Below are 226,461 nucleotides of genomic sequence, written 5' to 3'. Positions count from 1 at the left end.
GGAACCCTTCCAGCCTCACATGAGTCTGCGTTCGTGGTGACCAGTGCTGGTGAGAAATACCCTCTGGGCTGGCATCAGGGAGCACACTGCTGGAGACGTGTGGACTGTGTAAACTTACATCCACGGCTGCTTCCTGCTGAGCAGGCTCTCAGCAAGAGGGTGCAGTGCTGTAGTCACAGGTCACCTGGAAGTCTCCTTCTGATGGGTTTTGCCTGTATGTACAAAATAGATGTGAAAACGGCTAAAAGTAGCCTCTGTAGCACCTATATCCACAAAAGGCCGGTACAAAATAGTCGTTCATCTTTGCCCATGTCAAACGTACGCTTGTTTTCTAATAATGCATTATTTAGGGTAATAATAGGAGTCAAGTGTATTGTGTCTGGGTGGCTTCTTCTTTCACACTACACAGTTCTTAGGCAGTTGTCCTATCATAGTTATTTGTAAGCAGTGTTAAGTACACATTTTTAACTTCTCTGGTTTCTTTAGCTTCTCTGTAGAGAAAGCAGGCACAAGACCTTTCCCTTCCCAATCTCAATTGTGAATTTACATGCTGGAGTTGGTAGCTGAGCAGTCACTCATCACATATTACTAACTTACTTTGTATTTCCAAATACATACATATATATGTATAATATATATAAAATATAAAATCTGTATACTCTTTTCATATGCCTTACAAATTTAAATAGAAAATATACAAATTCATAAATAATTTGAGCAGTGTTCTGTCTTTATTTCCTTAGCAGTTTGCTGGCGAGTTGCTTTGCAGCAATGGCCTGGTTTTTAAGAGGCAAAGTGTAGCCCAGCTTTGGTTTGTGTTGGAGGAATTGTGTCACAGACCTGCAGTCACATACCTAGGGAGCAATGCAAACTGACTGTGCCCATCACTGCTCAATAACATAGCAAGGGCCAGTGCATGATCCCTGACCTCAGGGCCACCAGGCACAAACCACATCCCCTCTGGTTGGGGCTGGCCACACGTGTAATGATTTGGTTTGGGAAAGGTCAAATTAGGACAATCCAAGCAGCCAGAGGCTGTCCACACTGCTCAGTGCCTCTAGCATAGGTCAAAGCACGCAGGCTTGCTCCTGGCCTCTTACTTCTCTGTATAAATGCAGCTATGGCTGTTTACCATCAAAAAATGAAACAGAGCCTGGGCTATTCTCTGGCCCTGAGAGCATGTAGCAACATCTGCTTCACATCCACATTTTTGCCTTCTGGAAAGAGGGTGGTCACACTAGTTGTGGGGTATGGCACCTATCTCCAAATCATGCTTGGACGTTGGTGAGAGCAAAGAGTGAAATATATGCAAACAGGAGAGGGGTTTTTCCCCCTTCAAATCTGTTGTTGTTTGGAAGGATATTTGATTGAAGGCTTGTGGCCACTGAAAGTTTTGAAATCTGATGTTTTGTGGTTTCCTTATTCCTCTTAGTCATGCAAAAGCTGTTCGTGGCTCCAGCCTTCCACAATGTATTGCTGGGCACATGGTGCTACCTAAACCAGCACCTTATGGTTGGTGTTTGCGTATTTCAGGCAACACAGGAAGAAAATGCGGGTAGAGATGTCACAGAAATGATCCAGCATATCAGAAAACTGCACTTACCTCATTTGCCCTGGGATGGGGTGAGCTAAAGTGCCTGAACAATCCCATGACACGTGAAGCCATATCCACTACATGTTTTGAGGGTCTGATTCCAGACCTTCTTACAGAACATGTTTTAAGAAAAAGACTTTTCCCACATTCAAGTTATTCTATCTTAAAAGGCCATGGAAATATTTTTAAAAACAATTTGCCAGAGAATAAATTAGATGAGATAAAGAGCAAGAGAAAGCAAGTTGCAGTGTTAACAATATTACCACCTGTCAGAGTGGCTTGGACAAGGATGAAATATCCAGACACAGATTTGTAGTGCCTGATCCCATGCCAGGGCTGAGATTATGTTCCATTAGTTTAAGGCATGTTTGTGGAGACAGAGCTACTGATTTCCAAATGCTTACTAGCACAAGTAGTCTTCTCCGTGGCGTTGCTTGTACAAAATCTGTTTATTATTTTATCATTTCAAATACAAATGTTTACATTTCCCTTTTAAACATCTATTATATGCAAGGCATATATACTCAGGCAGTTACTTTATTATTTGTTCTTCAGGCACTCGCGTAGAAAATTCTTCAGGTTTTGAAGATTTCATTGTCAGCTTCTGTATCCTAGATACAGCCTGCAGAATGACCCGTCAACTTGAAGGTTAAACACTACTTGCGCTCAATGCAGTATTTCCAAAAGCAAGCTGAAATAAAATCAAATGTAGGGTAACTAACTGTAACATATTTCCCCCAATGCATTCTATTTTTGAAATTGCTTCAAAGCAATTGAAAACCAAACCTCATGAAAGCAAGTTGGTATCCGTCAGCCGTATCAACGTGCTATTTGTTTCAGTATAAGCAAACATCAAATTCTCATGAGCTCCTTACAACTGGCTGAAGTTTAGCTTAAAAGCCACACCTGCTGGTTATTTCTAAGCTGTCAAGAACCAGTAATCAACTGCTAAGGTGAGGCATGACCCTGAAAGGCCAAATCAACAGAAACTACCCAAAGCGTGGTAGAACTTTGACTAGGTTAGCAAACTTCCCTCCAAACCAGCCACCCCAAGTGCTGTTACCACCCAGTCGCTCTCAGCTCCCCAGAGGCACCCCATGGACCCTTAAAAGCTATCCAAAGGCTCACAGTGGTTCTGTAGACACTCACCATGACCTTCATGCTCACACATGGGAGCTGCTGCCCTAAAACTGAGTTTCCTGGTGAGATGTCCTACATACATGGCTGGGTTTGGAGAGTAGACCTTCACCATGTGGCTCACTACTACATTCTCCAGTCAGCAGACTGAACTGGCATCATATTCCTGAAATACTCTTGGTTTTCTCAGGTGACAGAGTCCAAATGTAGCCCTGCTTCTGAGCTGTGGGGTAAAGCAACCGTGTGGATTTCCTAACACATGGCTCAGATCAGCATTCAATTTTCCTTCATGAGGGAACTGCAAAGAAGGGCAGGAGCAAGTGTTTTCCAGGTCCTGGCCTAAATTGGACTCTTACTGATAAAGAAGTTTTTACTGATGAGCAGAACACAAACAGAAAAGATCTCTTGTGGAAATGAACTAAAGGAAACAAGAATCTTGTTTCAAAATTTGAAAATTATCCAACTTCTTGATTAAATCAAACCAATGAACTGAAATACAAAAAAATAAAATAAAATAAAATAAAATTCTCCCTTTAAAAACTGAGGGCATATATTTTTCTTGGAAATCTTCCTTCTATCATTTTATTTTATTTTATTTTATTTTATTTTATTTTATTTTATTTTATTTTATTTTATTTTATTTTATTTTATTTTTCTTCAGTGATGAAAGGGGAAAAGAAGAGGTAGAAATGCTGGAGAAAAAGAGAAAAAAAGAAATAGAGATAAAAAGAAACAACAGAATACCAAACCTTGTTTTTTAACTCAAGACTAAAAAGCAAAACAAGACCTAAACCAAATCTGTTTCTTCTTTTGTTGAGAAATACTTGAAAAGTTGCTTTCATCCAGCTTCTTGTTCTTTATTTTGAAAACATTAGGATCAGCACCAAGCTGCTAGGTTTCACTCTGCTCGAATGATCTGCAGCGAAGAGAAAGGGTCTCTGAAGGTGAAAACCCTGCTACTCCTTTGCCTGTAGGAATAACCACAGGACAGATCTTCCAGCTCACGCCTCTGTAGGACATTGAAATAGCTGTAAATGGCTGCAGGTAATGAAGCCATACTCACAGGAGAGATTGCAAGGAGCCAGACCTTATATGTGTTGTAAGGAGGATGCTGTGTGTCACTCCCCTGACACAAGGCTCTGTGGGCCTCACACGTAACTGTGCTGTAGCAGATAACAGAGTCACAAGCCCCTCAGTGCCTAAGGATAGCTGAGCTAAGATGCAAGATGACGAGGATATGTCCGTGGAGTATGAATATTGGCTGTAACACCTTGTGGTGCAGGTGCAAAGTGCTACCCTGTCATCAGTACACTTCCTTCTAAAGGTTGCTCCTCTGCTGATATCAGCAAAATTTCTTCTGATAAAGCCCCCATCGCTGCGGATGTAATTTGAGCTAAACTGGAGGCCTGTCCCCACCTCCTCCCTCCCTCTCCCATCTCATTCTAGATAAAGCATGTGCCTTAGCAAAAGCACACCCAGATAACTGCACCACTGGACTGATAAACCAGTCGGTCTGCTGAAACATAGCCAGTTGGGTGGCACTTCCAGCTCAGGCTTCCACCGTGTCTTCTGAAGAGGTGAGAGCAGCTACATCTGCTACCCCTCATTCCTGCACCCTCCTGAAGCCGGTTAGCCACCTTGGCTCTTCAGGCTTGTGTGATGGCACTCTAACCTGGTTCAGCTGTCCCAGGAGCCCAAGTTATCCTGTTCTCCTTCACCAAGCTGATGGTGTAGGTGAGGGCACGCTGCTTCACAAGGTGAGTGGAGGTATCCACAACAGCCTGCTTGTACTGGGTAGACACACCCCTAATACCACAGCAAGGTGGTTCTCACCCAGTTAAGTGTTGTTCCTAGGTACACGTGGGAAGACACTGGAATGCTTTAGTCTGCATCCTCCTTTTCCTCATTCAAGGAGTGGGTTTCTTGCCCCTGGCATAAGCAGCACAGAGTCTCTACCTAGGGCATGCTGAGGAGCTGCTCACGCAGGTCTCATGCTAGCTGGGGCTGAGGGCACACCTCGAGCTAGATGCAGTCCTAGGTCCTACAAAAATACAGACAGAGTGACTACAGATTCAGTTGTCCCTACAGTTTTATGAGCAAGTGAGGTGAATGGCGGCTGCTGTGCTTGAACCCTACTGTAAGAGGAGCAGAATCAGGAGATTCCACCCAAGGACAGCTTTGGGCAGGACTGTGAGGGGTACCCAGCATGCAGAAAAAGCGATCAATAAATAACAAGCTCCAAAACACAGCTCTGCTCACTTGAGCTTATACAGCCTTTCCTTGCTTGTTGCTTGGCTTGTAAATCTTCCAGTACTTCAGATGTGTGTTATACAAAGTTGAAGTGAAGTACATCTACTGCTATCATTCTCAGCTTCAAAAATCATGGGTTACATCTTTGGAAAAAATGATCTGACTTAAAAATTGGGAGAGATTGAAGAGGTAAATGTTCCCTCTTCTGTTTTGCATGCTTTTCGATACAAGCAGAAGGCTAGTCATTAATTACTAATCATAGAAAAGAAAAATGTGATTTGGGATTCTCACTTCCACTCAGGGCTATAAACTGCTAGTTAGGTACTAAATTAATGATTTATACATCTACCACATATATAAATCCAAAGCTCAAGAAACAGGAGGGACAAGGAGAAGAGAGAGAAGTAGAAAAGAAGATGAAAGAATGAAATTTAAAAGAGGTAAACTGAGACAAGGGGAGGGAGATATTATTTCTGAGTAACAGGTAGTGTTTGTACTGCACGTACCTTGTATAAACAATGTTGTACATGCACACAATACACGGTGCCCTAAAGGCTTTGCGTTCCTACTTGTGACAGAATGCAAACTCTGTGTGTCTATCTGTCTCTCTTAAGAATATGCTTATAAGTGTTCAGGAACCACACTTTATATTGTGAGAAGTTACATGACCAAAACAGGGGTGAGAGAAGTTGTAAATGGAACATCCTTCTTCCCTCTTGAGTTTAAGAACTTGCCATGAAATTCTGTTATAAATTCGAATGGTGGTTCATTCAAAATCATTCATCTGGATTAAAAACAACATCTCATTTGTGGAGTTGTCACTTTAAAATGTTTGAAAGCCAGTTAAAAATTAGATGTATTTTAAAAAACAATCTCCAAAGATTTCATGCCAAAAATGACAAAATATTTAATTCCTAGACAGATTTCTATGTCACTCCCATTGCTGTGGAGTTTGTTTGTCTCAGAAGTATGCTCCCATCCACAGCACCCTTGTCAAAAAGGAAGGCTGTTACTCTCATATCATACCCACAGAACTGAAGGAGCCACAAACAAAATGTTTCTTGTCCAGAGACATCAGGCAAACTGTGGTGAAACGAGGTGTCATACTCCAAGCCCAAGCATGGGAGAGCTTTCCCAAAAGAGATTTTGTTATAAGAACATGGGGAGCTGTATAGCTCTTCTCTCTGGTAATATAAGGTCAGATCTGATTCAGTTTGATAATGGCTAAAATATCTACTCTCTGTTCAGTGGTTTTCATGGCCCAGATAGATTCTTCTTTATTGTGAGCATCATCAACACTTGTCATGATTAGCATGAATCCAGAGTTTGGATGGCTCTAGAGACTGAACTGATTTCTCACCTGTGGGTACATCTTAGGGGAAACTGAGTGACCAAGCTATGGGTTACACTAGACTTTTTTTTTAGTTAGGCACTTCTAGCACCTTCTGCAACTCTAGCTATGGTACCAAAATGACCCAGCAACAAGATAGACAAGGTACAGCATCACTCTTTAAGTCCCACCTCTCTTAATTTTCCAGGAGGTTGGCAGTGCAGGCATCCAGAAGCTCTTCCCTTGTAGAGGACTTATTGCTGGGAGGTCCTTTCTCAGTTCAGCTGGAGGATCAGATGGACCTTCCTTTACACCTCCCTGTCCAAAACAATACAGAGGTAGGACAATGTCAGTTAGGCAGACTTTAGAAACTGAGAACACCAGCAATCCAGGGAACACAAAACACAGCAGAGCTTGCTTTACCGTACAGTGACGAGAGCTGTACAGGTACTAGACAACAACTAGAGGAACAAATAAGGGGAAGCACACAGCTGCCTGTTCTCACCATTTCGACTTTATTTCCATGGGTCTTGTCGTAAGCTGAAATGCAAGAGGGGAAGACAGTTAGAAGCTGTTCTGGAAGGTGATGATTCTGCTCCCTGCATGTCAGCATTTGATGAGGTGCTTCCATGCAGAAAATTAGCAGAGTTGGTTCTTCCCAGAGCTCAGTTTTCCATAAATGTAGCATTGTCATGAAGCCCTCAAAGGTGAACATCACCTCCAGCATCTGGACAACTCTGGAGGGGTGCTAGCTGTATTTTTCTGTGCTGAATCAGTTGCCTTGCTACTGTAAAATCTCACCCCTCTTTTCACTTAGGCAAAAGTTGCTTTTCAAGACACACATGGCTGACGTGAGTCTCCAGGAAAGTGGTTCCATGCCCTGAAGAGTCCGAAATTGTCCTAGTACAAGAACACCTGCAAGACAATCTGTGTCCCACAAGCAGAAACCCACATCAGTTCAGGCAGAGCTGCCCACTCACAATAAATACATCTGTCAGAAAACCCTGTTGGGCAATGTAGCAGCTCTGGCAGTGACAAGGATCACCACAGCCTAATTTGTCTGACTGCAGAGTGGATAGGCTCTTTATATGCCTAAAGATAAGCCATAAAATTCAGACAAAAGTCTCTAGTACCAAGACATGTACTAAATTTGACCCGAGAAAGCTGCCAACGTTTCTCTCTTTGGTTTGGGCTTAGCTGGGTGGTTTTGTTGCACAGGATTTGTATTGTTTATGGACAAGTAAAATTCAATGCTGGTTCTCACAGCAGGACGTTCACGCCATGATTTAGAGCAGTGTTCAGTGCTCACAGGCTTACATTCTTCATTTTAACATGCCCAGTTAACAATAAGGCTAGCATCAACTGTGCGCATAAATCCTCTTCTTTGTTTCCATTTGCACACTTTCAGCTCTCATTAAGTTAAAATGGTTTCCCTGTTACTTTGTGGAAAAGTTTTATGCGAGGACTATGGACAGAGGTTGAACTTACACCAAGTTAATGGTTGAAGTGAAATCCATGTTTAACATCTGAGCCAGGCAGATGGTAGATCTGACACAGTAGAATGTATTGAGGAAACACTTGTTGGTAGCATGAAACAATGGTATACGTGAGTCAGGCTACAAACCTAGAACATGACCTACGAGTGTCAGTAAGAGAAACTGAATCTCCTCTCAGATTTGAAAGCAAAAGATGACTGGTCCAAATAAATGTCAAGGGAAATTCTGTGGCTTGTGGGTTTGCCTCTTGTTTAAATCCCTCCACCTTCCTGCCTGTGTTTTTGCTTCCAGTTATGTTGAAATGTGACCTCTGCCCTGCAGTTATTATTCTCGCTTCAATATTTGAGTCATGCTGTGTCACTAGTGTTGAATGACACTGCAAATTGTATGAGAAGTAAAATATACAGAAACCAACATCAATAAATGAGGTGTCATTAAAATACTCAGAAACATCTGCAGTGACATAGCTTGCAGTAAGTTTTTTGCAGCTTGCTTTTCTTTCCAGTTTTGGATTTCTCCAACACACTGAAAACTTGCATGCTTGCAAGACCTTTTGGGGGAGAGTCTTTGAAGTAGGTAAGTGTCATCATTTCCTTTAAAAATCAAATCAAGGTATTTTGCTAGAGAATATGTGCAAGGCTGAAGCTTCCTTCAGTTTTCTGTTTCATGTCTCCTTCCCAAAAAGATCAGCACCAACATACAGTCAAACATACAGAACTCCCAGTCTTATCCTTTCCTTAGAAAAACACACTCAAAAACAGTCAAATAAATTAAAAAGACTTTTAACCCATTCATAAAGGTACCTGACACAGGTACCTTTATTTTTGTTACAGGATTCTTACATGCATTATAGAAAAAGGCATTCACAGAATTAGTTATTTGGAACACTTTGGCTTTGCAAAACTAGTAGAAGATTTGCAAATTTCCAGAGCAAATATTTTTTTGATGATTACCTGTGATTCCACTGATTTTAGGGTCTGCTACAGGACTGGCACTTTTTTGTGGATCAAATGCTGACAAAAATTTCAGGATCCTTTCTTGTTGATCAGCTACGGGGATCTCCAACAACATCTGCCTCTGAGCTTGGTTTGTGAGAAACAAAAAAGGAAAAAGAAATGGTATGATCTTCTTAAATGGGACGTGTAAAATAGTACCTACATCCTGACAGTCTGGTTGCATTCACACCTAATTGTCCTGGTTATATATGTCTACCTCAAAAAGGTAGCGTAGCATTTCCTGAAATTACAGGTCTCTAGTGTAGCTCAGCTGGGTGGCAGTCGGCTGTAAAGTGCGCAGCATTAGTACACAAAATAAAAATATTTTATTAAATTATAGTTTAAAATAAATAAATTATATTATTAAAGTATACTAAATAATTAAATTATTAAAATTAAAAATATACATTCTTAAACAATAAAAGGGTTTATTAAAAGGAATGTAGCATCTTTGGCAAGCTGGTTTCCTCCGTGGGGCTATGGTTACTCCACCTGATAATATCTTACTGCATATCTTAGTTATCCCTATCATAATACAAAAATCTTCTTTTAATTTTTTTTTTAGTTATGTCTGTGAATTTACATCTTTCCAACCAGCCCACCAAACAGTTACACCCACGACAGGAGACTGGCATGAGCCTGGGATGCACGGCAGGACGGCATCGGGATGCTGCACCGAGGCAGCCCTTACCTGTTGGAAGCTTTGGCTTTGCAGGCATGGCAGGAGAAGCGGCTGCTAGAAAAGCATTTGAAAAGACCACAGCGATAAGGATAGCAGCCAGCACGGTGCTTGCCATTGTGGTCAAACAGGCTCTTCTGGGTGCCTGAGACTGTCTGGTGGGTGCCTTTCTACAAAGCTTGGCAGAACTCCTTCAGGTGCATGTTCTCTCTGGCCGAGCTAACCACCCCGTCCCCTGCCTTATAAACACTTGGTCTTTCCTCATTACCCGGAGAGCAAATGCCATCTCCAGCTCCACTTCAGCAGCCTGCATTCTGACATTTGGCGACGCGTCTTCTTCTGCTGTCTGTGGTTTGCTTTGACTCGAATAACCAAGTGGCCCACGTCAGAAGCCTTTTCTCTGCCTGAGCAAACACATTAAGCGGGTGTCATCGCTGCTTGAACAGGAGAATCTCAAACGTGTGTGCAAACTTTGGGACCGAGCGTGGTCACTGCTAGCAGTGCTGATCTCCTGGCTTCGCATTGTCAAGGTGCAGAAAGGAATCGGGAGCGCTGCTTGGGAAGCCCAGATCTCAAACAGGCCGGTGACGCCAGCTGCCAGCACAGCAAACAGCGAGGAGCTGGATAAATAGCAAAGCCTCCAAACTCGGTCATGGCCTCCTGGGGACTGAATCGAAACGTGAGGTGGGGGTGAAAAGGGCCTGGATGAAATCTGTCAGAAGCAGGGCTAAATTACCCGACTGTGGCAGCCAGCGGTGGGGCGGGAGCGGTGTGCCACTGGTTCAAGAGCTTGCCCCAGCTTGCAGGGAGGGATCGCCAAGAGCTTTCCTCCTGTGTGTCAGAGGCACCTGAAGCCAGAGAAAAGGCTAAAGGGGGCATTCTCAGTAGCAGAGTGGTGTCTGAACTTAAAAGCACACCCTGGGCTGTACTTCCCCAGCATGCAGGCAGTGCAACATGGGGAAGAGCCCCAGAACTACACCGGGGAGAGAGAAGCAGCTTGGAGTGAGCACGGACGTTTGACTGGGCAAAAGTCTGCCTTTTGTTCCAGGCACAGGGCTGCACTGCAAGGAATGCATGTACCTAACTCCCTATGTCCACTTACTGGGTTCCCCCGCTGTCTAATGGGGCTTCTCCACTTCACAAACAGTAGCTTTTCCCTCTCAGGCAGGGGAGCATCTTAGGCACAGGGGAAGAAATGGGGAGTCCAGGTGAGGTTCCCTAAACAAGAAGAAAGGGCTGAGCGCAGTGCTTGGAACAGAGCTCAGCTCTCTTCTTTGACACCATCACCCCAAAACCGTGTTGTAATACACAGCTGGGGAGAGGACTGGTCTTCTTGCTGAAGGTAAGACCGCTAAGCCACGCTGGGGGATGCCCGTGACCCAGTTCTCTCTGAGGAAGGACGCCCTGTAGCTTAATGCTGAAGAATTCACCCTGCCCAAGTCTCCTCACCCAGAATTCATTCAAGGCTGAGTCTAAACAAACAGCATCACATCTGGCTCCATCTTCCTCCGAATGGTTTCAGTGGCTCTTTTGTCAGCCTTTCATCTGCCACTTGTGACTCCCTCAGGTGAGCCAACGTTTCAGCGTGATCCTGCCTCCTGTTTTTTGGCAGTCTCCTGAAACAAAAGCTAGGGCAAGTGGTCAGATCTGAGTACGGACAGGTTTTGGCTGTGCTTTTGGCTAAGGAAACCACAAGAAAGAGACTAGTGAATTGTTTTGACAGGACACCACACGGCCTGGATGTAACTGAAGCTGCTGTTTGAGACCTTGGGCAGGGAGAGGAAGGATAAAATTCATTTACTTGTATAACCTTTCTGCCAGGGCTTGACAGGCAGCAAGGGCTGAGTTTAAATCCTAGGGGTCACTTCTAAACTCAGATGCCCATCCAGAAGCTTGGAAAAATGAAAACTCAACTTTCTGGTGCTCAGCGAGCTAATTCTCTTTATTTGCAAACATGAGTCAGTTGACTTCATAAATAATGCTTTATTAATGAGAGAAAAGAGAGGTATATAAACAGTGTAAGAGACAGTATTTAGCTCCTGGTATGGTAGTATTACTATTTCACATTTATCCTTTTTTTTTGGTGAAGCTGGTCAGCTCAGCTCTCAAAGGCTCTCAGATGCTGAGGCTCTGTTGCTTCCCACCCCCCTGCAGTAATATCCCAATGTCTGTAAAAATGTGCTCAGCAGCAAAGTCTGATCCAAGCTGTGGGCTCCATTCCCTCTGGTCAGTACTCACTTTGCAAGCTGGTGTTGCTTATAGTGTCTGTTTTTCCAGCTCTTGGGGCTGGACTGCATGCAACACCTTGTGTTACCCCTGTCCGTGTGCATTCAGGAAACCCTTCACCCCATTCCTGTCTCTCACTTTGGAGAAGGCTCCTAAACGGATTCTGCCCTGCATTAACCTGTAAAGAAAACTTTAAATCAAAGCCTTTTTCACTTGCCTCTCTGCCCTTTTGGTTTTGGTTTGCTGTTTCATTTTTTTGAAGCTACAACTTTTGCATTCCAGTTCTGGAAGCTATTGCCCTGGTGAGGGTGACCAATGCACCCCAGGGACGCTGAAGTGTAGCTGCTTGGCTCCGACTTCTATCCCTGGTTACGATTACAAACATTCCTCCACTTAATTAGGCTCCTCTTTTTACCAGAAATGCCTCCCAAACATAATAAAATAACAGATGCAAAACAAACATGTCTCAGGCCTGCCCATTGGCTCGTTTCATTTATCTCCCCTCGTCTCTACCAGAAGTCAGTGGAGGACTCCTCAGTTGTGTTTTTTTTTTTTTTTTAATTTCCTTGAGCTAGTGAGACAATTGCTCTCTCCTTCAGGCCCTCTGTTAAAGCAAAGTTGACATTTGTCAAATGGCAAAAAAAGTCTCCTGACAACACATTTACAAACAGGGCTGCACAGCCAGGGGCCCTTTTTGGTGCTGTACGGGTGGCTCAGGTCAGCAGCATTTCCGTGTAGAAACCTCAGCACTTCTGCAACCTCCCGATGAAGGAGCTGCCCAGGCCTGCATCCAGTATGGCTCTGGCCACTGGCAAGATTTGCTCCTAGTTATTATGCAGCTGTCTGAATTTACAGCATTTAAAATTACGGTTTTTGCCTATTTAACGCCCAGGAGAGCAATGAAGATAAATGCATGAATAATTCTGAGATACCTAGTTAACTATATATTGGGGTACATCTAAACGAGAGAGGGATGAAATATCAGTATGCAGGAGGTGATTTTTTTTTTCCTACCAGAAAAAAAATGTATTCTCTCCTGTGAAAACATGTAGCCTTGAGAAAATACACTCATTTAATATTTTACTGCACAGCTTCTTTTGCAAGGTGTAGGTCAAGCCAAAGAATATACACCTGCTTTCACGCACACACAATTACTCAGACTACATGCACATTAGGAACTTGCTAGTCTTACAAGTTAAACATGACAATGAAACACAGCATCCAAAGAAGACTACTAAAAGAAATGCAACCTGCCTTACAGTATTGGCTGGTAGGGTGTCAGCATGTTAGTTTGGAGGATTTGGTCTGTACCAGCGCTTCAGACAAGGGGCATCAGGGGTTCAGCAAGAGCCCTCACTTTAAAATTTCTTCTGCAGACACCCTGCCAAGTCACCCAGAAAGGGAAGTAGAAAGTTCTGCCTTTCCTTAGCCCAATGCTTATCAGAAACAACACTGATAATTACCTCTGGGCATACGCTTTCAAACAGCAAAGGCAAGGCTCTTGGGAAATTGGGTGGGAAGATCTCATTGTGCCTGTTTTACTTAGGTTCCTCTGAATACTAGAGGCTACTCTCATGTGTCTTTCAACTGCTCCACATAAATATTAGCACTAAATTCAGGATACTTGAATATTATGTTTCCCATTCCAACCAGCCAAAACCATGTTGCATGAAGACCACAACTTCCTTTCATTACCATGTTATGACTGCTAATGTGTACCTCTATATACTTTTCTAGGATTTCATAAATCTTACTTTAAATTGCATATTAACTCTTGCAAAAGGGGATGTTTGATGACTCTGGAGACAAGCAAACCTGGCCAACAGCAGTAGAAGCTTCCTTGGTTTGGTACTGTTACTCTGCCTCATAAAGCATTTAGCCACCACATCTGGTAAGCCCCCAACCTCTCTGCAGACCTCTCAGCAGAGCCCATGAATGCTAATTGTGGTGTATTTTCAGCTAAAAAACACATGCCTGGAAAGATAGCTGGACTTTTACTCAAATGTCTGTTATTGATGTAAGGTGTCATTTGCTGGACTTTTTAATGTTAGCTGTGACTTTTGTTATTCAGGGTATCTACCAGGGAACAGGATGGGCCAGCTGATCCCTAAATAATGGAGAGCTGGGAGGAAAGGGTGACCCCAGTGCAGGCAGTGCCCTCACTCACGGATGCCATCCTGCAGGGTCTGAAGGCAGTGAGCAGAGACAGAGCTGCTAAAAGGACCCATTGACAGCCCCAGCCAGGTGAGGGGGTGAGCCAGGGCCAGCAGCACATGAGATGAGTACAGCTGCAGCTCAGCTGGGGCAGGACTGGGCACCTGGTAGCACCCTCAGGGCCAGACAGTACATGGCCAGCCAAGCATGCAGAAGATAAAATATCAGAAAGTCAGAGAAACACTGCTGAACAATGCCGTTTGTTGTCTGGTACCTTCCTGCCATCTTTGGATCAGGCTGGATTCTGCTGAAGAAGCCATAAATCTGGAGGATAGCTCATCAAATGTGACTGGAAGCATGCCGTCACAGGGCTCAAGCTGTCTCACAGATCATGCATGACAAAGCATTTGGCACTCCAAATGTTTGGATGCGAAAGAGCGAGAGGCTAGCAATGAGCACTAATACTCTGCATGTTGTTGGAGGGCTAGGAATCAGCTTGCCTCTGGAGTAGAAGGCTTCCTATCAGCCAGCCAGGGCGCCTGATGCGTTGCTGAGATTACAGCCATAATACAACACTGCAGACAACCCAGCCTATTAGCTTTGAACCTCATATTACAGTCAACTTTCAACATTTTCCAAGCTTCCAGATCTCTGATGTGGCAATGGGAAGTTCTTCTGAGCTATTCCCCATCTGGATGCAGTTATGGCTCCTGACAGTTTTGATCATGACTTCTTGAAATTTATTCCCCATAAGCTTTTATGGATCTGTCTGCTGATAGTCATCCCAGTTGTCTGATCGGTACACTTGCAGCTAGCCCATCTGTCTGGAAGGGTCAGGATTTCTCTCCAAATGGACCATAATTACAAGGCCCAAGCCCAGGGGCACAGTAATGTTCACCTTTCTTCCAGGCTTGTATTCAGCTAGTTAGAAAAGCCTCTTACAGGAAAGCAAAGTTAAGAAAAGGATTTTTATTTTCTTCAGATTTAGAGACCTGCAATTGTCAGGAACTCTGAAATAATCCATCCCATCTCAGCTATACCTCTGAGCCTTCTCCTTGGCCTCCCATCCCCTGCTACCCCCCTGGCATGCAGGGTTTCGGGTGCCCTTCCCCGGCGCTGTACTGCTCGAGTCCCCCACGCGGTGGCAGAGTGGGCGACGGACTTTTTCCCTGACGAAGAAGCGAGGAACAGGATCAGCGACTGAAACTTGTAAAAGAAACGCCAGATGGACGTATTCCACCCGTTTCCACAGGAGATGTACAGCTACATACACCCTTGGCATGGCTCTGAAAATCTCATCCAGCAGCAATGAACACAGTAGGCGAAAATGTCTTGCAGACAAGGTCAATGGCTTTATAAAATTTCCCTTCTGTCAGAAGGGAAAGCACGTTGCCATACAGCTTCCACTAACATATATCTATCCCTCCTGGTGTTGCCTGGTTGCAGCCCCCTTGAGCTAAAGGGCTACGGGTTAGTGAGACCCAGTGAAAGGTCGAAGCCTTTCTTGCTCTTGCCTAGTTTCCCCAAGCCTGACACCTAGTTACTACTTCATAAAATGACCTTTCCAGTTTAAATCCTGCAAGCCAGCACCATGTGAACCACGAAACTATCCGCTAAGCTCACAGATACCGAACATATTTTGCAGACACCCCCCTCTCCCCTTATTGATTTAACAGCGTATCAAACAGCTTGCGGATTCCCAGCAAATAGCAGGACGCTGCTGGGGGGGGCTCTGCTTTCAGGTGCCGCTGGGTTTAATGCCAGACAACTATTCCTATTTGTTTAATGCCAGTTTCTCTCTGCTTTGTGGGAGTGCAGCGCTGCAGGTCCCCATGGAGGGTGATAACCCTTGGAAAGGGCAGCCTAAGGATAAAATGTAAAAAACGACGTCCAGCCTAGCTGATCGCATGTCCTGGCAATTAAGTGATGTGGAGGTAAGCGGCTACTGGGGGCAAGTCTTACTTATGTGTATGTGTTTCTTTGACACCCAGGCAGGCCAGACGAGGCTCAGTTTGTTTCCTAACACAGCTCATCACTGGGAACCCAAAATGTCTCTGTAAAGGGCAGTATCTCTGAAGTATCTTATGGCTCCAAAGCAGATCGGCATGCACTCAGGCACCCCGGTATCCTCATTTAACCCTCCCCTTCGGCACTCCCCTTGTCCTGCCGGTCAGGAAGGCACCGGGGGGACCCTCTCCCCGCTCCCTGTGCCACCCTCCCCGCCCTGTCCCCTCAGCCCCCCGCCCGACATGGCGGCTCCCTCAGGGCCGGCGCGGGCTCGGGGGGCAGCGGGCGCCCCATGGCGGCTTCGGGGGCCCCCTGGCGGCCTCTGTGCTCCTTGTGCCGAGATGGCCGGGGCTGGGGGTGGCCCCCCGGGGACCGCCAGGGTGTAGAGGGGGCTCCTTGCTGCGATCCCCGCGGGGCAGGGACCCCCTCAGGGCGGTGGGGAAGCAGCTCCCGAGGGGTGCAGCCACGCCACGCAGGGTGCCAGGTTGGCCCGGTGGTGTAAGAAGGAGACGGAGAGCCAAAGGGCAGCTTGGCATGGGATGAGCGACCCCTTTGGGTTCAAAAGCAAAGGGAAAAAGAAGCGGCTTTGCCACGCGTGGTGGATGGAGATTGTGTTCTGCTGGCCACACTGCGATAAATACACTTCTGTACGAAACCCAGGGCAGCACAAGCCCTGTGCGACCTGCTGCTTTCAAAGAAGCTTCCCTTCCCCTCCCGACCCCAAAAGGCAGGCAGCATTGCTTCATATCTGTAAGGTGTATAAGTACCCATGGTAATCCTCTGACCTGAACGCTCCTAGCACAGGCCATCGGTGCAGTCTGTGTTTAACATTTCATCGAGAGGCCACACGGGTGTGGTAACAGCCCAGATTTTTATGTTCCCAGGGCCCACGTCCATGACACAGCCTCCGCCTCCTTCCCCCGTTAAGTCCCTCTACTCACAAACAGGGAAAAATGATTCCCTCTTCCATGCACCCCGGCTCAGCCATTCTCCAGGAAGACCTGAGTCAGATGTTTGGTACCTAAACCAAATACCTGAGGAAGGTGGGGAAGAAGGAGACAATTGCTGGAGGGAGACACACAGTTACTAAACCAGCCTAATGTAAACAAGATCTAAAGCAAGAGTTCAAAGTTATTAAAACTAGGGGAAAATGCCAAAGAAGGAAATTCTTCTCTGTTCAGTCACCCAGCTCCAGAGCCAATGAAACCTGCTCTACCATCCCTGAAAGATGATTTATGAGCATGTTTTTAATCTGCAGACAACAATAACAACAAGGCTTCTCTCCACGGACCTTTTCATCAATGGAGCTCAAAGTGCTTCTCCAAGAAGGTCGGTGTCACCACCCATTTGCAGATGAGGAAAATGAGGCACAGGGAAGAAGGGAATTTGCTACAGCCACTGGCAAGTGAAAAAGCAAAGCACAGATCCTCACTCAAGTACATTCACTGCTAATTGATGTAATTTGGCAAACATAAGTCTAAATTTTGAAGCAGCACCTGTGACAGGACACATCTTACTGTCTCAGCGGGGGCTGACCTCCTAATCCCGCTCTCAGGTGTCTGTATAGCACATGGACTTGTCTGAAAGAGAGACACACCTGATGACACCACACAGGGGTGGACACGATCTGGATGTGATGGAAGAACACAGTTGAGCTGGACAAACACAGTTCCATGGGACAGGAAAGGGGGAAAAGTACAGGAATAGCTGCATTTAATATAGCAGCGTAACAACTGGCAGGGAGATAAGCAACTTGTGGGAGCTGTGTTACTTTCTAATGATGGGTTATTACCAGCAGCTGAGAGCTCTAGATCATAAAGCTCCAGTGTGTGAGCTGTGGTACAAACAAGAAAGGAGACACTTGAGGAATTTAACTCTGAGAGGTGCTGAGCAATCACTGTAAGAAGATGAGGTTATTCTCCTTGCAGCATCCATCTCCATTGGCATCACAGAGAAGAACCTGTTTCCTATGGTGGTTTAGCTCTAACATATAGTGATTTGTTTGTTTTACTGGGATAAAAAACAAAACTTCAGAACTTTCCCTTTTTTTACTGTTTACAGCTTCCTGCTTTGGAAGGAGAAACCACACGTCAGGGACTGTTCTTGTGCCTCTTTAATAGACAATGAAAAAAAAAATTTTCTATAGCAGATTTTTTTTTTTTCCTACATCCTCCTTTTCTATCCTGGTTGCAAAATACAGGTGGGAAGAATACCAGACAGGAAACACAATTTTTACTTATTTTAAGATTTGGAATAAATTTGACCTCCCACTTGCCCTTCTTCCCCCCCACAAGACAGACCAAACACAACTCATTCTCCCCTCACGCATAGCTGTGTTCCTGAAACCACCAGGCTTCCTGTGGGAGGCAAACCTCAATACACCTGCAGACATCACAAACAGGGCACAAAAATATCCCTCACAGTAGTGACTCTCTTCCACCCACTCCTGTCTCAGTACGCTGTTGTATCAAAAGCCTTGAAGAGCAGCAAAATTCACCACCCCCAAGGAGGGGACCTCAACAATGACTGACACCTTTGTCTTAATGCAGCCACACTGGCTGAATGCAAACCTGGAAACTTCTTGACTGTGTCACATAACTGCACATGTGCTATGGCAAGGCCTGGATGAACGATGCATCTTTAAGACTTTAAAATCTAGTAAACAGGCACTGAGGAGTCATAGAGTAGTCATCTCGTGTGAGACAGGCAGCAGTGGAGACATCGCAACAAAGATTACCCCAAAGACCATTGCTTGAGGCATATATGGAAAACAAACATGCCTTGTAAATTGGCTACATACCTGTAGTTTTATCTTTCAAATCGTGCTTCGTGATTTTCATAATTTTTCTTCCTTTTTGTTCCCTCCCCATTTTCTGACCTCTCTGGTTCCCAGCTACAGACTGACTTAGCCTTATTTGAGGAAGCAGTGCGAGCAAACACAAATGAGAAGAAGCCACCTCTTTGAGGGTGAGGAAGAACACGGGCAGGTGTATGTTCTGGAGACTGCATCTGAAGCCAAATGTTGCCTATAGTGAGTTCAGCTGTAGGCCAGTCACTGAAACAGGATGGTCTGCCAGCCTTTAAAGTCTCCTGTGTTCTGTTTATTGGTAAAATGCACCCCTGCTTTGCAGGATTCACTCCTCATTTATTAACTTCACCCTCGAGAGGACTAACAGAAGCGTGACCCCAAAAGTTTGATGTGTTAGAAAGAAATAATGTGCATGTAAGACTTCAGAAAGCAGAAAATGTCAAGCTCACTACAGGACAATGAGAAGGGACACAAATATTTTCCAATAGGTGAGATGTTTAAAAACCCAAGCATGTTAGGAAGTCTACAGGTCATTACGAAACAGTCCTTCTGACTTCAAAGAGATCCCATTTGCAAAGGGAGAACTACAAGGCGAAACACCTTCCTCTTTAACACCTTTGGACTCAGGTCTGCAAGGTCATCCAGGTGACAGGCACAGTCCCAGCAGCAGTGAACAACAGCCAAAATGCCTGCGTAGGATGAGCTTGCTTTTGGCCACTCATACCTGGAGCTGATTGGCAATATTTCTGATAAACTGCTGCAACTTGCTGACTCACCCCGACCGTATCACCAGCAGCGCTGCCTGCTTCCCACAGAGCAAGGAGCCCAGGAGGCCCAGGATTCCCAGCTAAGCTGGCAGGCTCCAGCCTTTGGCAACCAGGAACATTTTGGTTTCAGCATTTTCAAAAGGATGCAACTGAACATAATTTCAGGACCACACGGACAGATTTTTGCTGTGTGCAGAAATTTTGGGAAGTGTGGCTTCCTGTTCCAAAACAGAACTCCTCCTCCCATCCAGCCCCCAAACCACGGTGCCCATGGGATGGCCGTGCTGGCATTTGGCTGGCTGTGCTCACACATCCCACCAGCGTGGACTGACATCACTGAGGTTCTGCAGGAGGCTGGAGAGATACCAGAGATGCATGCGTGAAAGGAGGGAGCAGGAGGGAAAAAGAAAGGAGGAATGACAGTGGCTTAATAATAATGCTTTTATCCCCCCCCCCCCCCCCTGCAAATTTAGCTACCGTTTTACATGGATAAAGTGAAGCAGGAAAGATTCTCCATGTAAAATGATCCATATCACCTTGATTCAGATCAACATCATAAAGTTTTAGGAGAAGAGTGAAGCTTGCTACAGGGTCTGTACACAGGGATTTTACTACGCCAGTGGAAATTATCTGAGTTTCAGCCGATTTTGAAGGACTTCCATGTCTGTGTGGATGCAAGGCACATCTGATGCAATAACACAGTGCTGTTGAACCACTGGGATCCTTCAAAGAAGGCTGAATAAAAAGGCTGGGCAGCTGTTGGTGTTAGGAGACACTGAAATCCAAGAGCTGTGCTCTGTGGCATGGGTTTCACCTTGTACCTGCGGTGTCCCTGCAGATAGGGGCCGGAGCTGTTTTGAACTGGGAGGTCTTGACCCCGAGGGGGTCTGGTTTGAGAAAAGAGGGGCGGTGGGACTATGCAGCCAGCGGGCATAAAGCTGGGGGCCACACGAAGCACACCCAGCCCCCAGAGAGCTCCTTAGGGACTGAAGTGGGGGTTGCCCCGAGTGCAGCTCACAGGACGCAGCAAGTGCAGCAGCAGAGGTAGCAGCAAGGCTGCCCTCTGAGCTTCCACGGAGAAGCTGCGTGTGTTCCTGCATTTGGGGCATTTGAAAGTAAAACAGCCAGAGGCGCTTCTTACATGCTACAGGAAGCAATTCGGCATCAGCGGGGAGCAGGGCTCTATCGTCTGACCGCGTTCCTAGCCTTGGGAACCAGCGTTTTACAAAGCCTACAAATCAGCCCTGACCCCCTCCCTGCTCTGAAAGCAGGCTATGTTTTAAATCTGTGTATTAGATTTTCTTTCTAAATTGTTTTATCCTCCTCTCGCAAACCCAAACAATTCCCAGACAGTGACTCGTGCTGACTAATCCAGTCTGGGAGACTTCTAGGTGTCCCTGTAACTTAAAACCAGAAAACAAGCTTCCTAATTCAGTAGCTAGACATTCCACTGAAGACCTGCAGGTTCCGAGCTTTTATTTTCCTTCTCCTCGGGGTTAAACACGCTTTTATCTAGGCTGTGCCTCCCTCCCCCAGCAGGCGAGAGCTGTGATGAGCTGCAGTTCGGACATTCCTTCCCCGAGATGCTGCACACCTCGGTAGGACTTCTGCTCCACAGGGCATCCCGGAGGCAAAGCTACTGTCAGCCGGCAGCAGAGCCAAACAGTGATAAAGGTGCTGCCTTCCAGGGAGAGGGGGGCGCCTAAAGTAACACTTGAGACACGCTCCCGAAGCGTCTGACAGACCTGTAAAAAGCCCAGTGTTGTAAAAAGATACGGGGCCACGGCTAAATTATATTTTTGGCCCTTTCACGGCGCTGGACTGAGTCATGCTTTAGTCATGTCTGGAAACCACAGTGTCATCGCAAGGTCTTCCAGTACCGTAGCAGTGGCAGTGGTGATAGGCTCGTAAGCCCTGGATGCTGTGAACAAGGCCTGTCTGGGAGCAGCTAACGAGGAGTTCACTGTCAGGTCTGTGACCACACACGTCGCACCGAGCCCCGGCGTTTCTGTGCCTGCTCCGAAAAAGGGCTGTGACTCCTGGGCACAGTGCACTGTGCCACTAATCCCTGCCTGTTGTCTTGTGTGACAAGCCACTGAAAAGAGGGGAAAAAAAAAAAAAAAAGCCACGTAAGCCAAAGGTAACACACCTGTGTTGTCTTTCCAGGACAGCTGTGTTGAGACGTACAGGCTGATAGCATTTAATAAGCTGCCTCAGCTCTGGAGCCCAGCTCCGCAGGGAGGGATGTTTCCTTATTGCACAAGTCAAACAAAGCAGTGTGGGAGAGCACCCGTGACAATGGCCTCTATATTTGAAGGCCACCAGAAGCTGTCAGTCAGGGTGTAAGGTGTAACAACACATCAACAGCCTTGTGGCTTCACCCTCGCCAGCCCCTCCTCTCACAAACAGCAGCCTCCAGCCTTTGTCTTCCTCACCTTTCCGCCCTTCCCTCTTCCTCCCCTCCAGCAGCCAGAGGTGGGGCTGAGCCAGCCTCTCCCAGCTGCCAGAAGAAGGCATGGCCCAGCCTCCTGGCCTCCGGGATGCCCAGGGGCAGCTCCCCGGAGGGCAGAGGGGTGAATCTTTCTGCTGAGGTGCCCAGGGTGGTGATGTGGTGGTGGTGGTTGTTGTTTTGCCCTCACTATTTGTAACTTCTCTTCCTGTTGTGTTCCAGAAAGGAACAAAATTAGAACGCGCCCTGCTTGCGCATCCACCTCTACAGTGCTTTTGGGTTTCAGAGGGCAAGGAGAAGAATATTTGTGGCAGACCCTTGCAAAAAATGTAAGTGCAGTGCTGTTGGGATAATGTGGGATTGTGCCAGAAATAAAATGTCATGTGGTCACACCGAGCAGTAACCCTGTCAGAGGTATGCGTGAGCCCAACCTGAATAGGTTAGGAAGAGGTTAGAAAGTTAAGTACCTGGAATTCAGGAGCTGTTCTCTCTTAGTCTCTTGATCCTAATTTTAAAAAGATAATATGAGTTATCATTTGAGAGATGGAATGCTACCTGACGAGTTGTCAGAAAAATTATAGCTGCAGTAGTTTGCTTTGTAGCTTGTTTTTCACTGAGAGCAGTAGATGAAAGTTAATCCTTGTATGTGTACATTATTGTATAGCAGGATACTGCTGAAAGCTTCTTTATATAATGCAGTATATTCTGTCAGGCTAATATTAGAAGATTTTATATATATATCTGTATGTACATATACAGAGGCTTTCAGATTGAGCTTTCAATATTGACTCTGTTTTTTTTTTCTTCTCATTTTGAAAGCTCGATTCCCCCATATTAATGTTTCACTACATACTAATGTAACACTACTGTTCCATTATTTATTTCAAGACAAAACAAACAAACACCAGCGTATCTTATAAGCAGCATAAGTAGCGTGACCTCAAACTAAGTCTTTTGGTGCTCCTCAAGTAAGGTTCAACTCATCAATATCAAGAAGGATCCAACCCAAGAAGCAAAAGATTAAGGGAGAAGAGTAAAAGCTATAGAAAATCTTAGATTATTCAAATTTGATCAAGATAGTTCAATTATCAGACTTCTGTACATGCAAAGTCTCATTTCAGTCCTGTTTTGATGATCCTATTGGATAGCAGGCCAGGCCACCCCACCGCAGAAAAAAATGTCATTTAACGTTAAAAACGTAATGTTAAAAAAGAAATAAATTAATTGGAAAAAAAATATATGGAAATGTGTTTTTGATGTTGTGAATGCTACACTGTCAATGTCCTTTTTCTGATGGTTGCTCTCTCTCTGACAGTTTTCTCCCTGATGAAAGAACGCAGCAAGCCAATGTGCATACTTGTCAAACATTTTATTTGTCATTCACACTAATTATGATATTGAATTTACAGAGGAAACTGTGGTACAAAGAAAGAAAGAAAGTCTTCATTAGAACTAACGCAGCAGTCCAGCTGCTCTGCGTGCTAGTTGTAATGAGTTTTCCCGTGGCGCTGGACACAGCCATCCCTATGTACAGCAAGAGTCTACTCTGACGTGGTATCTAGAGACTTCCTGTAGTGGGGGAAAAGTCTACTCTATTCTCTTTTCCTATCTGGTTCCAAAAAAACAGCAGCCTCCCTCCCGCCCCCCCAGAGAAAAATCCCCTGCAATCAAAAACAGAAAAGCAAACTTCCAGGACCTGGTAGTTTCCCCTTCTGGAAATGTTCAGCATGACAGTGTCAAGGGAAAATGTGACTGTTCCAGTATGCTGCGGCATCTGGTTTGTAAACAGATCCAGTAAATGCTGAACGGATGCACTTTGTTGCCATTCTGATAGGAGTGCATCTCCCACTGTGTCCTCCCCTCAGACTTGCCATACTGCCACCTCAGACTGAAAGTTTAGTTTTTGTTTGAAAGAAAGGTGTAATTGTCATACCCAGAATACCACAAATAACCCACAGATTTTTGCACATTCGTTTCTCCCCTACCACAAAAAAGTGAAGAGTGTTGAATAGAGACCATGCTATAACTGTTTACAAAAGTGAATAAAATGTAGTTAATCTTGAAGCCTAAAAATAACTAATTTGGAAAGAAATAAGTCTCACTACAGTATTTAAGCAAACAAAGGTAAGTTCATTAAAAACACAGAAAAATGAAAAAAAAAAAAAAAGCAGAGTAATTACAAGCACTAAATATTTTGCTATGAAGCTTTAGAAATCTATTTACATACATAAATACAAGTAACTCTGTTGATGCAACCCTCTTAGGACAAGGAGAAAAATGCCAAGTGATCAGTACTGACCAAGCGAGGTTAACAAAAATAAAATACGAGAATGTTGTGATGCAGGAAAACAAGAAAGTGTTTTGCTCAGATTGAAAACGATCCACTCATCCTGAATCTTCAAATACCCAAATGGAAAAGGTCATCCAGAAAGCAGTAATGAATGTTTCAAGAGTGCAGGCAACTCGGAACACTCTGACAAAGACTCAAAGACTGTGGGCCATTTGGAGGAAACTGTTTTTCTCCTTTCCAGAAGCTCATTTGGCGTAACTCTACAAACGAAACCCTTAGCAGCGGCGATGCTCCTTGCGGCTGCCTCCCCTTTGCACTAAAGCTCCTTGACATTGCTCTGGAAGCGTATCGGGAACTCTGGAAGTGAGCAGAAAGGCTGTTTGCCAGCCAAGTAAGGGGCACAATCGAGAGCTGGGCCCTGTATTGACCTTGAAGTTGTTTGATAAGGCTGCCTCTGGACAACGGGCTGTGTCTCGTGAGAGGAGCACGCGAGCTGCCATTAGCTGCGTGTCGGCCGGGGAAGGAGCCTAAGGCACTCTGCTGACTGTGACTTGCAAAGGGAAGCACAGCAGTGCTTTTTGGATTCCACTCAGCAACCGGGATGATAAAACTATATAAATATATATATATTATATATATAAAAATATATACTCATACATTATAATTTGGAGACGTGAATGGCAGAAGTGTTTCACCTGACTGTCTTCTTTCTGCCTGCTAAGTGCTGTTAAGGTATGAGAGGAATGACACAAGAGAATTTTTATAGCCTCAGAGATCTTTGCTGTCCTTAGTGGGACAGGGGATGGCTAGAAAAATAGAGATTTGAGTAAACTGTGGTGTCTCATAAGCACTTGTGTGAACACACTGTAGCCCCCGGTGATTAAACAGGCTAATTAAAAGGGATAATAAACTTAGGTTTTCCTCTGTAAAGAGGGCACTGCTTTGTTTCGTGTTTGACATGCACAGAGAGGTTAGACTCGGGAGTTTAGCTGCTGGCAATTATCACAAGTGAGGGCTGGGAAATCCCAGGTTTTGGTTACATTTCAGCAAAGACACAGGGTAAGTGTGGTGGCCAACTCTGCACTTTCTCATACTGTTCACACCAGGGAGTGTAAAATTAAAGTTTGGCTTCGAGGCAAGCATGAAGACAGCAGATGCATAGCCACCTGAAACATTATGTATTAGACCTGATCTCCAGGCTGAGAGATGCCACGTCCTTCTGGATCCCTGATGCTTTGGTTTCAGAAGTGGGCAGCACAACACTAGGGGCTAAAATGGGCAAAGGGCTTTAGCAGAGAGCAGTCGTGGCTGTGGCGAGAGACCAGCCTGGGAGCGCACTGACCACAGCAACCTCACTCCTGCCTCCAGGCTGAAGACACCTGGCCACCCGCAGCTGTGCCCTGCGAGCTGAGGCATCCAGCTCCCCTGCGGCTCCTCGCCCTCACTTTTAGGTTCCCACTCACAGCACTACACACTTGGGTGCTCTGGTCATGAGGCCGATGTGAAAGCTGTGGTCAGCGATGGTTTTAATTGCACAGCGACAGAGAACGTGTAAGATGGATTCTGCAACAGAGCTACTGTTTAGTGACGAAGGACTTTTTTTTAGGCTACTGAAGAGGTGAGGTTCTAACTATGTAAAATGTCACAACAGGTAGGGTCTCTCTATTTCCATATTCAGCAAGGTCTCCATACTGCCAAAATGCATTTTTAACTGTTCTGATATCGTTTTTTTTGGATGTTGTCTGCCTTTTTTGTTCAGAGCAAACTCTAGAAAATGATAAATAATATTATGCAAAATTAAAAGCACAGGGCCATGTATGTATTTTAACAGAACCATTTTGAACTTTTGCTGAGATCTCTTGAAACACTCCCTATTTTCTGCACAAAAATGACCTTATTGACAATGTAAATTCTTCAATTTGTAACTGTTCAGTACCAAAGTGCTACTGCATCTGTCTTAAACAAAGAAGCAAAATCATATATAAAAAAAAAGAAAACTTGAAAAACAAATGGTTTTAAATAAGTCCAGCTGTTTTGCTGCCTGCAGCCAAGGATCTTTTTAATTTGAATCCTTTTAATTTTTTTTTTTTTTAAACATCAAACACTGATCTGAAGTCCTGCTTTCAAATACTCTCTGAGTTGACCTGCAATTGTTTCACTCGTTTAAGAGGTACATTAAATAATAATCAGATCATTTGGAACGCACACGTGTCAACATCAGCAGTTTGCAATTAATGAGTAGTACAACAACTGCATTCAGACCAAACCCTCAAATAAAATAGTGCCATAAACTTTACAGTGACATCTGATATGTTTGTGCTGTAACGATGGGCAACGATGACGACTCTGTATTAACATGCTGTTAGAATAAGGCTTGCAGATTTGCTACAGGACAGACTAGTTTGTGCACCAGTTTTAAATCTCCTTCCTCTTCCCCCAGAATTTGGTGGTGGAAGAACCGTTAAGGCCCCTTCTTTGCTGGCTTGCTTTCCAGATGAGCCTGACAACCCTGTTCAGCCCAAGCTATTCTGCGATGTACGGCTTGATCTATTTTCCAGTAGGCTGGAACATGGCTCTTGTACTGCACAGAAATCTTGGCTCCACTGATCTGGGAGCAAGCCTCACGTTGATTCTAGCAGAGCCAGGACTTCACCCTTGCCATGCTAACCGTGTGTTGCCTTTTGATTTGAAAGACTACGTATGAGGATGTATTTAATTAGGGAATATAGAGTCTGCCTTATGATATATGGACCTCCTGACTGCTGATCCTGAACATCACCACTGGTGACAAAGGAGAAGTGAGGAAGGGGTGGGGAGAGATGACTCCACTGGGTGGGGAGGCACAGTGCCTTCTCGGGGCTTCTGGTGCATCAGTCATTTCAGTGAGAACAGGGCATCTACACACCTCTGAGGCTCAGAGCCCAGCTAGCTGAGTAAAATGAAAGGGAGAATTGTAAACAATATTTCAAGATAATTAGGAGGTCACTTTACCCATCGTTATTCCAGCCTTTTTCAATGTGATAAATTTGACTTTGGCTGCTACCAAAAAAGGCAATTGCTGATTTTTTTTTTTTTTATATAGGCATATTTAAATAATAATAGTATCAACAAATAAGAAAAGTCTAAATATCAAGCATAAATATCAATGAACTCATCAAATAGTACAGTAGTTGAAAATGACCCAAGGCTGTAGCCGTCGTATTAAAAAAAAAAAAGTCCAAGAGAAAAAAGTTAAATTAACTTATTGAAAAAGGGCTGATTCTTTCAGTTGACAAAGCAAGAAAGAAGCAAGCATGATTAAAACAACAAAAAAAAGTAAAATCTTTTTTTTTGCAATTTATAAGGTGCCAAGAGAAATAAAACAAATTAGATGCAAAGCAGGATGAGTTGCATCCAAAAAAAAATAAAACAAAACCAACAAAAGAACCCAAAACAAAACAAAAAAACAGCAATAAAAAAAAATTCCATATTCTTTGGAATATACAACATGGTTAAAAAAAAAAAAAAAAGAAAGGATGAAGTCCAACATATAAAACCTCTCATTCACAGCATTGCTAAAACAGAAGCGTTCACAGTTTCCCTCTGGGAATCTTCCTATACTTCCTTATAGTTAATATGTCCGTAAGATGCAGTAAACTCACTAAGATTCTTTTAGGTCTTAAGTCTTAAAAATAGAAGTGAACTGAAACTCTTTAGGGCTGTGGAGACCTTCAAGCCCAGGCACGTTTGGAAGCCACAGGCCTGGAAACAAACTGGGTATCTTCCTACCCACCCTCACTACCTACAGGCCACCAACCTGCACGTCCTCCTTTCCAGAAGCTCAGCCCCCCAAGAGGGTACCTTGTTGGCGTGCTGCTGCTTCACCAGCCCCACAGCTGGCTGGCCAACGCACACCACCGCTCCTGGGAGCGCTGACTTCTGGAGAGTTTGCTTCTGGAAGTGATGTATGAACATGGCAGGGCCCACAAGCAAGACAGGTGTTTATGGGATACCTACAGGCATCGGTAAATCGAAAGCACGTCAGTCCTGGCCCCGTGACTACAGAAAATGCATTCAGTACGGTCGCCACACCGCTTCCTCTAGCCTTGCCGTGGTGCCCATGTTAGTCGGGGAGTTGCTGTGGCTCCCTTCTGCCTCAACCACATCGCTTTGGTTGGGAAGGTTGGGGTTGAGGAGTGTCGATCCCGTGGAAGCATTGGTGCAAGGAGGGTGGATGCGCGGGGGGGACCGGTCTCCCCCCGAGATCATGGAGAACTGATAGGACCCGGCCGAGGTTCCGTAGTAGAGGTGGTACGAGGGCGAGCTGGTCTGGAACGGGCTGCCTTGGGCCTGAGAGGAGCCGGGGTACGGAGGCGGGAGATAGGTGTGGTATCTCGTGGCCGTGGACATGGCAGACATACCGATCCCTATCCCCGAACTGACGGGCGTCGGCGTGTAGGTGAACGCTCCCGGGTAGTGCATCCGAGGGTCAGAAATGGAAGGGAGCGCGGAGAAGGAGCGGTCGATCCCCACCCTGGGGTCACTGAATGCCGTCAGGTCGGAAGCACCTGGAGTGCAGGGAAGGAAGGCAGAGAGCTGTTAAGCTGGCGGAGCAGAGGTTCACCTTCTCAAGGCAATAATCAACAAACCGAACCCTGTTCTACAGCTAGCCAAAGCAGTGCTGCTGGGGAGAGAACAGAGCTGTCCCTCACCTCGTCTCTGACACAGTCACTGTAGTGCTTGCAGGTCTGGATGTTTTGGATTAATTTCAGTAAAGCAGCAATTAAAGAGGAGTGCCAAGCTCTCACCTCGTTTTGTATGTGTATGTGCTTGCTCCTAAAGACCTTACAGCACATACAATTGTTTACACCTCCAGTGTCCTCATCCTCAGCGGCTGGGTGTGGGATGGGGATGCAGATCTCAGCCTTGCTCAGAATCACTTGAGTCACCAGGGACACTGATGGGACCTAAATACAAATCGTCCGGCTTCTGCATAGTTTCTCCTTGCTCCCTGTTTTATTTGCTGACTCAAACAGGAAGCTCCCTGGAGCACACATTGTCCTTCGGGTACACGAACATACACAGGCAAGGTCTACACACACAGGCTTAGCCCAGCTGTTAGCACTTAGGAGCATAGCTCCACATTGACTCTCGACACTACCAAAATCAAGAAAAATCAGGTTCATTTAAGGTCTTTGAATCTGGGTCTTCATATGACGTCTACACAGTTGTTACTAACTTCTGAAAATCTTGGCTCTAATGAGGATATAAAAAAGCAATGCCTTTTTAAAGCAGAATTATATCTTTGGGAGTTGGATTTTTTTTTTTTTTTCCCCTTTCATTTGTACTAGAAACCTTTCTCATCCTGCTAAGCGGAGGTTTTATAGGTTGGTCAAATTGTGCTCCGCTTTGTCTGACATCAGTGAAAGGATGCCCAGTCCCACCATCTCCTTTCCTGGTGTGCAAGGATTAAACAAGAAGAGCAGGTAACAGCCTCTTTAGAAAGGATCTTCATCATGACTCAGATTAATGGAAGGTGTCAGTCCCTAGAGTTGGCAGCAGTGCGTGATTAAAATAACAATAATAATTAAGAAAAAAAATCTTTCCAGAAGACAACTTCTCCTGTCAGACAAGGCGTGGAGTCGGCAGGAGCCATGCGCTGAAGGAAATACTCATGAGAAGAAGCAGAGAGAAAACAAAGCTCTTGGCTCTGACTGGTTCTAAAGCTAGAGCAGACACACTCCAGCGCCAAGCTCTGAAAGCTCGTCAGCCGCGCAGCCAACACGCTGATGAATTTCTACAAATTTCTTAGAAAAGCTTTGACGCATGCTGGATGCTTCCTTTTTGGGTTTGCCTTCTGTATTTTTTTTTCTGGAAGATCAGTGGGACCCCTGAAGACACTTCCTTCCCCCAGACCCAAGCACATTTAGATTTAACACAGCAAGATACGCTATGGTGTGGAATGGCAGGAGGTTAAGGATAGCTAAGGCTGAAGGTGACATCTGACAACTTGCCAGACTTTAAATGGTGCTTCCACACCTCATTCCTGAGAAAGAAATCAAACTTCTTGAAACTGCCTAGACACATCGCTTGTCAGATGAGGGTTTCTTCTGCCCAGGTTGGCAAACAGCAGAATAACAAAACTTAATGTCAAGGTGTTTCAAGTATGTCCCATAGCCTTCTTTTTCCTTTTGAGGCACCATATCTTTAGATGGTAGGACCTATAATCCCTCAGACTTGCTGTCTGTTTTGACCATGAGTAATTTAAATAGGCAGCACGTGTGTGTGACAGTACTGGGGTTGGGGAGAAAGTATTGAAATATATTACTGGAAGTACTGAATGACATTTAATGTACAGGTAATATTTCAGAAGCATTATAAAAAAACAGGTTTTGTAGAGATGAGCCTCCATGTAGAGGAAGAGCTGGGGGAAAATTAAAAAGAAGTCTTTTCATGAAAAAAAAAAAAAAATAAAAAATAAGTACTTCAATGAAAAATGTGGATATTTATGGACTTGTTTTTTTTTTTAAACAAGATTTTTTTTAATTTTTTTTTTTCCCCCCAAGAAAGGGTTCCTGCTTTTTTTGGGTAGCTCTGTGATGTAATTAGCACCCAGCACTAACAAATAGTTTACTTTTGCTGGGCATCATCCCTTTGACTCTTCTAAAGCAGGTTCTGTAATGACAACAACAGGACAGGCTGGAGCACATTTAAGTGATTCCCTCTGATCTTAGAAGAAGCCCTGATTATTCAAATGAGAGCAATATGTGCGGCCAAATAAGATATTTTTGAAAAAGCCATGTGCAAATTTGGATGATATGGCTCTCATTCATTTAAGGAAAATTCCTGTTATTGAACACACACATATTGGTTCAATATGTGGGGTAAGAGTCAGCATATGGTCAGCTGAGTATGCTGCAAGCCACGGGGGTAGCTTTCACTTCCACGCTGTATTTTTATGTTGGCTTGTAAAGCTCGGCAGTACAATTTGAGAAAGATGTAACAAGACAGTACAGCGCAACACTTAAGATGTCAAAAAATACTATCCTGCACGCAGCGTGTCCACCCATAATCTGCTGTGCTCTGGTCTGAATTTAGAGTGAGGGGAGGAAACAGGACTGGAGTATCTGTGGCATTCATTTCTTGGCAGATACGACAGCTCCCCGGCTATCTAAATGATTTTAATAGTTCCAGACATCTTCAAAGTGCTACTTTCTCCTGTTCTTTTCTCTTTCAGCAACGATATGCTGGGCCCCAAACCATACTCCCTCGCTCTTTGCACAAATCCTAGCAAACCATTTGGGAAGGCTCGCTACAGAGGGCCCAGCACAAGCTTCACTGGCACTGGGGAGAAGCTGTGGCAGCAGACGAGGACGCGGCACCCGTTTTGCTTGGGCATCAGCCAGGGTCTTCAGCAGGACCTGGTCTGGGGGCACTGACTTTCGAGTGCTTACCGGAGAGGCGGCTGGAAAGCTCTGCGGTGAGGGACGTCATGCCGCTGGCCCTGCCGGGTGATATCGGCGTGGCGGGGTGCACCGAGGGGGTGGCGATGGAGCCCAGGTACTGGTAGGACTGGTCGTAGGACCACGGCGGAGACGGCTGCACTTGCCTCGTGTCTGCAATGAGAAAGAGACCTATCGGCTGTTTGGAATGGTAACGCTTCGCAGTCCAGTATGCGAACCCAACGGCGTGGTGGACGTGGAAACTTAAATACCAATGTAATTACATTTCAGTGCCATAATCGCCCTACAGATGAAGTGCTTTCTAAAACACTATTTCTGCATTTGGGAGTTTTGAGTGGTTGTTTTTTTTTTTTTTTTTTCTTGTGAAGCTTTTTGCCTTTTCCCATTGTCAGTAGGCAGTGAAAACCCATCAGGGAAAGCTGAGATTAAGCTTTCCGAGGTGAAAGACTACTCATTTCTGGGATGCATCAGTATTTCAGGCTGTGTGTTCACAGCCCTTTTTGCCAAAAAAGCATGTCTTGCATGGCACCACGAAGACAAAAATACCGAACTGTGAGTGCTTCTGTGCAAGGGTGTACGTAGAAAGAGAAAAACAAGATAAAAATGCGTCTGTGTGGGAGAGACGGAGAAACAGAGAAGGGGAGTGAGACTAATCTCCTCCAGAAGGCAGATTCCCAGTTGGATGGCTAGGACTGGGGATTTTGTCTTCCTCCATCTTTTGAAAATCTCAGCCTGAATGAAGCAGAGAGGTATTTTGCACATCTATTTCACATGCGCTATGCATAAAATACAGAAATACAATTCAGAGGGAGGGGTGCATCTACTAGCAGTGGCTGAACTTGGGGAACAGAAACCCTGGCACAAACTGTGGAAGTGCTAAGCTGAAATCAATGAAGCTCTGCAAGTACAGACTTTTAGGAGAAGTTTCTGGTGCTTGGAAGCAAAATCCCAAACCACATGGATGCGTAAAACATTTAGTTAAATAGGGAAAAACACTGGCCTATTATTTTCTAGCCCCAAGACATTTGAAATCAAAGATGCATAGCAGGGAGTTTGTCCAAACCAGTCGCACCAATGTAGCAACAACTCTATTTTGCTTATTTAATATTTGCATACAAAACTGGCATTTTTGAGTGTATAGAAATGTCTAGTTTTTGTATAACTCAAAGTGAGAATGAATCCACCCCCCTTCCCTGCCCACAACATTGTTTACTGTTTTTAGCAAAATCTTTTTCCATTTTCTTCAGCACTAAGAGCAGTCTCCTGCAGCTTCATCTAGCTAATTGCCTTTTTGAAAGAAGCAAATGTTGGATGGACTGCATTCAGATAAAACTGATACCAGCATGGAAGGGAAATTTCCCAAGTCTGAGACGAAGGACTTTGATCTTCCATCAGAAAGCCCATCTGGAAATTATTATTTTGTTGTGCTTTATGGAGATGAGTTTTACATTTTGTTTGTTTCATCTGTTTAGAAAGGACGATTTATACAAAACTCCGAGCCTTTCAAAAATAACTAGTGAAGGCATTTGCAGAGTAAACTTAAGTCTCCTAAAGATTTTTCTGCTGAGTAACATATTCAAAATCAGATATTATCAATATTTAATTTTTTTTTTTTTTTTTTTTAGGCAGACTTCCTCAAAAATAAATGCAGTTGACTCATGTTTTAAAAGCAACATCCAATTGGATTAAATGGGCTTTAGCAGCAACAAACAAAAAGATGTAGGCACAAAGCCTGCCGCGTTCTGAGCTGTAACATCATCTCGCTGTTAATGTATGGCCGGTGTTTATTAAAGACGACGGGGAAACAGACAAGGGAATTCAGTTTCCAGGGGAGGCATTAGGATAAATACCACAAACCTTCGGCAGAGTAAGCTTTGTAATGCTACGACACTGCGTGCTTCGGTTCCCAAATGGGGTTAATTAAATCGCGCCTGCCTTATTTCAGCACCCAGTCCCACTGATCCCAGTTCAGCAGTTCAGCTGGGGATGAGATATGTGCACTGGAGGCGCCCAGGCCCAGGCTGGAGGCTCCATAGTTTTGTCTTCCAGCCCGGGGAGTCCTTGGAGTGTCCCGCCAAGGCTGACACCACGGGAGCCAGAGGCTCCTCTCCACCACTGCTCTCTCAAGGGCTTTGTCCAATGCTGCCACTGCAGAAGGAGGTTCCAGCTGGGGCCACGGCCTCTCTGCTTCTCTGCCTTTTCAGGAGGGAGGAAACTCCACGTTGCTCCCGTTTTCCTTGTTTTGTGGTTGCAGGGAAGTTTTAGTTTTGAACGAGGAGGTTTGTGGAGCACATCCTAAAGTTGGCCACGTCCCCAGTATTTGTTCTTGTTTGTTTTGCAGCTGAGCGCCTTTGACTGGAAATGTCTTATCACTTGCTCTCAGGTCCTCAGCTCCTAGCACCAAAGGGAAGAGGGGAAAAGTCACTGCCTCCAGAGGGACCTGTACGGCTGCGAAGGCCCATCCTTTTTTTTCAGACTGGAAGGAGAGATCATGCTGTCTATTTTCTCCTGTCACCGACTTCCATTGCCTGGCGGGGCAGCTGTCTGCCACTTTTCTCTTGTTCCTTACATCGCTGGCTCTTCAGGACAGGGGCTATGGGCTTGTCTCATTCCTTGCCCAGCGTCCGCAGGATAAACTCCATAAAACTCCATCCTGCTCCATAAAACAGCCCCCGGTGCAATAAGCACAGACAAGGGGAAGAAGATGCAGGACACGCTGCAGCAGCAGCAGCAGTAGCAGAAAGGGAAGCAAGGCCTTGTCACCGCTTTACTAAACACCAACAGGATTAAAACTGAAATACAATCTCTTCTCTTCTGGTGCGACTAGAATTAGCCTCATGCTGTGTCCCAACTGGAAACTGGATAATGGACCAAATACACTTCTACTCACATCCGGAAAGAGCCTACCAGCGTATCTGACCCGCCTCATCCATTTGCTATCATTACCAACCCCTGGGGTATTTGAAACAGTGACAGCCAGCCAGAGAACCCCCCATTATTAATCTCACAATCCCATTAAGTCTTTCTTAAGTGAAAGGTCTAACTACCGATCAATTTTACATCTTGTTACCTGTATTCCCAGTCCCTGTATCTGCTATTAGATACTAAAGATCAGCTTTTTTTTTTTCTGACATCGGGTTGGTTAAGTTGCAATCTATTCAGGGATGTTAATATAGCATATTATGTTGCATACACACATGAAAGCAGGTTATGCTGGCTGACCCCAGGCATCACCGTCGCAGTTGTTTAATAACAAGTGGAGAAAACAATCACTGTAGTAGCATTTTTATGGCAGCATTTCACTACTGAGAGGCAGATTCGGCTCCCGGTCAGGGCAAGGTCTGCATTTCCAACAGCTTCAGTAGGATCTGGAGTAGGGGTCTCAAAGAATATTGTAATTTTTTTGTGATATCTGCTTTCCTTCAGCTTTCAGCTTACCCTAAATTAAACTGGAACAGATTCAAATTTGCCGCAGGATTAGGCTACTCACACACACACACACACAAGACAACTAACCCTTTCCGAATGCATTGCTCTCTTCTGTTTTCTGCTTTCAAAATCACAGAATCACAGAATCACAGAATTTCTAGGTTGGAAGAGACCTCAAGATCATCGAGTCCAACCTCTGACCTAACGCTAGCAGTCCCCACTAAACCATATCCCAATAAAGAGATGCACTTCTCAGAAGTTAGTAGCCTGCCGCAGGGAACTGAATCTGTGTGGCTGAAGTGAACTGGGTGAAAATGCACTGAAAATAAATGGGAGTTGCTTCCCAGCTCTGAATATCTGTGAAGAGGTTTGCAGGGAGAGCTACCCCAACAAAGGGAAATAACAGAGCTTTGGGCCCACATGGTGTTAAAGCCAAGCTCCAAAATCATTTAAAAGCAGATCAAAATAGCACGAACCCAAGGAAGTCGGTGAGCTGTGCCCAATTCCCCCGGTATTTCTCCCATTAGCAAGTACTTTCCATTTCTGCTTTTTATGGTGTGAGAAAATGTATTTAAAAACATGAAAACAGTTATTAATTGCAATAAACCACTCCAGGGCGAGAATTATGGTGCAATAATTCACACCTTGCTGCCTAGTCACTCGCTCTCGGCCTCCAGCCTCATGCCTAACAAGCTATTAAGCAGAAAGCACTGAACCATCTTTCAAGCCTCGTCATGTTTTATTGCCACGAGAAGAAGGTTGCACTCGGCTCGTTTGAAAAAAAAAAAAAAAAAAAAAAAAAGGAGGGGGGAAAAAAATAAAATAAAGCCCTCAATTAAGCTCTACAAACGTTGCATAATGCTCGTTGGGGTGCGGGGAAGCATCTCGCCAGGGGTGATGAAGGCACCGGCAGAGGGCGGCGCGGCACCAGCTGGACCCCAGAGTGGGATGGGGGTAGAGGTGGGGGACAGCACCCCGGGGTGTAAAAGGGGTTGTGGCTGTGGGATGACGGAGTGGTGTGGGATGGCAGTCGAGGTGTTCGCTCCTATCCCCTCGCCTGTGCTGCGTGATGGATGTAGTGAGCCTCAGCAATCTGTCGAGAAGGCGGCTGCATGTTTCGAGCATAAACTCACGCCTTTTAGCCCTCGCACAAACTGAATGCTTCCACTTCAGCCCAGCTAGCAGGTCCCGCTGCACCTGCGAGCCACAAAGGGCAACCCGCCCGGCGGTGCTGCGGCTGGGCCAGGCTGGCTCCCGCACACCTTCCACTCCGCCTTTGGGGCCGAGGGAGACGGCTCTCGGCGTGTGGCTGCAGGTCAGACACCGCTGCCTCCCAGCCAAGCGGGGCCGTGGGGCCAAATCCCAGTATGATACAGTGTGTTCCTGGAAGCCGCTGCGAGGAGCAGCAGGATGTGAGTCAGGAGGCGATGGCGCGCGGCGGGAGCCGGCAGAGGCCTGGCCTGTGAGGCAGCAGGTACGCCTCGCCGCCTTCCCCTTGCGGCCCTGCCAGCTGCCCTCCGCCTCGGGAAGCATCACTGCGGGGACAGGGAGCCTTCTGCCAGGGATTTGGCACAGCCCCCGGCCAGGGGGGATGAAGAAGCCGGCCCCGAGGAGCGAGCGGTTAATCAGCCGCTGGCTGCGTCGGTGAGGATCCCGCCGTCCTCGGCGTGGCGAGCTGAAGATGCGTTGCGAAACAGCCGCTGCTGCTGCCAGGCTTTTCTCTCGAGTTGCAAAAATTTCTGTCAGTCGTGCGCAACAAACCCCGAAAGTCGCGTAGCACCGGGCTTTGCAATCGCCCCGCCGTCCTGGCAAGCGCTATAAAGGCAGCAACTGGCAGAGGAGACGGGTGAATGAAAGCTGGGATTAGTTTCCCGGTGTCAGCTCAGAGGCAGACAAGGGAAGAGCAGGATCCTCAGCTGCTTTGAACAGCTTTTCCGAGTCTGGGATTCGTCCGCCTCCCCTCCCCGGTCTGATTTGCTAATCTTTCCAAAGGGAAACAGTTTTTATGGTGTGACTTTGCCTTCCTTTGAGTGCAAGGCAGGAACGGTCCTGACTGGACTTGCTCATTCGGAGAGGTGTGTTGCTTAATAGGGGAAACGGACTGCGAGCACAGAAATACTCCGTGCAGCTTTAGGCTCAGCAGAAAGATACCGCCTGCCTAAAACCTTCTGCTCGTCCTTTCCTCCTCCCCAACCCCCTTTTTCCAGCATCTTTCACCTGCCTGTCTCTCCCTACCTCTTCTTCCCAATTGCTTTCTCTCCTTCCTCCCTGAAGTTTCAGGTGAAGGTGTGAGCAGCACACGCTCCTGCGTGAGTCCGACCAAGCCCCTTTCTAAAGCAGTGCATCCTAAGCGATTCAATTTCCCTCCCTCCCTCAGGACCCAGCAAATCCTCAGCCTCACACAGCACCGTGAAAAGGTGTCATCTGCCGGCAGCTGGAAGAATTAGTCAGTAGCATAAGCAAAGGGGGGACTTTCCAAAGGACAAGTCCCTCGCCGGCAGCAGCAGTGGCAGCGGCTGTGGCGGCCGCCGCACAAGGCTGGTATTCTCGTACCTCTCTGCGCTGGAACATGGGGAGCTGGAAAATTACAGAGCCAACAGTAAAATTCCACCAGCAGCCACTCCAGCCCGCGGGGTGGTTTCCCTCCGTGTGCCCGGCTGTGGAGACCGCTGCGGCACCGCAGAGCCACCTCCCAGCACGGGAGCCAGGAGGTTTCATCGAGGTGGGTGCGAGCTCTGATGTGCCCCCGGGCAAAGTTTTTCAAGGCCTTCCAATTTCCACTGAAAATTTATAGGAGGTGAGCACTCACTCCTCTCCGCAGCCTTGAAAAGCCCCTTCTGGGTTGCTAACAGGTGGCAGGGCTTATTATGGTTGAGAACAACAGTGACGGATACGTTGTGTGCCTGGAAATGTGTTAAGTTATGGGGAGGGGAACCCACCCAAATCCCCAGCTATTCTCTGGAAGAGAGATCTTTGGCAGAGACCTCCTACCTGTGTTTGTTTTCATTTTAGTTCAATATTACTGTGGTTTTGTGGGGTATTACAAAGGCTAGAGAAAATCTAGAGGCATTTGAGCCTCCAAAAAATCTCCCACGGGATAGGAGGAGGAGAGAATTTCCCCATATGGAGGAACCAGACTCTGGAGACTAAAGGAGACAAATGTTAACCTCAAGCAGAAATCTTTCCCAAACCAGTTGCTGATGCTGCTGGTTCTAGCTGCCATGAACTTCCAGGGAACTCCCAAAGTATCCTAGGTATGGCATGGACATACAGCAAGGTGCCAACCCCTGAGAAGGATCAAGTAAAGAAGACCATGAAAACCCAGGGATGCAAAGCAGTGTGACGAGGTGCTTGGGTGCAGAGCACCAGTTTTGCTCTTTGCTCCCCTTTGTATTCAGTTTCTGTGTGCAACTTACCACCCACTGGTCTTCTCTGTGGCCATGATTAGCAAGTAAGCTCGTTTCTTTTCAATACTGCACTAGAAAGGGTCTTGAGGAAGAAAATGGTGCAAATCTGTCAGACTGAGCCTTTGAGCATATCAGACACCGAGAGAACAGAAATCTCACGGGAACATTTTTGCTAGCTTTTCTTTAGAAATTGATGGCAGGGAGGAGAAAAAAATAAAATAAAAAACAGTGCATTCTAACAATTTGTTTGAATTTCCTTCACTCTCTTTGTGTCCACATCAAGAAATGAAGCACTTCAGTGATATTACCATGCTGGGAAGTGCTACCAAAGGCAGCAGAAGAAAGCACCTGTTCTGCTGTGTGTATTTTGGGGACAGAAGGAGCAATGAATATTCCTTCAAGTTTAAAGCTTCCTTAATGAACTGCCTGGACTAGCACAACTGCATACGCACAACAGACAGTAAAGAAGCACCAAAGTGGCATTTTAGGAACAGTAATTGATTGTGGGGAGAGGGACCCCCCAAAAAAAGGACTCAGGGTTCATTGCTAACTTGGTGCCGGAATCAGGAAGTGCAGACAGCTCCAAATACTGAACTGTGAAAACTCTGATTTCACAATCAGCATATGTGCTGTCCTAGCAGGTTAGTACATAAGCTGCTCAAATGAAATATAAACCATCTCTCCTACTGAGTAAGCACACTCCTTCTGGGCTGGCGTCACTGCTGCTTTGAAGAACATGATGGCATTATGGGCAAACTGCAAAGTCTCTCGGTGCCAGTGACACACAGAAGTTGGAAAGCTGAGTTTTGCAAATTAAGGATGTATTGTTCTTTGTCTTGCAAGGTGTGAGTCACCCCAGAGAGCTGCAGCTATTTATTCAAGAGGGAGACTCCATTCCACCGTTTGCTCGTCCTCCTCTTCCCTCCCTCCCCGCATCAGCAAGGAACGAAATAAAGGAATTCAGCCTTGACCTTCCACTCTTTTGGCTCCTCTGTAAGAGACAGGCAGCCAGACTCGATCCAGTGTTTTCCTCTATCTTTAGGCAAACAGTGAAGGCACAAACCAAAACAGCAAGGGAATCAGGGACAGATAGCGCGCCCGTGGCGGCAGCGGGCAAAAGTCCCCCTTTGTCCCGTTGTGCCCAGCCTTGGAGGTCGTGCAATGTGGGCTGGAGGAGAGGGAAGGCACGCAGGATGACAACGTGTGCACGTACACGTGTGTGCATGCACGCACACGCACACACACTTGTCTACCTGCTGTATGGCACGGCAGTTCCTGGGAGTGCTCCCTGAGCCATCTCGGTAAACCCACACCTAGAAATCTCAACTCTCTGAGCCTGGAGGGGAATCCCTGACCTGTCTGCATGGCAAACACCCCCTGACAACAGAGACCCCCTGGTCCTGCCCCAGCTGCCCACTCCCCAGGTCTTTTCCAGCCTAAATGATTCTTCGATTCTTCTTTGATTCTGCCTGCTGCTCTAGGTGCTGGTGCTGCTCTTCTCCTCGCTTTCCCTGAACCACTCTAGTATGTGAAAGCCTCCCAGCTAATTAATTACCTGATCCTCACGCTGCCCCCCAAGGAAGGGTATCATTACAACCCTCATTTTAGCAGAAGGAGAACTGATGCACACAGAAAGCAAGGCTCCAGCTCAGCAGAGCACTCAGGGCATGGAGCTCAGCACTTGGCTGAGTCAGAGCACAAATGAATTACCTGATGTCACCCCGGCAGGGAAAGTTCACCTGGAAAAACTGCTTAGGGGGAGATGTATCCACTTTATCCGAGTTAGCTCACATCCTGAAAGCAGTCTACCCGAAGCGTAGGGTTCAGGTGGGGCACAATGCTCCCCGAGAGGCAGGTCCATCAGCCCATCTCACTGCCCTGCTGCTGGCAGGAGAAAGAGCTGCTTTCAGCCTGCCTTGGGCAGGTATGTCATGCCCTGGAAATGCAAACGTAGCAGTAGGGCGCTAATTGTGTACAACGTGTAATGTTGCCTGCTGTTGGCTTGGCTCTTGGGGGAGGATTCATCCCACCTGAGAGATCTACAGAGTAGCTGTCTACCTCTGAGCTACTTGTCTAGACTCCCTTTATTGCCAACAGGGCAAAACAGACATTGTTGGAGAGCAAGCCATTGCAGCAAAGGGAGACATCTCAGCCAAGCCAGGTGAATCACACCCGAGGAACAGCTGTTTCCCTCCCCAGTTGCTGATTCCAGACAACTGTGTCAGACGGAGACACACAAAACATGGATGTCTTGAGCTAGGTGAAGTGAATCCCACCCTGGTTACACCTCCAAAGTTTCTCTTCCACAGGCGGAACACGACGAAAGGAAGCGGCAAGGTGTCTCCTGGGCCAGGACCTGGAAGTCGCACTGAGTCAGTATTTGCAGGCACAGGACTGCGTGTGCCTTCCCCTCTAGGGCAATACCCTCTGTGCCAGGGGGCTGGACCTGACCTGCTGGTCCTGGGGGGCTTCTGATAGCCTGGTGCCCAGCCCCTGAGCCATCGCCTTACCAGGACTTGGGGTGTTCAAAAGGGCTGTGGTGAGTTCACAGCACAGAGAGGTGTTCCCTTGCTCTCTGACTGCAGTTCAAGACAATTAAATACCGGGATGAAAAACGGATTATTCCCAGTGGGAAACAAAATGCCATAAATGAAGGAGCAGAGCTGAACAAGGAAGTCTCCACAGTCAACCGTGAGACACAGTGATAAAGGAATGACTACGGCGTGGCCTCAGGTATCTTAAAGGTTGCTCCGATGATGTGAGCTAATTACACCATATTAAAGTTCTTTAGCCTACAGATAAACAAAAAGTCCTCATCAATCTCTCCCTCTCTTTCTTTTAGTACTTTCTGTGCTCCCTCCCCTTTTTCCACATGAAAGTATTGGAAGAAAAAACTTACTCTCTGGAGTTTACAGTCATTTTATCCACCACAAAACACTGACCTTGATGTGAACTAATTAGGATTGCAATAGATTATTAATACAAGTCAGTAAGGTGGAGTTCTGTCAGTATAAAAGAGGCCTTTGAAGATAACAGCCATTTACACTTTCATGATCTCATCCCAAGTGTGCAGAAGAAAGACTATAAACTAATAAAGTAGAATTCATCCAGGGGCACTCTACACATGCAGCAGAGTTATCACCCTCCAAACTCTTACCCAGGGTGGCAAACGAAATCTGCTTGGACTCTTTTAAATGCCAACACAAATCAGGATTAAAACAACTTTTGGTCATAAGCAGATCTCTGATGATCTAAAGACACACGGGTTCATTTTTTTTTTTTTTTTGGACTTAGAGAAAGGAAGTGACATATCAAATGCAACCTTCATACTTAACAACTGAGGTCACCTTGAGAAAAATGATACTGAGCCCCGTGGTATGAAACCTCTCTTCAGAGTGCAGCTTTGATTTACAAGGTGAAGTAAGGTCTTCTTCATGCGAACATATATTTGCAAAGTGAATTTGATTTAGAATGATGCACTGATTTTTTTTTTTTTCAAGTAGGTAGCTAAGAAGCTGTTGCTCATTATAGTACTAAAACAAAACGGACTTGTTGGAAACGCTATTAAATGATCTGCTCCTCTAAACTGTCAAGCTGGTTTTGAGGAGATCTGCACAACCAAAATGGAAAATGAGTTAAGCCCAGAAGTATGTGCTGAAAGCCCCAACTCACTAGATTGTCAGGGGCATTCAGTCCAGAAATACATTTAAAATACCTTTTAAGAAATGCTTTGCTTCCTGTACGAAATCCCTTGGCACTTCCTGTTTAGCCGAGGAATGCATCGTCCTGCACTGGCAGCCGTCACAGAGCCCATGCAAGCTGTGGCACTGGTGGGTGGCCTAAGGACGTCTCCCCTGGCCCTCTGGTGAAGCAGGGAGGCCAGAGGAGAGCAGACGGGGGATTAAAGAAGGACTAAAAGGAAGCTAAGGACTCGTCTCCTGGTTCAACCCCTCTCCGCAGTTGTTCAAGTCATACATTCATTTTGGCTCAGCTTGTGTGCGAGCTCTGCGGGACGTATTTAAACATTACCCTGCTCAATTTCAGAGCAGGCCAGATCTAAACCTGAAGGGCAAAAGGTACAGGTGGAATGAGCTGTGAGGCTAAAAGTGCTTCTCAGTTCAGTAAGATGCCAGCCAGAAGCTCCCCGACTCCCGCAGGGCAGTGAATGTGTACCCACGACCTGTAAAAGACCGGCCGTAAGCCTGGGTTTGTGTGCAGGTGGTGCTGGCAGGATGGGTGGAGTAAGGAGGAACGGCGTTCAAGGAAAACTGATCCAGTATAGAAAAGAAGTGTCAACACATGTCAAGTGTTGCAAAATGGCCCGGTATGGAAGAAAAAAGTAATTCACAGTATTAAAACAAACAGCTGCTGTGTTGCCAGACTGATGTTTTCTTCTGGGAATCGGAGATGTGTGATGTTTGATAAAAATAACAGCCTTGTTTCACATTCTGCATATACCATCTTAAAAATTAACCACTATACCTTTACTGTACCAATTTTGAATGACTTGAAAAACACTGCTTGCTACAACCTCATTTCAAATTGCACCAGGTGACCAGCCAGTCTGCTCAGAAATACCATGTAAAATTATCGTTCTCTCTGTTGGCAGCTATGAATTTATAAAACACTGACATGTCAAAAAGTTTTTAGAAGCTTAGCTAAACACAGCTAAACTCCCTTGCATGTGCTGAACTGGGCATCTTTATACAACTGAGGCATGGAGAGCAAGATCGCTAGTCATTATTATAAGCAAAAAGAACTTTTTTCCATTTCAGAATCTATCTCAAAGCTAAACATAATCTTACTATGTAAGCAATCAAATATTAAATAATTATAGTTTTCTTTCATAAAGAACACAGGTAAGAATAAAAGGAAACAAAGGCTGTTACATTTAACTTAAAAATCCAATGTGATGGCAAGAAAGTAAGTTATTTTGGGTTATAGATCTGCCTTGGTCAGAGAAAAAAAAACTTCGGAAATTGCTGTAATTTAAATATATTTACATTTTCAAATTTAAAAAAAAAAAAAAAAAAGGCAACACTTGGAACTATGCATTTAAGTTCAAATAGAAATCATAAATTTGCTGTTGCTGTCTTGCAGTTGTTGATATTTTGGAACCGCCAGTAAGACAAAACAAAAACCTCTTCCATTTATGTGTGCAGCTCTTTAATCTGTTCAAATTAATATGCCGTATTACTCATTTTTTCCCCGGCGTGATCCTAAAATGATTGCTTAGCTGCACTTGCATTAGCCTCTCCTGCCAGTGAATTAAATGTGGAATGGTTTATTCCCCCATTCTCCGGCAGCTCTTCCCCCATCTTCACATGCTCGTTTAGCCAGTCTGAATTTACAGATAAGCTGATGATGAGACACTAGAAGGCAAAAACAGACAATTACCTAGGCAAATGTTTGAAGGATTTGGGCCCTGGGGCAAAAATGCTGTTTACTAAAGACTGAAAGTGCCATTTCTACTTAGTACAACCGAGTGTGTCTGAACTCAGCAGTTCTGGATAGTGGCCACCAGTGGACTCAGAGCAAGTTTTATAGGTGTGAGATAACATCACACTCCTGTCTGCATTTCATCACCGCAGGGCCTTTCTCTGTATTCTGAAACAAAGACGTGCAAGTACCAACAGAAGTATACTTCACCATCTGTCTTTATGTTCACTCATTGCATGGTTAATCATTTATTTTTATGCTGAAGACCACCCCGACAAGGTGCAAGGGCAGATCCTCGGCTGGCCTACTCGGTAGAGCAATGCCAACTTGCACTGGCTGGAGATCTGTCTCTGGGTCTAGTTCTGTGCCTTTCAAAACTCCCTGGATGTGAGCAGGGTTCTGGTGTTGCCCTTTCCCCTTCCTATTTATCTCCTCAAAAGGTGTTTTGGGGAAAAGAAATGAGGTAAGAGTCGAGAGGAGGAGGAACGAGATGAGAGAGCTGCTCTGCATTTTGGGCTGCCCTCCTACCACTGCCTGCAAGGCCACAGCGGTGGGACCAGTGGTAGCCCTGGCAAAAATGGAGGGGATTGGGATGTAGAAGCATAAAAAAAAGGATGTGGGAAAGCACAACCAGTCTTCCACATCCAGGGATGGCCCTAATCACCAAGAGCTGTGTGGTGCACGTCTGCTGGCACTGCAGCACACCTGCCGGCTAGCCTTTGCTTATACGTGGCAAACAGCTATGTGGCGGGGATCTGGAAGGCCACTGGCATTTTGGGGCTGTTTCAGCAGGAATACAAACTCCTGCTCCAATGAAATGCTCAGTCAAATGCCTCCCCTCTGACTTGGTGAAAAGTTACCATTAACATACTTGGTGGAGAAAAGTCTGTGTGGAACAGGCCTACAGCCCCGGCCTCCCTCTGCATTCACCTCGATGGGAGAAGGGCACAACAGAAAGGTTGGGAAAGGACTTGGGGTTACAACCAGAAGTACCGCCTAAACAGAAGAGAGCTAGGAAACAAATCTGACTTCATTTTGATGCAACACTTGGAAAGAACGAGCCAACAACAGAGTTTCCAGAGGATGCTCATCTGAGGTATCTGAGCACAAGAACTGGAGGAGGAGGAGTGGGTGAAGGGAGAGCACAACAGTGAAGACAGACGACCGAGACAAAAATCATCCTCCTGCCTTCACCTCAGGAGTTAATGGTGCCTGGAGCCAGGCTGATCCTCCACCCAGGCCGAGCCACTTCAGTGCCAGGAACTGGAGGATCTCGGCCACGCTGGCATCTGAGCCTGGCACCTTTCACAACCCCCGAAATCTCAAGAAGTGGCCCCACAGTGCTGGGTAAATGACACAGGTGCTAGGCAAAGATAAGGATCTATCTGATAAGGAGCTATTAATAGCACTGACCCAGCTGGAGGTAAACTTCTCAGAAAGGCTGTGAAAAACTAGGTGCCCATCTCCCATGCCTAATCCACCAGGCATGGCCCTGCAGTGTGAGTCCTCAGAGATCAAGCCTTAGTCACATTTAACTGCCAGGATCAAGCTACACTTTTTACAAGCACTCCACTGCCTTTGTTTTGTAAACCTGTTTTCCCTTGAAGAAAAGCGGGGCATGTTACCTCAAAGCATTGGGAATGTGTCTTGTAAGGAGACAGCATTTCCTCAGTCCTCCCTTTATTTTTTTTTCCTCCTTCTTCAAATGTGAAAAATAAGTTATATGACAGCCCTTGGTGGAGATGTGTGCAACAAGGCCCTCATTGTCTCAGACAGGTGTGAGATTGGAATTGATTCAGCGCCAGCAACCCCAGTATCAGAGCCAGCTCTGTGAGCTGAAAACATACACCAACCATCCAGTAATACCACTGCAGCCAGCCAGAGACTCAACAATTTAAGGCTTAACACACACACAACATAAATCAGATGAGGATGTACCAGCCAACCGTCAGCTTCTTGGGCAGATGCCTGCAGACCGTCTGTGCGGATCAGACCTTGCCTGTTTCAGTTATTGGAAACATTTTTTTTTTTTTTTTTCATATAAAGATGAGAGGCTGGGTGGAGCAGCTAGCTCAGACACATTTACATTTGCCCTATCTTGCCCCAACAGCCCTCCTTTGCTTGCTGTTTGGAGGCAGGACTTCTTGTAAAGTCGCTTTATTCCAAGTGCAGGAGGGAAGGAATTACATCTTGGGGAAATGTTTAATGTACAAATACAGAAATCACATGGACACGCTTTCAGTGTGCACCACCCTCAAGAAACAAAACCATTCTCCTTCCTTGGGAGTTCAGCTCTGAACATGATTGAACAAGCACAAGAATTAGCACAGCTGTTTTTCTTTCTTTCTTTTCTTTCTTTTTTTTTTCCCCCTTTTTTCTTTTTTCCTGTTTTTTTTTTTTTTTTTTTTTTTTTTTTTTTTTTTAAGAATGTGTTTCCTTCACTTTTCCAGGAAAACCTGTTTTTGCACTCTCTCCTCTCCGCCTTCACTTCTCTCACCTGCTTCACCCCAGCGGTCCATGAGCTATGTCTGGCTGGGTTACTCACCCGGTGAGGGCATGGGCAGGCAGCGCGGGTGCAGGTGGTGGCTCAGCCACATGCAGGACTGATCCCACACCCACCCCGCCACCTCGGTCATGCTGGGGTGACCCATGACAGACCTTGCCTTGTTGGTGTGCCTGAGGCTGCTGGCAAGCTCTGCTCTGCCTGGTTTCCCCCTGTGCTCCTCACGGTGGAGCCTGCCCTGGTGTCCCACACCGTATGAGGAGAGCAGTGTGCAGCACACGAAATGCGTGCTCTCGGTAGGCTTTCAGGTCTGAGCACCAAGTCCCTGACTAGTGGCTGTTTTGTTGCAGCAGCCTCCTCTGCCCTTGCTTGGTTCCAGTTGCCCCCGTTTTTGTAGCAGATCTGGGGATGGAGGTGGGTGACCCATGGGGATGGCTGCTAACCTTGCTCCCAGGTGGCTCTAATTCCTGTGTCCTGTGGGATCTCACTCAGCTCCTGCATTTCCCAACATGGCCCCTTGCCAAGTGAAGGCTGGCAGAGGCTTCCTGGGGCCAGGGCTGACTCCTGACCCTGGCACAGCTGCAGGTCCCAGGCTGGTCCCCTGCCACATCCATCTGCAGGGCTTACCTGGGCAATGGGAGAGGGCTTGCAAGGTGGTGGCTGGGGAGTGCCACTGCCACAAGAGCCTGGCACAAATGCCCAGGTATGTGTTTAAAAGCTGAAAAGAGGGGGTTTCAAAACGGTGTTTGCAAAGCAGTGGCAATCTGCTAGCAATCCAGTTGTACCTAGGAGAGCATCAGCTGGCAAACCTTGGTTTGCACTCATTTGAAATGTCTCAGTCCCTTTTGTGTGGTTCTTTTTCAAGTTAATACAAGTGTTCACTTTTGTAAGGTATGGCAGAGCAGAGCTGTTCTCTAGTTGATACCTTCCCCCATCAGGTAATTAATACTAAGTCTGAATTTGCAAATGGTTTTGCATGTAAAATTGCTCATGTATATATAGGTCTCAAGGATATCAAAGAGACTGTTTGTTTGAGCAGTTATTCACGTGCTCTCCTGCAGAATGAGGATTATCATTTGGAGTTGGGATTTTTAAAATTAAATGAGCTTCAGTAACTGTATGCAGTGATAACTCAAATCATCATAAACACCATGCTAGTTCAGCTAGCTCTAAATCAGCACTACAGTAATAAAACAAACATTTCTGACAAAATGTTGTCTTTTCTACATTTCACAGAACACAGCAGTCTACAGCAACCTCTCTGAATACTGAAAACTTATCAATGAATGAAGCAGGGATTATGTAAATTTTTGCTATGAGAATGATTTTTGGCTGCACTATGTTTCATTAGTAATGATCACCTGAACTTGATCCTCAGGAAATAAGAACCTGAACCGGCCAAGTCATTCCTAAAAGCTCTGGTAATTGTAATTATTTAAAAATGCAAAGGATGTAAACCACAACGGTTTAGATTATAAAGCCAGCCTGGTGATCCTGTTCCATTTTTGGGTACCTAATCAAAGACACTGAAAGCATCCCTTTTTGCAGAAATCCAGGCTCCCTGAAAGTGCCTGGGGTTGAGCACCAAAACCTGGAAGCTCTCAGAACCACCAATCTTGAACTGATTATCTTGCTCAGTATAGATAAACGGAGTAAACCTCTGAAACAGACCTAGGCATTTACTGTCAGAAATCGAGCTGACCTTCAGAGCGAAACCACAATTTTTTAATGGATCTATTTCCCATGCCTTTGTTTTTCTATGCTTTTAAGTGAAGAGATGTATATATAGAATGAAAATGCTCAGACGGAGACAATCATCTGTTTGCCTATATAGTGTGTTTCCTCTGTTTTACAGAGCACATCCAAGCACACTGTTCTTTGCATGCAAGCAATCTCCTTTTATAGTGGTCACGATATACTGAACACATAGGGAACACATATAAGTAAGTTTACTAATGGTGTACCATGTACTCATTCATGCAAGGGGAGCTCTGTGAACCCTCTACACACATGGGACCATCAGTGGAAAAGGCAAGGGCATGCCTGCACTTGGGGCTCTGAAGGAAGCCCCCTGCCCCATGGAAAAAAGCCCAAGGGTGAAGACGGCAGAGATCTACACCACAACACATGGGAGATCTGCGCACAGACCCATTGAGCTGAGGCAGAGTTTGGAGGAGAAAAATGAGAAGGTCTGGTGGATTCAGGTCTGCCTGGGCTTAGGGACTAACCCGTGTGTTATTCTCCTTGTATTTTTCCTTCTTTGTTTTCTAGATGGCTCTGCTCTAACCCCCCAGCGGTTCAGGTTTGGAAAGGCTCAATTCAGTATTTGAGGGAAAATAATACATTCAATTACAAAATCAAAGCAGTATCTCCTGGCACATGGGCAGCATCAGCTGAATAATAAGCTGTTTTCAGTGGGTGTTTGTTTTTAGGGTAAGGAGTTCTTATTTATTTTTTGTTTGTTTTATTTACCATGGGAGGTAATTTGAGCTCTGGTATCAAAACATGTCATGTTCTGCCAAGAGGGGATTAAAGCAGAGAATGCTATGGAAAGAAACTGGATTTGTCAGTAAAGAACTAAGAGAGATTTTATTTACCAGAGTTTTGCAATCAGAGCTTTTAATCTTCATCACAATTGGGCTATTCAAAGGCCAAGAATATGCTTCAAGGGCCAGTCAGGAATAACCCCAAAAGCAAAGAGTAGCTCAAATGCTAAAATGCTAACAAGTGCACGGCCACTTGCTACCCTCCAAGGTTCACGACACTGGGAGCACCTGCCTCTGGGGCAGGCAGGGATATTTGCTTTAGATGACTTCAGCACGCCAATGCAACAGGTGGGATTTGGTGCTGGGCAAGAAAGGCAGTGAACCAGGATAAGGTGTTCCCATGGAAAGGCAGGAGAGCCCAGAAACACGGCTAATCTCAACAGCAGATATGGAACATCGTGGAGGTACAGGGGGGGCTGTGTGAAAGCTGTGCTCCTGAGAGATGTTCAGCCTTCTCTGCAGCCCCAAACGGGAAGGCAAGACCTCGGAAAGGTGCCTCCAGCACTGCTGTGCCATCCAAGAGCCAAATAAGCAAGAAGCGAGCCCGAGGAATTCACTCTTGTCTCTGACCATCACGGTGGCTACTGAGAGCACTTGCCTTGGGCTGGAAACATCAACGCACCTACAGGAGTCCTGCACTGAGTCAAAGGGTGCCTCTGCTTCTGCAGAGACATAACGGAGTGTGGGGTTTGCCTTACTGATTTGGGAATGGCAGACCAAAGCAAAACAGAGAGAACCGCTGTGCAAGTTAAAAGCTGAAACAGGGATACTTGTTCCTACCTGCAGGCTCTGTTTCTCTTAGCAGTATCCATCAGCTTGACATTGTTCTCATGTGGTAAAAGACATGGACTGATTAATGAAAAATAAAACTAGTTGGGCACAAGCTGCCAAATTTTATCAGTGCCCAAAATATTCAGCCAGAGAGCTAGAGGCATTTCCAAAGGCATCTCTGTAGTTGTCACTAATTTCTTGGGGGCCAAGATACTTGGCCATTACCAAAAATATTTTGATAAGTTTTTCTAAAAACTTTTTGAAACATCAAGTTCCAAATAGCTTGCCAAATGGTATGCAGAATGACTTTGACAAAGTCTAAGCTCCTTTCCTTCTGCTTTGAAACCAAGGTTTCCCTCTCTTTAGTTAAAGTTGTCCTCCAGGATGCTCCATATTGAGGACAGAAAAAAATAAGCAAATAAACAAAAACAAACAACAAAAACAACAGAAGGAAAATTTGTGTAAGTGGAGATGTTGCTTGGGGACTGAGAACATATTTGCTGCCTTATCTAGTGCTTTTTTAATCTCAGGAAGTGCCAGGCAATTGGAATATGAAGATTGGTATCTTTTAAATATATCGACACTTGGAAATCTTCTGGATTAAACACCATTACATAACTCTTTCCATTAGGGCGTTAAGTTGATGAAAAAGCTGAGCAGTTTCAAGCCCTTTCTTTTCGAGAGCTGCCTGCAAGGAGGCTGGCAGGGCTCTTGGACAAGGCTGGTGCCCCCGGGGCAGGCGCCGAGGAGCTTGCTTCCTCACCTTGCTCTGCCCCGGTTGGGACCAGACTGTGAGCTGTGGCTGGAGAGGATGAAACCTCGTGGCTGGATGGCTTCCTGCAACTCTGAACTGGGAAAGTCTTCTCCTCAGCAGACCAGTCATGAGGTTTGCAGCCCCAACTACCTGCACATGGTGTGAAACGGAGGTATTGCTGGTGGTGCTGTTGCTGGGGACCTGGCTGAGATCTGTCCTGGGAAGCACTGGAGACCTGGCAAAGGAGGTGGGAGCCAGGAATGCACTGGGAGTCTGCAGGCAAAGACTTCGTCTCAGCACTGAGATCTGACAGAGCAAAGTGTTGAGAACATCCCTGAGCTTCCCACTGCCTGTCCTGGAGAAGGAAAAGTTTCTCATTTGGCCTCGGTGAAGCCACAGGTGCAGGGAACTGATCAAAAGGAACAAAATATGGGCCCGGAAAGCATCTCTGGGGTAGAGCAGCCCAGCCACATCCTATATTGTGCGCTTACATAACATAGCAAGATCCATCTTAAATTACATGTTTCTGTCTCTAATCACCCCCCTGGAAGGCTGCCAGGGCCACGCTGATACGTGGGAACCATCTTCCAATTTCCAGACTAAATTCATTGATGACTAGTTTACAGAATAACCACTTGCTCCCAAGCCAGCGTTGTCCTTTGATGCCAATGGTGCTTCTCCCTCCTTGGTGTTGAGCTTCTCTGCTGTGTTTATTGACTGCAATTACCTTCCCTCTCAGCCTTTGTTTTGGTGCCCTGACTTAACCTGGTTCTGCTAATCTCTTCTTAAAGTAAGGTCTCCGTTCCTCTTGTCACACTAACAACCCCCTTTGCACCTAGTGCAATTTGAGTTAATTTTTTTGAACACTACATGATCATGGCTTTATCCAAACCTCAGCTGAGATTTTTTTTTTTTTAACTCTCTATCTTGCTCTGAATACAGTACCCACCTATGGTATCTCAAAATGGCAAAACTGGTGGCCTGCTTCTGTCAGGTGAGAAGGCGATGAGGAAGAGATAGTGGAATAAATGTTTCTAACCCCGAATGGAGGGAGTTCCTCAGGACCGCTCTCATTTCTGGGCTGCTTCTGGCTATAACAACCCCTCTCTTATGTCACAAAGAACCAGCCCTGCAGACAAGCAAAGGCTTGGCAGAGGTAACGCGTCACGGCAACAAAATTTTATCCCTGTCAAAATTAAAATTTGGAGAGGACCCAACTGGTTTTAAGAACCTTGCAAATCAAATGAAAGCCACGCATCTCGCTGCAAGGAGCTGATTTCCACATGGGGTGAACTGGCAAAGTAAAAAGCAACGCAAAGAGCTGGAGCCAAGAAAGAATGGATGCGGTGAAGCTGAAGGTTATTTAGTTATATTACACACCTATGGCGTGTATCTTTGACACACTGATATTTACAATCCACTTTTTCTATTACGTAGAGTACATTCTGTATGTACTACAGCCTCCTGAATGTTCTCTAAGATATAGGTACCCAGGGTGTTAGTTTCAGAGCAAAACGAGAAGCAGAGTTCTGTTGGGCTGAACGAGAGAGGAATTGCTTTGAGTAAGCTAATCTGGTTCACACAGCAGCGTGCGCATCTCTTCGTACGCGGGCTGCTTTATGACACAACAAGTAAATAGCAGGGTGAGTCTGCTACTGATGACACCGTACCCTTTAAAAAGAAAAACTGCTGAGGTTATTCATGGCAATATTAAAGTATTATCTGCTGAGACATATATGCGAATCAAAGAAATGTATTGTACCGTCAGTAGAAAGATATTTCTCTCTATAAAAATCTCCTTTTTGACAGAGCCAGCTGGAAATATTCCAGCTAAACAGATCGGCTTAGCAAAATATTTTGTGAAAACACCACTCGTTCGGCAAACCTCCTGCGACCTCCCGGTGGCTGTGGCAATCAAGTTCTGAGCCCACAGCACCTCTCCTTCTCATGGTGTCCCTCCTGCCTTGACCCTACATGCTCCCAGCATGTTGGCTGCCCGCTCCCAGTGCATGTGGGGCTGGGGAGGCGAGCTCTGCACATCCAGGAAAAAGCACCGGAGCATTGCATCCCTGGCCACGCGGCTTGGCAATGACATGAGGGCTGCCAGTGGCCACCCAACGCTACCCTGCTGGTCGAGGAAGGTGGGAGAGCTGCTGATAGGCAACGTGCTGAGCTCCGGCGGCACCTGTTTGACGTGCTGTATTTTGGGATGGAGAGGTCAGGTGGTGAATCAAGTGGGAACATGATGATACGTGTGCCGAGGGAATGACAGGGAGAGGCAGACGCGGCCTGAGAGAACGTGAAAATGTAGGTGGCAACGCATGAGGGGAAGGGCTGTGAGTCTGGGAGCCTGTTTATCTGTCCTGGCAGGGAGCGGTGCGCACACCAGCTAGGATTCTCCAAAGCTCCCCAAAACTGCGTTTTGCAGCAATGAAAGATGGAGGCACAGCCACAGCCCTGTGCCTGCTGCCAGCCTCTGGGAAGGGCTGCCCTGCACGCACTTCTGGCTCTATTAACCTATGGCCGGCTAAGCCGATTCAAAAGTGGAAATATTAAAAGTTAGGGCAGGATGCAGTTATGGCAAGAACAAAGCCATCTTAATTCCCCACGCTTAAACACTGCCCTTGACTCCACTGCTGCGTTTCCCTGGTTCATGGGAACCCTGATAAACTCTGGCTGGTTTTGGTGGAGAGAGATTACGATAGCAAGGACCTTGAAATGTCTCCTCAACAAAGCACACTGCACCTGGAGGAAGACAAAAGGCTGGCTTGTAACAGAATAATCTCTCTGTCTTTATGTTTCTTGCTAATTCAAAGAGCTGATCTCGCCATGATCTCTGTTACTTTGCTGTTGGTGCTAGTTCTCTGCTTTGGTTGAAGATCTGTCAGCAATTTTATTACAGACTCTTGTTTCCAGGGATTTAAGACTTGGTCATAAAAGCATGGTCCCAGCTGAAACTTAGCATATGAGATTACAAAATTAAAAAAAAAAAAAAAAAAAAAAAAAAAGTGAGCAGGCAAGCTCAAATATTTTTAAGGCTATAAAAGCGTAAACAGAAACAGAAGCATGCAGCTTAAAGTGATTACAATGATTGTTTGTTTTCCCCAGACAGGAAAAATTACTTTATTTTATTAATTTTTCTAACCTATGGGTAATTAATAAATCATTAGTTGGAAGCATTCTTGGGCTAATTTGAAAAAAAAAAAAAAAAAAAAGGATTGAAATTGAAATAATTTAATTGTACACATTTTTGGATGATATTCCTGATGCCCTAACTTATGTTATTTGTTAGCTCAATGTTACTGCCTCAAAAAGAATACCTTCTCAGGCTGATGACTTACACCTTTAAAATATTTCTATTGACCCTTAATAAATCATACTATAAAGGAGCCGTATAAAATCATATTTTTAAAACTCTTGAATTATGGATCTACCTACGCTGGTTAACACTAACCACTATAAAACCAGTAATTATGTATTTACTGTCTGGTTTAGACTGGTATTAGAAGAAACTCAACCGTAATATATACAGAGAGAGATTTACATTTATGGCACATATAAATTTCAATGCTCGTCGAGGGTTTTACCTAAACTTTCATAAATAACAACCCAGCACAGCTCACATAGCTCTATTTTCTTTTCCTCTCTGCAAAGGAAGGGGTAAGTTAAGGATGAAGTGTTAGCTGGCGCTTGAGCTCTAACTGAATTTCCTTACTCTGCGAGCACAGGTCAAATCCTTTGACACGATACGCTTGGTACTTGCACAAAGTAATCTTTCAAGTTAAAACATGTGTGATGTGGTGGAAGCCTTCTCTCCCCTTCGGTTCCCCTTTTGTCTGTGAATTGGTTATGGTTAGATCTTTTAAATGAACAGGTGTACTTGCTCGCTTTTTGTGATACGAAAGAAGCATAAAACTCGATTATAGCAATTTATGGTCTCTTAACTTGCTTGGACTTGTATCCATGACACAAGCAGCTTTATGCTCAAATTCAAGACTTGGTAAAATAGGAAGTTAAAATTAACCTCAATCCTTTTATAGATGAAAACCTCAACAAATAAACAGTGGTTTAGTGGCATGGCAACCTGCCCCTTTAAATCCAAGAACTAGTCTGAGATGTCTATTTTGAGTTAGTTTTGTTTTTTTTAAAAAAAAGATAATTGGACTTGGATGAGCAGAGGAGTAGCCTGTGATTCATACCAGTGTGAGTTAAAGCACGGCGCAATGCTGCTGCTGAGAAGTTAGCAATGTATGGGCTTTTTGTGTCTTACGCCCATATAAAAAGCCCCCCTACTCTCTTCAGTGAGAGTTTAATAAATGTGTTTCAGGACGTGAAGAAGTACATGCCGGTATGGCAACAGGGTGGAAAGGGTCAGAAGCATTTCATTTTGGGGGCCTGCCTTCTGAAACATGATGCTGTTGAGTAAAAATAAAAGGCATGAAAACACCCGTACTCCCTAGAGATCTCCCATGAGACCAGCCCAAAAGCCAGCCCTACTTTGAACACTGAACAAAACGCGATGGTGCTGTAGCTCCTTGCCACTGCAGCCCTTTTGCCTTGCTGCAACAGTGGGACGAAGGCAAGCCCTACAAGCCAAAAGGTGCCTGCAGCAGAGGGAGTCAACATCAAAGAGGCTTCGGGTTTAGGGTTATTTCACTGGTAGAGGCTGCAGCCTCAGCAAGTTGCTCAGGAGGGTCTTAGGATAACGTGCAAACTGGGGAGGCAGAAGCAAAGGGGAACTCAGGGGAAGCTTTGAGGAGGGTATCGATGAGGAAACACCAGCAATTCAACTGGTACCGCCTTCCAAGCTACATTCACAGGTGAAACACATTAAAACCGTGTTTGTGAAGAGCAAAGCAGAGCAATACACTAAATATATTACTGAAGAGAGCAGCTGAGCCCCCAGACAGGCGTGAAGCCGTCCCAGCAAGGGACCTCCATGTGGAACAAGGGAAGGGGGATACACGGGGCTGAACCCGATACTCTGCTAAGCATATAGTGTTCCCGAGAAGCTGAGGAATGCACGTCTGCGACCGATACCTCCACCCACAGAGCTGCAGGCTGCTGAGCAGCCGCAACAGCATGGGCATTTGCTTTTGCAGGAGCTGAGCTGCACAGAGGGGAATCCCAACGTGGTCTGCTCTGCAGATCAGAAAACCAAGGGAGGCTGGTGAGGTGCAGGATGAGACCCAGGAAAGGACACTGTGTGGTCCTTCAACCTTTCTGTTTGCTTATTTGCTTTTTCCCTGCCTCTTTTTAGAATATAATATGTGGCAATGAGTTGGTTTATTTCCCGTGCTTCTCAAAACTGCCTGGTTCTGCATTCAGTGAAGTCAACAGAAGGTTTACAGTAGATGTCACTGGGCCAAAGACCTCCCTGGTCCTGGGAATAAAAAGATGCAGCAAGCATTGCATTCTGCAAGTGATAACCATTTCTGTATGCAACAAAGAGTAACCCTGGCTTTAAAAAATAAATGTTGAAAAAAGAACTTATTGCAGGAATTGATGGTAACCTTCTTCCCCCAGAGCACCAGCAGAGAACCTCAATTACAAGAGCAGAAGGAAACTCCACTGGGAACAGCTCTCACTACAAGTACCATATTGCACCCTCGCTTCGGAGGCATCTCACTACAAACCTGCACCTTGATATACATTGTGCAAAGTGTGTTATCAGCTATCATTACGTAGCGACCTGATTCTCTGCTTACGAAGTTCCAGCAGATTTCAGTAGCAGATTTGATCTTACTAGTGATAGACTCAACTCCAGTAGTGGCAGATAAGGTTTCAAACTGAATTGCTTGGTTTCACTGGCATCATCAAAGCCTGCATCTCAGAGGAAATCGGACTCCAGAGTCACTGTTTGGCAGGTTTTTGTTCAAATACAACCCAACGGATAACCACCAGCCCCAGAAATATGTTCAAACCATCCTGCCCACATTTAGATCTTGTCTCTAAGAGGTCCTCTGCAGGGGACAAAGCACTTTGTAAAATTCTCTTTGCAACTGTCTCTCTGGCAAAGGTCAAAGCAAGGCATTGACATAATTCTCTCTCATTCAAGCACACAATTAATTGATAACTACCCATCAGGAAATACACCTACACATATGAAAAGGCCTATGATAATGCACCTTTGCAAGAAAACAGACTTGCAAGGCCTCCATGGATCTCAGGACAGCCAAAAAGAGAGGCAGGGGCAAGGGGGGAATGCCTCCGAGCCCCATAGCTCTCAGCAAGGCCAGGCAGGCGCTGGGCGAGCAGGGGTAGGATTTTGGGTACTTACCCTGAATCTGACTCTGAGGCTGAGGGTTAAAAGCAGTGGTGTGGTTCAAGGAGGCTCGTGGGTTGGGTGTGGGGGCTGGGTGGTGTGGGCTGACCCTCATGGCCGTACGACGCAACTGCTCCAGTTCACTCAGGCGCTCTGAAAAGGACAAGCTCCCGGGCTTTGTCTGCTCATCTAGTTTCTGACGATGTCCTATTGTGGGAGGGGGGGGAAAAAGATCAGAAAATCTCACTGATACATGAGGTCTGTTGACTTTTTTTTTTTTTAAAAAAAAAAAAAAAGAAAACCCTCATCCACTGGCAAAGTACCTATCCAGCTAGCAGCTATCTGCAATTAAACTGAACCCAGCTCTCTGCAAAATCAGGAGACACAAACAAGTCATGCATTGAAACCATATCACGGGGCAGCCCAAGATGGCCTACTCTGAAAAAACGGGTTCACTGAAAAGTGTAGTGCACCTTCCTATTGCACCTCATAATGGGAGAGGAAGCATTTTTGGAAGGAGTAAGATCTGTTGGGACGAATAAAAGGAAGAAAATTGTGGTGGCCGCTGTGCTAAACCTGCATTGGAGTAACTCATCAGAAATTCAATCTCAGACTGTTGTGAAGTGCCATAATTAGACAAGTACTAGGGGGCTATAAAATAGTAAACCCAAACAAATCCCATTTTTGGATCCTTTAGCAATGGTTTTATAGACAGAAATAGGCAAGAAACACCAGAAGCTGGCAGAATTGCAGCTGGCGGGTCATGAAGTCTCCCTTAGTGGAGTTTCCAAAACATGAGGTCCCACCAGACATCCAACTCTAGGAAAGCTGGTGCTGACATTACAGTGCAGGCCAATGCACAGAGGAGTTAGCTTCGGCCATGTGCAAGCTATGGGGGCCCGCATGCCCCAGGGCAGCCCTTGGAGGATGGGGGAACAGGGAAGGAGCTGGAAGGCAGCGCAGCATCGGGGCACAGACAGGTTCAGCTGGAAGGGCAGACACCTTGTCTTCTCATGAGCAGGACTGGTTTCAGGATAAACTTTAGCTAGCAGCAATGAGCAATATGCAAGGAATAAGGTAATGCATTTCTAACTGCTGCCTGTGAGTGCTCTCTGCTCTGGGATCCTATGTATAGCCTTGTCACAAAATGCCATGTTGCTCAATAACCTCAAAGACTGAGTATAGAACATACACTAAGGATGTCTCATCTCTCCGTTTCCCCCAGTCCCAATTCCGCACTTTGCATTTGTCTCCAGAAATCAGCTGCCTTGCGAATCTTTGTCGCTTCTACTTTTTTCCTACAAGAAAGGGCACTGTTACCCTCACTTGAACACATCTCTACTGTCTAGCCCAGAGGCCAAATTTAGTTCTACTTAAAGATGGCATTATCCATGGTTTCTGCCAAATACCACAGTTTTCTGCCTGTCCGCTCCTGATTTTCATTGTCTTTCCACAAAAAGTTGCCTTTGACATCTCTCCACCCTCCGCGCCAGGAGGTGGCCAATGCTGCTCCTGTGGCAAGTCCTCTGTGAGCTCGTGGCTGCAGCAGTGAAACAGACTGGCACAAAACTCCCCAGAATAATCCACATGTCCTCAGAGTATTTAATGTTTAAACATTTATATACACCCAGCTTCCAATTCTGCATATCGGTGAATAAGCAACAAGCGATCTCTGAAAAGGTCTGTATGTCCCTTACTCTACAGTGTGCTCTTTCATGCCACCCTAACAGCTTAATCAAGACACAGGACCATTTTATACACTAAGGGGAAAATGTACATTTAAAAGCAGTTCCCAGTAGCTGCATTTCTAAAATTAAATTTTATAACTTGTATTATGGTTCCAAATCGCAGTGGCTCGGCATTTCTTCCTGTTGCCAGGCCCTTTGGCACAGCTTGAACTGTCTCAGATTCCACACTGTGCTATAAATTATCCCAAGAGGGGAAAAAAAAATTAAAATATAAAAAGACATATTATATAGTAGCGGTTTCATCGTTAAAGAGACCCATTAGGGCTTCCAGAAAAAAAAAAAAAAAAAAAAAAAAAAAAAAGGAAGGCGAGGGGGAAAGATGAAAAAGACTTTTATCTGACATTCTGGTGGGTCAAGAGCAAACGCTTCGTTTGTCAGCTGTGCAAAGCTGGACACTGCCCCAAGCCTCAGGCTCCTGACACCGGCCTTGAACGTGAACACGCGGAGTCATACAAGATGTGTAAAATACCTCATACATTTGGATTAGTTTAAGCTTCAGCGGGCTGCACCAAGGGCTTGCGGAGCCAAGACTCAGATCTTTCCAAATCCATACCCCCAGTGTAATTTATTCCTCATTTCAAATTCACGTCAGCCATTTTCTGCTTCCAAGCCAGCAGTTTGACCTCCCTATACCCTGCTTTCTCCTCTGCCGGCCAGGCGCTGCCCTCACGGCACCCTGTGCTGCGGCGGCCCGGCCTGGCCCCAAGCTATCCCACGACCCTGGGGTAAGCAGTTCCTGCGCTAAGGGCTGTGCTCAGGCCAGCGAGGCAACAATTAACGTTCCCCTCTGAAGCTCGTCCAGGCACTACATTTGTTCCTGAATTAACAAATGAGCCAAAGACGCAGCGTCCTCCCAAGGCCTCCACAGGGCACACTGCTCCCAGGCCTACCACCACATGTCTCTACATCACCCGTCCACCAAGCAAAGCGCCTGCCCCAGATTCTGTCAGTTTTGGGCATTGTCAGAGGATTCCTCCCTCAGCTTGTAGCTCCAAAAGTCACTTTCCACTCCCCATCACCAATCAGAAGACCTATCCAACCTTATCTCCCCTGCCGGCTGCTGCAGGTAGCAGCACTGAACCTGTTTTTGTGGTAGGAAATTGAAGAACTCTGTCAGAAAAATATAACAAATACAAATGGTTTTCCCAAGCCACTATAAACGCACAGGCAGAACATTGCTAGGGTGACTTGTATTTTTGCATTTATTAGCTTTACTTTGAAGTTATCCTCTAAACATTTTGCTTAAAGAGCAGGCAAGTTGTCCTCGGCTCACCCCTGTAAAGCACAGGACTATTATTATCCCCATTTTACAGGTGGAAAACTGAATCACAGAGAAATGAGGTGACCTGCCTGTGGTCAGACAGTGAACCTGTGGCAGACGCCTGCCTCCCAGCACAGCACTGTGCCCGCATCACCAGTCTTCACAGAACCACAGACTCATGAAGGTTGGAAAAGATCCTTAAGATCACCAAGTCCAACCATCACTTAACACTACCAAGTCCACCACTAAACCATGTCTCTAAGCACCGCTTTCAGACATCTCTTAAATACTTCCTGGGGTGGGGATTCCACCACTTCCCTGGGCAGCCCGTTCCAATGCTTGACCACCCTCCTCCAGAAGAAATCCTTACCAATATCCAATCTAAACCTCCCCAGGTGCAACTTGGTGCCATTTCCTCACGTCCTAACACTTGTCACCTGTGAAAGGAGACTAATACCCCCCTTGCTGCAACCATCTTTCAGGTAGTTGTAGACAGTGATGAGGTCTCCCCTCAGCCTCCTTCTCTCCAAACTAAACAACCCCAATTCCCTCAGTTGCCCCTTGTAAGTCCTGTTTTCTAGTCCCTTCACCAGCTTTGTTGCTACTCTCTGCACTCACTTGAGCACCTCAATGCCCTTCCTGTAGTGAGGGCCCCAAAACTGAACACAGTACTCAAGGTGCGGCCTCATTGGTGCTGCATACAAGGGGACAATCACTTCCCTGGTCCTGCTGGCCTCACTATTCCTGATACAGGCCAGGATGACATTGGCCTTCTTGGCCACCTGGGCACACTGCTGGCTCATGTTCAGCTGGCTATTGACCAGCACCCCCAGATCTTTTCCTGCTAGGCAATTTCCCAGCCCCTTTCCCATCTCTGAAGAGTAGTGTGAGGAACATTGAGTAAGAGTGGCAGACAGGAAAGCCATGCACCTCAATGCCAATACTCCCAGCACCAGGCAGGGTGAGGGGGAAGAGTTGCCACAAGAGGGGGTGGCATCTTTGCCTCCTGTGCTTGTACTCCCTCTTCCCTGGGGTTGCAGAGTTGGAGGTTTTCCATAGAATAAATATGGTAATAAACCCTTTGGCTAAACCAAAGGGGCTGGGAGTTTCTGGACTTTTTTCCTTATCCCTTTCAAATACTGAGGTCAGGCAGACTTTTTTACACAGAATATTAAATGAGGAGTGTAGAGAAAACATTAGCTTTTCTGATACTTTTACAGCAACATGACATGAAAGTGTTTTCCCTCTTAATGGGAGGGAAACGCAGTTTTATAGACTTCAAGAGGCTGTGGAGCACTCAGCTTGGATGGCGGCCACCAGCTCGGAGCCCTGGATGCGGAAGCCACCAGAACGACGTGTCTTGGCAGCCCCCATCCTGTGCGCATCCAGGAAAGGTGTGAGGCCCTCGGTGCTCCCATTCTGCCCGACGAAGCTACCGAAATTCCTGTGTACGCTCAGTAGGAGACTGCTGTAGTGAATTGATGCACTTTTTTTCTTTTCTTTCCAGTTTTGATGAAACGTGCACACTCTTCTGTCACTTGCTCCCATTCATGCACAAACCTCACAGTTTGGAGGAACCCAAGGGTACAGACCTGGGGCCGGAGACACACCCAGGCAGAGAAGCCTCAAGTTTTCATGTATATAATGCACAGGTTTCCTGCCCCAAATCAGCAGATTGTACTTGTGTGTATGGATAGCACAAGGGGAGCTTATTTAAGCAGAGTCCTTTGTCCCCAAAGTGAGCAGAATGCCTCCCTCTCTCTCCTCTGCATCCCTTTTTCCGAGGACAGAAACAGTGGATTTCACAAACTGTGCAACCCAAAAAGTGGTTTATCCAAGGGGAAAATGTCGTATCCGTTCAGGCTTTGCCAAAATGGGGAGCGACTGACCAGACCCAATGCTTTGGTTTAAAGAAATCTTGCCATTTTGGAACCATTTTGGAACTTGATCCAAGCATCTCCAGTTTTCAGGGCTGTTTGTGTGCAGGGCTTTGGTTTGGTTCCAGCTCTGGCTGGGTAGTAAATAAGCCATGTTTCACTGTGTCTAGCTAATAAAGTGGTAAACATTGTTTAGTACCACAGCGTTAAAATAAATCCAATTATTTTGTACGTAGTGAGGAAGGAGAAGAAAATCTGCTCTTTCACATTATTGTAGGAAGGGAGCACATGCTTTTTAGTGCAAAAAATAATATAATCTTTCAAACAAAACTGAATTAAAGTATAGGACTTCTATATTACTACAAAACTGAGTACTGCAAATGCTTGAAAATCATCCGTCTTGCTTGTTAAAAAAAAACACACATTTTTTTGTTAACAATGGAAATAGTGCCATAATATTTTTCTATGCCCCAAATGTCCCAGTGAAAATTATTTAGTCTTTTTCCCTTATTTGCTATCTCTACAGGAGCAGCAACTAATATAACACCATTTACTGTGTTTTAAAGCAGACCTGACTTGATCCTGCAGAGGTGTATGCACTAACCAGTTATATGGCAGCCCATGGGGTTCTAGAAAGTGATGCTTGAAAGTGAAACCAGCCTAAAAAGTGGTTTCCTCCCTAGCCTCCATGGTTTGGAAGGGACTTATACCACATTTGGGCATTACAGAGATCATTGCAGGACAGCACTGGAACACACCAACCTCTTGTACAGTGTTAAAAATACAGTGTAAAATGTTCCTAAAAAAGGAACTAGACACACTGTAGGATGTTTTCCTTCTCCTCAGTTAAAAATATTGCTGCAGTGAGGAGAAATAATGGTGATGGCAGTCAGACCTTCGAATAGATTCATCAGCAATTATATTTTTTGGCTGTTTTTCTAAGTACTGTGCAAGGAAAGCCTTATTTCCAGACAGTAGGAAGAGCATGGCAGACAGGATATTATGCTAAACATTTCTGTGTTGTGTCTGTAATTACCGCCAGAATCAGTGTTGGTCATCGGACCCAACCTAACCTTAGGCTCGAGGTACTGGGAAACACATGAATGAGACTGGACATGATGCACATGCACCATTCCCCGGCACAACGCACAGCCTGACATCCAGATGCCCTTCAAAAGCTGAACACCAAATAACGCCAGCGCTGTGTAATGCCAAATACAGACGGACTGACACCAGGAAATGTTTCCAGCTGCGCTTCTTCTATCAGCTCCCTGGCAAACGTCGGGATTTCCGTGCCTTTATGGAAAATCTGTTTGTTGCTCTGAGTAACTGCAGACATACTAGACGTTTCAGGTGTGATCCTTTGCTCAGCATTTAATTTTTCCACTTGATAATCCAATTTGGCTGTATGTTAAACAAGTGTCCAGTGCTGCCAAGAAGGCACACCAGGATTCACGCGGCACCTTTGCTGCTCTCCAGTAGCTCCCCCGGTGCAGACCCTTGCCCGTGGGAAATGCGAGGCAGCTGATGGCAGCTCCGTTCGGGTTCCTCACCCCACACTCGCTGCACAGTAGTGACACACACGCTGGCAGCTCCTGCTGAGCAGCTGGGGTACATTTTTTCCTACATTTTTTAACAGTAGTTAAATACTCCCAGTGATATTGTTTTTCTTACGGCTTCTTTTTAAAAACAACATTTAAAAAACACCCGACTCACAAATGGATACTATGGATAGAGCAAGCTACAAATTTCTAACAAGAAGGAGTCCTTCCCCTGGATGGGAGAGTCAGAATCAAGTCCATCTTGCCTGATCTGCAATAGAAAACGAACTTCAGTTTCCTATTTTCCATATGAGAGCCCTAACTATAGGATGGGAGCACATCTCCCCCCATTTCTATCCATATTTCATTCTCCAGCTGCAGCGAGAGAGCCCACATTTTGAGAACAGGAGTGGTGGGCTGAAGAGAGCACCCCTCCAAAAAAAAAAAAAAGGCAAAACCTGGTCCTCCCTCCAGCCAGGCACTCTGAGTGCACGACTACGGGCAAGACTATGGACTGCTCCTGGCTGGACCTCTCTGCTCCTGACAAACACTTGAAAAGTCTCTCACTCATCCTGAGTTACAACAGCCAGTAAAAGCAGTCTTGGAAATTGCTGCAAGACAGGAAAGATGCTTTCTCCCCTCCAGCTCTGCTGGTACAGCTCGTGCTGTACTAACAAGTAGCAATACACAAACATGCTTCTTCTTAAATCTGAACAACAACAACAAAAAACAACAAAACCCCACAATTACTTTTCTTGCCATGTATCCACCCTGCCATGATGATCCTGACATATAGGTGCCCTCGATTTTTGTTGTTAAAATGCAATTATTCTGTGGGTTCATCTCAGGAATTAGGTCACCTCAGTGAAGTAAAAGTAAGGGAACTGAGTGTTAGGAGTTTTGAGGGAAGAAGTTGTTCATGGAAGTTAAATTAGTCTTCAAAATTATACCCTTTGCCTTCTTTTCCCTTTCCCCCATGTTGATGTATATGCTCCAAAAATCCTGACTCCTTGACAAAGTTTGAATGACTCCCAACTTAAGCAGCACATTGCCAAAAGCCTCTTTTGTTTCTTTATAGTTTGCATCTTCCCACATGTACAAACCGCCATAAGAATACCCTCCAGACATGGGCTGAGACATAATAGTTGAAGATATGGATGAGAGAGGAGGTGCAGAATGAGGCACAACCAGCCAACCAACAACTAAGCCAGCAACCAAGAAAAACATAGGCACAAAAAGAGACCTCTGTCCAAAGAAAAAGCTGCAGAAACAGAAGCCACAGACTGCAAGGACTGATTGCTGTTTGGAGATGGTTGTCCCTTCACTGAATGCAGGGGATGAGGCTCCAAATTCAGGCACCTTGATTACATTACAGACTTACGTGGGATGAATCTGTACCCCCACCCTCTCAACCAGGGGTGTGCAAAGCAGGGATGCTAGCATTTGCTTTCCTTGCAGTGGTCAAGTCCCATGCTCAAGTCCCATGGCTCACTGTTTACATAAACCAGGGGAGTCTGTCAACACAAAACTAAATTTACCCTCCATGGATATTGACTGCACAAGGACTTGTGAAAAACTTTGCTCCTGTCCAAAAAAAAAAAACCATGTATCCCGGCTATGTGCTTCCCTTGAACTGAAGACCTTTGCTTTTTTGGCTGGTGACTGGTGTTTTCACACAATAGCTGAAAATACCTGCTTTTCTAAAGAAATGAGGTTGAATATTTTTATCTGTAGGTTACTAAGCAGTCCTTCCTCTGTACTAACGCTCCATTGTGCCTACACAGGACTGCAGTTCACTGAAAGCTCATAAATTTCACGCAGTTCTGCCTAGTCTTTATTTTAGGTTCTTGAACCATTTTTTTTTTTTGCTTTCCTCATTTTCTTTGCAGCTGCAGGGAGATATAGTAAGCTACTGTATAGCATTTTGAAAGCAGGGCCTCTGAGAAGTTTCCAAACTGCATACAAGCAGGTTATTCTTTGGCTTGTTTTCTTTGGCTTGGTGTTTGCAGTGCAGAATGAGTCAAACAGTATTAACTTTCAAGAGGGAAGTGGTGTGGTCAACCAAAACTGTTTGTGGCTAGATTGCGAAGATAGGTAGAGCAGGTAATGAAGAACAGCCCATAATGCAGGGTGTAGGTAGGAGAGGCAGACAGACTCAGACAAACAGAATCCTTAATAATTAAATCAACACGGTCGCCTAAATTTTTTTCTGCAGCTTTATGTGCTGGGGTTATGACACAGCCTGACTCCTCTTAGCTGGTCAGCCTGCAGAAGATGGCCTGGTGCATTTTGCTTAATAGGCTCAAACGACAGCACTCTGCCAGGGAAGAACAAAGGTCTGATGCTATTTAGGAAAAAAAAAAAAAAAAAAAAAGTATGAACTTTTCATTTGTGGCTGGTTTCGTGTCTCCTCCCATTTTCACAGGCTGTTCCTTATCTGCTCCACAATTAAAGAAGGCAAGGGAGATGATATTTCCATACTTCCCTTTCCTTAGGATATGTTTTGGATATTAACAAGCAGAATGTGCTGTAATACTAGAGACATCTCTTTCTCTTACAATTCAGAAATCAGTGGACGTGGCCTCTCCCAAGCAATTCTTTCCCTCCTGCTTTGCAATGACCCATGCAGCACTGATGTTCGGACAGTCTGACCAAGATTCATCAACAACATTACCAGATAATGCATTTACTCATTAAGATTCCCAATTGCAAAAGACAAGCAAAAAACAAGGGCACAAACTGAGATCCAGAGCAAAAGCCCTTTTTGCATTCATTACAATGGGTGACAGAGGATGAAGCAAAAACCTGACGTGTTTTCTTTCACACAGGCTTACAGGGACTGCTGCACCTTCAGATAACCCAGGGCAGGCAAAGTGAGGAGGGACTGCAGCACGGGTGGAAATGCCACACGGATTGACCCCGCCTTTCTCTTAGGTGCTTGTTTTGTTAAATCCCTAAATAAGGCGACTTCTCAAAAATGGAGGCCTCAGAAAGGCTCTGTACTGCCTGCCAGAAGCTTGCTTGGCAAACATGAGTGCCTGACCACTCCTGCATGGGGTGGAAGCTGCAGTTCCCAGAGGCACATCCCGCATTTTCCCTCCCCTCTCTCCCATGGGAGCCTGAGGAGGAGACCTCCCTCCATGTGGCATCCTGCTGAAGGAAGGGTGGAAGGGATCAGGCCGCAGAGGTGGCCTGCATTCACGTCCTGCTGCCCTCCCATGCACCCCTGAATGACACCTCCTCTGCTGCTGGCAGCGCAGCAGGCATTTGGTGGCGAGCCCTGGATGGGGCAGTGGGGTTGCCAACAGATGATCCAACAGCACCACTTGGCTGGCTAACCTCCTTCTAGGAAGGGCAGGGGTTATGTGACACCCTCGAAACCCCAGCAGGTTTCAACCAGAAGTCCACCGTTCCCCAGCTCATGCAAGGCCCCAGCAGCTGCTGCAAAGCTTTCATTTGCTGGCATTTTGTGTCTGCCGTTGAAAGCCCACCCTTGCAGAAGACAACGGGATGGATGCAGGACCAGACTCACAATTCTCTGGCTTAAAGCACCACCAACCCACTTCACCAGAAAGAAAATTGGCATGTCAGTGAGCTAGGGTCTTCAGTGGAGGCCAGCAGATAGTCACAACCCTGTGATGAACGTCAGACCTACTGGCTGCTTTGGAAGCATTTTCCTAAGTAATATGCAATCACCTAATTCTGCTTTTGTCGCAGCTACAGAGGACTTTCCCACTGATTTCAGCAGAGCTAGACCAAGACTGGCTATATTTGAAAATCCATCACGCAAACATAGGTAAACACTTCAAAATACTCACCGTAGTCTTTGTAGACACTCAATCACTAGGCAATAAAATAACGAACATTCAATGCAAAAATTCAATTGACAAAGATGAAAAAAGTGAAAGAAATGAAAAACGAACAAACAAACAAACAAAACACCAACCTACAAACCTCTTCTCAACTTAAAATCACTGTAATTCAAGAAGGAAAGAAAAAGAGCTGTGTGGGATTAAGTGACTCAAACAAGGAACTGAAATAATTTCTAGAGGACCAGGCTAGTTGTATTGCCATTCCTAGCCTACTCTACAACAACTCTGATTTCCTCTCTTTACCCGCTAAATGTGAGGAAGGAGCTTGTACTGTCAACATTTCTATCTACCTTTAAAAGAAACAGCTCAATAAATAGGCAAGCAAATATATATGAGCTGTCACACTCCCAGAAAAGCAACCTCTATAGCAATGCTTGACACAAGATTTTGTATTTTGGCAGTTTCATTAAGCTGAAATGACCAATTCCCTACCCATGTCACCCAACATCAATTCTCCTCACTGATTCAGCAGAGAGGCTAAGAAATGCCAGAGAAAAAATCCCAAACCATCTTTTCCAGGTTGAAAGGAAGTGTTTACACCACAAAACCTCAAGGATATTGGTATTAAAACCAGAAGGGAAATATTGAGTAGGACAAAAAGGATGCCCCCATCACCAGAGAATGCTGAGCATTCGCATGTTTCGTAATCCTTTGCATATCTTATGGAGAACAAACAACACTGTTTTTAGGAGCAGTGGGTTCTGTTGTGTAGCCCACTGTTTAAACATCTAAAGTCAGATGATCCTGTGCTATACAATGGTCCTATGATATTTGATGGTCTTGCTCTGGATGTGTTGCTCTGTAGAGATGCACACATAAGCATGCAAAGGCAACCAACAGCAGATGAAACCATTTAGAGACAGCGATGCACTAAGTCACACTGCTCGAATTCGGGCTAGAGATGTTTTGTAACTTCACGCAGCTGCTGTAGGCTTGCACGTTACCATTGCACAAGCTGACTACAACCGTCTCCAGAGCATGCTCATAATTTAAGCACCCGTCCACCCACTCGCCAGGCAGTGTCAATGAGACAATGGGATGCAAGGCTACAAATACACGCAGAGAAACAGCACTGCTCCGCCACCGGCTCTGCTTGCAGCCCATCCCTTTCTTTTGTCTGCACAAGATTTATTTAGATTGGAACCTCTTGGGGGTGAGTGTCTTAGCCAAGATTTTTAAAAAGTGATTTGCACATTTGGGTTCTTATCCTCAGAGGGCAGTGCGCTGTGGAGTGTGTGGCATGCAGCTAGTGTTAGTGAAGGCAGAGAGTCCCAGCCACGCTCGCATTTCAGTACAGGGACATGTTATACAGACACTGAACTTGAAAGTGACAGTTTTCCCTCTACACATTTTCTACTTTTAAGTAGCTTTGAAGCACTGTACATCTCCAGGTGAGTGGAAGGATCTGGTAAGCCTTCTCTGAAATTTATACGGTGGGTCTATTCCAATGCCACGATGATTCATGTTCTCATGATTTCTAAACTGTTCTTTGGTATATGTTAGTCTCAGTTTCCAGCAGATGGAGGTACTTGCAGCAGAAAGCAAGCAAGAAATTAAGGCATTTCATGTTATTTCAGGTTATCAAGATGATGGGATTGGTGAACTGTTTGGCTTTTCCTTGCAGGAGAGGCTGAAGGTGAAGGCATTCCTTCCATGTAGCTACAAGTCAAGGGTTTCTCCAGGAACTTCACGAGCAAGCAGGGATCACTTCAGACCAAGGTCTGAAGGTGCCCTCAACTGTGGTTGACCACACATGTGCACCTCGTGGCTAACTCTGTTGTGAGGCAAAAGCCAACCTTTGTCCCTGGAAAGGCACTTCTTGGGCCAGCAGCTCTTAAAGCATCTTCTCCAACCCTGCTCAGCAAAATTATTCACTCTCTCTCGCTCTGTTTTGCAGCATCATGCCCTTTGATACAAGGATGCCAAAAATGTTTTTGGGAAAACCACATATCCAATACGGGATAATAACATTTAATGCACAGCTTAACCCTGGACAGCTCAGGGCCACCAGGGCAAAATCTATGCAGCCTTTTCATTCTGCAAAGTTTTCAGGCACCTGGTCCATTAGTGATTTTTTCAGAGTTATGTAGGTTAAAACAATTCAATGAGAAAAACAGAAAGAAGCAGTCAAAAGAAGAAAAACCTAATTTTTGAGCAGACGTGCACAGTAGGTCAAATGGCCTAAGGGAAATATTTAATTTAAGAGTCATACTATTTCTACCAAGTTTCCCAACCAAAAGTATTTTCATCAGGAGCACTACTCTTGATCTGGTTACTGCTAATGATTTCCCCCATGGACTTAGCTCATAAAAACATAAATTGCTTTATGAATCATAGAATCATAGAAGTTGGAGAAGAAAATGATGGGTTAGGTCATCTTGCCCTTCTCACTGACAGTGCAGTATCATTTCTTTTCATAAAATAAAAAATAAAAAAAAAAAAAAAAAAAAAGAAAAGAAGCACTTCAGTAAAGCCGGAGAATGTTCAAAAGAGATTTTAAAAATACATAATGAATGCAGTGGAGGAAGAGCCAGATTCATAAGTACCTTGGCTCTCTCTACATACCATGACAATTTGATGAGAAGTATCATCTGGATAGGCACAGTCAGAAATTCAATGGCAAAAAAAAAAGACAATGGTGTAAATAATGCACGCAAGTAATTATCAAAGTTGTAAATGCAAATCTGGTAGTTACATATGCAAATAGGCTGTTGGGCAAAGAATTGGCCATACTTTGTACACTGTGACCAAATGTACAATGCAAGAATTTATAGTCTGAAAACCTGGACAGTCAGGCCTTTGTGCAGAAAGGGAAGGTGCACACATGTGATGACACACACCATGCTATCGTCACATATTGTGACATCTCCACACATCACAGTGAGCCAAAAAGTCCTTGGTTTTGGAGCCTTTGATTTGAGTATTTTTCTACTTTCCGCAAATGGCATTACTTTTTGAAGATCTTTTCCCCAAGCATGCATAGCTGAAGAAGTTGTCCTTTTCATTTAAAACCCCTGGTTTTAGAACCATTAGAATTAGAATGGCATCTAATTTGGTGAGGGCTCAGAAACTGCTCCTAATCTATCATTCTCTGAAGACAAAAGAAAGAGTTTCTGTTATTTCTTATGTTAATCTGTCTAAAGGTGTTTGGTTTTGTTTTAAGTATTTTTACAACCTGTCAGAGTCACTAAAAATTGTCCCGGTACGAAGTTCTGAGCTCTGTCTCAGATTGCTTCCCCTCTCAAAAATGGCACCTTAACTTCCAATATTTTTTGCAGGCAACATAGGCACTCACTAGAATTCAGTCTATTTGCAACTGTTACGAACAACAACAACAAAAAAAAGTAAATGAATTAAAAATAAGTTGCTGGAGTTGGTTTCAGAATTAAGTATGCTTTTTTTTCCAGAGGTCTGCAGGAAAGCAGTATCTAATTTTGTTCCCACTGCTACCTTCCTCAGATTTCTTTTGAATCAGGACATCTTAGAAAACCCAGCTCAGTATTTCTGCAGTTTCTTCAGCTCAGGAGAGAGAGTGAGTCATGGATCTCCAGGCACAGAAGTTCCCAAATATTGATCACTGAAGCTAGAAACCCTCCTCTAATCTAGCAGCTTTTATTTTGATTCCTGCCTGAATGCAAGCAAGAAGGCTGATATCATTTCAAAGCTCTTCAGGACATAGCATGCATGTGCTGCTATGTCCAACCACATACCTTACATGTGAGTTTGTACAGGTAGCAATCTATGCCATGCAATCACTTTTTGTACAGGCTACAAATGCACCTTGATCTAATCGGGTCAGTGCAGAACAGGATGCACACATTGAGTGAGGGCATAAAAAGAAATATATAGCCCAAAACAGGCAGAACTGCCTCAGAGCAACAAGGATTACTTGGAGAGAATGGATTCTGAGTTTAGTTACTAGAAACTGGTGACGTGGTGCTAGCTGGGAAAACTGAGCTGTAGTAAGGGTTGTTCCAAACACGTGAGGAACAAGGAATAGGGAAAGCACTGGGAACTACTTCTTCCTTCCTTCGCAGCTTGTGCTATATTTCTCCAAGCCACCCAGTATTTCAGTCAGATGTACCAGGAGGACAGCAGGGTCCAGACTGACTGCAACAGCCGCTGCAGTTCAGAAACCCCTGGTGGGAAGTCAGGCTGAAGGACCTTGCAGCCCCCTTACAAGTGAAAGGAGCATAATCCCTTCTACCTTGCCTCAAGAGTGATTTAGTGATAAAAGGAGCTGTGCATTCCTGCCAAGGGGGGGCTGACCGCTGCTCACGACACATAAAGCCTCCCCGACTGTGGAGCTCCTTTATACCTCTGACTTGCCCGCGACAAAGTGAAATCATTTACAAGGAAGCTTTTACATGCATTTGAGTCAGGAAGATACATGTGTTGCTTCAGAATGTATTATATTTCTACTTCCTTTTTAAAATGTAGAATCTTATTAAATATTAACTACTACAGCAACTGAAAAATTGATTTAAAACAGTAGGTATGCCTGCAGGATGGTTTTGGTTCTTACTAATCTAGCAGACTCATATTCAAACAACTAATGCTTATTTGTTGTGTGCAAACTATGAACATGCCCAGGTAATTGCATACACAAATCAGTAGCTTGCATATACAAATATCTATTTTATGTGCACAGCTGCCTTGTTCACCGGGGATATTTTTTCAGGGACAATCCAACCACAGTTTTCAGAAAAACAAATGCAAACTAAGTAAGAAGCCTTGCCCTGACAGCAATATTTGTTTTAAAGTCTGGCCTCAAATCCAAAAAATATAGGACAGAATCTTCCATTAAATATATGCAGTATCACAACACACCTCAGACGAATGAAGGCTCAGGAAGAAAATGTACATGAAAGATAGGAGTTTTCTAAGCTATTTTAACTCAAGTTTCAAATCATTATTTTTTTCCACCACTCAGTTAAGTAGCCCAGAGCCGTAAGTCTCATTCTCTAGTGGGTGTTTGAATCTTACTGCTCTCTTCTCCCGGGACGACTCCACTTAAGCAACAGCCAGAACTTCTGCCAAGTGTGCAGGAGGAGTGAAAAACTAACCACAAACCTCAATTTGCATCAGGGCATTTCGATAAAAATATGAAAATTCCACACTCAGGCTAGTGACTGAGGTTAAGGATTGCCTCTGGTAACAGGCAGAGCATGTGCTGCAGGAGCATTTACATCTGCCTGTCTGTTCCACCCTCACCCCACTTCCATCCCAAACAAAGCAACCTTCCCTCCAACCTCACAAAAACAACTGCATGTGTGAAAGGTGTGGGCAATTCCCTGAAGATACCAAATCATTCATCTTCTCCTTATAATTTATTCTTAAAAAAGAAAAAAATATATAGGAAAGATTGCCTGTCTGTGAGAATGGGTATCCCAGCAGGGTAATTGCATTTGCTTGTTGGAAGCACTACTCTCAGCAATTACTGTTTTCCCAAGTCATACCGTGGAGTGAGGCACAGTGAACTCTACCATGCAGCAACCAGGTGTCCTCTCCCAGACATTTATTTATTTTTGCAGGGTGGCTGAGCTTGAAAATTTGGATCAATGACATATTGGTTTCCAATGCTTTAAAACCCTCTTAACATCTGAAAGGCGAGGCTAGCAAGAAATGATGCATAGGGTATACACTGACCACCTTTTACCAGCATCCCTTTTGTCAGCTTTTGGGTATGATCCAAGTCATCCCTGGGTAGATACTTCATAAATGCAATGCAATTCATACTCTGGATCAGCTGGGCACCCATGAAAAATAAGGCTTCAGGAAGACATAATTAAAACCATTCATGGGACAACTTTGGCTTGAGGCACATCCACCGCTCCCCATGCACTGGAGGTTGCTGCATCTCATGTGGCTGGTGAGGAACCCCTGTACTAAACCATCAACATCACCTTTTGCAAATGTTGTTGTTATTTCACTTACTTCTGGGTTCTCGAGGTCCATCCACCGTTATCTTGATGGCTCTGTGGTACGTGGCTACTTGCGGAGGGTTCGTGAAAACTGTGATGGTCAGCGTGAAGCTTTTCCCTGCAACAGGAAAAAAGGTTATTGAACATACATCAAGAAAAGGTGCATTTGTCCTTTCCAATAGCACCAGAACACTCCAAATGGCACCAAAACACTTCATCTGTCCATATCTAAGGACAGGTATGAGCACAGACAGTGTGGTGTATAACCTCACCACTGTCTGATGCCGGATGCATTCCCTCTGTGGCAACTGCTCAAAGCATTTGAAAAAAAATATATTAATTTATATGTAAATGATCTACATTTTGTTTGTAAAATAAGGTGGTTACCCCTAACTGTTGCAGTTTATCTGATCTACTTGACTACTGGTGCATTGTCTGTACTTTCTGAAGGCTGTTAGTTCAGAGAAGCTTGAAAATTGTGGCTGACTCTTCCAAAACTGCCACGGGAATCTGATCAACAGTGCTTGTTAAAATTAAAGAGAACTGGGTGCTCAGGTCCCCTGGGCGGATCGTAAAATCCCATGCTTTGGTGTTGAAGCTAGCATTAGATCAATTCCATATTACGAACCCTTTAAAAATAATCTGCTACTGCAATGCCAAGAAACAAGGGAATGGAAAAAATAAAAAATCCCCGCTGCCTGTCCGCAGAGAATTAAAACATTTTATGAAGACATAGCGGAGCATTATGCTCAGTTTCTCTATTATTCAGTAAGAAAACTGTGAAGGCCTTTTCAAAACTGTTGTGTGCATGCCACAGCTCAGAGTTCTGAAAAGTGCTCATTTGGATGGCTGCTGGGGAGGCTGGATGGCTTTGTATCCCCTTGTGACTGTGATGTATTCAAATCCTGCTACCTCTGGATTCACTTTTGGCCAATGCCAGCATTACTTTAGGCATTTCCTCAGTAACAGAAGTAACTTTCTTTATCCTTGATAAGACCTCATGTATGTATTCATTACGACTTTGGCCTGGGCAGCAATAAAAACATTGGCTGTCAGCAGGTTTAGCATCGTTATCTCAGCATCACAGAGGACTCAGACACTGGCAGAAATCTTCATTATCAGTCAGAGACATCAAGGGCCATCACCTCAAGTTAGATAACCAGGAACCATTGTAAGAACATTGAGGTCCTTCTCCTTTGGGCACATGCTGTGCCCTTCCCATACAGCTCTGCCTGCTCATTCCATCGCTTGGCTCCAGCCCTCCTGAAGGAGGAGTTTCTTCCCTCCTAAGACCTCCCACTCCTATAGTTTGCTTGGTTTATCTATATAAATAAATATAAATATAAATGTAAATACAAGTATAAATGCCTGTCTCTAGCAGCAATATTCTCCCCCTCCCTGTGTACATTTACTTGCAATTCAATACTTCTCTTAATGCGATTCCTAGTGTGGTGCTAATGGTCTGCATCAACAGCACAGTGAGCGCACTGCACACACATAGCTGTTACTGGAAGCTGTCTTCATCGCATCCCTGTGAATTAGAGAGGTATTCTCCCCACTTTACAGATGAGGAACTGTGGGCAGATAAAGTGTCTTGGCCAAGATCTCACAGGAAGCCTGCGGCCAGTGATGCTAACCACTTTGGCTGCTGCAGCTAAATCCGACAATAATCCTGAATCACAGCCCTGAGAAAACAGAAGCTGTGTAGTGGGTTTACGTGACAAGGTTTTGGTAGCAGGGAGCCATAGGGGTGGTTTCTGTGAGAAAGATCTAGAAGCTGCCCCATGTTTGGGAAGGGCCCCATTGTTTTCCAGATCCGAGCCAATAAGCGATGTTGTTTTGCGCCTCTGTGAGAGCATATTTAAGACAGGGAAAAAACGCTGCGCCACACAGCAGCCGGGAGAGTCAAGGGAGTGGGAGAACAGCCTTGCACCAAGGTCAGTGTAGAAGGAGGGGGAGAGGTGCTCCAGGCGCCGGAGCAGAAGTCCCCTGCGGCCTGTGGTGAGGACCATGGTGAAGCAGGATGTCCCCCTGCAGCCCGTGGAGTACCACGGTGGAGCAGGGTTCCACGCTGCAGCCCGTGGAGGAGACCACGGTGGAGCAGGTGGCCCTGCACCGACGGAGGCTGCCGCCTGTGGAAGACCCCTGCCGGAGCAGATTCCGGGCCGGACCTGTAGCCCGTGGAGAGGAGACCACGCAGGAGCAGGTGATCTGGCAGGAGCTGCTGCCCGTAGGGGAGCCAGGTTGGAGCAGTTTTCTCCTGAGGGATGGACCCCGTGGTACGGACCCATATCTGGAGCAGTTCTGGAAGAGCTGCTGCCTGTGGGAAGCCCACGCCGGATCAGTTCATCAAGGACTGCATCCCGTGGGTGGGACCCCACAGCACAGGGGACGAGAGTGACCGAGAAGGAGCGGCAGAGAAGAAGTGCTGTAGACTGACCATAACCCCCATTCCCCGTTCCCCTGCGCCGCTCGGGGGGAGGAGGTGGAAAAGGGTGGATGGGGGGGGAAGGTGCTTTTGGTTTTTTTTTCCTTTGTTTTCTCACTTCTCTCGCTTGTTAGTAATAGGCAATAAATCTTACTATCTCCTTATGCCGAGTCTGTTTTGCCCGTTACAATAATTATTGCGTGATTTTCTCGTCCTTATCTCAATCCTTGAGCCCTTTTCACATATTTTCTCCCCATTCCTCTTTGAGGAGGGGGAGTGAGAGAGCGGCTGTGGTGGAGCTCGGCTGCCCACTCGAGCGGAACCACGACAAGCTGAAATACAAACCTCCCAGATCCCAGGCCGCTATCTTTTCACCTCCACATTCTTACTAGAAAGCAGTCGCTGAGATGAAAAGAATTCCAAGTGAAGCATAAGTAATTTTAGATCACTGTCTCAGGGCCTTTGGACCCCAACTCTAGTGTCCTACACCTACCTTGACCAAGGATCATGGTGTTCCTGACATTTTTTAATACCAAGTTATATGATAAAGCTTTTTTATTTTTTCCACCATCACACCAGATCTTTCTATGAGGCATTAACCATAAAGCTCAATAAGCTTTCTTCCAACAAATTTTAACACCCATAGCATTAGACTTAACAAATATCAGAGAGGCACCGGTGGTTCTTTTTTCTTTTAAAAATATAAAAAATAGTTTCCCTGTTGCAGATGCAACACTTAGATCTCCAAGACTGAGAGACTTTGAAAATATGCATTATTCCCTTTACTAATCTGCAGTACTTCCATCTTGCTTCCAGTTTATTTTTTGACAACAGCTGATGCATTAGGTAATTCTGCTGTTTTGCTAGAATACAGTATATTTTTTTCTATAGAAGGCCTTTAGAAGAGTTTTGAGATAGAAACAAATGCAGGAAAAAAAGTCATTAGACTGATGAACTGTAAGGACAACGTGGCCACATTATCAGTCTACAAGACCAGAATAAAGAAGAAGAGGGGAGCAAAGTTACTTTCAAGATCTTCTACAAAACAGAGATCTCAGAACCAGTATAAGTCTGTGATACAAGCTGGCAAAAGCAGGAAGATACGTAGCTTACTTCTTGTTGACAGAAGACTATTCATTAACCACATACTGGTTAACCACAGGGCTATATAACCATAAACCTACATGTCACTCATTGCTGCTTACCAATAATTCTGGCTGTGCTTTTCTCTGGTTGTTCTGTTTCATTTACATTTAGTTTTATTAAGTGGTTTTATCATTTTTATTCATAGCTTCTACATTATTCATCATTTATATGCCTGGTTGACAAAGGCAGGTTTAGATTGGAGGTATTGTTAGTGAAATATATGTTTTATGGGTGTACCTGCTTTGGGATGACAGCATGACAATAAACTTCCCCTCCTTGCTTTTATGTATTATGATACAGCCAAGATACAAGATAAATTTTTATTTTCAGCATATGCTTGTATAATACACCTATACACCAGCACACACACACTGATAGATATAAAACACGTAGCAGACTACACTGGTGGATATAATACCAGATTAGTCACTGCAGGCCATATTCAGACTCCCTAGCACTGGAGGATATAGCAGATGTGATGATTTCTGATTTCTAAGTAACTGGACCTCCTAACTAAGGGCAGAAGACCTATGCTGAGCACTGTGCATCCCTGCTCAGCTCAGGAAGGAGTGGGAGCCTCCAAAGCTGGGTCAGACAGCCTAAGTGAAGGACTGAGCTCTCTAGTGACTATAAAGAGGGATCACATACCCCAGGAGGACCTTCTGAAATGCTGGCCTGGTTCAGATGCTTCAAACAGTCATGATGACAATTTGTTTATGGCCCAGTGGTGACAGCAAGCCAGCATGTAGCCCTTCATTGACTAACATCAAAATCTGAGACTTTTACTTTGGGTCTATGATGTGCTCCTCGACATGTTTAAGCCAGTCACCACAGTATCATCATGGGAGTCTGTGCTGATGGTGGAAGGGCTGAAGGGTGTTGCCCATGCCAAGCTGTGCCTCTCTGGGGTCCAGCAGTCCTTTCAGAGAGTGCTGCTATCTGCAGCCATCCCTGGTAGCTCCTAATGTCAGGCACAGAGCACCTGATGAGCACAAAGATTAAATTCTCCAGATGTGGGATGGAGTACTGCCTTTGGAAACCCTCCCCACTGACATCAGACATGCTGTCGTATGTTTATGGGTAGAGCACAGGACTCACTGCTTCCATCAAGTATTCCCACATAACTAGGGTAGGAAAAATTGCCTGGTAACATTTATTTTGCAGGAGCATTAATGTCAGTACCCTTTCAGAAAAAAAATAATGGAAACAGTAGCGTTTCTGGCCAAAATGCAATACTGACTTTTGAAACGATACCCAGAGACTGCCAAAGGGTTTGTTAGAGACTAGCTTACCAACAGTGCCCTGGAGAGTTACTGCTGATTTGAAAGCTAAAGTCAGTTGTCCCCAGCTCCTGACTTTACAGGATTGCTTGCGAGATCCCTGGATGCCATGCAAAGCTGTAAGAACTTAAGAGGAAGTACAAAGCATAACGTCTGCCAGTGCCTGCCCAGCAAGGCTGTTTCTGGGCCAGCAAACGAGAAGGATCAGCCTCCGGTTCCTGAGCATCTGAAGGTGTTGTACCCGTGCTCTGCTTGGCAATATTCAGCTGCATCCCATCTGACCGAGTCTGGAAGCAGAGAGAGTCATGAGCTCATGCCCGGCAAGATGAGGGATTTATGTCAGTGGTCTCCCAGAACAACCCAGCACGGGGCTGAAGGGCTCTAGAGGGAGCAATAGGCTTGTAAACTGCGGCCCCTGGGAAGGTCCGAGAGGAACCAAGGGGGAAAATGAATCTCAAGTGACAACACGGTCACATGAAGCTCCTGCGTGCTGCTTTAGTCATCCCTGAGCCGTGTCATGGCCAGATGGATCTGGGGGTGGGAAGGCATGCTTAAAATATAGGTGGCGGCACGGGCAGATGTAAGGGGGAATGAGAACAGACACACTTTAGGGAAGACAAACCACCCCTCAAACTTATCCTTTCACTTTATTCCATCTCTTTCTTAGGCAAAAAGATCCACTGATTCCACTGAAGAAGGGTCAGCCAAATGAGGACAGAATGAAAATGGAGCTAAAGCTTCGGAAGTCTGCCCACATGGTGGGGAGAAAGAAAGGGATGCCATCAGATGCTGTGATCACATTTACTATATTTTTCTTTGGGGATTTTTTTCTGCTGATCTTAGATGTGTCATTAGAGTTTTTTGTTTTGTTGTGTTGTGTTTTGTTTTAAATCATTACAGTAAAATATTAGATAAAAAGAAGAAAAAGGGAAAAGAGACAAGAATGTCTGTGCTGACAAGGATAGAAGGTATGGATGGCAAAATATGAAATGTAATATAAAAATGCAATACAAATTATATTACAGACATTTCTATGATATTAGTGAGAGCCTTCCAGATTCTAGTAAGAATTATTATGATACTATTCTTTTATCCAGCTTCTACTTTTTAATGCTTATGTACTTACTTTTATTAAACCATGCTAAATGATCAGTTTTATACATCTTTACATTTTCTCACAACATCTTCCTGGGTATCTGCCAAATCAAAGATACCTACTGCATTTTAATAACATATCTGACTGTATCCTTTGGCAGGATGCAATACATGCACACATATTCATTCTCAGCTGTTGATTGTTATTCACTGGGTCCAAATTTTGCCATTTTTATCACGTAAGCCACATTATACTTTGTTAGCTGAATAAACCAAAGGTAATCAATAGGGTGAGACAGGCCAACATAAGTTGACACTTCATTAGTTGACTGTTGCTCATGATATGAGTGAAATGTTTTTGTAGTTCTTCAGATTATATTTCCAATTGCAAAAAGAAAAAAAACCTTGCACAACTACTCTTATCATTGGGTGATAACTATTTTGTCCTGTTGGCAGTTACAGTTTCACATGGTGAGCATGCAGCTTTGCCTGTTGTGCTTGGCCCGATGGCTATTTCATCAGAAAAGAGTTGCAGTTGAAGTAAGCGGCATCAAAAATAACATAATTTGTTTACCATCAGTACCACAGATGCCACCTAATTTAAATATAAGAAAAAAGCTGTTATCAACCTCATCCACTACTGCACCGTAAATTGTTTGCAAACTCTGACCACCACAGAACAACGGACCAAATGGATAAATAACCACATGGGGAGATGTCAGCAAATCAGGGTCACTGCACAAAGAAATGCAAGAGCTGTGCAAGCAAATCAGCTGCAGGGCAACTGATCTCTTTGCGTACTTATAGGGATGTTCCGTGGGTGTACATGGAAACTTCAAGATTTGGGAAATATACCCACCTGTCTCCTGCCAAACCAGATTGGGTCAGCATGAAGGTACACTTTTGAAAGTTTTTCTCAAGTGGCTTACTCCAGGAAGTTCTTATATCTGTGTTTACACAGCATTCACTTACCCCGAATGAAAACTCAGTCCCATTAAATAAACCAATAGGTGTTTTGTTCTGGATTTACATGGGGCCAAGTTTTCATGCAAATGTCCAAAAGCAGCCCTGCTGTATCCCTGGCCCCTGCCATAAGCTACTTCATTTGCTGTGCAGAAAGTTCTGGAAAAGCCACAAGCAGCTCCCTAAAGCTGAGCAGAGCATCCCCACTGCTGTGGGGCACAGCAGGCACACTGCTGCCCTTTTGCCTCCCTCCCAGTTCCCTGCAGCACAACCGAGTGCTTAGGCAAGACGTGCACCTCATTCTCTTCTCCTCACACATTCTCCATACCCTTTATTCACCACGACTTCCCTGCGCTGGAAGGCTGGAGAAAGGTTGTATCTGAGGTGAAATCATTTCAAGGCATTATGCTGGTGAAACATATGCACGACATTTAACCTAGGGCAACACAGGAACCATGTTAAGCAACCAAAATTACGTAACTGAAATCGAGCAACGTTAATAGAGGCACTGCCAACCTAAGCAGGTTCTAACATCTAAATTTACCTTAAAAGCGTTATCTGGGTGATAAGGACAGTCCTTAACACCTTTCTGAAGACTGTCCCCAACAATCTTCTTACTTCTTAAGTTAAAAACATAACCCCATGCCCGCATGCTGTTGACATGAAATATTTAAGCAAACCAATGCAGAAGCTGGTTCTGTGCTCTGTGCTCAGTGTAACTTCACAGCTGTTAAAATAAGGCTGACTCGGGCCCCTGAAGGTAGCAGATCCTAAAGTTGATTTTCCCCTACACTTTGATCTCCTAAAGAGGTACTGACTATCGATCCCTTTCCTCAGGAAAAAAAAAAAAAAAAAAAGAGAATGCCTTCTAGCTGGACTAAACAAAAAATGCTAGCCCCCAGCACCCCAGAAATGTGTCACCCTCAGTTCAAAAACCACATCTTTGCCTGAGTGCTACTTTTTACCCATTACTGTAGCAAATAACACAGTTAGCACTTGATCTGAAACTCTCAGAAGAGTGGTTCTCCCTTGCACAAACAGGATCGTTCACGCTCTCAAGAGCTGCAAGAGAGGACTTAGCTCATTAAAACTGTCCCCCCCCTTTTTTTTCTCTCTCTCTTTTTTTTTTTTTTTTGGCCAGCTGTTTACATTTTAATTTGATGAGCTTGTGTGCAGGCAGTTTCACTTCTGTGCTGATGATGGGTTTCACTTCCCAGTCCCATGTGCTGTCATGATGATACCGGCCACCGCCTCCTCCAGCCTCGCAGGGGCCTCCGCGCTAATCCCTTCGTCGACAGTCCGGCAATGTGTGTAAAAGTGCAGCCACTGCTGCTGCTGCTCCACTGTCAGCTTGCAAGGCACCTGGTGGCACTTCTCTGCTTCAGGAACTTGCATTGATGTCTAAAATGTTACATACTAGTCTCCAGTCTCAATCTGATTCCCTCAAGTTCCCTCCCTCAGGTTATTACCTCATGTTATTTTTCCGTCATATAAATGCTGTAAATGTGCTTCAGTAGATGTGCCACAAAAAATAATAATAATAATAAAAATTATTCTGTTTAGAGACAAAATGGTGTTGCTTCAGTAGCAGGAGATAGCAGGTTTAGATACTAAATGGTCATGGATGTTTATCAGGAAGGGAGCTGCAGCAGAAAGCAGGTAGGAGGACATCTCTGAGTTTATGGGAGAGGGCACAAATGAACTATCTGAAGAGATGAGACAGTCAAGTGATTTGGGATCTGGGTCGCAGGAAGGAGGTCTCTGAATAGAGGGTATCCTGCAGCAGTCAGCTTCGGATGACATCCAGTAGTAGCTTAGACATTAGTCGCTTTTGTATAGCAATGTCAACACTCCACAAATACACAAAACCACCATGAAGAATCCCCCCTATATTGACATGTTGCCTAACTTCTGAAGAGAGAATTCTGCTTCAAGCTGTGGCAGGAATTCGGCCAGCAGGAACATTGTTTGTACTTTAGCATGCTTAGGTTTATGTTCAATGTACGCACCAGCATTTAGGCTTTGAGATGGAGGTGCTGGGTATATGCATGTGTGTGAGCATGGGCACCAGAGTCCGACACAACAGTGTCTGACCAAATAATAGAAAAAAAAGTGTTTTTCCATCCTGTTCTGAAAGACAACCTGAGTGACCTGTTTTAACTGAATTTTGGGGGTGTGATGCCTTCTTAGACTGAAAGCCTGCAGATCAAGTTTGCAAAATGGATTAAAGCATTAAAACGCTGGGTTGTGGGGGGAAGCGGAGGGAAGACCTTTTAATGGAAAAGTCAAGCAGCCTCTAACTATAAGTGGAGTTGCTGCAGTAACCACTATAAAATTCTTATGAACTTGGGTGGAGACAATAATTACAGCACAGGAAGAATGAGATGCTACGGGTTGCCTGGCTTCTGCACCAGAGTGTCAACACAGAGAGACTGCAGTTTGAGTTGTAAAATGTAGTGCTTCTTGTTACGATATTTTTAAGACCTGAGCTGTTTGAGCACAGATTATGGAGGGTGAAATTAAAGTGGAGCTATTTTTTCCCCAAAGATAACTTTCAGACACTCCATATGAATTTTCAGACACTCCGTATGAACTGGCCACCCCCAAAAATGAACCTCTGCTTTCAAGCTGTGGTTTACTACATATCAGGGCTTTAAAATTTTTAAAACACAGTTCTTCTATACATCAGAGACTGGGGTATACGTGAACAAGTGTTCAGAAGTCACAGCCTCCAGAAGTGCATCCAGCTCTCGGGTGGAACAAAGCCACCATCTTTCAGCACCGTGTCACTGCTAATAGTTCAGGGAAATAAAAAAAAATAAAAAAAATAAAATAAAATAATAAAAAAAAAGAGCACCAGGGACACAAAATGTACAGGACAGTTCAAAATGAGATGACTTAACTGCAAAACCACCTACCACCTTCTCACAGAGAATGCCTTGGGATCCTTAAGCCTAATAATAGTCCTTAACCCAGCTATAGTTTCAAGCCATTAATAAGCTTTTTGAGGTAGAAATTATCACCCACACTTTACAGGTGATGAGGCAGACATGAAAAGGTTAAGGCCCAGATTCACAAGAGGATTTAGCTGCCTGAAGTGGGATTCGGGTTTGATTTAAGTGCTTAAGCCCTAAATTACTCCCCTCTGAGCCCCCATCCAGCTGGAGCCCGGCAGCAGAAGCAGTGGCTGGCTATCTGAGGGTGCTTCCTCTGCTGTCCAACCCAATGCACCACGGCCACGAGCTCAGCCCCCAGGGAGGAGCAACTCAGCACGGTCAGGCCTGAGAGCAGGGAAACCTCAGTGTAATGGCTGATTCTGGCACACCTTCCTGCTCTGGCACGCCGCTGGAGCTGCGACGAAACACACTCCTTGCCCTACAGAGCCATGAAGATGACGGCCCGCTGGTGCAGCTGCAGGCAGAGCACTGGGCACAGGGAACAAGGAAGGTGTGTGATGTCTGGAAGAGCAACGTGCTGCTCTGGATATAGCAGGCAATCATCATCACTGCTGCTATAGCAGGAGGGACTTCTGCCTGCAGTGTCCTAGAGCAGGTGAAGGCCGAAAGGCGGCCTGACAAGTCGCTTCGTCAGTAGCTAGCTGAGCGTGGGAGTGCACATGGGGACTGTTTACTCTCAGCTCATTTTCTTGGAGGAAGGACTCCTCCGTGCTGTCATTACACTAATGCAATGCGCATTGATTTCAGAGCTCGGCAGAAGTCCGGGGTCACTTGATGGATATCCATGCCGTCAGCAAGGGGGAGATAACACTGCCATTACGAGCCTGGGACCTGCCAAACTCTACTAGAGATGACTTCCAAGAGCAGGACGGCCTCTGAGGCCTCAGATATGGACATGGCTTTGTCGGAGCCGTGGTACATAAAGTCTAGCCTGTGGAAACTCTGTGGCCTTGCCAAACCGTTTCCTTCAGTTCCTCCCTAAACTTCAGGGAACTGATGTTGTGCATACGCACTGCTCCAAGCACCGCCCTGCTAAAGAGCTCTTATGGCATCAAGCCTTCGGGACAGCTGCTGCTCTCCTCCTCGCCTCTCCTCTCGGCCCTCTCCACCCTGCCATGCCTGCACAGCATGGGAGGTAGCTCCCCGCGGGAGGAGGGTGGAAGGAATTTAATTCCTCCATCCTAGCACCACGCTGGAGGCCAAACCCAGCTCCAGTTGTAGAGGCTGGTACATGAATCCCAACCCGTGCCTCACCCACAGGCACCAATGTGATATAAACAGTAGCAGCTTGGGGCTTCGGTGCTGCTGGATGCAGCCTGGTCCCTGCGAGGGGTTTTCAGTGACTGTCTCAAAGAAGAGAGGCAGGAGGAGCATTGGCAGAGGACAGGGATCAAGAGATGGAGGTGGATGCAGACACAGAGATAGGGAATGGGGTCAGTTTGAAGAAGCTGAGAAAGTGGTGATGAAACAGTGTGATGGGAAAACAAGGGAGAAGCAGGATGGGAGTGAAAGAGGTGTGGAGTCAGCTTCAAGGTAAAAGAAAAAGTGTTTTGTCGTGTTTTTTGTTTTTGTTTTCTGTTGCTAAATGATTTTTGGAAGGGTACAGAGACTGATTCAGGCTGACGAGGGTTTATGCACATGACTGCTGGAAAAGGAAGGCTCTCCTGACAGTACTTGTAAGCCACTGATTTGCAGCATCCTCACTTCTGCTAAGGCTGAGCGAGCTGACAAGAAATGCTTGCCATAGAACAGTCATCTGAAGTTCACTAGCCAGCCCTAAAGCCCAGCTCCTAATTAATATCTCAGAATAATTTCATTTTGAGCACAAAACACAAGCTCTTATTTGGGTTGTAATGTAGGTATATACACACATACCTACACACAAAAATAAATATTTTTTTTTTTACTAGAACTCAAATGTCTCTACTGAAGAAAGCACACTAAAATACAAACCAAAACAAAATAAAAAGAATTAAAAAAATAAATAGATCAAAATTTGAAGGGCAAACATATCACTTGAAACTGTGTAACCTCTTCATCTAGAGAGGTACTTTGTCTTCCAGAGGCAGTATCCTGGTAAGCCCAACTTCTTTTATCATTGCAGAAAACAAGAAAATGCTCAGAGGATAGTGTCTGCCTCATCCTCATCGTTACCCTGAGTTTAAAAAATGTACAAGCACAGCTCTGCACAACCAAAAAATAGATTTATTGTTATTGGAATGAGGGCAGTGGTTCAGCACTTGGCATGGTCACTGTTTACAGCAGTAATGCTCCCGGAGACAGGAAGTTCTCAAAATCACTCTGCCATTATTTTTCTCCTGTTGACGCTTTCTGATTGAGACTTCTTTCGCCCAGACCAAATTCTAAGTAACCCAGCAGAGTGTTTGTGAGCTGGCAAAGATAGCCCCAGTCATGCTCAGCCTCGCAGACCACATGATGTTTTCAGTCCAGACACCCTCGCTGAGCTGTATCATATACTTTCTTACACAATCAGCAATTCATAGAAAAGCGGCTGCACGTACCGGGACTGCACCGAAGACGACTCGGGCTGGACGCCCGCAACACGCGAGCCGTCTCCCCCGCCTCCTCCTCCGACCAGCAAAGCCTCTGCCAAAGGCTTGCACCAGGACAGCAGTCCTGCTTAAAGGGCTGTGTTTGCTAATTAATTGCACAGCGACCCGTGCTGTCTGACTCGCTATAGGCACCAACCCGTCAGCAGTCCTCTCACTGGACGCCTGCACGGCGACCTGACAAAATTAACGACACATCCAAGCAACCCTAAGTCACTCAAAAACTAAATGAGCGCTTCCAGCCTCTGTCTTTTAGAGAAAAATTCTCTGTTCAGGTCCGATGGGTTGACAGAGAGGAGCCCTGTGATACAAACCCACTTGTAATCAAATCGATTTCTACCCCAAACATCCAGCCAGAGCAACAAACCACCTCCCGCCAGCACATCCGCTATCACTGCACACCCGTCGGCCTGAAGTATCACTAAGCAGTTGTTTTTCAGCTCTACCAACTGACCCTTTTTCAGCTTTGATGATTTCTGCTGTGTTTCTTCTATTTTTGTCTCGTCTGGCAAGCGTGGCGAGTTGTTACTCCAGTATCTGATACCACGTCCCCTGAAGCATTCCAATGGTTTGGACCCAGACCCGAGTGGCTGCTTAATACTGATTTTACGACCCTGCTGAAGAGCATCCTCCTCTGTTTTGCACATACTTTTATAATTTTGAATGCGCTCAAGTAAAAATAAAACATTTTTTAACAAAGTGCCTAAATAACACAACCACAGGCTGAAGCTACACAGAAGGAGCAAAATTCTGACTTCAGAAGACCAATAAAAATAATTGGACTCAGGATCCAGCCAGCAATTTTTGTGTTTTAAGTATTTCTGAGATTCCAGCTTAAACTGATTTTTCTTCCCCAAAATTATATCCAGAAGGAAGAGTTCTGGAGGCAGAAACTTATGGTTATGCTTCGTAATCTCCCTCTCGTACTCTCCAACCAGTTACTCCTGTGAAAAAGGGGTACTTCCTAGGCTCCGAAGAAATTAAAAAAATATCGTTAAATTTCTTCACATATGCCTAATTATGATAGCAGGTAGAAAATATATATATATGGGGTTAATGTTCAGCCCTTTCTAAAACTCAGTATTTAAAAAGGCCTTCTGGAAAGCTAGCTGCATGTGAAGCTGCAGCTACGGATTTCAGCTTTAGATTGAGATTTTCTGCAGCAAGCCAAGACACTTCCCCATTAGCTACTGTTACGATAACCTATTAATAATTATTTTCATCTGGAAAACATGTTTATTTGTTGTTGTTATTTTTTTTTTTTTTTTAATGTTACGTTCTACAAAGAAGATAGTTACTAGGATTAATGATTCCATGAGGAAAATATGTAATGCTTACTGAGCCACGAAGCTTGCCCTCTCCAAAATAACTATTTATTTTTAATTTTATCCAATGAACTTCCATGACGTCAGGCTTTTTGCATCGGATTTATTTCATCATAGTAACCTAAACTGGTTCATTATACATTTAGAAAACAGGGTACTCTGCATTAGCAGCATTTTGAAGTTTGAAACTTTTATGAATGGAGGGAGAAAAATAAAGATTTTTTTTTTTTAACCATGTAATCATGCAAGAGGGTCTGAGATTGGCTGAAGTTTTAAACTACATTTTTCTTTCAGAAATTACTTACTCGGGCTTACAAGCCAGACAGGCAGGTTTTCCCAGTAGCATTCTCAAACTAGGGTGAGGAATAGTAATTCTGGGCCCCAGCCAATTCCAATGTAAATCTGTTTTGTTCAGGAAAGCCAGCCAAATTGCTTTTATACAACATCTCGCTGTTTCGGGAGACCTGTGATATTCTCAGCTCCCAGTCCTGGTGTCAAGAAAATAAAGTGCTTTTTTTTATTTTATTTTTATTTTTAATTCTGAACTCTAGGCACAGCCAGAGCAGCACAGGGTCACTTCTTGCTGGTAAATATGAAATAAGCACTGAAATGCTGATCAGTTCTTTATGTTGCAGCCAATATTTGGTTCATGTGCGTGCTTTGACAGATGTACAGGATCAGACCTCTGAATGGAGTAAATTGTTGTAACTCTTACGGTGAGAGGACAGCCACTTATGTACTAGGATGGGGATGGGGACAATAGCCTTATGCAAGGGCATTTGAAACAACCATCAGGCTGTCTTGCTAGACCTTGCTCATTTAAAGCTCACAGAAAAAAGATTTAAACCATTTATCAAGATGACAATTTTCTGCTCTTTTAAAAGAGAGAGGGAAGTGGCTTGCCGACAGTTCCGCAAGGCTTTTAATGGGGCTGTTTACAGCCGAGCAGCAGCCAACGTGTAGGGAAGAAAAGTGAGGCACGGACCGGGACTGTCACTCAGCAAAGCCATTCCTTATTCTCCAGCAGTGATTTTAAATCACCCAAGGTACACAAATAATGTCCACTATGACTGCAACCGACGTGAACTTTCAGTCGCTATTCATATAATATTCCTGGCATCACACTATCACTGGTGGCAACTGAACTTATTCAAACTCAAATATTACACAGCAAACAAAGTTTCGGTTAATTTTCCTCTAGCAAAGTATCAAAGGAAGCAATGCCCTTTGAAGCAGCCACCTTCTGCTTCAGGCTTTATACAAATTCAACAGAACAGCACCCCAGAAATCATGTACCAAATGCAAACAATCCACACCTTTGGAAAACAATCCCCTGTTAGAGGAGTAAACACAGGCATACATTAGTCACTGGCTCCAAAGATGGGCGGCCAATGGGGCTTGGGAGATTTGACCTCCGAGACTGACTAACAGCATGCAGTGCTCCCAAATCACTGCTGTTGAGATGATCCCGAGCACCAGAGCACCACACAGCACAGGACATCTATGTCCACACGCACATGTGTCCGTGGCTGAGTGCCGGCCGGCGAGGGGCTGAGCGAGGCTCCCCGCAAAGCCCTTCTGCATGAATAGCCACTGTTCTCCCCCCCTCCTTCCCTCCCTCCGCCGTTGAATTTTGACCTTGAAAATCCCACAGTTCACTGTTGTGATTCCTAGCTTCGCTGCCGTGGCCAGGAACTGAACTACAGGTTTGTTTTTATTAGCTTCTCAGCCACTTTGCCAGCTATTCATTTGAATCTTCTAAACAGTCATCTCTGAATCATAATGCAAATTCCATTTACTGAAAAGGTGGAACCTTTAATATAACAAATGAACACGTTTAATGACTGATACTTTTAGACATTACAGCATCTCTCATGTTTTCAGTAAATGGATATAATTTTCTCTGCATTACCCTATTATTATTCTTTGCTAGCATTACGAAGCTACGTTCTCAGCTGCGGGTGTTTTCCACCAAGTACATTTTGAAGACAGCCCAAACAACACAATTTGAAAGACATCTCCCTCTGTATCCTCAGTTAAAAATGCTGCTGGATACTGAGGGATTGGATGGGTATTTTATACTTAAAATGTATTTGCTGCTTGCATCCGTGTTTTCACAGCGCCATATTCTTCCAAAATTGCAGGCTGCATTTACACTGGAAGAATATCCTCAAATGCATTTGACTTCAAAGGCAAGTAGAAGCTGTTGCGTATAATCAGAATGACTTCCTCAGCCTAAAGCCTGACCCATCCGCCACTGGGAGTAAAAGGTTTTGAGAAAGAGAGCAGAAGTGGGTCACCTTTGCAATGCTCCTGAAGTGTGTTTGCTGTAAGTCGGTGCATGTTTGTAAGAGCCACACATGCCACCACGCACCAGGACATGGGCCAGATGCTCAAAGAGTGACTACATGGGAGCGGAAGGTGCTGAGGAAGGGTCAGCCTACCCCAGGGTATTCAATCTGGTCATGAGAGACAGCAGCTCCCAAATAGCTCCAAAAGGCAGAATAAAGAAACCTATTTAGGTGCCGTAGATACTATCGCTTTGATTTGTGAATGTTACAGCACTGAATTGTCCTGAAACAACAATGTTGTCTTTGGAACACCGTGATGTTATGTTCCGATTTTACTTGAAGATACGAACTAGACAAAAGGAAAACACATAAGTAAATACCACATGAAGTCACATGGAAGACGTGACAGTTTTTCAATCTTGACCTTAAACCAGAGAGGCCAATTGTTTCTGTGTGCTTTTTCCAAGCAGCATCTCACCGGTTTCAGTAGGTTTGCTTTAACCACTCTGGCCACGCAAAGGCTCTCCGCTCACAGGAGCAAGGGCAGTAGTGCAGGAGGAGTGCTTCAAATAATCTTGTAACAGAAACGTAAACACAATTGCTTGGAATTTATGGTTTTCAAGATTATGGGCTTGAGCCAAAGAGCAACATTACTACAAAGGGTCCTTCTGTTGATGTTACAGGATTTTGGATCACGCTTTGCACGCCCGTTCACACACACGATACGTGAAACACACATGCGAGACACTATTTGCAGCTTTCTAACAACATTTACATATAGTTACAGTCTAAGTCAGCTTTGGCTCTTGTTACTCAGACTCATAATGCCTTTCTATTTGTACCAGTAATTCCTGGTTATCACAGAGATGCAGGAAGTCTGACATTAAGCTCATCTATTTGGCTCTGCTCTGTCCTACCTACCCCATCCTATGCACCTTGCAGTAGTAGTACATTAAATGCCTACTGTATAAGGCTCTATGGCTATTCCAGAGAAAGGAAGGTCAGAAAAAGTGCCCTATCCCTTCATCACATTGTGACGAAGCCTGAAAAAAAACATTAGATCTATGTGGGAATTATTTGTAATTTTAGGTTGACTCATGCTGTTGCAGAGACCGGGTTTTGCAGAGTGTGCCTGTGAGCCCTGAGACAGTCACAGTTCTCTAGACAAGCTGAGAATTCCTATTTTAAATTGAAAATGTGTTATTTAAACTTCAACATGTGTAATATTGTGCTGTTCTAAAGTGGCACGGAGAATTCTGTAGTCAAAACGAGGCTCACTGACCGTGTTGTTTTTTTTTTTAAATGAGATTTTACTGTATAAAAATTGAAATAACATGGACGACGGGCTAGAAGACAACAAGAAAAACACACAGCTGGCTCTGTACCTTTGGAATTGGCCTAAATCAGATCTCCCTACTGCCGAAAACTCTACATACCCCACGTTCAAATTCTCTCTGCGTAACCAGAACTTGACATAGCTGGTAAAGATGATTGAACTGCAGCTGTGAACAAATACCTACCTCTTCCACTTCTACCCACAAATCTGAGGTCGTTGAACCTTGCTACTTGGTTTTTCATGGCAGCTGTTGCATTTCTGAGTTCTGCGGAGTAGTTTTCATCATTTCCAGCCATTACCGTCACCAGCGTCCCATCAGGCACGTCTCCCAGGGCCACCACCTGTGGAATCAAAGCGCAGGATCCTCAGCTTCCTCATGCGACATTTATTTTCAGGCACAGAACGCCAACAATTAATGTGATAAAATAGGAAAGAGCAGCAACAACAGAAATAAATGGGGACTAAAAGCCATTTGGGGAAAACTGAAATCACTTCCATTACTACCTTGCAGAGTTACGGCCACATTTTTACATTGACGCGTGCCCAAAATACACTCCGTGCACCCCGGCATGAAAAATACATGAAATCAACTTTCCAAAATATACTTCTGTAATTGGCAATAAACAAATTCAAGTAACAGGAACTGATTTTGATCTGCTTTACATCAGTGGCACTACTTTTAAGCTACAGCAAAGTCATGTAAATGCAAAATTCAAGAGAAAACAAAACCAAGGCAATCATCTCACGGACACTGAGGGTCAAATTCCCCACAGTTGTGCCAGTTCTCTCTCGGCTCATCCCACCTATCTGAATACATAAATTCAGAATAAGTGCATGAAGAAACAGGCCTCAACCAAATGTTTAATTGCAACTCACTAAACATTTTTTTTTTTCATTTGGAAGCATGAAAGCATATCATTGACCTAAGAATTCACCTGTAGCCTGGTGGATGGAAATTGCAGTCTGAACTAATGAAACCTGCAGCAGCTCAGCAGCTTTCACCTCATTTTAAAGGCTTGCATTGTAGCTCCTTACCACTAGCATCTATCAAACAAATATTCAGGAACCCAGGATTCACTGCATTTTTGACATGATGCTCTGGGAGATGTATGGATTTCTAACATTAATCAGTCTGGCTTGTATCTGCATCATTCACACTGGTAAAACTAATACAAATTTAATTTTATCTTATCTTATTGAGCAGGACTGAATTCTCAACACAGTTTTACCTGGCTATTGCTCTGCATTGAATGGATGTCTGGTGCGTCTCTTGATTTGCTCTGGCAAAAGTAAGTGCTTGAATCGGGTCCTCTGTCATAGTTTTTCTTAGAACCTGCTGCTCTTGCTAAGAAGTTCCCCCAGTTAAGTCTACAGTAGTGCAGTAGTGATCTCAGCACCACTATTACCAAAAAGAAAAAAAAAAAGAAAAAAAAAAAAGAAAGAAAAAAAAAGAGGAAAAAAAAGCTCTAGCTTGTTTTTATTTCCTCTTTTACATATTCTAAGAGGAAGTAGTCCTGCACCAGGTCCTCTGAGTTGCTGCTTGATATTTTTCCTTCCTCTTAGCATTTTCTAGCTTACGTCCATGCAGTTATAATTGGTTCCAACTTGTCACAGCCTGGTCTGATTGCTATTAGTTTTCCAGACATGATCAGCAGCCCCTTTACTTAATCTGTCTCTGATGCTTATTTCCCAGTAATAACTATTTTCCCCAATAAGACAGGGGTCCCCAGCCTCTGATATTTCAGACTCTCTCCTTTGCAGGGGCTTCAGTGTCATTTCAGTGTCATTTGTCACCTATAACCCTTATTTTCACTTCCACATACGAAGTTAAAATCACTGTGTCAAAATTCCCTCTTTACGTATATATTTCAGCTTCCTCTTTCCCATTCCTCTGCAGCTCACAGTTTTGTTTCTTGTTCTCCTCTGCGTGCTGTAAGCCATTCCTGTGGCCTGTTTTGTGCTCAGCGTTCAGCTTCTCCAGTTCTCCTGATCTTCGCATAAAATAGTCCCCTCTCGAAATGTTTGATCTAATGTTTTCTCCTTCCACAACATTGTGTAACGAGGCACGCTGTCTCACAAGATCAGCCGCCGTGAACCTGATGCACTTTCCCGGTTCATAGGAAGTTATCAGAAAACCTTAATTCAGGCACATATATTAAAGACAGAAGAAAGAGAAAGGGGAAAACCTGGGCATTACCCTCGCCTCCCTCTGATGCAAATGCGTGCCTGCTCACTTAAGGAAATACCTGCTAGCATTTTTAGGGATGAAAAAACCTTCACGAAACCAGGGTCAGTTGTCTCTTACTGAACAAATATTTAAAACCACCATTTTCAAATTACACTGAAGGCAACCTTGTCGATAAGAAACGCGAAGAAAATATTAGAAACAAATGCTAAAAAAATGCAGAGTGCGGAAAAGAAACTAGAGTTAAAAGTCACAAACAATAGAAACAGAAATACAAACATTTACATTGGAAAAAAGACCAAATAGGTAAGTTGGGACTTGGTGACTGGCATTATCTAGTACCTTGTTGCACTCTTAAAAATACGGATTTCCAGAGAAGTGGGAAGTTGCACCAATGACAGCTATCTGAATTACTTGCTGCTGGTGCATCAATCAAACAAAATTGGCCTTTTAAATTAAGATTTAGATTATTTCCAAGAAGCACTTGGAGAATTAATCTGTACGGCAATTTATTAGAGTTATGCATTTTCCTTTAAGTTTTCCCAGAATCGTGCTATATTTTAGAAAAAAAGTAATGCACGGGAATGACTGTTTTGGTCGGGAATAATACTCTGATCCTACAGATCGAATAGAACTAGTGATTTTTGGTAAGGAAAAGCGAAGAGGAAACTCTCTGTCTCCCTCTTCATATCGATGCAATAGCTGTGAGCAAACACTTAATAAAGCTCAGCGCTTTTTTCCCCTTTTTCTTTCTTTTTTATTTTGGTGTCAGGTGAGAAGAAGACATTGGCAGCCCGGGAGCGAGTGGACTCGCTTAGTTTCGGCACGATCCAAACCCTCTTACGATTCGATTCGCCTCGCGATCAGAGTCGCGACTTTCCCAACGCCGGCAGCAAGGGGGGGTCCCGCTTTAGGGGAGCGGTTGTGGGGTCGGGAGCTCCTCGCAGTCCCCTTCAGCCGGCCCTACGGGGACACCCTCCCGTTTTTGGGGTTTTCTCTCCGCGGTCGCATCTCTGCGCTCGCTCTCGCCTTCTCCGCAGGACCTGAGGCTGCGGTCGGGCGGTGGCCGTCCCGTGTCCCGTGTCCCCCAGCCACGGCCACGCGTGGCAGACCACCCCGGCAGCGGGGGACCCTCCGGAGCGGGCACATGCGGGGACGGGGCTGGAGGAGCGGGGTTTCGCCCCGGTTTCGCAGGCAGCGGCTGTGCCTTCCAGGAGGAGAGCTTCCCGAGCAATTAGCAGCGCTCGCCCGCTGCGTGGGTGACAGGGCAGTAATTAATAGGAACGCGGGAATTTAGGAACTGGCCCTGCCGATGAGTGCCTGCCTTCCCCCAGACTTATCTCCGCGGGAACCAGAAGGCTCTCCGGACACGGCACGACTTTTCCCTAATGCAGCGCTTCCCAAAATCTCGGGAGCCGGGCCGATTGCCTTCTCTCCCTTTCCTCCTCCCCCAAAAAATGAAAGACCGGGGGCTGCCCTCCTTCAGCAAAGCCGTGCCGAGGCGCTGGGGTGCAGCAGCGACGGGAGCAGGAAGCACAAAGCCGACGATTCCCCATCACCCGTCCCAACTCCAGCCCGGGGCTTTCGGGGCTCCCGCCTGGGAGAACGGGGTGGCGAGGGGACAATTACCTTGTTTCTTCCCCGGCTCGGATGCACGGCTACAGCGGTAGCACGAAGGGCAGCGCATTCAGCCAGAGATAGGCCGAAGTGGGGAGAAAAAAAAAAAAAAAAAAAAAAAAGGAAAAAAAAAAAAAAAAAACGAGCAAGGGGAGGGGGTGAATTTAGCCTGAAGCCGGGTAACGGGAAAGCAGGCCGGGGGAGGGAGGGATGTGCAACGAAGCGGCCGCAGAAGGCAACGGAGGGTAGGCCCCGAGATTTACTACTCAAACCATCCCAAATAGTAACAATAATTTAAAAAATGTATTTGTTATAATTATTATTTTAATGTTCTCCGCAGCCACCGGGGGCTGCTGCCCGGAGATCCGGGCCGCCCGCCACGGGCAGCGCCTGGATCTGCTCCCCTGGGCGGCCAAACTTTTAGGGTTTGGACATTTATATATACATATATATATTTAATTTTAATTTTTTTAAATTTTTTCAGAGTTACGGGAGAGAGGCAGCGGCCGGGGGGTGCCCGCCCGTCCCGCCCGCACCCGCTCCGCTCCGCGGGTGGCTGCGGCGGGCGAAGGGAGGGAGGCTCAGGGCTGTCCCCCCTCGTGTGTCCCGTCCTCCCCCGTGTGTCCCGTCCCCCCCGTGGGTCCCGCGAGTCCCGTCTCCCCCCCGCGTGGGTCCCATCCCTCCCCCGGCCGCCCCGTGCCCCGCGGGATCGCGCTGCCGGGCGGGCGGCAGGACGTACCTTGAAGGCGATGGGCAGCGTCTTGTTGCAGCGCCAGTGGGTGGGCAGCACGGAGCAGAGGAAGTTGGGGCTGTCGGTGCGCACCAGCTCCCCGGGGTGATCCGCCAGGACCTCCACCATGCTGCGGTCGGCGCTGCGCAGCTTCCCCGCCAGGGCGCCGCTGTGCTCGGCGCCGGGCAGCGGCAGCGGCTCGCTCATCTTCCCCGGGCTCAGCGTGGTGGAGGGCGGCGTGAAGCGGCGGCTGGTGCTGGTATCTACGGGGATACGCATCACAACAAGCCTGTTGAGTGAGGGACCTCCACAGAGTTCTTACCAAGCAGCCAAGCGAGCGTAACTCTTCGGCGAGCCGCTCTCTGGGGACCAACATAAACGGATACGGGCTGAGCACCCGGGGGAAACTCGGTTCTACGCCAGTCCCCAAAGTTTAATTTTTTTTTTTTTTTTTCCTCTCTCTCTCCTCTTTGCCGAACGCGGCTGCGGCAGCGGCAGCGAGCACGCCGAGACTTAACTCTTGGCTTCCCGGTGCCGCGGCAGAGGTGGCGTTAATCCAGTAAGAGAAGGGGTCTTCGGTGCGGGGCCGCCCCGCCGCGCCCGGGCATTGAGGGCTTTGGCGTGGCCAAAAGTTCCCGCAGGGCCCGCTCCGGGAGGGCTCCCCAGCAAAAGCTACGCGAGTGGGGTGAAAGCCGGGAGCAGGAGAAAGCCGGGCTTCCCGGGGAGGCAGCTGCCTAGCGCTTTCTTCCAGGTGGCTCCTCTACAGTCCCGGGGGGAAGCGGAGCACATCAGCGTCTTGCGGAGGCGAAAGTCGCTCTTACGAGCAGCGAAACGCGGGGTCGGTCTCGGGCTTTGTGCTCAAAGGTCAGCCGGCTGGCACCGCACAGACATACCCACGCAGGCACACACACACCACGTACACCGCGCTTCATCAAACATTTACAGTATCATCTGCGGAGGATTTAACCACGCCGGGAATCCATTCACGTTCTCTGCAGGGTTTTGGTTTTAAAGCAGCCTTGGAAATCGGCCTCAGTAGTTTGGTTTGCGAGCGCTCATGGCATGACCTCTCAATAATTCTCGCGGAAAAAAAAAAAAAAAAAAAAAGTTTTAAAAAAATAATAATAAAAAAAGAAAAAGAAAAAGCTCAGTGCATGGCATTCAAGCTTCAGCTCTCTCTCTGTGCACTTGTCTTTGGTGTAACGCCTGCCATGAACGCAAGGAAAGGTCGCAGCCGCTCACGAGCGCTGAGGCTGAGAGGTCCACATCTGAGAAGTTGGGTTTGGGGATGTTGGTTAAATTGTGGGTTCTCCCTGCGGTTTTGTGTGTGCAACAGCGCTCTCTCTCTCTCACTCACGTTCCCCTCAGCAGACAAACCAACAGCCTGCAACAACTTCGAAAGTCATTGCCAATTAGTATTAGTATTATTATTATTTTTTTTTTTTTTCGGTATCTGAGGCAGCCTTCCTCTAATCCGGCCGCAGGAGCCGGCTGCTCACCAAGCCTTTAACCGCAGCAGGTGGAAGCCTGCTCTGGGAAGCATGGCTCGCCTCCCCAGCGGGGTGGATGGGGGCTGGCTGCGGGCAGAGCCCCCGCACCCGGCCAAGCGGCGGCAGCCAAAAAACACCCGATGGCAAAAAAAAAAAAAAAAAGCAAGCACCCCGGGGAGCGGGTGCGGGGGCAGCGCCGCTAACCCCCAGGCGGGGAGGAAGCAACTGGGGGAAAAAAAAAAAAATAAAAAGGAAAAAAAAAATAATAAAAGCCAACAAAACGAGAAAGTTCCCAGGCAGGGTCACAAGTCACAGCCTCCAGCCCAGACGACGGCTCGGGATAAAGCACATTTCCACAGCGGGGTCTTCGCAAAGCTTCCCACGGCGCCGGCACCCCTCGGCTCGCTGCCGCCCTTTGCCCCCCGCGGTCAGCCCGGCGCCCGGCTCCCGGCTCGGCTCGGCTCGGCTCGGCTCGGCCCGGCTCGGCCCGGTTCGGCTCCGCTCGGCTCCGCTCGGCTCCGGCGCGCGCCGCCGGGATGAATGGAGGAGGCGCGCGGCGGGCGGCGCGCGGAGGAATGTCATCCCCGCGGCTGCTTTGCATACGGGCGGCGCGGCGGCCAATCAGCGCCCTCCCCGCCGGCAGCCAGGGCGCGGCCGCGGGCCAGGGGCTCCCGGAATTGGCGCGCCCGCCGCCGCCGCCGCCGCCGCTACTGTGCGGGCAGCGCCCGGCCGGAGCGCGCCCCCGAGCGCGCCCCCAAGCTCCGGGTCCCCATAGACCCCCGGAGACCCTCATCCTACCCCGCCGTCCCGGTGCGTTACACCGGAGTGATGGCGTGGCTGCCTTTTTTTTTTTTTAAATTATTATTTTTTTTAATCATTATTACCGTGATTTACTCATTTATTATGACGATTTTGTGCGCTGGAGTTCCGATATCCCCCGGGAAGGGGGGTTTGGGGTTCCCCCGGGACGAGGAGGGCTCGGTACCCGCACCCGCTGCAGCTCCGGCGCGGGGCCGGCAGAGGGGGCCCGCCGCCTGCCCTGGGCGCTCCGCCGCCCGCAGCGGGGACCGGGGCTGCGGGACGGCTCCGCCCGGCTCGGCACGGCTCGGAGCGGCACGGCTGGGGGAAGCCCCCCGTGTCACGCCTGTGCGTCGCCGTGATTATTCTTATCATTATCGTCCTTCTTATTATATATTTTTTAACTCCGTCTTCACTCCCCGCCACCAGTTGCGCCCCGCCGAGCGCTCGCTCGGTGGAAATTTACCCCCGGGTTTAAGTCGCTGCGGGGATGTTTTCTGCCGGTGGGAGGAAAAAATTAAATCGGACGGGCGAATGGCTGGTGGAAACTGCCGTTTGGAAGCCATCTGGGGTGTATTAGGGGCTGGTAACTTTTTACGGGCATTACAGAGATAAGAAGAGCTATTTCGGTGATGTGCACATAGCCATATACATCGCCTAAAACGCTAAAAGATGCGTATAGTGTTTGGGTTTTCTTTTTCTTATTTTCTTTTCCTTTTTCTATTCCCGCTTTCTTTTCCCTTTTATTTCTCTTTTCCTTTTTCCTTCTCCTTTTATTTCCCTTCCCCTTTGCCTTTTCCCTTTCTATTTCCCTTTTCTATTTTACTTTTTCTCTTTCCCTTTTCCCTTTTCTTTCTTTCTGCTCTGCTTCTCCTGTTTTAGTCAAGAGCTAGGGAGTATTTTCTATTTAAATTAATCAATATATGAACTATAAATTCCAATCAGTGCTTTGCATCCTTTCTCAATCTGAGCTCCTTTAGATATATACAAAATAAAGCCGTTCTATTACACACGTGGATGGTCAGAAAAATACAAAATGCCAGAACTTAACAGAAGTTGGAGAAAATATTTCATGCTTACACTTTTCTGTAACTTAGTTTACTTTTTCATTATTATTATTTTTATTTTTTATTTTTTTATTATTATTAATTTAGCAGCCTTACCAGGGCTGAGGTGAGGGACGTTAATCTTGGCTGAAGGTGACTGTATTGTTATTTAACTGCACAGAACCACGCTTTTACCAAGGTAAGCTAAGGAGTTAAGTAAGAGAGGGCAGGAAGGGAAAATACGGTGGTGAGGATATTTCAATACAGATCGAGCTGTCTGTTTTACATAGCCGTTAACACTTACGACAGGTGGGGGGAGGTGTCTATTTATTTATTTTTTAATCTAATGCAGCCTGTCATCTTCCTTATAATTTTATTTTTGCATGACAAAGAGAGGAGCTCTCGCAGGGATTTGCTACTCCCTTACTGTATCTTGAGCAGTCACTGGAAGAATGGGAATTAATGAATGAAGCAGCTCGCAGGGATACCCGTCATTAGGCAAAGTAAGGAAATGAGGCAGGGTATTTAAAGTCGGTATTTCTTCTCACATGCTAAGACTTTTCGGCATCCCCAGTGCCAAGACTTGTGCTCGGACAGTCAGTCCTTTGTGCAAGAATCCCTTTGAAGCAGGAATCACAACTGGTATTACACCTTTACCCATTCACTTACAGCACTGCTCACGTTTGTATTTTGACATCAATTTATTACGGCCGTAAACAAACCACAACTGAATCTCTATCTACCATGCATTGCCTCTGTCGTACGGGATTACTAGACCACAAAGCACCGAGCTTTTTACATAACACAGTTAAAGCAAAAGCGTCGGAAATAAGAGAGAGGGAGCAACAATTTAGGGATGAATTTTAAACAGCTTAAATTGCAAGGGGAGAATTAGAGCCCAAGCACACCGCACATGCAAACACTCCCTGGCCAAACAGGCAGAAGTGGACACTTGTTTGAAATGGTTTGAATTTGTGCAGGGCGAGAGAAAACTTGAACGAGGAAGGCAGCAGGACGTTTTGTTAGAGGAGAAAAAATGCAGACCGTAACGGAGCTGGCATACACACAACGTGAGCGCAAACTGAAAGAACTGGCTGCAGACCCTGATCTTGCCAACACTTAGAAACATGCCCAACCTCATTCTTAGCAACCTTCCTGCCGCATGCAACAGAAATCTCGTCAGGGAATGCAATCGGGCACGCACCGGGCTTAACATCTGGGCTTAACATGGCATTATTCTGTGGGTCAGCTCCTACCGCTTGCGCCTGAATGAATTTAATATAAGTATTTAGGCCCTCCTGAAGATACTTATAGTGATGTGAGAGTGCCTTGCTTCTGCTGGTGGTGAATCAGGGGGTTAATGCTTGGAAATGAAATCTGTGGGATTAGGCTTCTGAGTTGCCCCTGCAAGTATTTATAGCATAACAGTTACCATCACGGGTAATTCCAGTGACTGACAGGGAAACAATTGCTGTAGTGATATATTAAATTATTTTGGTACTGGAATAATGTTTCATTATTCCGGTAATTCATTATTCCAGTAATTAAACATTGGACAGAGGAAAGCAGCTGCCTGCAAGTAAAAAGGTAAGGTGCTCCTTGTTTCCTGCAGTGATCTCTCGCGCAGTGAAATGCGAATGTTTCATTCCAGTGCGTGAGGCTCAGGTATGATGCCACCGAGAACGAGACGTGAGATGGCCGGTGTGATGCCAGGGAATTTGGCTCAGTGGGCCAGGACTACACAGGTGTGTGGAGTCTAACTTTGCTCCGTTTCAGGGAGGGGGGAGTGCCTAAACCCTGCAGGGTTTTTTGATCTCTGTTAACAGATCCAAGGTTATTCTCTCTGGAAGAGGGAAAACTGGCTGCAGCTCGGATTATACCTAGCAGAGGGGTTGTGATGAACGATGAAACACCACGTTTTCATTTGATACCTGTAGCCTGGTCATCAGATTACTTGTGACCCAACTTGAACACTGAAAAAGTTCCCAAGTTTTCAAATAGAGAAAAGCCATCCATGGTCTGGTCACTCAAAATACTTCAGCGGGTGGACGTAACTCCCACTCTGAGGATGTGGGAAATGATTTGCCTGAATAGTAGGCACGTTACCAGAGACACGGCACGGACTGACATAAGAAGGGAGCTTCCTTTCACCATTTCACCTCCCTGACCATCCAGAAAGTGCAAACCAGAGCACTGCGTCTCTCTTGAGTCCAACCATCAGCTGGTGGTGGCAATGGGCAGGGAGCGGGATGCACCTGGAGAAGAACAACCTTCGGGGGAGGCTAACTATGAATGCTTTTCACCCAGCATTTATCCCAGCATTGCAGGCCTGCAGGTGGCTGCAGGTCCTCTGAGGGCTCCGCTGGGTGAAGGAATGAGTTAAAGCAACAGCCAAAGGAGGAGCTCAGAGCTCGGGAGCTCTGGGCACAGCCCCAGAAGGACCAGCACGGACACGATCTCAACGCACAGCAACACGGGGGGCACAACTACGGGGCTGCCATAGCACCTTGCCTGTGCCACCACCTTGGGGACTCTTCTCCATCACAACTTTCTTCCCCATTTCCTATTTCCTCAAAGGGGAGATTAATAATCACCATGAAGTCATGCAGCAGCTGCTTGTGTCGATGCTGCTGTGGGCAAGCTTGTGAGTAGGAGTGGAGACTGGGTTAAAGTTGCCACTGCAAAAATACCTTCCAGTGGCTTGCCTCCCCGTGCTGGTGGAGTGGGCATGTGAAGTGCATGACTGTGCCATTAGGATGCATCCTAGTGTAGGATTTTTCCCCAAAATGCAAGTTGGTTACTCAGTGCAATGGCACACGGTAAAAGGGAGAAGCTCCCTGGCGGCGCAGGGTCGCATCTAGAGCCGAGGGAGCAAGCAGGCTTATTTTCCCAGCACTCGAATCCCAGGGAGAGCAACGGGTTTAGTCCTGGCCACGGTGTTATTGGCTATATATCAGTGAACGAGAGAGATTACAGAGAAGGGCAACTGCAGTGATTAAAGGTCTGGAAGGAACTACCTATAAGGAAAGATTAAAGGAATTAAATACATACATATAATTTGGGGCAAAAGGGAAGCCAAGGGGACAGCATGACTGCGGTTTACAAGTACATGAAAGACAACTATAAAGAGGAAGGGGAGGAACTGTTTTCATTAGTTAAAAATGATAAGACAAGAAGTAACAGATGCCAACTGAAGTAAAACGAGTTCAGTTTTAAGAGCAGGGGCAACGTTGATCATAAGATCAAATAGGCAGGAGAATACGCTCCCAGGGAAGCTGCAGAATCAACATCACTTGAACTTTTCAAGTCAGAGCTTGACAAGCACCTTGAAGGGGAAAGTTTAAGAAATAGTAGAAGTGAAGCCAAGAAGCGCAGGGATGTACTGCCTGACCTAAAAGCCCAAATGATTTTGAGGCCATTCTGGAGGGCTTCTAAAAACAGACACAAACAAATACTCAGAGCGTTTGGATGATTTCTTTCTCTGCACAGCTCAAAATTAAAAGGAGGGGGGAAAAGGCTAAGTGAGGAAAATTAGTCATTTAATACGATTCTACTGTGGCTAATCCCTAGAGGAGAAGCCAATTACTTGAAATACTTGGGAGTATGGGGTGGAGAAGGGAATGGAAATTGTTGAAAAGCTGCCATCTGGTATAAGTACTCGCTGGTTTGGAGACTTAAAAAATACACATTGTGTGCCATTATACTATGCTCATTACATGCCGAGATTAATGCAGATAACATCACCCACACCTAGTATTTTCTGTGGCATTTTATATACTCAGGTTCACATCATAACAACCTCCAGCACTAATTGTAACATTTGGGCTTTTGATCTTCTGCTCTGGTAGGAACACTACAGATGCCTTGTACCAGCAAATGGAAAAATAAAGAAGTAAAATAAAATAAAATATATAAAAAAAAAAAAAAAAAAAAAAGCAGCTCTCTTTTGTTGCAGGACAGTTAAAAGGAGCAGTAACTCCAACTCTCCTGGACATAAGGGCATGAGGAGGACTCCACTGATGGCACAGAATTAACCTAACCTGCTTTATTCCCTGTTCCTGCCCCTCCAAGGGTGAGGGCATGCCGCAGAGCAGGAGCTGCAGCAGCACTGCTGCTTGGCTGTCAGAATAGCCCGTGGTGCTCCAGAAAGCTCCACTCACATCGGAGCAGCCCCGGTGGTGCTTTGACTGATGCTAGGAGCTGAACGGTGCAGTTAAAGGTTCCCCTCCCGCACCCCAGACTTTCTTCCTGCAATTAGTGGTGACTGACCAGAGGGAGAATCAGGCTGCTGAGTGTACTCAATCCAGGAAAATTAAAAAATAAAAATTGCACTATATGTATGGTGCTAATAGGCAAAATGTAGTGGTAGCATGCATGCTGCATCTGCTCCAAATAACTTGGCATGGGTTTGCCTTGCTTAGGGTTGGTTTGCTTCATCTTCAGTCAAAAGTAAGTATGAATTATAAATGGCTGCCAAAGTTCCTATAGGGTCATAAGCAGGGGACTGAAATCCTTGGTATATTTTGGGGGTAAAGCTTCTTCCCTACGCACCCCCAGAGTGCTTTGCCACTGAGCAGAGAAGCTGTGGGACATTATCCATGAGCTCATTACTGGGAGGCTCCTGCTCTGCCAGTAAAGAAGTCAGCTCCAGGGCAAATCTGTGACATAAATATTGTTTTTCAGCAAATGAATAAGAGTTATCAAAACTTTGTACAAAAGCCTAATTTGCTACTAACTTTGGCCCAAATTTGAAACAGTGAAATTAAGACAGAAAAAAAGCTTTTAAATCCCCGAATGTCCTTCCTCATTCCCTCTAAATAAGGGATTGGTTGTTCAGGTCAAGCAGAGGTGGAGACACAGTACAGGGTTACACACTCCCATCCTCGGGAAAAGTTACTCCTGACACGTAGTGGATAGGAAGAAAGACAGCTTCCAAAGGAGGCTCCCTCCTCCCAGGCTTGCCAGAAGGAAGGCTGTGGTCTTGCAACACTGTGGACTGGAGTTAAAAACTAGAAATAAGGATACTAACTGCTTCCTTTTTCTTATTCCTGCACTACTTTCACTGTTTAGAAACTGTGACAGGCTAGAATTGTGGAACATGCAGTCAAGAAGAAAATAATGACATTATTCCCACTACAACACTGCAGCACTTGTATCAGCGGGTGGTATTACTGGCGAAGACATTCAGTGAAGGAAAGACTTCTCTGTTCCTCCTGTTTCCGTTTTTAAGGGTCAGGACAGCTTGTCTCTCTCTCTGTCTGTTTCCCCTTCTTCCTAGAGCTCTTCAAGGATGGTGGGGAAAATGTTGGTAGCTTATTCATTGCTTGCCCACAGGGTAGTGCTCCATGCAGTGAGTTTGCAGAGCATTTGCAATAGCTACCCAATGACCTGGCATCGACAGAGGACTAAAATCACTTCCCAGGGAGACTGCAGAGGGGCACAGCGAGATGCTGTTACAGCTGGAGCTGAGGCTTAATGAGACTAAGGTGAGGGAAAAACTGCCTTTTAGTCTTGCACCCAGTCTGTTCTTTTAAACACCGCAACACCACAGCACAGTGAAGTGGAACTATTTTGCTGTCACCTTATGCTTGTCTCTGTGTCTAGAAGCTGCTCCTCACCTGAAACCAGGCTTCTGCCAGTGTCCATCTCAGCCCGTAGGGCTGGTCTCAGCTGCAGGAGGCCACGCAAGTGCCCTCAGCCAGCAGCAGGGCTATTCCCCACCAGCCTGCTCTCCAGTGACCAGCACACTTCATACTTAGCCCTTCCCAAACCTGCCATGAGCACACAGAAAAGGCTTTCGCTTAGGGGGGAATCATGCCTGGGACTCTCACCACAGCACCACTTGATCGAACTGGGGTTGGAGGAAGAAAAGCCCATCCAAAACACCTAGGCACTGTTAACCACGCGCAGCACCGCTAATGCCCTCTCACAGCCGCAGATGAAGCCGCAAGCTAATCTCCTAAATTGTTTCTTCCCTGATTACCATCCCACCTGCGACTGCCTCCGCCCGCACTGTGCAGGTCTGGGCTCAGGCGTGTTCGTGCGGGCCCATACTGAACTGCCATGGCCCTGTAGGGAAAGGTCCTGATGCTCAGCTCATCTGGCTAAACATTGGCAGAGCAGCACCTTTGCTGACTGGCTGGCAGTGACACCTGTGTATATTGGATGAAATAACTCTGCCTTGGGCTCTTTCTGTGTATATTGGGTTGCTCTGGGGTCTGTAAATGACAAGTGTGCCTAGATAAGCTGCCCTGCTCTAACACCTAACATGGCAAAGCCCAGAGTGGCATGAGCAGGGGATGTAGGAGGTCTGCAGGCTGAATTCAAAGAGTGTCCTCCCCCGAGCCAAAGGCATCAAAATCACTCAGCGGGTTTATTCTTTATGATTGTCTTCACAATATGTCAATTTTACCTAAGTTTTATTTTTGTTAGTTTAATTACGAGAATATTTTCCAAATTGTTTCATTCTTTTTTGTATCTTTTTCAGTGCCACTTTGTTTTGGTGCTATGGTTACAGCTTAAACCCACCAAACTGCTTTACACAACCCTTCCACAATTTGATTGCTTTAGGAGACTCTTAGGGTGATAAAAAAGCTTGCAGGAATCTTCTCTGGCTGTGAGTCCTTGCTAAATGAGGACATCTCAACACACTCATGTTCAAGACAGGCTATTTCCAGTTCTGAAATTTTGCCCTTTCCCACAACAATTTCGGGATATTCAGATGGCCCCAAGCCTACCCTGAAAGCACCACGGATCACCTAGAGCAGGTCCAGATGCCCTAATGCAGCAGTACTAGGGGTGGACTGTTACAAGGTCTGACAGACCTCTGCTCACATGGACCTGCACCAGTTCATGCTGGGCAGACCCCATCCCATTCCCAGTGCCAGATATTTCACCAAGGCTTAGCTACACCCAGGCACCTTTTGTGGGACATGGACAGTGAGCACGAGGAAGGAGGCCTGCAGGGTGCTGTGTGGTGGAAAGAGCATGTCCATGGCCAGCATCAGGCTGTCCTACTATGGGGTGGACCTGGATGTATGGGCACTGCTGCTCCTGCTGAGGGAAGAGGTAATACGTCCCGGACTGTCAGTCTGGCACCTCTCACCTGCAGGAATTGGACTTAAAACACATGTAAATAATTGCTACAAAAGTGGTACTTTGTTTTAATGGAAATCATCTCTGCTCCTCTTGGGTGGTTTTTTTCTTAAGCATTTTTAATTTACCAGGTATGTCATCTACCACCTTTGATCTCAACCGCAGATCTCCCTCGGGTCATAATAAGGTGCAACTTCATATCAAAGCCTCTGCGCTCATCTGCCCGAGATGAGATCTGCAAGACAGCAGCATGTGCTGCAGGGAGAGGGAGGGAGCAGCCGAAATCACCCTGCTGAGACACCAAGAAATCTGCCACAGCCATCCGGTGGGGTGCAGGAGTACATCAGGTGGCAAAATCCTCCCTGGGCTGGGCCTGGCCCTGGGCCTGGGCCTCTGCTTACAGCTCTAGCTGTGAGGCCTTGGTTTGTGCCAAGGTAGGTGAGAAGAAAAGCTATACTTCCAGGCCTTTAACTTCAGTCTCTTTGCAAATCTGCCCTGAAATATACCTTACAGAACACACGAGAGCATGAAATATTCTTTCCAAGGCAGCAAGTCATAATAAATGGCTCCCTGAACACCAGCTGCCATACACAACTCTTCTAAAAGGAAAGCTGCTGTAGAGTGAGCAAAGCTTAGCAAGATTAGCTTATGATGACATTCCTTTACTGCTTTCCAGTTACAGATGTTGCCCATGATACCTAGTGTCACAATATGCTGTCTATAATCGGCAAGTTCATTTTAAAGACAACATGGTATTTTAATCTCTTTTTCCTTCAGTTCATCTGTACTATTATGAAATTAGGGACTGTAAATGTATTAACTTTAGCTTTCTTAGGTAACAGACAGATGCAGCAATATGTTTAAGCCTTTCTTAGCCAACACAAACCATTCTTAGATGCTTTCTAGGTGTGAGTTATCACCATTAAATCAGGTATACACAGGACAATACTACGTAAATGTAGTTGCTCATTTGGTTTATGCACTATGCAGACCAACTACCATGATATTCATTTCACACTCTGTTTTACCTATAGCACGAAAAGAGAGTTTTCTCCGGTGTCTGGAGGAGTGAGAGCTATGTGTATCTGTTAAAAACAGTCTAAAATACAGCAAATATTTATAACTTGACCATTTTATTAGAGCTTTCTACATGTATTGCTGTTACACAGTGCACAAACACCAACCATGACTTACGATGCTGTGTCCTAACATTTTTCTCTCAGTCCAAGAGGATGGAGTAAGTAAGAGGCAATTTATGAAAGAATGAGATGCTAATTTCTCAGATGCTACCATAAAGATAGCCACCACAAAGAATTCCCCTACCTTACCAAGCAGAAGGTATCCCCCAGATATGAAGATGTTTTTCTAGGTATGGGCTGTAGTACTGTGGACAGGTCAGTAAAATGATGTCGCATTCTTTTGGCTGTTTTTGAAAAGCTTCACAGAGCCTGCAGCAGTGTGCCAGGCTTTCCCAGAGCTTTCACTAAGTGTGATGCTTTGCAGAAGCAAAGCAGGGAATGGCACATCATGCCTAAATGCTCTGGTGGCAAAGCCCCAGGGCTGGGCTTTATCCAGCACTTAGGTATATGGCAAAATGACTCAGTGTCTTCTTCCGAAATACTCTGCAACAGAAACAAAGTGTAATCCTCTCAAGCTGACACCGATTTAGGATGAATGGAATTCAGAGTTCAAGGGGTTCACAGACTATACATAAGAAGAAAATCTGTTCTCTTGCCTTGGTGCAAACTGAGACTTTACGACAGTGAATGCTGGCAGCAGCCCCCTGAGGAAGGTGCCACCAGGCTTCCTAAAATTTAGAGTGAGATAGGAAAAGCAAGGGAATCTTTGAGAGCGAATGGAAAATAATGTAACTTCCTTCCCTCATTCCCAACTTCCATTCTGGCCTTTCCTCTTCATCAGAGCTTTTAAAATCAAAGCCATAACAATAATTATCAGCTTGCTATACAACCCTTTCATACTCCAATACCAATTTGTTTACTTCAATACATATTTAGCAGAAAGCAAGTAGCTAAGAATAGAGCTAGTCCAGGATTATGGAAAAGGAACAAACTTGGCAATACATCACGTATTTAAAAAGAGGTATAATGGCTTTTTCTCTGGCACACTGCTTGTGCAAAAGGTGTCGATGATGCTGAAAGGGCAGCATCTCATTCTCATTCTCAGCGGAGGCACAGCATAATGGACAATAGCAGGGTTTATACAACCAGGCAAAGTTTTATTAAAATTTGTATAATTTTATACAAAATATCCTTGTGATAAAAAGTTAACTCTGAAATTCTAATGGGAGCATTTTTACTTCATTGCCATCTTTGAGGGATTAGAAAAGCATCTAGCGTATAGGTCAAGCCTTTTGTTTGTACAAATCCACAAATAACCCCAAGACTCAAGATATCTGTCATCTCTTTATGCTACCTTGTCCTCCACGATCACTTTGCTTCTGCAGGGCTGCAAAGCACAGAGCAGTAGGTGCCATCTGACAGCCATCCCCTTGCACCCCCGTGCTCAGCAGCAGGATGCCCGCCTGTCCCCGTGGCACCCCCATCCCAAGCATTTCAAGTGGAAACTGTTTTGAAGCATTTCCTCTGAAGAAACTGATTCAGTTAAAGAGGCTTGCAACATATTTAACAGACCAGTGAAAGCTCCTGTAGGTATTCAGCTGTCTCATGGAAGTTAATACACACACATGCACACAGCCAAAGATTTCCTTATTTTACTCCAACAGAAACTATTTTGCCTTAAAAGCTTTTTCCACCAAATACTTTCTATTACTTTACATTGAAGATTTTTATTGCATTAATAAAAGGAAAAAAACTTTTGAAAAGGAAGATAAATAAGTCTTTACCAAAAAAGCCAGGGGCTGCTCTGTTTTTCCTCATCAGGTACATGGTCCAGGAGAGAGGAGAAGACAAACCAAACTGCCCGTGGTTCATGATCAAGTTTATATGATAGCCTTGCAGTGGGCAGACACTCCAAAAGATGAGCACAAACTAAACAAGATGAGGGGAGAGCTCTTCCTTTTCACTCCACTCCTTCTCTGCCCTAGAGATCATTATTTAACATGAGCAAATTGAAAAATGACAAGCAGCCATACTTAGTACGTGGGTTTTTTTTCCCCCCACTAACCAAACTCACATGAGACTTCCCATCTTTCTCTCTCCCTCCTCTCTCTCTTTTTTTGCCTCAGGCATTTATAGGCTAGTAATTTTCATTTAGCTTCTCAGATGATTTTTCTCTGCCCAATTAGAGTGGAAGCGGATGAAGATTTAAGTTCAGAGCTTTGCTGTTAGAAACCAGGTTGGTATCGTGCAGTGGACTGCTCTCCTGTTGTTTCAGCTGAGGTCCTGCTTCAGATGTACGAGGGTCTACAACCAGCAAATAGAGTAATGACATTGGTACTGACTCTTTCTGCAGAATTCTCCTGCTCACGATATTTTACAGTCATTAGCACCAGACAGTGGTATCATGGGAACATCCCTGATTACAAAGAGATTTTTTTTTCAGTAAATATACCAGGCAGTTTAAGCTCTCTTTCCCCCTGCACATGGAAATAATTGCACTGACATCCCTGGGATGGGAACACGTATGAGAAATGGTAACAAGAGTCAACCACTATGCACTGATAAATCAGTAAGCATGAGTCAGTATCTGTAAAGCTTGAAATTTCGTACGTAGGCAAAGTGATATGCATCTCAGTCTTCTAGCGTTTAAGAGGAAATAATCCTTCCTAGAAGTGTATGAGTTGCTATATGCTCCTTAAGAGCCTGTCACATTTGTCACCAAGCGTGAAATTCAGCAATTTCATAGAGTGCTCTTGAAGAGATTAATAGGTGTATGGATGAATGAAGAAATGGATGGATAGACAGGTAGAGAGATTCTCAAAATTGTTACACTAGACTCCAAAGTTTAGTCCAGTTGTTTTTCAGAGCATGCCAAAATGCTGCAGTTGCTGAGAGAGAGCAAAAGGCAGCTGGCAGACAAGCAGATCCTAGTGTGCAGTGCAGATTTACCAACCATCTCATGTACTGCAGTGCTTTAACATCCTTTAGTGGCTCACATGGTCACCCCCTCCCTATTTTTTCCATTAAAGGAGGAAAGAGTCAGCTAAGATACCAAATGTTTTTCCTTTATGTTTTTATTTCAACTTTTGTAATCTATTTCTCTTCCTGGAAAATGCAGAGGTTCTCACAGCCAGTGATAAGAAGAAAAAAATCAAGTAGTGTCAGTTGTACCTACGTGGACAATAAGAAATGTTGCCTAGATGTATAGCTGCTGGTGTGATGCTTTTTGTATTTTCCAGATTCCAAGATGGGATGTTTCTAATGAAATCAGGGGATGCATGCAGAGACAAAAGGCTGTGAGATTTACTAGGGATTTGCTGCTGGCCAAATTTCACATTTTCAAGTGGAAGCCACTGTTAAGGTTTTAAATATTATATTCTCACTTGTCAGCACATGGCCACAAACCTATAGGCCCTACAAACACTTCAACACATATAACATTGCCTAAGAGGAAAATTATGCGTGTGCTTAAGCTATTCCAGGGATGGCCAAACCCATACGTCTGCGAGAGCAGGTTCTAATTCCCTGGGATCACAAAAAAACTTGCAACACAGCTGGTATAAAATGGAAAACGAAGTAGAATGTGATTCTGGGAAAGCTTAATCCAAAAAGTGTTTGGAGCTGTTTGTCCATCATTCTTGTACTGAATGGGAAAAGGAGAATTATCATGTTATTTTCCTGTCTTTTAAACTTTGTCTTAGCACTACAGGAGCAAAGAGAGACCCCCATTAAAAAACATACTCATTTTCCCAAGGACAATAATGGAAAGAGAAGAAAAACACACACACACACAAAAACACCCCACAAAAAACCCTGTGCCCTGAAATGAAACAGTACAATCTCTTCCACTCCAGCAACTGTTGCACAACCCTGGGTTATGACATTATTCAACCGCCGCAGGAGGACTATCAGAGACCTCGGGCAAATGTTTCATCAACAGCACAGCAAGATGTTTCCTGGGCTTTGCAGACAGTGGCTCAGCAGAGGTGCAGTAGCCCCTCTGTGAGGGGCCAGATAAAGCACCCCCGCTAGCTGCTATCTTCAGATGCTAACTACAGCAAAGAGGTTCCTTCTTTCCAGCCCTCCATACAGCTCTAGATTTGAGATTTTGAAACTACAGACCTTTAGTTCCTTGCTCTCTCATGGCTTTTTGTTATCAGTTTTCACCTTCCTTTTCCTATTGCTTTTTGGCCATCTATCAGAGCATGAGCATCTTGTAGATATTTACATAAAGATAAGAAATGGTGGGGCTGTGTGAGATCCATACATGTTAACATCAGAATGGATGGATCTCCAGGGAAAACTAAACCAAAGATCTGGGATGGATTTGGGTTTCATACTTTTCTTTCTTAATACAATTCCTTGGCTGACAGAGAAGTGAGGAGACCGTGAAAGACTTTCCTTACCTCTTATTTAATTTGGTTATTTTGGAATTCTAGGTAAAGCTGGCAGTCAGCAGTCCTTACAGGGGACTGCTTTTCACTCACAGTGTGTGTGTGTGCAACAGTGCAAAGATGGCCTAATGAAGATGCAAATGAAAACCCAGCTATTTTTTTTTTTATTGCATCAACTACATTCCCTGTCTGACTGAGCGCTCCTCAGCTGTATGCCAGAGGGTTAGCCTGAAGTGGTAGGGGACAGAGAAGAGGGTATGAGAGCCAAGAGAAGAGGTATTCTTCAGTTTCACTTAAATACAGTAAACATTGCTTCCGTGGTAAGGTCTGACCCTATGCTTATTAAAGAAGATGCAATTTTTGGCAAGGCATTTGCTTAAAAAATGGACACCTGTATTTCTGGAGGTGCTAAAGATCTACAAACTTCATGGGCTTCCAGTGAGACTACTGGTGCTTGGCTCATCTGGAAGTCAGCTGGGGCATTGCACGAATTTTAAGATTAGCCCTTGGGGAGCTTACAAAGTTTATAAAGGAAACATCATAGAGTAAACATACAACGAAACCTTATAAAGTAAACATCAGCCTGAAATAAAATGGAAGTAGACGGGAACACTGCAGCTTTTGACAGCGTCCCATTAGCAGGTGATATGAGAAGTGATGGGCATGAACAGCTTCTGTTTTCAGAATGAGAAACATTAGCCATAGAGCTTTCCAAAACTTTGATTGTAAAAATAGCCCTGTTAACAAAAGGAGGTTTTCCCAAAAGAAAGCATTTATTTTTTATTTTTTCTTCTTATATATTGTTCTTAACATCCCTCCCCACTGCAGGACACCTGTGCAAACCAGCTTCATGTTAACAAGAGCACCTTTACTTCAGTTGCTAGGCAAGACAGGAATGATGTGAAATGAGTAGGTTCCTTGATCTCTTCATGCATCTTGCAACACTTTAGAAACATGAGGATAACCCTACAGAAATGATGGGATTCTGTGGCCTGAGTTATACAAAAAGCCACGCTGGGAAAGAGGCACGACATTAAGTTCTCATCTTAAGATCTAACCTCTGTCAGTCTCTTTCGGACTGTGCAGAGAGATTACCCAATAAGCACCGAGAGTTTCATTTTATGAACAGAAATATTTTTAGGGTTCTCTGAACTGAGCTAAATGGCTAAATGACTGGCACATTTTAAAATGTGTAACACAAAAAAAAAAAAAAAAAAAAAAAAGAGGCGAGGCAAGTAAGAATGAAACAGGATGGAGCACACGTCCTGTTTTCAACACTCCACATCATCTTTAACTCACTTTGAAGCATGACATCCTCTTTGCAGGGTAGTTAGCAACCCCCTTCTGAAGCAGGTTGTTTTCCTGGAAGAGGGATGTCACAGTTTTGCCCATGTCTCTGAGGGGATTGCCAAACTCATGGACACAGTGGATTTCTCTGAAAAATACACTGGATAAAAATACTCTGGATAGGGATAATATTTATGTGCTCTTTCACCATGCTGAAGCTGGATGTGGTCCGCATTGAAACCAAACCCAGTGAGACATTTGGAACAACAGCTAAGATTTCATTTGCTTTGGAGCTGCCTAACAGACATTTGAAAGCTATCAAAAAAACATGTTAATCTTTTTTTTTTTTTTTTTTTTTTTCCTTTTTGACACGAGCCATCCTTCCGTCATCATCTCAGAGCTGGGAACTGGGTGCTCTTAGAAAAAGGCAGGCCTTTTCAACCTGGGAACACATTTGCTGGTGTCCTGCTAGAACCAGTGGTCAGGGGCAGAGCCATGGGGATCTGCCCCAGCACTGAGCACCACGACACCTCAGACAGCAGCAGCAGGGCATGCCCTACACAGCACCTGGGGTTTTTCTGCATCCCCGTGCTGAGCTCTGCTGCAGGCTCAGGGATGCTCAGGCTCTCTGGTAGGTGCTGGCCAGGAGAGGGAGCTTTGGGGTGACCTGGCAGGCCCAGCTGGTGGGTTGGTGCCACAGCCAAATGCCAACTCGCTGTCCACCCTCTGAGCCCGGTCCTCTGCGTTGCTACATCTGCTGGAGCTGCATCTGCACCGACCAGCAGTTTCCATCCCTCTCCTCTGCTAGGAGCTACCCCAGGCTGTAATTACCTCGTCAGGGAGAAGAGGTGAGACTGTCCATTAACTCCCCACCCCAAGCCACCCACCCACATACTTTAGACAAAACTGAAATTCATTAAGAGAGGCTCTCCCAGCCAGAAGCACTGCAGAACCAATGCTCAGTCCCCCTCCTGTCCCTGGCATTTTATGAAGGGAGAAACCAGCCCATGGACTCTAACAGTTAACTAACCTGGTTTGAAACACGGGACTGGAAACAATACAAGGCATGTGTGCCACAGTACACCTGAATTGCTAACATGCCAAATAAAATCACAGCTAGCAGGCTGGCAGATCTGTTGGCCTCTGGTTTGACCAGACATCCTGCCCCGGGAGCTGAGGGATGTTTTCTGGTGAAAACCAGTAAACAGAGTTTTGTGAAAAGTCTTAGTTTTGATGAATGGATATTTTTGAAAAAAAAAAAAAAAAAAAAAAAAAGGGAGAGAGAGAAAAAAAAAAGTATGTATGTGTAAAATTACCTAGCATTTCTTACCCTAGATAGAAGGACAGACACGATCAGAGGAGCCAAAGGAACAATGTCATATTGTCTTGACAAATACAGGCCAGGAATGCAAAAGGTGGTTGATAGACTTCTCCAACACCAGCCAGCTGCCTGGAAATCGCCAAACCCAGGACCTTTGTGACTGAATCCTGCAAAACCAGAATTGCCATGGGGCAGGTGGAGAAGGGAAAAACAGCACCACAGAGACACCACATCTCATTAGCTTTCAGAGGAAATCTTTCCCAGGTGTCCATGTAGGAATTGGTCTGGCCTCAGGTGCTGGTAGAGACTTGGTGACCAGGTTAAAGTTAGGGCTGCAAACCATGGTGTCTGTGCTGCAGGTGCTGCTACAATGACAGAGCCCAAGCCCTCTGTGTGCTTGGGGCACTTGCATAGTGGTGGCACCACAGCACTATGGACACATTGCTGCATCCTCCTCTCTGGTAAAGCAGCTCCCTGGCTGTGGTTATGGAGAGGACAGACCCCAGAAAACCTGGGATGAGCATGGGTTTGCTCCTTGCCCCTGCTCCAATTCTTTCTACAGCTCCTGGCAGGAGGAGGAGGAGTGAGGAGCATCCTTCACAGGCAAAGGCAGCCATCCCTGCCTCACTGGTGGTGGCAGTGGTGGGCACCTTCCAGTGTGCTCACACCAACTAGGCCTACTTGAGCCCACCAGACCCAGCTCTGTGAAGCTTTCCCAACACAAGAGAGAAAATCATAACCCCAAGCTAAATCCCCCCTCGTAGTCACCTCTCCACCTCCACTGATTTATTCACCCATGTAGCATCTCCAACAGACCAAGGCATGAAGAAAGCAGAAAGCTTCATGATGATGTCCCGCTAAGGCTATGTTTCCCTTCAGCATGCCAGGGGAGAGTCCCAGGCGAAAATCTATAACAGGCAGTGACAGGGGATGCACAAAGCCTGAGCAGGTCCCTTGGTGAAGCTGCAGAAGGAGACAGAAAGTCCTTTCTGCCCTTCTCGCACTGCTCTGCTCGCTAACCTGTCAGAGCCATGCCTGTGCCATTATTCCCATCTGGAGGTTGCTGTACCTCCATGGAAGGGAGAGTTTATTGTAACAGCCATAGCCATCCCAGACTGCCGGTGCCTGTGCTTTGGGAGGCAGCACTCTTCCAGCTCCATGCCTTCCACCACTCTTTTGGTTCCTGTTGCTTACCCAATAACGTTGATTAGGCTTCAGGGCAGAAGCAGCATTTTGCACTTTCTTCTAAGACAGGGTTTCAATTGTGGAGAAAACTCAACCCAGCTTTCTTTAATAATTCACATGGCAGTATTGTGTGGATACTCTTAACTGCTACTTAAAAGTAATTAATTGATTTTCTGACATATCAGTTAACAATGTATTGCACTGACATGAAGTTGTGATTCTGCTGTTGATTGGGCTAGATGACTAGATGCATCATACTCACTTCAGGAGCTGAGCTTAAAAGACTCTAAATATATTCTGCTATAAAGGGAAAGGCATTTTACATGCAGTGTTGTCTAAAACTTGAATCCATATGCTGCCTCCAATGCTGTCAGAGTAAAGTATTTCAGCTGTTATTTACAGTAGACTGATAGTATTTAAATTTAGAACATCCGGCAGGTATGAAAACACAGTTTCTGTCAGCTGGAGACAATAGCACGCACCGAGCTGCTGGAAGAACGGAGCCTGCAGAAGCACCCAGGTACAGCTGAACTGAGAGAGGTCACTGGAGCATCTCCTGACCCCACAATAAGCTGCCTGCCCTGTTTGTAAACCCATGAGCACTACAGACATATATACGGATGAGTCTGAAGCCAGAAGGCAAAAAGACAGAACCTGTGTCTTGAGATTACCGGTGGCTTATGCAGCTTTTTATCTTTAGAGTAAGTCACCAGTTCTGATAAACTCCAGGGCTGGGTGGCAACAGCAGGTTAAATAAATTACTGTGGTCAAAATGTTCCAAAGAGACAAACTGTCAGATAACTAAATAAAAGAAGTACAGCTCTTACTGACTTTAATGAAAATATCTGAAGAACTTAGGAGCATTTATTATGTTCCATGATCGCAGATTTAAAAATTTTCTGTTTAATTACTTAGGCTCGAAAACTCTGACCTGGGTAGACAGTGCGTGGGGGGCACTCCTGGAGATATTTTCATTCATTATAGAGGATATGAGCTTACTTGCTTCTGATCTCTGCTTTGATATAGGTAATCCCATCACGGATAACTCAGAAGGTCAAACCCCTAACTTTTATATGTTCCAGAATGCCTCACGTGTTGAACACTCTTTTGCTTCTGTTCTGAAGGAGTCTTTTTAATCCTCCTGTCCCTTGCTTCAAAACAGCACAGAAAAACAAGTTCAGGAACAAGCAGTTCCTTCTCCAATCATTTTCTTTTTATAGGTATTTTATGGTTATGGTATGTTAAAATATTTGCGGGGAGAAGTAGGAGGTTTTTTTATTTATCGGCTGTAAAAGCTGGAGAAAACCAAGAAGCTTTCTGGTGCACAAACCCTCCTACAGCTATTTATATCCCTATTTACCTCAAGAAAACCTTCCATTTTTATCTTTTGTGTGTCGAGAATATGAGAACACTGCTGATACCCACTCAGCCTTGTCGCAAAATCTAGAAGCCACTACAGGAAATTAACTTTACCAAGACCATCCTGTTTATGTGATTAGAGTATGAGCTGACTTAATTCTGCACACAAGGCATAGAACAAAGTCCCACGCTGCGAAATGATCTCAGCACTCAGAATTATTTACCAATGCTTTTCTGAGATTTTGTCGTAAAAAATACCTGTTCCAGCTTACTTTAACTTTAGAAAAAGAGCGATACGAGAACCACGGTGGATTCAGTAATGAGCATTTTGTGGGGTATTTCAGTTCAGAATTAATGAGTTTTGAGAAAGGAGAGCGGTCGTGAATTATTAACGGTCCCCTCTGTGGACGGGAGAAAGCGTCAAGGTTTTGCTGAAGTCACGGATTGATTTTCTGACACAACAACTGAGAGGACGTGAGAGCAGCCACTCGGATGGCAGTGTCAGATGTACGATCCCTTGTTAAATGGCGTTCCTCCTCTCGCTTGCTAGTGCTGCTTGGGCCCCATTGATTACACCGTATTATTATCGCCCACACTAATACTTACTGGGAAGAAAGACTGGGAAAAATAGGCAACATATTATAGGCTAGACGGATAAGTAAAGGAAAACAGACTAAAGAAATCCTTCTTGATAGGGCTGCATAAAATGTTAAGGCCAAATTTTTTTTGCCCACTACAACAATGCAGATTTAGGTTGGAACGGTATTTCACCAATTTATGCATATTATTTGACTGATTTAGCTCAAGAAAGTGAAAAATATACAGATGGATTTTTTTAATCAAATATTTGTACCCAAAATAACACTTCACTTTTAATCTTATTTTGAAATTGTTCTAAAAGCCTTGGCAGCTGAAACCTTTGATCTTAAAGGTTTTGCTTGGTTCTAGAATAATTTTTCAAAGCAGTTTGCCAACAGTCTTAAAGATTTGCTTTGAGTCAACTCAGAGCAGAGCATTTCCTGAAGTTTTTGACAATTTTCTTTTCTTTTATATAGCTAGCACTGGCACAACAGCTCCAGTCATTCTACCTTGAAGCAATTCACCTTTCTGAAACACCCGATTTCATACGTGCTGGCACACTGCTCCTGGCAGCCAGAACAGGGGTGCTGGGCACCACTGGTCCCATGCTTTCAGAGTGCCACTTTCTCACCTCCTCTTAAATTAAAAACACAAATCTGGAAGAAACGGTACAAAGAGAAGGGCTTCCTTGCCAGCCTAAGTGAAAGCCAGAGTGAAAACCAAGCGTCTTTGAAGACTTTACCTTTGTTTATTATTTCAAAGACAAAACTCATAGAAGGACACACAGAAAGGTTTTTACTCAAGATCAGCACATGTAGCAAAAGACTGTATGCTTTTCTATTATGTCACTCTTTTATTGGGAAAAAACTGTATATTCCTTGCTTTAGACTTTAGAGACTAGAGCAGCAATATTTTATTTTATTATTATTTTTTTAAAGGAATGGAAAAGTGGAAATCTATCCACAGATTTTTGAGCACAATATGCTATAAAATGGAAGGTGAAGAGATTATAGAAACACGGGAAATTTGCCTAACAATGTCAGATTTAAGGTAACAGCCAGCACTTATTCAACATATTCATATTTTAATTTATCCAGTTTTCAATGTGGCTTCTTTTACAGAATTTATTATTATATATTGGTGATCTTCCATCACATGATTCAGTGACAGGCTAAAGTTACTAACTTCTGGTGGATACAGTGGGGAAGATGATCTGTACAGAAGTCCGTTGTGGGTTTTTCGGTGCAACATTTTTACCATCAGCTGATTTATCAAATTCAATCTTTTAATGGCAAAAGGATCTGTTTAAGCCAATTTTATTTTAAAATATTTTGAAAATAATTTGAATTTTTAAGCCTTGACATTGTGTTTCCTTATTTCTCAAGGAAAGAAAATTCTTTGTGTATTTTCTGTGGCTTGACTTTAAAAACAGTAGGTAGGTATGTGTAGCACTTCATACTTATTTTTATGTTATGAAATATTTCACCGGGAATTTCATTTCAGGGGAAATGGCATGTCTTTGCAGAAGTGTGGGAAGACCTTTTCCCCCAGAGGTGTCCTACACTCTCGACTGCCTTAAGAATTGCACTGAAATGTTTCCTGGGGTTAGTTGATGCAAACCACCATCTTGGGCCACACGGATTTGCCCTGAATCAGACCAGGTGACAGCAGCCAGGAGTATTGTGCCTTCGCTTGTGTTGCCAGTACCAGGAATGGGAGGCACTGGGTCTTGGAGCAAGGGGTCTCGGAGGCCCCCATATGAAGCTGGAGGGATGCTGTCAACCAACAGCTTTGTGTAAAAAAGGATTTGCAGAGCCCAGCCCCAGGACAGCAGTTGCAAACTATGGTGAGCTTATCTGCAGCGTGGGCAGCCGACAACTTTGTGATGACAGATAAAAGCAGGGCAGAGCAGGGCAACAAAAGGCGACTTGAAGAAATGGACAGGAAAAGTTTAAAGCACGTTGGAAGAATCAATTAATGCCAACTTTACATGGAAATCTGCTGTATGAGTGCAACACAGTGTTAGATACCTTAGCACTGAGTGAAAGACGAGTGGCCCAGTGCAGAATTTTCCAAAGCAGGCTGCTGAATTCCAGCAACAAGCAACTGCGTGTTGCAGGTGATGCAGCCTGCTTCGTGTTTGCATGTTGCGGATGGGCTGCCCGTACAAGGGTGTACTTGGTGGTCTTTGTGCAGATCTTAGTGGTTTGTGCTCTACCACACATTTGGCTCCTTGCCAGTGGAGCCGAAGTACTGAAAAAAAATAATCATTTAAGAATTAGTGTGGCGATAGCAATATTTCCTTCTCCAATTGGGTGGTCTATTTTATAGCCCAAACAAAATTAGAGCCAGGAAGTGACAGGTATTCCTGAGGCTGAAGCTCGATAATGCTGAACAAAAAATCAGACGGATGTGTTAGAGAATTCCCAGGAAGACAAGGGACTGGAGTTCACAAGCACATGCAAAACAGTAACAAGAGGAAGGACAGAGGGATATTGTACTTCTGGAAAAAACAAAGGGTGCTGATGTGCATATCCACAGCATTTATAGCCATTTTTCTCGTGTAATTTCACATGTTCATTGTAAATATAAGATCAAACCCAGACACAAATATGTATTGCATACATGTAGAAAGGATGCAGGGAAAACATGATTCCTGGACATGAGAAATACAAATGTCAAATTGCTTAACTGCCTCCATAACCATGAAGCATGGCATAGTAAAATATCCACAGCCACCCAGCATCATACTAGTACCCATCCCAAGTAATGGAACAAGGTGATATCAATGCTGCTGCTGGAGGACAGTCACACAGAAGCAAACAGGAGGACACACTCTAGTGTCAAGGACACCATGGACTCAAATTCTGTCCCTGGATGCTGTCTCCAGTTGCTACACGTGTAACCAAACAGGGCAAAAATTATGCACAGATCAGACGAAGCATTTTTCTGCTTCTGGCCCCTCTCCCCTCCCTGCATGCCTTGACACAGACAGTACAGCTCCTGCTCAGAAGCTGGTGCACATCATGAAGGGCAACTCTTCCCTGGGCAGCTGGCACTGCAGTGGTTACCTCTTTTACAGGCATATAAAGAGTGCCTGCTGTGGAAGGCTGAAGGTAATTCCCTGCACTAAAAGTCCCTGCTCTTGAAATCTTGGGGCCCTTCAGAAAAGTCTAAGTGATGGCTGAAGGCCACAGAGCTGAAGGTGGATGGCTAAAGCTGCTGAAGCCCTGAAGAACCAGTGAAATGTGAAAGCAAAAAGAAAAAGAAGTGTGCAGGCTACAAGTGCACAGAGTGTATTTCTTGTCAATGTGATAATAATGGTATTAAAAAAATCCACACCACTAAGATCACTGAGTAGACCAACAGTGGCACTGCTCTTTGTGGAATTTCACAGCCCCAGAAATGCATGACCTGTGCTGCAGCCTCACAAAATACCCCTGGGTGACTGCAAGGCTCCCTGTTTGGGTTGGGCTCAGTTCCTCATGTGCTCCAAGGAAACTTAACTCTCTTTTCTTCAGTTCCTTCCTCTCCTCATAAACTCGATGGGAATACTTGTGCAAAACCCAGCAGGGGCAAGGGCTCAACATAACACCCAAACACCGTTTTTTGCCTGCTGCATTTTTGTGGTGCCCACACTCCCTCTGGCACACGATGGCTCGCAGTGCCTGGCAGATGAGCACAGTCTGTCTCAGTGCCATGCAAATTATTTGGGCTCCCTCCCTGCAGTGGTGGCATGGCCTGTCGAGTCACAGCAGCAGATAAGGTGACGCAATTCTAGCAGGGGCTGTAGTGCTTTCTTTTGCCGTGCCAGTTTCTGTGGAAATACGGGGAAATACCACCATCTCAGCAAATGACGATGGTGGTGGCCTCAGCTGAGGTCCACCTGGGCACAAGCCCTTGAAATAGAGGATGCACAAGCAACAGCAGCAGTTTCAGGTTCTAAAGAGCAGGGAGCTTCCCATGTTTTTCCACATAAATACTCCCCATTTCCATATTGCTGGAGGTCAGTATGAAAAGCTTCATAATAAGAGTATCTGCCTGTAGAATACAGCACTGTGTGGTCTGCCTGACACGGCAGCAGTTCAATTACGAGTAGTGTAGGAAGAAGGAATCGTCACATATATAGGGCTGAAGTCAAAGGACCCACACCTCACTTGCCAAAAGTGGTTGCTGCCCGTTTTGTCATCCTAGAGATGACGAGGGCATTAAATTGTATCCACACAGACAGGGAAAAACAAAAACATATAAAATGTGGAACATGTAGGAGTCAGCTTAAGATACAGATGCTGAATGTTTGGAGAAGCTGGTACGCCACTTCAAGCACACTCTTTAGAGTCTGATTTCTCAGCAGTTTTCTTGTAAACAGACTTTATCTTTCAGTTTGATAAAGGCTGAGGGCCAGATAAGTAAGACTGCCAGCACTCTTGGCAATAGTTTATGAGTTTGTGCCTGTATTTTGTGTCACTATGGTAAATATGTATATTTTGGCTGAAATCCTGAAGCCATTTGCAAGAACAGCAAAGCTCCTGCCTCCCATGGGCGATCCTCTGGCATGCGAGAGGTGCCGTGCACGTTCAGGATGCCTCGGACTGATGGTTCCTGTGCCACCAGCACAGCCCCGTGCCTGGCAGCTACTGGGAGGCACGCAAAGTATGCAAGGCTGCAGCAAACCCCTACTGCAGCAGGGATCGGAGGCACAATCTCCTGTGCTGGATGTCTCTGTGGATTAGTTGCAAAAACACTCCCCAGCAGTGATATAAGTGAGGCTGTTCTTTCTAGGGACATGGAATGGATGGAGTGACCTCTTGAGGTCTCTTCCAGCCCTGCTGTTCTAAAACACTGTGAAACTTTCTTATAAATCCCACCAGCTGGGTTTTGACCCCCCTCTTTTAGCTCGGTGAATCAGGGGCTGGCTGCTGACAGCAGTGTATAAACCGCCGGGTGCATGTGTGTGTGGGGAGTGCACGTCCACTGGCGTGTGCGAGCATCCCAGTGTACACATGTGTACATACAGCAGGCTACTTGATCTCTGTTTATTGCAGCCTTTGCCCGTATTCATCAAAGATAGGGTGGTGAACAGAGATATGATATAAAGGACACTGTGCTCACTTATTTTATACATTTGTAATCTCTACCCAGAATGCTTTTTTTAACAACACTGTCATTTCCATAAAATGTTTCAGATTAGAGAAGATCTTGGCTAAATTTAGCTTTTATGGAAGAAAGAATAAAACATAATTAACTGTTTAAAGAACAAAACACAAACCACATGAAGCAATGAAACTTGTTGGCGAGAAATCTAACAGTAGTGCTTGGTAGCAAACCCCTCTCCTGTGGAACAGATGTTTGGGATTTTACACAAAAATAGAAACTACACTAATGTCAAATGCTTTAGTGCCTAAAAGCTGACAAACACTGTATGTTGCTCTTTGGGCAGCACAAACTTCCAGGTTGTTTGGAGACACCACAGAAAATGGGATGAAATTTAAGAAAAAGAGCAGCAAGTAATATTGGCAGATTTTTTTTTTTTTTTTTTTAAAAAAAAACATCTCCCCAAACTAGAAATGTCTCTCCGCCTTCAGGCAGCTTTTAGTGTAGTCTGAATGGCTAATTATTGCCAGCAGTGGTGGAAGAGCTGGTTTGCAGGCACTTGATTACCCTTGAAGTATCAGGCTCTGTTTTCAGTAGAGCCATACACAACATACTATAAATTCTGTTGAAATAGATTTGTTGCTCTCTCCCTCCCCCCCTTATTTTATAAACAAATATTGGGACTGCTGATATGGAGAAAGTATTAAAAAAAACAACAGCAGCCCAACCCCGGGGTGTCTGTCTCCTTTCTAGTGATGAGGAGAGAAAAGTGAAAATGTGTGGCCTGATTTCCAGGGCTGACCGAAGCTGCGAGTTGTGAGCTGGCTCTACTCATGCCTGTTGCTGGCTTTAGGCAAGCAGCAGACCAGGTTAGGAAGCCACATGTGCAATATTTGCTGCAACAGCATCCATAAGTGCTAGTCATGATGCATTCTCAGAGCCTCAATGAACATTAGAAACATTCCAGTTTGGTTCAAACATTTGGTTCAGGGAACATCACTGGAGTAAAGCTTTCCTAAGCACTATATCGATGGTGAAAAAGACTTGCTGTGTATGTGCCCTATGAGCTAAACTCACCAGCATGAAGAGAGACGAAATACCGCGCAGCGGGCTCTTCGTGAATTTTCTAAGTGGGAGTTCACATTTTATATCCCCATGTGATACTGTGCAGCTTCGCACAAAGAAAGACATCAGTCCCTGCCACACACGCGCACACGCACACGGACACGCACACACTCCCCAAAGCCAAACAGATGTCGCACCAAGCCCACATCTCACCAAAATTTTCCAATAGTCAAAATAGAAAACAGCAGGCCAAATTTAGCCCCCTCCGATGCGTGCACACACACCACTTTCACTTTGATTCACTTCTCTTGACATATGGTTTCCTCTCTCCTCCTGCTTCCCCTCCTCTTTGTATTTCAAACTTTAAAAGAGACAATAAATTGGATTTAAATATTATGTCTGCAGTGGACACCAATGGAAGATGGGAAACAGCAAAGCACAAGGGAAGTTTCAGAGGGCAGATAAAGGACCAGTTCCCACCATCCAAGCCAGCGGCCTCCCAGTGGTGTGAGCCAGTGTATATTTTTCTTTGCAATGTTTGCAGTTTGCCATACTCAAAAAGTCTAAATTTAAAGTAAACTTAAGTCTAAACTTAAGGTTTCTCTCCTCTTTCATATTCTTTTGTTTGGGATGCTCTTTTAATTTTATTTGGCTAAATGGGTGCAAAAACCCCAGCACCCACTGCCCCTAAGGCTGAACAATTTCTTGAATTTAAGTGGAAGATTAAGGCACTGGTTTCCTTATTCACATGGCCGGGGAGATTTCATATGTTTTGGCAGCACAAATCAATATCTTTTTCTTTGTTTACCTGGACGACTGGGACAGCAAAGAGCCGCCGGCATGATGCCAGTTACCCCAGAAGTCTCTGAGACCTCTACAGAGGTCAAACGCTGTGCACTTTCCAGCAGACATTCAGCGTGTTAGCATGCCTTATAGGATTAGCCCATAGAAACCAAAAAAGCTAAGGCACTTCTGAAAATAAACACTTCTTGAGCATATGAAGCGAGGTAGGATTTGCCCACACTGCAGATGTGAAAGGCTCTTTGAGTCCCGTTTTTGAACTAGGAGACGTTTTTGAAAAGATTAAGCATAGCATGATTCTCACCTCTTTTTATGCCCGGAGAACAAGACAAAAATCAGGAATTTGTTTCCCACTGGTTTGGTGCAGCTTTCCACATTAACTGAACACCAACTTTTAATATTATGATTGGGGAAAATAAAGTGCAGCCAAACCCAGCCCTTTTAGCAAGTCGGTAGAATTCCAATCAAGGCAAGTTTGTACATACCAGGGCTGAATTTGGTTCATGTTCTGTCTAATAACTAAGCAATTAGATTATATTATTAAATTATTTAGGATTAAATTTCTGTTTGGAAAATTATTCTTACTTGTCTGTATGGGAGAATTGAGCCAATAATCTATTTTGCACTCATATTTCAGTTTGGATCCAGAAGATTTCTGTTGAACGGAGAAAAAAGTAAGCGATTCCTTCACAGTGTGAGCTAACCTGGAATTAAGCTTTACATGTCCATCTTCCTTCCCAAATTAATGAATTAAATTTCAAAATGCTGACAGCCCTGAACTGTATTTCTCTGAAGCTGCATCTTATAATAATATTGGCTCTAAAACACTGCTGTAAATTCTTGCATATTTTGTTCAGCTTTGCTTCTTTCCATATGCAAATTGTATATTTGTTGGCAAGTTTGTAATTGCTTTATGTCCTGGACATGCATTCAAAAGAAAAAAACATGGGTCAATACAGGTTGTATTTTCTATACCTCGTTATTCGCCTCTGCAAATTTAAAGTTCCTCTGCCCCCTATTTTAGCAGTATACACAATACTAATTCTCCTTTACGTAGCTCTTTTCATTCCAAGGAATTCTGTTGAGCGTTTCTGATCACAGGGAGTTTCGAAGTGCAATTTCACCCACTGAATAACTGCAACCACATCTGAGGTGGCTTTTAACCTGGGCAGGAATAAATAAAGTGCCCAGCAACCTGCAGGGACATCCAAGGTTGCCTGGAGCAGCTCCCTGTGCTGCAGAGATGGCTGAAGGCAGGACCCCTACGAGCCCTGTGCAAATTCAGTGTTTATTCCAGACCTGTGCTGAGGCACTCGTGAAATCTCACGCCACACTTCTAGCCTGGAGGATGCTTCCACAAGGGCAGCCTTTGCATGGCTTAGGTGAAAGGATGAAATGTAAAATCCCAGTGAGGGACCTTGAAGGTAGGGCTGGAAGCCCCCTGGAGAACGATGCCCTGGCAGATTGCTCTAGGGCTACAGCACCTGGATGTGCCCAGGGCAAACGGAGGAAGCTGATGAGTTGGGACTGCCCAGTGGACACGGGGACTTTAATGATCTGGGATGTAATTAACAATAGTGGAGCCCACTCTAGCTTAGGCTCCAAATCCTTCAGATGAAAGGAAAAAATAACATGTGGTCTGCCATGTGCTAAGTATTCGCCTGTCCTTGAATGTCCTTGTTAAATGTGTTCTGCATTAAAGATATCTAAACACCATAAGTACTGCATTTTATTGTATATATCCATTAGTAACTAAAAATAATCAGAAGCAATAAATAACCAGGTTAGAAATAGAGCTGAGGGCCGCCGAGTGGAAGTTGTTTGCACTAAGTTCAGCGGCGTCAATGCACCCTGCCTGGAGATGTGCAGGGGGGTCCTGGGGTACAGGGCATCCTCGCCCCACATGCTTTTTCACCCTTTTGCCTCTGGATCCATTATTCCTCGCTCCCTGTCCTGCAGCTTCTTCAGCCAGATGCAGCTGCCTTTTGTGTTTGAAACATGCCGCTTGGGAAAAATCTCAGAGTCCGGCTCTTGCAGGTGGCTTATAAAGGTATTATTTTTATTCTCAGAGCAGCCTCAAAGCCGATGTGCCTCTGCCTGTTTGCTCTTCACAAGCCATTTTTGCCAATATGCTTTCATTTGGTGACTTTACTGTCTTAAGTCGATCTGATGTGTTTTCCGCTACGGTCTGGATGTTTTTGTAAATATTTTCAAGCTCTTTCCCCTGAGCAACAGACCTTTTTATCTCCCAGACTTACTTTTAAAATCATTGCTTCTGCATGTGTGATGCTATGTTGATTACAGTAAAACTAGAGAATTCTCTTAAATGTCAGGCTGTCTGCTCCACTGCAAATGCTTCAGTGCTTTATTCACCCAAACTCTTTTTGAAGGTCACTTTACTAAAACCAAATAACAGTAAGATTAATGTAGGGATTCTCATTTCGTAATGGTCTAGAAAGCTAATGATAATTTTATTGTTTGATGTTTTGTTATAGACAATGATTTTTTGGTGTTTTTTTATGAAGATCAGGGATTGGATTCTTTAATGAAAAACATATGCAGTAACTTAAGCTTAGTAAGCTAAGACTGTCTCTGTGTCCTACAAAACTATGCTAAATCCTTTGATTTATGTATGGTATTTTGAACCACGCAATACAATTATCTTACCCATTCTCAAGATACCAGAGAGAGAGAGAGAAAGGCTTTAGAGTTTATACATCAAATAAACTCAGATATTTTACTTGCAAGTATGAGCAAACCTTCACTCCTTGTGTTATTGTTAGGGAGATTTGAAAGCTTTCCTTCTAAGTGTGACAAAAATGTTAACTAATTACCACTGTAACCACACTCCATTCACTTGTCCGTGCTGCTTTTACCATAAAGGCATAAACTCCTCAGGACTGAAGACTTATGGTCTAACGTAGACTAAAGGTAGGGTCTGCGCAGGGTGTGAAAGCTCACTAACCATAATCATTATTGCACAGAAAATACAGTAGGATTATATTACGAGTTATCTTTTCAAATGAGTTCATTAACCTGATGAAGAGGTGCATATGTATCAATGCAAATTTTTTTCTGGCACAACTTCAGGATATTCACTTTAAAAGCTGTGCATGTGGCATGCCTAGCGTATATACATTTTTCTGATAAAATCTGGCTGGATTCCAGAGTTGAGTTTAATCTGTAGGATTTTTTTTTTTATTATTTTTTTCTGGCATAGAAAACCAACCAGATTTTTATGACATTACTTTCCCAAACGGAAATGCTTCCTCTTTTTGTCTCTATCAAAATATATGTAAGTAAGCGTTAAGTTTACTGATCTTTACAGAAAATTACAGATTACAGAAAATTGGTGCAGAAGAAAAAAATAACAGAGTAATTGACTTGAGTCAAAAATGTCTGAGGGAACAACAGTAAATATTCTGTAATTATTCAATGCAAAAAAAAGAAACCCTCTACCCAAGTCTTTAAAAATTGCAAATGCACCTATAATCAGAGCAGAATAAAAAAGCTGACTGCAGTAGAAAATGCATGAAACCACAGTAGCCAAATTACTACACATCCAAACTTTAACTTCACTGGCAAAAGATTTCATCCCACAGAGTCCCATTTAGGAGCATGGCAGTGCCGTTTGTCACTTGTGGTACATTCTTCCTGATTTTTATGCATGGTCCAATGCTCATTAAAATCAATCAGACTTTCCCTGCTTACACCCGCTTTGGCACAAATCATGTTTGAAGCTATCCCTGACAGGAATGACACCAGAGGGGGAAGGCATTTGCACTACCCACTCTGCATGTTTCTGTATATTTTGCTGAACCTTAGGAAGCAAGGACTTTTTGTTGCTTCTGTCTACAAAGTTAATGTTCCTAACTATCTACACTCAGGAATAATGATGATAATAGTCTAATAAATCCTCCCTTACTGTGGTTCACATCTCAAGACTTCAGAGAAACTGGCGGGGGCTCTGGCCGAAACCTAGCAGAGCACTTAAAAGTGAAAATTAACAATATGCTAAGGTTTCACTGAAGCAATATGACTTAGAAGATGCTTAAAATGAGGGGAGCCCTTAACCACAGCTCTGCAAAGCGTTGTTGTGCCGAGGAGGAGAACATGGGTGCACAAGGCTACACGCCGACTGCTCTGGTTCCTGCGAGCTCCCCTGTCATTTCAGGAGTGCAGGCTGGGGATCTGGGAGGAATAATTCACTGCTTGAGACCTTGCCTTTCAGGACACATCACTGTGAGGGGCCTCGGCAGTGCCTGGCAGCCCGGCCATATTTCCACTCTGATGGCAGCACGGGCAGCATCGCCCCATCGCTGGAAGCCCAGGGCTATGTGATGCACCCAGTGCACCGCGCTCAAACCTCTCTTTGATGTCTTTTTTTTTTTTTTTTTTTCTTTCTCCTTTCTTTAAGTCCTGCTTTAGAATGTGGTAAATTTCTAATGTTTGAAAAGCAATTGTCACACGGCGGTGCATGTGAGAGGAAACAGCACAGACCACCCGAGTCCAATCCTTTATGTGGACATTTAATCTCCTCCACCGACATCAAAGCCCTCACTCTGACATCCAATTGCATTTCCTCATGTGAGGCTTCTAGTTTGCTCTCTCTCCCCTCTCCCCCCTACTCTTCCTCCAGCCGTTTGGTCTGCTTAAGGCTACTACCCAAAGGGATGACATCTTTCTTTTTTTTTTTTTTCCTTCCGCCTCCCCAAAAGGCAACCACCCTGTATATTTACAGCAGTTTCAGACTGTCGCTTTCTTTTTGATTTTTTTCTCCTCCTCTCCCAGTCAGACATCACACAGCACGAGGGAAAATGAACCCCTGGAGGGACACAGGGAGCTGGGGACTCCGTCCGGCTCCCCGGCTGGCGGGGCTGCGTGGGCAGCCCCGCTGTTTGTGTTTGGAGATACACCCACGCGCCCCGCGGTTGAAAGGCAGAGATGAAAAGCCTCCAAAATTGAAATGGGCTGGGCTTCAGCACTTCAAAAGCATCTCACTGCTTGCTTTTTGGGGTGGGGAGCTGCCGCGCCAGGCTGGAGGGAAGTCTGCCGCAGGGCCCCTGCACAGGACCAGGGATGGGGAGGACGTCATGATGCCCAGGAGCGCTGGCCAAAAGATTTCCACATTCAGAAATGGAGAGGATGTTTACTTTGAAGAACCTCTTAAAAAAATCTAAAAGTAGTTTCTGTTCACAAAAGGAATACTTTTCCACCTTGCAATTTTAATGCACTGTCACTGTGCTGTTGCAATGTGCAATATCCAGGTATGTGAAATGGAAATGAAGCATCTCTCCTCACAGTCACATCTCGTATCTGCAATGGGAGTAGCTGATAAAGTATGTGAGATACAGCAACATGGAATTCAATCTCCTACGGTACGGCTTCCTCTTACATGATATAAAACTCTTTGTGGCACTTGTGTTCCATAATTTCAAATGAAAAATAGACAACATTGCACCTAGCTGGTTTGTGCACACAAACTCAGACAAACACACATTACTTCTATGTATGCAAGCACACACACACATATATATACATGAAAAGAAAGACAGAAAAAGAGAAACTGAAGCCTCTGATAACACTGCAAAATTTCTAGAAAGATTATGAAAAAAGAAATACTGTACAAGCCTGAGCTCCCCACTGGTTTCATATGAAGTGTTGCACTCAACAAAGAATGCAAGATATGGGTTTGATATTATAAAAACTTATGTATGAAAGCAAACTCAGAGAAATTACTCATGCCAGTAAATTACTTGCAGGCCCAGGAACTGGATGAATAAAAAAACAGACACTTTGCTACCACCACATCTGACTCTGGAGTCAGAAACACAAAGACCACTGTCCATCTCAGCAGTACAGCATCATTTCACAGCCAGGGCTGCAATCACAGGCATCACTTTTCCAGAGAAACTAGTGCTGCGTTAACCTGTTTGCTAACTACTGCAAACAGAAGTTTTCTCAGCTACAGGCTGCAAGCATTACTGTTGTGTGTATGCATATAAAGGCTGGATCCCTAAAAGGCAAACGGCAAATGTGGGACCTACTTTCCTTTTGATCTGTGCTCAGGATCAGAAAGAAGAGAAAATTTTGCCCTTGATACACCAAGTAGGAGAATGAATAACACATCAAGGAAAGTGCTTTTGAATTGTTTTTCCCCAACTGTGGCAATGCATGTGCTCAAATTCCTTTTGAAGTAAAATCAGAAAGCAGCTCTGGTGTGTGGTAAGGCAGCGGGTGCGCGCACTGGGCCACACCAGAGGCTGATCGGGGGCAGAGGTGGTTTTGCCTTTCCACGTCTCATGGTTGCAGAAAGCCACCCACGCCTGCCAGCACCCGCTCAGTCAGCACACTGAATGCAGACAGAGGTGCTGTAATTCCCTCATGTCACACCAGACCCAACGTGTAGTAATTCAGTTCCTGGTAAGAACAAGGCAGGAGGATGAAGAGCAGGGCAGGGACGCCAGCTGCAGCAGTGCTGATGGACACTGGCTCCCTCTGCATGCAAACAGTCCTATGAGTGTGCTAGGAAGGGTGTTCGTGATAAACTCTGCATGGATGCCTTTCATATCTCCCTAAAATGTGTTCAGTAGTCCTACCACTGAAAACTTCCCAATTTTCAGCAAAAGCTAAGCTAAGCTGTGTGCTTCGGCTTGGCCAAGAAATATCCAACTTTACAAGTAGCCACCATTATTTCTAAAGGAGAGTTCACTCCAAATCGTAATACCTTAGAGAGGTAACGAAGTTGCTCCCAGGGGAAGAAAGTTGGTCTTCTCGGTGTCTGTGTGCAGCAGGATGCAGAAAAAGAAGGAAACACCCCCAATTCTCAAATCATGGAAAAACTCTGAACGGAGCTGAAGATGATTTTTTTCCAGTGAAAGATGGTATATCAGGGGAATGAACACTAATTCATGAATTTGAATAAAATTTGCTTACAGATTCAGTCCAGAAAAATGGGGAAATTGTTTTGAAGTGGTTAATTTCATTTTGACATTTTCTAAATGGGATTTTTTAAATGTCACTAAGGTATTCTTAAAATGAATACTTTGACTCTTTATTTTGATAATTTGTGTTTGTTTGTATGTCTGAAGACATGTCTACATTAAAAAAAAAAAAAGAAAAGAAAAAAAAAAGTCATAAAAGACTGGTAAACCAAACCCAAACTGAAACTTTTACATTCAGGTCAAACTAAAATATTTTTCACTACCTTACACTAATATTTTTTATTTTTTTTTTTTTTTTATTTTGCCACGATGTATTCAATGTATTCTCTCCTGTTGGCTTTTTTTTTTTTTTTCTGACATGGAAGGTAACCCCCAAATTCATAAGACATTCACCTGTTGGGATGAATGCCTTCAGTGGTGCTACAGTTAAGTGAGGTGGAGAGTTCACAGCAGGTCTGGCTGTTTCCTCCTGCATCGTGTGACCTGGACCTTGAGAGGGGATGAGAAAAAACCCTGCCTTTAATCCTGCCTCATCCTCTCAATAAATCTATGCATGGTGTATCACTCAGCCCAGGAACTAGCCCCCTTAAGAGGAAGCATTATTAATTTATACCATAAATGAGTTTAAAGGCGTCAATATAAAGCTGAGGAATGACAGCGTGGCAGACAATATTTATGTACAACAGAACACTATGAGTTCACACTTATAATTTTGAACACATGGTCAAGATGTCTCCTTTAGTAACACAGACAGAATGTATTTATAAATATGACTTAAGTAAGACTGATGAATGAGGGAAACTATTCCATCTTTTATGGAAACAAAAATGCTCCTGCATTTTTCTGTTCTGACTTGGGACTACTCAGCCCCACCACCCCACAGCCACCTACAAAGATGCCTTCTAGGCAAGGGAAAGAGACATCAGTGATTTCACACATGTATAGTTTTGTAGGCATATGGTCTTTGGCTCTTTACGCCTCCCACTGTGGGGCTACCAGCACCTAGCTTTAATGCTGGGTTGGGCTGCACATGTTGTGACTGAAACAAAAATGATGAACATTTTTACTGTGTCCCATTTATACACACTGCTCCAGTAGCTCTTTAACCTGGGAGGTATAATGCTCTGTCTGTGCTGGCAGTAGCAAGTCAGGCTGGGCAGTAGCAGTAGGTCTGCAGACAGAAACCAGTGGTGCTGTAGGCCCGACAAACACACCACTTGTGTTTCAGAGTACTCACTTGAGGCTAGACTTGAGGTTATCTGACCCCCTTGGAACCTGCTCCTCAGTTGTGCTTCAGCAGAAAGGGACACAGCCCATGCTCAATGAGACGCACCATGATATGCACCAGAGCATGGTGGGGGATGACAGAGAGATGCCCTTCAGACATGCAATCCTGATCACATTAAAATACCAATGAGGACTCACCCTTGATCACCAGCAAACATTACAGGGGATGAAAGCTGTCTTTTTGGGATCAAATCAGTTTTGCCCTTGGAACATTTTAAGCAATTTGGAAGTGGGTCAACATTGCCACAGGTGCTGAGCACACCATCTGATTGACCATCACCTCTCCCTTAGGCCCTTGCTGCAACCCTACTCACAGAAAGACAAATCCCTCTTTTTCCTGTTAGAGTACATACTTTGTATAAGCATTTGGAGGTCTTGCAGCTCATTGACAGTGCTTTCAGATGGGGAGCCACCCCACTTACACATCACCCCCTGAATGCAAAAGGCAGCCAGGATTGTACGCTGTCTCAAAATAACATGATATGACTTAAATGGAGGATTGATGTAAAACATTATGATGTGCTACATATTCAGTAATGGAAAACATCCTGGAAACTGATGAAGGAAAAGGTCATTCGCATACTGCTGAAATCCCTCAAGAATCTTAAGGCTGTGCTGGGTGCATTGATGGATATGCACTAATGACCATGCAAAGATGTGGTCTAAGGCTGACCACCAGCCCTCAGACCTTGCTGCAAAATTATTGACAGCTATATTGCTTATTCTTGTAGCGGTTAGGAAATGAAATGCCTTTCTCTAATCAAGTAATTGCATTAAGCAACTGCTGGGAACATTTTGCTGCTCTTGTTTAATAGCCTAGAAGTCAAGTGTATTTCATATTTGTTAACTGTCAGGAGTAGTTTTGTTCACATTTATTTTTGAACTAAAACAACACTGTTACTGCATCTGCCCTTTCAAGTAAAAGTTGTTTTTTTTTGAAGTCAACTAGTAAACACATGCAAGTGAAAAGTTTGGACAGTCTTCAGCAAGTCTGCAAGAAGGAACAGACAAAGGAAGTTCTGGGTAGAATTAAACACTGAACCAGTGAATCTGGAATAATAATAGCAATAATAATAATAATAAAAAAAATAAAAGATACAAAAACAAACCGAACGAAACAAGCCGGTTATAATTGAAGCCATGCAATTTCTGGCGGGCTTTGCACAGCCAAGAATTGTTATTGTCTCTCTTTCCTCCTCTGCCCAAAGCCACCGGTGCAGTGGTTGCAGCACAGCTGACCGCTGTGGTTGGAAGGAGTCACGACAGTGCTGCCCTTCTGGAGCACCGCCAGGGGACTTTTGGTCTCAACGAGACTGTGGGCTTGGGCGATGGATGTCAGTGTAACCAAGATGGAAGCCACTGTCCTGCCCATGGCACCCCCGAAGGCTCCCTTGAGCTGCAAAGCCCCATGCTGCACCTGCCTCGTGGTCAGGCCTCCCTGGGTTCCACCACTTCTGATCCTCTGCATTGCCACCAAAACCTTGAGGGTTGTCTGTGAGCTGTCTGCTTCCATGAGGTGCCAGACACTAGAGTTAGCAATACAGTAGCTCTTGGGTAACCCCAAAATCAAGACCAATAGACCCTCTTACATGCGAGACATCTGTGCTTCTCTATGGCTTGGGGTGGATGTGCAAAGCTTCCAAAGTTTCCCAGGCTGTCATGGGAATGTAAAATCCTGGGCACTGCTCCCAAGGTGGTTTGAGGCTCCTTTCCACCACTTCATCTCCCTGCTTGAGGTCAGTAACAGTGCAATTAGCCCCAAATGACAGACAACAATATACTTGTCAAAGACAAGGGTGCAGAGATTTGTAGAGCAACACCAGCATCTTCTGCTGCCCTTAGGAGTTCATCCAGCTCTAGCAGTGACTTACTTGGAGGTCTTTAGTTTGTAAAATGACTGAAAAGGCACACCACAGGGTAGTTGTTAGTTATTGGTAGTATATGCTCAACTCATCATCAAGATTGTACATTCCTTTACAGATGTGACGTGAAGTAACTTCTGGCAATCAAAGTAGGAGCAGAATGAAGTTAGGATGCAAAATGGGAGCCAATAAAGACATTCAGAGATGTCATGACACTCAACTGCCCTTTCCACATTCCCTAGTGCGCAATGCTGAGGCTTGACAGTGCTTCAACACAGTGGCCTTCATGCTGATACATGGGGAAAATTGGCACTGTGAGCTGGTCCTTTGACCAAATATCAAACCCACAAAAGGCCTAAGTCATCACACAGAATGGACAAGGAAATGCACACTTATATCTGCCAAAAGTACAAATAACCCAGAAGCCCTGCTGACAGTCCTTGCTTGTGTTCTTATCTCCTCACTGCATGAGTTTGTCCAATTTTCTAAAAGTGAGAAAGGCAAGAAAAAAAGTGTTTTGGGAACAATTAAAAAAATTACCCCATAGTCCCTACATTATTATTCTACCTTCCTATTTAACAGTCGCAAAACCCCGTGTTCTTCCTGAACTCCGTTTTCAGTACATATCTTGAGGGAGCCTTACAGCTTTTTAATTTTATTTTCTACTCAAGTATTCTACATTTGCTGGCTCTGATGTTTTCTTTTATGAAATTGCCCAGCTGCTCCAGTGTCCCTTCCACAGATCAAGATGCAGAATTTAAGGCTCAACTTGGAATGTGCAGTGAAAATGTAGTACAGCTGATCTTTGCTAAAAATACTCTTCCAATACACATTATTTAGTATGTGTTTTCTAAAGGTTGTTTGTTGTTGTTATTGTTGTCATTATTTTTAAGCTAAGTTTCTGTCCCGAGCAAGGAGTTATTTGGGAATTCTTATCCACCAAGGCAATTTGGTTTGTAAGGAGTCCAGTTGAACAATTGCTCCCATAAATTCACCAGCCAAGATGCAGTTTTGGGCACTGGCACAGCTACACCCACAAAAACTTGTCTGCTCTATCCAACCGGATAGAGAGAAACATCTTTTGGAGCATTTTTCCTGGTCACAGCTGGGGAGCTTCTGTGTTTGCATTCAACATCTGAGGAGAAAAATACCTACTTTGTTTTTCACCAAACTGTCAAATATGTCTTCTGCACTCAAAAGAACTCCCAAGACTCCTGGAGGTGAGATGGGGAGGAAAGTCACAGGTCTAAGAGCACAGTAAGTAGAATGACAATCCATATTATACTAAAAGTAATCGTGTAAAACTGATCATTTCCATAGCTCTCAGCCTGTGTGCTAAACATGCTACAGCTGGGGCTCAGTGATCAATTAAAACACTTACTCAGTCACTGCTGGCCAACAATCGCCGGCTCCTGCAACTTTCTCCTGTGTGACTTTAAAGCCCTTTTGTGGCAATCACGTCAGGCTGATGGGTCTGGAGCAGCGGCCACCCAGCAGACAAAGCTGCAGGCAGACACCTCCCGTGCTGGCAGGCAGCTTGCTGCAGAGGCGGGGGCAGCGGACGTTTGGTTGCTGCAGAATCCCGAGGGCTTTTCTAAAATGCGCTGGCGGCTAATTTCAAAATGGAGATTTCATATTTTTTGATGAAATTTAGGCAAAATCATGGAGGGAAATGTAGCCAATCCCATTACGTGGGCAACCATGGAGTATCTAATTCCACCCATGAAACCAACCATGAAATGTTCTTGCTGTGCTGTTCCTAGCAGAGAACAAAAGCTCTCTATTACTGCTTAAAAAACCACTCAGCTGAGTGAGTGCTCAGGTCTCAGCTTCTTGTATTATGGAGACGTTTGGCTTGCAAAGAAAGCTCATGGTCCTTTTAGCTTGTGTATCCTTGGGAGTACAAGCCTCTGTCTTTGTTACAAACAGCATAAGAAGAGACTCCTAGAAGAAAAAGAGATTCCTACACCATTTTTGTTTTTCAAGAGGGGATGATTGTGGAGAATGCTTACTACGCATTCAGTGATTCCAGTTTTGTAAAGACCGAGACATTTCTAAGAAAACATTCACAGCAAGTCCAGGAGCGTAAGCAAATCCACTGGCAGGGAAGTCGGAGAGCAGCTTATGCTGAAGGATGACAGGCAGAGAGGGATTTTGAGGAGAAGATGCAATTCCATAAGCCGAGCTCTGCTTCTAGCCCTTTTGCTAACAGCTGATTCCAGCTCCTTGGACCAACCAAGAAAGAGAGAAAGAAAAGATGAAAAGAGGAAATATAGGAAAAGGAAATGAAAAGAGCTTTATTAGTAAGGTTCTTCTCCTGCCTGACCCAATTATCAGATTTTGCATTTAAGTTTAAGACAGTAGATCAAACAACAAGAGCCACTTTGTACTTTTGCCAGGAGACCATATGATATCTCTCAGTGACTCTCCTGCATGCCAGGAATAAGAAACTGTGCCTCTAAGTTAGTTTGTCTTACATATGGTGCAATGTGCAAAAAATAGCAAAATTCATAAATGACTGCACTCATGGATGATGTCCAGGATTTATGGCACTTTATCAGCTGGGGTGGGGGGAGAAGAAGGAAAAGAAAAATCTAATTATAAGTTTCCACAAATAAGCTAAAAAGGAATGAGAACTGAAAGAAAGTCCAAAGGTTGGTGTCATGCTAAGTTAGCAAAAGCAATCCATTACAGTTATTTTGAACGAGCAGTTTACAATGTTCAGATCCAAATCTACTCTGGATATTTGGATTTTTTTTTCTTTTTTTTTTTTTTTTTTTTTTTTTTCCAGGGACTAACAATCTGTTATCGAAATTAATCCAAAAACACTCAGGACAAAACACAGCTATAGCACTGTGATACCTTGCCTGCATCTTCACCTTTATCTAGGCTGTGGCATTTCAGGGTCTGGGCATTTTAAGGGCACAGTAGCATTCGTGCACTGGATAAGACAGGAGATGCCTTGAAAGGTGTGTGTCCTCTTCTTCATCTCCTTTCGGTAGTGCTTTGGGTATTACTGGTAAGCACTGGAGCCCCTTCCATTCTGCACCGTGGGGGTAGAGCTCGTTCCTCTGCCGTGATGTCTGGCAGTTCATAAAATAACATATGTTGCTTTCACTTGTGCAAACAAAAGCAAAGAACTGTAAGTTAACTGTGCTTAAGCGTATCCCTTTAAACAAAAACAGAGGCAAATGTTTCGGAGAGGTTTTATATTAGGCTTTTCTGAAGATGGAGTTACTCACTTACCTCCCACAAGAAATGCACTTGATTTTAATGCCAGTACTTATTTTTCACCAGCTGATTCTGACACTTTGGCACATTTGTTTCTAAGTTATTTTTAGTTTTGATGCATTTCATTAACAACTATGTTTCTGAGCGTAGTACTAGCTTTGTTTTCAGGAGACAACCATATTCTTGCATTTATTATTCCCTTTGGGCTGGAAGCCACTTCTAATGGACTGTATTATTATCCACCACATTCCTCAGTAGGAAACATCTAGTCCAAACTTGGCCATCTTGGTCCTAAACTTGTTCCACAGCTAGCCTTTTTGGAAACAGAGAATAGGACTTTATGTCCTCCTATTTTGCCTACATAGTCTCAGTGGAGTCTAAACATATTGTTTCTTTGCTTTTTAACTAAGATAACTGAGCCTTCTCAATTTTGTAAATTCCCTTTGCACAGATTATATACACAAGTAGATATGTACAGCACCTTGCTTTAACTATTCCAGACATGTTCCAGAGAACTTTGTATTCTATTTTGTCCTCTTCTCAGTGACCAGAAAAGATGCTCTATATGTTGGAAGTAAAAGTATGAAAGAGATCTCTAAAATCATAAATAGGGTGAAGGAGGTGAGGGCATCAACTATTCACTATTTCTCACAGCACAAGAACAACAAAAAATATCAGGTAGCATTTCTGTAATGAGCTCAGGAAGGACTTTTTCACACAGCTTATAATTAAATTGTGGAACTTATGCCACAGGATGCTGTAGAAGCCAAATTATAAATTAATTCATGGGGGTTTAAACATATTCACAAAGAACATGTCTTACTGTCAACTAAGCACAACAGTCTACATGCACTTTCCAGACCAGGAAATCCCTACACTGCTGACAGCTAGAAGCTGTGAAAGGCCATGAGTGCCAAGGCTTACACACCTCTCTTACGCATATGCTTCTGACCAGAGCTGGAGACAAGATGAACCTCCTGGAGACAAGATGAACCTTGTGTCATCCCTACATGCCCATTTTTACAACTTTGGGCAGTGAAGAAGGGACAAGACAGATGTGACGTACAGAACAAGGCAACCTGTCGTGCATCAGCAAAGCAGAGCAGTCCTGCTCTTTTGAGTCTGAGTCTGCCCAAGGAAGGTGAACCTTTCTTTCCCTTTTCAGTAATGAAAAAGTCTGCCTCTGCACACTGGGCTTTGCATGAACTCTTCCGGTTTTCCCGTCAGTGGAGCAAAGACTATCATCACATCACAGCAGGGAAACTTCCCCTTTCACTCACCTTACCAAACTAACGAGGAGAAGTTTGGTCTCCCAGTGACCAATCCTGAAGAAATCTTCTGGAGGGTCCTTAACACCTCTTGGCAGCTTGCCTGGCATCAGCCTCGTGGGGACATAGCACATGGGCTGTGGTGGCTGGGACAGAGGGATGCCCCTGAGAGGAGAGGTGTTCACAGCTATAGCTCCCTGCCCCACCATGGCCTTGCTGAGCTGGAAGCAGATGTCTGGGGGAAGGTGTGGGCATGCACGTATGACAGCATTGCAGCTCACTCCCCTGAAACCAAGAACTGCTCTACAGCTGAGATCCAGGAGGTGATATCTAAGGACGAAAGCCCCTTGAATGTCCTGGAGAGCTGTTCCTCTCCATTCACCCCGTGGGTAACATCACGCTGGGCTATTACCTCACTGTCAGTATGACAGACTGATAACTAACAACGTCTGATTCCTTGCAAGTCAATATGGATTACAGCTCTTTGATCCCAACCTGCTCTGTTTAGTTTCTACCACATCCATAGTGGCATCAACACTGACGTGGGTCTGGGAAGGAAATAATTTTTCTTGGAAAGATTTTGGCTAGTCCATGACAGCTTCTTGTGTTGCAGAGTTTTGTGTTTCTTGGTTAAAAGCATGCTCATCATTTGCTATTTTTTTTTCTTCATAAGCCACGTTTGAATAAGGAAACACAAATATATAAAAAACAGCTGTTGAAATGTAATTAAAGAACAGACGGGGCCTTCTGCCAGGTCTTCTGAGAGAAATGAGAGCTTGCTCATTACTTGAACCCTCCTCTGTACCACGCCCAAGCGCTGGGATGCCTCGCTACTGAAAGCAATCTCTGCCTGCCTAGTGGGAATAGACAAAAGCAGTTACACAGCGTGTGTTAGCAGCACTCCTGTCATGTGACTGACTTCAGCTTGATCAAAGGAGAAGTAAATTACATTTTCATTTTTACTAAACAACCAGGCTATTTTCTTCCAAAGCAAATATTTAGGAATCAATTCCATAAAGGAAGCCGTACAGTGCTCTTTCTATGCTGTTTGATACTTTGCAGTGACTTTAGAGCTGCAGAGAGCAAAGCTGGTCTGAAACAGCATGAAATGTCCCACGATACCTGAAGAAGTGAGGATGGCTGGCATTTTGCTATGCCACAAAGCCCATTCTGGGGTGACTTACCATGGAGATGTTCCTCTGCTTGAGGGCAGCTCTTTCTTTGAATCCCGTATCTCTATGAAGTCTGGCTGATAGCAGATAACTGTACTGGACTACTAGGAGTGGATTCAGATAACCCCGGTAGGTGCCTGGTGCCCTTTGAGAGGCCTCAAGGAGTCCAGCATGTCCACATGGTGACAGCAAACATCCTTCAGGACCCACTGGGGACCCACACCACTGGGGGAGCCATGCCAAACAGCAACTGGAGGCCAACTGGAAAACCCCAGGGCATCTCAAATGGCACCAGGTGTCCATGTGCAGTGGAACTGAGACCCTGGTGGCATTAGGAAATATTTATTTAGAGACACCCATCCCCAAAAGTAACTCGTAACCCTGTCAGGCCATGTAAGAAGAATGCAAGATTCAGCTTTTATTGAATTGGACAAGGCGTAGTCACTGATAGCCACACATCACTGCCAGCTTACCAGAACAGAGACTTTTGCCTACAGCTCAAGGATCAAGGGAATTAAGGCTAGTCTTAAGAAAGATCAGAATGTAATTTGCAGAATCATTGAAAAGAAATCTGAACGAAATAGCATATGCCTGAACTGCACATTACGGACACAAGAGCAGAGTTCAGATACCGTGGGGAGAAGATAGGCTTATCCAAATTATGAAAGTTGCAGAGAACTTGCATGAAACTTTTCTAAATATATCTCACAAGCTATCTATGGAACAACTTTCTGCAAGAATTCCCAACCCTCTTTTGGTCAAAGTAAAATAACTGAGAGGGAAAATCAGTGCTGCAACATCTCAAGATTGCTTTGCTTTTATAGCAGCACAACACAAAGTTTTATGTTCTATATAACACACACATGTATGTTTGTCTATTGACAGATGCTGTACATTTCTCCTGTCTGCTGCATATCCAAAACTCTTGGCTATTACATTCAATGCACTAAACTTGAAAAGGCCAAGAAAATTAAAAAAAAAAAAAAAAGGTGTTTTTTTGAAACAATAACCCCTCCAAAGAGAAAGGGCTGAAATTCAAAATGAAGCAATCTGGAATTTTATTTCTGTTTAACGTTGTCTTCCAAGCTTACCTCTAATATTCCAGAGGGAACAGTTTTTCTCATGACTGATGGAAACTTAAATCTCCGCAAAGGAAGGGTTTCCCTTCCAGAAACTTAAAACTTTTTTTCTTTTTTCTTTTTTATTTTTATTAAAAAAGTATCAGACAACACAACACTATGCCAAAGAACAGAATTTTCCAAAGATTTGGATGGAATAATCACTTTGTTTTACATGGCAGACAAAATCCCCACTGAAAAGAAAACACAAAGATACGGAAAATACAGAAACTGGACTTACAGGTTTAAGAGTCAACCAACATATCTGCAGGGATGGAAACCAAGAATTATCCATATGCTAATAAATGAAGACAAAAAATTGAGAGTGAAACGTGAGTATTTCAGAAACTTTCGGATTAAATGTAGCCAAGAGGGTAAACAAAAGAATGTGGGTGTCATTGTAAAGATGCAAATGTGAATTTTGCTGGAAAATATTGACTGCCTACTCGCTAGACTACACAGTAGCAATGTCATCCTTTCAACACCATTTTCAAAATACACTTCATAGGTGGCTTTTCCTTTTCCTTTATACCCCATGATTTTACAATTAAAGGTAAGAGCTAGATTCTCAGCTAGGACAAGTCAATGTATTCCCACCCTAGTAGCTAATATAGGGAACAATTTCATTCTGCCTTGTTCAGGTGAAGGTGGAAAACATGTTCAAACTCTCCCAGTCACAAGGAAGTCAAGATTTAATAGCAGAGGCACACGATTAAGCACAGAAGCACAGCTTCCAGGAGCAGCAGGGATGCTCTATCCTTTACAATTTTTACTCTCCATGGAAAAGGTTTGTGATAAACTTCAGGCTTGATAATCACAAGCATAAATGTTGCTCTTTTACAACAAGACTAAATTTTACTGCTTAGGCACCTTGTAACAGCCTTAGCATGTATGTACATAGGGAGATTGAGAACCTGTTCCCCTAGGGCTGCAGTTCTTGTTAAAAGTTGCACTGCAAAACTTCAGCCTGTCACTTTTCAGTCTTCCCATGAAAAGCTGGTTTGCCTACAGCTAAGAGACAGCAACCACATAAAAATAAAAATTACCTTCCTAGCTCTGACTCTGTATTTGCTGCTGTGAGAGTGTGCTAATATTGATTTATTCAGAGCCAAATACAGATCCTTTCTCTTATAGAGTGAATTCTCAGTAAATCTTTAAGTATTCTGCAAACAAGGCAAGCATCATTATCTCTACTTTACACATGGGAAATTGAGTTATAGGAAGGGGGATCTTATTTGCTCAAAGTCATCCACTAATTGATTAAAACCAGACTATCTGTGAATATGTGCTATTCAACAGTAGCCGAACTTGATCCTTTAGAGCATGTTTTCAGGAATGTTACTTACGCAGGCAAGAAAAGAAAATCATTATGGTCTCACTCCTGTGAGGTGCTGGGCTCTCTGACTCCAGCCCTGAGCAGAGCTTGGGAACAAGCCTGACTCTGAGAGAGTGAGTTGTCCCGTTGACTTTTGTGAGATATAATAACGTGCTGAAAGTTAAACATGTGCTTAAACATGTGCTTTTGCAGGACTGAGCCTTTATGAGTCACCAGTGTACTGCCACACACTCTGCAGATTGAGATAAACCCACTTCAAACCACAGCAAGCTCATTTGATGAATATATGGGCTGGAGCGATCCTAGCGATTGCTCAATGAATAAACATGTCCAAAATGGCAGGACCTCAAGCTGCACACAATTCCCATTCAGAGGCTGCTCCAGCCTACAAAGTAAAAGTCATTTCATTTTCATCGTTGCTCCCCCCCTCGTCAAATGCAGCGAGATCTCAAACCACAAGGAAGAACAAGAATTTTAAGGGGAAACGTGTGAAATTCGCCTCTGACATTGCTCAGTTAGTCTGCTCTTTCTGAGGGTTTGGAGCTCCCGTTTTGTTTGTGCCACAGACACAGGGCTTAAATTAGGTTTCTTCCGGCGCAGATGTGCTAGGAGGGAGAGAAGGGGGCAGGAAACTCAGCCCCTCCTGCGTATTTATTCAGACCAGACATCATCTACCCTCTGGAGGCGATTTGGAGAGCTAGGTGAGGAGAGAACCATGCCAGCCGAACGAGCACCTGCAGCCCTGAGCCTCCAGGAGCCAGCCTGGGGACCCGCTGGCAGGGCACCAGCCTCGGGGAGGTGGGGGAGATGCTTTTGGAAGAACTCTAAGGGAGCACAGGCACGGCTCTGGCACACTTGCAGTGCTCCGACAGCAAGTGCTGACACCATTACGAGTGTGCACAGGCTCCCCCAGCACGGGTGCTGCCGCTCACTCTGCTTTTTATCTGGCATCTGACTTAAAAGCTCTTAACCATCATCGGGCTCACGTGTGCAGCAGGGAGGGTGGGGAGGGGGCTGTGATGAAGGGGAGGTTTTGCTTCTTTTGCTTGTCCTGGGGCAGCCTACTGGCACGACATTTAAACAGGGGACAGCAGTGAGTGTCTTTGATTCCTCACCTCCTATGGCACGAGGCCAAGGTGCACAGCACAAAACTACCCTGATAAGCAGGGAAGGAAACACATAATTCTACGCCACTGAGGAGCCTTTTCTGCTCAAAGTGTGTGCCTTGAAATGATGTTGACTACCAGCTGGTAGCTCACGCAGAGCCTCAGATTTCAGGTTGAAAAGGCCTGGCTACAGAGACAGCTTGCTGCAAGCCAGCCACAATGCATTCATAGAAAGGAGAAGGAAAAAAATGTAGAATGAGAAGAAAAAGCCTAAAGAGAGGAAAAATTTACAGGCGTAGCTTTGTACCAACATAGTTTATTTGCTCTGCTGGCTTGTAAGTACAAGCAAGCTCTGTGCAGAAGTCCGCTCTGGTCCATGCAAAGCCTCCTCTGGGCACCACATACAGAGCGAGAGATCTGAAAGCAAGCACTGGCTTATTACAGCCGGCATCAGGGAGACAGGAAAACCATGGTGTGCCCGAATACCTCGGCAGCTGTATCATGGGTGCAGGGACCTTTTTCTCCTCCTGCCCCCAGCCTGCAGAGATGGCTCTCACAGCTGGTAGTAGATGCTGAACTTTGGTGTGTGCACAGCCCCCAGGCTGGCTGCATTGTACCTCATCTCTTTTTATTCTATTTTTTCCCAGGGAGGTGGGACAAGGCCCGGCTGGGTCTGTGTGGGGTGCACTGCCGCCTGAAGAGCCCACCGAAGCCAGCCCAGCCTGCCTTGTGGCTGTGCTCGTGCCCCTGCAAGTTCCTGGGGGCTCCCAGAGGGAAATAAAAGCCCCAAAACAGCAACAGGGAAAGCAGCCCTCATCTAAAGCTGCTGCTAAACCTCAGGCACGCAGGGGCTGCAGAGAGAAGGGAGGGGGAGAAAAAGTGGAGGTTGAAATTGCTGCCATCTAGTTCACAGGCTTTGAGGTCAAGCTGCCCAGGGCAGGCATTTCAATTGCTACCAGGGGTTTTCCAAAACGCTCGAGGCAGCTGTGAGCTCAGCCTGCCCCGTGGCGCCGTGAAACAACACGTGCCCACTCAGCCCGCCTTGCTGAGGGTACCCCCTCTGGACACGAGTGCTGGCAGCTGATGCCAAGCACCCCTGCTCTCAGCCATCCCACCACGACCTCAGCGAGGTCCGTGAGGTGACACCTCCCACGCGACACCCCCGTGCCACAAACCCTCTCTGTTTCGCTCGGGGGGTTGTAAATGCCGCACTTTGTCAGGCCCGTAAACCGGGAGGCACTGATTTGATGTCCCAGGAATGTGCTTTGGATACAGGTCAATATAAATATTTATCCCTGAATGTGGAAGCTCAGGTTAGGGGCTGACGCCTTCCAAAAAAAGACCGAGCCCAGGCTTCCAGCCTGGCTGGTGCACCGCCGCCGGCTGATGACCAGAGAGGGGGGATTACCTTTGGAAACTCCCACACCAGAGGAGGGAATCCCCATGCTATTTCTTCGAAAGAGATGACTCTAGAAAAGATTGGGGGACCCAGTTCAGCTGAGAATGTGTCTTTTAACAGCAAGCTGAAATTTTCTGCTGGCTCCCGCCCTCCAAACAAATCAAAACTAAACCAACCCCGAGCAAGGAGTGCTTGCATTCAGACACATGCTGCAGCCACTGCTCCATTTTGCTTATAAAACCATGAATTTTGCCAGAATTTTGATCTTGATTTAATCTGCCCACCACACTTAGGATGTTTGCTTTCTGGTTTGTCAGTATCCTGCTAGCCTTCAGCCTGTATCAGCACCCATGGAAGAAGCCGTTATGTGATACCAAGCTGAAGACTTTCTTTCTGTGTCTTTTCTTGCTTCCTCTAAAACTGACACCAGCTTCCACCACTAAGTGCTACTTGACAGAGATTGCACTGCTTTTTCCATGCTAGCAAAAAGAAAAATCACAACCACAGTCTTTAGGAGACTTTTTTACTCTTTCCAAGAGAACGAGTAGGTAGGACTCTAGTTAGGTGTTTTGCTTTAGAAACCAGGGTTTTGAGTAGAGCTTCAGTGAGATCTGTGCCCAGTACCTGCCCAGGTTTGTAAAGGATCTCAGCAGCTCCTGGAGCAGCACAGGGAGATGCTGGATGGGAAAGCCACTTCCAGAGCTGTGAGAGGGGAATAGCCTTCAGGGACCACTGAGGCCACTTTCTGGTCCTGAGCTCGGGCCAGATTTCGGTCTGGCTGGCATGCAGTCTTAAGGACATACAATGGAGAAGAGCAGAAAAACAACCACTTTACAGAAAGTTTGGGGTTTGCTTGCTTAATGTAATAATTTAATAATAATGAAGTGTAACTGCATCAGCACGACCATTCAGTTTCTGTTCTCCAAAGCCAGGTCACTCTGTGAGGTTCCTGCTCCAGTACTTGGATGTGGAAAGCAAAGCTTTTTGGACAATAAATGACTGCCTCGCAAGGAACACTGTGTGCAGTACATGTGCAGGCACTCGAACAAAAATGCAAATACAACTCTACAGTCTCCAGCTATTCCGGTCTGTAATAATTGCCAGCAAGTAACTCCATTTAGTGAAAACAAAAAAGATGCTGCTGCTGAAGAAATTCTCTTTACAAGTTTGTAAAATTATTTGCTTTTTTTGCACAATGAAGATTAGCATCTACGTGACCAGACTCCTGGTCACGCGGACAGACTCCTGTTCCTCTGCCCTGGTTTGGGGCTGGTTGGACACGAACCCAGGAAGAGTCAAGGGGCACTCTCAGCCCCTTCTCTCAGTGGGATACACAGTCATGGGCCCTGTTAACATCATCCTCTAGTTCCCCAAGCAAGGAAGAGCCAATGTGGGGCTGTGCAGCGACAGGCCTCAGCAGAGCTCTGCAACCCCTCTGTTGAGAACTGTGTATCCCAGAGAGCCTGGGAGTAACCTTTTGTTCAGGATAAATGCAAAGACGGCGTTGTGTTCCTTTAGGGCTGAACTAAGAGGAGCCCAGAGCCAACAGAGGAGGGACTATAGGAGATGGAGAAATAACTCCGTGCTGCAAAGAAAAAAGAACAACACAAGATCTTTCAGCACCAGTGGGGCTCAGAGAAGCTTGGAGCCACCATCAAAGAAACCATCGTCTGTTTGATTCTCGCTGCATTCAGGGAAAGGTTTTGCATGGTGTTTGTGAACAAACAGGATTACAGCAAACAAATATCTGTCTCCCACATCAGCCTCTACTCCTGGCAGAAACCCCCTCAAGGCCCCCGGCTGCAGTCCTCCCTGCTGGGTTCAGGAAGAAGGAAAGGTGTCACACCTTTGCACAGTGAGCAAGGTCAGCTCAGTCATGCTCAGCAAGGACAATCCTTAGCAGGTGACACACTGTGGACAAAGAGGTCCTTCTGAGAAAAGAAGCTGCCTGTGCATCACTCTTCTTACCCGCCATCAGAACCTCATGCAGAGTCCTTTCCCAACCTGTAAATCTGCATTAAAATGTTGATCAGAGGTATCCAGAAAGAAGCCCAACGAAAAGCTAAATCTTTCCATCCCGCGCATGCTGCTGTCCCTAAGTACTCCTCTGCTCATGGCAAGGCAGGCAAAGCAGGCAGGCTAACTTATAAATCAGGGCGTCCAGCAGCTGTCAGACAGGAACCCTTAGCTGGAAACCTTCTCCTGCCAGCATTTAATTCAGGAAGCAGTTACACTGAGCAATCCACCTCTCTCTAACTGCTGGATATCATGTAGGGAAAAAGGTTGCAGCTAAGGGAGATGGATCTAACTCCTAACAACACGGCAAGCCCCTTCTGCTTGACCTGGAAAGCAAGTGGAGCTTCAGCCAAAATGTTGTTCTGGTGTATCTGAGGAAAAGCTAAGTAAATGCCACTAATTTCCTGTACAAAGGAAGGTGCATCCAAAAACCTTTTAATCATTTTCAGAAGTGTTAAGAAAGCTTTATCTACTCTCATTAAGCACAAAAGGATTTTTTTATTTTTATAAATACAAAGAAAATTCAAAACATCTGGAGTCTAAAGTAATTCTTTAGCTCAGAATGTTTTGAGTATGAAATCCATAAGCTTTACAAAATTCACCCTGTACTACTCACTGAGATGGACTGATCAAGGAAATCCAGATGACTCAGACTTCTTTCTTTCCTTCAAAAGAAATGGCTGGCCACAAAAAATCTTCTGTTTTCTATAGACAGGCACAACTGGTTGGTCGGTCTCCCTGGTAGCCAGAAGGCTATTGATATATATACACTGTAGTCACCCTGCTAATGAGCCTGTGCTAATGGAAGTGCATTTTGAGTCTGGTTTATGAGATCATATCGCAAAATGCAAGAGTAAATGGAAAGCACCAAAAGTTTTCAGATAACTCAGCGATTATCTTCATAAGCCTCTGCCGCTGGCTTTCTTTAAACATGTCTCAGACTTTGTACAAGAACTTCAGTGAAATCAGAATGTGATCTTAGAGTGCACAAGTTGTTTCTGACTAATTTCTTGTTCTGGATACTCTCAATGGACATCAGGACAAGGCAGCTTGTTTCACTTTCAACATGCAGTGTAAATTCATTCCTTAGTTACACAGCTGGTATCTCCTTTGCAAATAGGATTGACATGGGGGGAAAAGGGCTAAAGCTACTACAGGATAAGAAAATAAATAAAACAACTAGACAGCTAGATACCTAGGAGGTAGCTCATACTTACATTACTGGAGTAAACATGGTAATTTCAGACTGTACTTTGTAAAAAATGGCTGATTCCTCAAATGGCTACTGCAATAATCTCAATGTGGACATCTAAAGAAATGTGAGTTTGAGCTATATGTCTTCCTATTATAATGTCAAAATGAAAAGAATGGCCACCAGTCAACTATGGGAACTGTTTAAAAAATTGTGTGGTGAAAATACAGAGTTTCCAGAGTGGTGTGGCTATTGCTGCAGTCCACCACAGGTAATTACATAGATATTCCTAACTGGCTAGGCATTTTTACAGTACATTGATCAATTGATAGTAAATCCATTCCTTCTTTTTACGGTTTCCTAATAGTAGCCTATTGAAAGTGATAGCACTGTGTTTATGATGATTCTGGTAATATTACTTTTTGATTTGTTGTTTATATACTTCATTGCTAGAAATGCTGACATCTTATAGATAGTTTTAAACTTCCTTTGATCTAAAAAAAAAATCTTACCATTTCCATCATGCAATGAAACTTTTGTTTTGTTCTGCAACATTTCAACAATAGGAAGTGCAGAGAAATGGTTTTCTAACCATGCAAATGAGCCTACTGCACTAAGCTGACATTACTAAGTCGATCTTCCTATTTTTTTTGCTGTTTGCACAACTCTGGATGGGGAGCTTTTGCTAGGGTTTCAAGCGGAGGTGCCAAACCCAAAGACACAGACTGTTCTGCTGGCAGATCCGGCTCTGCCCACATGGGAAGTTCTGGGGAGCTCACGTGAAATCCCTACATTACAGAAGCTACAGACCAGTTCTGGAAGCTTGAGAATTATTTTCATGTCAGATAAGCATTTTGTGAAACACAGATGACAAAAATGCTGACAGCTCACTCATCATTTACTAGTGATGCTCCTGTGGATGGCAGCAGCTCTGTGGAAGCAGAGGAATAAAGTGCCCAGACAAGATGCTTTCTAGGAGTGCTGGCACTGAAAGAGAGACATTTCCAGCATCACTTTCTTGTTTTTAAAAACACACTGTCCAAAGCGCAACCAAAGTTGCATACTGACAGCAATTCAGCAGTTCAAAAGGCATAAATCCAAAAGATAGTTGCCAGTAATGAGGGGACAAAAGTCAGAAAGCCAAGCAGTGGACAGAGATAGCTTTCCTGGAAGAACATTGATAGGAACTGGCAAGTTTTCACCGCCTAGTTATGCTCCTTGGATCTTAGTACTCCAACTCTACCTCCTTGCTATGGCTTCTTTCTGAAGTAGTAGTGGAAGTGAGTCAATTATGGAGTGATTTAGATAATTAACTACTTTCCTAGAACTAAGGAGGAACTGTCAGCCTCTGGAATCCCATGCATTTTGCCTGCAGGGTAGAAGAGGTAGATAAGATGAGAGAGAAAGAAGGTGGACCAATCTTCAAGGGTATTGTGTCTTTGCCAAACTTTTCCTTTTTTTAAAAGCCAGGGGAAAACGCTGGTAAAAATCCTTGTGATCATCCTATTTAAATCCCATTTTCTAGCATATCACAGCTTTCGCAGCAGAAAGAACAATTACCTATATAACTTACTGAAGAGCATCATAGACTTGAATCAAATTTAGGAAAGTCAGTGGACTCTCATGACCTCTATGGGGCAGGGCAAAACTCCGAGAGCAAGATGGTAGCCCAGGGACGGCAGTGTATGGAAACTAAACAGTCAGCACTCCCAACCTACAATCTCAGATTCCCCTGCCATGCTGTTGTAGAGCAATTTGTCTGGGTGCAAAGCTTAGGGTGGGATTCATCTCACCTAATTTTAGCTTTGTCTTGTCTAAGCCAGTCTAAACTATGCTCCCTTTATAGTCACTGGAGGTTAGAAAGGCACTGCCAGAGGGTGATTCAACCTACTTATCTTAGAGACTTATCTTGTGCTGGGAACAAACCCTATATGGAGGTGCCTCTCTCCCCTCCTCTGCCCCCATGAACTAGAGAAGAGAGAACAGACTAACTTGAGCTGGATGCCTGACTTGTAGATAGTTAGGTGAGATGAGCCTCATCCCCATACATCTCGTTTGTTTTTTTATAAGTGTCTCAGATCAACAGTCACCTTTCCCTGTGCATTTTTGGAACTTGCAATCTTCTGGCCTGCTGATCTGGAGCACAACTTCCAGACGTGCAGGACTGACCTAAATCTGAAATAGTTATTATCCTATCATACATGCAAGGGATTTTTGTTATTGTTGTTTTTGTTTGTTTGTTTCAGCAGCTGTACAAACTGATCTAACAGTGTTAGTGTAATGACTAGAGGACATTTGTTTTCTGACCTTCTTTTCCTATGGCTTAACTTCATTACAGTGATTACAGCTACCACTAAACCAATAACATAACTTCTCAACCAGTAGGCAATGTAATAAATTCCCCTAAAACTTCCAAAGCAATTGCACAAGGCTTTAGATATGAACTTCCATTAGAGTCAATGGGAACTGCGTGGCTAATGCTCCACACACTTCTTTGGAAATGTGTCCTAATTATTTTTCCAGTCTGCAAAAGCAGTCAGTGCACCCAAGTTTAATATTAAAAAGAGTGAAATGTCAATGGGCTGAGGTGTATCCTAGGTTATATGCACAATGCCAAAATGGCAGAGATCTATATCTAATTCAGGGAATATATACATAGATCCCATTTTAGACCTTTTGGAGCAGTGAGACAGCTGGTAGTGAAATCACTGGTACACATGCAAGTGAGTCAGAGAGGAGAAAGAGTAATGGGAGACTCCCACAAGTGGGAAACTCAGTAGATCTAGACACAACTATGCCAAACCAATTTGCAATTGCACATAGTTAAGCCATGATTTGCACTTTGATGATGAGTGAACAAGAAGGGAAAAAGCTGCCTGTAAGAAATGACTCATCCGTTTCTTTTTCTTGAAAAAAAGAAGAAAAAAAACAACCTTGTGAAAAAGTGCTGCTGCATGACATCACCAACACTAGGAATATACATGAAAACTTTTCTTGCAAGTGACAGGGTCACAAACCTGCCATTATCTGCACCCAAAGCCTTACAGCCAACTCAGGGGGGAACTGGTGGATGCTGAACTTTAGGCACATCCTATTTGTGGCACATGGATGGATGGACATGGAAATAATGGAGGGCCTAATTGCCTAATTTGGTATGTTGACATACCTGAGAAAAAAATCCAACCTTCCTTTTTTTTTTTTTTTTTTTTTTTTACATGTATGGAAAGAATCTAAGATGTTCAGGAAATCCTTCTCAGCTTTGCTTTGGACAATGTTTCTGTCCTAAATAGTCTTAGAGCCTTGGAAAAGTACAGACGCAAAAGCTTATATTCCTCTTGAAAGCACGAGGAGCATTTCAGAGAGTAACTATAAAGCCAGGAGTGTGTGTCCCACACAGAAACAGAGGAACTGACAAGTTCATCTTGAAATACCTTAAGTGGCTGCACTTACTTAAACATGCATTTAGGGACTGACTCATAAATACAACTGCAAATCCAAAAAATCATTGGGACAGTTTCCTGAAGGCCTTTGCGAACTTGGGTTTTAGATGCCAGCTAGCTCATCTGGGTCATTGCATGCTGCTGCCACTCCTTGTTTTGGGGTTTTCTGAACGAGGGGTTTCTGCCATGTACACATGCTATGGTCAGGCAGCCATTAGGGCCACCTGGAGAAACTTCCACTTTTGGGCAGGAGCCAGTGTGGCCCGATATGGGATAGGAGCATCTCATGGGGCACCCCACGACCTGCTGGTGGCAGCTTCTCCCCGAGCCCAGGGGCTGCCCGTACCCTTTCCTTGTGCTGCACACCAGAGGGCAGGAGGCCACCACGCACGGCCCCAGGGCTGGAGCTGCTGCACCACCTCCTTCATCCATGAGCCAGCTCTTAATAAACAGACTTGTGGCTGATTAAGGCCGCAAGGGTGACACAGGTCTCCAGTCCTGTCCTCATCTACCGCAGCCACCGCAGGACTTCCTGGAGGCTGATACCAATTTCAGGCCTTTTTTCCCCAAACCTTCCCATTTCAAGTGAAAGCTGCAAAAGGTCCATTCCCAAGTCCTTTAGTTAAGCTAGGTATATGGCACCAGGTAAGGCCAGGCATATACGTATGCCCAAGCCTGTAAGAAAGATGCCAGCAGCATGACCATTTTTCACACCCCAGGCCATACAGCAGATGTGATTTTCAGCATCAGCTGGGAAAAGTTTGGTGAAAATAGAACAAACACAAATCCGGGTTTATCTACCCTCTTCTTCCATCCCCCAGCCTCACAGTGGTGGCCTTTTTCTTCTGTTGGGCTTTATGCTGTCAGACGGCATGGTAATGAGATCTTTTTAGCAGGGGTAATTTCAACTGGAAACTAAAATGAATTTTATGACAGGTCCACATCCGTGTGTATAGTCTATTCTTCTCTAAGTGTGTTCTCTCTTGCCAAAGAGTGGTGTACTGTATTCAAGGAAGTAAAATGAAACCCCTTACAGTATGGTTGGGATTTCTATTTCCAGGCACAAAACCAAGGCAAGCTGCACTTGACACCTGATACTCTGACACCGTAGGTACTGTAAGAGATGTGTGCATAATCAGACCAGAGCGGCTGGGTAATCACTGTGGACTAAAAGGCGGGGGGGCAGAGGGTGGTGGTCAAAGGGCAACAGAGGGATCAGAAAGGACTCTGGCCTGGACACCCAGTAGTGCACACCATGGTGTAGATAAAGCTTTCTTAACACTTCTAGAGCTGTTCTTGCTTGGGAACAGGTTGCAAGACTCCAACTTCCCCTTGCATCATGGGACACCCACTAGAGGACAATATTTCAAGTTGCTGCTTTGCAGCTTCCTCTAGAGACTGAATCCTTACCATAATCTCAAGGAAAACGCATGGGATGTACCTGAAATCAGATGAGGTGGTGGGTTATTTCCACACTGTGGAGATGCTCCCTCCCACAGCTTTCCTCTTGGATTTTACTGACAATGACCATCAAGAAGTTACAGCTAAGAGCAGAGACCAAATCTGCTTCAGAAAATGTAGATAAATCAGAGGTGTGAGATAGTTGATCTATTTTTTTATTATTATTTTTATTATTATTTTTATTTTTTTTTATTATTTTATTTTTAATTAGAGATGGAGCCTCTGGGCTTGTTCTGGCATTTTCTTTCTCCTTGTTATCTTAAATATTTTCCATCAGCTGGCTTGGAAGCTCCCATGTTAGTATGAATGTTTGTGGTGTTGGCACAGGTTGCAGTAAGAAATCGTCAACAATGGCACCAAAGCATTAATATAAAGCAGCATTCTTGTGGCTGTGTGAATTTATTGCTTGTGAAGGGTGACTCACTGATAGCTGTGGAGACTGAGATCCTCTGTTCATCCATAAAAGAGGGAAGACAAACAAGTCTCCCACTCTGCACTCCCCACAGCGCGTTTCCTTTCGCAAGGACTGGCGTCAGAGGTAAGAGGAGACACCAAAGGACATGCAGGCCAGCGAGCAGATTCACAATGGGGGTACAAAGCAGCCTGCTCCTTCCACAGAGGTGCCCCCTGATCCAGCAGGCAGCCCGTGGCACTCAGGCACTGCTGAAACACTCGCTGGATGTGGCTCAGGTGCCTTACGCTGCTCACACACAGGAGCTGCTATGGCTTCTCCTCCTCGTCCAGTGTGGTCCGTCTGTTTATTTGGGAATAGCTGCTGGACAGACAAGCAGCAATCACCTCCTGTCCATTGCTGGGAAGCTTGCAGGAGTGTGAGCCAGAGTAACATGCAGGGCTGCTCAGCCCGGCTGTATTACTGTGTGCACAAGCAACTGTGCAAGGGTTTGTGTGTCTGCAGCACAGCAAATTCCACCACCCTCTCAGGGAACAACATCCTTATTTTTAAGCTCTCTGCAGGCTTAGTGTAACATGCTCTGCTGTTGGGCTTCCCCGGACGCAAAGCTGCTGCCGTTCTGTAGCTCCCATTCCTGCACATGGCCAGAACTTTCCCTTCACTCTCTCCATGTAAAGACAGGGGCTCGCCGGGGCTGGGGCCGTACGTTTGAAGTGACTCTCACAGGACATTACAAATCTCCCTGGAAATCTGCCACAAATGCTAGTTTATTTTTAAAGGTTTTACTTTTTGTCTTAAGAGCAACAGCTTGTCTGCAGTCCTGGAAACACCATTAGGGGTCTGTGTGACTCAATTTATGACTCAGGAAACTGCTTATTCTGTCTTTCAAAGCACCACATTTTTAGTTCCAGACTTCAGTCAAATTGAAGTCAGATCAAACTGATTTTTTCCCCTCTCTGAGTAATTTAATTAGTCTGCACATCTGAGAAAAAAAAAAAAAAAAAAAAAAAGGAACAAAATAAAATAAATCCTCACATGTTACAACAAACATCCACTTGGTTACTTACTGGACATAGAGATAACATGGTTATTTATCCCATGTCTCACTTCTGACAGGCAAAGCTGCTCTTCACACCAGTTGCGGGATACCTGTGGGCATTTTGGGGGTACACGTGTCCGCAAATATGCTGTGCAGCTGTGTCCTGACATCATGCTCAGACGTCCTGCCTCACCACAAGCAACACCTCCTGGAGCACAGCTACTGCACAACCTCAGCACTTTGGGCTGTGTAAATCCGTCCCGAGACCAGACCAGACAACACAGCAAACTCACTTCAGTACAAGAAACATGTCATTGCCCAGCCTCCCGTTCATAAAGCAGCTTGAACAGCATGGTTTTGCTTTAGCAGGTTGCTCTCCTTCCCCATGACCCACACTCTCCCTTGAATACAGCTGAATTAGTTGGATGTAACTTCGTAGTTTTCATCCTTCCCTTTCTACCTAAGACAATTTCCACAACATCATGTTCTTGAAAGTGGATATTCCCCTCCAGCTGAAGATGTCCAAAGTTAAAACCCTGATTTTACTGTCAGTCCCAGTGTGGGCTTTGCACTGAGATTCTCACCAGCTACCAGGACCTCATAGATGCAAAGGCAGAAAGGTTTATCATGCTTCGTGCCCTCCTCAGTCTACAGACTCACGCTAGCAAAAATTAGCAAGGTATAATAAGAAAAGCCCATTTGCTGACCTAGTGGCTTGTTCACCCAGAAAACCCATCAGCTTTAGGGTCTGGAGGGTGAAGCTTCCCTGGCAGTCCTGGCCTCCTCGGGGCGAGGGGGCTCAGGGCCACAGGGGCTTTGCAGTTCTCCCATCCAGTCCCAAGGCTGCTGGACTTTGTTTCATAACCAGCACTGAAAAGCCAGGCCTGAGGGTCTAACTTAAGATGGGGGCGAGGGGTAGCTGCTTTTCTTGTTTTATAATAGCAGTATGTTAGTATAATATATGCATATAAATGCTAATAAATTGCATACAATATTAAATTAACTGCTGACTGTGAGAAAGCTTGCACAGCTCCTGAGCAGCAAAGCCATTGATTGAGATCGTTTCCATCCAGTACCAACAACGCACTTGCACCACATCAACACACTTTCTGTACAGAGCACACAACTTGCAGGAAACCTGCTTTAAAAGTACCGTTTTTAGAACCACCTCTGAGCAGCAACCCCCTCCCTTTCGGTTCAGGCAGCTTCTCTCTCTCTCTCTCTGTCTCTTTTTTTAAACAAGAAATCTGCCAAGTACAGAAATGAAGGAAGAGAAACCTTTCCTTTCACCTCCCCCAGGCTAAAATATTTTAGAAACCTGCACCAGTGACCTGGAGTAACTTTTTTATATGACTGTAGCAGAAAGCAGAGTTTGGGGAAGGCATGAGGTGATGTGCTTGGGAGAGCAGAGGATGGGGTGATGCTGTAATTGAAAGGGTGAGGAATGAGAAACTCTTTTCGCAGTAGGAAGGCAATTAAAAGCAGGAGGCCAATGCACACTGCAGGCCTGAAGTTGCTTCCCCTTGCCTGACTGAAGGAAAATAAACCGCTGGAAGGAGAGGATATAAGACTGTGGTAGGGAAAAGCCCTGGCTTTGCTCCCTGCTGCTCTCTTACAACGATGCTGGAGAGGGTAACAGGGGGGTTTGGCTTTTTCTGACTTGCCAGCACACGGTCACAGCCCTCAGTACCCAGGAGCAGCCCAGGACCTTTCTTTGCACCCAAGCAATGCACCTGTATTACGAAAAGCAGTCACATTTTCCATCACCAAGGGGTGCCGGTATGAATTCTGCCAGCTCTTCTGGCTGCTTCCCCCTGCTCCAACAACATCACCTCTGTCTGGAATAGGCATTAAGGGATGAAAACGAAGGGAAAAAAATTAAGCTGAATAGGAGGAAAATTTGCTACCATATAGCCTATTTAGACTGCAAACTTGTCTCCCAGGGGAAGTGGTAGGAAGCACCATAGCTTGAGTCATTTAAAACTACACAGGACAAAACGATCAAGAAGGCAGAGTAGGAAACTATCCTGCCCTGGCAGCAGTGGAGGTTGGCTCACTGCAGATGATGCTGGTGCTGAGTTTCCAAGCGGCTATGAAAACATGACGAGGCCAAGAGGAAAACATCCACTCTGGGCTTTTAAAAACAGAGCAGCTGAAGCCTCCTGATAATTCCCAATGACTCTTTTTTTTTTTTTTTTTCCTTTTTTTTTTTTCCTTTTTTTTTTTTTTTTTTTTTTTTTCTGGCTAACCTTGCCTGTGCAAACTGCAGCCCACACCTCGGCTGCTCATTGGAAAACCAAACAAAAACACAAGTGTGAAATTCTGAGCTGTACACTTAATAACTGACCGGGTGGGAGTCATCCAGCCCTTGAGTCAGGGCTTTTGCTGGGGCTTGCAAAAAGCATTTCCTGGGTGAGTCTGCTGCCCTGGCCTCCAGGGGACAGACCCCCATCACGTCCTCCTCTGACAATAGTACCTGGGTCCTGCTAACACTTGGTGCTACTTAAGACAGGGAGGAAAGTTTGGGATCTAGGTGAAGGTCTCACTCAAGCTTGAGATTTTTTTCTTCTACTTTGATGGAAAGAAATATAATATGACATTAAATTATACATAAAATACTTGGAATTTTGTTACAGTTTGGTGCAACCCGAAGTGGAATTTAAAAGAAGAGTTGGTTTTGACCACTTTCAATGTTTTTCAGAGAGCTCTCATCGTGCAGCTCAGCTTTAACTCTCTGATTCGCATGAACTTCCTGTATGACTTTGCAGAAGGCAGTTATCCCCTCTGTTTCACTTCCCCTTCAGTGCAACAGGAGGTGGCGGGTCCCCGCCTGCCACTCGCTGTCTGTCCATCTCACTCAGGTTTACCAGCACGGTGAGACCTACAGCCCTTTCCAACACTTCCCAGCTGCACAGGGGACAGACTCCCGAGCTCATCAGCTCCCATCTCCACAGAGTCGAGGGGAAAGGAGTGAAACCCCTTGCAAGGAAATAAGCAGGTGTTTATTCCCCTGCCCCATCATTCACCCCCACTACGCCTCTGCTCGAGCTCCTTGGCTGCAGACCCAGTGTCCACAACCAGTGGTGCGTACCGCAGCCTTTGCATCCCTGCTCCCCCTGGACCATGCCTTCTCCTGAGCATCCCCTTGGAGACCCAGCACAGGCTCCATCTACCCCAATACCCATCCTTCATGAAGTAATAACATAATTAGTGCATACTCTAAATAGCAAGCGAGCACATGCTGTTGAGCCAAATGAGCAGGCTCTAGTGATTATGGCATGATAATTAATGGTTACGAACAGGGTAGGCTTAGGGAGCAAGATGAAGTTTCACTGTCTTAGGACATCAAACAGACACGTACATAAAAAGAGCCACTGGTCCAAAAAAATATAAATCTGATGATGGTAATTGAGAGGCAGATGCACAACTCTCAGAGGGAAAGTTGGTCGTGTGTGCATTGAATAACAGGCAATTATCAGCGGTTTTACTGTTTGCCCTGAAGAACGTAGAAGAGCATCAACTGGAAACTTGATCTACAAGAGGAAAAATGCTCCCTCATTTTCAATCCTTTGAAAATGTCCAGTTTGTTTCCTCAGTTAAGTTTGCTGTGAAGAGTGAAGGAAAATTTTTCTCATCTGCCTCCATGGATGTGCAGTTACCTGGTGCGAACCTTTTTTGACCAGATGGCCAGAAACCCAAAGGACAAACACTAGGGTTGAGGCATGAGTGAGAGATCATCCACACATCCCTGCTCATGAAACCACTGTCCGCAGCAGGACGTGACCCCTGCTGGGGTGGCACCATGCTCCAAGCAGTAGGGGGAAAGCATGGGGATAATTTTTGGGCTGCTGGGTCCCACACCAACACGGCACTGCTACCCAACAAGCAGCACAACAAAACCCCTTTGGCTTCACACCACGAAACGTGAAGTTATTCACCATACCTGGCACCTGAGCTCTCTACCCTAAAGGAAGACCAAGGTATGAAAGCCACGATTATTCATGTTTAAGCACTGGCCTGTGAAATAAACATAAAGGTGTTTACCATGAAGTGTTACAACAAATAAAATATTTAAAGAAACCTGTTTCTCAGCCAAATGATTCTGTTGCTCCCTTTGGTATTTACTGTGCTAACTTTTGAAGTTCAAATTAATATTTATATTCAAGCTATTAATGCAAATAGAAATCAATCCATCTTTCTCGATGTTTTCTACAGAATATATTGCTGCTGTTATATCGACCCTACCAGTATTATAATTTCTTTTAAAGTTGCAAGGTGCTCAGTGATGGGGATTACAGCTTGAGATGGTGCCTCAACTAAAAACCTCAGGGAGAACATATACTGCGATTCATTTGCTTCTAACCTCAGGCAAACCATCTTTGGGATTTTTTAGTAATCTCTCCCTGAAATTTTCCCCCCTTCTCTTTAGTGTAATCGGTAGATCAGATTTTTTTTTTTTTTTTCTTAAACATACTTCAAGTGGTTTAAATTGGGTGTATCCTTTTACTAAAGTACATACTGATTTTCAGGGGATTACAAGTGGTCAAAAATAGAGAAAAGTTTCACAAAACATCTGAAATATGTTGAAAGAGAACATCTGGGCACCCTCAACACTAGATTAAAAAAGCAATTTATATCTTAAAGTTTTACTTTCTCCCTCCAGTTTTCCCCCTTCTGTTGAGTGTAAGAAACTGAATGAACTCTTAATTCTTTTCTCCTTTTTTTTTTTTTTTTTTTTTTTTTTAAAGTATCTTGTCAGTTTGCTAAAATTCCCAAAACTTTGAGAAGGTACAGATTAATTAAAGCAGACCTGCATCTCTGTCTCTAGGACCATAGCTTTCTAAAATTCTTCAGTGTAAAGTCCGAGGGAAAAAAAAAAAAAAAAAAAAAAAAGAGAGAGAGAGGGAAAAAGAAGAGCTGGCAAGCTCCAATCACTGGATTTTGTGTGGGTGTGTGGAGGAATTAAGTGGATGAAAAATTGTTACATAAAATTCCACAGAAAGTTAAAAGACCCCCCCCCCCCCCAAGACATTGACTAGTCTTTTGGCTAGTCTTTAAAAAACAAACAAACAAACAAACAAACAAACAACAACAACAACACTCAATTCATGACATATAATGAAAAATGAATAAATATATTTAGGATATTTTTAGCGTTATTTTTTTTTTCACAGAAGTCAAACAGTTGTACATTTATTTGAAGCTAGAGAGTGTTTGGGATCCTTGAAGCCACCATTTCCTATGCAGCTACCATTTCTAAGGAGCTGGGCTCAAGAAAGGAGGCTTTTCTACTAAACAAATGGAATACTTTTTTAATTGCCTGACGTGAAATTTCATTATATGTTCATATCTCCAAAGAGGACACATCTGTTCAAGAACTCATCAATTTATTTCAGAAATAAAACCAGAAGTTCCTTAAGAAAAGTCATAGAGGACAGATTGAGCTGAAGAAATCCTACCAGCTATGTAAATCCTTAGCACCACCTATTTCAGGGGTTTATGTTTTTCATACAATGCATCATTTAAGTCACAGTCAGCTGCGTGTGTCAAAAGTTTTGAAAGCCATTATGCAAGTTTTTGGCAGGAAAACAAACAAACAAACAAACAAAACCAAAAACAAAACAAAACAAAAAACTATCAAGGTCAGGGAAAGCATATCATGTTTGCTGTGTTTCTCATGTTTTCCTTAAGTACCTGTGGGTTGCCTTTCTGTAGGAAGCAATATGGAACCAGCTGGATTTTAGGTGGGACCCTGTTTGGCTATTTTTCCACATTATGAGGCTCTGGCATCTTTAATCAGAGACTACACAAAGTACTAACTAACTAATACTAACTAATACTAACTAATATTTAAAACTCCTTACTAATACCAATGATCAAGGTGCATAAAATCAAAGTCTAGTCCAGTCATTCTTCTCAGCTTGCTTACAAATTATCCCTTCTTTTCCACTTAACATAGATATATATATATATTTTTTTTCCTGACTCTTAAATAAACTCTTTTGAAAGCCACACAAGAGATCTGGACCCTTTTCCCTTCAGAAGCCTAACGATCCTAAAGAGCAGCTGGCCTGTAACATGAGTCTCGCTTGGAGAACTGCCTTTGTGTGCATCATGCAGCTAAAGAGTAGGTTATTGGATGTCCTTTGGCAGGTGCTACTGGATTAAGGGGGCCATGCACAAGCTCTGAATTGGGGCTTTTTTTTTTTTTTTTGTACTACTTAAGTAAATATTCTCTACTGTATGTATTCATATTTCATTAAAAATTATATACCAGTTTTGTTTTCTGGAATGCAGTTGAGAAATAACAGATTTTCACTCTGAATACATTCCATGACACTGTACTGTCAATTCCCTTGAGGACTGAGCAAAAACATCTTCATATCTGTGCCGGCACAACAGTTGGTTTTGACAGGAGCCATTGTATTCAAAGGGGGCTATAGCAAAATAAGGGACACTGCTTCATTTCTGCTGCCTGGAGCCAAGGGAAATGGACTGAAAGCAGTAGCTCAGCTCTGATGAATATAGGATGCCATTTTTTGTACTGGCTAGGACGTTGTGGCATTGGAGTGGTAGAACACTGGGAACTAGTCTCCTGTCAGTACAAGCATGCAAAACCCTTACCTCAGGACTTGTATACTGAAAGCTCACTAAGAATCCTGTATTCACAGAAAAGAACAAACTTTCTGTGTAGCTGAAGAGATGCGGTAGGAGGAAACTTGCAGGAGGACCCTTTCCCTCGCAGCCAGGAGCAGGCAAACCCGCTCTTTCAGGCTTCCCACTTCAAAGCAGCAAAAGCCCTGAAGGGAATTTTTGTGCTGGAGATGCTGAGAGGAAAGGTGTGCCTCCAATCCCTGCCAGTCCCAGGGTCCTTCTACAGCTGCTTCCCCCCTCTTCTTCTCCCCACTTTTTCCATTTCTGCTTCCCCTCTTCTGCTGTTATCCCTTTTCCCCTAAAACTGTGCTCCTCTTGCCTCCTACCCTCTGTGGTTTCTTCTCGCCCCTACAAAGCCCCCTCTGATTTTCTTTGTGGTTTTACTTCCTTCTGCTCTCCCTCTTCCCAAGGGAGCAGCTTTGCCCAAGCTACCTCATCCAGCCACTACCACATGCCTTTTTATAGCTCTGGTTTTATAACTTTTTTGTCTGCTCTAGACGCAGAATCTGAAGAGCTGAATTTGAAGACTTGACCTGAAGAGGCAGGGGCAAATTCATAAGTGGAGGAGTCACATCAGTATTGCTGATCCTCCAAAACTCTCTCCAGTGTGAGCTTCACAGCTATTTGTTGTTCTTATACCAAGCATATTGTTTGCATTAGGGAAAGAATTATTTCATACCGATAAGAAAAGATAGCTAATTCAGCATAATAGGAAAACCTCTTCATAAAGGTCGGAGAGATTTCTTGTTTGCTTGCTCTAAAATAGGAATAGGAGCATTTAGTTTTACAGCCATCCGTCTTTACTTCTTTTATGCCTGTCTCTGCCTATAAACATTTGACCCTCCCCTGTACCAGCTGCACCATTTTGCTTGGGAGTGAGTGCACAGAAGAAGGGAGCTCGTACCAGCACCTCCCAACAAAGCCAACACACCTGTCCCTAAGGCAAATGAGGCCGCTCCCTGGCAGTTTCCCCCCATACAACAGGAGAGACGTTCTCTTACTCAGGAGATGCCATTAGATCAATTATTCCAGGGCACAACACCTCCAGGGATCTTTCCCTTAAGGCAAACTGTGCCAGCAGGAGGGTGAATCATGAGATCCCCTTTGCAGAGCCACCCAGGCACCTGCGGCACTCGCCTGCAGTGCAGCATGAAGCAAAGTGCAGCTCTGGGTGCTCCCTGCCTTGCACATCAGTGAGCCTTCTGGAGGCTGTTTCACCATAATTCACAGAATCCAGGCACTTGCATTGCACGTACTCTTTAAAATACATGCTCTAGCTCTGAGACAGCAACACATTACACATGTGTTTAATACTGGCATCTATCCTTTAGCTAGTCCTGGAAGGGAGCAGACCTATTTTTGACAGTAGCTCAAGTTAACAAATAATGGCTTTTGTGGTTGTCTGAGTGGAAAACCCTTATCAGGGGAAAGCCATTTGTGTTGCAAATTAGATGCAAGGGAATAGACAACGAACCACCCTATGGTCTGTTTGAAAACCTGCTGATAGAAGTTCACAGTTGATGCCCAGGCAATTTTTCTATTGGGCACCAGAAATATCAAACAACAGCTGTGAGTTTTTTCCCTCCAGCTTAAACTGGAAGCTCTGATCTGAACTTGCCAACTTGAACTCCTGAAGCTGAACACACCCCTTGGAGTGCAGGAGTTTGGTTAGATCCAGGAACCCTTTTAGGACAATACTTCTACATGAAACAAAACTGCTGTCCAAACAGCACACCTTGGCCAAAACCAGAGATAGCTGCCCCCTGCTTACAGAGGGCTTTGGTTGAACTATAGTGTTTTAAGAACTGCCACTATTTTATCCTAACCTAGCTCTGTTACTGAATTTATGTGAAGAAATGATTTCTAGAAAGAAGATAAAATAAAATAAAATAAATAAAATAAAATAAAATAAAATAAAATAAAATAAAATAAAATAATAAAACATGCTCCATTCAGGGAAGTCCCATACACAAGCACAGGCATGAGCCTTTCTCATGCACCACCAGTTCTCTAGCCCAGCCTCCTGCACAGCTACTGGTTTTGGGAGGTGAGGGGTGGCACCACTGCAATTCTTTGTTGTTCTGTCAGATGCAAAAAAAAAAAGACGTGTTGGGCCTAAGACAAAATAAATCTGAAATACTGTTGGAAGAAATGAGGTCAGCAAGCGCTATCTGCGGCCTAGCAGAGTGCCCCATATACCTCCACTCTGCCTATCGTCAGCAACCAAGGAATGATTGTGGTGGAATTAGTGGTGTACGTGGCTTTTGCCTTCCCACAAGAGAAAACCTAATGCTTTTTGCAGCTTCACTTTCTATGAAACTCATTGGGGCAAGCAGCATTGCATTCACACTTCTGGTAATTACCAGATGAAATCAAAGCTAATCACAGCACCATGAAGTCAAAGCCGCCGACTACGGTTGCCTTCTAAGGAGCAGCCTCCTCCACTGATAGAGAGGGTGAACAAAAGCAAACTGAACTGATGCTAGCAAGAGATAAAGACACCAGCGGGCTGCTTTAGGGGAGGGCAGAAGTACCAGGTACTGACTCATGGCACACCAAATGTATCATCCTGCACCAGGCCCCAGGGAAAAGCCAGTGGCTATTAGCAGTACCCACAGGCAGCCTGGTCACTTCATTGCTGCAGGAAAGACCAAGGATTGCCCTGGCACCAGAGTGAAAATGTGGAAAGAATCACTTGCTTTACCTCGCTAACTCTGCAGCACCTGGCACATGGCGCCGTGCCTCTGATCCCCATGCAGAAACGGCTCGTTGCCTGCCTTCTAGCATCAAAGGGCTCAGCCTGTCCTGCCCCTGCTGTTACCCAACTGTTTACCAGGCTTCCAAGCAAACATCTCTACCCTCCCTCCTTCCCTGCACACCTGCGGTGCTGTCCCACTCCCTGCTCCGAGTCCTCCTTTGCTGTGGTACCCACAAAAGCTTGGCACCAACCGCTGCTGCGCCAGGGCACTGACTGAGCTGGCAGCCTGCCCCACCTGCCTGCACATCCATTTGTTGTCTATGGGCTGGTTTTTGTTTTCTCTTCTAACCCAGAAGCTGTGTGAGGCAGGGATGCTTTCTTTCATCTGCTGTTATGCAGCACCTAGCTCAACGAGGAGTCTTGCTCCCCTCCTAGGCTCTGACTTCAGAATAACGTGATTATATTGCCTGCTCTGATTTTTGGAGGGTAGGTGCAAATGGAAATGAAGGGGCAAAGGGAAGAAGCACATTAGAGTACTCGGGGTTTTGTGAGAGCATCAGCCCAGCAGGGGGACAGCAATGGCACTGCCAGGAGGACAACCTCCCTGGCCTGTCTGGCCTCCTCCCAGACCTTCCCTCCCCTCCCCACCAGCAGCTCTGTGCTGTGCCCCCCTGTACCTCCTCACACCCTCAGGGAGGGGACACTGCCACCCACTCCAGACAGAGATGAAGAGGCAGCTGGAGAGGAGCTGGCTTCTGAGGACAGCCGAGAGAGCTAGTGTGTGGATGAGCAATGCAGACGTGGCACGGTGAGCACATCCTGCAAGCACTCAGAGGGTGTCAAACACAGGAGAGGTATTATTTAGGGTGTAAAGGAGGTAAAGCACAGTGTGCATACACGTAATGCATGGGCATGCCTAAATGTACACATCATGCACGCAGTTGTGCATATTGCATGCTGCACCTGTATATTGCATGCTGCTAACACACACACTCATAATAGTCTACAGGAACTAGGCAACCTAGATGAAAAGAAGAGAAACTTGCTGAATGCTCTGGAAAAATCCCTAACCATACGTTCTCCTAGTGAATGACCTAGGGGAAGGGATGAAAAGCATCCCTATTCACCATTCAGAACTGATTGAAATGAGTACACTAAGTTAAGGGCTTTTAACTTCTACCTCAGTAAAAGCTTTGACTGGATAACATGGAAGCTTGTCTTCTCCGCTCTTTATCTCTGAGATGACATGAGAGGCTCCAACAAGCCATGCACCAAAAAGCCAATTTTTGTGCCAGAAAGCAAGCAAGAAAGATACCATCATTTATTATACTATAGCAGTGCCATAGCCTGGGACGGATGGGGGTTTGGCATGCTCTGAGCAGCCAGGTGCAGGTCCCCATGGGGCTTTTTGGGTGCATGGGTTGGGGAGAGACAGGGCTGGGAGTGGTGAGCTACCAACGTGCTTTCTCTCCTGATTTCATATTCAAAGGCAAAGGAAGTAAGCCCAGGAAAGGTGCCATGACAGCTAGAGGAGCCCTTCTTAGCAACTTTTGATAATTGGCACCAACAGCTTAGCAGGCTGCTCACTGCTTGCCCTGATCTCCAGGTATGTCCTCTGGCAAAGAAAGGAAACTTGGAAAAAGCAAATAAACTTTTGTACTCTAAAACAATACTTTTTTTTTCAAGAGAAACTAATGCAGATGGTTTACTAAATACAGAAGGTCACCTATATTTCTATAATTTACCAATAAATAATGTGGGGAAATAAATTTCCTTGATTTTCTATCACTCAAAAAATGGACCAAAGCAGTAAATAAGATCAAGTCATTAGGTCTGACACAGCAGCAGGCACTCTCAAGCCTCAGCTCCATTTCCTCATCACAGCTTGCTGTGCTGAGGGTGCCACAGGAAGCCCCAAAGCCCTGAGAGCCACAGCTGCTGAGGGAGTGGGATGTGCAGGCTACCTCAAAACCCACCAGTGGTGGCTCACCTTCATTTCCCTGAAGATCCCAGTTTCAAAGCTTGCTAGCACATGGTTATCAACAAAGTTTGGAGTCTGAGGTGTGGGGGAAGAATCTGTGGGGGTTTCACACTTACAAGGTGAAGAAAAATCACAAGCATTCCCAGAACTAGGGCACAGGGGAGATGGGGGTACACAACTGGGAAACGTGCCCAAGGGGAGTGAGAGGGGACACAACCCATGGGCAGCACTGGCCATGGCACCTCCACGGTGGGATAACAGGGTGGGCATGGGCAGGGGATGGCCTCGGAGCTGGACAGGATGGGGTGTCCCCAACGGGAGTGGGGCTCTGGCAGGGATCTGGCACTGTGAAGGATCAGAGAGGAAGTGCATGAGCTGGGAGGATCCCCGTGTTTGGGCTGAGGTGAGATGGGCTGCAGCAGGGATGGAAACAAAGAGACACAGGAACATTTCTGCTGCAGCTGGAGAGAAGTAAAAGCATGGGTGGGGAGTAATAGCGGGGAGCGAGAGGTGACTGCAGACAGCATCGCCTGTCAGAGGGCTCTCCAACTTCCTCTGCATGCTGCTGCGACTGACGTTAGCTCTTGCTGAAACCGTTTTTATCTTTTCATTTCATTTCACGCTTCTCACAAGCAAAGTTTCAACAGCGCTGGTACAGCAAAGCCATGTGCTGTGCCCTTCACCTTTTTTCCATTTGGTTTCTTGCTTGTAAATCCCCCGGGGCACTCTCCCATACATTCATACAGCTCCCAGCACAGCAAGGCTCAGCAGTGAAGTGCGGGAGCGAAAACAAAAAGGGTGAAGTCACAGGGAAAACTGTGAAATTCAAAAGTTAGTGGTTTGGGCTGCATTTGAAATTAATGTGCTGCCCACATTTTGTGGGCATATTATTATTCTTTTTTTAAGAATTCATATTATTCATATTATTCTTTTTTTTTTTTTTTTTTTTTTTTTTTAAGAACAATGTGCATTGATATTTTATTGAGGCAATTTTCCAAACGACTTTTTTTTTTTTTTTTCCTGAAAATTAGGCAAGCCCATCTTGTAGCAAATGAAAAAAAAAAAAAAGGAGGGGGGGATTATGTGACTGATGCTGATAAGAGCGCTGGTCTAGTGGTTTTAAACTAGCATGTCCTGAGATATTTTGGGGTAGAAAGAGCACTCCAATAATATTCATGAATTTTATGCAAAACTTGAGAAAAACACCAGTTCTGGTTAAAGAAAGAAAACTCCTTTTCTGCTAGCTTGAGCGCATTGGTCAGGGATAAAGAACTGAAATTGATGTATGTTAGCGCATGGCTGATCCTTAATCTGAGGCGTCCATATCTGAGTACACTTAAACCATGGAAAGCCCCACAGGGAACGCCCCAGCTGCCTGCAGACGGAGGGGCACATGCCCAGCACCTTTGCAGCCCGTGCAACCATGAGCTTGCACCTTGAAAGCCAGACACAGGCTGAGCCATGCAGGCGCGAGCAGCACCACGTACGCAGCCATGCACAACATCGGGGCTCCCGGTGCTGCACGCAGAAACCTCAGACATTTGCACCCACTTCGCCACCACAAAAAGGTTCCCACCAGAGCCGGCCATGGTGAGAAAGCCACATGTGGGCATTGCCAGAGTGCAAGCCTGCACTGAGAGCCACCGGCCCGCTGTGCCCCCTCGGATGGGGCAGCCCCTTGTGCTGTTCACAGCGAGGGGAAAAAAGAGAGAGCAACTGAAAAAATGTTCCAGAACCGAACAGCAAGAAACGGCAGGGCCAAAAAGCGCGAAACAGGAAAGTGGCAGTGACACTCGTTTTTTTGTCTTTTTCTTTTTTTTTTTTTTTCTTCTCCCCCTTGCGGCCCCCCCGGCAGGGACGGAACTGCTGCAAGCGCAGTGCAGGCTGTTATCAGCCCCGCGCAGGGGCTGCGGTTTGCTCGCTCTCGCAACCCTCCTGCAACCGTCGCTTGTTTTTCGACAAACAGGATGCCTCCATTTCGGCTGACAGCTTCCCCGTAACTTGGGGGCGAGGGGCGGCCCCGCTCTGTCCCCTGGGAGAGAGGGCTCAGGTGCACCCTGGCAGGGCACGGGGGGGACAGGGACAGACCTATCTCCTTCCTGCAGCCCCCCGATGATGAGCAAAACAAGAAGTGTGCGGTACAGGCTTGGCCATGATGGAGAGGAAAGGCTGAGCTTCCATCTTGCCCACTTTTTTCTTATTCCACCAAAAAATAAGTTATTAAGGAAATCCCTGTGAAACATTTAGGCACATCCAAGCTGCTTGCCTCCTCTCTGATCTGCACAGCAGCCTGGTATCCCATCACATGGTGGCCGCAGGGATGGGGACACCACGGGTTCTTTTCTGTGCTGTCCCCCCTCACAGATGGGACCAGTCTAAGGGAGATGCTACCAGAGGAGTGACTGTCCTCATGGACAGCATCACCTGAGCCTGTGGCAGAGCCAGGGCTCCTAGTACCACTGCTGGGCAGCTCCCACTGCCCATTTTCCCCCAGCAACATCAAAAACCCTGCAGCACTCTTTGCTGCTCGGGCTCCTCAGGAAACACCTCCGGTTTTTCAAGTCTGCTTAGGCTGTCCTGTGGAGAAGCCTGTTGTCTCTGCAAGAAAGCAAGGTACCAGCAAGCCTGGGTTTCTACTCAGAAGTTAGATACAGGAAAAGCAAAACGTTCTCTAACCCTGCTCTGATAATTGCCTGGCTGAGTGTGAGCCTCTCTGGCAGCAGAGGTGGAGCCCATGCCAACGGCAGCACAGGGGCTCTCCAACCTGAAAGCTCTACGAGCACTGCCCAGTGCTGGGGCAGATCAACACAAGAGAAAGCAGAAGAAAAAAATACAGCTCTAGAATGAAACTTTCAGAAAAAAAGAAAAAAATAATAAAAAAAAGCTTTCCTTTTGAAACACTTTCTGAAAAAAAAAAAAAAAAAACAAACAAACAAACAAAAAAAACAAAACACTAAATTGTTGCAGAATTTCTTTGCACATTTTCCCATCCCAGGACAGCAACCTCCAGCTTTCCTGGACTCCAGAAGATTCCTGGGGAGTCTCCAAGCAGTGATGTTTCCAGCTGGGCTGGTAGGGCTGAGCTGTACCCTGCTCCTGCTCTCCCTGCCTACAGTCATCCCTGCTGTTCTGCAGGCACAGGAGGCACAGAGCATCGCTCAGTGCCAAGGGGGTGCTAAGCCAGGCTGAAGAAAACCCAAGCACGCCGCTTTTCCTGGAGTTGAGATTCTAATGAGCTGAACAAATGTTGTGTCACAAACAGTTTGTCAGCTAATCTTACTTCTTTTCCTGTTCCCAAACTGCCCACAAACAGCTCGTAATGTGTCCAAGTTAGCCTGCTGCTCAGAAGTCATTGGAAAACATTTTTCCTGGATTTTCTTCATGGTTTGCTACTTGAGCTGGATGGCCCAGTTGTGGTTGGAGATGTACAATGTCTGGGCCCTGAGAGAATGAACACAATGCTAAGGTAACTTTCCAATGAAAGCATCGACTGGACCAAATTTAAGATTCAAAGTGAACAAGAGATCATTTTGTGCAGAGTCTGGCTCAGAACGCTAAGTCAAAAAACCCGAGGTTCTGCTTCCACTCCTCTCCCCCAAGTCTCTGATATGACCATGCTTCCCTGGTTATTCGTCCATGAAAATGAGGATCACGCTCTTCCCAGAGAGGTTTAAGCAGTTTCTGAAGATGGCTGCATTTGATTACCGTGTGTATCTCTGTAGCCCAGCACGTGCCAAACTGAACTGCAAAGCCCTTTTATCAGCCTGCCTGTCTGTGGAGACAGAGCTTATGTGATAGCTTTCTCTTCTCTCTGTGCTTCTGCTAGCTTTCCTGGTTTGTGGGCCAACGTCAACTACATTTGATAGAGCAAAAGTGGTCTTAAATTCCTACAGCTTCCATGAAACACAGCAGCAGCAGAGCGCTCTTGGTGCTCCCAGCTGAAGGGTACACCAGCATCCACCTAAGAGAGATTTTAGAGATTCCTCAAGAAGAGAAAAACCTTTGATCAGATTAAAGCCTTATCAGATGTTAGAGAATGCAGCCACAAGACCCACGTCTGTAGGAAACCAGTCTTCACCAGTTCTGCCTAGGACAGCATGTCTTGGCTTTTTTAATGCACCTAAATAAACTTTCCTTGAATTTAGAAAGCAGGCTTCTTCCATCTGAAATTTTACCATAAACCCAACATTTCCATGGAGCAGATTTTCAGTGGTTTTGCCCACTTTTAATTAAACAACCCCAAACAGCTTTTTGAAACTTCCCAGTGATGCACTGCTTGACCTGGAAAGAACACAATAAATTCTCCGGAGAATTTCCCACCACTCTTCCACAGCCACGAGAGCTTTTTACCACATTACACTCGTTGTGGGGAACATTAACATGAGAGCATTTGGGTTTAAGAGAGTTAAAACATGCAGCGTAGTTGCCCATGGCATTTGAGGCAGATCTCAGTCCATCCCTATCCTAAATGCTTCCCCAGAAATCCAATAGTGAAACGATAAGAACATTTATGATGTCACTGATCACGTCACCAACATCTGCTGTGGCTTGAGACAGTGCTCAGTATGCTCCAATTCCAGTTGTCATCCAAGTAACAACACTAAAAAAGGGCTGTATTAGCAGCATGATTAGAGTTTTTTATCTATTGTAAGGCACACTTAAATGTAATGCTGCAGTAAGATGAAGGAAAAAGATGAAAGAAAAAAGAAATCCTGCAGGTATAATCTGTAGTACTTGAGCCAGTCTTTTAACTTAATATCCTCATCACTTTTTCCCTGTCACGGTATTGCTTGCATCAGAATCCTGACACAAGCTGCCTATCAAGTTTCACATTTATTAGTATCTTCTAAACATGAAAATATAAGAGGCTAAGAAACTACTCCAGAAATCCTTCTGGAATCCTCTTCTTCCTATATTTCTTCTCTCTCTCATGCCCCAAGCCCACCTTCTATCTTTGCACGATCCCTTTCTGACCTTCTGTATCAGCTGGAAAGGGCTGAGTCTGCAGACAGGATGATCAAAGGGAGCCTGTGCCAGGTGTGAGGCGCAGAAGCACGGCTGCTTTTGGCCACCTGTATCCACCTAGTTCTTACCAAAGCAGGAAGCTACCAGTGAAGAAAAGGTCAATGATTTAATAAGCAGGTAGGATGACTGCATGAACAACGGGGGACTTAGTTCAAACGCTGAGCTTCTTAAAAAATGAACAAATGCCGTGGATTGTTCTCAGAGCACGGACTGTGGGAGTGACCGATGTCACATTATTCTGGCTGTGGCTGGCTAGCAAAGGCAGTGCTCAGCACCTGGGTCTCCGATGTCAGCAGCTGGGGCTGCCGTCTCTGTCACCCACTGATCCCCCAAAATCTCATCACATCAGCTACAACCGATTGCAGTATGCCCTAGTCATGCTGGAGAACGCAGTTCCCAATGGAAATTGCCCTAAATCCCAGAGGTTTGCTGAGTAAAAGCAGCTTTGCTGGTATAAGGACTAAAGGAGGCGCGCTGCTTCTGCCACACAACAAAATACTTCTTCCCATTCCTGCTCTGTTCCTGACTTTCTTGCCCTCCTTTCTGTGGTGGCTTCTGTTAAGAAATGCTTGGCAGAGTTTTTATACTTATTTTTATTTATTTTTTTGTCCATACTCCTTGGAAATGAAGCATGAGATTCAGTATTTTTTCTCTTTCGCTGTATGATAACTGAAGGCATTTTGGTCTCCAGCTTCCAAAAAGAAAGCTAGTAGCACAGTTAGCAAAGTAAGTCATGCAGTAGAAATGTTTGGGTTAATTTGTTCATGGCAAATGTTGCAAACAGCAGCATTTCATAAAAACCTCAATGACAAGGTAGTTTGTTTTCTCACCAAGTAAAAATAAGTGAGGGAAACTTTGCTACAGCTAATTATCTCCTAAAATAGGACAGCTAATGTTTTTATATAGGATATTTTCCTAAATCTGATTTCAATCCCTCTTTGAACAGCAGTTTCAGACAAGGGTTGCCTTAATGCTGCCTGCATTTCCCGCAGGAAAAAAATAATAATCCAGCAAGGCCTTGCAACAAGAGGGGCTGAGTCCTGAACACACGAAGGACGCCAGGCAGAAAAGAACTAAGGGAAGGGTGAAAAGATTTTCTCTGAAAATGAGCTGGATTCTGGCAACCATTTCCTGATGAATCACGTTTTGTATGTTGTTTTACAAGTACCCCTGTGTCCACAAGTTGGACCTTCAGAGCAGGCTGCAGTTTTGGGCAGGAATGATCCCTCACTAGTTTAAGTCTTGTACTGGGAAAAACCTACCCAGCTGGTCTATGTGTTGCCCCATCAGAAGCTGCGTGACTGCAGCAAGGAGTTGCTCCTGGGGACATGGGGGGATAGGAGGCACTGTTCATGAACAGAGGCTTGGAAGGATTTGCTGAAGAAATTAGCAAAGAGTATTGACAGACTGTCTGATGAGGAGAGGATAACTCATAAACTGCGGATGAAAATGGTGTTGAAAAACTGTTTACTGTCTTTCTTTGCTTTCCCCAGTAAAACATGAACCTAAATCACCCTTCCTCATATAGATGTCTGTCTAACAACATAACTCCACCCCACAGGGGAGCCGTAAATCCTGCTTCATGTTGGTATGTGTCTGGCTAGAGCAGGATGCTCTCCCAAATGGGAAGGGACCTATTTAAGTATAAACTGTTGCTGCTGGCAAAGCTTATTCCTATGTGATATGGGAAATTAGCTCTTTGGGGCTACTGGAGCATTTCTGCTGCATTGTGTAAAATAGATGCACTGGAAAATATCAATAAAAAATAATGCCACTCTTTAAAAGTAATTATTGAAATTGTTTGGACTGTTTAGGAAACTATTAAAAAAAAAAAAAAAGACAGAAAAAAAAAAGACCATTTTTCCAGTATTGCATTCCCTAGTAGAAGAAAAATAAAAAACAACAATATTAAAAAAAAAAAAAAAAAGCATGAGTGGTTTATTTCAGCACTTTTGAGCTTAAGAAGTTTACCCGGTCACTTTTTTCTTTCACCTAGGAAAGCCATTCATTGGTTTCCACAGTAGTGCAACATTGCAGTCGAAACAGCCTGTTTAATTTAGAAAAGCAAGTGACAAAACAGGGAGAGGGTGGCTGTAGGAGCACACAGAGCACCTGTGGTCTGGAGGACATGGGTCTGGCACCTCGCAGGGCTACCATCTTGTTGGAGGACCCCGTGTGACTGGACATCTGCAGCAGAGATGTGGTGGGCAAAGAGGAACTCAATTTCTTTGCAAAGCAAAATGGAGAATGTGTAATACAGACAAGCAGTTAAGCTATCCTGTACTGCAGCAACTGATTCACTGACTCCTGTGCAAATGGGGTTAACGAAGTCTTGAGTGTATCTTCCAGCTATGAATTCTGTTACACCCAGCCTATGCAAAACCCCAAGCTCATTTACATATAGGTCCTGAAAAACAGTTTTACAGAAGTCTGATATTATCTAGTAACTGTACTGTAAAATAAATTGCTCTTCCTACTAACTGGGTGCAGCGTGCACTCTTCTATCAGTGCCCTGCTCTGATAGTGTGCAACACCGGCACCTTCAGCAGCCCCTGTGGTAGCCTTACCACGTGGAGACTGACCAGGCAGGTGAGACCTTCTCCTCCTCACTGCCTCCTACCTGGAAAGTGCCTTCAGGTTTGCTTTCCCAAGCTGTGGTTGCGCTCATGTAAGTCCTGTCCTTCTCTGCCCTTCTAGAAGAGACCAGGAGATGGCACATGATAAAGAGTGCTTCTCTCAGAGGCGCTCCTCACTGCTTGGTGAGGGAGCACACCTCGCCCATCTCTCTTACACCCTTGATGTATGAGGTACGTGCAAACCACCAGCCAGAAAAGAAAACCTCTCAGCTGACAGAGCTGCTTCCACAACCATGCGTAATAGGCCACAAACAATTGTTCCACACCGATATTTCCAAGGTAAGAGAGGCAAACGCTTTCATTCTCAGTTACGGTTCTGCTAACTGGAGTCACACGAACTACACTTGCATCTTAAAGCTGCATTTCATTGCAGACTCATTCATGACTTCAGATGTGTCTTTGCTCTAAGGGACAGGCTCAGCCCCACTGCAGTCAGTGGCCGTTTTGTCACAGCCTGGGTGGAGGCAGGACATTACCCCAAGCACTGCTGGCTCTGGGGCATGCTTTCAGCTCCTGGCTGTGCCTACAGAGAAAAGGAGAAGCACGGCTGGAGGCATGTGGGTGTAAAGCAGCGTCGGCTTGAACCAGCCCCTCGTGTATAATAACAGTAGTGAAAAACGGAGGCATGCCTGCCACCCCCGCTTGGCTCCGTGCACACCGGCATCTCCGAGGGCTTGGCTGGTGGTGCCTTGCGCCCGCGCGATTGCATCTGTCTGTGTTACCCGCGCGAGACAGATGAGAGCTTTCATCTCACTGTGCCAGCTTGCCTTCCACTACCCTTTGATACCGCAGCACATATAAATAGAGACCCGAGCGCTGACGGGCAAGGAAGCTTGTCTGCCCACTGCAAAGGCTGAGGTGCCCTGCTCCAGCTGCTCGGCATCCTCACAGTGTGTGCGTTTGCCAAAAGTGGGGACCATGCAGGATGCTTTAGCAATGCTTACTGAGCTCAGCATCCTTCGGCGCTTGTTCAAGTCTTCTGTGAATGCCCCAGAGCCTGCAAGTCATGTGTCTGGCCTGCATGGCGCAGGTGTATGCCATCAAGCCAGCTCAAAAGGGCACTTATGGGAGCTGTAGGCAGAGCTGGGGACATGCAGGGCATTTGTCACAAAGGAAACAGATGCTCGGGTGTGCTCCGCGCTCCTTTGCCCCCAACATTCAACTGTTTCACAGATGGTCATCTTTCTCTTCTAAAGACCAAAAAATGCACTTCAAGGGCTGGGTCAGTGCCTTCCGAGGTTGCTGGTTTGACAAGGATTGCAAGGCTTGCCCTCAGAAGAGATGAGTGAAATGCCTATAACAAATCACACTCAACCCGCTGGGTTGCAAGTCCCCTCACGCCGCATTCATGGAGAGATTTGTACGAGAGGTCAGCCTTTCAACTCACAGCCAAAACCCTACCTTAGGGCACCTCCCAAACACATCTCAAAATCATGGCTCCAATGTGAAACCAAACAACAGAAAGCACAGTGCAAGAGCAAATACTCAGAAGGCAAAAGAAAAAGCCCCAAGCCCCTGACTTGGGCTGCTTTTGTGTTCACTGGAATCAGAAACTCAAAACAAAAAGCGCAGGCTGAAAAACCCAGACAGATCAAAGGCAGAGAAAATGTTCTCACAGATCTTTGTGAAGTGAAACTACCCAATTTCACAGAGTTTCACTTGCAAGCAGAAGTGGTGAGCCCTGCGGACAGCATTAAGGATAAATTGGAAACTCTACCAGGTAGCAACTACTGGCACTCTCTGCCGCTCTGCTTTCACAGCCATCCCTTCTGTGCCCTTTCCATTTTTCCTGTTTCAATTGTCTGGACACTTCAGGGAGGAGATATCCATACTATTCATCTACGATTTGGGAAGCTGACTCAAGTTTATACAAATATGAGCCATTCTCGTAAGATGACAGAAGAGGTAATGAAGGTAATGTAATGTTTTCTTGTCCCTCTCTCAGACCAGTGACTCACCTACCCCATGGCTGCTAACAGATGTCTTGGAGGCAGCCACAATTCATTTTGCAGACAACAGACCTGCTTACACGGGAAGCTTTCTTTTCAAGCTTTAGCAGAGACTGGTTTGTGCTCTGAAACACAGCAGTGAGAGACGGAGGGAGAACTTAAAACCTTCCAAAGTACATGTATCTTCTTTTCCTGGCTGGTGCATATCAAGAAACTGCTATCTGTATTCAGATTGAGCTGTTCTGTGGACTCTGGGTTTCAATAAATTTTGTGTTTCAACGGTGTTTCACAGCAACAAGCTCTTGCTTGTAATCACCCACTGTTTAAAACTATTTCTACTGTACTCTGCTTCATTGACTAAACACAGAGAAAGAAGGAAGGAGGAGGAGATGAGAAGGAATGAAGGATGAGCTGACTGTCTGTTAGAGTTGTTTTATGAAAACCCAAACAAATATAAAACACAAGTAAATAAATCAAAACTTAAAAAAAGGGAAAAAAAAAAAAAAAAAAAAAAAACAACAGAGCAAAGGCATATTTGCACATTGCAATGTGTGGAAGCACAGAAAATCTGTCAGTATCAGCCCCTGCGAGGGCTGGAGGACTTTCCTGAGCTCTCCCATCGCATGGTGCCATATCTTTCCTACCCGTCAACACAAGCAGCCCATGCCTCTGACAGATGTCTCGATAGCTACATGGGCAGTCTTCCTCCTCCACCGCGGCAGCCTTCAACGTACAAACCCTTGCCCCATGTGCGTGGGAGGAATACGGGCTTCCCTTTCTTGTTGCAGAGCAACCTCAAAATATTCCTTGTGGAGGCACTGTAGCTGGCAACTTCTGCAGAGCACCAGCCCACACGATCTTTTTCCTGCAAGTGGCATTTCACCTACTCTGCATCTCAACTCTGTGTTCCCCAGCCTCACAAGAGGACCTGGCCCCAACACCTCTGCCCAGACTTCTGGGCAGCCTCTTTGGAGATGTCACTGCTGGGACCAGCAGGTCCCTGCTGCATGTGGCCGGGTCACACAGTAGGGTGTGTGTCTCCTGTTGGTGGAAAAAAATGTTGTATTTTAGCAGGAAATGCTTTCACTGTTTCCTTAGGATTGTTCCTCTTAGCTTTTTAAAGCAAGTATGCCCATTTCTAAATCCAAGAAGAGCGATTTATTTGACTTTGTTTAGCTGGGGCCTCTCCCCTCTAGAATGAGGCAAATATTCATCCTGCTTTACTTTAGAAGTAAAATTCTTCAGGAATTCATGAATTACTTCCATCAACTTGCCAATATCACTGGCCTTCACATGCACTTAAAGATAAGCAGACTGTTCTTTGGGGTCATGCCTTAGCAGTCAAATTCAGCTATGGTTATCTTCTAGACATGAAAAAAAAATAAATAAATAAATAAAAAAAGCAGTTTATTTTCTATTCATATTGCATGCACTGGCAGTGTAGGGAAGAGACTTTTATTTCCCATCAGAGAGCTACCTCAGAGCTGAAGCTTGGCTCTCAGGCTTAAAATACAGTGCAAAGGTAGAGCTGCCATGCAGCACTCTTGTTAATGGCATAAAACCAAGCCAATCCTGGGTATCTGCACACCTGCCCTAACCCTAAGCCCTCTCTGAGACTGTCATCACAGTACATCACTACACTGAGTGTGACTGGTTAAACACTGGCCTCGGAGAAAGTCTCTTGATCTTACCAAAGCAATATATTCATCTCTGTCAGATACTTCACCCCACCCCTTGCTACAAAGGAATTCCTGTGTTCAGGTCTCTCAACTTTTCTCAAGGCTTTTAAGTGAATCAAGTCTCAAACAGAAAGAAGGCTGTGCAGATCAGACATTGTGCAAGTTTTTTCTTCCAGTAAGCCAAGGTTTTTATGAGCTTTAGTTCAATTTCCTATTTGCAAGACGCAGTTAGCATTTTATAACGCTGACACAAATTAACTCTTTGTAAAAGCTCAGGCAGCCTGCAAAAAAAAAAAAGTGCTGGAAAAATTTCCTCACTACACAGTGACAACACAGCCTATGCCATTGTGAAAAGAGTGTTTTCTTTTACCGAGTGAGGGAATGAAAAGCCTTTCCAAATACACATCAGTGCTGGGTACCATGCATCTCCCAGAGAAACATGCTTTTTTCAGAGCTGCTCCCAGTGTGTGATTACTTCTACCCATGTCATATGCAGCGACCTGCAGGAAGAGGCTGTGCCAGCAGCAGGTGCTTTCTGCAGCGCTTGATGCCCTGCCATGACCACACAAGAGCTACTGCTGGAAACGCTCAGCATGGAGGTGAACGCTTGCCCTGATTTCAGCACGGGGCTGTGCACCCTGCTGAACAAACATTGGGCCACTGGCAGGAGACAAGTTGCCATCAACTTGCAATAAGAAACTCTACTCTTGGATATAGCTGGCTACAGGACCAGGCATGGAAGCCCTTCGTGAGCAGGAGGAGCTTCTAGTGATGTTTTTCTTTAGCATTTGCAAAGGAGGATACCCAGAGTGGCTGGGCACTGCCAGCGCATTATAACTAAGAAGAAGGTATGTGCAGTATGATTTTCCATGTTGTAAAAGTGCTCTGCTGGAGTTTATTTTCATTTGATAAGAAACCAACAAAATGTTGCACCACAAGGTTTCACTGCCTTGATTAATTAACAAAAAATACAACAAAGGAAAAACCAGGAGTAACCTTCTTTGTATATTGAAATAATTAGACCTTGCAGCAAAAGGGAAAATGAGGAAAAAGTGCCCTCCTGGAAAATATTATGCTTCATGCTATTTAGAGCCCCATTAAAACCCTATGCTTTTATGAAAAGACTAGTTGTGCTGTCTTCCTTTGCAGGCAAAATTGTAAGGAAACCTTACATGATAGCCTAACACCCACTCATAAAAATAAAGATGTTATGGGGTGGGGTAGTATCATGTAATTATCTAGGCCACTTTTAAAAACTACATATGCACACTTTAACAGAAGGCTCTCCAGTGGGCCTTGTTTTGGTCCTCCAAGATACCAGTGCTGTGACCCAGCCCGTACACACGAACATGCATCCACCATTAAATGGGGGCAGCAAATTCATCCTTGTCCTTCAAACCTTGCTAGAGGAACAGTTGAAACTACAGCCTTTCTGATACAATCCCGTATTTGAGAAAGGGATGCACTGCAACTACACACTTACAAAGGCTCTTATTTTATGCTCCTGACAGGCAGCCTGGGCCATAAACTGAAAGAGGCCATTAGGAAAATGAGGCCGTCATTAGAAGCAGAGCCAGTAAGCATTTGAATGCATTCAGCAGGCGGAGCGCACTGCTGGAGGTTTCAGTACAATCCTCATTTCTTTACCTAGTGGCAGAAGCGAGGACCTGGTGTGGTGTGATAGAAAAAGGGCCATATCCTTTGTGGTGTACCACATTCAATTAATATGTCAGGCTTTCTACGTCTGTCACTGCTCACAGGGGCTGGAACAATTGTTCTGCTTCCCCACTCCCCTCTTTTTTCCCAATTTTCACATAGTATCATGCTAAAAAAGAGTTATGGATTTCCTTCTCAGAGAACTGCATGGACTGATAAAGTGAAATCCATGGCAGAAACCAACTTGTTATTTTTCCCTTTAACTCATAATTTCAGTTAAGAGAGAAAGTGCAATAAATTTTGGCGGGAAAAAATAAGAAGAGACATTTTTGGACATTTCTAATGGCCAGTCTATGTAAACACTGTTGAGAAATATGGGTGAGAACAATCCACCCTGGGGATGATTATTTTTCTTGCTCCAAGGCCCAAGCATTACTTTTCTTATGTCCAGGGTTTTGAAACTGCTCTAAGTTCATTTCTGAGCAAAGACGGGAACAAGAAAGAAGCAGCTGGAAAACCGTTGCGGGCTTCCACGTTTAAATGCAATAATGTTTCGCAACGATGTGGCATTTGCTTTATAACTCAACCAAAGTGCCCTTGCCCAAACTCTTCTAGTGCTATGCAGCTGCAGTTTCATCTTGCTTGTGCTAGATATGTATCAGGATGTGTATCAGGCTTGCCAGCACTGGATTCCTTAAGGTACCCAATGCAGTGGGGACATAGCCCATGAAGGAGTACAAATTACTGGTACTACAACACTAACAATAATAATACAAACAGTATTAAAGAGGATAATAATACCCATAGAGAAGCGCTGAGTGAAACCACTCACTGGATTAAGCAGCCTTAATGAACCTCCACCTTGCCTGGACAAGGAGGATCAGCCCTTGGTCCTCAAGCAGCCGCTCCCCAGCCCTCTGGGCTCCTGCCTGCAGCATGGCTCCTGCTGTCCTCAGCCCGTCCCGCCAGCTGGCTGTGCCCTGGCATGCTGCAAGCACTGCCCCGGGAGGCTCACTGTTTGTTATTTTATCAGAAGGACAGAATTTCCTCAACAAGCCTTCCTGCGCTACAGATTAAACAGCAAAGAGTTGGGTCAGCTAAAAAAATAATAATAATAAAAAAATAAAATAAAAGCTGACGAAATGCAGGAAGATCCTTCTTGTTATTCTAGCAGTATTGCTTCCTTTGCTTGGTAGCGGTGCCGGGGAAACGTTAGTACTGGAGTCAGCCGCCTCTTGCCAAACCTCCGGCATCTCCCCTGTGCTGGCTGGGAGATGCTGCGCGCCTGCCTGACTCGCGCAGTTCGCTGCGATTCAGCTCTCTGCTGGCGTCAGGAAAGCCAGATGCAGAAAAAGCTTGCAAAGCGGGGTGGTGGTGATGGGGACAAAAAGAAGAAAAGAAGGCGAGGAGGGACGGCGGGTGGTTCGGCACCCTGCCCTCAGCAGTCACCGGTTGGCAGGAGCGGCGCGGGGCTCGCCGAGCGGCTGCCGGCTGTGACACAGCAGCTGGGACGAGCCTTCCGCATTCCTGGCTCGAGTATTAATATGAATAACGCATGACTCACACTGACACCGCCAGCGAGGCCGGGAAACTGTAGTCTGCAGCTATAAAGAGCTACACAGCGCTGCCGTCTTGCAGTGCGCCGGCCAAGTCTGATGAGCGATCTGTGCCTGGCTGTGCGCGCTGTCATCCGGCCGGGCACGGTGCTGCAGAAGGGGCTCGGATGCTCAGAGGGTGTATGTGGAAGGGGAAAAGTTCAGCTGTATCATGAGCTATTTGGGAAGGTAATTGCGAGGAAGCAGGCAAGTTTCTCGCGCCAGTCCCTGGCTTACTTGTATGAATAACCCATGACTAAAGCATCAGCTCCACGGGGGGTTGTGAGAATCTCTGAGCGAGCCTCCGAGCACACTTGGTCACTGTTCAACGGGACACATTGCCGGGTGCTGCAGTCCAATTCCCTCCTCAGCCCTGCCAGGACTAATTCATTTCCCTAAGGGTGGCTTCTCCCAACAATTCGCACTCATCCAGGACCCTCATGGCATCAACAGCAACTCTTGAGTTTACCCACGCCGCTCCTTCTCCTGAGCCACGTGAGTTGCAGCTAGGTTTAAGCAGGCTTCTGAGCTTCCCTGACTTCTCCCCCGGTAAGCATGCCTTCACCCAGGCTGACAGCGCAGCATAAGTGAGACAGCATCACGCTCTGCTGGCTGCAGGCATGAGCCTGCTGCTCGCTTGCTGGGATGCAGCCTGTAATGGGTGTCGTATGCGGCTGGCTGTCATTTTTCATGGCAGTGGCTCAAAAAGTCATAATTCTGCCAAAAAGAATCAAAAGGGGCTTGTGCTACTGCTATTGTATCTGCAGTAACTCATGTAAGCTACTCTAACACACTTTGATTTATGAAGAGAAAATTCACAAGCATGCAGTGCCCCTTTGAACAGCTTAAATGAGCCCTTGTTATAATCTCTTTAACGGACTGATAAGTAATGAGGTGGTATTCCTACAAGCTCAGATATTAGCTTGAACAAGAATGCCTCAAAGAAGACCAAAGTGGGAAAAAATGTGTACTACAAGAATGTCCCCAGATACTCTCCAAACATGCATTTTCTTAAGTATGGGATAGTGAAAAGTATATTTAGAAAGTCTGAATGGCACTTACCTCTCAAGAAGTGCTGGTAAGAAGGAAGTGACTCAAATATGCTGTTTGAAGCCATTGTTTCCTCTTTAAAAGTCACTCTCTCTTTACAGTGAAGGAGTATATGATTTCTTCTACCTTGGGAAGCGAGAAATGAAGAATGGTCATTGTTACCACCCTCTGCCCAGCCATCACTCTCTGCACTCCGCTGCCTCTGGAGCAACCCGAAGCGGATTATAAAGTTCTTTTGCTAAAAGAACTCCAAAATTGTTTCTTAAAAAGAAAAAAAAAAATAGCGGATCGGTTGTGGTTGATGATGCTTACCACTCTACGAAACTCTGTGGTTTGCAGTCAAAACGATTCGCCCTGCCTGCTGACCAATATCCCGGACCCGCTCTTGTGTGACTGCCTCTGTACCCAACTTGTGGTTCTGTGGTTGTTTATGAGGCCCAAAGAAGTGTTTCACACAACCAAAATTACAAATTTAACTGTTCCCCTTTCCATAACCTGCCTCCATTGGTCCCTCTGTGTCACGTGACCTGAGTGATGTCGACTTACTTTCTTTTTTTTTTTTTTTTTTTTTAACTTTCTGAAGTCATGCCCTACCCACTCCACCTGCCCTCCCCGGGGCTGCGCGAGGCAGCCATGGAGGTTGCTGAGGGAGGGAAAAGAGAAATGACTCACCGGCCCCGGTGCTGCAGGCGGGCTTGCTGAGCTAGTGCAACGCCGCTTGTTTTGTTGTTTGTGGTTTTTGGAACTACTGATTATTTTGATAGGGATTTCATTGCTGCTTATTCAATAGTAATTCAAACCCGGGTATTAGTTGGCTGTTAGGGCAGGATGTGTAAGTCATCCTGTACAACGTTAGGAATCAGCTGTAGGGAAGACCACTGGCTGGGGAAAGTACACTGCAGAGAGGTGAGAGAAAGAAAGAGAAAGAAAGGGAGAAAGAAAAAAGAGAGAGAGAGAGAGAAAGACAGAGAGAAAGAGAGAGAGAAAGGAAGAAAAAGACAGAAGGAAAGAAAGAGAAAGAAAAAAAAGAAAGGAAGAAAGAAACAAAGAGAGAGAGATAGAAAGAAACCAAAAGGAAAGGAAGAAAGGAAGAAAGAAAGGAAGAAAGACAAAGAGAGAGAGAGAGAGAAAGAAAAAAAGAAAGAACAAAGAGGAAGGAAAAGTAGGAAAGGAAAAAAGGAAGAAAAATAATGGAAAAAAATAAACTAAAATGAAAGAAAGAATGGAAGAAATAATGAAAGGAAGAAAGAAAGAAAGAAGAAAGGAAAAAGAAAGAAAAAGAAACACTTGGGAAAGAGAAAACAAACAAACAAAAATGAACAAACAAACAAACAAAAACCCACAGCAACATTATTTTGAACCTGTATGGTGGCATCTTCTGAGGGAGCTCTTGAAGGACACTAGTCTCTGTGAGCCCACACGAAAGCTTTGTGAATTCTCCCATAAGGTTAAATCCAGTAGTCCCTATCTAGCACAATGAGCCTTCCTGTCAGAAGGATCCCTACCCATGAGCAAAACTGAGTAAAATCCTCAGGATGCAGCACAACATCTCTGAGGTGGCAGTGCATCTATATTGTCCAAAATTCTTCCCTTTACTTCTCCCTCCCCAGAAAAAAAACAAACAAACAAACAAAAAAGGGAAAGGTCCTCACTTTATATCCAATTGGCAGCTCTGGCTCTGGCTGCAACAGCACAAAGGTGTGGGAGGAAAATCACTTCCTACAGCAAAGAGAAATGACTGCTGTGCCACTTTCTGCCTCCTTTTCCTCTCCTCTGACCAGAGGGCAGCAACTCATTGGCATCTGGGCGCAAAGCCCAGGCCACTCAGCTTCAGTAGGCTGAGACCTGCTCAACCTTTGCCAGAAAAAGGTCTGCACCCAAAGCAAGGCTGATGCAGAACGACGCTTTCCCTGCCTGCTCTGTGACCACCATGGTGAAAAAAAGTGAGAAGCCTTTGCAATATTAGCAGAAATGCTGATAGGTGGAGCACAAACACGTAATAACACACACCGCCTCCCGCGAGGAGCAAAGCCCCCAGCACGCAAACACCGTCCATGCAGATCACACCCAGAACTGCCACAGGGCTCTGTGGTTGCACCTGCAGCCCAGAGCAGGAATACCTCGACAAAAGTAGGCGCTTCGTGCATTTTTTTTTCTTTCTGCTTATTGCAACTTTGGAAGTCAAATTCCTGACACTGCTTTACTGCCTACATTTCTAGTGCAACTGCAGCCTACGCCCTGGCTTCCTTCATAGTTGGGGGGGGAGCTGTGGGTGCATGTGAGGAAGGTTTTCCTCAAAAAGAAAAATTTGCTGAAGTGGAGTCTTCTCACTATGCAAAAGGAGCAGTTCTGGACAGCAAGCACAGGAAGGCTGGGGCACTTTTCTGCCTCACAGTGAGCCCAGCTTAAACTCCTGCTTGAACTCCAACTAAGCTAGTGACCTAAACACGTCCTTTTGTTTGTTTGTTTGTTTGTTTGTTTGTTTTTCTGACTGTGACCAATTTTTAGCAGGTCTAGGGGGATAAGCCTCACTCCACTATGACATAAATACCTCAGCGAGCAACTACTGAAGGTAAAACCTTGTGCTGGCTGTGCCCAGAGCTCATCTGGGAGGGGGAAACGTGGGCCCAAGTGCCCCAGTGCCCACGGGGAGCTCGGGGGCTGTGCTGGCCCGCTGGGCCAGGCCGGGCCACACTGGCAGAGGGAGCCCAGCAGGGAAGAGGAGAGGTTTTAAAATGCTTTTTATTTCTCCTCTTCTAGTAATAGAGGGGCAGGATTGCTGCCAGGGCCAGGGCTGACGTCCAGGCAGGCAGAGCATGTGCCATGTCCATCCGCGTTGCTGTGGGCAGAGCACGGCGTGTCAGCGCACCGCGAATGCCAGCGATGCTAATGCCTTCACCCCCGTCATCTGCCGTGAAGGCCAGGACATAGCTATGCTATGTGAGAAGCAACAGTTGGGCTGGTTTTGTCATCTCATTGCTAGGGCAGATGATGCAAGGGAAAAGACTGAGTGTTTCGAAATGCAGCCTGCCACTCCGGTCTCTGCTCTGCTCTGCCAGAAGTCAGCTGCAAACAGTATGCAGGAATATGCTTTATTAAGCTTTAACCACCTTGGATTTTCAAGAAACGGACTGTGCTATGCAAGTCTGTGCTACACCCAGGCACGAGGATGTATGGCACTTCTCCCAGGCCAATGATATGCCCTCCAGAGAAGCCATGAATCCCACCAGCACGAGCCACCGACATGTTGCTGTTGACGTTGAATGCACCACAGTGCCATTTTCTGCTGGGTACACATCAGCTGTTCCTACAGCCCTACAATTCATCTGTGTCAAAATTTACCACTAGCATAGCTGGCATTGCTCAGAGGAAAGGAATAAACTGGATCATTTCACAATCCATGCCCCAAGGAGTGCATCCAAAGGTTGCCATGTAAGCTGTGCCATCATTAATGCCAGTCTCAATTATTTATTTTTTTTTAAAGCTGTCCTGCAGTTACTGTAAACTGAGGCTGTTAGAAAACTCATGTCACTGGTACTTAGACATCCTTTGCTTTCTAATGAATAAGATGCAAGATAATGGTTAACCTTCAGGGAGTAATATCAGTCTTAGATCTAAAAGCTGACACATCATGAAACAAATTAACAAGCCACCACAGGATGATGGAAAGATCAAATTGTGCCAGCAGTCAAATTTGCCAAACCAAATTTGTTTAATTTGGTGTAGGGGGTAGGAGACAGAGATTCAGGGACACTAAGAAATCTGTTTTCTACGTTGCTGCTGCAGAGCATGGCCCCTTGGCTGGGGTTGTTGGCTGGACAATTACCTCCAGTAAACAGGCCTTGATGCTGGATATGTATGTGTGCTAGAATCTTACGCTCAGTCAGCAGATCCCATTTGGAGACTCGTAAGCTCGTAAGGTTGCCAGAATTTGGAAAATGACAAAATCTCAAAAAAATAACCGACTATGAAACAAACATTTCTCTCTCTCTATCTCTCCCTTTTTTTTTTTTTTTTTTTTTTTTTTTTTTTTTTTTTTAGGGCAAACACTTAAAGTTTCAGTGGTAGGAATGAAAAAATAACTCAGGGGAACTTCTTAGAGCCTAGATTTTTCAGTCTACATATAAACTGCCTTTTTTCCCTTGCAGAGCATAGTAGCCACTGACCCCACCAAGGTACACCCCAGAGGCCAGCTACTTTGCAGGCTGCAGAATCCCACAAGCTACTGAATGGCCCAAACCAGAATGATTTAGGGATTATTTCGTCCGCTCTCAAGAGGTGTTGTAAGGTCAGGTTTACAGTTTGAGGCTTGACACAACAATACAGGGAGGCCTGTGGTCTCTCCAACTGCCCTACAAATGATCGTCTGTAGGAAACAAAGGCTTCCTTCCCTCCAGTGATAGCAGCCTCTCAGTTTTTATCCTCCTTTCCATTTAGAGTCATTTTTGTCCCTCAGGATCTTCCAGAAAAACACCACACATCTCACTGCATCAGGACATGGTGGACCCTGGGGCATAACCTGCATGTTAGGTGCACTCTGTGGCTCAGCTCCCTCACATCAAAGCCTGGATATCACAGTATGAAATACACCATGTGCCTGGCCAGCCTTGGGCACAGCATGTTTGGGTTAAACACGGGTAGGGACAGACAATTGCTGCATGGGCTGGTGTGACCTGGGGCAGGAAAATACCAGGAGATGCCATTCCTTTACATGTCCTCGTCCCATCAACAGGAGAGAGCAAGATTAAAGCAAAGCAAATGCTTGCAGCCTTTGCTCACCAGCAGCCAACGAGGGTGCCAAAAATCTTGAAGCCAGAGAAAACTTCAAATCTTCTAAGCCTAATATTTTACCCAAACTCCAGTGGCACTCTAACACACCCCCGATATACCCCAAAGAAACACAGCCCAGGTTCTCCCTGACACACCTTTGCATGCCAAGTGTTTTCGCACAGAAGTTGCAGAGAAGAAATGGAGAGCAGGTTTGAAGCTGCCTGTACACTTTGCTCAATATATAATTTGTATTTTCCCTCCTTAATATTCTTACTTGCTTCCTACTTTTTCTGGAAGCCAAAATGAAGGCTTTGGGCTTCCAGCACCTGCATATGTATTCCTCTGCCCAACAGTGCCAGAAAAAGAGCTGAAGTTTTCATCCTTTCTAAAGGAAAAACACTACTCGTTGCTGACCTAAACCCACGCCATATGTCAAGGTGAATGCTAATGAATGGCAGCATTAAAATACATGAGTCTGAACCACTTGCTGAGTTAGTGCTGAGAGGCTGGCAATGGCATGGACCAGGCAGCCCTGCAAGATCATCACAGGATAGCAGAGCATAGGTTACAGAGAAGCACTTGCTTGCCATTATCAGGGAGCTGTGCTTTGTGGTGCCCTCCCAAAACAGTATAAATAAAGTGTAAGTAACAGATATACAAATGACAACTAAAACAAACGTGGAGGAGAAAATGAATGCTGTTTTAAGAGGAACTGGATCTGGCTGTTATTTGAGGCTGTCAGTTAACATGGCAGAGGGGAACATGGAAACATTTTTAAAAAAACAAATATTTCACTCCAACAGTTTCAAAAGAAGATGCTTTAGTTTTTCATTTCAAAAAAAAAAAAAAAAAAGGAGTGACCTAAATGAACTGTTTCCTTCTGGTCTTCCTGTTTTGCAGCTATACCAAAAATGCTACATCAGTGCTGCTACAGAGTGCTCTGTTACAGCAACTCTGATAATGCAGAACCTGACCACTATCACTCCACAACTTCTGGTCTTTTTTCCCCCTGGATACAGGAGTTATTTTATTCTTTTTCCAATAATTTATTGTCATAACTGAGTTTGGAGAGCATTTCACCAGTCTTTTGCTGGTGGATTGGAATGAGTTAAATGGTTGTGGACAGTGGGGTAAAGGGAAGACAAAAAGTGGGAACATTCCAGGAAAGGTTGGGAAAAGGAAAGGCCTCAAATATCCAGTAAGCACCTAAAGTAGTTTGCACATAGAAGCTTGCATAAAACTTCAGATCATTTTGAACTTTCCTGCAAATATTGCAGGCCAGCATCAATTCAGATCTATCCTACATGTCCCTAAACCTCATGCAAGAACTAGTGAGTGCCAGGGGTGTGCTACTCCCTCATGCCAGACACAGCAGTGCCTTATTAGAGGTGATGCACACTTGTTAACACAATCACCTCCCCACCTTGTTGACTTTTCCATTTTTCCCTTTCTCATTTATTGGGGAGCAAATTCCAGTCAGAGCCCCAGTCCGTCCTTTACATTGACATGTGCCACCACTGTACATTTTCTCAATCACTGCATCAGCAAATTCCCATTTGGCTGAAAATAAAAGAGAGAACCAGATCAAGCTGGATAAATAATAACACAAAACAGTGTCAAGAATTGAACTTGAATTAAATCTGCAAGGGCTGAGTTTGAACTTCCATCGATAAAATCACAAAGCAAGCACAGTGAAACAGGTAACATGCTTACGTTTCTTCATGTGAGATGTTTTACTAGAATCAGTGGGATTACTCATGAGTGGGAGAGAGCTTTGCAGGGTTCACCGTCTCTTTGGTTTCTTGTTTTTAGACACTTCAGCAGGACTGTGTAGATACTGTCATCAACTATGTTCCACTGTTTACATTTTTGGATGCTCTTGGTGACATTTTTCAAAGCAACTCATCGCTTTCCTGTAAATGGAGAAAATAAGAAATTAAATAGCTACTTAGAAAGAAGTAGCTACTTTAGAAAGAGAAGTAATTCAAGTAACTTAGTGAGAAAACTACAAATTACTTATCTGTTGTGGGTTTTGAGAATAATGCTTAGCATCTGTCTTTCACAGAAAATCCTAGTAAAAATACCTTATTCCATCTAATTGCTTAGAAAAGACTTCACCATTTATGGTAGGACTTACTCACTGTAAGAACATCAGCATGCTGCTGATGATGGATAAATTAAACCTGGAGTTGGTAACATGATCTCAAATAAGGCTGGTGTCTTTATGGCTATGCTAACCTCTTCCTGGTGTGGTGCCATGTCTGGAGGAGGCTTTGGGCAAAATAGCTGGTGGTCTGGGACTTGCACCTTGTTACCACCCTCCACCACAATAGTCTGCAGCTGCCTCTCCACTGACCTGATTCCATATGAAAGCCTGATGAATGCTCACCTGTGCATCCCCTGTAAAGAGCAAGCAGATTCCCAGAGATTTTCCAAAACTGTGCAAAGGTTTTGGATGCCCCACTGCTGAAGGAACCTCACGGAAAAATGCATACCAAATTTCTTTACGTGGCTTCAGTAAATATCCTAATATTAACTGCCCCCCTGTCTGGTCTTAGTTGACTTAGGGAAAATGCCTAACAAGCAGGATCTGGAAAGATGTTTGGGGTATAAGAGGCAGCATGGATAAAAGATGACTGTGATGTAAAAGGGTGAACAAAGAGGCTGGGGAGCAGCCATTTGCAATAGCAATTGCATAGCATGAGAATAGTAGAGAGAAGGAAAGAGAGAGAGAGAAGAGGAGAAGTGAGAATTGTTGTGGAGCTGAGGACACAAACATTGCACTTGATGCAGAAATTGGAAAGCCAGAGATACATTCAGAGAGGGAAGACTGATCAGGGAAATGGACGAGTCTTGAAGAAATTGCAACGAGAGCAGGCTGACTGTGTTAGAGAAAACAGGCAGAGATTCATGAAAAAGGTATGCAGCATCATATAAATGAAGACTCACCACTAAATAAAGCAGAGGAGTGCTGTTGTTCATCTGGCCTTAAATGAAGGAGAATGGACGTGAGAATCTGCCTTGAACCAGTACAAAAAAAGTTATTTTCATAGATTTTCTGAAGGAAATGTTTAGCACTGCATCCTGGGAAACAGCTTAACAAAAGAAAGAGGGGTACAAGGGGGTTGTTTACCTCATTTTTCCATGTTGTATTTGCTTGCTTTTTCTTCCATATGAATTTATGGCAAAGTCTGGGTTTTCCCCTTTCCTCAATGTGAAATCCTTGGATGTGTTAATTGCTGGCTTGGAGATATGCTAAGTTGAAGTGGAGGGCAGCTGAGGTTTAGGCACATCCTGCAAAACAATGCTTGAGTTTCTTGTGTTGCCAACCACAGCACACCTCTACCACTACCTCTTCAGTGACTGTCCTGGTGGCCCTGTCAGAGCAAAAAAATACATCCCAAATCCCCAGACTGTATCCTCATTTGATTACAATAAAATCTGATGTGGCTGTAAGAGTATCTGTATTTGAAGACCTTTACCTACAGGCCAGCAAAGAGCCAGGCACCTACCCACGCATGGTCATTTAGTGGTAGGCACGACTGGAGCTGATCCCATCCCCACTCTCTTAAGCAGCTGGTAGCTGTTGCATCAGGTCTGTTTTTGTGTTGAGCAAAGTCTCTTCAGCAAGCAAAGAAGGCATTTGTTTTCCCAGAAACTGCTGTCTTCCTGCCCACAAAACATCCACACCTTTACTTGTATAACAGACTGAAATGCTGAAAGCAGGATGGGGTGTAGCCAGGGTGCTCCATAAAGAACAGCTTCAGTCTTGCTTTATGTGTCGATCATCCTATGTTGGGCCACTCTTCCACCCAGCATCAGCATGTCTGATAATGCAGTGTGGAGGTGGTGCTGTAATAAATGTATTCTCTTACAAAAATGTGCTCAGTTTATGCATGGTTGTCAGTGGGATGAGATACACTGTAGAAAGCTAACAAGAGTTAACTGTGATGTGAATTTCCTTTTAGGCTCACTCCTAAGGGAAAGAAGTACTGGTGAGTCACAGGATGGGAGTCTGGGCTGATGAGAGGTCCAGTCACAAGCAATAGCACTCTGCTCACATCACTTAATAAGCTTGTCATGTGTTGGCCAACCTACAAAGATACAATGACAGCTGTATGAGATTCCTTGTAGCCTCAAGGTAGTGTCTAGCAATAAAAAAGCAGACACTAGAATGGGAGGAAAACTTGCAAATGAAAAGTTTTCATTCTGTTTTTACAACCTTTGAATCCTGTTCAACTCTCTCTCTTAAATTTTACTCTTTGTTCAGCAGCTAAACATAGCCCAATGCCATGGTTTCAGTGGAACTTCCCTGTTATAAGCATAGAGTTACCCAGAACAGAATTTCACCTTTGTGTCTGCAACCTTTTATTCAGTAGTCCTAGAAATTATGAGGAAAACTCTCCCTGAAATACCATACCAGAACCCTCTTACCTGGGGCTGCAAGCGTGCACATAAAACAGATCATACCACAACACAGAAAGCAACAACATGCAAAACTGCTTTTTGTGTTGACATAGTAGTTTAGCGCTGTGACCTTAGTACACCTGTAGGAAAAATGAGCAACTCCCTTCAGTCTGGGAGGGAAGATGATCTTACTGAAACAATCTTTTGGTTAGAAAGTCTTCTGTAGATGTGATGGTGGAAATTGTCAGCAGTAGCTAACGATTTTCCATACTGCCACCATGAGCCCATGGAACAATTTGGTGATAGGATGCCTGGTCCTTTCTGAAAGTTAGGTCCCTTAATTTGGTTCATAATTTCAGCTGTGGTTTCATATCAGAAAATGAAGCACTTGGCACTGTTACCTGCTTCTAAAAATCTTGGTCATAGTGTATCTATAATTTTTTTTGTTGAAGTCCCTCTTCCCAGCGTGTCAATGCCTGATAGCATCAAAATACAAATAGTGCCCACAGTGCATGCTTTCCTAATAACTACTGCACACATCTCTGTTTAAGAAGTGGTTCCCCCTGGTTTAGATTAAGTGAACAATCGAGGTGATCAGTAAAATCTGGGGCTGGTCTCCATTTTGCTCTGGGGATTACTGTGTCTCCCAGCCTGTCAGGATCTAGCTGAAAAAGGGGATGTGGAATGGAGACCTGGCATGAAAAGTGGGATCCCTGGGGAAGAAATCTTTCCAAATCCTGCTGCAGTCAGTAGTGCAACCACTGGAAAATTTCGGATATCCTGGAGCCCTGTTTCTCTTTGCTCCACATTATTCACTATTAACTGCAGTTTCAGAGAGATCCTGTAGTTTCACATTGCTTTCCAGGAGCAAATCCCTTGAAACAAACTGGCATTGTCTTCTTTTTCTTTTCAATTTGCCAGTGGATAAATGATAAAATCCATTGTGCTGTCAATCCATATCATATAAGTTTCTTGCCACGGGATTTCTTTCAGAAAAAAATAACCTGTCAGTATAACTGAGCAGCCCGCAGCCTGAGGTGTGGGTGTGCATGTTTGAGAAATTGTAGTGAACTGGGCAGGGATGTCTTTCCCAGCCTGAACTCTGAATCCTACTTGCTGTGTGCTTGTCTCTGAAGGCATACAACCAAATAGAGTTCAAAGGTTCTTTTTTTCCCTGGAAAAGTCTCATGCCAAGTACCCTCAAGGGAAAGCATTTGGGGAATCCTTGGATCTCCTCTGATTGCAGCAGCACAGCACACTGAGCTTCAGACCACACAGATGGATAAAATGGCATCAGCAGAAGGAAACCCATGAAAGGAGGTTGCTCACTGAGGTATCGGCAGAAATCACGGTTTCAAACATCTGAAGGCCTGATCTAATGCCTGCTGAACTCAATGGAAGGAATGTCATCGGAAATGAACCCCTGGTTTTTGAACTGTAGTCTTAAAATAAACACAATTTGTTTAGGTTTATTTATTTTCTCTTTGAGAGCTGGCAATTGCTTATTTGCTTGAAGGTAGCAATGTAAGGGTTGTGCTGCCGTTCCCGGTGCCAGGCACGCTGGTGCTGTGACCTAATGGACCCACAGAGCTGCCATTCCTCCAGAATGCCTGGCATATCCTGGGTTTTGCTCTGGCCCTTTAAAAACCAGAACTGTCTCCTTATCTGTACATTTATCTGACTCGGAGGTCATATGACTGCAAAGAAGCATCGCCTTGCTCCTGTGTGCGTTCAAAGGAAGGGAGCCCTTTGTGCCTTACTGTGAGTCCTGGGACTTCCACTAGGAGTGAGTGCAGCTCATTTCCATCCCCATAAAATCTTACTAGCAACTGTCACTTGATTTGGTTTTGTTTCTTCCTCGGTACACTCTGAGTAAGGGTAGCATGTCAGCTAATCAGTACATCGGCTCCTATGCATTATTTCCTCTCGTGCCCCTTTAGGGCAGTTAATGAAAACCACTGAGAAATTTTGTCTGGATAAACTCTCAGTGGTCTCACCAAAGGTGCTAGAAATCTGCCATTGGCAGATTTGGCACTGAGCTTTCCTTGAACACCCCCAGGAATGGTGGTGCCACCACTTCCCTGGGCAACCTGTTCCAGTGCAATGTTCACTCGAGCACCTGCAAGAGTTGATGAGAGGGGGACAATGGAGATGAAGAGACCAAGGAACACACCTCAAAACAGGAGAAGTGAAGGGGGAATATCACAGAAGTAACAGTGATGCATTTCTGTAGCTGTATATTCCTAGAAACTGTACTGCCAGCCTCTGGGAGTATGCAATGTACAACTGCATAGTAAGTTTTAGCTTCTGCTCTGAACAGTTTACAATTTCAGTGATGTGTAAGACTATTCATCCTCCCTTCAGGCTCAGACAGTGACATAGATAGTGGCTGTAATTTGCTGAGGAAGTCTCAGAGAGGGCAAAGAACTCAACACCAGAGTGGATGAGCACTACTCCAGCTTCTTTGAGAATAAAACATCTTCTACATCTTGACTTTTTATGGCTGAAGGGGCCAAATATATGCCAGCTTCTTTCCTTTAAGTTTGCTTTCTCTGTCTGCTCTTAATGTCTCCTTCCTTCCTTCCTTCCTTCCTTCCTTCCTTCCTTCCTTCCTTCCTTCCTTCCTTCCTTCCTTCCTTCCTTCCTTCCTTCCTTCCTTCCTTCCTTCCTTCCTTCCTTCCTTCCTTCCTTCCTTCCTTCCTTCCTTTATTTCTTCCTATGATCTTTATTTTTAATGGTTTTAAGACAAAGGGCACTTCAATTCTGTCTTGTTCCAGAAAGCAGCACAAGATAAGCTGAAGCTCATCCTTGAAGGCTAGAGCAGTCAGACAAGAAGCACCACAAAATGCCTGCTTCCCAGGACAGCCAGGAAAGTGAAGAACAACTAGAGCAGGAAGTAAAAATTCCTCCCTAATGCAAATTGATCTGTGGCACTACAAAGTAGGTCACTATTGTGAAAGACTGGAGGTCTATCTATTAATTCTACTTTTGTTCGATTGTGCAAAGTAGTTTTATTATTATTATTATTATTATTATTCCCTTTTTCTACCTTTCATAGCAGAGAATAAATTTGCTGAGAGCTTGAACGTGAGCCTTTGAAAAAAGTCTTCATTCACAGCAAAGCACAACTGCACCTCATGCACATATGCAAAATACAAGGTACTCCATTACCTTCGCTTCATTTTTCTTTTGTTCAGACATTTCTGTGGCATTCAGTGGAAAAAGGCAGCTGTTGTATGGGAGGCACATTAAATGCTAATTAAATAAAATATTAAAACAATCTGCATCAAAGTTGAGCAGAAATGATCAACAACAGATTTCCTTCTGTATTCCATAGGAACTTTGTGCATTTCTGTATCATTTGGTAATAATATATAAAGCACGTCCTTTATGTGGTGTTGAAATATTTTGCCATGGACAATGACATAGCATCGTAAGAAAAACCTCAAATAACGTTTCCAGAGGGTAGCACAGTTAGCCAGTTATGTCTTGACATCAGAGCCTGGACCGCAGCCCTGAAATTGTCTAAGTTCAGGAATATGTGAGAAAACCCACTTTGGTCAGTATCCTAAATAAAAGCTAATAGTCATTTATGTACCTTTACTAAGTTATGGTCTGCTTTAAGCTACCTGCTCAGATTCATTAAGATGCTTAGGCAGCATTTAACGTTAGTCACCAGACAAGAGTGACTTTCCTGGGAGCGGAGGTGCGGTTTTAGCAAGCACACGGCCACTTCTATGTCAGTGCAGGCAGAATATTTTTGTCCTTTCTGAACCCTTTAAGTAACACGTGCCAGTGATGACTCTTGCAGACACGTTCAACCTCCCTGTATTTAATGATGGAAGAAGGGAAGAAGGGATTTTTCTTTGAGTTAAATTGTACCTTAATGACAGCCAGATGCCTGGCTACAAAGAGCGTTTCAGAGGAGCAGTACCCGGGAGCATTTCCACAGTTGCAGGGAGGTTGTATGCACGTGCCTGAGTGTGTCAAACAAGTAGTAACCTAACACTCGCCCTCCAAGGAAAGAGTCAGTCTGTTGTTCACCGGGCAGGGAAACCTGATAACAGATCCCAAGGAAACCACATAGCATGTTACATCTTTCATGCGTGTCTTTGTGGATCTGGTCAGCTACGAGGAGCTGGCTTACAAAGTCATGTTGTTGACAGCGAGGCAAGAGTTCAAGCATATATAGAAAGGAATTGCTGGAAGTAATAGTGCCAGGGAACAGCCGGTGCTAAGGATCTGACTCCTACATCATGCATATTTCAGGGAGGTTTACCTCAAACTATGGCTAGTCTGACCAAGAGACCGAGTGGGGCCAGAGTGCACCATCCACATCAGTGCCATCTGAAAGTCGTCGGGTTCTTATGTCCCATTAGTACTACACAGTGTGAGACCAAGTGCCACCAGGGGGAACAATCAGGAGACGTGCTTCGAAAGCACACTCCTCATTCAAACTGAAATACTAGTGGGGATGTGCCCTTGGTGTTTTGACTACATTGGAAATGAACCCTAGGATAGTTTGGCAGCTGGCTGAAGCTGTCCCAGGGCTGTTAGGAACTCCCCTTGGGAACCTGAAGGTAGATGATAAATTCTCAGAAATCTAGAAAAGAGGGAAGCCATCTCTGGCACTTTTTTTGGTTCATGTACCCGTGAGTGGTTTGAAGGTAAGATGGCGTGGAGGAGCAACTAAAAAGGACAAAGAAAACAAGCATCAGGTGCAACCCCCCTGTGTTAACTCATTCAGAAAGGAAACACACCCTACTCTTACTGATGCTACCAAAAGAGTCGAAACCACAAACACTTTGGAAGACAGGACTAAAATCCTAGAAGATCTTGGCCCAGTGAGCGAGAGTGTGAATAAAGAGGGTGAAATTCAGCCAGTGCAAGTTCCAGGTCTTGTGTTTAGCAATAATCAGCTACACAAACACCAGCTGGAGAAACACTGGCTCAGCAGAAGTTCTGCAGAGGAAGACATGGGGCTGGTAGTTAACAGTGCAAGCCTTATCTGGCTACAGGAAAAGCAAGTGCTGAGTGTCATGGGCAAGTCACGCAGCTTAGTCTTCTGTTTGAGTCGGTACTGGCAAAACCCCAGCTGGAGGGCACAGCCCTCCATAGTCCATCATAGTTCAAGAACGTGGGAAAACTGGAGAGGCCAACAGAGAAGGCCTTGAAGAATGTGCTCTATAGGTTAGATTCAGCTGAGATTGTTTCCTGGTCTCTCAAGGGAAAGCTGATACTGGTCTTCAAACCCATCATGTGCTAACAAGTAGGAAGGGAATAAGCCATGTTCTGTATTCACTGTAGGTAGTCAGGGGTGGTGGTCTTTGACTGCAGGTAGGGAGACTTAGACATGAGGAAAAACTTTTTTATTTTTTAGGGTAATTAAACACTAGAATAAACTGTCCAGGGAGACTGTAAAATTTTCATCACTGGAGGTTTTGAAGAGTGGGAATGCCGTGAAATACTATTGCTATCTGTCTATAGAGCCAGTCCTGCTTAAATTTGGGGATGGAAGTGATGACCTCCTAGGTCCCTTTCTGTCTCAAGTTCTGTGTTTCTATCAGGTGACATGATCTATCTAGCCTGTGTTGTTGGCCAGCCTACACCCAGGGGACAGTTACATGCCTGGGGTGTCCTGGCTCCAGGAAAAAAGTCATTATCCACTTCGGAAGGCATGACGTTGTTCTACAGCCCATGTCAGGCTGCAGCTTTTGCTTTGGTTTTGGTACCATATCTGAAATCTTCAAGTACTACAAGGCAGTCTTTCAAAGTCACAGGACAGGATTTGAAGCATGACTGGAGAGAAAAATATTTTAAAGCCGTCCTCCATCACAGTATAAGAAAAATAAATCATTGACCATTCTTTGAAAAAACAATAATCTTCTTTTCTTCATATTGTGGTACTTCCAGTAGAACACAAAACACTGTTTCTTTTACAATAGGACCACAAAAGCTGAAATGCTGCATCAGCTTCACAGCATCGAAGAAAAAAAGAAGAAATTTTTTAAAATGTGAATTGTAAGCTGCCTGTACCTTAGAAAGAGCAGCTCATTGCATTCAGAGCAGTGGCTCCACTTGCATCTCTCCGCTATTGCAGAAGGTTCAGGAGCAGCAACTTAGAAGGAGCACTTAGCAATCTCATGTTTTGTCTTCTCCACCCACCCTGGCCTTGCAAGTGCACAATGTGTGGTGCAATATAGCGGCTCCTGCAGCAGCATCCACCTCCACAAGCACCTGGCATGATGTCTTGCCAGTGCAGTTTATCTGTTTGTCCACTTTATCCAATGCTCACAATGCTTTATCCTATGCTCACAATACCTTCAGATGGTGTGAAGGCCTTCTACTAACTGCAGCTCAGACAATAGTTTGGAAAAGGACAACAGTATGCCTGTGTTCATGGATCCAGGGCAGATGCAGACAGTAACCTATCAGCAGATCTGACAGGTAAAAGGTAAGGGTCAAAAGAGCTTAATGGATACATCTTAGTGGCTCTTTGTCATGACATTTACACACATTTATTTTCTTCTTACAGCAGAGGATCTGGCCTTTTTAAAGGTTGCATTTAGGGCATGACATTCTCATATTGAGTTGTATTCAGCCTTACGTGACAAGCCACACTCTCCTTAAAAACACAGAGGCAAAACAAACACTCCCGTTAGCTATAAACAAATATATACATCAAGAAACCCCACTGCCAAATCATTAGGAAAGCTTCCTGAGGAGCTGGCCGCGACCACTCTTCCCTTTTACCTGGCCACACCGAAGCACCCCGATCCGCTGGAAGCCACTCCAGTCTCTTCCTGAGCAAGCTTAGGCAGGCTATGCCTGCAAACCACTGCCCCACACCCTCCCCTCCCAGCTCGCCACCTCCACGCACTGCTCTGATGCTGCTGCGGGCTCTCCTGGCACCGCTTACCTCTCACACCCCGCACCGAACGTCACAGCCTGGGCAGGGGGGAGAGGGCAGGGCAATGCATCCCCCTGTGGCACCCCCGGATCGTGCTGGGACGCGAGCAGCGGCCGGCTTTCCCGACGTGACACGAGGCTGGGAAGGGCAGTGCTCTCCCTTTTTCATTAGGCGTATTTATAAACACGCGGTACACAAGCATTTTTCCTTTCTTCGCAGTGACGGGTGATTATATGTCTATGAAATGTTTTCATTTATTTGGCGCCAGGGTAATCAAAATCAGTCGAAACCGTGGCAGCGGAGGGAAGAAAAACAAGTAGGCGTGGGACTGACTGTGCCTCTCGCTCCCTGGGCCGTCCAAGGGTAGTAGCTGGCAGAAGCGCACCCCTTGCAGATGAACGTCTTATTCAGCTGGTAATTGTTCCCAGTCGTGCTCATGGCCTCTGTCCATTAAGGATGTAGCCCTGCATAACTTTGAAAGCAACTGGCTCCGCGCTGGAAGCGCTGTGGGAGCGTCTGAGCCAGCATGTGCGTGACTTTGCTGAGGCAGAAAAGAGCTGGTCCCAGAAAACCTTTGTGAATGAAATTTTCATGCTTTCATGTCTGCCCCAGTGCAGATTCTGGGTCAGTCCCTGTGATCTCAAACATCCGGTTTGAACGGGTGTTTTCCACTACATAGATGCAAAAATATTTCCATTATAAGCCTTTAATAGCTCTGCATAGACAAGCAAAGGGGATGAGTAGGAGAAGAGAGTTTAGGAGGCTGTGTTAAAGATGCTGATTAAAAACAACAACAACAACAACAACAACAACAAAAACAGAAACAGAAAAAAACAAACAAACAAGCAAAAAAACTACTAAATTTCTCTGTCAGTTAAAGAAAAAAACAGAAACACACAACAACAACAAAAAACAACCAAAATTGTCTGTTCATCTTCTTAAAACCAGATGGCAAAGATTTCAGCAGTGATGTTTCTGTTTGCATCTCTCCCCCCCTCCTTCCCCCACCTTCCCAGCCAGCCGCCCCTCTGTGTCCAGCACACGGCAGCGGCGGTGGCACGTGCTGCTGCCTCCCCAGGAGCTTCCTGGGGCATCCCCACTTCCTCCAGGAGAAGCTGCCTTCCATGTACTCCCCCTCTGGCATCACACATGGATGATGGAGCTGGTTGCTGGCCACATTTGCCTGTACCCCATGGTCTCCATGGAAGAGGCTGTGCTGGGTGGAGCAGCCTGGCAGTGGCCAGGCACAGTGGCTGGTTGTAAGGCAATGATGGGTGAAGGAGGCTGCAGCTGCAGCACAGACCGGGCAGTTTGCTTCCACTGAAATGTGTCTGGTCAAAAGTGAAATCTAGACAGTGGCTTCACATGCAGCATCATGATTACTTGAACCACGTGGGATAAGTGCAGAAGAGCTGGGAATTTGTCGTTCTCCTACATTCAAATGAAAACAAAACAAAGCCAGCAATTCAACCACTGGGGTCAGAAAGGTTTGAGGAAAATACCTATTCTCCCACTCAGCTTTTCTTTACAAGGCCCTGGGAAGCAGCTTAAAAAGACCCTCAACTTCCCCCTCAAAATGGTAATTCCTCTTCCTTTTCTCATTAACGTATATATATATATTTATCTCTGTATATACACACACACGCAACCAAACCCCAAATCCGCCTGAACTGCATCTTTTTTTTTGCCGAGCACACACCTCACTCTGCATTAACAGAAATCATTGAGCGTTTCTGCCTTTCTTTATTAATAGCACAAAACCACATCCCTGAAAAGCAGCAAGAGCTCAGTGTTCACAGCCATTGATGTATGTTTAAAAGAGCAAGGGGAAAAAGAAAAGGGGAGGGGAGGGGGACTTTTGAAACCCATTGTCCTCTCACTTTGGAAGAATTCAGTGAATTATCTCATTTTTCTGGGTAAAATGTGCTTCCTCAGAACACATTGTGTGTCATCTCGGAGGCCACTGCTGCTTTAGACTGATGATGTGGATGCTGCTGCTGAGGGAAACTTGGGAGAACAGCTGGCAAGCATACTGCTCCTGTACTGGCCAATGTAAAGGATGGCTAGATAATACGGGATAATTTATATGGAGGGACTTTTTCAGCACCTGATATTATTGGCTGGTGGGACGGATGACCGTTTGCAGAGAATTGACTACACTTCCTCTGCAAGGATATATTAACCAGCATGTGCACTCCAGAGGCTCCAGCCCCATACGATCTTCCCTCTGATAGAGAGTCTCTCGACAGATGAGCCAGAGCACTGGCTTCTGGGGACTCCAGCCCTGTACTCACAGCTTTCAAAACTCCTCAGGGTGACAAAGCTGTAGGAGCAGGGCACCCCAGCAGTAACCCTACTCACTGCACTTTTCAGGCCACGAGGTTGAGCCATTTACAGATCTCTGCACAAAAGCAAAGAAAATGATTGTTACCCATCTGGTGATCTGCAAGTCATCTATCTATCTGTCTGCATAACAGTGACTGGTTAACTAAGGGTGAAAGAAGTTTCAGGTTGTCTATTGCACAGCCAAACGTAGTGCCTGCATGGTCCGCACAGTTCAAAATGTGAATGAGACTTTGTGTGTGTGTCTGAGAGAGAAAGAGCATGAGTGGGAAGCCAGGCAGGCTCCTAAATCTGTCAGAATGCAGTGTGATCATGTCAGCACATTTAACAGACCACTTGACAGTGGACTGCCAAGTTTGTTCATATGTTTACAGATATATATTCAACTTATTTACATTCCTCCAAATCCCATCTCTGACTAAATATAGATGGAATAAAAAAAAAAGAGAGAGAGACCGCAACAGTAAAAATTAACACACGGGAAAGAGAGTCTGGTATCCAAAGCAGTAGGATTTCAGCCATCACCAGTACATGTCAAAGCACGGAAACATCTGTTTCATTACCCTGCGTTGGAGCTGGAGCAATTACTTGGGAGAAGTCCCATCGCATGGCTAAGGACAGAGTCCAGCTCTCCCACCGGCTGTGCCAAAGCCCTCTCTACTGCCCCAACAGTCGCCCAGGTTTTCTCATCTGCCAGGAGCTGGAGACCTACTAAGGTAAGCAGCATTTGTTCTTAAGTGCTCAGGGAAGAGGAAGCTGACAATAGCCTGCACAACTTTGCTGCAGAGTTCAAAAAGAGTTGAGGACTAGACTGCAGGCAGAAGGCACACCGCAGACATTGCGTGCAACTGTTTTTGAGTATCACTGAAAAGTTGCACTCTTTATCTGCTTTTTGCTCTGTTCTGGGTCATCCCCTGCAGCCCTCAGTGAACTTTGGGGCAGACCCAAAAGGATGCCTATACAGAAGACAGTGGCTAAAATACTGGGGCTGATGTCTCACCAGCATTTTCTACCAGATCAACAGAAAAGAGCAATTGCTGTGCTGATATGAAAGGCTTTTAACTTCTCTGCCTTGTTCCTCTGTAACTTAGATAAGGATAGTAAAATAGTTCTGCCTTTACAGGAAACCCATTTTTATTCACCTGGAAAGTGCTACAGGTGTCAAGTATTACCTGTAAAGCAATTAATTTTAAATAGTATATATGTAATGTTTACAGCAGAGGAAAATACTGTGGGTGCAGACTGACCTATGGATATGGTCATAAGGAGATGCATTGGTATGTTTCCTCTATGCTGCATGAGAGATGTGTAAAATCTGGTTAAAAATACAAAGGTTATCCTTGAGATTTTTAAGCACTGAATTAAAACCCATATTTATAGGCATCTAATTGAAGCTGCACCGTCGATATATCCCATTGGCATCATGGACATGAATTGCTTCTTCAAAGGCAGCCTACCTCTTCCTCACCCTACCTCTCACATGTGGGTACCTGTTGGAGATGCGGGAGCATCTCCTGTTGGAACATCTGGAAGGCTTCAACATTTACAGTTAATTCTGTGGGCATCCAAAGACAAATAGGTTCTAAGCTGATGGTGGGCGTATATTTCTGCAGGAATGCCAATGGGGCCAGTTTAACTTTGAGGAAACTGAAGTGGGATAAGGATGAAATCTGAGTCAGAACCTTAAACTGCTCTACCTTGTCGACCTGCTCAGTTACTTAATGTTATTTGGATATGGCTATTTTGACTAAAATGTTTCTTATGGTGGCTTTTGGGAAGAATTTGTGGTCAGCATGAGCACCTCCAGCAGTCTGCCTGCTCTCAGTGTGAAAGGGTGGTGTCCAAGGGCAGCAGCACACAACACACAGCAATCTCAGCATCTAATGTCTGCATTGGACTTGGAGTGTTTTACAAATTGATTTACTAAGCCTCTCCGCATCACCGTGAGATACGTAAAAGTTATCCCACCAAGAGAAAAGGAAGTGATTTGCTAAAGGCCAGAGGGAAGCTCATGTTTGAACTCTTTAAGCAATTACTGGAATGAAAGCAGCCTCCCAAGTGCCAAGATTTTCTTTTAGATGCCTGGAGCTCCTGGGAAACCATGCACTTCTCTCATAATGAAACTTTACAAAAGCTGTCACCAGTGTGGAGAAGTCATTACTGAAATGGTGTTAAAGACAAATTTTTGTAAACAGTTTTTGTTTTGCTTTTATTCTAAGACAGCCATCATGTTACGTTTGAACTGCAGGCAGGAAATACTATTTCTGTAAACCACTCCTGCTTGCCTACAACTTAAAACTACAAAGACTCTCTCCTTACACTTCTGTAACCTAGAAAAGCCCTAGCTGAATCACCAGTGCAGCCTGATGAGTTATTTTTGCAGAGATGTTGGCATTTCAACACAGGGGCAGAGGACAAACCAGTGAGCAACGTGTCTTTGTGACTAAACATACACAAGCATACCTGGTTGGTTATTTTATTTTGTACTGACAAAGCAGTGAAAAGCAAAAAGGCTTTAGACTTCTGGACAGAATCAATTAAAAGGAGTGCATTATTTGACTAGTGCACGTGTCTTTCCCACTTGATTAATGATTTATCCAACTTGCCCTGAGCTACCTCTTCCCCTCTCAGTGGTGGAGGCAAGGGCCACTGCTGCATGTCCCGTAGAGCTATCTCATTGCTATCAGGAGCTGTGCACCAAGTTGGACACCCATAGCAAGTGTTTGGCTGCTGTAGCCCTAGGGCTAGTTTGTTTTTAAATGACTGTGACTTTTGTTATTACTTGCCAGACTCTTCCAGAGATTGTCTCAGTCAATCCAGTGCTCTCAGCCCAAGTCTTTCTCTTTGAGCCTCTGGTTGGCCTTAAAAGTCTGAGTAGTATAAGCAGAAGCAGCAGGGCTTTTAAAAGTAATGTACTGGAGAACAAGTCCTACGAGGAGCGGCTGAGGGAGCTGGGCTTGTTCAGCCTGGAGAAAAGGAGGCTCAGGGGTGACTTTATTGCTCTTTACAGATACCTTAAAGGAGGCTGTAGTGAGGTAGGGGTTGGTCTGTTCTCCCACGTGCCTGGTGACAGGACGAGGGGGAATGGGCTTAAGTTGCACCAGGGTAGTTTTAGGCTGGATGTTAGGAAGAACTCCTTTACCGAAAGGGTTGTGAGGCATTGGAACAGGCTGCCCAGGGAAGTGGTGGAGTCACCATCCCTGGAGGTCTTTAAAAGACGTTTAGATGTAGAGCTTAGGGATATGGTTTAGTGGGGACTGTTAGCGTTAGGTCAGAGGTTGGACTCGATGATCTTGAGGCCTCTTCCAACCTAGAAATTCTGTGATTCTGTGATTCTGTACTTCTGCTGAGTTTTGTAAAAGAGGAAGGTGTGGAAGAGAGGAGGGAAAGGGGTCAAGTTGAGGGAATCCTGTCACAGATCCCTTGGAGCTGTCACACATTTTAGGGACAGGAGCCTCCGAGGGTGAAGGATGTACCCATGCTCCTGTACAGGTCACCTGTCCAGCTAACCCACCATTTGGAGCTGACACTTGTTCCTGCCTTACAATAGAGCCACGTCTAAGGTGGGCAGGTGCAGACCCAGGCCTTCAGTCTTGGTCTGAAGAAAATACTTTCTTGACCCCAGCAAAACAAAGTCCTTCCATTAAGCCTAGCTGTCTGCTTTCTTTCTATCAATGACTTTAAAATAAATTATTCTGTAACTTTTTATTATGGTTTTGCATTCTGCAAAAGGCATATTTCCTCTAGCTGTCATGTCTAGTTTCCTATCATTTCTCCAGTATAGCTCCCAGATCATGCACAACTCTCTATCTTCCCCTGCTCCCCCATCACCAGCTTTTCACTATATGTCCCCTAATGACCCTCACCTTCACAACACTTCTCTCCTGTCCCCAGACTCACTGTCCTTAGCTGCTGCTGGTCCCAGGGCTACAGTGCCCTCAGCTCCCTCCCATGCTCTGCATTTCTCCTTTCATGTCTCCTGTTGGGGGCTGAACAAGGGGCAGCCTGTAGCTGTGTCTGCACTGGAGCCCCTGGCTCTTAGGCTCCCCAGGTAGGCATGCTCCTGACCCTCCTAAGGCTGAGATCTACCTGCCCGTCCTATTTTACTGTTTTGCAGCAAAATACGTCCCAGTCAAGAACAGTGAAACTAATTTGCTTAAACATGGGCATACCATGTTCTTGGGGTGCTCCAGTATATGTCTGGTGTCCAGCCACTTCTCCGGAGAAACCCCCATGGGTTCTGTAGTATCAATGACAACAGCACCAAGGCCCAAGGTTCATTGTGCTCTCTTGTCCCCTGGTCACCAGAGCAGAGCAGGACACCCTCTACCAGTCTCTGAGACTATAATTCATTGTGCCCTTCTCCAGAACTGGGGAGATCTCTTCTTACTGTGTAAGAGACAAAGATAACTAACACCAAGTTGCCATCATTACCATTTATTTGGTGCCATATTTTTGCATTCAGTATCATCCTGTTGGAAAACAGTGTACGCCCTTTATTTTGTTGACCCTCTTCTCTGAGATTCCTTTCCCACCTTTGTGGGTCTCCTGTTTCCTTTTCTTTGCATTTATCTCTTTCTTTCTTCTCTCTTTCTCTTTCCTTCCTTCCTTCCTTCCTTCCTTCCTTCCTTCCTTCCTTCCTTCCTTCCTTCCTTCCTTCCTTCCTTCCTTCCTTCCTTCCTTCCTTCCTTCCTTTCTCTCTCTCTCTCTCTCTCTCTCTCTCTCTCTCTCTCTCTTTCTTATCAACTCCCACCCTGTCTGGGCCAAACTTCTGTGGTGGCCTATCTGCTGGGATGAAGACCAGCGAGTTAGTCTGTGTGGTCCTCTCAAATACCTCGGCTTCAGTGAGTACTGTAGAGAGATTACAGGAAGGGCAATGTTATACTTTCCTGAGGCTTTGGTTCACGTTATCCACGAGCTCCAGACAACCTCATTATACTGCACTTTGCCTTTGAAAGGTCTTTTCTGCAACCAGAAAGCTATTTACATAAAAAAAAAAAAAAGAAAGAAAAAAAAAAAAGAGAGAAAGGTTATCGTATACAAAGGGCAACTGTATCGCTTATACACCAACACAATGAGTGTGCTAGATAGGGGCCAGAAACCACGTATCTGAAATCTCTGCAGCAGAGGAGTATTCCCTCCTGTGTGCCTGCTCCAGGAGTGAACTCTTGCCTGTGGAATTTGCTTCCTCTAAGAGTTCAACAGAGCTAGCCTTTGGGGGTCTGGAGGGCGCCATGGCAAGGAGGCTTGCCTCGGCGAGCCCCCAGGCTCTGCTTAGTGCATTGTTATGGGGAGACATACAAAATCAAGAAGAGAAAGGTGGTTGTCGGGCCAACGTGGAAGTGGCTGGGTGTTATTCAGTTGAATTGCCAGCATGTATTTTTAAATACGGAGAAGTGCCAGAAACAGTCTGTCCTGTGCACCCTAAAGGTGCATAAATATATCTATGGGTGTATAAATATACATGAATATACATATATCCTCTCCTGCTGCCTGCCCATCTCCTCCAAAATTGACTTTGAGTGCATGAGAAGCAGAAATCATTTTCATCTTGTGCTGGTTGATCCACATTAATGATACATATCTCTAAGAAACATCAGATCTTTCATACAGAGAAGTCTGCTATGTCCTCTGAGTCACCTCTTGGTTCTCAGCACCAGTTTTGTGCCTTGTGGTCTGATGTTTTTTCTTTTCAAATGCCTTGGCATTTTTCAGTCTGCACCCCTCACTTCCATTCCCTCTGAGTTCCTGGCCTGGCAGCCTGTTTCCTCTGTCTGAGAAATCTCCCTGGCTATTGCCTGGGCTATATCCCTTATTTTGCATTGCTAGGATCCTACTTACGGTTGGCTGTACTTCACAGAGTTCTATGTTTTCCAAACTCTGCCTTTTTTTGTTGGCATCACTTCTTTCTCCGTCCTTAGGCTGAAAGGCGCATATTCAACATGAAGCCAGTCATACCAAAGTCAACAGAACTGGGGCAAGTAATAGCACTAATTAATATACTTCCTCTCTGTTTCCAGGTTCGGTTTCAGGGTGCACACCCCCCATCTTTGCTTCAAGCCTTTCTTCCATCTCATTTGCTCATACAGCAGTAGGAGTCAGCATCCTCAGGAGCAATCTGGGGCCCAGCATCTACAGGAGGAGAAACAAAGCAGAACCGGTGCTGTAGGCATGTGAAGTAAATGAAAGGGGAGAAAGAAGAAAGCACTCACTCCCTTGTAACAGAGGAGATGAAGGCAAAAAGAGAGGAAATCACTTATCCAGGGCTGCATGGGAAGCAGTCTGACAGGACTTTTTGCAAGCTAGCAGCGAAGCAGACTGCTGCCCATCTTGCCTGGCTTCCTGTTTCCACCTAAAGCTTTGACAGATTCCCAGGGTTAGCACGCAGTGCACTGAATCCATCCCACCACCACCTTATGACCAAAAAGCTTCTCATCAGATGTGTTCTTCTTATTTTAGCTGCCCTTTGTTGTTGTTGTTGCTGCTGGGGTTAGTGTATGAAAAGAGTTTGTGCAGCCTGTTCCTCTCTGTGTCCCTGATGAATGAGTTAAGATGCAAGCACAAATACAACAAAGGTCAGAATTTCACAACCAAACTCCACCAAAGAAGAAAGTATTGTTAGAAAGCAGGATGTTTACGCACGTATTTGCATGGTCATGATGCAAATGACCTTGAACATTTTGCCTAAGGAAATTACAAAATTCTAGTATGGATTAAAAGCAACACAGCAATCAGGGAGAAAGATTAATGGGTAACTATGATTCCTTTCAACTAACAGCAGTCTCATGTTTACCCAGAGAACTGTCTTTGCAGAAATGCTGCGAGGACCACAGGCCAAATCTGTTCTAATGGGAGAGGTAGTGCTCCCCCGTGTCACTTCTGGGAAGGTAAAGGGCCACCCTGGCTCACATCTGAGCAACATCTTGAGCAGAGCTAAGATTCTGCTCAGCATGAGCTACAGAGACAATGATCTGTTTTTAATCTGGTCTCCATCCTGCTAATTGAATGTGCGGGAATGTATTACAACTCCCCAGTGCAGGGCTGCGAGGACCCCTGTCTCCTCCCTCAGCAGCCCCCTTCCCTCTCATGGGAGCATCCAGCTCCAGCTCAAAACTTCCAGGCTAAACGTCTGCCCAAAACTGAACCCTTCCCCTACCCCTTGTCTTGATCCAGGACTTACATGATTCCCTGGATCTGTTTCTAAAATGAGGACTTCTTGCCTCAAAGAAGCTTAAGAGGTGGTCTAATAGTAGCTTTTAAACAAAATAGGGGACCTGTGGGGAATATATTTGACTTCTGTAATATCATGCCTTTATTCCTCAGCTCAGCAGAGATGTACAGACTGGATGTTCTCCACCTGAGAGCGGAGGTGCTTCAGCGGTTGCCCTTCATGATGACTCAGCCTGGAAAGTAGCCAGCCCTTCTCCATCAAACACACCACAGCCATGAGGCAAGTTCTCAAGAGAAACAGAAGGGGAAGGAATGGGAAGCAGCTGTATGAGATGGGCTGAAACTGTGAGGATGAGGGAGGGAATGAAAGGGAAGACCAAAATCTTTGTGGTTCTGCTTCCATTGGGTTTGTGGTCTACATGAATTTTCTTTTCCTACACATCCAGAGTTGTCCAATGCTGATGAAGCCAGCACAACAGGTCTGACTTTTCATTTGGCAGTTTTCTCACACTAAGTCTTACTAACTTACATGACCAGGGGAAATGAATGGGAAAATTCCTCCTAATGGCTTTCATTCCTCTTAAGCTGCATGTAGCTGGTGTTGCCTCCTTACCCTTGCCTGGCAAGTGAGGGACATCTACATTTCATTTCCTTCCACCAGAATGCTCCTTCCTCCAGAGCTAACCCTCAAGCACTGGGGAGATAACCAAAGGTGTAGCTACACGGTCCTTTGAAGGAAAAAGAAGCTATGCCTTGACTACACATTGAACCAGATGGATGCCAGGTAAATATATTAGAGTGGCAGTGAGCCCAACCTAATATATCCTGCCTCTGAGCCCAGTTTATTAGCTTGGGCATGGTGCTACAGTAATCGTGGCCATGTGGTTTCCAGTGCTTGTCAGCTTATGAATACATAGCTCAGAGCATGGGCAAACCAAGTTGTGTCTGTCTACAAAAGACATAATGCAAGAAGAGAAGAAAAGTGAATTAAAAGCCCTGCCATGATGGTATCAAAGACTCCATGTCTTCACTGAATGTCCTACTCTTTTGCCGCATGTGCAGATTTTACTCCTGAGTTATAATTCAGATAGAAAACTTGCTTGAGTGGAGGTTACATCTCCCAGTTCTAGGTGATACTAAATACATCTATCTCTGTGTAACAAATGAGGATAACCAAAGGCATGATGTACTGGTGGTCAGATGTGGCATTCACCAAGAGAGTACTGGGACAAGGAGCTCATACCCTACCTACACCTCCACCAGAGTTGTTAGAAGAGGCATGTGGTGTGTCCTTGGCTGTGCAGCTGGCCGACCCATGCAGCAGCTAGATTGTGCCCTTCACACAACTCTCACATATTGCTCACCTTTACCCGTTCAGATTTGGGGGAAAAAAAAAAAACAAAAACACAAGAGAGAGAGAGAAAAAATTCCGTATTCTCACTATATAGCATAAAGGATGAAGAAAGCTGTCTGATGGGGTAGATTTTTGACAAGTGGGAAATTTAGATGCAAGATCTCCCATGGATAGCACAGATGAAAAGATGAAGGAGGCAGGATGTACTTAAATCTTTGCCAGGCTCAACTTTTCAGCAAGGCATTTAGAAATCTGCACACAGGATACAAGGAGTAACAGACTATTCTGAGTGTCAGGAGGCTCCCTTGCGGGCTGGGATCATTCTGAGGAGTGATCAGCTCAAAGCTGGTGATAATTTTCTCCTTCCACATGCCTCAGAAAAACTGGTAGCCTGCCAGTAAGAAAAATAAAGGGAAGATTTTAAAACTGAGGTCATTCCCTCAAGTGATTCTCAAGGCATGTTGCAACGGGTGCACTGCCCCTTACATAAGGTATATCCCAGAGAGTCCATTTCCCAGAAAGTGAGCTGCTAATTAAAAATAGATTCAGGAAGACTGAGCCTCTACCATCCTCCCAGCAGCAGCTATTACTTCTCACGAGAAGAACTTCAGCTGTTCAGCAAAATCCCGAAGGCATCAATTTCTGGCTTAGCTTTGAACCTCCTGTTTTACCTACCTTATGAACTTCTCTCATGAAACTTAGTTTTAGGCTCATTGTTGTCCTCTGGAAGGTTCTCCAGTCCTCAGGGAGGCTCTGCAATGGGGAGAGAAGCTCACTGATGGAAAGGGGCTTCCATATCAAGGATGCACGTGACCTCCAGCACACATGGGGCCCCACCAGCCCTCCGTGTGTTTGGCATTGCTAGCTGACATTTCAACCAACACAGCTACCTGAGATTATGTCTGGGTTTAGGGCCAGCCATGCCACCATTGGAGTATGGCTTGACCATGAAGTTATGCGCAAATGTAAATGACACTAAGGAGAAAATGAACCCCTTGCTCATACTGCATGATTCACTTTCCACTTCTTTTGAAACATGTCTGTCACTTTTCTCTGCTGTTCACTTTCACCTGCCAGATCATCATTCTTGCTGAATACTATGAGTTGCAGTAAATAAAAAACAGCCACAATTTTATTTAGAATGACTTCTGATGAAAGAGGATCACGGTTAATAAATTACAGATTGCCAAACGCTGCAGTGTTGGCTGGTATGCTTTACTAAATAAAAGACACAGTTTAACACTTCAAAAAAAGATCCGTGTTATCGTGAAATGCTGTAATAAAGCGTGACCCATTTTTTTCTCCATTATTTATTTTGTTACCATGGACATCTTCAACTTCCCCTGAGGACAGCACCCTAATCGTTTAAAGTAGGCATTTTCTTTGTCAAACATATGAAAAGATTTTGTACGGAATGCATTAAAAGAGAAAGCGCAGCTGTAAAGAGGAGCCTCCATCTTAACCTTTTCAACTGCTGGATGTGTGTGTTTGATTTTTATTGGCAGGCACAGTATCTGGGTTGTCCATCAAACTGTAAATTGATCCGATTGAAGGTTTATTTTTGCAGAGCAAGGACAGGCCACAGGCTGCTGCCCACCCTCGGTAGATGTTTTCCCAAAACCCCAGTGTTTTGTGTTGGACTAATATTTGTGACTTGGGTCATCTCAGCCATGTTATGAGGTTGTCCCATATCTTCTAATGAAATACCAGAAATACAACAATCTCTCATATCCATTTTGTACAGACAGTAAAAACAATCTACTCCAGTACTCAACATGAGCAGTCAATGTGCTAGTGGTAGTAGAGACTGTCTACATAGACAGCTTTGCTTTGCTTTGGGGAATGTTTGTATTTGCCACTCATTTTAAGAGTCCTGTGTTTCCTGTAATAACTGGGAAACTTTCCTGGTGTTCTAAAATTTCCACATTTTGAATACATTTTTTCCAGATTGTTTTATAAAACATCTCTTTCTGAGCTGCTCTAAATCTGTTCCTACCCTAGCTGTGCCTTCTGCATCAAGTATGCTCTACCTTTATGTATTTGTGACACGGCTCTCTCCTTGGAAGAAAATCAACCAGACTAAATATTCTGGACAGAAACGCTATTCTGTTAGTATTCTCTGTGATTCCCCATATGGCAGGTACTCCAGAATAAACATTCCCTTATTCCAGAACAGTATTTCTGTGTTGTGAGTACAAGTATTATTAAGAAGTAAAATGATTTTTTATTCCAGAATAGAGTCCACAAAGGAAGCTACTCTGGCATAGCTGCTGTGGCAAAATTTCCTATGTGAGCTAGCTCTAGACAGTGAATTTACACCAGCTGTTAACATATAAATATTAAAGACCCATTTTTCTGCCATCTCAGCTGTAATGAATCAAGTTGGGGGTGTATATAAACATCCTATCAATATTTTCTCTCTTGGACTCTGAACATATATTACTTCTTATACTTTGCGTGCCTCTCATACAGACCACGATGTTTGGAAAGTACATAGCAAGCCATACCACAACCACAGCCTCTAATCTGAAATAAAACAGTGAATTTACACTGCTCCTAGTTAGGAAACCGGCAACACCTACTGTAAGCCATATGTTGTTCACAACATCTTAGTGAAGAGTACACCCAGAACCACCATGGCCACCTCAAACTTCTCAGTAAGTCAGTTTTGACTCCCTGCAGTCCCCTAGAGCCCTGCAGGATCTGAGTTACACTGTGACATGAATTGCAGTGGATTTAAACCAACAGAACTGCCCTGATCACCCTCTCTGGGGGTGGAGAGAGCAAGCGAGTACCAAGAGGTCTGGAAATGCAGAGTGGTAGTGGGATCCACAGCACCAATCAGCTCTGGTCTCGCTTGGGGACATGCTCTGCTCCTCAGCATTGCTAAAGCTGTCCATCCTTTCTCCTGTTAAAAGTACGTAGGAGACAGAAAATTTCTGGAGCAAGAGTTGTCTGTCCCAAGGCAGCAATGGGGCTGTGCACAGCCCTGCAGAGCCTCCTGGCAGCACGGGGTTGCAGGATGACCCTTCTCACAGTGACTTCTCCAAAGCTTCTTGTTTTGAGAGGCAGAGCTCAACTTTAAAAGGGAGGTGTTTGCATCTTTTTCCAGTGCTTTTGCCGCCTTTTTTGAGGCTGTTTTCTTTGCTTCTTTGCATGTTTGTGTTCTTCTTCCTCCTTAGCTGGTTAGGTAGACAGGGGTGAGATAGAATGGAGGCTGCAGGTCCTGTCCCTAAAGGCAGCTTGATAAGTTCCTGTCTTTTCCAGCAATTTAGAGGGAGTCAACTGATGTTAGCAGAAATCAAACACAAAACAAGGGAAAGGAGGTTTTCCTTCACACAGCGAGGAGTGATGTGAGGAGCTCCTTGCCAGGGGCCATCACCAATGCTAACAGAGTGAGCGGGTCTGGGCAAGATGGTGAGACAGAGATGTGCTGGGTCTACCACGTGCATAGGCGTCCTGCTTGGCCTGTGGCTGTCCCACTGTGGATAGCTGGAGTCTGGGAGGACAACCAGGAGGCTGCATCCTACATTTGCCAGTTCTTCATCTCTAACCAAGGAATCCACTTTTTGCTACAGAGACACAATATCTCTTACCCAGTATAGCTACATCATTTCCTACCAGCATAGATAGCTTTCTACCACTATTTTCTTCTTTTATTTATTTATGTGTATTTTTGAGATTGTCATCCATACTCCACTTCCACCTAGTCCTAGTGATCCTAACTACATTTTCTTGGTTTGATCCAGAGGCTTGAAAAAATTGCATACCAATTTTATAGGATGGTTTTCTGAAACTTTAGTTATTCTGAGATAACAGGGTGTGAGAATGGTTTGGTGAAAATGCCTCCCTTACTCCCACAAATCCCGGGTTTAGGAACGTTTTAGAACTTAAAAGTAATTGTCAGTCTCCTGTAGCATTCTTTCCTCTACAGACAATTGTGATGGGGTTGTCCAAGCTTTCCACATCTGCTGTATGACTCCTGTAATTCAGGTTTTCCTTAGAGCAAGCTGTCATCACACTCCAATCACTATAAGTAAATCTCCAGTTTGCACTGACTTCAAGAGTGGGCCAGGAGTGCTCAGAGCTTCTGACAGCCTTGCTCCTTTCAAACTAACAGATGAATATGGACTTCCAAGAGCAGAATACACAATGCCTCTTGTGAGTAATATAATATATAATTTCCTTACTGCTGGAAATAAATAGCTTCATACTGTCACTCACTGTAAGGATATCATCAGTTGCAAATCTCAGCTGTAAAGGAAAACCACCTTAGGAAACCAAACAGGTGATTTTTAGCTTTAGACTGAATCTGTGGAAACTATTGAAAGCATTCATCTGTAATGCATTTCTCTTCTTCAAATCCCCCTGACAAGGAATTCCAAATTTAGCTCTATGCATTTTATTGGAGGAGAATATAGGGGTACTCAACTGTAAGTAAAATACTGTGTGGTATGAAACTGCTCACTTAATTGCTGCATCTAAGTGTTACAAGATGTGTACGAGTGTCAGGAAGAGCAATCCCCATAAAGCAGCCTGCTCTAAAAGCTCCCTTGTAGGTTTTGATTATGCAACTTGGGCCATGACAGTCAGGGATAGCCATCTGCATTGGAGGGATTTCTCTTCTACATGCACTTTGTTAGCTCGCTCTTTATCATGCAGCTTGAAAAGTCTCATGTAGGTGATCTTTGCCCACTTGGGGTTTTGATTTTTTAATTCTCCCTCCTCATTTATTAGGAAGTTCTGAACATCAGAGGGGAGAAAGCTGGGGCAGAAATAATTGCTCAGAGACAGAGAGTAATTAACTGAGTGTCTCAGAGGCTGTGGTGGGTCTGGGTTCCCAGAACTCGATAGGAGGTGAGCCTAACATACAGCAGCTAGGAAGTTCTTAAAATTTGTCTACTATACTCCCCAATTACATGACCAAGTCTTCTAATGAACTATCCCATTAAACTAAAGAGGTAATCCACTCCAGTGTGGGGCTGTCTGCCAAAGAGTTCAAGTTGTTAGAAAAAATGAAGTGGTACTGTAGTCAACGCTATTAATGTGCCAAAACAACACAACAACAAATCTTTTCTCATGGTCCAGAATATTAAACAGACACAAATAACTTTCATTAAAAAGCCACATTTTCTGTACAGAGTTTTCCCTGGAGAGAGCAACATTTCTTTTCATAAGTAGGATGAATTTTGCACTTCATTAAATGCCTTGATCTTTTCATCACATTAGCCTTTAATGCGACGACATAATCTTTAGTTTGTCTGGATTAATAATTAAAACAAATACGTGTGCTTGTGTGCGCATGTGTGCAAAATCCTTAACTAGTCTTTAAAAAAAACGTAACAAAATGACCTTCAGCTCCCAATTTTCTTACCGAAGGTATTGGTTTAATATGGATATGCATAGGTTTTTGGGTTTTTTTTTAGTCACTGGTGGAAAGCTAACTGTTAAGGGCTTCTTTCTTTTCCTTGCTGAGACCAGAGCTGAGCAGGGCGGTTATCGGGCTGGGTGCTCAGACTGCCCTTGATATACAGTTGCGTTGCAAACATGCTCTGTGGCTCATGTTAAAATCTGAACAATGTGTTGCCAGGCCTCATACAACACTGCAAAAAGAAGGTAATTACAGCTCTGTTAACCGATGCTAATGACTAAGCAGCGAGAGAGGAAGGCTTGGCCAGAGGCATCTGATGAGCGTCTGTCCTCAGCTGTCAGTCGCTCCTGCTGCACGGGTGCCTGGGAGGCTCAGGGGTTGACTCCTGCTGTCAGCGCAGAAAAGGCAAATTCAGAGAGGATTTGTCTTAATCCACCTCTCTGTAACTGTGGTGTTTGTGTTGCTGATTCACCCTCAGCTCAGCTGTCCTTGCAATGGGGCAGGATGCACAGCTGGGTGCCGCAACCATGCGCCAGGGAGAAAGTGCTGCCAAAAATGATGGATGGAGCTGTGGGGACCAGAAGTCAGAACATAACACACCATAGATGTATTTTTGGCTGAAGATAGAACAAAATTATTTCTCCTTCCTGTGGCAATCCCCAAAAATACAGAATAGGGAGAGACACAATTTTATGTCACCAGAATTTGCTGGAGAGATTTTGGTGTGAACAAGTTAAAAATATATATTTTGGATAATGAACTCTTCCAGGTGACTCAGAAGCAGGAAAGTCTTCAGTAGTTGAAGTCCTTTTTAAAAACTATTTTTATGTTTTTCAATTATAATGTAAGGAAGTTATAATGAAGTCATCTCAAATAGGATACACCAGAGTCATGCAGCTTTTCAATTCCTCTTTGATATGAGCAATGTGGCAAAAACAATTTAAACGCCCCGGAAGGTTATAGCATTGTGAAATATTCATTTTTCAATAAGAAAGTTTCAAATGAATTTCTTTACCCATTTATGCTGCAGACTTACCTGGAAGATGTATTGGTCTGGTTCAAACCCACTCATAAAATTATTAAATGTCCCTCTGCTTTTTAGTGATGGTCAATGATGCAGAATAAAATCTGACTGAAGTTGTTTCTTTTTTTTTTTTTTTTTTTCATTCTGGTGTTTTCAAAACAAAGCTCTGGATGACATATGGAACTGAATACCCATCTGCTTCAGAGACAGCATCAAACTATCAAAGCCAAAACTTAATGCAGAAACTGCTGTCTTGTCTTACAAACATGGGAATACCAAATTTCAGAAACTCACAGAACAGATCTGACACTAACATATGCCCCAAACAATCCCTGCAATGTGTTTCCAATCTGGGTATTGCGGTGAAATAAAGATATAGCAAGAACTGAAAGGTCCCCATTCTGGAACCACTTAGGTCCTGCAGTCTCAGAAGTCGTGAAGGGAAGGTTTCATTTCACCTAACTCCAGTTGCGTAGAGAGGGGGCTGTAGTCCCAGCTAATTACCCAGGCTCCCTGGATGGTGCGTACCTCTGGAAGGAGGCTGCAGACAAGCTGCCAGAGCTGGGAGGAATAACCACGCGCCTCCTTGTTAGGGGGCCAAATTAGGCTGGAGGAGCCTTATCCCAGCTGCTACAGTGGGATGGAGAGAAGCTCGTAGGCAATTAAGGCGTTCAGCTGGGTACCAGCGTGGGGCTGGCTCCTGCAGCAGCACGCAGCTCGCTGGGACTCTGAGGTGCACTCAAGAAGCATCAAGCAGCTTGCCTGCAAGCCTAGCATGGTTGTGGGCAAAATTGCTCTGCTGAGCAAGCTAACTGCTTCAAAGCAGCTTCAAACCCTTCGAACTCTGTCTGCTTGTGACTGAAGTGTAACCACAGCTGAGCCTGCCTCACTAAGCAGTAGAGCTATTTACACTGGCTTAAAGGAGCATGGGCAGGTAAACAAGATCTGACAGATGGCTTAAAATGTGGGTGGAAGTCTGTATTCCTCAAATCTTTCAGTTTGCCATTTTCTAGCCCTGCCAGCTACTTGTAGAAAAGCATATAGGCACAGCAATGGTTTTCAAGTTAGTGAAAATAAAAACCAAGCACATTAGTTTCCAACAAGATGTAAAAGACCACTGAATGCTTGGTGCACACAGGCTTTCGAGCAATAGTCTTCTGCCTGAAAATGTGTCATGCAAAATATTCTTGGAAAGCACTGCATGGATGGCTGTTTTACAGGCTGCAATGCAACTTGTGATTAGCGAATGTGGAGAGAGCATTTGAAAATTTCCTTTTATATTGCAGCATGCACAAATAAAAGAGATTTCTGTAGTGGTGCATTATTACACCTTCGTGACTTAGAATGCATTGCATAGTTGAAGGAAGTGGAATCACAGAATACAAGTACTTGGAAATATACCACTTTTTCCAAAAGAGAAGAGAAAGACATCTTTTTTTTTTTTTTTTTTTTTTTTTCCACCAACATAACGTATTGTAGAAGGGGTTCCCCAGTATCCCTACCTTACTATAGATCAGCGCTAGGCTTCCTATATTTTTAGGTTTAATAAATGATTATGTGGTCCTGATCTGCCAACAAAACTTTACTGTAGAAAGGGAGCTATTCTTAATAATGATTTTAATAACAGGAAAAGCTCCTACTACGGATGCTTTTTTTTTTTTTTTATGTCTGGTATAGTTCAGCTAACACATCTTCCTGGTATAAAAATTCATATGAATTCACACCTCTAAACTGTGTTGCTGCACTGGCAGACGTTTACAGTTCATGCCCATAGATTTTAACACAAAATCAGTGAACCTGGAAAAGAGCATGCTGGCTCTCAGCATCAATAACTGACCATATAGACTCTGATAATGCAAGGTATTTAAACCCCACCTGAAGCATGAAAAGAGCTGTCCCAGCAGTTTGATGTCCGTTGCTGAATGAGAGCTATTTTGGAATGTTTTGTTACCATCTAAACCCAGATCTGAAGCTCACTGTGTTAAACTGGCTTCAGATCAGATCTGACAACATCCTCCCATTCTAGCAAAGCCAGGACATATTTTGCTAGCAGTATTAGGCACTCAGCGAGTGTGTTAGACAACTAGACTAATTTATAATACTTCAGGGTGTGTGTTTGCACAGGTATGTCTGCTGGCAACCACGGTGAGTCATCTAGACAGACCCAGTTTACAGCGTGCACTCTCAGGATGCCTTCTCTTTTCTCTGAACAAAAACTTCCCTTTTAGGAAATATGACTGTTTTTTCCTCTATTTCAACAGAAATCAAAAGCACCATTAATGCAGGGGTTTATGTGCCAAATAAACGGGAGGTAATAAAATCAGTGCTGCTGAGAAAGTGGCAGGAGATGTGGCAAGGGAAAAACTCTGACAAAAGAGAAAACAGAAACCAAATCAATGTCAAGGATGGTCAGAGGCTGGAGCTGACCATGGCCCTCAGGGGACTGGTAGGGTGATGGCAGACCTTACATTCGGGTTAGAAGAAGAAGGTCCCCGCTGACACAACGGCCCCAACCACAGAGGCATGCCTGGGAGGAAGGCATGTTGCAGCTGCACCCACCTCCTCCTCAGCCTCTGCCACCCAGCCTCCTGTTTGCCCTCCTTCCAGAGGAGATCATGAACCAGTCTAAGGACACAAGTGGGGTCCCCTTGGCTGCTAGATGACCCACCATGCTTGGTGGTCGTATGGACACATTACAGTCATGGGAGAGAGCACGGAAAGCTCAGGGCTGGCAATCACAGTCCACAATCACTCTCACCACTGCAGGCTTCTCACCCCAAACCAGCTTCTCCTCCTTTCCCCTTCCGTCTGCAATTTCTAACAGGACCCAAAATAAAAGCATCTATTTTAATAATACCGAGTAACTTGAAAGTACTACTTACACAAAACTTCAGGCTGACAAATGAGTGGCAAACCTTTTCCCAGTTTGGTAGGGTTTTCTCCCACAGTCATGGGCTTCTTAGCTCTGAAAAGTAACAAAGGAAAAAAAACAAACAAACAAAACCATCATGAGGAATACTTTCTGTACCATTCATACAACTTTAATCTTGGAGCAGTTACTCGGTAAGATATTCAACATTCTTAATACGTTGGAGCAAGCAGCTTCAGCCTGGATTATCTCCTTGGCATATGCTCCAAAAGAAGATGATTTTTGTTGGCAGGTGAGGAGCAGCGTGGCACACCAAGGACAGCTGTCCCCTTGCCTGGCGCTGCTTGCTGACCTGCCATAGTTTTCCTCCAGGTGCAAGTAGGAGGAGAACAGCCCGGCACAACAGGGCCTTGTTTCCTGCTCATCCTCCTCATCCACTGAGGACACAGGCTGGGATCACTGCTTCCTTCACCTTGTCCTCTTCATTTTCTTGCCTCTCATTTTATCTGACAGCCTCTTGTTGGGGCTCGTAGCTGGGCAGTGAGTCAGCAGCCCACAAGCAGGGTGAGTGGAGCCGGCGCGACCAGAGGGCCCTGCTGACCACCTGCTCCAAGAAGCTTCCTGTGTGGGCGGCCAGCTTCGGAGACACTTAACACACAGGTTACGGTAAATTTTGGTTAACCTTGCGTACACTTCACAGGCACTGGGGGCGGTTAAAACCGGATGACACTGACCTTGGTTTCTCAGGGCCTGGTACTCAACCCCGTATGCAAAAGCTGGGCTTTGCTGTGGAGCTGGCCACACTTTGCTGGCTTTGGGAAGGAAGGGCAAGGATCTGGCCCTAAGTGCTTCCTCCAGCATGGCTTTTCTAGCAAAACCTTTTGCTCCTCAGGAACAGAGGTGAGCCCAGCAAGGTAGCATTTCGAAAGCTGGCAGACGAGTTTGGTATGAAGTGAAATTTTCTGCTTGTTTTTTCTCACTTTGCAATGCAAGTACTTGTGCCAGTTTGGAAAGTTCTGATTTATAAGGGACATCATTATCATCCCTGCTAATTGCTGTTAATCCTTTTTTGAGTTACAACTGAGAGCACTGGAGTCAGTTTCTTGGTCACACACATCTCATTGGGGGAAAAAGAGAACAACCCACATTTATCTCCAAAGCCATGGATTGAAAATACAATGTTTTTCTGGTTGATTATTTTGATGCATCTCTCCATTTCCCTCAGTAAACAGGAGCTCCAGTTTCCTCACACACTGAACTGGACCAGGCTGCCCAGGGAAGCTGTGGGTGCCCCATCCCTGGAGGTGTTCAAGGCCAGGCTGGATGGGGCTTTGGGCAACCTGCTCTGGTGGGAGGTGTCCCTGCCCATGGCAGGGGGGTGGAACCAGATGGTCTTTAAGGTCCCTTCCTACCCAACCCATTCTATGTTTCTGTGATTCCTTGCGCTTCTGCTGAGGAAGCTCTGATCCTTTTCTTTCAGTGACTCATAGCCTTGATCTTCAGTCCATCCATCACCAAGCAAACACCTTGTGAGCAATGACTTTTGCCCTTTTTTGCTCACGAGCACCATAACTTGCTTTCAATTCTTTTATACTTTAATTCCAACGTCTTTTCTGAGTATGTTGAGAACTTTTTGTTTGTAGTTTCAACATAACTACCAGCTAAAACTGACACTTGTAATTTAAAATGCATTCTTTTTCTTCCTTGCTGGCCACAGGGATTTCAAAATTTGAAATATTGTGACTTTTACAACACAAATTTCAAAAATTCAAAAAAAAAAAAAAAAAAAAAGAGAAACAGGTGAAAAATACTTCAACAATATTAACAAAATTGTACCTCTATTTCAAAATGGTCTTGAATAATGATTTTTTTTCCCTGTGCACACATTTTTAAAGCAGAAGAAAATGGTGTACTCTGGATAATTTGCTTTGCTCACAGGCAAAGAGCTGGTATGGCATCAATTGCTTTTAATTGTTTATTTCTTGCCCCAAGATCTCAAACAGTCATTGGTGAGTTGTTTTCTTAAAAAAAAAAAAAAAAAATCTGGCTTTGAAAGTAGTACATTTGTCTGTATTTGATGTTAGGCAATGGAAAGGATTAATTAGACTACTATGAATGCATGACCACCAGGCAATTGCTAAAGACATTTGCAGACATTGTGATGGTGAACACTGCTGAACTGCTCTCCTTCTCTCTCTGCCTTTCACATACAGAAACTCACTCATACTTCGTAGAATGAAATTAAGCTGAAGGTAGGAATGGCAGATGAATTTCAACATCGTAAAGTGAAGACACCACAGGAAAAAAATAAAAAGTAAAATCCTAACTTTAAAAATGCAGTGCTGGGCTCTGAGTCACTTGTGACTGTCCAGGAATGGAGTCCTGGGGCAACAGTGCTGTGGAAATAAGAGCTCCATGCCCAGGGAAAGGAAGAACCACACCAAACCACTGTCACTACTATGCAGTGTAAAACCTCAGTGTGGCCTTGTCTTGAATACTGTGAGCAGTCCTGCTGTCCCTCTTAAAAAAGGCCATAGTGGGGCAAGAAAAGACATGCAAGATGGCAGCAAGGGTCATCAAGCAAGGTCAAACAGCCTCTGTGAAAAGAACAACCAGTAGATTCAGGACCCTTTAGCGTAGAAGAGACAGATGACACAAAGCATTGCGGAACGGATGGATGTGGTTCTTTTCCAGTAAAGAAACTAGAAGCCACTGGGCAGGATGGACAGGTGGCAGGTGCAAGCTGGGTGGTGGTGGGTCCTTACTCATGCCTTATGGTGGGGCTTGGCAGGAAAGGAGAGAAACACTTCATGGAGAAATGCATAGAAGTGTGAAAAAGCCGAATGCAGGAGCACCAAGTCTAGCTGACAGTCTGCAAGGACTAATTTCTGGGAAAAGTCTGGGTTGACTGTTTGCAGGACTCTGATGTTTCTTCATTGCAACTTGATCTGCAAAAATGAGACCTCAATCCAAAAATGACTGATTTGTGCAGATGAGTCAGAGCAAGTTTTGTTGCACAATGTGGGAACTGTAAACGTGGTAAGGGAGGTTTTGTCAGTCTGAAAAAGAATGTGATAAACCTGATGCTGAAAATAAAGAGCCTTATTTTGTTTTCCCAGGGAGGAATCTAGCCAGCATTTTTCTTAGATCCAGCTAAGCACTTTCCTGTCATTTCGGTTTTGTGATATAGGTCTACTTCATTCATTGGTTAAATTAACAAAAAATGAGCACACTGATGTGTGGAGATAATAAATGGGTCACATAGTCAAATAGCAGTGACATTGCAAATCCTCAGCATGATTGTGGAGAGCTACAGAAAGAGCCATCCACGATGAACCAGATGCTGTGAGTTCTGGCAAAGTCAGAATTTAACTCTGATCTTTCCATTTCAGCTCTTTCATTATCATAAAGCTGAATGGAATAAAGTGAGGGTGAGGAAAGGTATTGGAGTGTGGGTCCAGGGCTACAGCTCAAGGTTTGATTCTAATTACTTCTCCAATTTTGTTATATATTTCTTACATGTGACCTGCCCATTAGTACCTTTGCTTAATTTGATGTAGAAATACAATTCTACATTATTCTCACATGTATTTCAACTAGTGTAAATATATCATATGCTACTGAAATTAATAAAGGAGAGTAAAAATTGGGCTTCTAAATCTATTCTGGAGTAAAATAGAAAATATGGGGATAACATGTCATACTCTACAAGGCAAAAAATAATAAAAAAACCACTACACACTGACTATCTTCCCATAACTACGTTGTTAAAGCTCATTTTGGGTCCTTTAAGGACAGATTAAATGCATTCCATCAGCAACCCAAATCCAGTGCATTCTCATGGAAGGTGCTGGGCAGGATTCTTCACTGCCTCTCTATGGGAGCAGCTGATGATCCTGAGAAGTACATGGTGTGAACTTCAGCTGATCCACAGCAGTAGTTTAGCCTTGATTAACAGCCTCCAGGGATTCCTTCTGGAAAAATGTAGACATGGATGATTTAAAAAGAAATATTAAGGGATATCAATTTTGACAATGTCCTTAAGTTTTTGTTTTGTTTTGGCTTTTCACATGTATTTGAGCCATTCCCCCCCATCTCTTTCTCCAGTCCTTCCTGTCACTATCCCTGCATGGCTTTCCTCTTTCACAGGAACTCTTAGATTGAAAAGCGGTTTCCTGTCAATACATCCCAAGAAATCAGAAATGCAGATGAAAAAGCTCTTCAGGTGACTGCTGCCAACTTTAGTTTGATTTTCCTCTGTTGAGGACTAGCCTTTCATATTTAACTTGTGCATACTGGGCTTGGGAAAATCTTGGGAGACTGGGATAGTTTCATAGGCAGAATAACTCTGCTGAGGCAAACCATGGGACAGGGGGTGAGCTGGAGACTTATAGTCCACTGGCACACTGGTTATCTGTCCCCCACAAAGTGGGGTAAGCATGCAGTGTTTGTCCCTGGTGGACTGAGGGAAAGCAAATCAGCTTGTTTTTGTTTTTGTTTTGTTTTCCAGAGGAACTTGTGCTGCATGAAAAATCTTTATTGTAATGCAAGAGTTTTTCAGTGATTGATAGAAACAAAGGCACACATGAGCACAGACACACAAAGTTTCCCTTGGACAGCTTGATCACCAAGTGAGATGAATTTATCAATGTGGAGTGGTCAGGGGACAACACCACAGGTGTTGGGGGACTTCTATCAGTAACAGGTAAATGAATGGCAAGGACCACAGACACCCACCCTGCAACGAGGTCACTAATATGGCAGATTTCTGTCAAGCATGAAGATAAGTCTTTCTCAAGGTCATTAGGTAGAGCAAATGAATACCATGAAGAGATTATTTTATTGGAACCTAAATTGTATTTTCTTTTCTTTCTGTAAAAATGCATTCAAGATCTGCACAAATTCCATAAATCCTAATACTGGGTCAAAGTCCTCTGAGATTCTACTCGTACATAACAATACTGCTTGGAAGGACAGGAGTGGGGTGCAGCTGTAGGTGCAGCTCTGTATCTGCAGGACCACATATGGACAAAGATGGATACCTACTATACAGGAGCATAGATTTTTATATATATATATATATATATATATATATATATTTGTCAAGAAGTGCTGATTCACCAGAAAGTTCTTGCATCAGGGAATTTCTCATCAACTAAAACTAAAAGAAGGGGGATTTAGATTAGATGTTATGAAGAAATTCGTTACTCAGAGGGTGATGAGGCACTGGACCAGGTTGCCCAGAGAAGCTGTGGATGCCCCATCCTTGGAGGTGTTCAAGACCAGGCTGAATGGGGCTTTGGGCAGCCTGGTCTGGTGGGAGGTGTCCCTGCCCATGGCAGGGGGGTTGGAACTGGATGGTCCTTAAGGTCTCTTCCAACCCAGGTTGTTCTATGGCTCTATGATTCCAAAATCAAAAGTACAGAAAGTCTGCAAAGATGGTGAGGGAGAAAGTGTTTCCATAGTACTGCCCCCACAGTTTGGACACTTGTTTGGATAGGACAGGCCTTTCTTCACATCCTTATTGGTGGCTCACTTTGCCTTTGGAGCTGGCCAACAGCAAGCCTGCAGACAGGACCTGTGGTTTGGCTGTGGCAGCAAGGCAATGACTAGCCATCAAGACAACACTTGTAAAGGTCCCAGTGCTTCTGCTAGGGCACCATCTGTGATGGAAGTGCCCTGCTTTGCAGAGGAGTCAGATCTAAGTCTCCATGCTGATAATGCCACCCTCACATGAGCTACCCAGGGCATTTAGCAGTAAGTAGATGCAAGCTGAAATTTCTTAACAAGGAAGACACTGTTGGCTTCTCACATCTGTTGTAGCAGAGCTGGCAGCCACTTTTTCAGCAGCTCCCCTCTTTCTGCTGCCACCCTGCACTGTTTCACAAATATTTTCCTCTCTCCAAACACTGAAAACGAAGTTGTTTTTTTTTTTTTTAAAAAAAAAAAAGATGAACTATGTTGATACAGTTTACATGAGTCACCCTGATCTCCAAAGAGCTGGATGAGGCAAACACCCCAGGAGAGGGGGTGGGATTTTAAGGAAGGTCCTGTTTTGTGTTTTACCATGATGAGGCATTTTTATCACATAAAAAGGCCACCATGGGAAAAAAAATACACACACACACAAACCTCATTGCTGAACCACAGGAAAAATGAGCTTGTGCTCCTTTTAAGGATAAGGCAGTCCCAGGGCACTGCATGCTGACAAATCTATTTGACTTTTTAAACCAGAAAGAACCAAAAAAAGATTTTTTCTCACCTATAACATAGGAGTGGCACCCACCCCTGCAGGGGAATAATTTCAGTGATGTACTCCAACAATCATCCTTAAAATACTGCTGTCATTCTGACCAATGACCTGTTGAAATGCTGTACGTACATCAGGTCAGTGATGCATATTATTCCTTGGGAGTGTTTACTGTACGTGCAAGTCAGGACTATGCTTCCTGCAGCTGGCATATGCTGCCGCTGAGGATAACAGGAGATGCTCAGATGGGGTGGGGATACCAGTCAAAGAGACGAAGGTGGGGTTTTTGAGAGCAGTTTGTGTCGGCCTGTCTATCATGTTTTTAAAGTCAGACCTTCCTGGCAGAGAGAAGGTCAGCAAACACTCAGGACTTCAGGAAATCTCACCCTAAAGAGACAGATAAAGGCTATGAATCATTAAGGGTATTAGTGCAAGATTTGCTAATGTTGAATGCTAGTTCAAAAAGGTACCAAAGGAATCCTTTAAGGTCGAAGGCTTAGGCTTGACAGTCATGTAGGGATTATTTGGTTTTGTTATTATTTATTTATTTTTGCAAAAAGGGGACATGGTGAGTGTTAAAAATGAGCATTGGCACTGTAGGATAGATTATATATATAAATGTACTTAGATATATGAGTGAGAAATATACACAGATATAGTAGTTGACAGGGGCACTAAAAGGAAGCACATGAGTGTTTGGAAATAAGCCATATGGAAAAGCCTCTCACTACAATTATGCCCTGTTTCACACCTGCCATAGTGCTGGTCCGTTGCCCTGCAGTGCCCCAGTGGTCACAGGCAAGCAGCTGTGCACCTTTTTGTTTGAAATGTATGAATAGTTGAAAAAATCCTGCCCATTACTCTTCCAATGGAAAATGAGAATTTTGGTTGCCTCCATATTTTCACAGGATGTTCCTGCACTCTTCAGGCTCTCATTTATTGTCACCAGGATATATGAACATTTTCACTTCATGAAGTAGGGCCTGGGTTTTCTGATGGATGAGGACATAAGTGATAAATCCTGAAGGAGCAAGTTATTTAAGTTCTTTATTTAGAAAAAGCATTTAAACACATGTTCTTACTTTCTCTGCAAAATAAAAATGACTCAAAAACACAAGCTTGGGCAGTCTGAAACTTCACAAATTTGAGTTGAATTCAGTGATTGGTTTAAAAGAGGTTAAAAGCAGTGAGAGGGAAATTTCCAGAGTCAAAATGCATTGTTTCAGTACTTCTGAAGAGAGACTCCAAAGTTTTCGTCTTGCTTACATGTTCATTTAAAAAGATTTTTAGTTGTTGTTTTAACAGTTTGGTTTTCCTTTGTTTCTTACTACAAAGTTTAAGTAACCTGAAAGAAAACATCACCCCCACTCCAAACATTTAGTTTTGGCTCAGCAGAAACTTATGAGATTGATCCAAAATAAAACACACTGCCTTGGGTCTTGACAAGAATCAAGACACTTCTATTATGGGACAACTATTTTTTTTAAATCCTTGTTATTATGACTTTTCAGTTCAGTTACCGAAGAAGACTCCATTACCCAGACGGCACTATACTTCATACTGAGGCACGTGTGAATAGCTGCACAAGTGGAGAATTAGGTTGCTTACAGGAGCTGTACCCTCTGGTTCTGAACTTCAAATGAACAGATTTTAGAGTAATATATAACACAATAAAAGTATTAAAATAAACATATCTGCCATGGGATTTGGTCTTACTCCAGGAATGGGAGTATGACTTATTCTATAGAGCTCATGTTTTTCCTCCTTTTCATTCAGGTTTGGACATGAAATTGCATACGCTTTTTTTTTTTTTTTTTTTCTTTTCTCTTTTCTTTTTCAGTAATAATTGGACCACACAGTCTCCTGTCAACAGAGCACTTACTGTCACCCTTTGACATCTTAGAACCTTTGTGTACACTTGACACATTCAGGCACTTTGTGAAATTGATGTCCAAGAAGAAACAAGTACATACACTTAATAAATCGAGATTCCCAGCAGTAGCTTTCCCTTACAGGAAAAGAAAAATCTCTTTGGGATTAGATCAGATTCTGACACTAGCTCCTTCAAACAGGATGAGGAAAATCCATGAGCTACACATTTGCTTTCTCCTGTTCTGTGATTTGCAAACATATATATATATGTCTGTATATACATCTGTGCCTACAAGAACACACCCTGTGCATAGCAAAAGGACCAAAGACTGAACACCAATCAGATAAAATGCCTTCAAATAGAGCACGGGCTTGGTACCACACATTTTGGCCAGCAACATGTATCTTCTAAACTCGAGAAAATACGGAGCTAAACGGTTTACTTCCAGCCCTGCTAAGCTGTGATGCAATTTGGTGTCTGCCCTCACTCTTTTACAAGGTTCAAGCCCTGACTGACTAGCAGCCAGTTACCCTGGAAAACCTCCCCGATAAACAACCGCTCGCCGCCTTGGAAGGCCAGCAGGCAGAGGAGACGCTCCACAGCCGGGCTGACTTCTGCACACAAGTGGGTGGTATGAACATAAAAGGGATGGCATTAGATTAGAGCTGCTACTTTGATCTCCCTACAATAACAATAAAATAGTCATAAAGGACTTTCACTCTGTGGATCTCAAAGCACTAGGTGCAGCGTTAATAAACCTCGCAACTCCCCTGTGAGGCAGATATTATCACCTCTGTTCTGCCAAACAATAAACCCAGCCCAAAGGTCTGAGATGGTATGCCCCAGGCATGCATGCAGCGCGGCTCTGGCGCGTGACCCAGCTCTCCATGTCTGCCCTTGTCCCTTGTGATGGGGCCATGGCCCTGCCAGACAACAGAGGAGATGGCCACCATGGTCACAGGTTTCTGGTGGCCCCCCATATGACAAGTGCACCTGGCATCCTTGACATCGCTCACTCAACCATAGCCTGATTTCACCCATATACTCAGTTTTGGTGAGAGAAACAATGTTTCTTACTCATTTGTTAGCATTCAGAGCATTTCAGTCTCCCTTGGTCTTTAGTTTGTTTCATTTTCTCTTGTCTTTTGAATGCATGCCCTTGGTGGAGTTCTTGGCAAGTCTCAGGGATGCTTGTGTCAGAGCTTGTGGGCCCGATGCCTGCACGATGCTGGTTCTGGTATGTTATCACAGCTGAGAGGAAGGAGGTCCCAAGGGAGGGCTGAGGATGCAGCCTTTGGTCTCTCACACCTCTTACCCCACCTGCTTCTCATGACGGTGCTCTGGAGAAGCACTGTGTTTCCACACCCGCCCCGAGGAACCTGTTACCCCTGCAGGCATGGCCACGGCCAGCCCAGGGCCGTGAGTCAGAGCAAAGA

The 226,461-nt window shown here is 44.8% G+C and overlaps 1 protein-coding gene across 6 annotated transcripts; it reads right to left on the bottom strand.

Moving 5' to 3' along the window:
• Nucleotides 1-23,556: 23,556 nt before the first annotated feature.
• On the bottom strand, nt 23,557-187,247 carry RUNX1 (RUNX family transcription factor 1). 6 transcript variants are annotated; one of them, XM_082768698.1, is made up of 8 exons: nt 187,168-187,247; nt 180,697-180,810; nt 94,895-95,148; nt 90,538-90,694; nt 72,976-73,080; nt 56,755-56,946; nt 31,617-31,778; nt 23,557-28,730 (listed from the first exon to the last, which is right to left on the bottom strand). In XM_082768698.1, the coding sequence occupies exons 1-8, from the start codon at nt 187,211-187,213 to the stop codon at nt 28,237-28,239; spliced, it is 1,524 nt and encodes a 507-aa protein (XP_082624824.1). In that variant the 5' UTR covers nt 187,214-187,247; the 3' UTR covers nt 23,557-28,236. The 6 variants fall into 6 exon arrangements, with proteins under 6 accessions (XP_082624824.1, XP_082624825.1, XP_082624827.1 ...); XM_082768699.1 differs by lacking the exon at nt 187,168-187,247 and adding an exon at nt 180,997-182,583; XM_082768701.1 differs by lacking the exon at nt 187,168-187,247 and adding an exon at nt 180,997-182,583 and having other exon boundaries at nt 180,697-180,806.
• Between the last annotated feature and the right edge of the window lie 39,214 nt (nt 187,248-226,461).

This window comes from Aythya marila, assembly GCF_965140915.1.
Source record: "Aythya marila genome assembly, chromosome: 1".
Taxonomy (NCBI): Eukaryota; Metazoa; Chordata; class Aves; order Anseriformes; family Anatidae; genus Aythya; species Aythya marila.
Note: the sequence above shows the minus strand (reverse complement) of the source record. Positions and strands in the feature narration are given on the sequence as shown.

What these genes read in the sequence shown, in the direction of transcription:
- RUNX1 (XM_082768698.1), bottom strand. Translation starts at nt 187,213, where the DNA reads ATGAGTAATCCCACTGATTCTAGTAAAACATCTCACATGAAGAAAC. An exon ending in TTACCAGCACTTCTTGAGAG is followed by an intron (nt 95,149 to 180,696) that starts GTAAGTGCCATT and finishes GTATCCCCGTAG; the next exon opens with ATACCAGCACCAGCCGCCGC. An exon ending in GCCTCAGAGTCAGATTCAGG is followed by an intron (nt 31,779 to 56,754) that starts GTAAGTACCCAA and finishes TTCTCATTGCAG; the next exon opens with ACACGAGGCAAGTGCAGCCG.